This window comes from Camelus ferus, chromosome 5 (genome assembly GCF_009834535.1).
Source record: "Camelus ferus isolate YT-003-E chromosome 5, BCGSAC_Cfer_1.0, whole genome shotgun sequence".
Classification (NCBI taxonomy): domain Eukaryota; kingdom Metazoa; phylum Chordata; class Mammalia; order Artiodactyla; family Camelidae; genus Camelus; species Camelus ferus.
Window position 1 is genome coordinate 56,802,107 of NC_045700.1, and position 288,358 is coordinate 57,090,464.

At 36.7% G+C, this 288,358-nt stretch overlaps 4 protein-coding genes, 1 long non-coding RNA gene and 1 pseudogene across 13 annotated transcripts; 3 read left to right on the forward strand and 3 right to left on the reverse strand.

Annotated features, from left to right (window-relative positions):
• Positions 1-23,007: 23,007 nt before the first annotated feature.
• LOC116663700 (60S ribosomal protein L31-like) lies at positions 23,008-45,798 on the reverse strand. 5 transcript variants are annotated; one of them, XR_004319984.1, is made up of 6 exons: positions 45,296-45,798; positions 44,254-44,353; positions 43,175-43,377; positions 42,557-42,614; positions 25,248-25,351; positions 23,008-23,917 (listed from the first exon to the last, which is right to left on the reverse strand). XR_004319984.1 is itself a non-coding variant. In XM_032479886.1 (2 exons), the coding sequence occupies exons 1-2, from the start codon at positions 42,653-42,655 to the stop codon at positions 23,693-23,695; spliced, it is 324 nt and encodes a 107-aa protein (XP_032335777.1). In that variant the 5' UTR covers positions 42,656-42,777; the 3' UTR covers positions 23,008-23,692. The 5 variants fall into 5 exon arrangements, 1 of the variants encoding a protein (XP_032335777.1); XR_004319983.1 differs by lacking the exon at positions 25,248-25,351 and having other exon boundaries at positions 45,540-45,798; XR_004319981.1 differs by lacking the exon at positions 25,248-25,351.
• Positions 45,799-45,896: 98 nt separating this feature from the next.
• On the forward strand, positions 45,897-123,661 carry ITGAV (integrin subunit alpha V). Of its 3 annotated transcripts, XM_032479882.1 has the most exons (31): positions 46,221-46,362; positions 46,592-46,731; positions 55,935-56,065; positions 75,961-76,052; positions 78,494-78,608; positions 83,433-83,494; positions 85,645-85,690; positions 88,263-88,388; positions 89,244-89,288; positions 90,063-90,106; positions 90,195-90,251; positions 92,830-92,882; positions 93,285-93,487; positions 96,983-97,174; positions 99,557-99,602; positions 100,749-100,856; positions 102,581-102,639; positions 104,160-104,314; positions 107,215-107,352; positions 110,143-110,210; positions 110,825-110,972; positions 111,502-111,594; positions 113,633-113,712; positions 114,094-114,174; positions 114,646-114,751; positions 115,363-115,521; positions 116,746-116,859; positions 118,554-118,667; positions 118,768-118,875; positions 119,463-119,585; positions 119,855-123,661. In XM_032479882.1, exons 3-31 carry the CDS (start codon positions 55,939-55,941, stop codon positions 119,948-119,950), a joined length of 2,958 nt encoding a protein of 985 aa, XP_032335773.1. In that variant the 5' UTR covers positions 46,221-46,362; positions 46,592-46,731; positions 55,935-55,938; the 3' UTR covers positions 119,951-123,661. The 3 variants fall into 3 exon arrangements, with proteins under 3 accessions (XP_014418518.2, XP_006189302.2, XP_032335773.1); XM_014563032.2 differs by lacking the exon at positions 46,592-46,731 and having other exon boundaries at positions 45,897-46,362; XM_006189240.2 differs by lacking the exon at positions 46,592-46,731 and having other exon boundaries at positions 45,939-46,362; positions 55,938-56,065.
• A 2,537-nt stretch (positions 123,662-126,198) lies between these two features.
• Positions 126,199-131,476, reverse strand: LOC102509780 (annotated as a pseudogene).
• A 529-nt stretch (positions 131,477-132,005) lies between these two features.
• On the forward strand, positions 132,006-191,339 carry FAM171B (family with sequence similarity 171 member B). The gene is made up of 8 exons (XM_032479884.1): positions 132,006-132,633; positions 168,151-168,384; positions 173,109-173,201; positions 176,061-176,219; positions 178,685-178,855; positions 181,875-181,991; positions 186,291-186,414; positions 186,714-191,339. The coding sequence occupies exons 1-8, from the start codon at positions 132,021-132,023 to the stop codon at positions 188,056-188,058; spliced, it is 2,856 nt and encodes a 951-aa protein (XP_032335775.1). The 5' UTR covers positions 132,006-132,020; the 3' UTR covers positions 188,059-191,339.
• Positions 191,340-224,869: 33,530 nt separating this feature from the next.
• Positions 224,870-270,379, reverse strand: ZSWIM2 (zinc finger SWIM-type containing 2). 3 transcript variants are annotated; one of them, XM_032479888.1, is made up of 9 exons: positions 270,218-270,379; positions 242,211-242,287; positions 240,638-240,678; positions 234,476-234,686; positions 233,168-233,419; positions 229,977-230,061; positions 229,133-229,245; positions 226,670-226,823; positions 224,870-225,743 (listed from the first exon to the last, which is right to left on the reverse strand). In XM_032479888.1, exons 1-9 carry the CDS (start codon positions 270,245-270,247, stop codon positions 224,931-224,933), a joined length of 1,776 nt encoding a protein of 591 aa, XP_032335779.1. In that variant the 5' UTR covers positions 270,248-270,379; the 3' UTR covers positions 224,870-224,930. The 3 variants fall into 3 exon arrangements, with proteins under 3 accessions (XP_032335779.1, XP_006189301.1, XP_032335780.1); XM_006189239.2 differs by lacking the exon at positions 270,218-270,379 and adding an exon at positions 243,424-243,714; XM_032479889.1 differs by lacking the exons at positions 240,638-240,678; positions 242,211-242,287.
• On the forward strand, positions 238,891-258,703 carry LOC116663705. The gene is made up of 3 exons (XR_004319991.1): positions 238,891-239,304; positions 243,888-243,892; positions 258,693-258,703. It is a non-coding gene; the product is annotated as an uncharacterized LOC116663705 (long non-coding RNA).
• Positions 270,380-288,358: the final 17,979 nt, after the last annotated feature.

A 288,358-nucleotide genomic window follows, 5' to 3' on the forward strand; every position in this document is an offset into this window, starting at 1 on the left:
TAGTCACGTAGAAGCAGTAGTAGTAATGTGATGATGGTGGTAGCAATTTGTATATTGGGCACTTACTGTATCCCAGGCATCATGCTAAATACATGGTCATCTTGTATTCCTCATAACAACTGTGTGAGCTCAATGCTAGTTTCCCCATGTTACATAAAAGGTAACTGAGTTGCAGAGGTTAAGAAAATGTCCCAAGGTCAAAAGCCAGTAAGTGTCAGAAGCAGAATCAGATCTCAGTTTTAAGGGCATTATTTTATGAATAGTTCTTTATTCTTAACCTTAGCTAACATACTGTGGGGCTATTGTGATTACCAATATGAAAATGGACATTAATGTAATTTAATTAGAAGAATATCAGTCTATTCAGCTACTCACTTGCGGGCAATGGATCTGCAAGATGAATTAATCAGATCGAGGCACAGCAGAGCCATTCAGAATGAATACTTAACCTGGGACCCAAATGATGATGCAGTGAACTCGTAAAGCAAAAGCTTAGCCATTTAATGAATCTTTTTGTTCCATTCCTGATTCTACTCATTCCTTCTTCATGTGACATTTTCCTCACAACAGTCCTCATAACTAATTTTTAATTAGAATGACCAAACACCCCATTAATAATGTGCTGTCATTATACATAGCATTTACTATGCGAAGCTATTGTGTTTGCTTCACATGGACAACTTGTTGCTGCAGAATAATTCACTTGAAATCATTATAGGTGAAGGGATCAGTATAGAAACTGATCACTTGGGTGCTGTGTCTTCTTAGCAATGACTTTCGTTCAAACATAGAGGAAAAAATGTAGTTACATCCCTCTAGTTCTGTTCCTTTGTTAAGCATCTCAACTTTGTCATTTATTCAGCAAACATTTGTGCAGCTACTGTGTGCAAACACTATACTAGGTTTGGGGGAAACCAGAAGTAGAAAACAAAGCAAAACTGAAAAACCCACCTGTTTCCATGAGGCCCCGGTCTGATGGAGAAGATGGGAAAGTAAACATGATTTTCATACATTGTAACAGACATGCATGTGCATTATGGAAGCACATGAGAGGAGAGACTAACTCACCAGTGAGGATCAAGAAGGTGTCCCCCAGATACCTTCTTAGAATAATACGTTAAGTCTTGAAGTGTGGAGGTACAGAAATGTAAGCAAGTGTGGCTCATAGTTCCATATAATTGGAACATGAAAAGAGGAGTCGTGGGAGATTTCTGATTCCATGACTGAAAACATTCTAGGCATAAGGAAACCCTAATCTAGATTCAGGATCTTAAAAATCCAAAAGCAAGCTTTACAATCAAATAACAATTTCTCAGAGTAAGGGGATCTCATAGGCTTGGTATTCTTAACAAAACGGTCAAATTCTTGGATTCTTCTAAGGCTTCTAAGTCTGAAGTGAACTAGTACTTCTGGCCTTTAGATTAGGCATGAAAGTGAGATGTGAAGTCCTGAGGCACTGAGGTGGCTTGTGCAGGGGAATGAAGACTATCCTGAGATGGTTAGAGAAAGCCCACACAGAAGAGAGCCAGTCAGCTCCTGCTTTTTAAAATGGTTGAAAAGCCTTTGCTCCCTATTGAGACCTGAATGTTACCAGAAATGATGATCTTCTAAGCAGTCAATTTCATTAAACCCAGGTTAATCCTACTATGTTATGCCATCAAAGAGAGCCAGGTTTTGAATTCTGAAAGGTGGATTTTTCTCCTTATTTGCATATCCCATCCACCCTGGTTTCCTCCAATTCTTAATAAATCACTCAACAATAATTTTCAAGCATAGTTATTATTAATGTCTCAGTTTAATGTTTATAATTCACTAGATACTAACCCATTTATAGAGCATAAATTAGATTTGACTTAATTAAATTGATCACATTCTTACACATACTGGATTAGATAACCCAGAAAAAAGAATAAAATAATACTGTCTGATTAACTTGAAAAGTGAAAATTTTGAAACAACAGATTAAGTTATCCATGTCCAGTATTAATATACAAAATACATTCTTGAATTATTTCATATGGCCAATATTAAAATGAAAAAATCTTATTTCCAGAGTTTACCACAGTTTCAAGTAAATTTCTATCAATTGTGTAAGTCTTTCAACCATTGCCTTAGGTTTTACTTTCTGAAAAATAACAAAATTACACGTTAGAGCTTAATATTTTCCATAAATTGGAAAGCATTACTAGACATATGCTCTGGTCCCATGTTTGAATATAAAAAGAAGGAATGTCTCTCTCTCCTTAGACTCCTTCATCCTTGGCCCCCATACTTATACACAGACTGCAAACTGACAAAAGTTGTATATCCCCAAACTGGGTAAAGAATAAAATTACCTAGTAGTCATGACTCCTTGCTTCTTAGGGTTTCTAAAAATTGCTTCATGTCTGAGCACATTGAAAGCAATCAGCTGCCTCACCCAATCTCCAGAAACCATATAAGCAAGGCATGGGTGCCAGCACTAGTAAGGGTTTCTTGAATCTAGACCCTCAGAAGCCCACAGTGGATTGAAGAGTACAGAAGTGCAGGCACAAGGGCCCTGTTGGCCTCGAAAGTAAAAATTCATAGTCACTGTGTCATCCCTCCTCCTCCCCCAGCTGAATTGGAGTCTTGTTTGCCAAGTGTTTTTCCCATCCCTGTACAGACATTGCTGTATATGTGTATTGAAAGGTGTGGCTGATTTGGACTTGAATAAACTTTTACTTGGAATCTTCTAACTGTATGATATAAGACCATGAACAATTTCCTTATTATATGAAAGGAAAGCATGATAACACACTGGTGGCCCCAGATGGAGATTGGCTGCTATTGCAAATTGTTGAGAGAGCAGAAGCAAATAAACAAATGTTATATAGATTAAAATGTTGGTTTAACTGGCACAGTACAAAATGCTAATGGGGATGAAGACATCTTTAGCAACAAATGAACTAAACGTGGAATTTAAAAGGAAAAGTGAATATCAAATTAATACAGCTAGAATATCAACAATAAACCTTGGTAGGGCAGCTGTCCCAATAAAAACCTCAAATGTTGACTTTTTAAGCATTATGTATTCACAAGAAGTATTGGGAAATTTTTGTATCCATTTCTCACTATCTTGATGCTGGAAATATGTAACGTATATTGGTATGGATTCAAAGAATAGCAATAAAAGTAATGTACGAGACAGATTAATTTAGAAGACATTTAAAGGAGTAAATGTAGGTTATGCAAAGGATTGAGAAAGAATACCCTGCCCTTGTTTCAGTTCTTCTTGTTCTGCGAAGGAGGTGAGCTGGCCAACCATTTAAATGACTGCTTTGTGCCCAAGATATAGTTCATCCCAAATAGCTTTTGTATTGCCTGGGAACTCACAAAAGAAAAAAAAGAACAGGGGTCCCTCAGGGATTTCTAGAGGCCATGGACTAGTTTGAGTACACCATGCTCTCTTTGTGCATAGTATCCAGCCGAGTTCAAAACACAAAAGGCACTTAATAAATAATGTTGACTTGAATGGATTAGCTAGGTTTTTTTTTTATTGTAGTTTAATCTCTCTTGGGACAAATATCAAATTACCTTTCTTTAAGTGTGTCTAATGTGATATAATTTAAACCACTGTGAAAATAAATACCATAATTTCTTAGACGTATACTATTCAAAACAATTTGCTCACTGAAAAGCAAGTTCAGCGGCACCCTTAAACCAACCCTTACCCTAGACACTAAATTTCACTGCATCTGGTACAAACAGATGAGTTCGTATATTCTATTTATAGTTGATTCATATCCTTCTCCATCACAGAACGGGTTACAGGAAATAGGTGGGATGTTGTCATTATGTGCGGTAACATTTTATCATTCTCTAATTCCTTAGAAGTGCTGATGGAAAATTTGTTTTCTTCTTCATATTTCTACAGAATCCTGAGTTGCAAGATTTTAAGCTCAATAGTAAGAACACAGATACATATTATCATCCTTGACATTTGCAGACTGAAAAGAGTTCTTTTTTCCACTTGGTTTCTGGCTTCACTCACTGACTCAATAAACAGGACTTATTTATTGGAGAAAGATTTAAAGACCAAACCCAGCATGGTGAAAATGGCAAGAGGATAGATTTTGGAGTCACATAGCCCTAGTCACAAATCCTGATTCTTCCCCTTAATTGCTAGATGACCTTGACCTTCTGACCTTCCTGTAAAATGTGGAGAAAAAGATTTGTCCTGGGGATGCTGAGTTTTGAAGAAGAAAATGCATGTGAAGCACTCAGCACAAAGCCTGCTAGTTTATAACTGTCAGCAACCTTCCCTCTCTTTTCTCTCTTCTCTTCATGCTGTACAACATAATAATGACTCCAGAAGAAAAGATAAAGCAGGGCATTTCTCCATCCTTTATTTATACAAAAGTGTCTCTGCTAATACTAACCATTTGACAATTCTACCACAATAAAATATGAGCAACAGTAAATTATGATTAAAATATACTAATGATTATTTTTTTTTTATGTACAACATCTTCCAAGTTGTTTGCCAGATGTAATGAACTCTAAAAGGCACAATTGCCTCATATAACAGCCCAGGGTTAGGGCTATCATTAGACTCGGCTTGATCTAGATGCTCAAAGAATGTCATCAAGAACCTGGTTTTGAAGTTTTTACATAATATATACAGGCTAGTTCCTTCCCTAGTGGCCCTGATGATGCAGGAGAGAGGGAAATTCCTTGAGAGAGATACTGGAGAAAGCAAGAGGGGACCCACTGAGCAGATTATCTGGCAGAAGGGCATTCCAGGCAGAGAAAAATCACTGCAAAAATAATGGAGAAAGGAGTAAGTTTGGTATATTTGAGAAACAGCAAGGAGGCTAGTGTGCTGAAGCAGAGTGAACCACACAAAGAGTGGTAACAGATGAAATCAGAGAAGCCACAAGCACCCAGTTAACCTAGGGTCCCCTAGGCCATTGCAGGAATGTGGGCTTTTGCTCTGAATAAGATGCACAGCCATTGGAGGATTTAGAATAAAGGAATGACAGGGTCTGACTTACAGTTTAAAAGGATCACTGATTGCTGTATTGAACTAGACCAAAGGGAAGTAAGAGAAAGCAGGAAGACTGATCAGTACATTTTTAGTAGAGCAGGTGGGAAATAATTGTACCTTGGACAAGGAAATAGTGATAGGAATATTGGGAAGATTTGGATTCTGAATATATTTTGGAGGGAGGACCCCCAGGATTTTCTCATAAACTAGATGGGGAATATGATAGAAAGTGGTGAGTTAAGGATGTTAGGAAAGTCTGCAAGAGTGGGAAACTAAGGGAGAAAAACTAGAAATTTAGTTTTGAACATGTGATGTTTGCGATGCCTGGTAGACAGCCAGCATGTTTATAGCTGCTTATGTAATGAACTTACTCTGTTCCAGACAGTTTTAAGTGCCTGTGTGCCTTAACTCATTGAATCCTTGCTACAACCCCATGAATTGGTTTTTTTGGTTTGTTTTTATTTTCTTTTGTTTTGTTTTTAGGCATCCTCGGTTATCAATAGTATTTAAAGCCATGAGTCTGGGTGAGATCACCAAGAAAGTGAGTGTAGGTGCAGGAAAGAAGACCAAAGACTGAGCTCAGCATGCTCCAATAATTAGCATTTAGGAACATGAGTGGAACCCAGCAAAGGAGATTAAGAAAGGGCAGCCCACAAGGAAGGAGGGAAACATTAAAAGTAGGCATCCCAGGAAGCAAGTAAGTCAATTGAAAAAGATGAAATGATCACTGTGTCAACAGCTGCTCATATTTCAAGTAAGATGAGGACTGACCACATTTTAGTGAAATAGTGAGGGCAAAAGCTTGGTGGGAATAGATCCAAGAGAGATGGGAAGAGGGGAAATAGAGACAGCTAGTGAGCAGAGGCAACTCTTTTGAGGAGTTTTTCTCTAAAAGGGAGCAGAGAGGTGGCAGCTGGAAGGAAATGTGAGGTCCAGGGAGATTCTTTGTTTTGTTTTTGTTTTTTGTTTGTTTTGTTTTGCTTTAAAATTGACTTTATTTTTTAGAGCAGTTTTACTGCACAGCAAAATTGAGCAGTTGCGCAGAAGGTAGAGATTTCCCACATACCTGCTGAGCTCTTATGTATATAGCCTCCCCTGCTGTCAAATCCCACACTAGAGTGGCACATTCATCACAGTGAGCCTCTGTTGATACATCATTATCACCCAAAGTCCATAGTTTACATTAGGATTCACTCTTGGTGTTGTACCTTCTGTGGGTTTTGCAAATGTATAGTATGTATCCACCATTACAGTATCTTACCTAGTAAGTTTCACTGCCCTAAAAATCCTGTGTGTTCAGAGGCACCTATTCATGCCGCTCTTCTCCAAACCTTAGCACCACTGATCCTTTTACTTTTTCCATAGTTTTGCCTTTTCCAGAACCAAATTCTCTAAAAATCCTCAGTGTTCTTTCTGCCTATTCATATCCCCACCCCAGTCCCACCCTCACAACAACTAATCTTTGTATGGTCTCTGTAGTTTTGCCTATTCTAAAATGGCATATAGTTAGAATCATACAATATGTAGCCTTTTCATATTGGCTTCACTTAAGGGTCCTCCATGTCTTTTCATGGCTTGATAATTCATTTCTTTTTGGCACTGAATAATATCCTGTTGTCAATGTACCAGTTTATTTATCAATTTACCTACTGAAGGACATCTTGGTTTCTTCCATGTCTTGGCAGTTATGAATCAAGCTACTAAAACATCTTTATATGTAAGTTTTTGTGTGGACATAACTTTTCAACTCATTTGAGTAAATGCAAATAGTAAAACTGCTGGATTTTCAGTGAGATATGTTTAGTTTTGTAAGAAATTGCCAAACTGTCTTCCAAAGTTGCTGTACTATTTTGCATTCCCACGAGCAATGACAGTTTCTGTTGTTCACATCCTCACAAGCATTTGATGGTGTTTGTGTTTTGGATTTTGGCCAAAATTAGTTGTTGTCTAGTGGTATCTCATTGTTATTTTAATTTGCAATTCCCTAATGATGTATGATGTTTAACATCTTTTTTTATGCTCATTTCTGATCTGTATCTATTCTTTGATAGAGTGTCTGTTCAGGTTTTTGGGTCATTTTTCAATGTATTTGTTGATCTTATTGTTGAGTTTTAACAGTTCTTTGTATATTTTGGAAAGATGTCCTTTATAGATATGTCTTTGGGAAATATTTTCTCCACTCTGAGGCTTGCTTGTCTTCTCATAGTCTTGACATTGTCTTTTGCAGAGCAAAAGTTCTTAATTTTGGTAAACTCTACCTTATAACTCTTTCTTTTATGAATCATGTCTTTGGTGTTATATCTAAAAAGTATTTGCTATATTAAAGGTCATCTAGGTTTTCTCCTATTGTTATCTTCTAGGAGTTTTACAATTGTGCATTTTACATTTTGATATGATCCATTTTGAGTTAATTTTTGTGAAGGGTGTAATTATCCTTTAAGTGTCCATGGAATCTGTAGTGATGTCCCTTCTTTCAATTATCTCTTTCTTCTCCTCCTAGTACTTCCATTGTGTATATGTTACACCTTTTTATCGTTGTCACATAGTTGTTGGATATTCTGTTCTGGGATTTTTTGGTCTCTTTTTTTCAGCCTTTTTTTTTTTTTTTTTTTTTTTTCTGTTTCCTTTCCAGTTTTGGAGATTTCTGTTAAGATATCCTCAATCTCAGAGATTCTTTTCTGAGCTGTGTTCGGTCTACCAAAAAGCCCATCAAAGGCATTCTTCATTTCCATTACAGATGTTTTGATCACTAGTTTTTTTTTTTTTTTTCAAACAGAAGGAATATGTGACTTTACCACATACTTGCTGGGTACATGAAAGAACAAAGGGTTAAAAAAAAAGAGTTGGAGGAAAACAAAATAAAACAACTAACAACAAAAATAAAAAAGGAAGAAAGAAAATACCCAGACATCAGCACCTGCAAGTCCTCTCACTTTCATTGTTCATAAAATCTTCTTTTCCACATTTGCTGGAGTTTTCAGAAGTTAACAGTGACTCTGATTCCTTTATAATTATCAGCATTTCCCCTACTAGAAGCCAAATGTAGCAATGTTCCTGCTTACTTTACCAGCATTTCCGAGGTAGGGATGGGTACTATTTTTAGTTCTCTATTGCACTAAACTAAATTTCATTGGTTGTATCTAGTATTTTCTTTTTATTCTTTCTTAGAATTTCCACTCTCTACTTACATTGCCCATCTGTTCTTGCGCACTATCTACTTTATCTTTTAGAACTTTTGGCATATTAATCATAGTTGTTTTAAATTCCTGGTCTGATTATTCCAACATCGCTGCAATGTTTGAGTCTAGTTCTAATGCCTTCTGTCTATTCAAACTGCATTTTTGCCTTTTGATATACTTTTTATTTTTTTCTTGATAGCCAGATGTAATATATTGGTTAAAAGGCACTGTGGTAAATAGGCCTTTAATAATATGGCGGTAAGGTGTGGCAGGAGGGAAAGAGTTCTATGATTGGATCTCAGTCTTTTAGAGAGCCCATGCCTCTGAACTGTGAACTTCACACGTGTGTCTCAGTGTTTCCCCCCTGGGTGGGACAGAATCGGTAGAGGAGGCTGGGGTTGGCTACTTCCTTTCCCCCATGTGGAAGGCGAAAAGAGATTGGGTTTGGGCATTTCCCTTCTCCCATGTGGAAAGCTAGAGTGGGCTAGAGTAGGATATTTCCCTTCTGATAAAATCTCAATAGTTTAGGCTCTATAAAATAGTTTTTCTTGTGGAAAGAACTTGTTAAGAAAAAAATGCTCTTACATATTTCAAAATGATTTCTTTTCTCCTCCCACTACCAGAAACACAAGCAAATTTTCCTCTGATAGTCACTGTAAGAACCAGGTCAAGCTCCTGGAGGTAAAACTCCAAAATTGTGGGGACTTCCTGATGACTGGGTCCCCCTGGAGTTTTTAGCTCTCAGACTTGTCCACACTGAGCCTCCAGAAATTCATCCATTACAGTTCAGGTTTTCTTCCCTCAGCACTGGTTCTCATACAGGTTTCTGCTCCAGTAACTTGTGTATTTTCCATATTTGCCTGTCTCTCCAATTTTGGAGACAGTAGTTTGCCTACATCTTTAATTCTCTGATGAATCTAAGAAAAGTTATTGATTTTTTCCCATTTGTTCAGCTTTTTACTTGCTGTTAGGACAGAATGACAATTGCCATGCTCCTCACATGCCAGATCAGAAAGCAGAAGCCTGTTTTTGTTTTTAAGATAGGAATATTACAGAATATCGGTATACTGATGGGAAATGATCTATAGGGGTAGGAAAATTGATGATACAAAAGAAAGGACAAATTTGAAAGCTAGAGACCCTGCAGAAGGTGAGGGGATGGGATCCAGTGCACAATAAGGAGTTACTGGATTTAGACAAGGCATTCATCCATAGTGAAAGGTCAGGGAGAGGACGTGGGGCCTGATGCAAGTAGGTCAGAAGATGGGGAGTATGTGGAAGTTCTCTTCTGATGACTTCCATTTTCTCAACAAAATGGGAAACAAGTCATCAGCAGAGTGAAGATTGGAGAAGTGGCAACAAGAGTCTGAAGAGAGATGTGAAATCAGCAAATATACTGACTTGGAAAGCTTGGAAAGTAGAGTAAGAGTAAGCTTTCAGGGCTATGCCAAGGCATGAATTTGAAGGGAGAGTAAACAGCATGGTCATTCTTCTTCAGTTTTATTCAGCTTCCCAAGTGCAGGCGGGGGAAAGTACAGAGCTGAATTTAACCAGAGAGGAGTTTGGCAGTAGTGCGTGAAGGCTGACTATAGACTCTGGAGTCAGACTGCTCACATTTAAATCATGAGTCTGCCACTTGGCAGCTCTGTGGTCTTAAACAAACTGCTTACTATGTGTTTCAAGTTCTTCTTCTGTAAAATGAGTATAGCTTGTTTCCCTTCTACAGAGACACTAAAAGCATTTAGAAGAGATCTTTTACATGCTTCTATCACCTTGTCTCCCAACCTACCTGCATCTGGGCCCATGAACTCTGCCATATATTCATGTTGTTGAGTGAATAGGTGGACAGTTCTAGGCACTGAAGGTAGAGGAGGGGGGCACATAGAAAACACAACAGAAGTGCTTTATTAACTTCCAAAAGAGTAAGATGGAGGAAGAAAGTAGCAAGAAAGCTGAGGGTATGTACAATGGAATGATTATAGTGATGAGTGATGAGTGAGGAACTGAAATCCTGCTTCTTTAGATCTCAGCAAAAGTGCAGGAAACTCCAGTTAACTTTAGGGAAACCCCTTCATCCAAAAGAACACCGTGGAATTTGATTTGAACCTAAAAGAAAGTGAGGCAAACTTGAAGCATATGATCTCTCATACAGTTCAGTGACGAAAGGAGAAGCATATGCCAAGAAAATGACAAATACTTAATGCGAGTCAGAGAAATTCTGCAACTTTGTTGAAAATGCTCTTCTTTTCTCCTACTGTAATTGCTTTAGTGGTGTAGGATTGACTATAATCCCTGCTCAAAAGCAGGCTTAGAGCTGATTTTTACTACCAGCTCCAGGAATCTAGAGTTACATGGCGACTTGCTGCATATCTTAAGTAATCCATGTTCACTGGCCACAGAATTACTTCCATATTCTCATTTGTTAAAGAAAAGGCAGCTTCAGTAGTTGTTGTCCATACAGAACTCCACCAGTGTTTCTCTATTTTCTGTTAATTCAGTGCCTATACCATGTTTGTCATGAGGTTCTTCCTTTCCTAGTGCATCATAAGGGAATCTACCAGAGAAGGAAGAAGAAAATAGTTTTAAAAGGTCACAAGACATTAGGCAGTCATACAAGTGATGTCTATAGCTTAAGGGCGTGGCCTCTGAAGACAGACTGCCCAGGATCAGCACCCACCTCCCTTCACTACTCTTAGCTGTACACCCTTGGAGATTTCTCTTGGTTTTCTCATTTGTAAAATAGGCATCATAATAGGGTTAGGTGTGAAGATTAAACAAGCTAATAAATAAATGTTCACAGTAGTACCTGATGCACTATGCATTCAATAAATATACACTTCACTTAAGTAAATAACACATGAATGGGTTGTAGCTTTCTGTAGTTTTCTAAGTCCCATGCCCTGAGACGGAGCATGATCAAACCACATTTGAATACCCCCATCCTTCTTTTCTCATTTTATTTTTCCTCAAATAACCCTGGGCTTGTCCTTGCAAAAACTATCTGCTGTCTTAAAGATAGCTCAATATATGAGAGGCAGAAAAAGGCAAAGCAGAGATTTTCAGGTAGGATCATGAGTTCATATATTTTGCCACACTCCCATTGGGTTATTGTTGAGTCAGAGTTGAGTTGATATGTGTCACGTGTTTAAAACAATGCCTCGCTGAAGTGCTCGTTTTCTGCTAGGAGAGAAAGAGGGAGGAAGAGGTAGCAAGGAATCTGAGGGAGAACTACCTCCAGTTTTCCAAACCATTTCCAGATCCTATGTGTTGTCTCTTAACTACCCTGGGGAGGCATTCCCTTGCCTCCAACTTTCCTGAACACACTGTGCTCCCCCTGCTGGAGGACCCCTGTGGATGTGAGTTGTTCTGTCTGGGATGCTCAACCCACAGTCAACCCACCCACTCCTGCTTTGTAACCCTTCTTCCTCCTTCAGATCTCAGCTCAGGTGTCGATTTGAACTGAGAGAAGCTTTTTTTGACTCCTCAGTCAGGTCTTCAGTCCTTGGTTATAAAGAAATTTAGCTTCAGCTGTAATCATGCTTATAATCATTTTGGTCAGTCTGTCTACTTGTGGTTGGTCTAAGACATGGGAAGCCATCTGTAAATATTTATTAAACAATGAATGAATATTGTTCCCATTCTCACACTTTGAAAGTTTTCTCCTTCCTAACCCTCACTGCTCATGGCTGGACAGTGACTTAAAGAAGTAGCCAGAGGAGGAAGAGGGCTCAGGACTGTGTCATCTCAAGGCTGCATAACTGGGCAAAGGCAAACAAGGCACAAAGCTCATTAAAAAGTGTAGAGCACAAGAGCGGGGGCGGGATCCTTTGGGATTATCTAGTCCAACTTCTTTGGTAGTGACAACGCAGGAAACCTCACCATTTAGGGTTTTAGCCAAGGACTTGAGCCAGCTACCTTCCAGACCACAGCTTCATATACAAATAAAAAATGTGTTTCAAACTATAAGAGCGTAAATGTGACTCATAAACATCTTCTTTCTCTAAGTATTTTTCTCTCACAAACTAAAAACCACTTACAAGGGTAGAATAATTCACCCAACTTAACACATGGCAAAAGACAAGACTTTTGTGCCACTTTTTTTTAATTCCTCATTTTCCGTCTCAAATGATTTTCTCTATCACAGGACTCTTTTGCGAGGAATGTTTGAAGGGCTCTGTTGAATCATAACTATAGAACTGCTTATTTAAGTTTGCTTTAATTCAGAGAATAATCGAAGTAGCATCTACTTTCAGTGGAAAATTGTCATATTTTGATATTAACCTAGCAAGTAGCCCAAATATTGGAAGATTAAAAGAACTCTAGCCTAAGGAGAGGAAAAAAATCAAAGTTTATTTTGAGAGTATTCCTTTTTTGTCTTTCTCCTTTCTTCCTTCCTGACAAAGAAGAAGTTGCCTTGAAGTTACCTTCCTGCTACCCAAAACCCTCCATAAAAATTCTTCAAGCACATGAGCCATGCATTGAGTTTCAAACATTCTTTACTTTCCCTGTATGCCTTATTCCCTTTGATAAAAATAAAGGGCAAAAACATTAATCAGAGAGCACAATTATTGTGAATGTGTTAATAGGCTAATATCCTGTCTCAGCAAGATAATAACATCCTTCACACAGTTAAAATCCAAGTTTCCAGAAAGTCCCTTAGGAATGACTCATGTGGGGAATTTCAGACATGGCATCAGACTCATGGACTTAAATATATTTGAGCAAGAATAGGAAAATGAATATATGTATGTGGATGTATGACTGAACCATTATGCGGTACACGAGAAATTGACTCATTGTAAACTGAATATACTTCAATTTTAAAAATAATAATTGCAAAAAAGAAGAATATATAAATATATTTGAGTGGTTGTATCTTTCCATATCTGTAAATGATACTGGGTAGAGGTCTTCCTGTAATTGACTTTGGGCAAGGTTGACCCTGCAGATCAGACAGCTACATAGTTACTGCCAGTGCAACAGCCTGAGAACTTTAGGACAAAAAGTTTTGTCTAAATTAAAAGTTGTTTTGTACAATAGACACCTTCAACAGAGTTAAAAGACAAAAGCTAGACATAAATAACAAAGAATTGCTATCTAGTATCCAGACTACAGAAAGAGTTTCTACAAGTTAAGAAAATATGAATGACCCGGACGGAAAGCAACCAAAAGGTATGAATAGGAAATCCATAGAAAATTAAGTGCAAATGATCCACAAACATTTGAAAAGCTGGTCAACTTTATTTATGAACAGGAAAATGCATATTGAAAGAGCAAGGTGATACGTTTTTCATCTGCAAGATTAGAAGTAATTAAAAGTTTAACTTTATCAAACTTTGGGTAGGAAATATGGAAATCTTTGTTTTTATACACTACTAATGAGAGTATAAAGCGGTCATGGCATCTGTAAGATTCTACAACACTTAAAATGCGTCTTCTGTGGAAGTAACTCAACATCCCCCTCTTCATCCTAGAAAATACTTCACATATGCATGATGAGGCAGAAACAAGGGGGCTCACTGCAGCATCATTTGTGTAACAAAACACTAAATGGTGTTTCTTTGTTGTCTTAGTCCCAAACTGAAATCAGCAAGGGCTAGCTTCCCTACAGTGTAGAGAGATCCACTAAGGATTCCTCAGACTCAGTGCCTCAGGGTACCTGAAACTGCATATTAGGGCCCTGATGAAAAATAGCCCAAGAGGACAAGCCAACAAGCAGAGAAAGAATGTGGGTCTTTCGGGTTATCATTAAGCCACTGGTACTCAACTTTGGAGCAGTTATACCTGGAGATTTCTTGTTTTGAGGTAGTCGACATTGTTGAAGGCATTTTTAATTGGGCTTTCTAACAGTCCTTACCCAATAATCTACTAACCTCTAAAACCTGGTATCTTCTTCACTGCCTTTAGCTCTCCATCCACAGTCTTCCCCTCTACCTCAAGCCCTGTCATCCCTCCAAGGAGAGACACTGAAATATAATTCATGAAAATACTGAAAGTTGATACTAAATATTAATAAAAGCTATACTCTGAGTGCTTTTTAGGTGCACAATATAATGCAAAACACACTTTCTCTGCTCTTACTCCCTGGATGTTGCACATTTCTAGGGAAAGTCAGTAGACTGGGTCTACAGCAATTTACTGTGTCTAATTTGAGCTAAGCTCTCATTCCTGCCCAGAAATTATTGTACTCAGCTACAGTCAACTCTCAACATCTGCCCTTCCATACTGCTCTCCTTGTCCAAGCTTCAGTTCCCACCCATTCCTGGCAATCTCTCAGAAGACAGTAGTCAGTTTCTTGTTTACCGGTAAAATCCAAGATATCTGATGGAGGCCTCATGCAATTCCATTTGCTCCATCTCAGTAGCTCTTGATAATTTTAACCTGCCCACTCTTTTGCTTTATTCTTGCCTCCAAGAAAGACGAGTGTCTCTGCCTTTATAAAGTTCAGTCTAGCCCCTATTCCATTCTTCCCTGTTTCCTCTAGGTTCTTATTCCACCAAGGACCTCTCTTGATTGTGTTTTCATTTGCTCTCCCTGTTTGAGTTTCTACAAAGATTCTCTCTCCTTATAAAGATCCTTCTTTTGACCTTACTACTGCCTCAGTTACTGACCTGTTCTTTCTTCTCTTTTCTGGAAAATATCTTGAAAAACAGGCTACTGAATTTTCCTACTCCCCTCAGTTCCTCAAAATCTGGATTCTACTCTTGATTCTCTTTCTAAAACTGTTCTCTTGAGGTCCCCAATTACCCCATAATTGGCAAAGCCTACAATTTTTCTTCAGCTTTTATGCACCGTTTAGCAATGTTGAACATCCCCACCTCCTTCCCTCAGTTTTCTCTTTCCTTGGGATGGTGACTAGTATCATGCTACTTCTGGATCACTCAGCTCTTCTGAGCATCCTTCCCTGGCCTCTCTTCCTCCTCCCATCTGCAGTGAGCAAACACCTGGGAAGTTTCATCAGCCCTCCTTATTCCCTGTACTCCTTCAAGGTTCTCAATTATTACCTCTGTGCATATTATTCCAAAATCCATTCCTTAAGCCCCCAAACCCTAAGTTCCTAATATCCAGAGTGAACTGCCTTCTAGATATCTTCTATTTATATTTTAAAATATCTATCTGTCTGTCTAATTTTCTAAGTAAGATAGGTATTGAGAAAATTCTTTAAAGAACTCACAATTCATAGAGAAGTATCAACCAAATATCTAATGAATGCAATTGTAATAGTAGTAATAGTAATTATAACAATGAGAGCTAATATTTAGAGTCTTGACTGTATATACCCTTTGTCATGCTGAATACATTCAAGAACTTCATAAATCATCACAACAGCTCTGTTTGGGAGCTACTAGTACTATCCTCTTAAGAAATTGTTTGCATAGATCATCTCAAAAGCCTTTACAACAGCCATAATTGTAGTTATCCTTACTACCTCATTTTAAAGATGAGCAAACCAAGGTTTAAAGAGATTAAATAATCACACAGCTAGTAAGTGATAGAGCCAGTATTTGGACCTGACTCCATAAGGGTGATGATGATGGTGACAGCTATCACTTCTCAGCACCTACCACAGGCCAGGACCTGTGCCAGGTAGGTACATATGTTATCTAATGTCAGAAGTCTATGACATAGGTTTTCCTTTTTGACATATTAGGAAACTAAGGTTGAGAAAGATTAAGGTAAAAGCCCTAGATTACAGAGCTAATAAATTGCAAAACTGATGTAGTACATTACAAGTGACAACAACTTCTTTGCAGAATTGGAGGTGGAGTCTATTTCCCTACCAACTAAAGGATAGAATGAAGTCAAAAGTGACTAGAGTTACTCACTTGAATGTGCCAGTAGCATCCCAAACTCACTAAGTCTGAGCTCATTGTCTTCTCCCTCCGAAACAAATCTTTTTTTATGTGCTTTATTCTGATGAATCAAGGCTTAGAATCACACAAATAGGAAACTGAATCTCGGTTCCCACCCCATTACTCCCATTCCCCAGTCTCTGAATTCAGTGTATCATTGCCTGATTGATCTTCATTAAAGGCAACTCTAAAGAGAGTACCTTGTTCAAAAACTTGCTCTGTGTTTCCACTGTATGGCCCCAGCCTGTCCAGCCTCCTCCCCTACCTCCTTACTTATACTCTAAATTTCAGACAGGACGAATTCTTTGTTGTTTCTCCACAGTCATCTCCTCGCCACCCTCCCTCTCCTGACACACATATTCACCCTTTTCCGCCTTCCTGGCATTGCTGTGTGTTTAAAATGCTCCTCCCTCCCCCACTCCATCTGGCAAAGCAACAACACATTAAACACTATCTCTTCCATGGGTTTTTTTCCCTGATACTTCAGAAGTGATTTCTCCCTCCTCTAAATTTCCCATAAAAGTTGCTTTTCTTATTTTAAGTATTCATTTTGTGTTATAGTTATTTCTGAAAAGTTATCATTCTTTTTACTAGATTTCAAGCTTCCTGAGGAAAAAAATTATCTTAGTCGATAATGTATCCCCTGCAGTAAGCTCCAGGAACCTTACACATAATAGGTTTTGAGAATCTGGGGACCCAATAAATAGAATATTATTCTCCAGTTGGGTCAAAACCAACTGAGAAAAAGACATCCTAGTCTTATGGTGGAGAATATGAGCTTTATTACTGATAAACACTAGATTAGAAAATAGGACCAAATAGCTGATATCAAACCTCTAAAATAGTAGGCTTATCATCTACCCGGTCACGGAGGAGCTGGACAAACTCAAGTCTTCCCCACACGGCCAGGCCTGACTGCTGGTGGAGAGCCAGGCTGGAATGTACCTGGTCAGCACAATGACGGCTCCACTGACCACACAGCCCAGGCCCTTCTCCCAAGCCCTCTGGGGAGAGAAGTGAGTGACAAGGCAGGGACCTGAGGTATTTGTCCAGCTGAAGTCCTGCCCCATGGAAACAAGAGGGCTGGCCTTGATGAAATGAGGAAATCTGAAAGGACTGTTTGTCTTCAACTGACACGCAACCAGATTAACCAGATTTATAGAACAAGGAATAGAAGAAAAATAATTTAATAGGAATTTAGAGAGATACATGAATGTAATAACAGTGATGGGGCTTCTTGTGATAACCTGGGATGGAAAAGAATCTGAAGAAGGATATATAGTTTATGTGTATATATATATATTTATGTCTGAATCACTTTGCTATATATCTGAAACAGTGTAAATTAACTATACTTCAATTAAAAAATGTTTAATTAAAAAAAGAAATTACATGTAAAAAATAATGACAGGGCTGGTGGCAATATATGCTGAATCTGACAATGAGTTAAGGCACTGTTCTAAGCTTCTTCATTGTATTAACTCAGTCATCATCCCAGTAACTCTCTGAAGCATGTACTAACATCATCTCCCCTTTGCAGACAGAGAAGCTGACATACAGAGAGGTTTAAAAATTTATCCAAGCTCGCACAGCTAGTAGACGGTAAAGCTGGAATTGAGATAGTCTCCCTCTAGGGCCCAACTATAAGCTGAAAAATATTAAGGACGTTTTTCAATATTAGATTGTGCCACCTAAACCTCCCCAGCTCACACTCTACCTCCCCACCCCCAGAAATTTCAGTAACTCGAAGTTTCTCTTTATCAAAAATAGGCTACCATTGGTTGGGCAGTCTGCCAATGAAGGACGTCTGTTGTTGTATGATCAAACTATTGTATGTGCATCGCTAATAAAGCCCAGATAGCTTCCCAGAATCCAGACGCCCTTCTGCAGGTAGCAAAGGGCATCTTCCAGTTCTGTTTGTTTAATGCCATGTTTTTCCTTTGTAAACTGTATATTTAAGGGATACAGTCTCGTCTAGAGATGCCGCCTCTTCTCCCTCACTCCCTCACTTTCTTCTTTAAGAAGTTCAGTTTACTACTAAGATACTCTGCTTAGCTAAGAAAATGTGATAGAGGCTGTGTTGCTTGAAGGCATTAGCATGGGAATGAAACAGTCCTTGCTGATCAAATGCAGGCCTCACAGACTAAACTGTCTTTTGGGACGTGCCAAGTTAGCAGTACTCCTGAGCAATGTGCTGCGAAAAGAAGTAGGTGTGTACAGCACCCAGTGACGGAGGACGCCGCCAGTGTGAGACTCCAGAAAGACTCCCACACACAAGCCTAACAGCAGACAGCCAGCTCTGCCTGGTGTCACTGCAGGCAGAGATGTGACTGCGTCCACATGAGAGGTCCCAGAATACCCTGAGATGCCTGAGTAGGGCGAGGCGGGGCCGAGAAGCAGGACAGGTGAAGAGAGCCACACACTGGCTGACTTTTTTAGTGCCAGAGTCGTTCTGTGGCCTTCTGATGTCTGCTTTAATGAAAAGCAAGGTTTAAATTATCTTTGGAACATGGACAAAATCTGGGCAGAACATCTGATATGCCCTGACAACCTTAAACAGCCCCAACCAAGGCCTTGCACACCCCTTAGGAAGAGTCACACTTACGTGCTCAGGAAATGTCTCAGTGGCCCTCCCTGCCTTATCCCACTTGCTTCGTTTTGACAAAACAGTGTCATTAGTATTCAACAGTTTGTATTGAGAAAGGAAGGACCCTCCATACCGACTAGAGAAGATGTGTTCCTGTGTAAAGCACTTAGACGGTCTCAGCCTCACAGTCAGTGCTGTGCAGACACTCATTGTCATTATTAGGATTTCCTATTGCCTCTTGACTATTCAAGCTTCAGAGAATTCAGCTTCTCTGCTTATTCCTCTTAGAATCATACCTTGTTTGGACTCTGATTTTGCTTCTTGGCACTTTCTTGTATCACCCTGAACTCCATGTTTCCCAGACAGTTAGTCAGTCTCCCTTAGTCACTGCGTCTCTGTCCGTCTGTCTCAAATACGTGCACACACCCCTGCCCCAGGATCAGTGGTCAGGTTCAGTGCCGCAGATTTAAATGGATACTTCTCAACTTTTCTGTTGATGAATTTACACCTTAGTTCCAACTGAAAAGGGAAAAAAAGTCTCTGTCTTGCTCTGGAAAAACTGCCTGTGCTCAAAGAATTATAGTATGGGCCTATCTGCTAAAAACAGGCTGGTAAACAATTAAAATTAATTACTTGAAATTGTGTTTCTATTTAAAATGTAAGTGTTGGACGAGCAATTGTTCTGTTGAGGGATTCTATGCATCTTTCCAGTCAGCAGGATGTTGTTCAAATGTGTTTCTAAAGAACACGAGTTACAGTGATTTCACACTTGCCAAAAAGAATTGTAATTCCTGTTTCGAAGCCAGCGGAAGCTCAAATGCTTCTGACTGTGCCAGATCTGACTGGAAACAGAGCCCTCACGTGAATGAATCAGGGAATAAATCATTTATTAATACTGACATTATGTGGGGCACCCAGCTAGACCCTTCTAGCAGCTGGCAGGGTGATAGGGAGACAAACTTGTTGACAATGGACAACAGCATTGACACTAAAAACAGTCCAAATTGTACCCAATGAGTAGGATAGCCCAGGACTGTTAAGACTCTCTAAACCAGAGTGTGGAAAAATTACCGATGATTTAACTTAACTTCTAACTTACCTCTAAGGGAGTTTACCTCTAAAGCCAAAGCAAGGATGTTTCTTAGGGTTCCCATTGTGTGTAATACAGTAGCATTTCAACAGTGCCTACAACACATGACAAGATAAAATAATGGGTAGTGTAGTAAACTTTCTTTTCTGGCTACCCACATCTATTTACCTACTTCTGGTAACAGCCCACAATTTATGTTTGGAGATTGACTGCTTCCCCTACCCACTTGCCCCCCTAACCCCACCTCCCTCTAGTCCCTGTAATTCCTGTGCAGCTGATTCCACTGTCAGTTCTGGAGGGTGTTACGTGGCCCAGATTTGGCCTGAGCCAAGTTACTAATTCACAGTCAAGATAATGTGACTCCGGGGCTTCTGTCAGAGCCATCGAGGTGGAAGACTTCTTCTTTCCTGCTGGACTCTAGCCAGAAATATTGTGAGAAGGGGCTGCTGCAGCTCTCTTGTCACCATGAAGAGCCTTAGAATGAAGCATGAGCATGTCACACATGGATCCTCATATGGAGATTAAAGAGGCAGAAGCCAAGAGCTTCCTACCCCTGGTTTTCCAGTTAGGTGAGCCAGTAAATTCCTTTATTATTTAGTTTGTGTTTGAGAGTTTTGTGTGTTTTGGTTTTCCCTAACACAGTGGTAAGTATAGTTTATTTTATCTTAGGCAAACAGTGGCTGATTCAGGAGCTTGTCCTTAAGGAAACTCCCTCTGTCTCCAATCCATTGAGTCAGTGCTGTTTTTTCTCCAGAACCCATGACTCACATGGCTGCAGCCAAGGTTGTTGCTCCCCCTGAGAGGAAATTTTCAAGTCAGATTTTCTTTACTACCCACTTGGCCTTGGAAGTTCCCCAAGAGCTAGTATGGGTAAGACTCTATCACCCTCTCCCAACTTCCCACCTCATGGTGCTGCCTCTTCCTGGCTGGGGGAGCTTGGAAAACCCTCTCCCTGCCTCCCCACTCCCCTCTCTCACTGCCACCACCCCTGGAATACTTCCTCTCAGCAGTTCTCCTGTGCACCCTTCGTTGACGAAGGGTTTTGCCTCCTCATGGAAAATGTGAGCATCATCTCCCAGCATTCTGTTCTGTGGACAAGTGATAATCATTAATATATATTGAATGCACGTTAGGAGAGCCTTGCTGATTAAAGCTTTACATAGACTATCTCACATAATCCTCTCAAAAACCCCAACCTGTCGGTTTATTATTCCCACTTTACAGATAAGGAAACTGAGGCCTAGATCAGTAAAATAAACTTCCCAAGGTCACACAACCAGTAACTGTAAGATAGGAAGTAATATTACATCCTCTTGTGAATCTGGGCAATGCTTTTCTGGACTCCATTCAGAGACTGATAATTTATATACATCACAGGACAGGGAGCAGGTATGGGAGAAGGAGCCCCGGGTCAGGCAGAGACCAGATGATTCATTTAAGTGGAGCTATCATGGGTGGAAAAGAACAGAGCAATAATGTATAGCTATTTGTCTTCCAGTTTGTAATTGTTCATAGCAATGACTATTCTGGAAAAGTGTGGTGCCTCACTAATTCATGTATCTTTTATCTTTGAAAGGCATCTTTCCAAAAACCTTATCTTGTTTTGTGCACTATCAGGATTCTTTTCCTATCTTTTCCTCCACATATTTATTTCACTAACTCAGCAAATGTTTATTGCTTGTTTATGACATACTGGTTACCACGCCGGGCATGGGGGTACAATTGTTGGCCAAAAAGGTTAGAATGCCTGACTTCGTGGAGCTTACATTATCAGTCTTACCCAAATAAGTGTTAGCTTACAATTGAGGTAAGTGTTTCAGAAGAGAGACAGATGGTCACATCTGTGAGAGCCTAGGATGGAGAAGTGGCCAGTGACGGGGGCAAAGCAAAAGAGAAAGAAAAGGTATATATTTGGAAGACAGTCATTCCAGCCCTTAGTCCCCACATTTGTTTCCTTTGAGACACTCCCCCTCACTATTTTCTCTTCTGTTCCTAACTTCTCAGCACTTTTATGTCCTCTGCACTGAATACCCACCCTCTCCCACAACCCACCCCCCAATAATGCCTGCCTTTCCACACCCTTTCCCAAGCTCTGCGTCTCCAACATTGGTCCCAGTCAAAAGGTATGTCTTCATGTCTTTGTCTCATGCCCCCCAGGGCACATTCTGCTTTAAAGTCCTGTAGTTGCGTTTCAGTCACTGTACGGATGCCAGCCGCCTAGCCGATAGCCACTGGTCTTGCCTTCCGTAGTCTTAGAATCTTGGTTTTACTTGATTTATTATTGTGCCTAGCTGGAAATACGGTATTTCTCAGGCTGCCTTGAAGCTAGGTGTGGCCCTATGATTAAGTCCTGGCAAATGAGATATAAGCAGAAAGGTTGTATGGAAGCTTCCAGAAAGCTTCCTGAAGGCAGCAAGTGTGGGCTGTTTGCCTCTCTTCCCTATCTCTTTCTCTCTTTCACTGGCTAGATTGTAGATACGGTACGTAAAGGGAAAAACACACTCTTCTCACTCTTTTTGTGTGTCTCTCTACTCCCAGTGCTCTACTTAGAGCACTCCACAAAGCTTCTAATGCCAGATGTGTAGGTTTTCCACATACCAAGCATTTCTGTGACATTAGCGGAGTGTCCTAAAATTTAACTCAATTCTGACACTATCCAGCTGGAGACAGTGTCACATCCCACAGGTGAAGGGTTCAGTCCCACAAGACAGCCACTTCCACACCGGCTCTGATGCCAGTCGTAAGCCCAGGTTGTCACCTGTGCTTCTGACAGACAGCTATAAATCAGAGGTTCCCACAACTCCCTCCTGGGGCTCAGTTAATTTGCAATAGTGGCTCGTAGAGCTCAGGAAAACAGTGTACTACTAGATTACCAGTTTGTCATAAAAAGAAACAACTCAGGAACAGCCAGATGGAAGACAGGCACAGGGCAGGTATGTGGGAAGGGGCGCAGAGCTTTCCCTGCCTCCTCTGGAAAGGCCACTCTCCCAGCACCTACCTAGTCGGGGTTGGGTCCCCTGGAAACCAACCCCCACCCTTAGGTGCTTTCCAAAAGTCACCTCATTAACATAAATTCTGATGTGGTTGAAAGGTACTTGTTATAAATAACAAAAGATAACTTTGTCTCTCTGATCACTTAGGAAATTCCAGAGGTTTCAGGAGCTCTGTGCTAAAAACCAGGATGAAGACTAAATATATATTTCTTATTATGAATCACAATGCCACACGGTGGCTGGAGCTAGAGCAGCAATTTTGATCCATGAGGTGATCTGGGAATGGAAGTCACTAAGAGATATCCAACAAGAAAGAAAGAGTTCATTTTGAGGGCGTTCTGGAGCAGAGTTGCCATATGGACCCTTAGGCAGTGTAGCTTCCAGCCTCCCCCCCAAAAAAACTTTGATTACATTTAAGCCACTGTTGTTTTGCACCTCTGTTACTTTTTGCCTCCACTTAATTCTAACTAAAACAGCAACACTTCTAGGAACACCCCTTCAAAAGAGGACATGTCATTCGCATGCACATTTTTTGTTCTTTCCTTCTGCTTCCTGCCTGGAATGTGGACCCGAGAGCCAGAGCATTGGCAACTCTTTTAGTCAACTTTGAAGATGATAAATAGAAAGAGACGGGGTGCCTGATGACTGTGGGACTCCCTGGCCAGCTCTGCGCTTATTTTCTGCGGGAGAAATAAACACTCTCTTGCTCAAGCACTGGTGTTGCAGTTCTCTGGTACCAGCAGCTGAATACAATTTATAACTGATAAAATCTGTAATTCTGTAAAGAATCTGTGCACTCAACAAAGCAAAGCTTTTTATGACTTTATTTTATAACAGCTGTTAGTTCTCAACTACATTGGCTATAGATTTTTGACAGCGGAGACAGGTACATAGGTATCCGACGTGTAAAGCTTGTTTGGTGACTCCTCATCCTCAGTATGTTTTCTGGACAACCACACATGGAAGCAGTACAGGACATTCCTTATCCCTTTGCCCCAGACAGCTTTGCTGAGCCTGGTGTCAAAGCGCACATCTGAGATACCATCTCCTTCGAGGCAAATTTCTGGATCTTGAAGAGTGCCCAAGGGCCAGGTGTCTTGAAGCCCACTTTGCGGATGCACTTGGGAGTGTTGGCGGTGTATTCTCTGGTCTCTGGCTCCTTGATGACAGGCAGAATCACCCTTCTCAGCGCCCTTCTTTGCCTGAGCTGTGCTCCCGGCCCAGATTGGAAAGGAAGAAAGTAAATGGGAGAGGGAAAGCACCGTTGCCCCAAACATTTTTAAGTTATTGAAAACTCTTTGTGATCCTTGCAAATGCCAGCATTATAGCTCACTGCATAGATGCTGCATGATTTAATCGTACAGGGCCCAATTTTCAGGTGTTCACAACTTTTTCTTTCATTTACTTGCCATTCTAATCTAATCCATTCTATACTTAGAAAAGTCTTCCACATTCAAGTATGATTACTATCTCTGTCATTTCCTACTGAGACTCACAGTTTTCATGTTTCTAGTTTCCTCCCACCAGCCTAATTCATGAAGAAAGTTAAACTGGGTCTGAGTAAACTCAGTGGCCTTGGAGACACCCTCTCCACCTGCTAAGGGATAAGAACTTGGGAACCTAGGAAAAGCAACTCTATTCTACTCCAACAGCCCTCAAAGCATCTTTCCATGGTCCGCCACCTGTGTGCAATTTCGAACCCTCCTCTCTGCCATTCTTGATTCCAGACTTTTGCTTGATGACTAAATTTTGTTTATTTGTCACATTTCTTCTGAATGACACTTCAGTTGCACTGTCTGCCTGGATTTTCATTTTCCTTTAGACTTTGATCTCTGTCTGCTACATTTCCTATAGCCTGGGTGCCAGTCCCCGCCCACTCCTGTGTCCAACCTGGGTCATTCCAGGTATAACATCAAGTAGTCTCCCCGAGAATTCCTGTTGTATGTTTTACCTACTTGGATGAATTTTGCTTGAGTGTCTTAGGTACTTGAATTTTCCAGACTCTCAGGCTTTTAACTCCAGGCATGACCTTTTTGGGAGAGTTTTTTTTACTGTTTTCCTTGTGGCTGGAGATGGATATTCCACTTGTTCTGGTTGATCAAAACTACTTTCCAGAGGCTTTGCCTTTTTTCCAGATGAAGTTTCTGGAATATTTGGACTATGTATCCTATTTGACCATCATTTATACTCTGTACTTTGAAGACTTCTTCCCATTGCCTCAAAATATGACCCTACTTTCATTTTGGACTTTGGATACCTGGCCTTCACTAGACTGAATTTGCAATATCCAAATTTATTTCTGATTATTTGACCCTTTATCCTGGAAACTGAAAACCTGTCCTAGTTTACCACCCATCTTGCTAGCTTTTTCACTAATTCCCCTCCTTCCTTTAGGATTAGCTTTCCTTACTCTCAGTTTTCCATCTTTACAGGGGAGAGGTATACTGGTAGAGCCCAGTCCCCCAGGTCACTCTGGTTTGCTAGGAGTCAACCACGACAACCAAAGCTGCTCGCGCATCTAGTAGGGAGAGACTCACCGGGTTAGTGCGGTGAATTGTGGTAGCCCCATCAAACTTGATCTCACGAAGTGTCCACAGTCGTATCAGAGATCTATCCTGGGTGAATCCTGACAATACCAGTGCTAGCGTTCAGCCAGCAGAAGCTTACATTATTCAAGTTCTGCTACAGTTAGCTCTCTTCTTCTCCCTAACTATTCCACGATCCTGACAAACAAGCAGTTTGTAGATGATTACTCCAAACTGAGGAACAATGGCAACTGAGCATGTGCTCGGGTTTATTGCTCTAAGGACTGTCAATAACCAGATTCCAGAGACACTTACTTTGTGCCGTATTCAGGTCATGGAGCTAGTTTTTTTTATATCAAACTTTTCTCTTTGTTTTCATTGAAGTATATTTGATTTGCAATGTTGTATTAGTTTCAGGTGTACAGCAAAGTGATTCAGATATATATATATAGTTTTTCAGATTCTTTCCATTACAGGTTATTACAAGGTATTGAATATAGTTCCCTGTGCTATACATTAGGACTTATTGTTTATTTTACATGTAGTAGTTTGTATCTGCTAATCCAAAATCCTAATTTATCTCTCTCCCCCTTTTCCCTTTGGCAACCACAAGTTTGTTTTCTATGCCTGTGAGTCTGTTTCTGTTTTGTAACTAAGTTCATTTGTGTTGTTTTTTTTTTAGATTCCACATACAAGTGATACATGTCTTTCTCTGACTGACTTACTTCACTTAGTATGATAATCTCTAGGTCCATCCATGATGCTACAAGTGGCATTGTTTCATTCTTTTTATAGCTGAGTAGTTTTTCATTATATATATTATATATATATATATATATACACATCACATCTTTATCCAATCATATGTTGATGGACCTTTAGGTTGCTTCTATGTCCTGCTATTGTAAATGGTGCTGTTATGAACATTGGGGTGCATGTATCTTTTTGAATTAAGAGTTTTCTCGAGTTATATGCTTAGGAGTGGGATTGCTGGGTCATATGATAACTCTATTTTTAGTTTTTTAAGGAATCTCCATACTCCTTTCCATAATGGCTGCACCAAACTATATTCCCACCAACAGTGTAGGAGGGTTCCCTTTTCTCCACAACCTCTCCAACATTTATTGCTTGTGGACTTTTTAATGATGCCCATTCTGACCTGTGTGAGGTGATACCTCACTGTAGTTTTGATTTGCATTTCTCTGATAATTAGTGATATTGAGCATCTTTTCATGGGTCTATTGGCTGTCTGTATGTCTTCTTTGGAGAAATGTCTATTTAGGTCTTTTGCCCATTTTTGCATTAAGTTGTTTGTTCTTTTGTTATTGAGTTGTATGAGATGTTTGTATATTCTGGAGATTAAGCCCTTGTCAGTCGTTTGCAAAAATTTTCTTCCAGTCCATAGGTTTCCTTTGCAGCGCAAATGTTTAGAAGTTTGATCAGGTCCCATTTGTATATCAAACTTTTCTTATGACTTTTTGTATTGGACATTTAACAAATACGTCATTGTTTTCCATTAATATAGTCTCCAGGATAAGAACCTATAAAGGTTATTGTTAATAGGGACTAATTAGGTTTATTTATTTATTTTTAAAGGTGGTACTGGGGATTGAACTCAGGATCTTGCGTATGCTAAGCATGCACTCTACCTCTTGAGCTGTATCCTCCCCTTAAGGTTATTGTTAATGGAAAATTTATTATTTTGCCCTTTTGGTAGATTAGCATGGTTGTGCAGATACTTATCTGTGCATTCTCCGGATCTCAATGCAGTTACACTCATACTGTTCCTTCACCACTTTCATTATGTCTCATGAAAGCCTTAACGCCTTATGTCTCGTAAAGTGCTTAAAACGTTTGCAAACACAAAGAAGAATAGCGTGTGAGAATTATGTGACTGATGCCAGGTGGTAAACTGTAATGAGATGAATGTGCTGTATCCATCTTTCTAACTAATGCCTGATTACAGGGCGGCTGCGTCTCCTCTCCTCCGAATATGCTAGAACCTTCGCAAAGGTGTTCATTAAAGTCTGAATTATGCAACTAGGGGTTTAAGTGATTTCACACATTAACAAGGACTGGTCTTGTCTTCTGCCTTTTGTGTTTTCAGTGTGTGATTTGATTTTAGTTTTTGTCAGGCAACGAGAACCTGGGAGATTTAAGGGCAGTCACTTCAACAGGCCGTCTGTTTACTCCAGGCAGTGCTGGGTGACAGCGCTAAGCTGATCATGCAGATAAACAGCTCTGGAAGAGGGTCTGCAGTTAGTCATCCAACAAGGCAAGGCAGTTTGGTCATCCTTTCAGGCCATAATTACATTCTATTCCAGTAACCAGTGGTAATTAATTGTACTTTGCACCCAATGTAAAAATAGTCACATACAGAGGAAAGTGCAGTGTCTGGTAAAGGCCACGGGCATTCTTGGAATTCAGGCTAGTTTCTTTGAATGGTGTAAAGGAAGTGAAAGCCTCACTTTATCCCAGAATAGTATCAAGTTGTAACAGGCAGCTGACCTGTAATCGTGCCCGCCCCCAACTCCCAAATGAGCCTTTAAGTTGGGTAACTTTTGATAACAAAAGCAAGCTTTACAAAATAAAGCATTCACATGGCTTACATCCTCTCAAAAAATAAATAAATAAATAAATAAATAAGTAAGTGAGTTGTACAGACCTACACAAAGCTTCACCTGGAAAAGCACTTTGGAAGAAAGGCAAATAAATGTGCAGACCACTGAAGATCCATTGAGTGTGGAAAGCTAGATTAAAAAGCTAGAGGGAACAATTTAATTTGATCCTTTATTTCTTGATGGAGAAACTGAATTCAAGGAAGGTAGTAGGACCTGCATAAAGTTAGTTAATGGCAGAGCTTGGATCCAACCTGCAGCTTCTGAGAGTGAATCAAGCGCTCTTTCTACAATATAATACAGCCTCAGAGCAGGGAATGAGGAATAACTGATTTTTCTGTAGTCTAGAACGCTAGAATCTAGAGCCTAGGGGAATTCAAAAGCAGTTAACATTCTGTTTTCCTTAGGGCTAGACTTTTAATTTCTTTCTTAATTCAGACATTTTCATGCAGCTAATGGAAATAAGACTGCAGAGTCTTTTTGGGTTTTTTTTTCTGTTGTTTTGTTTAAAGCTTTCTAAACTTTAGCCACTGAAGTACTAATAGCATGATTTTTGACATATCTGCTTATCAACTCTACTATGTCCTTTTAAAAAAAGGTATTTCAATTTTATTTTAAGAGGATATGTATCCTTGCCATAAATGGAGAACGAGAAAAATAGAATCATTTGCCATAAGTAGAAGGCAACCTTAGAAATGAATATAAAGCAATGTCACTAAATTCTCTAAAGATCCTCAGTCTAAGGCCTGCCCTTCTTTGTTAAAAAGGAAGATTAATACAAATTTACATCAATCTGAGACTTAACTTTTGTTATAATCAGAAATACTGAAAGAAAATTGAGAAGGGAATAAAGTTCTTATTGTGGTTCACTTAGATAACACTTCAAATAACCTCTTTAACCACTAATTCAGTTTGGAGAACGCTACTACAGTGAATGCATTTACTACCATCAATACTTAAAATTAAAGTCCTTTAGGATCTTGTTGTTCCCTGCAAGAGCTACACATAAGAAGCAGTCTTGCTTTGTGGAGGCCCTGGATATATGCAAACACATGGTAGCTAAGCTATATGCAAGGTTTCACCTCTGACTTGATCTGTTTGGATTCACATCCTGGCTTTACTACCAACTATCTGTGTGACCTTCACCAAGTTGTTGTTCTCTAAGCTTCAGTTTCTTCATCTTTAAAATCACAGTAAGAGTGCTTGTTGGGGTGGTTATAAAGATTTAGAGGTCTAATGCATATAAACACAGAGTGAGCGCTTAATAAACATTAACTTAGTTATTTTTTGTTATATTGTACACCGCACTGCTACACTCTGGGCTCTGTAAGGAAATGTATATAAGCCTTTCATGGCAGGAAGAGTAAACTATCATTATGTAGAACAAAAACGTTTTTAGGTAGCTGTGCAGGACAGATCAGGTTAACTTCCTCCTCTTCGTGGGAGACTTCTGCTACCTAAGAGCCACTTTCCACTTTTCCTTCCCCCAGGCAAATTTCTCTGAAAGGGTACACCAAGAACCCACAGTTAAATGTTTGCCCAGCAATTTGCCACCCACCCCTACTGGTCTGTTCTACCTCTTCTGAGCCAACTTTTCATCTTGGCAGCCTTTCAGCTTGCTGATGGGGCCACCCAGGGTCAGGGGCATGTGTGGGCTTCTTAAGGTTGTTTCCCAGGGCATGATGACTACTGGAGCTGGAGTTGGTGAGGGAGGCAGGTCAAGTCAAGATCTGGTCACAGATTCTGAAACGTTTGAGCACAAGGTAGGGAACTGAGCAGAGAAGTGATGGAGGGTGTAGGCCAGGCATGACAAGAGAGGAGAATGCATGATGAATTGAAGGGACCAAAAAAAATAAAAAACCCAGCAGGATAAATTTTAAAAAGGCAGAAAAAGTTCTGTTGGTAACACTCCCGAGTAAGGTACAAGAAACCTAATAAGCATTTTTTCCAACTAAATAATATTGCAGAAAAGATTGTGATTTAAGGAAGATAGCATAAAAATGGATGACACTAAAGTGACACAATTAGAAGAAAAAAGAGGAAGGTGTTTGTTTAAGAAGCAAGGCTTTTATAGAAGTTTCCCACAGCTAACTTTATGTCAGCACCTGTCTGTTCTGTGTAAATATGTGTTGTATACATGCTATATTCTTATCAGTAGCTTTGAAGGCCTGCTTTTATTTTTGTTGACGTATCTCTGTGTGAAAAACAACAAGAACTTAAAGATTTGATTTCCTTCCCTAAGTCACATTCCTTGACTCTAGCCAAGCCTCACAAAGAGTAACAGACTATAAATTCCAGTCTTTTCCAAGCCAGACTGACTCTGAGGTGGGGTGGCTGTTTGGTTTCCATTAGAAACATTAAGAGAAATAAATTATTTTGGACTCATGGAAAAATGTGTGTTACAGAGAGAAAACGTCCAAATTTGGAAACTAGTGATCTAACAGTTAAAATAATAAAAAATCGATTGCCTTCTTCCATTACTTAGAAAAGCACAATTGAAAATGGACACACTGAAAAGACTGTGGTGACAATCCTTCACGTGTCCATCTCTCAAGATTACAATTAATGTGTGATAAAACACAGTGTTAATTTTTTTTTTTTTAAAAAGGTTTGCCTCCCAGCTAGGTGATAATAAACATCAACCAGCGTCAAAGTGGACTCATCAAAGATGGCAGTTCTCAACACTGGCTGCACACTGAGGAGCTTTAAAAAACTGACACCTGGCCCCCACGCCCTGCAATTTGGATTCAACTTGGATGGGATGCAGTTTGGGCATCCAGCTTTTTCAGAGCTCCCCAGGTGACTCTAATATGCAACGAAGTTTGAGAAACACTGAAAACCTTGCCACTGAAAAGTGGGTCCAGGGCCCGGTAGCATTGCTATCATCTGGGAGTGTGTTAGAAATGCAGAGTGTCAGGCCCCACCTCAGGCTGCTGAAGTAGAATCTGAATTTTGCCAAGATTCCCACATGGCTTATATACACATTAAAGTCTGAGAATCACTGCTGGGAGGAATTCTGGTCTTTGATGATTTTTTCTTTCTCTGATGTTGGATAGTATTGACATGATTAATAAAAGATGAAAGAACAATTGCTCAACTTTTCTTCTCAAAAACTCAGGAAACAGACTTTCATCTCTGACATTCTGCAGATAATAAAAGGTGAATGGTATGAAGTGAGATCCATGTATGTAGGGTTGCCAGATAAAATAGAGGATGCTTGGTTAAATGTGAATTTCAGATAAGTGATGGGGGTCTTTTGGTTTCTTTTTTTCCTTTCTTTTTTTTTCTTTTTGTGAAAGTGTGTCACAAATATTGCATGGAATATACATATACTAAAAAAACTATTCACTGTTTATCTGAAATCCAAATTTAACTGGGCATCCTGTATTTTTATTTGCTAAATCTGGTAACCCTACATATATTCCCAGGAGTGTCTCTTTGCTCTCTAGGCTCTCAGTAATAAAGAGGAAATGATACCATAAATGGCCAAGTGGCTGTCTAGACTGATTCACTGTAATGTTCTCATCCCACCCAGACGGCCAGGACTGTTACTTCCTTAAGCCGGGCTGATGATTCACCCAACTGGGAGAGTAATGGGAAATTTACTTGCTGATTCAGGAAGACATAAACCTCGGCAAACTTTTCCTTCAGACTAAACCAAAAGAAAAAAAAAATGTCCAGAGCAAATGTTCAGTGCAGTACAATATATAAAACACTTTAACTTGAGGCAGCAGGCAAATTCAAGGGCTTATAATAGCATGTTTTCCATTAGTTGATTAAAAGATTTGCACGGTTTGTTCCACCATTACACTCAGAGACTGGTAATTTTCTTGAGAATTACTGCTATTTGAGCCCCTCATAGGCCACTTTCCAAGAATACATTTTAGATCCGTTTTCTCAATACTGCATGTTGTTTGCTAATAAAGTAGCATATTCTTGAGCAGAGATGTGGATGTCGATTGGATGACCACCCTCCCTCTGTCCCTGACTCACAACAGGCTTTGCAACCATAGGCAAATCTGGTATCTGTCCTTCCTCCTGGAATGATTGTTTATTTTTATACTCTGTACCTAACTTCTCAGGTTGTCTTCAATCCTTCTTCATTCTGTCCTACAATTTTGCCATTTTTATTTTTATTTTATTTTTATTATTTTTAATGAAGGTACTGGGGATTGAACCCAGGACCTCATGCATGCTAAGCATGCGCTCTACCACTGAGCTATATTCCTCCCCCAACCATCTTAAAATAAGACCACTTGTTATCAAAATCGCTAAGCTTTGGTAGAAGAGGAATCTAAATTTACATTAGCCAAGTCTGACCTTTTTTTTCATTTGGAAAATTTTTCACCAGAGAAATCTGAATAAAATAGTCACAAAAATATGTAGTCTTGTTACATTAATTATATTTTTAAAAATTCCAGATTTGATTTTGAGTAGGTTGAAAACGGAAATGTAGATATCAGTGCTTTTTTTTTTTTTTTTTTGACAATCCTAGTTCTAGGACCTGAAAGCAAACCAACTTGTTTCTAGCAAATGCAGGCAGAAACTTCCATTCAAAAGCAAAACCCACAAATGCCATATTCTAGAAGTTTCCTAACCACTTAATCTCTGCAGACATGATGATGAAGGCTAAAAGTATTAAGTACCTCGTATATACTTAGCAATACACTAGGTGTGTTGGGGAATACAGGCACAAATGCTTCGAAACTCACTCTATCAAGAAACGGAGTCTATTTCCCATACTTTGAACCTGGCTTGGTCTTGTAACTTGCTTTGACCAATGAAATGTGGCAGACAGAAATGATGTTCCGGTACAGCCTTGGCCTCACGAGAGTTTGCAGCTTCCACCTTTGTGTCCTTGGGACACTGCCTTGAGAAGCCCCCCTGGTTTCAGGGGCCAAGTGGTAGATGAGAAGCCACAAAAAGGAGAATCGAGGCAGCCCCTCCCCCAACAGTGAGCACCCACCCACAAATGCCTGAGTAAGGCCATTTTGGACCTTCTAGTCTAGCAGTGCCTCCACCAGAATGATGCTGCATGGGTGAGCCCAGAAGAGACTGACTGCCTGCTTGTCTACCCAGGCAGAATCATAAAAAATAATAAATCATCATTTTGAGCCACCATGTTTGGGAGTGGGGAAGAGGATAGTTACTTAGCAACAGGTAATGAAAACTCCCCAAAGGAAGTTGTTAAAAAAGCAGATCTCAGGTCCCCATTCCAGAAATTCTGATTTAACAGGCCTGGCCTGGGATCCTGATCACACTTTCCACACAAGGACTCCAGGTGGAGGTGATCCTCAGACCACCCTTGGAGAAAACATGCTAGTGAGATGCCTTCAGCACAGAGCAGAGCTGAGGCAGGCAGCCACATCATTGTGCAGCACACCTGCAAATGCTGCTCCTGCATTTGTGCAGTACACGCTCCCAGCACCACAGGCAATGTCCGGGTACAGACAGAAGCCTTTTTTTTAATATTTGAGTAAAAAGAGCAAATATATATCTAGTTAAGCCATATATATATATAAAATATATATATATTTTATGCCTCCCCATTTGCCTAATATGGATTGATTGAGGAGGGGGTTGAATTGGGGAAGCAGTAATAGCAGAGGCCTCCTTGGGAAACAAAAATCTAGTGGAAGCGTTTGAATGAAATTGATATGGGCTAAAGTCTTGAAGTAAGAGTAAGGTATTTTTAAAAAGCAGCTGAGGCAGAAGGAGAGAGTGCAGATTTCTTTGAGCTTCGTGAAGACAGGAGACAGACTAGGGAAGGCAGGTAGATGCTCAGGGAGGTTTATCTGAGGAGGAACAAGACCAAGTGCAGGTGAATATTCTGAAGCTGCTCTAGAAGCACGAAGGTGAATCTGCTGGAGAGAAGCAGCCGAGCCTTTTACTTCGGTGTGCACCCACGATAGGTGCGTCATGGAACTTGGCTGGTTTGCCCGTTTAAAGGCCTGGCTTTCTGTTGTGCTGGATGGTAATACTCGGAACGTCTGGTTCTGCTCTTAACTGTCTTATATATGTGAATTCTGCTAATGTGTCATTGGATGAGAGTGTTCCACTGCCAGGAGACATTTGAAAACCAAGGAGTTAAAGCATGAAGGCAGTGTTATTTAATTGAAGAGAAAGATCATCAGACCAGTGATATTTTAGTTCCAGAGATCACTGCTTCTCAGTGGCAGATGAAGTCAGACTTGGTCTTCTTGTGCGTCTCTTTTGCTCTCAGGAGGTTATAGGAACCCATGAAGCCGTCAATAGCTGCCTTCTCCCCACATCCTTTGGTGAGTTCTACCTGCATTTTCTTTGCCACAGTGAAAGTGAAATAACTTGTGAAAACCCTAATTTTTAGTCTTGTAACAAAACTTCTACTCAGAAATCTCCCTTTCAGGAGCTGTTTGTAAAACATATGTTGCTGAAATAGAGTACAAAAAAAAAAAAAATAGCTACATACAGATAGCTGGTATAAAAGATCCTTCCTGGCTTTTATGGGTTTGAAGACTCTCTGACACTCACCAAATTATGATTTTTTTTCCCTTTCTCTTGGAAAAAAGGTGGAATTAACTGTCACTTTAGGAAATCACACACATATATGTGTGTGTTTGCCCAGAATATAAATTATACATATTGTAATAAGGGAAAACAATGTTTGCATAATTATAGTAAGAATCTTATTGTCTATAAATCGTGATAACTTGCAACTCAACACATCTGTATTTGTCAGGATTGGCTAGGATATATTTCAGTAACAAATTAACCCACAAATCTCAGTGACTTAAACCAGCAAAAGCTTGTATTTCACTCTATTGTGTATACGACACATTTAGGAAAAATATATGATACAAATATCATGTTTTTTATTTCTATCTATGTACCAAGACAGCATGAGTAGAAAATAACACCAATTAAGCTTTATAGCCAATAAAATTCCTATAAAATAGTAAGTTTTTTTTGTCAAGGCTAAAATAAATTATCGCTAAATATAAATTATCTCTAAATATCTCTAAATATAGCAACTGAAGTGTGGTAAGACCAAGAAACAATTTTCAAACCATCACAGCCACAAAGCTAAGATTAACTGAGGAAATGGCTTATTAAATTGACATAGTTTCTTCAATAATTAAATTGACATAGTTTTCTCAATATCTAAAGACAAATGTATCATTTATCACACAAAGAAAAAGTTTTAAGCCAGCATTGCCTTTTGGCCACCACAAAAATACCATGCCAATGATCAAATAATTTTTACACATAGTTTGAAACTAACAAAACCAGATTTGTATAACAGTAAGATGGACTGGGGGGAATTATTTAGATGTTGTGTAATTGAGATAACTGATTAGTTTTGGAATTAAAAATTGGGGGTACATGTGTGGATACTTCCCCCCTATAGAAGTACTGAGATTTAGATGGGACAAACTCCTTGAGGACAAGCTGTGTTACTTATCAATCCACTGTGGGCATATGTTGTATTTGTAGGTGTGGTTGCATCCCTTTCTTTGTAGAACTACCCTCTCTCTGTCTTGAATGGTTAAGAACATCCTATCTACTATAGTGCTGTGCATATCCTGGCCACAGGAGTGATCACCTGACCCAGGCATGGCCAATTCCAATATTTCATGCCTGTAAACACATTCCGTCACGGACGGAAGGATCGTTTCAGGGGTGAGCAGTTGTTCTAAACGGAACCAATAAGAATCATTGCCTGGAGCTGATATACTGATTTGAGAAGAAGGCAGCTTTTCCAGCTAGGATGGGATTGCTGCACTTTGACACATAGCCTGAGATGGTAGGTGACCTTCTTGCCTTGTCAGTTGGGGAGTCTGGAGCAGTAGGGGAAGATAAGATTGAAAAAAAAAAAAAAAAAAAAAAAAAAGAAGCCAGAGCTGGAAAAGGAAAAGGGCAAAAAGTGGGAGGGTGGGGTGTGGGGGGAAGACTGTATTCCCTGGAAACTGTGTTGCATTTGAAGCGAGAACCAATCCTGAACTTCCTGTTTCTGCGAGCCAGTCCATTTTCTTTTTGCTTTGGTTCATGTGAGTTGGGTTATTGTCACTTGCAGTTGAAAGGGTCCTGACAAACACTTCATTTTTGAAAGCCTTGTAGGATCTGCCACAATGCCATGATATCTTGCACATAATACTGAGTCAGTAAAGGTTTTAACTTAGTGATAGCATAGATAAATCCATCTTCCGGCATCACTGAAATGTGTTGTAGGTGCCATCACCTAATTTTGTGAAAACAATTATTGTTATCTACTTGATTCTTTAACTCAATTCCAATAAAAAATTATCTTTTTTCCTTTAAAGTTCCATTTCCTCTGTGTAACATTAGATCCTCACAGTATGACTGAATTCTTAATTAATGTATCTGTGGGTAACAGCATAAATGTGGTCTCACGCTCTCTCTCCCTATGTATCTATATATCTGTATGTCAAGCTATTTTCACTTTTTAAATTCATACAGCTTTCATTTTTGTATGATTTCTTCCTGAAATGTCTGTCATGCCATTTTCTAGTGCTCATGAAAATTTCCCACTGAAGACAATATTGAGAGTGCTTGTGAGATTCTCAGACATGTTTACAAAATCTTATTTAATCTATATTGTTAATGGCTATAATTTAACGGGAAGATAAATATTCTTCAAGATTTTTCCTTCTAGTCCCCCATAACACCTTTTATTAATTTCATGACCATGACCAAGTCTTCTCTGAAACTACTTTATAGTAATATATAGTTATAAAGCATATGTAGTTATATGAAAAAGAGAAAAATTTACTTCAAAATCTGGAAGCAGAATCCTTTTATAGGGTAAGAAGATTTTTTTATACTTAGTATTTTATTTGAAATTTTGAGTCTGGCAATATAAGTCCCAAACATGATCTGAAAAATGGGACAAAATAGAGAAGCCTGAATTGCTCAGAATTAAAAAATGAGAGAGATTTAGACATGGTGTTGGCCCAGAGTGAAGAAATGGGGGTTTGGAACAAGAAGAAGAGAAAGAAGAGGGCCTGGTGGAGGTGGGTGCAAACACCACGATGGGAGGTTGGGAATCTGAGAAGAGGACACAGGCAGGGAGAAGTTCCCACAGTAGCAATGCTGAGGGTTTTAAAGAACAGGACTATTAAATATTCACCTGCAAAACAGTTCCTTTCACCCTTGCCCTCCAACTTTCCACAGAATTCTGCTACAAGTAACTAGTTTGCATTTAGGCTGCTTTGTGGAATCAATGTAAAAGGGACCATGTTCCATGTGTGGTTGACATAGTATCTGCAGGGCTGAGTGAACAGATCAGATGCAGAAGGGAGGTACAAGTGGGACTGAGACCTCCATATGGGCTGAAGCTCCTTTGAGAATCCTGGGAAACATTGAGAAGGATGCTGGCAATAGCGGGAATTACTTACAGTCCACCAGATACACATCTCTCACATGCAAGTAAAATATCACTTTACTTTAAAATCAGCTTGACTCTAATTCAGAAACCTTGTTGCTCCTGCATGACCCCATCAATTCCTGTGGCTTTGCTCCATCCACAGCCTGCTCCCTAGCCATCGTATTTGAAGATGAGAGAAGTGTCCCAGAAAGGAAGGGCTATTGAAGGCAGTAAGAGGAAAATCAAGAAGATTAGAAATGTTAATGCCAGAGCAGATTCTGTTTTGTTTTGTTTTTTCATGACATTTGGCACATTGTAGTTCTGTGATGACTAAAGTAATTTAATTACTTTAGCCTTAGTTAATTGCAGATATTAGAAACAGAAAATTTGGTGCAGGATGGAGAAGAAAAATGGAGAAGAAATAAAATTTAACCACTCGTTTTTCCTGCTATGGTGCTATAAAGTTGGAAGGGACTTTAGAATTCATCAAATTCAATTATTTCACCTCTGTGGATACCATCTATTAACTATCCTGTCCAGTTTGGGAGCCACTAGCTACATGTGGCTATTTAAATGAAATAAAATTTGAAATTTAACTTCTCAGTCATACTAGCCACATTTCAAGTGTGCAGTAGTCACAAGTGGCTAATGTAAGTATTTGGACAGTATAGAAACAGAATATTTCCATCCCTGCAGAAGGTTCTGTTGTGTCCCTATCAAACGATCAACCAGCCTTAGCTTAAATTCTTTTTAATGAATGTCATTCACTATTGTGTTTTGGGTCCAATGTAATTGTTAGGTTGTCCTTGAAGTTTTCTTCCATATATTTATCCTAGATATTTTGCATGTATGAAAATATTTATTCTTTGTAGGGAGCATTTTATTACAATAACTGTTCAAAATTTTTTGTTAATGATAAAGATATTTTGAAGTGAAATAGAATAACTAACCTGAAATAGTTAGAATAAAAAAGTTAACTCAGTTTTTCAGACTCTCATTTATGCCTAAAGAGTAGCATTATCTCCATAATAGTAATTTATTTTTTCAAAACTCAAAAGAAAAAGAAACTAATTATAGAAATGCCTTTATGCCTTACAAAACTGCTGGACATGTACCAAACCTTTTATTTAATTCTTTTATATTTCTATGAGTTAAATCTAATGCAATTATGTGATTAAAAGCTCTATATCTGACTCCTTTTCTGAATGTAATAATTTCCTATTAAATCCTAACATTTAACATTTCATGAAAATCCCCTGGCACATTTCCACAAGGACTGAAAGGTGGAAATCTTTAATTAGTCTTCAAGTTTTTGGAGGAAGTAAGAGTGGAGAGTTTAGAAAACCCCTCAAATGACTCATTTAAATGAATAAAAAAGGTGAAGGCATCAGCCCATCTGAAAGAGTACTGCTCACAAGAACTTAATTCATGCTTGTTTCATTAATACCAACAATTGAACGAGCTTCCATAGGGCATATAAAACTCTATTAGGCACTAAGAAGTAAACTGACTCTACTTTCTGTAAATAATAATAACCTTGTATCATCCAGAAAACTGTCAGTGCTTCTGTTTTAGCTACTTAGAAAAGTAGGAAGAGTGATCAATATATCTAGGACAATTTCTATCAAAGTAGGGTAAGAATACAAATGTTTGGTACTCAAAATTTAAATTTGCTCTTTGAGGAATTAAGGTTAGGATTAGGTTAGTCAAGGTATGACTGAAAATCCTTGTAATATCTACTTAAACAAAGATAGAGGCATATTTTTTCTCTCTCATAATAGGTTTACTTTCCAAGACAGGAAGATGGAATGATGGGTCCATGGTTATCAGAAACCCAGACTTTCTACTCTGTAATTCTTAAATCATCATCTTCATTACCAAGTATAACTCCTCATATTTGCAGTTAGACTGCTGCAGCTCCAACCATCACATCCATATCCCAGGCATCAGCTGTAAATAAATTGCAGAGGAAAAAGGACTCCTGATAGTTAAGCTAGCCCCTGTCTATGAGGTTTCCTAGTAGCTCCACCTGACAACTTCTACTGACATCTTCTGGTCATCTATAATGGAGCTGGGAAATGCAGGATTTTTTTTGTTTGTTTGTTTTTGTCTTTTCCAGCTAGACACATGATTGCTACCACACAATAGAGGAGTATTACCAAAGGGATAATGAATATTGGGGAGGTAGCTAGCAGTCTCTGTCAGAGCAGGTGGATCATCCCTTCCCTGTGTTATACTTTCATTGTTGCATTGGTCACATTGTATCTCCTTATTTATATAGGAGACAGAATTGTGTTGCAGTAAAGAGCATAGGCTGTAATTAGAGTGATCCTATGCCCCAGTTCGTCCTAGATAGTTCCGGTGCATAGCTGTTGTACCAATATAATTACTGTCACCATCGTTATTACTCTGTAAAGTCTTCCAGTTGGACAACAAATTAGATGGTTACTTTAGCCATAAGTGACTGGCTGAAACCGCTAACACATCCTAGCTCTGTGACCTTCACAAATTACAGAAACTCATTGAATTAGTTATCTGCTGCTGAATAACAAATTATCCCCAAAATGTACTGGCTCAAAGCAACAAAAATTTATTATCTCACAGTTTCTGTGGGTTAGTAATTAAAGTGCAGCTTAGATGGATAGTTTCTGGCTCAGAGTCTCTTTTGAGGTTAGATGTTATCAGGGGCTGCTAGCATCTGAAGGTCTGACTGGGGAGAAGGAGCCACTTTGAAGATGACTCACTTACATGGCCTCAGGTTCTCACCATGTGGGCTTCTCCCTAGGGCAGCTTGTAAGTTCCCACCACCAGGCATCTGGCTTTCCATCTGGGAGAGCCTTTTATGAAAGCCTTTTATGGAAGCCTTTTATGACCTACTCAACAAAGTTGCATGGTCACTTATTTTGAAAGCAATTCAAAAGATCCAGCCCACACTCAAGAGGTGGGGAAATGGACTCCACCTCTCAAAGAGAACCTAGTTTAACATTGCCACACTTAGTGTTTTCTTCTGTAAAATGGGACAAAATTACCCATGTGCAGTAATTGTATTATTCTGAAGATGTGTAATCCATATAAAGCATTTTAATGGAGCACTTGGCAAATACTGAAATATGTCCCTTAATAAATGTTAGCTAATTTTATTTACTTAAGTATTTGCCTAATTAAACTGTAGGTTTCTGGCAGGGTTCATGTTTGATTTGCTTTGGTAATTCAAGCTCCAGTTGCATTGTAGGGTATATAGGCGGCACTTAATAATAAATGTTTGATGAGTAAATTAATGGTTAACATATTCCTTAATAAAGTTAGTTAAGTGAAGTGTTTCTGTAAGTGGAAAGAAAATGGAATAGTCATGTGAATAAATTTGTTTTATTTGTGCTAAAATCAGATTTTCATAGCTCTTTATATAATAGAGCATGGAAAAGTGCATACTAATATAGTGTGTACTAAGTTATGTCACTTTAACAATATTTACTAACATATAATGCTATTATAGGATCACCTTGTTTTTTTTTTTACTGATGTAGTCAGTTACAATGCATCAATTTCTGGTGTACAGCATAATGTTTCAATCATACATATATATACATATGTTACCTTCTTATGTTTTTGATATTAAAATATCTCCTGCAAAATTGTGTTTTGGAGACATATGTCTAGCTATGTCTTTTTGGGACATGAGATAACTTACTTAATATGAAAATATTTTAACAATCATTTAGATGACATATCACTAAACAATAGTAAGATGAAAGCATGTATCTAAGGAAAAGAATTTCAGGACCTATATACATACATATGTATTATATGAATGCTGTGTTTTATCATTAATGACACATTTTCAAGGAAAAAATAAATATATGAGTAATTTTGTAGACTTTACTTTTTAAAGATCTTCTGATTATCAGTATTTGCATTTATCATAAATCTGAGGGAAAAAAAGGATTAGAGGTTTTGGTTTATAATCTCTGGTATCAGTAGGGCTACATTTATACTAAATGATTAGTAGGCAGAAAGCATTAGCAATAATCTATCAAGTGCCAAAAACATTTTAAATTATACCACATGATTTCTTTTATGGCTCATGACATTTTAAAAAAATTGATTTAAAAAAATTCTATGTTTTTAATGTATTATTTAAAAAATATGTTTTCTAATTCTGAACATACTGCAAACACTTTGCTTTCTATATCTAAGCTTCTAATTCGCCTTTCCAGCAATAGAAGAATCACTTAGACAATATTACCCTCTTTCAAACATGGATTTTTTTTTTTTGTATTATATATGCTGTACTGATAAATGTGATCTATCTCTAGCATACATCAGAGTACACATCAACACTTTAAGGCTTTAAAACAAATTAAATCCCTTTAAGTAGTTATAATTAAGAAGATTCTTTAATATTTAATTAGTTTAAGTGGAATAATACACATGATTTTCCTTTTATATTTTTATAACATGTTGATCACTTGAAGGGAAATTCTGAAACCTGCCAGGCATGTCCTTGAAATAAAGAATGCCTATTGTGAAAGTAAAGTGGTTTTTCACAATGAGATGCAGAGAATTCCAGGAGTGCACAGGACGTTTCTTGCTATTCATGATTAATTTTTATTTCCTTCATAAACCCCAAACCCTAATCCCAAATTGCAACAAGGAATAAAAAACAGCTACAAAAGCTTAGAAACACTATTCTAGATAAAGTTAGTAGTATAATCCTATTTCTTTGCTAATTATAAAAAAATTCTTGAGCTTTTTCTACTTATCGAAAAGTACATATCCATTTATTCACTTATGCAAGAATATTTATTATGTTATTCCATTCATGTGTTCAGTCTAAGATCACAATTCCTTTTTTTATTCATACATTCATTCATCCTTCAACAAATACTTCTTGGTTTCTTGCTATTCAATAAGAACTGTGCTGAGCATTGTGCATTTAATGATGGATAAGATTAACATGGTCATTGCAATTTTATTTGTTAACTATACCTCAATAAAGCTGGGGGCGAAAGACCAACATGTCTCTTCTCCCATGGAATTGTGGATGAAAAATGTTGCCTGCCATGTCAGTAAACAAAGGATGTTGCAGCCGTCAGCCACTACAGCCACCCTCCGCTGTGAGCCCTGAGGAAACTCAGGATGGAAAAGAACAGGATACTAGATAGCTAAGGTGCACATCAAAGGAATGGTTTCAATGAGCCCAGACTCTTGTATCTTCTCATACTTAGGAAAGTACTAAATTCATAAACTGGAGATGTCTGGTTTTCTTTCATTAATCTTTTGATATTTCACTACCTGATTGTTGTTGCAAAAACTCCTATATATCCTGGCTCTTCCCTTACCTCTTTGGGGCAGTCCCTCCGAACATTCTGTCTCCTGGTCTTGAAGTCCTCAGCAAGTCTGCCAAAAAGAACATAATTCTCAACTTTCAGGTTGTGCATTTTTTTCAGTCGACAGAATTTACAGACAAAATTAATCAACAAAGTTCTTTGTGATTTTTTTTTTTTTGATGTATTAATTCAGCACTGCATTCAATGTTATGGAAGATGATATAAATTAAGAAAACAGCTAGTTTTAAGAAACTGATAATTTCACTCGGAAAAAATCGAAGATGCTTGAAAACATCAAGAATTAATATTAAATAGACTTCTATTCAAATACTGTTAACACCACCAGAAAGTTAACACCAGAATAATTAAATGCTAAGCTATGAATTGATTAGACTTGAAAATACAAGCCGTTTTAAAGAAAAAGGAGACTATGCTCCCATGGAAAGCTCCCTGGAGAAGATGAGTCTTGAGCTGAACACTGAAGTTTGGGTGGAGTTGGGATGGGAGAGCAGATGAAAGAATGATATTCCAGGTTGAGGAAAAAAGAACCTTAGGAACAGAGGCCCAGAGGAAGTGAGGAGTGTGGCATATTTATAAGACTGGAGGAGACTGGCACAGGTCTTACTTTACCGAAGCTTCCTGCCCAAGGTGCTCCGCTCCTTTCAGGCACAGAACGAGAGCCTGTTCTTCTGTTAACAGGTATGAAAATTACTTTGTGTTGTGATTTCAGTTTTGGTGCTTTGAATCTCAGTTTTCGTGCTTTGAATCTCAGTTTTCTAGGGTATCTTCCATCACGTGTTATTCAAACCCTAGAAGATTGTTTGAAAAGGACTCTGAAGGCAATAGAAAAAAAAAAAAAAGATGCTCAGTAAATACACATCTCCAGGAGGAAATATGGCTGGATAGTTAAAATGTAAGTTTGAGTCTAATAGAAACAATATGTTTTATGTATAGTTTCTTAATCCACTCACTAACTTTCTCTTCATACTTGAGGTTATGTGGTGATGTCACTATTAATTTTTAATCTTGGCATTCATACATGGACATTCTTAGGATTTTTGTGCAAAAGTAATCAATATGGTCTTTTCAATTTGACCTTTAAGTCCCATGGTATTAAAGAGAAAAGATGAAAATTTTAAAACCAGATTATATAAGTGAGATGAGTACACTAAATGCATGTTGGAGAGAAAAGAAATATTCAGATGGTGAAATGTCATCTGTCAATCAAGCTAGAGATAAAAGACAGTACATATTTTATTTGGCTTACCAACACATTTAGTCCTGAGGGGAAAAATCAAAAGAAGTTTCCTGGAAAGTAAATATTCCTATTAAGCAAAAGTCCATTTAAGTTAAATCCATTAAAAAAAAAAGTTGAGGAAAAAGAGTTGCATTTTTGTTTTTGAAACTTCAAAAGTTTAGTTATCTCTGCTTAGTTCTTTGAACAAGGGAACGAAGATATTTCCACATTTTCCCCAACATTTATCTGAAACTTCTTACGTTTGCAACTAACTTTTCCTGGTATATGGAGAAAGTGTTCTAAATGCCACAAATGATTGATTTCTTACTGTTATGAAAATATAAATATATTACCTGTAGATAAAGATGCGAAACATTTCCCCTCCTTGATAAAAAAGAATGAATAATGCCATTTGCAGCAACACGATAACATTTCACCATCTGAATACTTCTTTTGGTCCCCATTCACTCACATTTCAGTGGGCCCATGAGTGTTGTCAGTGCCTCGCCTTCTTCCTTTTCCTGGTTTTCTCGTTTCTTCCCTCCACTCCTCGAGTCTGTTGGAGCTCTGTCCTGGATCAGAAATTGAGGAGTGAGAGGGCTTACTGGGCCCAGCCAGAGTTTAGAAGAGGGCACTCTTCTGCCCTCCCTATCTGGATGGATTTCCAAGGGAATTAATTGGTTCTCAGGTTTTTAAGGTCTTTTAAAGCACAAATGACCCTTTGGGTATATGTGTACATACCCATGGCCTCTTCCTGTGCCAGAGAACATGATGAGGAGAAAGGTACATTTGTATTTATGTTTCAGTATTTGTGTAGAATTGTATGTCCCATACAGTAATTTCCTTTAGGCAAGTGCTGGACCATAGCTTGTAAAAACATGCCTAATGTTTTGCTGCATGTATTTTCATCACATTTGAAAGTCAAAATATATAATGGAATTAAGTACTATATATTCAGATTAGACATTTCAATTTATATACACATCCCTTCACAGGATTAAAAGCTATTAGATTAGTGTGCATTGTAATTGAGTTTTAATAGTTATGTTGGAATAGTTATGTTCAAAACTACTGTTCTAGTAAGTTTTTAGGATCCACACAATGCATTTATACTCAGTCCTGTTCACCAAGTTCTTTCGCATGTGATAAACAATATGGGGAAACCACTTCCTCTGCGCAAAGTTTACTCATCATTTCATCTCCATTCATTCATCCAGTCACCATTTTATTGATTGCTTACTATATGCCTGGCCAGATGCTAGTACATGCGAATATAAAGGAAAAGGTCAAGGTTCCTTTCTCAGTCCTGCTGTCAGGGGCCTGGGCGGGGTGGAACACACCACAGCAAGCAAGCCCCAAGGGGCCTCAAGGTGCATATTCCTTCTTCTAACTCTAAAAGAATATTTTTACTCAAGTGTCGTAAAGCCACGAGTTAGTTATTCGAAATCACAGGACTTCAGGCAACAAACTAGGAATAAGGTTTTGACTAGTCTGACGTTATTTAAAACGATTACCGCCAATTCTTTGCCCATCCTTCCGTGGACCGCTGAAGTTCAGTTTGAATACAACTCGCCTGGAAGAGGCTGTCCTAGGAATCTGGGAGTTTATAATTAAGTCCAGTGTTTGTGTGTGGGTTAGAGCGGGGAGGAAAACAACCGTTAATTACAGAGTTTCGTTTGTGAGAGCCTGCCAGGCTTTTAAGTAGCAGAAACCCAAGAAACGGATAAAGCTTTCCTTATTTTTAAATAAAAGTCGCACAGGAGTTCCCGGCGCAATCCGGCTGCTCTTGGCGCTCGGGTGGACGCGGGCGGGTTGGGATGCTTGACCACTTCCAACCGCCCCCCTCACCCCCTCCAGACCATCCTCCCGGTGCTGGGCCCGAGGCCCTGGTCCAGGAGCACTGCCGCTGGAGCTCTGAGGGTCTGGGGCCCCGGCACAGGAGTCCGGTTCTCGAGAGACGAGGCGACAGCGCGCACGGAAGTGCGGTCGGCTCGCCCCAGTCGGAGGCCGACTCCCCTCCTCCACTTCCTCCTGTGAGATGGCACAGCCTCCCGGGCGGCTCCTCCTCCAGCTCTGTCTCCGCCCACTGGCCGCGGCAGCACTCGGGCCGGGGGTGCGGCGCCCATCCCGGCAGTCCCGAGCCCGAGGCGCGACTCAGCGGGAGGGAGGCGAAGGGCCGCCCGTGCTGCTGTCCCCGCCCCGCGCGCCCTGCGCCCCACTTCCCAGGCGGCCGCTCGGAAGCTCAGCCCTCCTGCCTCTCCCAGGGCTGTCCGGTACTCGCCGGGAAGCGAGCAGCCGGCAAGTTTCGTCGCAGGCAGGCGGCGGGCCGCGGGCACCGTGCGCTCCGGGAAGGGTGGCCGAGGCTCCGGGCTCAGTGCCCCGCGCGCACTTCGGCGATGGCTTCTCCGCCGCGGCGGCGGCTGAGCTTTCGCCCCGGCCGCCTACTGTTCCTTCTCGCTGAATTCCTGCTGCCTCTTTGCGGCGCCTTCAACCTAGACGTGGACAGTCCTGCTGAGTACTCCGGCCCTGAGGGAAGTTACTTCGGCTTCGCGGTTGATTTCTTCGTGCCCACCGCGTCTTCGTAAGTGGCCGCAGTTGGAAGGGGAGTCGGCCCCCTCCCCCATCGCGCTCACCCACCCGTGATTCTCCACAGAGAGAGATCTCTGCAAGAGATCCCCGCGTGTATCTGTCCGTTCCCCCTTACTCCCCCTCCCCCCACGGGGCGATTTAGGTTGTGGGTGGATGAAACATTTGGGGGAAATGAACCCCCGCACCACCCACCACCCAGTTCCCCCTTCTTCTTTCTTCAGAGGGAACACTTTGAAGCAGACCTGTGCTTAAAATAAGGAGAAAGTGGCAAATCAACAAAGGCGGGTCCGGCGGGACGCCGCGCCGCCTCTACCAGCGTCCGGGACTTGGTCAATTTCATCTCCGAACTTCTTTTTCTCCGGTACCAGTTAGCCTTCTCCGTACTTTTCTTTTCTTTTCTTTTTTTGCTTTACAGACTTAAAACACCCGTGGTTTTTGCTCTCCCTTAATAAGCCCTCCCCCATTCTTTACACCTCTCAGTCTAATTCTATTTCTCCTCATTTACTTCTTTTCCAAGACTTTCTGATGACTTAAGTGACCATTCCGTCGTAGTCAATTCATTGTGTCTTATCTCTGAGACTATCAGTTCTCTGCACATTTGAGGGTGAACAGATGAATTGAATGTGTCATCTGTTCTTTTTATAGGATTCATTATTTAGGTCATTGTTCAGAAAGAACAAGGGTGTTTGCTGAGTTTTCACTGACTACAGGTAATTTGAATACTGTAGTATTTAAGAATTCAGTTGTTTCAGATTGCCAACGTTTCGCGTTGCATAGGATTTGGAGCAGAGTTATTGTCATTATTGGATTAGAAGTTGTCTCTGACCTTACCGAACGCTGACATCATTCTTACCACCCCACCCCCTTTTTAGCTTTAGAAATACCGATTAAATAAGTGTTCATTGGATATCTTCCGACGTTTAAAAGGGAGAACTGTTCTTAGGTTCTTTCTAAGCTCTTAGAAATTTTAACAACATAGTTTTGTTTCCAAATTCTCTCTGTATTTTGAAGTGTTTTTTTTTTTTTTTTTTTTGTTTTGTTTTTTTGGAGGGAGAGGGAGGATAATTTTAATGGCCAGTACTTTTTAGGACCATTTTTCCTATTCATACATGCCTAATTTGAGAATGGTCTTAATATTTTCCCGTGACTGTTAGAACATTCAGCAGGATTTATTCTTTCTGAATGTTGCCAAATATCATTCATTTTGGTGACAACCTTTGCAGCAATAAATAGGTTGAAAGGCAGTTAGAGGAAACTAGTAGTGAACTCAGTTTTGTTTGTTGTTTCCAGCTTCAGTGCTTTCTATGAGACCTGAGCACAGATTTTCCAAAATAAAAATAATCGTTAACTTCAGGCAACATTTACTGTCTTCTCATTTGATTTAATTGTTTTGTCAGCCTTTTCTGTTATTTAAACTTTTTCTTTGTTTCCAGATATTTTTAAGTGTATGCCTTTATTGTGCAGAGGATTTTGTTGCTCCAAAGGTGCTCTTTTATATTTAATTTCTATAGAAATTCTAATAATTTTGAAATATATGTTGGGTTTTTTGGTCAAGAGTTAGTATTTAAAGTAGCAAGAGTTAACACTGAATAATAAGTTGATGGAGGGTTTTGCAACTGTTGCTCTTAATTCTGTGGCAACCCTCTGAGTTCAGTAGTGTAAAGACACATGACAGAATGATAATTTTCAAGTGTTTTTACCATGGAAAATGCAGTAATCTTGAACTGTTGGCATGAGATATTTCCTGTTTTTGGTTACAAGGCTCAGTGGCTAATCTGCGACTAGTTATTGTAGTCATTGAATAAACTATGACCTCACAGGTTTACATGACCTCCCACGTGAGCCTTTGGTGGTAAGAACTTGATTTGGTTTCATGTAACGTTCTGAAACGTTCACCAGTGACTTTGTTACCAAGAGACTAGTGAGCTCTAGTTAAAGCTTCACTTAAAAAATATAAATCAATTAGGAGATTTGGGGAAAACTCCCAAAATATGTGTAAACAAAGGTTTCTACTTCTGAGCTTTTCAGATTTAACAAAGATTAATGCAAAATTATGCTAAATTTTGTGAAAAGTTTCTCTTAAATTTTATAAGCATTGAAATGCAATGTGCAGAGGGATGCCATTTATATTAGCAGCTGCATTTATTGTTATTTGGTGTGATCATACACTTCTAAAGGGAAGAAAAGTCCACATAGTAAAAAAAGTGTTTGCTGCTTAGAGATTCTGTTCTTCTAAAGGAAGAATACCTGGATTAATGAGGGAGCAAAAAAGGGTAATATGGTCGCCTCCTGCTGCTTCGGGGTTCTATAGGTGTCCAAATGGCTCGGGCAAGCTGGAGAACTGTTTTACCTCTCATTCTGCTTGTGATAGAAAGTTGTTGTTGACTTACTTCTATATTGTTGTGAAAACTAATGAGTCAATGTTTATTAAAAAGAAGGGAAAATAAAGTCCTAAGCAAAAATATTAAGGTGACTCCTCAATAAAATCCCTCCAGAAATGAGTCTTAGGTTTGAGGTGAAAAGTCACAAAAATAGTGATTTGAAAATTATGAAAAATAAAACATTAGCACTCCATATTTTTTTTCCTAATATGCATTGATTTATGGTGACTATATTGCCAAACTTACATAAAATTGAAATTTTATATACAGGCCAAGAAGGAAAGGCGTGTTTTTATTGTGGAGAATTATGGGAGAAATGAAAAATTACACCCTAGGTTTAGTTATAATAATGATATCTTACATTGGTTAACCTATTTTTATAATTTACATAGCACTTTTACATGTGACATCTCACTTTATTCTGCAGCACAAACCACCTGAGGAAGTAGGGAAGGAAACAGATAAATTCTTCCTTACGGATGAGGCAACTTCTCAGGCCAGAAGAGTTTCCAGCCTTGAGTTGTTTGAGTCGGGTGGTGAGAGGTAGGGCGAAAGATGGGAATAAAAGGCAGAGGATATGAAATTCAAGTTGCATGTAATTTTCATATCCAAATTTAAAACTTTTAAGAAGAAAATGAGCAATTTTCTAATTTATTCTTAAAATATAAGTTACATATGTATTTATTTTTAAATATTGCTATAATGAGCAATACTAGAGTACATTACAGCACTGGATTTTCCCCCCTATTAAATACGAATGAAGCCTTATTTAGAGTTATTTCATCTTCCTATGACTCCAGAGACAAGGTTTGGTCCCAGAAGGTCCTACAGAACATTCCGTGGTTCTCAGTCTTGACTTCCTGTTTGCAGCACCTGGAGGGCTTTTAAAACCACATGCTGCCCTGGCTGCATCTTAGATCTAAAGGTAGAGCTCTAACTTTATATTCCACAGCCTGTGGATCATTTCTCCTTGACTAGCTCGTCTTACCTTAGTTTGACTCAAAATAAACTCTTTCTCACCAAGTGATGTTGGTTGTACCTCTGTTTCTATTAATGGTGCCATCATTTTCTCTGTCGCCTTGGAAATAATTTTATATTCCACCTTCTCATTTTCTATTTTTCTTTGTCTCTCCTACTGCGCACCCCTAATATTAGTCTGTGATTAGTCACCAGGCACAGGGTCCTAGAAGTTCTTCCTTGTTAATGTTTCTTGCACCCGTCTCTGCTTTGCACTTGTACTTCGACCTGTCGTCTCAAGCTTGGTCCGTGGCACTCAGGTCATCTTCCCTGTGCCATCATTTAGCTCTTAGACCTGCAAAACATCTTACATGTTTCTAATAGTCTTATCTTTCTGAAGTGTCTTTTTGACACTTTGCAGAAATTTTCTCGGCGGTGCTCCCATGGCCAGGGAGAAAGTCCAAACTGCTTAACCTGCATGAATCATGAAGGCCCCTTTCAGTCTGTCTCAGTCGGCATCTACTTGTAAATGTTCCTGTCCCCTTTCTCCCTTCACCTTTGTAACCGTCTTCAAACCCTTTACAAAATGACATCAGCTCATTTTCATCAACTTAGTGTGTGGTTCTGGCTACTTTGGTTCTTTTCATTTACAAATAATATACATGCACAGATTGAAGCTTTGTTATTTAGAAAGCATATCCTGTTGATTACTCCTGGTTAAGGCCCAAGGTTTATAGGATATTATAAAAGAGAAGGGAAGATGGATAGAATTTATAATTTATACATCTGTTTTATGTTTTACATCATATAAATGTTGACTCTGTAGCATTTTTTTTAAAATGAAAAGTAAATGAGACTGGAATTACAGCTCTGCAGTAATATTCAGCGCTATTTTACACGCATTTCTTTCTATATGCGTATATGATAATTTTTCAGAAGTTCCTTCTGGTGAAGTCTCATTGGACAGCCAGAATCGGCCAGGATATATTAAACATGCTTTATCTTGGAGAAGTCAGTGCTGAAAGCAGCCAAATAACTTAGTTCATTTGGAGGGTTTAAAAAATGTACTTGTCATTGTTTGGCTGATTGCCTCCCTTTGGTAGTCAAGGTCACATTCCCTGAAGCAACTGCCCTGAAAGTACACTTTGGATTGGAAGCACATCAGAAGGTCATCCTCCTGGTTGGCTTCGGGAATCCTCTCTATCTCTCTCTTTGTCTCTCTCTCTCTCTCTCACATCCATTTTCCCTTCCTCTCCCTCTCCCTCCCTACCTCTTTTTTTCTCTGCCTTCCCTTCCCTAGCCCTTCCTCTTCTACCTCTCCTCCTCTCCATCATACTGTACCTCGCTCTCTCCCTTTGCCCTCCCCCTCCACATTCTACTCTTTATCTTTTAGAGTTTCTTGGCATGATGTTAGTAGCCTGCTCATGTATGTAAACCTTAATTTGGAAGTCATTTCTTGAAAATGGCTCAAGTCATTGAAAAAAAAATGGCAAGGAAAGCCATCCAGCTATTGTTCTTGGGCACACTGTTTGGAGGAAGATGAATTCTGTCAGGAAGAAGTTGCAGGCATATGAAACGAAGTTGTTCAGCTTCAGATTTTGCTGCTTATGAGGGAAATCTCTGTCAGCCTCCACTAACCCCTTGTATCTTCCCCAGTTCTCCACCATTGTCAGGAAATGTGGCAAGCCAACTGTTTCCCACCCTTGTTTTTTTCCCTCTCTCTCTTGAGAACTTGCATTTGAGTTAATTAGTGGTCCTTGGAGAAAACTGAGGAAAGAAAAGCTCTTTTAAAAACAAATTTTAACTTTTATATTTTATACTTTATTAGGGGGTATTTTATTGGTTGTTTTTAGTTCCCATGTCATCATCTAGTCTTTTTATGATGTTTTCACATTTTCTTACTTTGCTTTTATCTATACTATCCCCATTCAGAAAATTTCTTTTTGAAGTAATTATAGTGGGCATTGTTATTTCCATTCAATAGAAAAGGAAACTGAGGCTTAGAGATTTAAAGTGACTTTCTCAGTTGATTTATAGGTGACCGCAATCTTTTGTTCCCGAATGCCCGTTAGACAGTGCTACTTAGCTGAACATTTTTTTCTGGTCTGTCACTTCTGTTACTTTAATTAAGCTGTTGCAGACATTCGTTAGACATTCTTAGACGAACTTCAAATGATAATTATTTAATGTTTTATAGAGCATTTCATTACCAGGCTGTTTTTTGTTATTATGGCAGAAAGACACGTGACTTAAAATTCACCTCCCAACACATTCACAGACTTTTGTTTTCTGTCATATGTGTTGCTTTTATATTCCTTAATTTTCTCGTATAGCATCTTTTACCGCCAAATTCTTTATTCTCTACAAATGTTTAATTTTTCTCTACACACCTCCCTCTTAGGACTTAACATTTATCTAAAGTAGGCTTACAGTCTCTTTTTCTCTATTAAAAGCTTTCTGTAGCACCTTTAAAAGGAACCTAAATATCATGTTGACACTTTGCACAAAGAATTTTGTTCCTCAGCCTTTCCCTCCCATTAACCTAGCACTTAGAAATTGACAATGCTCACACATTCCTTTTATATTATTCTGACATTTCTGTGGCATTTCACCAATGTGCAAGACTGCACATGAAGGTATACTTAGGAAAACTTGATGAACACCTGTAGTAGTACGTCTAATTACCATCATTTCATGCCTATAATGTGCAAATGGTCTGATGAAAAGCAGCAGCCTTGTTTCTGGTCTCATCCAGGGAACCCGAGCTCTGTGCTGTTAATAGAGTGAGTGCAGTTTCCATTCAGAACTCTGCTACGGCGCCCTTTTTTCTGTCTTTGCTGAGGTCCGTGTCCCCTAATAACTTCCCAGCCCTCTCTGTCTTATAGTGCCAAGTATCTGAAATCCAGTTAAAAAGAGATACATTACAGAAAGAAATTATTTTTAGGATAATTTAAATAATTGGATGTTTAATAGAGGATGAGATTTTTGCACTCTACAGGGATTGGTGATGTGGCGATGGCTATTTATACATGGCAATTGAGACTTACAGCTATTGAATTTATTTGCTACTCAGTTTGAAAAGCTTTTCTTGAGTGCTTATTATGTGCTAGCACAAAGATGAGTGCATCCTCTACATTGGAGGAAGCAATTTATCATAAAGTAGGAAGAAGTGCTTTGACAAAAAAATTATAAAAGATTCTGTAGTGTGCTGTATGATGACAGTCCAGAAATGTGTTTGGGGAGGAAAGGTAATAGCTCAGTTGTAGACTGCGTGCTTAGCATGCATAAAGTCCTGGATTCAATCCCCAGTGTCTCCTTTAAAGATAAATTAAAAAATAAATAATCCTAATTATCGCCCCCCCCCAAAAAAAACCCCAAACAAACAAAATCTAAAATGGAAATGAGTGTGCTTGTAGATTTCTAGGCAGATTCTAAGAGCCGGCTCTTCTGTCCTAATCTCCTGGAACCTGGCTGTTATCCACAACACAACATCACATGCACACCTGCGCTTGTATTATGCTTATTAGGGCTGCTGCAGGGATGATCCTCCGTACACTTGTCTGAAGTGTTCTTTTTTCTCCAATTGTGAACTCAAAAATCATATTAATTCAAATGAGGGGGGGCAGTTTTGTGATTTTTGTGCCAGATTTTTGACCTGATGAAAAGATAAATTTCATGTATACGTACATGTGTATGTACATATATGCGTGTGTGTATGTGTGTGTATAATTTAGCTGTTAACCAGCTCTGCTGTAGAAAAGGAGAGGGTGATAATACTTAGCTGCTGTCTTATTCGTGGGGGTTGAGGGCTCTGTTACAACTTTATTTTTTTTTCTTGCTGAATGAAAACTAAGTTGGCTATGAGGAGAAAGAGCCAGCATTGGTGTTTCACTGATGCCAAATATGACTGCATAAAGCTTTATTAAACTGGGTGTGGTTTGGTTGGGAGTTCTGTCTTTCTTTTGAGTATGGAGTTTTAAGATAAGTGTCTGAAAAGACGGTGCCAGCAATTCGTGCAGCAGGCTCTCGACCTGTCTAAACATGATTTGGCAGAAATCACCCAGAAGAAATGAAATTGAAATTGATCGATAAAAGTTAAAAGGAAAACATTTCATATTTAAGATGTAGGTTCGTAACTTTACAAAAATGTGAAAAGCAATTATGAGTATTTCTTTCGCTAGAAGAATGTAAGTGGCTTAGTGCTTGACAAGGAAATGAAATAATAATAGTCATAGCATTTATTGAGGGTCTTCTGTGTCCGTCTGTATCCTGTTTTCTTCTCCTGGATTTCAGTCAGTTTCTTCTCAGTCTCTTTTACCCTCTCCTCTTTCTCTGACTCCTGAATGCCGTTGCTTCCTCTCTTTGGTTCTTTCCTCTGGAAGCTTCACCCTGTGTGGACCATCCATTCCAAGTTGACATTCTCAACACGTTATCTTAGGGCGGAACTCTCCTTAGAGCCACAGACTGCCAATTAGGTGTCTGACAGGTATTTCAGGCTAACATGTTGAGAACTGAATTCTGTTTTCCTATAAATACTTAGTCTGCCTTCTGCTTCCCTACTCTCTAGGCATTTCTAGCACAGAAAATTGCTTCTCCAGAAAGAAACCTAGGTGACATTCTTTCATCTTCCCTTTCTCCCATAGTTAAGCCACCAGCCATTCCTGTTCATTCTACTCCAGGTATTTCCCAAATCTGCCCGTCCATTTCTTTCTCCATGTGCTCCACCCGCCCCAGTCTAGGCTACTGCCACCTTCTCCTTCTGCTGCTAAAAGTCTCATGCTTTCTTCTTCCATTTTTGCTCTCTTCCCCTCCTTAATCCTTTCCCTATAAGGCATCAGATTTCATTTTCTTTAGTAGATTATGTCATTCTCTTGCTTTAAAATGCATTCAAAAGCTTCACATGGACCTTATGATAAAATCCGTTAAGTTTTACCTGGACTAAACAGCTCTGCGTGATTTAGCTCTTGCCAAGCTCCCCAGTTTTATCTTGGGCTGTTCCAAGTTTGCTCTCCTTCAGCCGAGTCTCTTTCCTTATACCTCTTGGAGACTAAACTCTTTCCTGCCTTGGGTCTTTGTACCTCTGCCTGGGGTGCTCCCAGCCACCTCTCCATCCCACTCTCTTATCCCCCAACTCCCAACACACACACACACACTCCTTGGCCACCTGCTTCTAATCCTGTGCATCTCAGTTTACTTAGAGATAAGTCCCTTTGCGACTTTATCTGAAAGAAGTTTCTTCTCCCCATTCTTTAAATAGACATCCCTTTTTCGTAAGGAAGTCTCCCCTCTCCATTCCTTCTAGATAACTTTCCTTTATCTACAGGTCTCCCCTCCCTATTCCCAAATAACCTCCCTCAGCCAGTTGTTGGTTTCTTTCATAGCACTTGTAACAGTGACTAATTTTCTTGGCTACTTTCTCAGTGTCCCCCCAGAGGGAAATAAGGCACACAGAGAGCAGGAACCAAGGTTGTTTTATTCATCCTGGTGTATCTAGTGCCCAGATCTGTGCCTTATGTACAGGAGACCTTCAATCCATATGTTTTCTGGATAAATAGAAAACTACTAAAGATCTCTTTCACTTAAAAATTTGGCTCTTGATTATTTTGTCTTCTGCTAATTTTACCCCGATAGGAAATTGAATAGTGTTTCCATTCTTTGACTAGGAATAGATTAGATTAATCCAATGAAAAGAGAAATTTGTTAATTGCTATTTTTAAAAAATGGGAGTACGCTAGTTCTAAAATAAGTTTTCTGATTGGAAAAATGATGATATTTAGAACTACCATACTTTAGAATTATAATTATAATTGTTTTTTTTTTCTTTCAGCATTCAGGATATAGAAAATATATAGTAAATCACAAATAAAAAAATCAAAATAAAATGCCCCTGTTTCTAGCCAGCATACATTTTAAACAAATTGAACTATAATTGACATAATAAACTACCCATTCAAAGTGTGCAATTTGCACAGCGTAAATTATTGAATGACATGTAGCCCTGAAGTTGCTTATAATGTGTTACTAGGATGAATACACTATATTGAATAATGTATGTATGTAAAAGAGCACCAAATGAACAACGAAGACCGATTATGCTCTCTCAGCAAGTGATGTTTAAAAAATATTTGTGGTTATCAAATCAAGAGAACGATTGCTCTTCCTGAATCATCAGATATTGTTTATGCTTTGTGCCACTTAAAGGTTTATCTCCCCTCTTGCATTTTAGCAGAATGTTTCTTCTGGTGGGGGCGCCCAAAGCGAACACTACCCAGCCCGGGATTGTGGAAGGAGGGCAGGTCCTCAAGTGTGACTGGTCTTCTCAGCGGGGGTGCCAGCCAATTGAATTTGATGCAACAGGTAAATGCTGATGCAGCGGCCCCTTTTCTTAACTTCTGTTATTTGATATTTCCCCCCTACCTTTATCTCCCCCTGTTTGATATATTTTAAAATATGATTTAATTTTTAAAAGCACTTGCTTTAGCTTAAATGTAACAATTTAATAAAATAACATATACAAGTACTTCGGATTGCCAGAGAAAATTATCTGAAGACAAGTGACTTTTTATATGATGTTTTTTTTCCTACAATTTTGTAGCATATAAAAAGCCTTAAAAGTACACTGTGTTTCCACTGCTTTCAACTTTAAACTGATAGTGTCAATCTGCGGAAATCTGAGGGAAGTCTATTAAAATGTTTTTGCACCTCTTCTGAGAAGAGAGAGTGATGCTTATTATCCTTTCTTTGTTGGCAAAACTGACTCACTGATAACCGTCGATCAACTCCCTAATCATGAAGGAATTGAAGCCTTGGGTTGTGCTACCAAAACCAATTGAGGAATCTTTTGTATTCAAGTAGATCTGGTTGACTTTAAAAAAAAGTTTTTTCTTATCCATAATTCATAGGGAAAATAATATGTTATGCTTCTGATAACGTTAAAATTTTATCTACAGGGACAAATTCCAGTGTCAGGACTGTGGTAGTAAAGAGAAAAATAGCATAAGGAAGATGAGAAATAAGAAATAACTTAAGTTTTATATTTACATCTGTGAAGTAAAATAGACATAATTCTTTACATATTTGTATTGGTGTATTTGTCTACATTTATGAAAGCTTAGAAAATCCTCAAAGATATAGTGTGGCATCTTTCTGGTACAATAGTTTTACAAAATCTTTTAATGATTCTGATTGCTCGATTTGACAGAATACTTTAAGATAAACCTGAAGAAATTAGTCATTTTTCCCTCCCGTATTGCTATTTCCTGCTACGTCTAGAAGAGATTTCCTGCTGGGAATTATAGTATCAGTGGAACAGAAATCATGCTGTGGACTGTTCCATTTAATCTTGTGATCAGTGCCAACATGAGTAGGCGCCATTAAGCCAACTCTTCATAGGAATAAGATCAGGTGTTTGCTTTTTTTCCATTTGAAACCATCTACATTAAACCCTGCTGTTTTTTCCATATATGACTAGCATTTGGAAAACCCCAAGAGTATGTAAATAGGCTCAGTTTTACCACAACTGGAGAAATATCTGTGATTCAATTATGGGTCAGGGCACTTCTATCTTCTAACAAAATATGAGTAGTAATAAAATAAAACAAATTCACTTTTGATTGGTTGAGCTGTTCAGACATATTTCTGTATTCAACACCACAGGCTTTTTGTGCAGTGCAAGATAATTTATTACTGGCCTGTTTTGAAATTTGGCTTTATGTATTACTTTGTTTACTGAAAAAATAATGTATGCACTGGATAGAAAAAATTTTAAACAGTCCCAAAGAGTATACAATGAAAAATAGGACTCTTTCACATAAGCTTGCTTAGAGATAATCACTCTAAACAATTTCTTTGAGCCTTCTAGAATTTTCTTATTCCTATGTGTATGTGTGTGTACATATACATACATACATATATGTATATATATCTCCTTAAAAAGAACAATTCACAAATAGGAATATACTAAATATTACTACTAGGCACCTGACCAACCCTCCCCCCCAATATAAATCTCTTGTAGATCTTTCCATAGTGACATTTAAAGATTTACCTCCTTCTTTGCAAATCACTGATAGTGTTCTATTCTATAGTATTTGTAGCCTAAATTACCTAACTCATATTCCCTGTTGATGGATATTTAGCTTGTTTCCAGTCTTTTGTAATCATAAAGACTACCATAGTGAAAATCTTACACTGTCGTATTTGTACAAATGTGTATGTCTGTGGTATAAAGTCCTGGCAGAGGATTTTTTTAGGTCAAGTATGTATATTATTTTGATAGATATTGCAAATTACTCTTCACAGAGATTTACAGCCCTCCAATTATGTTTTTTGACACCCATGGCAATACCATTTATCACCACATTTGTAATCTTTGTCAATTTTATATATCATTATTCTATATATTGTGTGTAAAATTTATACATGTTATTATGTTATTTTATATTATTATATCAATTTATATCCTTTTAAGTAACAGTAAGACTAAACATCTTTGCATTTGTTTGTAAGCCAAAGTATTCCTTTTCCTCTGAGCCACTGTTAATATAGTTGCACATACTTTCTTTCTATTGATTTGTGGATTTAAAAAAATAAATCTCAGTTGATGGCACTCCATCTTTTTGGTTGCTTAGGCCAAAAACTGGAGTCATGCTTAACATGAAATCTCAGCAAGTCACAATCTAACTGCTTCCCGTCATTCTGCTGCTAATACCCTACTTCAAGCCACCGTTGTCTTTCATCTGGACTGTTGCCCTAGAGTCCTAGTCAGGTAAAGAGATGGCACACTTAAATTGGGGTAGTTTGGTGAGCTTTTAGTAAAAAGACTTTTTACAAAGGATTATGCAGGGTCTCAGGGATCGGTGGTATTGGAGACACTAGCTAAAATTTGGCTTTTAGGTTTGAGGGGAGAAAGAGAAGGGGGCAGTTACCTGCCTCCAGGCAGAGGAAAGGCCCACTTGAGAGGAGCATGGCTTTTGTCAGAGAGTGTAGCCAGCCCAGGGTGCCCGGGAGAGGGAGCAGGGGAGTAAATCCCTGGCCTTGCCCCTTCCTGCCTTTGATCTCTGTGCACGCTCCCCACTGTCAGAACCCAGCTGGGAGCCAGCGTCGCAGCAGTTCCAGTCCGAGAGGTCACAGTGGTCAGCATCCTGGATGGAGAGCTGGGTGGAGAGCGGTGGAGAGGAGACCTGGGGGGCAGATGGAAGAGGGCCACACACCCCCGCACTGTTCTCCCCACTTCTGCCCCGGGTACCCCTGACAATTTGTTCTCCATGGCAGAGTGATTCTTTTAACATACTCAGATCATAACACTCCCGCTCAGATTCTGCTAATATCTTCCCATCTGTCTCACAGCAGCCACGAGGACTCTGAGTATACCAGCCCCTTACTTCTGTCTTTACCTTCATCTTCTGTTCTCCCCTCCTTCATGCTCTTGCAGCCTCACTGGGTCTTTCTGCAGTGGCTTGTAAACGGTAGGCACATTCCTGCCTCACCTTTTCCTGGGCTGTTTCCTCTGCCTGGAACATTGTTTCCCCAAATGTGTATAGAGTACTCTGCTAGCACCCCCTTGGGAATTCCTCAACTGTCATCTTCTCAGTAATGCTCTGACCATCTTATTTGAAATTCTGGATCCCCCTTTCCCGCTTTGTGCTTCCATCTTCTTCTCTGCTTTATTTTTCCTGTAGTAATCACAATGCTCTAGAAGTTATTTATTTTCAGTTAATGTCTCTGTCTTTCTATTATTATATATGTCCCATGAGGATAGTTTTGATCTGTTTTGTTCACTGCTGTAACCCCAAGGCCTAGAACAATGCCCGGTGCCTGGTACAAGTTGGTGCCCAATAAATTGAATAGATGAATGAATGAATGAATCATAAGCCCTTTTTCTATAGTGAAGAAATGTCTAAAGTCTAAAGCATTTTCCTGAACTTTCCTCATGCCTCTGTCCCATCCTAGCCCAAACACATAACGTCTCTGCATTGCTGACGTCTTTGATCTTTGCCATTATCTCAGGGGAGATGGAGCTTGCTTTCTTTCCCTCATCTCAGGCTTATGTCGGGGAGATAGTAGCTGGGTGGATAAGTGTGGTTTCTGGAGGCAGACTGCCTGGGCTCAGAGCCCAGCCCTGTCACTGACAGCTGTGTAACTTGCACAGGTCACTGTCAGGTGACTCCCTTCTCCCTGGTGCAGTGTCCCCATCAGCCCTGCTCCATAGGAATGCGTTCAGCTGAATGAGTTGACTTATGTACATGTTAACATCCGTGTGGTGTTTAGTGCAGGGACTGGCACACTGCAGTGGCTCCTTTAGTATAAGCGGTTCTGTATTGTTCTTACTTCTCCCTCCTCAGGGACCATGCTGTCTTTCATTTATCTCTATGTTCCAGCACATTTCCTTTTTTCTTTTAACTTTCAAACATGCTTAAATTTTTTCTACGTGAAAAACTAATCAAGAGACCTTTGCCTTGAGCACGTGTCTTCTTTTAGTCATTTTCCTTTCTCCTTTTCTTCACATGCAGGATGTTGAACACTGTGCCTCTCTCTTCATCACTTCCCAGGCTCAGCCACTGTAGCCGGGCAGCTGTCTAACCCTTCCCCACCCGGCAATGGCCCCCACTGAAATCGCTGGTGGCAGCCTACGTCAATGGACACTTGATCCCTCATGTTACTGAACCTTTGTTACAGTTCACCCTGCTGACCACTCCTTCCTTACTTAAAATCTCTACTCTTTGTCTGTCTGAAACTATCTTGGCCCCTTCTTCCTCCTAACCTTCTTGATACTCTTGTGGAGTTTGCCCTTTGACCCCTCCTTCTTCACTCCCTCCATCCAGATTTGCTATACATCATGGCATCATGAAAAGGAAATAGGCCTTGGAGGCACACTGAGTTGGGTTCAGATCCAGGCTCTGTCATATTTCCAGTGTTACTTTAGAAGAATTGCCTACCTTTCCACATGCTGTAACACGTTCCTGGGGTGACCATGAAGAGTGTAAATTAGTTTATCTGCTCTGCTTTGTTGTGTTTCTGAGTCCAGAAGAGACTTAAGTGCTTAAAAGGGCTCCATCGTCATGTTTTTAGTATTTGGGAAATAAAATTTATAAAATTATTTAAATTATCTCTGATTTATAGAATGTGGTAGAATTACAACTGTTCATTAGTATCACATTTCTGAAACTTTGGGGAAAACCCTTGGATTTAGGTAAGCCCACATGACTTTTGTCAGCCAATGAAACATGAGCTGAAGGGTGTCATTTGTGAGTGGAAGGGTTTAGGAGTTGGGGCATTATTCTGCCTCTCCTCTTAACCAGTTGCCGTGCTGAGTAGGGATAGTTTGTGGTAGAGCCTCCCTCTTCCTGGGTCCCTGGGTGAGGAAGGCATGAAGCTTAGACTCTTACGGACCCACAGTGTTTAACATAATCCTTTGTTCTTTTTGACTGATAGATTTTGGGGATGCTTGTTCCTGAAGTGCAGTGCAGCCTAACAGAATAGAATGTACAGGGACATTAAAATTGAGTAAAATGATCAAGGGTCAGCTTTTGGAAAATGGTTATTAAACCCTTTCTTATTCTGCATACCATCTCCATTTGTGAACTTTCTTGTTCTATTTTTCTGGGTCCTGAGTGGCTAAGTGACTGGATATCAATTGCTTACGCTAAGAATGGCCCCTGGTTGGTAAATTGCATTTAGACTGGGAGTGACTATAAATAAAATGTAGGTACCTGATGGGGAGGCCAGGCTTTGGTGTTCCCTGAGTACAGTGACTCTCATAACTGGCAGGTCCTTTGTAGGAACTCTGAAGGCTATGGCTATGGGATTATCACAGGCAATGCCATTCCTATGGGGCATGAGGCTTTGAAGCCAGGGTAGCTGCTGTTCCCAGCAGATCCTGTTTCTTCATATCTGGGCTGTCACCTGGTGAGGCAAAGAGAAGAGCTCTGGACAGCTGTGTGTACTGCCGCGCGGGGAGTTCACGTGAGGACTCTCATCGGGGAGGTATGTCTGGGTCTGTCCTACGCCCTCTAAATAGACCGGTGCTGTGTGTGGCCTTGGGTGGTTGTGTGAGTCTGAACGTTTAGCGGAGCCCTGGGAAGCCCTCCTGGTAGTTGTATCAACATCTGAAGTTTGTAACTGATATACGTTAGGTTCTTCTGTTTCTTGGGCTGTTTCTCTTTAGAAAAAACAGAATAGTGACTTTATCCCTTCCTGTAAAAAGAGCAAACCCAAACTAGCTCCAAAATCACAAATGTTTTTACAGTAAGGTGCTTTTTGGAGATACTGTAAATGCTTGGTGTTAAGTAGCATGTTATCAGTGTCCTTTCCCTTTCCCTTCCTCTTCCTTTTAGGTCAGGTTTTGCTATACAGGCCGTCAGTTCACTTAAGTCACAGCTCTTTTTCTTCATTTAGCTGAAATTTACATTTTTTTCTTTTCTTTTTTTTTTCCTGGTTGTCTTATAGATATGTTTGTTTTCATGACTTGACTGTCAACTCTCCAAAGTTGTTTCTGCTCACCCTTGTGTGCTAGTGTGTGGAGAAGTGCCTGGCGTATAGTAGGGTGTCTGTGTGTGTGTATTGCATACAGGTGTTGGGTTCTTGGTGCAAAGCAATAAAAACTGACTTTGGCTAAATTTTGCTGAGTAGGAATTTATTGGCAGAATATTGGTTACTCAACTAGTTTTTTTCTGAAAAACAGGCAAGAGAAGCTAATAGAGGACCCCTTAGTGCAGCATTTTACTGCTTTTGGAATTGCTCTTGCTGACTCTGGGGCAACACCGTGAGAATAATTTCTTACCTATCCCTGGCTCTCTGCACCACTTGCTAGAGAGTCAAAGCTTTTATGGTTTTATCTGATTGGCTGAGTCTAAGCCTCATGCCCATGAATGTCCAGGAAAGTCTGTCTTATCTCGCACAGCTAAGAAATGATAGATTATGAGCTTATTTAGAGAAATAAAACTTAAGGTTCTTCAAAATAAGAAAAAGAATAGTAGTAAGAGAATGCCTTTTTCTCTTTTTTGGTTGGAAAACAGGATAATAGTAAGAAAACATCCTTTATAAATCCAGTGTATATCTGTCACTGATCAATAATTCATGGACCACTTTCACTTTCTGTTTAGCAAAGATACACCTGGATATTAGACACTGTACAATTTATTGGCCATCTTACTGTGGCTTGTCACTTGCATTAAGACACTTAGTAGTAGCTAAGGAGGAAAGTCTGAATTTTGGTATTAGGATAACATAGTAACACTTAGTTTCTTGACTCTTAAAGAGGAAAGATGAATGCTTTCAGTGTGCTTTTTTTTTTTTTTTTCTGTGTTCTTTTCTTTCTACTCCAGGCCATGATTTTGGATAATGAGAGAGGAAGGAATATTTCAAAAATATATTTGAAAGATCAGTCTAAACTTATTTCACTTTAACTGAGCAGTAGGCACAAGTAGATTTATACCAAAATAAAGAGGCATACCTGGAAGGTATCTAACTCTGCTTGGGGACTCTGAGGAAGGGTTCCCAGATTGGTTGGTGATATTTACCTAAAATACAAAAAATGTGGTGTAATTCTTCAGATGTGGAAGGGAGGTTCCAGGTAGAGAAAACAGTATGTGCATAGATTAGTAAAAGATGTTTATGAAGGAAGATCAAAGAATTCCATGTGACCTGCATGTATGTATCTATATATGAGTGTAAGATTTATATGTGTAAGGTGAGAGCAGTGAGAAATTGAGGACGTGATGAGAAATGAAACTGGAAGTAAACTGAGGAAGGATCTAAATGAATTTTAAAAAGATACTCTTAGCCAGCAGTCCAGCCAAATAAATTCGCCATTAAGCCTAACACACACACAGCATTGTATTCAAAATAAAAGGATCTAGAGCTCAGTGGGTAGATCTTGGTTCCTTGCCATGCTAAGTAGATTTGATGTGAGCATTACAGAAAAAGTAACACTTTCAGTACCCATTGTGTTAATTCTCCTAGTTATTATTTTTGGTAGACTTTCACAAATTACATGAAATAATATTATCATCTTGGTATCTTCAAAATATTGTAGGCATACCTTTTTAACAATTAAGGGAAAATGTGATGAAAAGTTAAATCTAGTAGAAAATTTAATCCAAGATGGTTGATGATTTTGATTTTTGAATGATATTTATGCATTATTGAGCCTGAAGGAACAAAAAGAAACTTCAGTCTGAAATTTCCTATTTCTTGGATTTGTGAGACCTAGTCACCAAATGTGCTCTCTGTTAATTTTCTTTCAAGCTTTTGACTTTTGCTTGTCTTCTTTGTTTTGTTTTGTTAACTTCTAAACATAAACTGTATTACGTTTCTAGTTGCGTCCTTCTGTGTGGCTTGTCTCCTTTATGGTTCTTTTTCCTGCTGATTTTCTTGATGTGTTATGTAAACTAAGCCACAACTAGGATGTAAAAAGGAAAACCTACTGTTTTATTTTACATGCTTGTATAGTGATTGAAATGTTATATCTTACTTTGAAATAGTACTTGCCCACTTGGATTTTTAAACCCTTTCATCTAGTGACTTCACAAAATTTGTAGGTTTTAACCAAGACTGCATAATGGCCAATTTGCAGAATGGCTGAAAATGGATTTTTCTCTAAACTGACAGAAAAACAATGAACTTTGAAACTGTTGAAATAGTGCAAATTAAAAGGTCATTTGGGCGTATGATTTGTTTATTTTACACTGAGATGATTTTTTAAAATTGAGGTATAATTTACAATATTATGTTTCAGGTGTAAAACATAGTGATTTCCAATTTTTAAAGATTATACTCCATTTGTAGTTATTATAATATATTGGGAATGTTCCCTGTATTGTACAGTATATCCTTGTAGCTTATTACACAAATAGTAGTCTGTACCTCTTAATCCTTTACCCTTAAGAAAAAGATGATTGTTATGTAGAAAACACAATTTATCTGAATGTGAAAAAATAGAACTTAGGCAAAGATTAACGTATGCTTTAGTTTAAGGATTAATGCTCTACATATTTTAGGAAGTAAAAATATTCCAAAACTGTATTATGTTGGTATGCAAAACAATATTGAGAATATTTGTGTAGCTGGGGGTAGGCTGTTATCTCAATTTTGTTTTCATGCCTGGATTAGTTTCTTTTTGCTATCACAGCAAGTTACTATAAACTTGGAGTCTTAAAAACAGCATACATTTACTGTCTTCAGTTCTGGAGGTCAGATGTCCAAAATGATTTTCATTGAGCCAAAATTGAGATGTCTGCAGTGCTGTACTCCTTTTGGAGGCTCTAGGAAAGAGTCTGCTTTCATACCTTTTCTAGCTTCTAGAGGCCACCCACCTTCCGCGGCTTGTAGCCCCTTCCTCTGTCTTAAAAGCCAGCAATGGCTGGTTGAGTCTTTCTCAGGCTACATTGCTCTGACCCTGACTCTTCTGCCTTCCCAGAAGACTGATTATATCAGGCTTACTGAGATAATTCTGGAGTCATCTTACATTTCAAGGAACTTAATTTACTCACACTTGCAAGGTCCCTTACTGCCATGTGAGGTCACATATTTAAATGTAAGATTCTAGGGATTAGGATTTGGACGTCTTTGGGTGGTGTGGTGGGGTGAGGGTATTTTTCTGTTACCACAGCGCCCTTTAAAATATTTTGTTTGATATTTGTTATACTGTAAGCTACTTTAGGACACAGCCATGCTTGTGTAAGTAGGCTTTGTGCCCTCTTTTGTTCTTTTCGCTTTGGCCCAGTGGTTATGGAGAGTGCAAATTAGAAGGTCTGTGCTAAGATTCATTGTCTGACACTCACTAGATGTGACCTGGGGCAAGTGACTTCAGTTTGCCAGCCTCAGTTTTTTCAGTTTGTCAAATAAGCGTAATACCTACCTCTCAACATTGTCATTTGTATTAAATGAGATAATGTCCATGAGGGTACTTTAGAGACAGGGAAGCAGGGTACAAGTGATGAAAGAATGGTTTATATCATGCTCATAGTACAGCTGTGGGGAAGTGAATGATTATGCAAAAGGAAAAAAATAAAGATAATTGTGGTATTCTTCAGTGGATTATATCTTGGTTTGCATTTTAACCTCTGTTATGATGTCATTTGGGAAAATCCTCTCCTTGCAACGTTCTTTCCTTTTTTAGGAAGCAGATGTTATTATAACAGACTGGCTATTGCCCGGTTTTCTCAATAGTATGTCTTTTCTGAAAAGATAGATTGATGATGTGCACTGATGGAGGAGAACACGTAGCACCTGGCACCGTCGAAGTCTCTTTGTTTAGAAATATGGGCTTGCCTGCATGATTGTTAAATACATTCCTTAAAAAAGGGAGAAGCTCCTACATTTATGTTCTAATTTCAGTGAATGGATGTTACCTCTTACCAGCAATGCCTGTCCTAGAGGAATGTCAGAAGTCAGATTACTATCCTACCCGTGCACACGGCTTGCTGGAACACGTACCACCTGTTCCCGGAAGGGCTTGGCTGTAGGCTGTGGGCAAACCCTGGCCATGCCAACTTTGCAGTCAAGAGAAGCACTGCGGAGTGTTTTCTGGATATTACTATGCTTTACAATTAATAGAGAATAGAAAACGTTTAGCTGTTCTCTGGCCTCTGTGCCATAGAGTTTCCAACTCCTCACAGTTAAAACAATCAGGCTGACTCAAAAACAGCTTCCTAAGTTTGCCTTTGTCCTCTTGGTGAATTTTCGGTCTTTCAGGGTTATGTCTAGATATCTGTTCAGTTGCAACAGTCCTGCAAATTAGAGAGTTAAAAAGCACAGAAAAGTAGTCTCCCTTCCCTTGTTAATACAAAATAAGTTTATACTAAAGAATTATGTATATGTATGTGTTTTTAAATGAAACTCTTTCTCCTGATGCAATCTGTCATCCCCCAGTAGAGAATTAGACAACTGGAGAGTTGGCAGGCAACCAAGAAATCAGTTAATCCAATTTATTACTAGTTGACTAGCACTCATGCCGTGAGTTGGTATTTGAAACTTTAAATGTTTTACCAAAACTGAGTTCACATATTCCTTTAAAGCTCATCTTCGTTGCCCACTTTGACCTGACTCATACCCATTATTTTAAGACTTAACATGGACTTGGTTCTTTGGTTTTTTTTTTAATCATCAGTAAAGAGTTTTTGTTTTAAAATGTTAGACGCTTTCAGGATCATTTCCTTCTCATCACTAGGAGGAAACAAACCAGCATTGATAGAGCAGCGGGGGTTTTCAAAGGGCCTGTATTCTTTGTGCTGGCTCCTTCAGGGGCATCAGAATTGCTCAGGGAAGGAGAGGGAGATTTTGTTTTTGTGTTCCCCGTGGTGGTAATAACTCAAGAAATAAGTAAGTACCAGTCCCCAGTGAAATGAGCTTCCTCATGTTTCCCTCTGGCTCTCCTTTTCTGACTCTTCTTGTTTGCTCTTGGAAAACAGTTATATTTAATTTTATGTAAAAGATGTTTCTGGATAGCTCTCTGTAAAGTACTAACACTTTCTCTTGTTCATAGATTATGATTTTAGAGCTTTTTTCTTAATATTCACAAATGATTAGTTTTTCAGTGATCTGTGGCCCCAAACACTTCAGATTTAAAGACCTTTATCTCATCATTTTTAAGTCAATGCCGTTATGCTTCTAGAGACATTTAAAGGCACTTTCAAGTTTATAAAGCAAATCATCCTTTCAGTAGTAGTAATAGCTAACCATTACATAGTGTCTTTCAGAGTTTCTTAAGTTAAAAAACTATTTTCTCAGTAAGTCAAAGAAGGCATTAATCTTCACTGTGATCTTTAGTAATATCTGGAATTCTGATATTTTTGATGAATTATATTTTGCAGTATTCTACTCTAGTATTTTATTAGGAAGTATAGTATACTTACTGAGTATAGGAAGAATAATCCTTATAAAAATTGCTAAGCAGAGCTTGGACAATTTAAATGTTCTTCAGTTTCATAAATTAAAAAACTCCTTTATGTGTGGGAGATGAAAATATAAACATTAAGTTAATTAGGAGGGGATGTGGAATCTCCTAACTAAGCTTTTGTATGTGAAGATTATTGGGTACATATCCACACTACTTTTTTTTCACCTTTTAAAACATACAGACAATGCATATTCTTTGATTAAAAATATGAGAAAGATCTGAGGGGCAAAAAGAAAATAAAAACCTCCCAAATCTCATTGCCCAGGAAATCAGTGGCCATAGGATATATTCAGGTGTGTGTGTATAACATGTTTGGGTATGTTCCTTGGGGCCTTTGTATATACTCTGTGTGTATGTGTGTGTGTGTCTGTGTGTCTGTGTGTATAAATATGTAAAATCTTAATTTACTCAATTTATCTCCTGTTGTGTTAGAAATAGATATTTTGCTGCTTTTAAACTATTATAACAATGCTTTGATCATATTTATTAAGTCTTTGTTCATATTTTAAATTATTTATTTAGAATTAATTTCTAAAAATGAAATTTAGAAGTCAAAGGGGGATGTATGTTTTTAACACCATCTGATACACACTTGCCAAGTAGGAAAACATTGATACAACTTATCTCTGAAACAAGCTTGATATAATCTTTCTTAGTCTTACAGGTGAAACATTTATCTTGTTTTGATTTGCATTTCTGATTTCTGGCGAGGTTAAGTCTTTTCTCATATGTTTATTAGCTCTTACTGTGTTTTTGGTTTATATTGTTTATTCATATTCTTGGTCTGTTTCTCTATTGACGCATCTGTTTACTTTTTGTTAATTTTGAAAAAGTATTATATACATATATTTCTGTTCAGTGTGGCAGCTACCTTTCTACCTGACAAGTTTGTCATTTGTTTTTTTAAACTGCTTCATTGAGATATAATTTATCATAAAATTTACCTGTTTTCAGGGTACCTATTCATAGAATTTTGCAGATATTAGTATAATCTAATTCCAGAGCATTTCTATCACCCCCTAAAAAGAAACCTCATGTTCATTGTCAGCTACTCCCCACTTGCACCCCCACTGATATTAAAAAGTACCATTTATGTACTGCTAAAAAATGCTGCTAATTATAATGGTCACCATTGACTGTAATATACTTTCAGATTTCAAAGATGTTGATATCTTAATATTTGCAGCTCCAGATCAATGAGACACATTATTTCACAGGAGCATTAGATTATAAATACATGATACTAGCAGCTGTCTGACTACTTCATCATTTTTTCTCATATCCATTTTATAGCATTTGTAACTCTCTGAAAATATCTTATGTAATTATTTATTATTTCTCTCCCTTGAAAGCAGGGACCTTATCGGTCTCATTTAACTGCTGTATTCCTTGCATTTAGACGTAGGAGATACCCATGATTTATTTATTTAAATGAATGATCGAAGAGATTTCTTCCTTTGACCTGTTAATTTTCACATAAATAAGTAAGCCATATTGGGAGGTTTTTCTTCCAGGCAGATTTGTTATAGGGAGTGTGACTGAGCAGAAGTGATGTTTGAGGGAAAAAGCTGCTTAAGGAAGCCTGCAAATTGTCTATTTTGTTAAAGGATGAATGGTAGAGTGGCACTCTTTTTTTTTTTTAATTGAGGTATAATTGACATTAGTTTCAGGTATATAACATAACAATTCAGAATTTATATTTGCAAAATAATCATCACAGTAAGTCTAACGTCTGTCACCATGCATAGTGAAAATTCTTTTTCTTGTGATGAGAACGTTTGAGATCTACTCTCAGCAACTTTCAAATATGCAGTGCAGTATTATTAACTGTAGTCACCATGCTGTACATTACATTGTTTTAATATCTACTTTTGGGGGCAAAAAATAAGCTATTTAAGGACCTACATCATTTCATTATTCATAAAGTAACAAATGGGAACTGAATGACAGATACACAGTTAACTTCCAAATTGAAGTTTACAGTCTCGCTTTTCTAATGCTTTGGCATTCTTCTTGCCTTTGGCTTTTTGAGAAAAAAAAAAAAAGTAATCTTGTTGCTCCAAAGGGTATTCTTTAGGCATGAAAAGAAGAAACAAAGAATGTAGCTTTAGGGTGATAAGGTAACTTCGTCTTAAAAATAAGCATCCCCTGTAATTCTCCAGCAAGTTGAATGTTTGACAGTGTCTTTTCAGATGCTTGGAGGAAATGAGAAGTAAATGAGATGAGTTGGCTACTAATCAGGGGGCAATGTCTATAGCTATGACAGTTTGCGTTGTTCAGTAGGCTTCTGTTCTGAAGTCTTCATTCATGGAAGTCTGATAAAGTGCAACTGGCAAATTAAAAAGCCGACAAAAATAGACAATAAATTTTCAAGTCTCTGCTGATCCACTTGCTAATTAACTTCAAGTTTCTCTAGCAACATTTTCTTCTATGAATGTTTGAAAGTGATAGTGTAGAGTCTTATGTTAATTTGCATAATGTGGGGCAGTTTCTTCTCATTTTTACCATGGTGTGAGATACTCTTTTCCCTTTTAATTCACTTGGGAGATCAGAGCTAATATTCCAAGGTGTCTTACAGAATTACGGACAGGAATCGTTCTTTCTTGACTGTTGCCTGGGGAAGCATTGCCTCCAGCCCTGGCATTTCTGCAGTTGTCTGTATCTGATTTCCCTCCCAAGGTCCAAGCAGCCTGTGGAGTTTCGGCATCTCTCGAAGTGGTGACTCAGGGCTGTGACTCAAAATATTTACTTCCCTCATGTGCCCCGGATTAGCTGCCAGTTTCAGCCAGGTCATGAATGAACTTCTTGTCAGTGGGTTTGGAGAGCAGGCTTTCCTTTTCTTTCTCCAGCCCACCTCTATTCACACTTCCTCTGAGTGAAATTTCTGCCTGAGGTTGAATTGGGTATTTTAAGACTTGATCTCTGGGGAAAAAAAAAGTTCTGATTGGTAAAGAAGAACTTCCCGTTGAGCAAACTTCTTAAAAAGATAGTAATTTGAGGTTGTGGCTCTGTTGAAGCTGAAGGCATTCAAATCAGTGGGTGATACTTATTTTTTGGAAAACTGTTGACTAGGTTTTGGATGCCTGTGTGTGCCAGCACATTAAAGCCGAACGTATTTGACTTCTTTTGTTTGGTAATATAATTGAAAGCACATTTAATCACATGATGCTTTAAGACATGGCTGTTGTCTTGGGGGCATAGCTAAGTTTTAGTTAAGCTCCAGGTTTTCAGATGTACTTAATCAAAAAGCCACATTATCTGTTGTTTTTCCACCAGGATGTGCTCCTTCATTCTTCTTAAATACTGTGGGAAAATTACTTGCCATATGAAAAGAACTGTGGATTTTTGTGCTCCATAATATTTGATGATAAAAATAAACCAAAATATATGTAACATTTCTACTTATTTTCCATGACATTTTTAGCTTAACTAAGCCTGATGTCCACAGAGGCAGATAACCATAATCATAATGGTAGGGGACATTTTTGATGCTTTTGAAAAAAAAAAGGAAATAGAACATGGTAGCGCTGAGAAGCACATGCTACTTGACAGTGTGTAACAGCGTCCTGTGCCACCACAGACAAATTTAGAGAAAAGTCCATTTGTTTAGGAAAAAAATCTGTGAAGGCAACTTTTTGGAGCAGTAGAAAGAGAATTAGGTAACATTTTACAGAGGAGAAACTTCTCTTCACCCTTTCAGGAGTATAATGAAAGAAAAACTGCTTAGTGTAGAGGGTGACTTAAAAACACCGAGAAGTCCACTACTTAGCATGGCATGAAAGCTCCCGCCCACCACTCCCCTTCAGATCTTTCTCACAGTAAACAACACACAATTCTCTAAAAAAAAAATTCAAGAATATCCACTCTTTCATTTCTTTGCACAGGATTTTCTCTTGGCCCAGAAAGTATTCCCTCCCCTGAACTTGGCCACCATCTTCCCAATGGTCTTAGCACGTTCCTCTACCATTGCTCTGCCATTAATACTTGTTCCCACGACTGTCTCTTGGGTCAAATATTTCCTTCAGGGGCAGACTACCGCTTCATCATATGTTAGGGTCACGGACAACTGCCACTGAATTTTCAAGTAAGGTTTGAATCAAGAATGTAAGGAATAAGGGAAGGTTTTCCAAGTTAGAGAACCTTGGGCTCAAATGCCTGTGGGTAGAAATGAGTATGGCTTGTTTAAGGAGTTGGGGACTCAGGGTAAGGGAACTCTTACATATAAAAGTAAACATATCTTGGAGCTTTGATTAAACACTTATCCATTAGAATAGTATTCTATATTACACTCTATTTTCTAGAAGGTTATTATCTTAATTTAGCAGTGAGCTCATGCTCAGATGGCTTATGCTGAGCTCCTGTGTCTGTTGGAAGAGGAAGTAGGTGTGACTTTGAGGGAACATGTAGGTCTCTTAAATCAAATTAGAAATATTCCTAAACTTGAAACTGAAGGAGATATAGGGGACTGATTAAGTAAATTGCTGTATGGCTGTAAGTGTTGTACTATACAACAGTGAAAATGATGCCATAGGTCTACCTTTATTAACATATTGTTTCAGGGCAAAGAGGAACATAACACTTATATGTAATAATAACTTGAATGTCTTTTAAATATTGTCTTAAATTATCTATTTTACATATAAAATGATGTATTCATGAAACAGGTCTTTAGGGTAGACAACAAAATGATAGCAGAGGTCATTTCTTTATGGTGGGATTTTGGTATTTAGATTCATCTTTACAAATGGCTTTATTTTAAGTTTTATGCTTTCATTTGCTTTATTTTATATTTTATAAATATAAATTCAAAAAATATTTTATAATCAAAGTAAATAATAATAAAGAATTTGAATGAAGAGAAATAGAAGATACCCTGTTGTTGGCCTTATAGCACATAAATGTGTACTTGCTGATTGCTGTACTTTTATTTTGAAAATTTTTAAACTTCAGAAAATTTGAAAATGTAATATAATGAACAATACTCCCTTCACCTAGATTCAAGTATTGTTGCAGACATGAAACTTTACCCCTACATACTTCAGGGGATGTCTCATAACTAGGACCTTCCCTTACATAAGCACAATACTATCATCACACAGTAGAAATGTGTCATTATTACAGTACGTTATCTAATAAAGCCCTTTGTAACTTGAAAACATTTCTTCAGATAGAAGATTCAACTAAGCATCACATCTTGCATTGGGTTGCTATGTCTCATTGTTCTCTTTTAATCTTGAATCTTACTTTTTTTGTGTTTCATAATATTGACATTTTTGAAGAAACTATCAGATGTCTTGTAGGCAGGAATATTTTCTATTGGAAAGAATATAGAGATGTTGGGTCTGCACCTTTTTTATTTTTTATTTATTTTTTTGGTTGGTGGGGGAAGTAATCGGGTTTGTTTGTTTATTTATTTATGTTAATGGAGGTACTGGGGATTGAACCCAGGACCTCCTGCATGCTAGGCACACATCTACTACTGAGCTATCTCCTCCCCCACCCTTTTTTTTGAATTGAAGTTTTAGACAGTATGAGGAAATATATGGAGCCTTAATTTGAACCTCTCTAATGTGGTACTTCAGAAAAGTTTTGCTTCTTCTTGGACATCTTTAGGGTCTTGCTGAAAAGACTGTTTTAAATGAAAGTGGAAGGAAGAGTTGTGAGAATGTTGTACTTTTTCCTCAGAAATATTAGCTCATAAACTCAGTTCCCTCGGGCTAACTTTACCTAAGTTGAACATGATGCTTATGGTCTCAAAGGACAATGAATTTACATGAATACCTCCAAGCACCAGCTGTTTCACTGTCATACTGTATTTTCCCAGCTTCATTAACGTAAGGGGGGAAAGTCTTCATTTCCTTTGTAGAAAGGAGTAGAATAGAAAGCCAGCAACACAGTGAGAGAACACAGCTTGCAGTGGAATTTTTTAAACATCCTATTAAATAACTTGTAACCATACATTTTATGGCTAAAATCCTTGAAAACACTGTCAATTGAATCCACTTCTAGAGGCTAAGCTTCTTTGAAGTTATAGGTCAGGTCCTTTTGGATATAGCATTTTATTTTTACAATATATATTTCTCAAACTGTGCTAGGCTATACTGTAGTAACATTGTATTTACAAACAAATCCCCAAATCTCATTCACTTAAAAAAAGGCTAATTTCTTGCTCATGTCATCATCTTATGTGGGTCATTTGGCTGTTCTTGGTGGTTTAGAAACTTGGACTGAGGCTGCTTCCATCAAGGGACCCCACACCATCTCTTCTTCCAACCTCTTGGATAGGAGAGAGAAAACATGGAGGATTCATACCCATTGTGTGTGTTTGTTTGCTTTGAGTTGACTATTTGATATTTCACGTACAAGTGGTATGATAAGTGTTTGTCTTTCTGTGTCTGGCTTATTTGAACTTAGCATAATGTCTTCTAAATCCATCCATGTTGTTGCACATGGCAGGATTTCCTCTCTTTTTTCAAGACCGAACAATATTCCATTTTATTTATATACCACATTTTTTTCTTTTTTTATTCATTCGACCATAGACAATTAGGTTGCTTCCATATCTTGACTATTGTGAATAATGCTGCAATGAACATGGGAGTACAGATATCTCTCCAAGATAGTGGTATCATTTCCTTCAGATATATACCTAGAAGTGGGATTGCTGAATCATACCATAGTTCTTATCTTTAGCTTCTTGAGTAACCTCCATACTGTTTTCCATAATTGCTGCACCGATTTACATTGTTAGCCAACAGTGTGTAAAGGCTCCCTTTTCTCCACATCTTCTGATAATAGCCTTCTTAACTGGTGTGAGATAATATCTTACTGTGGTTTTGATTTGCATTTCCTTGATGACTAGTGAACTTATATCTGTTCTTAACTGACTTGAACTGGAAGAGATACTTGCCACTTCTGGTCTTAGCTTATTGACAGGAAGGAGTTACGTGGCTCTAACCTAACTATGGGAGAGTGGGAAATTTAAGGGATCATGTCGACTGTTAGGTGACCTGTAGGTCACTGATGTGTATTGTTTCTAGTGGGGACAGCACGTGAACATAGGCTTCAAGGGCAAGCCAACCACTGTTGGGAAACCTTGGTTTACAAAGTAACAGGCATGTAGTAGCTAGTTTATTTCTCCTTTACTAATAAAAGGTGTCTTTGTGGCCACTGACAAAGAACAGTGGTATTTAGAGTACAGATAGAGAGAGGCCTTTGGAGATTGATACATTAAAAAAATTTTTTTTCAAAACAATGAAGTTCAAAGACGAGTACAATGAAATGTTATCCCCTTCTCCTTTCCTATAAGACCTCTGGTATTATTGAAATGTTCGTTAATTATAACTCTCTAATTGGTCTTAAGTCTTCAGAGTATAATTGAGTAACCCGTAAGCACTACCTTAGATGGGTGAATTTAGGGAGCAGATTTAACCAAACCTTTTGGTGATATTAACATGTTGGCTGGCATTCTTAAATTGACACTAATCTGATGTAGTAGTCCAATATAGTTATTAAAATATGTGTTTATAAAAATATAATTAAAATATAAAATAATAAAAATATGTGTTTATGAATAATATAATATGAAATATGTGTTTGTAAGGAATTATAAATAGATTTAAAGAGGAACAGACTAGACTTTAAAAATAGTCTCTCCTCCCCAAAATACTTTATGCATGTATTTCTGTAATTATTTCATTAACCAGATCAAGAGCTTTTTCATGGAAAAGATTTCTATCTTTTTCTTTTTAAATCAACAGTGCTTTATGTGAGTGCCTGGTGTATCAGGAATGGTTTTCTTAGTAATGTCGGCTGAAAAATAAATGTTTGCATGTAGTGTGCCAAATCTGATTGTTTTTCTTACCAGCCTAATCATGTCCCCTGGATTCTGACTCTTGTGTTATAATGTCATTAGCAAGGTCTTAGTCTTTTACTTAAGTCTTCTATTACTGGTGTTCTGCAAATGTGTTTCATAGCCTTCCATTTTCAGAAATATCTCTGGTCATAGAAGTTTTGGGAGTATGGAAGGTAGTCATAAATACTCATTTAATAGTTAATTATCTTACAATTTAGCAACTAGAAAACTTCACTTAATTTTTCATATCCACATTATGATAACGGATAGGGTTAATAACAAATCCGAGACACTTCTAAGTCATCCTGTATTTTATTTTTCTAATTAGTTGGAAGTCCTTAATGTGTATAAGGTATGTGAGATAAATAGCTAGGGTAGTATTTGATTAGTCAAAGGCACACTATTTGTAAATCTGACTGGATTGAAATAAACTTTGTTATACTAAGAAAGTATATTTTGCTTCTCACCCTTCACATGTTTTTTTTTTTTTTTTTTCAGGCAATAGAGATTATGCCAAGGATGATCCATTGGAGTTCAAGTCCCATCAGTGGTTTGGAGCATCTGTGAGGTCAAAACAGGATAAAATTTTGGTAAGCGTTTTGGATATTTATTCATAGGTTAGGTTTAGTCAATATATGTGAAAACACAGGACGTTCCATGGTTAAAAGCTGATAGTAACAGTCAGTGTGCTCAGGCAGAGGGTATCATCAGACAGCATAGCTGTGATCGAAGGCCACCCCTTCTGAGGATACCATCTCTCTCACCCTTCACAGGCTTGGCTTTGGCAGCTTTCACCTTCATTCCTACCGTGTCTACTTTTTCTGCCCCACTTGCTAGTTCCCGTCAGTTTGTTTCTCTCGAGCTAGATTTAGGAATAATTTGCCTCTGGTCAATCAAATGCCCTAGTGCCTCCTCTCCTTACAAATAAAGCACCACTGCCTTCGCCCCGTCTTCCCCTTTGCCACAGCCCCCTTCCTTTGCTCCCCCTTTCAAAGATGTGTTGAAAGTGTTTTCTGTAGTAACCACCTGCACTACCTCACTTCACATCCTCTTCCCAGCCCCGCCAGTCAGGCTCGGGTCATGGCCAAGGTCACCTGTGACTTTCAGGTTAAGAATATTTTTCTTGCCCCCTCAGCACCATTCCACACAGTCATTTGACCCATTCTTTCTGAAATACTTTTCTTTCCTTGGCTCCTGGGACACTGTTCCTTTCTGGTTTCCCCCTTCTCCCTGGTTGCTCCTTTGCAGTCTCCTTTAATAGCTCCACTTTGCCCAGTTTCTAAATGCTAGTCATCTCTGGCCTTTGTTGTGGGCCCCTGCCTTCTTAAACTACATCTTTTACCTAGCTGCTCCTATCCTGTCCTGTGACAGTGAATACTATCTTTCTGTCATCATCCCCAAATCTGTATTTCTACCTCTTCACTCTCCTGGGATCTTTAAAGTCATATTTCCCAACTACCTATTTGGCATTTCCATTTGAATAGCTCATATGTTACTCATATAGACTCATGTGGACCAAAATAGAACTGTTCTCCTTCATCATAAAGGAAAAACCACAAAAATAACTGTTTCCATCTAAAACTTCCCCATCTTAGAGGCATTACTCTCTACGCCATCCATCAGCAGGCCCTGTCAATTCTTCCTCCAGCTTCCAGAATATATCCCACAGGCATTGATAAATCATCATCTCCACACTTTCTGTGTGTCCCAAGCCCTCATCGTTACCCACCTGGGCCAGGTGAGTGCGGTGCAGTGCAATGGGTCATCTCTCTGCTTCCTCTCTTGCCCCAGCTACAATCTGCTCTTTATAGAAGGACCAGAGTGAACCAGAGCATTTCATCGTCTTGATTAAAACAGTCAAGCAGCTTTTCATCACCCTCAGAGTAAAATTCACATGCTGATCCTGGTGGCTTTGATAAGCATCTCCATAATCTGGTCACTGGCTGCTGTCTCTCCACCTTACGTGTGTAGCTACACTGGTCTTTTTATTCCTTCCATGCCATGTCATTTCAGGTGGCACCTTAGTGTTTGCCCCTCTGCCCATGTTAATGCTCATCTTGTTGCATTTCATGTGGGCTGGCTCCTTGTCATTCTGATTTCAGCTCTAATTTCATTTCCTCAGAGAGCCCTTCCCTATTTTAATTACCTGCATAGTATTTATTATGGTCTTTCTTTTTCCTTTTGATTGTAGGGCATCAGGGAAGGATTTGTTTAGGAAGTGAAATTTCAGCAGAATTTTAAAGGATGTGTCAAATTTTAGCCAGTGGAGGTGAAGGGAGGGGTTGGGAGTGGCGGCATTCGAGGCAGAAAGAGGTACAAAGAAGCGAAACTGAGTGGAAGCTGCAAATAATCCACCCTGAAACTTCAAGTACGTGCAGAGAAGTAGCCGTGATTCCTTACTTTCAGTTTTTAGGGTAAATGTAAAATAACCCAATGTTGTCTTCAGTGCTTGTATTATAATGTTTTGCTTCAAAGGATATAATGGAAAAATTCATTGACCTTTTTCCCCAGCAAATTAAATCATTACAGTTTGTTAGATCACTTTGCTATTAAAACATGCATTCAACCACTTATACATGGTATTTGAAATCTGTAACTCTGAAAGCAAAATAAGTAAATAAGCATTGCATTTTTTTTTACTCTCTTCTTACTTAATAAGCTATTTTCTTTATAATTTAGAGGTATATTCTGCATGCATGAGAGTGTTATTTAGTTAAAATGTTGATTAGGATCTGTGACCTTCAGCTTAGCACCTAACATCGAGAAAGGTGCTACACGAAATAATGACTTGCTAACTATTTTGGAAAAAAATACCTAGACTACAAATATGGACTTCAGAAGAATGTGAGAAGAGTACATTTAAAATTTTTATCCACTACTGTGGTAAGAAATTGAAGGTAGAGGATAGATTTGATTGATTTTTATTAATGCTTTTAGAGGGATTTTGTAATCTGGGTAGTATAGATTGTCTGAAACATTGATTTTTTTTTCAGAGAATTTTTATGTCACGGACTACCCCCTTTGATTTCAGGCCTGTGCCCCCCTGTACCACTGGAGGACGGAAATGAAACAGGAGAGAGAACCTGTTGGAACATGCTTTCTTCAGGATGGAACAAAGACTGTTGAGTATGCTCCATGCAGATCAAGTATGTAAAGAAGTTGTCCCAGCTTTTAGAAAGAGTGCTGGGAAGCCTAGGTTCTTAAAAGTGTGTGTGTGTGTGTGTGTGTGTGTGTGTGTGTGTGTGTGTGTGTGTGTTTAAAAACTTGTAGACATACTGTGATATTTGATGACAGCAACATGAAAACAGTCTAATCATGTAAAGAAGTTGTGAATATGCAGTCAACAGGCTTGTCTCCCCAAGAACTATTTTTCATCTTCCTTGGTCAGCAGTAATTATATTTGATGGAAACCTGCATTTTTAGTTACTATTAGTTTAAAAGATGCTCTCTTGGGCTTCTCTAACAGAGATGCAGGCCCCACAGTGATTCTGATTCAGCAGGTCTGAGTGAGGCCTGGCCACCTGCATTTATAACGAATTCTACAAGGTAATTCTGATGGCTACCAAAATTTGGGAAATACAGCTTCCTATTAATAATGATGCTAAAAGTAAAAAATTATGTTTTAAAAGAGCCAGATTTTCTGTAGGAAGGTGAAACATTGGGCTCAGGAGTCTGAGTCTGAATTTCCCTGCTTTGAATCAGTTTCTTTGTCAGTCTGTTACCTACTCTTCTTGATGCTCTGAAAGATCTCAGCCTGTTCTCTAATATTATTTGAAATTTCAAATGAAATTGATATTGTGACTAAAGATGATTTTGAGCACTTATAATTTTGATTATACTTTTCCAAACTCGTTTCTTTTTCCTTCTTGGAGATGGCATTCCCTTTGCTTCTCCACCATGGTTGAATTGGCCACCACTCCAGATCCTCTTTATATCAGAAACATAAAAACAGCCCATTGAAATGCCATGTAGTGTTTGTGCCTACAGCACTTTTTCTGTTCTGCTGGTTTCCAGATAGTGTAGTAGAGAGAACTAATAACAAAAGTACATGTGTAAGACTCTTACTGCTGGATTCTTTTTTTTGCGTGTTAGGTGACCTGTGACACCAGGTCAAATGATCTATTTAGTCCTCCAAATTCTAAGCAGTTGAACCTCTGAGAAATTGCAAATGGTATCATTAAATATTGATTTTTTAGCCCACTGCCTTGGCCCTACTTGTTGTAAGTAGGAGGCAAACATGAAAAGAATGATATGTACCCCGAACCACATTGTTTATTAGGGTCGATCAGAAAGCACACTCTGCACATGACGGAGGAGGTGGGCAGCTTTATCCTCAGTGCGTGGCTCCATCTGTATCATCACCTTTATGTTGGTGTTTTGGTCATAGTACTGTTGTCTTTGGTGGCATGTGGAAAATGTGAGGACTAAATGTGTGTTTTTAATTTCTGTATTGCAAAAATGTTCCAGTTGTGAGAGGATAATTTCGTAGCTCTGCAGAATGAGCTAACCCTTGTGTGCCAGGCTTGTAACTTACTGTTTATATGATGGACACACCCGTAAAATCTCCCTTATTCTCATCTAATACATGTGGGAACTGAGATCCAGACAGTTGAAGTCATTTTTTTCCCTGCATCTTATGGTACTGAGTGATCTAATGAGGGTTTAAACCCAGGGCTGTCTTATTCCAAAGGAACCTTTTCCCTGTATCACTAACAAGAGAAAATGTTTTCCATTTCAATTCCCTCTGTATTAAGCACAGCTTTTCTACAAAGAATACACTCTGCTTTCACAAGTACAGATTTGGATAATTCCTGATGTGTACGAGGACCCTCCAGAAAACCAGCATCTGATGATGATGATCTCTTGAGGGTATACTGCCATTTTCGGCCAGTAGTTTTCGTCATTTTGTCTCTGCAGTAACAACCAGTTCTTTCCTTCATGTGTATTTAAAGGATTAAGGCAGTGTTTGCACAGGGTAGCTACTACATAGTGCTTTCACTTATTTACTTTGGAAACAGACTTTAACCTTATTTTCTTAAGTAGTTAACATCCAAATCAGATCTGCAAACTGTGACTTGTGAGCCTGGTTTGTACATAAAGTTTTATTGCAACACATCCACGCCCATTTGTTTACATTTTGTCTCTAAAGGGATGTTGAGTCCTTGCCACAGAGACTAAATGGCCTCTAAGCCTGAAACATTTTCTATGTGGCCCTTTACAGAATAAGTTTGTCGATCCCTGCTCTAGGTAATAAACCTCAAATATTAGAAAAAGCACAATGAACAATCTCAAAAAAAATCGAAAGGAATGTCTTTCTTCCTAATAAGTCTGGCTTTGGGGATCCCTGGATCATTGTATGTACTTTTTGGCCCAACCTTTGAAATGTTAAGCTACCTGGAGGCCCACATTACAAGGGGCAGCCTGCCCTGGGAAGAACACTCAGAAGTGGGAATCTGAGCCTGGGTTCTGTTCTCACACCCTGAGACAGCCTGCCTGTAGTCGTGGGTGAGATTCATCATTGGTAAAACCCTGATTTGGACAAGAGACTTCAGAGTTGCAATTTTTGTATTTTGTGTCTTTGTCGTAGTTCAGTGAATTATGCAACCCAAAGACTGATTTTACACGAGGATGCCAGTTGTGTAGGGCTACATTGCTAGCTTCTTGATAACTTGGCTTGCTTGGGTGCTGGTAGTTTGTGGGGTTTTTTGCTGCTGCTGCTGTTGTTGTTGTTGTTCACTTGTTTGTTTATTTGCTTTCACTTTTAGCATGACCTGTGTGGACCTGTGGCGCTTGGCTGTCTGTAAGCCCTTACCTTATTCCTGATTGTGTTTGCTTCTGGCTTTTCATAACTGTGCCTGTGACTGTTCCTGGCATTACACAACAGACTGAATGTCTTTCTGTTCTAAAAGGGCCTGAACCACAAATCATATGACTTAAATACTCTTTCGGCTTCATGCTCAGACTGAGTCTTTTGTTCCTTTTGTCTGCTTTCTGATGATAATATTATTTGTATATAGATTTTTCTATTATGATTTCTAGTTGCTTTGCCTTCCCCTTAATGGTTACTCAGGGAATTATAAGTACACGGCTGGTTTGAGAGCGTGCTGCCTAGTGGTGTGGATACTTCTCAGCTCAGATCCACTCTCTTTTATGTACTAGCTGGTTGACCATGGTCAAGTTCCTTAATTGCCATGAGCCTTAGTTTCCTTTTATGTAAACTGTGAATAATAATAGTATCTCTCATAAGATTGCTCTATAGATTTTAAAAGATTTTAAATGTTTAAGCACAGTAGTGGGCTCACGGTAAGGGCTTAATAAACATTAGCTCTTTTACTGTCATAATAAATAATATTATTTATAATGTTGTCAGGCTTAGCAAGTGGGAGAAATAAAATAAATAAAAATAGATAAAATAAATAAACAGAAATAAAAACAAAAGCCTTTACTGAAATACATTATAGTCAATATAAAATTCTTTACATAGGCATAAACACTTCAATCTGTACCTATTTAAAATTTTAAAGGGCAGTCATGTTTTCTAGCTGGATGTTCTGGGAAACCAAATAAAGTAGATAATTGTACTGTATGGTAATCAAAAAAGGATGTCTTTATAAATAGCTTGAAATAGTTCCTCAGATGCAACTTGAATAAAGGAAATAAACAGCTGACTTGAGGTCAGAGCAGAATTCCTTAGTATGATTCACTAGTCACTGGAAACCCCAGCCCCACATTTTCCCATTCTCTCTTGGTTAGGAAAATTTACATCAGGGTAGCATTATACTCTTGAGACCATTTTCATTTAAAAAATTCTAAATTTAGACATTAAGTGTGTAATTGTGGGGTTCAAAATTTTTGATGGGAGTATTTGACAAAAATTCTTGCAAGTTGTCCTTATAACTGGAAATGGATATTTTTGGTTCCTGTATTTGGGTGGCAAATACAGGAATACTATAGCATAATTATTTAAATATTGTAATACTGACTACAAGAATTCCTTGATGATTGAAGAGTAGCTGTTTTTCATTGTTCTTTATTGTTCTCGAAACAAAACAAGGGCAAGTCTTCAGGTTCATCCTTACCTCTGTTCTAGGTACAGTGTTACCCATGATTAGAGTCAATTTAAATCAACTGGCTACTAATAATTAGCCAATTTAATAATTAGCTAATTGTTCCCTTTTGTGAGAACTACAAAAAAGTGACAATAAAAGTAAAATGACTGAATCTGTTATCATGTGGAAAATACTTTAAAATGTCATATTTTAAAAAGTTCACTTTCATTAAACCCCTCTTGTAAATATGCTGTGAGGGTAGTTTTCATATTTTGCTCTTTGCAGAGCCTTGAATTAAGGTCTGGCCATCTCCCCAAATTCTGAACTACATTTTTTACAGATTTGTTGTCGTCGCTGTTGGCTATAAGTGTATGTATAGGAAATGTACGTATCAAGAATGCAGGTATCTCTTTATTAGTATTTGTAATAGCTTAGCGGAGACCTAGCAACTGTAGGGGAATAATTGTAAGAAATAGAAATTTCAGATTGGAGTTTCTAACTTGAAGATGACAACTAGAAATTGTTTTATGAAATCAAAGTAGTGGGTCATAACCAGTAATTTTTAAAAGAATGGAATGAACTATAATGTGCGTATGCTGGGTTGTGTGGGCTGTGATATAAACTATAATCTCGTTGTGGGTTGGAAATCCACCACCCAAGGTGATCTTTCTGTTCCCTGGTGACTGATCCAAGTACCTTCATCGCTCTCTGTTGCTGTATCTGATTAACGGGTGCTGATAAACACGCAAACTAACTTTTGTAGAAGGTGGTGATAATGCATCAAGTGCCTGAGTGAATGAACACTCTCAGAAACTAGTACGTTAACGTACAGTTACAGTGATTTCAGATTTTTCTCATGTTTTGTTTTGTGTTATTTGTTTGTTTTTGGGTTTGTGTATATTTCCAATCTTTTTATTTTAGAAAATATTGATGCTGATGGACAGGGATTTTGTCAAGGAGGATTCAGCATTGATTTTACTAAAGTAAGTTCTCATTTAAGACTGAATGAGATTCAGATCTACCTTATTATCTAAACCATGATTAAAAATTAACTGGTTAATACTTCAGCTTCTCTGTAACTATTACCTATTTTATGAAAACAGTGAATAAAAATGACCCATGCATTTTCATATCCTTTGCCTTATGCTATTCTCTCCCTAGGAGACATTATTTATATGAAATAGACATCAAAATGGGACGAAGGACAGTGGAAAATCTCCTAAATATAAGATACATAACTATTATGACTTAATATTAACATTTCTAGTTGGATAATTATAGAGTATTAAAGCTTTCTATCTTTGAAATTGAACTTTCACAAAAGCTATCAATGAGAGCTTTATTACAAAATTATGATTTAGTTACCTAAAATTTGAAAAACACGCGTGTTTGCTGAATATTATATGCCTACAGGCACCAGGTAAAGCTGAAACAATCTAATTATTGTAAGAAATCTCATATGCAGGGCTTTGTATACTTTTAACTAAGCTAATTTGCTCTCCAGAGTTGATAGTTTTTTATCAATTTTTCTTAAGAATTTCATTTATATTTTCAAAGGAAGTTTTTCTTGAGTACTTTTCTTTATATAATTTTCTTTTGTATGTGTTTTTTTTTTCTTTTGGTGGGATTTAGGAATACTTAAATATCAAATTGGAAATATTAATTACTCCTAGAGAAGTCTGAAAAATACATTGCTTAATTAAAAGTAGAGCTTCCTTAGAAAATACAAGCAGAAGTATCTTAAATTTATTAAAACAACAGAAACTAAAATCATGTGATTCAGAAAAATTAATGAAGTATTTTCATATTTTTTATTTGTGTTTTATCTTTATTAACAATTTTTTCTAGATTAAGAACTGCTAATTATAGTTAACTCTCCTTACTAATTAACTGATTTTAATTCACTCAATTTGAAATTCATAATTACACATAATGTAAGGAAATGTAAGGAAACAGAAACAAAGGGAGTTAAAGAATATTTATAAATGTTAGGTTTAAACTTGGATGATATATTTTTAAATAGGTTTTGTATTAAAACAAAAAGTGTCCTTGTTTTCTGTACCTATCCCTGTACAACTGTGACCTCAGGAATAGTCCCATGCCATGAATAGGTTTTGTATTAAAACAAAAAGTGTCCATGTTTTCTGTACCTATCCTTGTACAACTGTGACCTCAGGAATAGTCCCATGCCATGAATGGACATCACTAAATTAACTGTTTGCTCTCTTCAGCTCATTTCTGAAAAATGGTGTCATTTTAAAGCAGACAACTTAGAAATGTCTTTTTCTTTTCTTTTTTTAAATTCTACTGTGGAGAATAATTAGATCTATATATATATTTTTTTTGATGGAGGTACTGGGGGTTGAACCCATGACCTTGTGCATGGTGGGCATGTGCTTTACCACCGCACTATACCCTCCCCCTAGGAAATGTCTTTTACAGAGCCAGTGCAAGGGATTATTGAAAGCTTGAAAGGCTGTATGCCCATTTGGACTGAGAAAATTTTTTTCTTACCTCCAGCAAGAAGAAAGTTTTAAAATATTATGCTTAAACACTAACTACCTTGAGTTAGATACCTATAATTTGTTACAAATACAAGAAATGCTAATTGAGTGTAATTTGTGTATATAATATGCCCTTAAAAATTTAGCCTCTAACCTCACGTATGTTTAGATCTGCAATCACTAAAAATGTTCATTTAGCTGAAACATTTTTAGTGATTACTAGAAAGAAAATTTGCCTATGTAGTCACAAATGTAATAGACAAAATTAAGAAGTGACTTTTTTTTCCTTAATGTAACCCAGTAATACTTGCTGGTAGTACTTCATACCAAGTGTGTGAAGCAGCCAAGGTCCATAGAATCTGTGTATATATGTTTGGACATTTTCATGTAGTAAATATGTGTATTATGACCTTCCTTTTTGGTTTTTATTGTATCATGTTTTAGAAAAGGTACAGTGAAAATTATGAAACTGAGTTAGATGAGTTTGAGATTAATGATTTTGTTTGCTTTAATATATATGTTATATATATACACATATGTATATGCTTTTATGTTTATTACTTTGCTTTCAGTTTATAAAGCTACCTGTTTTAAAATAATGTATCTTTTTGTTGTTTGATTTAATCTAGGCTGACAGAGTACTTCTTGGTGGTCCTGGTAGCTTTTATTGGCAAGGTAGGTTAATCTTAAAATTACCCAATAACTGTGCTTTAGACTCACCTGACTTACCATGTGCCTATGAGATGTTTCAAATTATTTAAAGAAAGAAATGAAAAAATACAATTTAAATGTATAATCATTATCTGTATACAATATTTTTTTAAAAGACTATAACATCATATACACAAAATAACATATTATGATATATAATGTCTATTATATATATATTCCTTGTAGAAAATAAACTGAATATTTAAAAAGTAAATTATAAAGTAATTTAAAATAATTAATTTTTATTGTTTGTGGTATATACTTCTCCATCTCTGTACTTTAGATGAAGTGATGTAATTAAGCATTAAGAAGTGTGTGAAATTGATCTGTAATAGATAAATTGTGGCCTTCCAAAAGCTCATGGTTTTAAAAGTAATTTGAATTTGCTCATTAGAATAGTTAAATCATTATTTTCTCGTTAATCACTGACATCAAGAATGATTTCTTTGTGTTTGGGGTTTTAAAAGAGAATCTTTTTAGGTTTCAAAAGAATATATTAAACTGGCATTGATGACATGTAAAGATTAAACACTACATTTTTTAGTCATTCTTGGAGGCCTAATAAAATTACCATTTGAACAAATGTATAACAGATCATTATTTGCTGACAGATTGAAAGTAGGTAACTGTATCTGTTTATTTGCTTACTTTATGTTTCTTTATCATTAGATACACACAATTATTTATTTAGTCAGTGTATCTATATGTTTATTTTCTGCTAAAAAGTCCAGTTTACCAGGTCAGAACTCTTGTTTTTTGGCCTTCTGATATTCAAGCATTGTCAGTATTTGTAAGAACTGGAAAACCTATGACTATATTGATTTGCAAGTACTTCCTGATTCTGAATTTTACATCTGTATTCTGCACTATGCTTTTTTTACTTGCTTCTTTGTAGGAAAACCTATGCTTTTGCTTCAGAGAAAGGGAAACTAAAGAAGCAGATTTACTGAAGGAGAATAGGATGGAAGGAAAATGGGAAGGAATGAGAAATGGGAATAAGTAAAAAGCTGAAAGAGATGGCAAAGGAGAAAATGAAAAGAGAAAAATCAGGCAAAGACGGGGATCAGCATGACAGACATACTAACTAAAATGGACAATTCTGGATTTATATGAATTATACATCCACTGAAAAACTGAGATGACTTGGGAAAATTATACTTGTTTTACAGTTTTACAATAAAAACAAAAACAGTGGCTCTAATTGCATATGAGAGAATAGATATCAATACTTTCTAGTTAGATACAAAATGTGGATTTATTTTTCTTCTTGACTTTTAGGTTATGTCATTCAGTGGAAGGGAGGGAAGGGTCTGAAAAGCGTGTGTGGGAATCAAAGATAGATTTTTGTGTTTCTCAGTCAGGACTCCTTATTAACTTTGCCTCCTTAAAAGAAGCAGCTGTTAACATGTTTAATCAACTTCTTTTGATACCTTGAGTATTGCCCAACGTCTGTATGCATTCGTACTTACGATAAATTAGGATAGGTACTTAATATTCTGTTCGTTGGAGATCTGCTGTAAATGGCATATAATATATACCTTAAAACTCAGTGACTGGGCAGAGACTATTTTGTTTAATAAGAATAAAATCAGCAGATTTCTCCCTGAATAGATAAGACGTTACGATGAATTTTTCCATAGGTCTCAGAATTACCTCTGTAAGGTTAGAGAAAATGGTAATGATGTTTTATTCCAAAGGGATGATAAATTTTCCTGTGTTCCTTGATTCAAGAAATAGTTAATGAATCCCTCCTACATACTGGGTCTTGTTTAGGCACAGAGGAAAAAGTAGTGACACAGACAGAAAGTGTTTTCTGCCCAACAGACTCAACTTGTGTGACTAGAAACATTCGAACAAGATTGAAACCTTTGGCTATTATGATTTTCCTTCTGAAAAAGCAGAAATGAAGAAATTATTTTCCATATGTTATGGAGATGGCATTTGATAAATCAGCCCACCTTTTTTGGGGCAGGGAGGCCATCTGATTTTTCTGTAGTTGTCTGAATTTCCTGTGTACTTAATAACTTAAGATTTTGAAGAAAAATGAACCCATGCGTTCAGGCTGCTTTGTAAAGGTGTCCAAATAACTCATTTAAAAAAAAAAACCAGTTTAACCAATTTTCCTTATTATAAAGGTAAAAGTAACTGTTTCAGTAGATTTTTCAAGTTCTAATAGATTGGGTTGGGAAACGACCCTTGATTTTATGATTCCATTTATTTAACATTGATTTTTTTTTAAGTGACTTAAAACAAATTCAATGTTCATAAATTTTTGTTTATTAGAAGAGACTAATTTTGAGTGCTAGCTTGAATAGAAATAATCGTGACTTAAAAAATAATTAAGTGTCAGATTTAGCATTATGAAGAAGAGTTATTTGAGGCTGGTAATTAGAAAATCTATACCTAATCTCTTTTCTTTGATGCAGGTGCTATTGTCTGAATCATAAAATTCCCATTAGAAAATTATCATTTATTTTATATATCTTTTTAGGTCAACTCATTTCAAATTATCATTTATTTTTTATATTTCTTCCAGGTCAGCTCATTTCGGATCAAGTAGCAGAAATTGTATCTAAATATGACCCTAAAGTTTACAGCATCAAGTATAATAACCAGTTAGCAACTCGGACTGCACAAGCAATTTTTGATGACAGTTATTTGGGTAGGTAAAATCAAAATACAGATTCATTTTCTGGAGTTGTGGTAGATTTGTCCTGTATTTGCATAAGCTACCTTAAGTAGGAAAATCTTTTACGTGAAATAGATGAACATTTTCTTAAAATATGAGGAATATAGAATTTCAGATTGTTGTTGAGTACTTGGGTTATGTTGTGTTTTAACAAAAATTGAAAAGCATGATTTTTACACAGTGATAATAATACTAGAGCTTTGAGGTATGCTTACTGCATCGTGGGCATTGTTCTGAGTACTTAATCTGTACTAACTCATTTACTCCTCCAAGTAAGTCTATGAAAGTGTACTGTTATTACTCCCATTTTATAGATAAAGTGAGGCCCAGAGAGGCAAATAATTTGCCTAAAGTCCCTCACTTATAACTTGCTGTTCTGAGATTTGAACCCAGGCAGTCTGACTCCTGAACTTTTTCTTATTCACTGTCTTAAACTATGGTTTTGGTCTTTGGGGTTTATTAACTTCAGTTCTCTCTCTTTAAATTTCTCTTATTCATTAAACCAAGTATACGTGACAGGAATAGTATTTTGCTGATTGAAAAAAGCGTTATTTGTTGCTCCTTTATGATGCATTGCAAGTTTACCCTGTTTTTAACTGACTCCTTTGTAAAGCCGATTAGACATTCTGGTTTTTCTAACTGAGATATATACCATTTGGGTATTTAACTCCATTATCATACAGATATGACTCTATTATCCTTAGGGGACAAAATATTATATAATTAAAGGAACTAGTTGACGATACTTTCTGGGAAAGCTCAGGCAGCACGGATGCAGAAGATAACCAGTCCTGCCCTGACAGTGTTTTACCTTTGGTTCCCCTTTAGGTTACTCAGTGGCCGTCGGAGATTTCAACGGTGATGGCGTAGATGGTATGATACCCTTGAACTATATTTAGTCCTTTTTTTAAAAAACTTAGACTAAGCTTTTGAAATAAGTGGCATTGAAAATTTCACCAACTCAAGATTTTTTTTTTTTTTTTTGAAATTGACCTTGGTCTGTAGTAAAGTTTCTCCAGCAGCCAAGGCGGCTGGGGCTGCAGTGGCCTCCCGTCTATTCCCTTCCAGCCCGCGACACTTAGGGTTATTTCTTCAGCTCCTTCCTTCTTGCTTTTCAGCAGCTTGAGTTCTCCTGGAGAGATACAGTTTAGTAGTTTCTTTGTTCTTCAGGCACAAAATTTGTAGCCTTCTGGACTCTGTCTGTAAGGCCATTACCCATCCTCTGTCTGTCTTTCCATCTTTCCTGAGAGCCCACTCTGGGGATCCTGGACTTTACCTGACTTTGGTCACATCTCTGTGCTACTGCTGCCTCTACCCTCTTTCACTTTGCTCTGTATTATCTTTCTTTACTGTACATGCAGCTTGTCTTCATTCTTAAGCCCTTTTCTCTTGCCTGTTCTCTTTAACAAGATTGCAGATACCTTGAGGGCACACATGCATTTATTTTAGGTCCTCAACAATCTATATTTTGTAAAGATTTGTTTTAGTGGTTAAAAAATGCTAGGGTCATTTATCATAGACTATCAAGTTTTTAGAATCTCTTATTGTCTACTGAAATAACAAAACAAAGCTTTCCCACATTGTCACTTGCTCCTGCAGTTTCCAATACTGGTCTTAAAAATAAGTAATTCAGTTTTTTCTTTTCAGACTTTGTTTCAGGAGTTCCGAGAGCAGCGAGGACTTTGGGGATGGTAGGAAAGTTTAAAGGTGTTTTCTAAAAAAATCTCTGGGTTATTTTATATTTTTCTCTATTTCATATGCTTTGTTTTTCCTTCACAGGTGTATATTTATGACGGGAAAAACATGTCCTCTTTACATAATTTTACTGGTGAGCAGGTATGCTTTTAAAGTGTTTTTTTTCTCCCTCCAGTGTTTTTTAACACTGGCACTTCCTAATGTCTTTAAAACTTTTCTTGGTAATATTCTCATGGTTTAGTATTCAATATGTAACAACTTTTGGTTTAATATTTGACATAGATATAAAATAGGCTTTAAATATTTCATTTTTGTTTTAACCAAAGTGATTTGTTTAAGTAAAGACTTGTAATTGCCATAATAGCTTGGATTTTTTTTAAGGGAATATAAAATCAAATTGCACACAGACAAAATTAAAAAAAATTTTTTTTCCTTGCTGATAACTTTAGCTTCTCTTTAGAAGAAGGACTTATGGCTTTTAATTTTATTAGATGCAAAACACAGCATGGCACAGATGTGTTTATTATAGATATTATAAGTAAACTTCATTTGTACTACATGAAATAAAATATTCTTCAGTTAAAAATTAGTACTTTAAAGTACTAGAATTGTACATTCTCTACAATTACAGGCATTTTATAATATGCTGTATTGTATGTCTCAAATAATTAAATGATAAGTTAGTACAGGCATATCTTGTTTTATTGCATTTCATTTTATTGCATTTCACAGATTCTGCGTTTTTTACAAATTGAAGGTTTGTGGCAACCTTGAGTTGTCAGATGATGGTTAGTATTTTTTAGCAATGAAGTATTTTTACATTAAGATACGTACTTTTTTAAAGATACAATGCTAGTGCACACTTAATAGACTATAATATGGTATAAAGGTAACTTTTATATGTACTGGGGAACCAAAAAATTTCTGTAACTCGCTTTATTGGGCTGTTCGATTTGTTGCGGAGGCCTGGAACTGAACCCGCAGTATCTCTGAGGTATGCCTCTGATGATAAAGGGAAAATTAATCAGTGGATGGAGAAAAAACATCTCCTGGTTTGCAGATCTGGGATTCAAGCTGACTTCTTGTTCAGCTGAGACCTTTGGGCTTTGCAAGAGGATTGATAGGATGGGGAACAGACTTGAGGTTCCCAGGAACCTCTTCCCATTTGTATGGCAGTTGGGGTTGACACGCAGTGTGGGGTGGCCTGCAGTTGACAGGCTGTTAGGGTTGTGGCAGGGGTGGCTACCCCTATGTGCTGCTGTGACTTCTTCACTTCTGACAGCTTCTCTTGTCAGATGCCCACATGTGTCTCTGGATCATGTCGTACGCAGTCCATGATGCTTTCTCTGTGCATCCTCAGCTTTGCTGTGGGGGAAGCCCAGGGTTTGCATTTGGATGGACCTGGGCTCTCCATACTCAGTCTTATTGCATTGGACAACTTCTTTACCCCTGTCAGTCGGGTGGCTCGCATATAAAAATAGGGATACTATAGCTTCCTCATGGAGTTGTGGTGAGAGTCAAAGGAAAACATTTCAGTAAAAGTGCCCAGGACAAAAATGTGGTACCCCAAATACAGTGCACTTTATTACATATGCTCTGACCTTGTGATTGAACACAGACTAAGCCTTTAATTTTCTCAGTTACACTGCATCAACCCGAAATAGATTAATGTAGCAGTCTCCCGTATCATTCCCTCCTGATAGCTCAGCTAATCAAATTTTGGAAGCTTTGCTAATTTTACTTTTTTTAAATTTATTGACTCATCCTTCACCTTAGTACATCTTTTCTTTTTTTTAATTTTTCTTTTTCTTTTTTTGCTTGTTTATTTTTGGAGGGGAGGTGATTAATTTTCTTTCTTTCTTTCTTACTAGCGGAGATACTGGGGATTGAACCCAGGTCCTTGTGCATGCTAAGCACATACCCTTCCATTGAGCTATACCCTCCCCCCGCTTTAGTTCATCTTTACTCTGTCACCTTTCCTAGTTTTGTTTTGCATGTTGGGATCTCTTTAGAACTTTGCTTTTTCACAGTTACTTCCAGCCAGACTGCTTTGTCTTTGATGGCCAGCAGTCTTCTGTGGTGGGGGAGAGGACATTCCTTCCCCTCTGCAAAACAAGCCCATGATAAACCCAAACGCATTTGCACTGTGTGTAATTCAAAGGCAAAACCACTGGCGTGTAATTGATTGAGACATGAAACAAAAATGAACTCCATTCTTTGTCTTTCTAAACAGTAATTTCTTTAGAATTGTAGTTGTTTCACATAGGGAGAGCTATTTATGACCTATTAATAATTGTTTTTATTATCTTTACTGCCTAGACATTAAAAACTTCTTGGGTTCAATGGAAATGTCTGTTGTGACCATGTGTCTTTCTGATAGTATGTCTGTCTGGCATGTTTGGGTGGTAGAGAGGAAGGAAGATAGTAGGTGGGGCTCAGAAGGAGCCCTGATTGTATATGGCCTTAAATGGCATGTGTTGAAGACACTGAAATGATATACATGGGCTGTGTTTTGCTGATAAATCTAGGGAAGTATACAAGCTTCATTACCTGATTGTCATTGTTTTGGTAGAATAAACAAAAGAAGAAATTTAGATTGAAGCACTATATGCAGAGGAAAAAAAATTAGCCCTTTCTATTTGATAAATATGTAACAAATATTAATTGTTTAAACTAGTTGGGTGAAATGTAAACATTTCATTTTCATCTTATTATCCAGATGGCTGCATATTTTGGATTTTCTGTCGCTGCCACTGACATTAATGGGGATGAGTAAGTTTAAAAAAATGTTTCCAGAAACAGTTTTCCTCTTGTGTTTATGAACGCTGTACTAAAACTAAACATTTTTTTTTCCTGTTTCTCTGTCCCCTTCCTGCTAGTCTTTCTTTTTAAGGAACTACTTTGAAACAACTTTATCACAAATACTAGAAAATCTTTATGTTGTTCATAATTTCTTTCAATAGCTTTTATCATATGAAGGAATAAAGTAATTTTATGAATTACTTATAGTTTCTTAAAAGAACAGAAGGAAGGTTTGAACTAGAAATGATCATTTCAGATGTGACTGGGAGAGATGTAGAAAGAGGAAAATTTGAGTTTCAAAAAGAAAGAGTGATTGTTAATAGTCACATGGATTTGATCTCGCTTTTGGTGAAGAAGATTCTGTTCTTTTAGTTACGCAGATGTGTTTATTGGCGCACCTCTCTTCATGGATCGTGGTTCTGACGGCAAACTCCAGGAGGTGGGGCAGGTCTCAGTGTCTCTGCAAAGAGCTTCGGGAGACTTCCAGACGACCAAGCTGAATGGGTTTGAGGTTTTTGCAAGGTTCGGCAGTGCCATAGCTCCTTTGGGAGATCTGGACCAGGACGGCTTCAATGGTAAGATCAGATTTTAGCAACTGTGGGTCCCTGATTTTGTGTCCACCGGGAGAAGTCCTGTAGAATTTACTCGTGCAAACCTTCTTCCTAGAAAGAAGGATTTTGAGTGACAGGTTAAACGACAGGCTGCTCTTTTTCCTTAGAAATTAGAGCAACATTTTCAAAAATTAATTCTCATGAGTTATTATTCATGCAGCTTCCAATTAGGATGTCAGAGTGGTTAATTTTTGTAAGGAGCCTGCATTCCCAGGGAGCCCAGTATGAGCTGGTGATTTTCTGTCTCTGTCCTGCTTAGCAGCAGTGCCCTCTGCTGTCCATTTGGGTACAAGTGTCAAAAACGCTCCCAGGCACGTTGTCAAGGCAATGCTGACCCTAGTGCCTCCCTCAAAGGTATAATTTGCCATTAATATTTTTGAAGTCACAACTTTGTTGTGGTTGTCCAGAATATTCTGAGGGAGGCTATATCTCCCTTCATGGGGACAAGTAAAAAGATAAGCTCATTATTTTATAATAGTATAAAACTAATATAAATTATTAAATAAAAAATTTAATAGTTTAATTAGTAGCTATCGATATCTTTAAAAACCAGAGTTGGTTTCTACTATAGAATGAAATTTAGATTACAAATTACTATGATTATTTTTCTTTTTTAAAGAATACTGTTAAAAATTTTTCTAGAAATCACAGAACAGAGAGTTGCACTGTTGGTTTGTTTGTATAATCAACAGTACATAGGGATTTGCCTCTTAAAATGTAAATAAAGTTATAAATTAAGAAGAAAACTTCAAAAATACAAATAACTCTCAAATCTCTCAAGCGGTAAAAAAAAAAAAAAAGGAAAATGTTTGGCCTCAAGCCTCCACTCCTGCCTCGTGGGTGGTTTTATGTCATGTACTGAAAATGTCTTTTCTGACCCTGGAAGTTTGCATTGTTAGTAAAAAAATCTATTCAAGGGGACATTTTGCTTCCTAAAATACTGTGAAAGATTTTTACTACCAAGAGAACTTAACATAAATCAAATGCAACTCTAGTGAGAAGTTCAACATAGAACTTGAAAAGAGTATTATAGAACAGACCGAGTCATTACTCACTGAAAACAAAAACTACCCAGAAAACACAGGGCCGAACCTGAGGTTCTGCCTTGGATAACGTTAACAAGTTCTTTGCTGTAACTGAGCCTGTCTCCAGGCTCTGTGGGGGAGCCTGGACATATTTGCTGTCACCTTGGCTTGACAATATTCCAGCCCTTTGAAGATTGTTTCTTTAGTGTCATGATCCAGACAGAGTCTCATCCTGCTTTCTGTATTTTTATTAAAATGTATTGTCGTGAACACAATTGTAAGTAACGACAGCTAAAAAATATTGATGTTTTACAACGATTTTACAAAGAGATTTTACTTTTAGAATATTGAAGTTTTACAGTGATTTTACAGAGAGATTTTACTTTTAGAGATAGATAACCACAGAGGGTGATTTTGTTTTCCCAAAGTTTCTCCTGGGGTCTTATTGTCCCAAGTAGTAGATTGTGAATGATAATGTCTTTAGGAGAGAATGATCTGTGCTGTATTTATGTAGCTATATATGTGTATATATATTTATAGTTTATATGTATCTATAGTTTATATATGTAAAAAAGTGTTAGTTATAACCTGGATCATTTCCTTGTTCAGACCTGATGACATTGACCCTTTGTTATGCCATTGCTCCTATATTCCTCCCTTTCCACCTACACCCCCTAGGAAAACCCTAGGTATCATCAAGGGGGATACTGAAAGCAAAACAGTAAAGTTACATTTCACAGTTACATGCAGTTTTCATCAGTGCTTATCCAGAAAGGCAGAGGGGGATAAAACACAGAAAAGGGAAACTAAAATGATCAAAGGAAGGAATTGATTGCATGAAAAAGTAGGACTTTCCAGACTAGACAGATACCAGCCAAGAGAAAAGATGATTAGAATGTATAAATAATGGAAGGTTTAGAAAGAGTAAAGATAACTTTTAAAAACCATCTCTCAACAGTAGGGCCATCTTTCTCTTGAAAAATTGTATTTTAATGAAAGTTTCTTAATCCGCATGTCAATTTAGAAGTTATTTTATCTTTTGAAACTTAAAGCATAAAGAAGGATTCTTATGTAATTTAGATACTGCTTTTTTATTTAAGGATAACAGATTCCTGGTTGGTGCTTACTGCAGGTGAAGCACTGTTGTAAGTGCTAAAAATGAGAGCATAGCTTAGATCCTGTCCATAGGAATTTAGTGTCAGTAGGGGCAAGTTTAATGTGAACAAGTAAACACTAGAATGTAGTCATCACAATGGTTGAGATATTTGTGGGCATACTGGTCTCAAAGAAAAGATGAGGGACCAAGGTGTCTTTGCTGTCTCAGGGGCTGTGGCATGAAGGGGGCTGAAAACAGTTTGGGGATACAAGGAAATTGAGGCATTGTGAATGTCTGGTACACAGTGGCTGTCATGAGCAACATGGACACATCCTTGCTCTCATGAAATTCATGTTTTGTGGAGGAGCCATAGAGAAAAACACATAAAAGGGAAATTCAGATAGTGATAAAGGCTGTGGGTTGAAACAAACAAAAAAAAGGCAAGATAATGTGATAGGGGGTGCCTAGACAGAGAGGGAGAGTGCATTGCTTCATAGCATGGCCTGGAAGACTTCTCTGACAAGAAGACGCTTGATCTGTGATTTGGACAAACAGAAGGAGCAGAGCTTGAAAAGCTCTAGAGCAAAGGCTGTTGAGGCAGAGGGAACAGCATCCAGAGGTGGGGACTAGCTCAGTGAGTTTAAGAAACAGAAAAAAAGGCCAGGGTGATGATTGGGCAAACCAGGTCGCACGTAAATATTTTGGGAAATAATTGAAAGATTTTAAGAAGGAAGGTGACACAATATTAACATTGATAGTGTTTGTGATATATTTTAGTTAGGAAAGGTCACAGTGACCATTTGGTATTTTGTTTTTGTTTGTAAGAATTTCAAACTCTTGTTTGTTTACTTCATTTCAATGTAAATTGAGCAAGATAGAGATGAAGTCAGAGCTTTCAAGTTTCTGAGCCAGATTGACTTCTCCCAAAAAACTGAAAACCATACCCCACTAAATTAGAATTTTGAGAGCGAGAATCAACCTTAAATAAATCTTTTGACATGTCCCCTCCCCTTGATTTTTAACGAGGCATTTGAGGTCCAGAGGATTATCATTTGTTCAAGGTTATCGGGCTCCAAATTAGTGTCTTTTCCACAGTTTTGCTTGAATCTCCTTGAATTAGGTTGTTGCTTTTGAGTTAAGAGGACCCTACTGAACTTTGAGTCTATATTTATCATGATGCGTGGTTTCTGTAATATTAAGATCTTCACGTAAATGAGTTCTAAGATTTCCTTCTCTCCATCCTGGCCCTCCTCTCACCCTCCTTCCCTCTTCCCTTCTTCCTCCTCCTCCCCCTCCCCAACTTCTCACTTCTCCCCATCTCCTCGCTCTCACCCACAGATATTGCAATTGCTGCTCCATATGGGGGTGAAGATAAAAAAGGAATTGTTTATATTTTCAACGGAAGACCCACAGGCTTGAATGCGGTCCCGTCTCAGATCCTCGAAGGAAAGTGGGCTGCCCGGAGCATGCCACCGAGCTTCGGCTATTCCATGAAAGGAGCCACGGACATAGACAGGAACGGATATCCAGGTGCTTCCCTAGAAATATGGAGAGCTTCTTAGATTTTTCAGTCCTAAGAGCAAGTAGCATTAGTTACTGTTCTCTTGATTGATGTTATTAAATCATTTCAATTCAACATTTCAAGTATTATTTAAGCCCCTGCTGTTGTTCAAGGCACTGCTCTCATCACTCAAGGGGAAACAAAGCACAGACAGCTCTTTCTTGGAAGTGTCCCATACAAAACACTTACTTTTAATTTCTTCTTTTATTGTCTTGAAATCGGTAATGAAATGTCAGGGGGAAATGTTGTAGAAGCTGTTGTAAACAGAAGCTCAGTCTCAGTTTTTAAAACCTTTTTTTGTTTTTATTGATCTAGAATTTTTATGGACTTCACTAATCATTGTGACTTTTTAAAAAATATGCTATCTCACTTAATTCTTCTAGTAAGACTGGTGAGGAGTGTAAGCTAGCTCAGCTCATTATTATACCATTTTCTGCATGAGAAAGGTAATTTGCCCAAAGTTGCCTGCTGGTTTGTGCCAGTATAGGAAGTGAGGCCTTTTTCTGGCTCTTTTATACTTTGGAATATTTTAATGGCTCTAGGATTGTAATGGATATATTGTTTAAAGAAAACATAATGCAGAAATTTAATTACCTTTGTTGTTGAAACAGTTAATGAGCTCAATATACAAGTATGTTGAAGTGCTTTTAGAAATAGGACATAAAGTTAATTCTCATCTATGTTAGTGTTATTTTAAGAATTTTTGTTATAAATGCAATATATTTATTATAGAACTTTTAGAAAATACAGCAAAGCATACCTTTCAATATGCTTTCTTTTTTTCAATGCATTCACACACGTTTTTAAACAATGTAGAGTTATACTTTATGCACTGTTAATTGCATATTTTATTCACTTAAAGCATCAGGAATATTTCCTCATGTTATATGATTCTTCTGAAGCTTGATGTTTTCCATTCTATCAAATATCTGTGTCATATCTTCTTTAACCTTATTTTAGGGCATATATATCCTTGTATATAATTCAGACGCATACCTCTGATTATTTCTTTAGAACAAAATTCCAGAATTGCTATGTCAAAGATACGTACTTTTTTTTTAAGGCTCTTGTTACACATTGTCAAATTATAATCCCATTCCCTACAAAAGAAGGTTCTGCAACTTTTTAAGCACTCACCAAATGATCACTCATTTTCCCACATTTGTACCCACACTGGATGTCATCTTCATTTCTTTTAAAATAACTTTAAACTATATGATAGGTGGAAAATGTTATTTTGTTTTAATTTTATGGTTTTGAATTATTAGTGAGGATAATAAGCATTTTTGTTTACTTGCATACCTATGTTTACTTTTGTGAATTTCCTTTTTATATCTTTTTTTTCCATTTCTATTGGAATGTTTTTCTTTTCCTTCATTCATTCATTCATTTTTTTAAAAAAATGTACCTCGAACATTGAAGATATTAACTCCTCAACTCATATATATTTCTGTTTTGTCACATTTTCTTTTTGAGCATAAAGAAATTCTTAACTTATATGTAGTCCATTCTGCCTGTCTTTATGGTTTCCCATGGACTTTTCTTCTTAGAAAGGGCTTCATCAAATTTAGCTTGGGTATACTAGGGGATAGAGTTCTGATTTCATTTTTACCAAATTGTCAACCAGTGATACCAGCTACATATAAAAACAAATGCATTCTGTCCTTGTTGATTTGGGTGCATCTGCTGACATTCTGAGTGTCCTAAGCACAGTTGACCCTTACTGTGAACGCTGGGGTGCCGACTGTCTGCAGTCAAAAAGCCACGTGTAACTAGCTTTACAGTTGGGCCTCTGTGTCCACGGTTCCGTGGATTCGGCCCACCTCAGATTGTGTAGTTCTATAGTACGTATTCAGTGAAAAAAATCCACTTACAAGTAGACCTGTCCAGTTCAAACCCATGTTGCTCAAGGGTGAACTGTATATGTAATGTGCTTTTTTGGTTTGGCTTTGTTTTTGAAACAAAATAAATAAAGTAAAAAAAAGGACACTTTACAATGAAATTGTGAAATCTACAGGCATCTGTAGAGCTTCTTCCTTTGGGGTATGTGTGTTTGGGTAGCATACACTTCCTTATTGTTGCTGATTTTCACTAAGAATCCATTAAAAAGATTCTTGTCTACCAGGATAGATGAAAAATTAAGTTTTATGATTAGTTTGATGAAAGTGTATTTAGAGTTTTCATATACATTTTAGCCTTTTAGACATTGTCTTATAACTACTTAATGAAGAATAGTTTTGAGGATGTGCCTAAATCTTTATTATATTCATTGAAAGTTTTATAGGATGGTATGTAAATTTTAAATAACACTATATTATTATTATTAACATTTTTTTCTACTCTCTTTTAAGATTTAATTGTAGGGGCTTTTGGTGTGGATAGAGCTGTATTATACAGGTAAGCATGTTTTCATATCCAATAATAGAGGAATATTCTGAATTATATGAAAGTTTTACGTTAAGTACCAGTGTTTGAATTTCAGTTTAGTTTTCGTGAAGTAACGATAAAATACGTTCTTTCGATTCAAGATTTGCTGCAGGCAAGTAGTAGTGATACTAAGAGATCCCAACGTAGAGAAAGCTATAGATTTTTTATTTGAAAAAGCATTCAGGATTTTCCCTCTTCTTTAAATTGTGTTCAAAGAGGTTTTCCTGTGTTTTAGATTATACAAGTTTAAAGTGATAGTTTACGTTTTCCTCTAAGAGACAAGAAATTAGCTTGGTGTTTGTGCCACAGCGTTTTGTGACCACAAGGGCAGTATGTGATGGCTCCCAAAATGAATATTTTTATTAGAGCAGTAGGTATAAATCCACTTCTGTATTTCCCAGCTTTGTACATATTCCCAGTAAGTCTCTGTCATAACTTCCTCATGCCGTACGGTATCATCTGGCATCTGGGGTAGACTAGGATGTTGACACTTCTGTGGGCTGTGTTTACACATGGCAGGAAAACTAACACTGGTTCCATGTCATGGAAGGAAGGGCATACAATAAAAAAAATACTTCCCCTCACGCTCGTTACTAGTTTATTAGTATGTCTGTCCAGAAAAATTCTATTCACTAAAAAATCATGTGTGTGTGTATCGCATCCTTTGTACATGGTGTTTTTTCCCCTCTTAGACTAAAATTCTGTCTTGGCTCCGTCTTCGAGGTCATACCACATTAGCGCAGATGACTGTACAGCACTCATTTCCCCCGCTGTGTCGTGTTGCATTAGGTAGCGATCCCCTGACTTGTTTAACCATCCTGCTTTAATGGGCTGCATTCTGATATGGTTGTGGCCAGTTGTCCTGCTTTGCCTGGAACTGAGGGATTTGCCAGGATGTGGGGCTTTCACTGTTAAAGTCAGGACAGTCTTGCACAAACTGGGATGCTTGGTCCTTCTGTGTTATGTTGTTTTTTTCTTTTTGCTATTATAAATACTGCTTTGGCAAACGTTGCATTGTATGTACAGTGAATGTGAACCTAAAATGCTTAGATTAATCTAACATTTTAAATAACTTTTTTCATTTTCATTTTCTTTTCTTTCTTTTTTTTTAACCAGGGCCAGACCAGTTATCACTGTAAACGCTGGCCTTGAAGTGTACCCTAGCATTTTAAATCAAGACAATAAAACCTGCCCACTGCCTGGGACAGAGCTCAAAGTTTCCTGGTAAGGGTATTTGTTTAATAATAGTTATTATTTTGATTGTTGGTCTAATCATTATAAAGACAATTGAAAATGAAGGTGTGGGAGCTGAAATATTGCTAACGCAGTTTCTATGGATATACTCTATTCTCATATCATAGATTGAATTATAGAAATACTGTTCCGAAGAAGATAATGTAGAAGGCTCGAGAAATATACTATAAACTAGTATGAAACTAACTTTTAAAATATGCATACTCAGTGAATATATTCAAAAAGAAGAAAAGCTAATAAAATTTCAGAACTCATATTTAATTCCAAGCATTCCTGTGAACATTTTAATTTTTAAAAACTATGATCTTTTTCAGATTTAATATCTTGACTAGCTGTATAAAAAATTATTTTGCTTTAGTATATTGGTCTTCTATTTGTTCCTTGTTTCTGAAGAAAAATACAGTTTCTTTTAAGTTTAATGTCTAAATTCTTTTTCAAGTCTCCATTGTTTGTGGGTTACTTTTTTCTGTATTGCTTGATTTTGCTATATGTTCATTCTGCCTTATTTATAATTTTCTTAAAATTTTTTCTTTGAATTGATTCATGATTTACTTTAAAACACATAAAATAGAGAAACCAGTATGTTTCTCATACATCTCAAAATCAATGCAAAATTAGTAATGAAAAGTCTTGACCCACCCACATACTATGAAACTCACCACGCGTGCCCCACTTTGGGGAACACTGTCTGTGTTCCTTGCTCACGCAGAAAAATCAGAGAGAACTTGGAGAAGAAGGGTAGGATGATTGTAAGATGGGAAAATTTTACTTCACAACAGCTAATTAAAAGGCGTTTTTCCTGAATTTGTTTTTGAATTATTTATTATCATTATTAAAATTATTTTTCAAAATTTTATTTACAATAAAATACATATTAAATAAACATGGTTATAATCAAATTTTTATTTCTTTCATTGGATTGCATTAAAAATTCAGTAATATTTGGTCTTCGTTTTCACTGATTGGCAGTGAAGTTGTGTTTAAGATTTTTCACTCTCAACTTTACTGCCTTTCTTCCTTTCACTCACCCAGTGTATCCTGGTGAAGTTGCTGATAGTATGCTTATGACTATGGTAACAGTATGAAGGCTTCAAATACACTAAGTAGAGCAGTAGCTTTCACATGTTTTTGATTATGGCATAGGGTATGAAATACATTTTGCATCACAATCCAATAAATACATACATGTAATTAAAACAAAAGTTTCATGAAATCTTACCCTTGATACTTAAGTCAATTTTACATATTTAATTTAGTTTTTTAAGATGCTAGACACAATCTATTAAAATGATGTCATGAACTATTAATAAATTGAAAAATACACTGTTCTCAAGGAGCTTGCTAATTAAAGTTCTGTGGGGCTTTTTAATAAATGAGACAGTTATTTTAAATCTGGACTGTCATTTCCCTCATTTAGATTTATCAACAGATTCTGTAAACTTGAGAAGAGGTTAGGAAATTCTCTTTCTTTCTTTTTTCTCATTAAGGTACCATTAAAGGAAACGTGCCTAAATTACTAAAGGATGAATTAGATTATTCTGTATAGTTTCATGTTTTAAGAATAATGTTAAGACATAAAGGGAGATAAAAGATTTTACAATGTAAACACTGTATTAGAAAGTGAGATTTGGGTGATATTTAAAAATGTCTAAACTGGATTATAGATCTTGCATATATGTTTTGTTTTTCTACAGTTTTAATGTCAGGTTCTGCTTAAAGGCAGATGGCAAAGGAGCACTTCCCATGAAACTTAGTAAGTATTCTATGGAAAAATTATATTATTTTAATGATGCTGCACACACAGTCTTAAAACATGTTTTAGGGTATTTGAATAGCTACTCAATTAGTTATTTTTTTTATTTGAATGTTTATGCTCAAAGACGTTAAAATTGCAGTGTAATTACTTTGGCCACTCTTAAGCCAATTCAGAAGCAACACATTTCTTTACTGACATTGTGAACAAAATAGCCCACCAAGTGGTAAATACGGCCTTCAGAAAGTTAAGCAGCTACCAGTGTGAGACAAATGAATTCTCAGGGAAATGAGTATCATTGTTTATAAGTCAGTGACCTACTGAGAAGTTTGTATTTTATGTCGTGGAGAAGCCTCAGCAGTCTTGGGAGTAGAGGTGGTTTAGAAATAGAAGGAGAAAAAGTTTGACCGCTAAATGGAACCCATGCCGCAAACTCTAACCTGACTCTTCCCTTCCAGGAAAAGTTTTCTGTGGTCCTGAGAGCAGGCTAGGAGGGTTAAGTGACTGTTGTCGAGATCTGTCGGTGTGTTCGGTGCTAAGGAGTAACAACAAAGCGGGGATAGAGGACTGAGTCTGGTGGGGGGTGTTTGTGCATGAGCGTTCCCACAGGGTGGCGAGGCAAGGCCTCTCTGGGAGGTAAAGGAGGACATGAAGGAGCTAAGGGATGTCTGGAGGAGGGTTCTGCAAAGAGGAAATGGCAGTTCCCAGAGGCCTGAAGCAGGAGCTTGCTTTTTCTCAAAGGGTGGGTGGAGCAGAACTGGAAGCAGAATAACCCTGGGTTTTCACCCAAATTTGGCACGAAGTTCAACATTTAGAGAAAACTTGGAAAGAGATTTGTGGTTTTAAAGGTCTGCACTCTTACCTCCTTTGAGGAAACTGTTTAAAGAACTGAATCTTAGAAGGCTGTAATCTAGCAATTGTGCTTCATACTATTGGCTGCACGTTCATTTTAAGATGATTCGTGACCCAGTCAGCTATGTTGGGTCACTTGCTTCATGAAGGACACATTTATCTGACAGTTCGATCTGCAGCTTCGTTAGAAGTAGGAGTTGCAAGTGATGCAGACTGTTCGTTCATCATGGTCACCAGCATGGCGTAGGGAATGGGTGCCTGTTAGTAGACGTTTCTTACTCGCTATCAGCACGAGTCCTGCTACCTGCACTAGTGGTGGAAGTCTTAATTCATGTGTTTCATTTCTGAACTTCCTCTCCTCGGCTTAAATTAAAGGGAAAAATTTCCCCTCTGATAGTTGTTCTATTACCATAGTTACCTATTGTCTGAATTAATAGATGACATTAATTTGGGGGAGAGCTGGGTTAATTATTTAATTATTAACTATTTATTCAGTATTAATATCTTGTGGTCTCACTAACAATGTCTAGACACTCTTGAATGAATTAGAAGCAAATTATGTCTTAAGGAATAAATATGTATCTCTGTTTACGTGAAAACTCTAGATATTTAGGACAGATGGGTGTCTGTAAAGATTCTGTTGGTTATAAATCCTTTGGTTTATATAGACTTCCAGGTGGAGCTTCTTTTGGATAAACTCAAGCAAAAAGGAGCAATTCGACGAGCACTGTTTCTCCATAACAGGTCCCCGGGTCACTCCAAGAACATGACCATTTCACGAGGGGGACAGATGCAGTGTGAGGAGCTGATAGCATATCTGCGGGTAAGGGGTACTTCCTGCTCCATTGTCTGTTCTTTCTTCTAAGTGATTTTCACTTTCTGTAAAAAATTTTTTTGGTGTTAAATCAAAAGGAAAATATAGAAAAATACATTTGAGGAAATGGGGCTTTTTGAGGAGTCAGACTTGAGTCATGGACTTCTCTTGTCAGGCTGGATATTCCACGTGACCTTGCCACAAAAATGCTACTGAATAAATTATGACATATGTATTTCTTAAACATTGCTGGACTCTCAAGACAGTGGGGAAAAAGAAAAGCAAACTCCAGTCCCCCCTACCCTCTCCCTCAAACAAGCAATCAATTAAAAAAAATCATTGGCTAAACCTGACTTGTGAGTTGTAAGCAAATGTGTGAGCCAGGGTTGCTGGGTGGGATGGAGCCCGGGCAGAGGGCGATCAGTACTCGCAGACACCAGCACAGGGATTCAGACTCGCCTAGGCCTTCTGCAAGCCTGGGGTCTGACCTGAATCCCCTGCATTAGGACCAGACTCTTCCATGAGACTAAAGTGTTCCCAGAACAAAGATGCGCTCTGACTCCAGCGAGAGTAAATGCAAGGCTTCACTGAACAGTCTAATGTGGGTCACATAGGTTAAGGCCAATCAAATAGGAATTCAGTTCTGAAAAAAGTGCTTAATCATATGCGGAAGCAAGCCATTAGAAGAAACGACAAACAACTCTTAGTCTTGCAAAAGCTCGAGAAGTTGAATTATCAGTTACAAAATATAAATGTATATGAAACGTTTAAAGAAATAAAAGATATGTTATTTTGTTTTTTTAAAGATGAGAACATCGGTAAAGACTTAGAAGACTCAACATAATTGATAAGCTCGATTTAGGAGACCTATACAGAATTTGGCGTCTAAAAAAGAATATGAAAGTTGACCATATTTAGGTCATAAAGGAAGTCTGAACAAATTTCTGAAAATTGGAATCATAGAAAATACGCTCTTTGCTTATAGTGCAATTTTTAGAAATCAGTAACAAAGATAGATTGAGAATTAGGAATTGTGATTTTAAATAACTTATGGATCAAGAAGGAGGTCGTATTAGAAATTTATTTAGAAGTGACTCATAATGAAAATATTGCATATCAAAATGTGTAGGATATCCCAGAAGCTTAATGTAAAGGTAGATGGATAACCTTAAATGCTATTTAATTTAACTTTTTTTGTAAATTTCTTTTTTTTTCCGTTAGAGGTACTGGGTATTGAACCCCAGACCTTGTGCACACGGAGGTTGTGTTCTACCACTGAGCTATACCCTCCCCTAAATACTATTTAATTTAAATGAAAGATTGACTAAGAAGAAATTGAAGGAAAAACAAAAAACCTCTACAGAATTAATCATTGAAAAGGGACATGACTACAGATAAAAGAGGAATTAGAATATTATGAACAACTTTGTGCTAACACACAGGAAAACTTAGACAAAATAAAGATATTTTTAGGAAAACATAATACAGCTGTCATATGAGGAAACAGAAAACCTGAACAATCCATTTAACTATATAAACCATTTAAAATTTTGAGCTGGCAGTTAAAAATCTTTACACAAAGAATCATAAAACCTAGATGGTTTTTACAGGCAATATCTACCAAACAGTCAGGAATGAGACATTCCAATATTAAACTCTTTGAATGAATAGAAAAACAGAATATATTTCCAGCTTAGTCTGTGTAGCTAGTGTAGTTGATACCCAGACTGATCAAAGATAATACAAGCAAGGAGAATGTGTGCCCGTCTTACACAAAGACATAGATGTAAAGTTACTACCCAAATGTAAGCAAACTACATCTTAGCAGTTTATTAAAAAAAGATTTTGAAATAGACCAACTTGGATTTATCCTGGGGTGGGTCAACATAAAAAGTATGGAAGTATAACTTAACACATGAATAGACTAAAAACATGACCCTCTTACTTAAGTGCAGGGAAAGTTGTTGATTAAATTAAATAACTGTTCATGATTTGAGGAAACAAGGCAAATACCTTAAGCTGTAACTATAAAGAAATACCATTTTACATTCAGATAAAGTGTGCCAGTACCCATTCAAGATGTGAATTAATGAGAATTTTTACACATTGCTGGTGGCAGTGTAAATTGTTATAAAGACTTTGGAAAACAGTATGGTTTATCTTATAGAGCTGACAGATCTACTTGCTACTGTGTAGCACAGTACATTACAACTTTTTTTTTGATAATAGTAAAAACAAACAAAAACCCCCAAATAATCCAAATAACCATTGACAGAAGAATGGATAAATAAATTGTGGGTTTGTTATATGATGAATATTACTCAACAGTAAAAATTAACCTCGGCTACCCTAGGCAACTGCATGGATGAATCTTAAAAAGAGCGCTGAGTAGAAAGTAAATCACAAGAGTATACGTGATCTCATTTAAAAATAAACAGGAAAAGCAAACTGAAGAACGTACTGTTTAGGGACATAGACACTAGCATAAAACTATTGACAGCAAGCAAGGGAACGGTGAACTTAAAATCCAGGATAGTGATTACCTCTGGAAAGAAGACAAAGGGATGAAAGGAGAAAGCACGTGAGTGGCTTAAGTGATGTGGGTTATGTTCTAGTTATTTATATTGGGTATGTGTATGAGTGCTCATTTTATTGACATGCCTCATATATTTTTGTGTGAATCAAATATTACATTGTAAAACAAAAATGATTAAGGGTTCTTACTGGATAATGATAATCTTATTTTGGGTGCTCTATTCTTATGTAAGCATAGTTTTTCAAATAGTTTGGGTAGAAATGGATCAAGGGATGGATACAGCTGGCTTTGTATTGTGCACTTACGGATTTCTGCAGATAGTTTGATGTCATAGGTTGATGTCATTGTTAATTCAAAGCTCTTCCATTTTTAGGATGAATCTGAATTTAGAGACAAGCTCACTCCGATTACAATTTTTATGGAGTATTGGTTGGATTACAGAACGGCTGCTGATGCAACAGGCTTGCAACCCATTCTTAACCAGTTCACTCCTGCCAACGTCAGTCGACAGGTACCTTACTTTATTAATTTATTATTAATTTTTATACTTTTATCTTTTTTAAAGCCTTACAATTTATATTTTTAGATAACATGAGAGATTGCTTTTATAAAGTTGGGTTTTCAGTCAGAGAATTCAACGGGGAAGGAATCTGGATTTTCAAGGCAGACATATAAAGCCACTCAGAGCTTAGTGATATGCAGAGAAAGACAGGGTTGCAGTTCATATACATTAAACAGTAAAATAATTCAAGGAAAATAACGAAGTGCCAGTTTATTTACTTATATAATATGTCGTCATTATTTGAATTTTTTTTGTTTCCTTTGTATCCTACGTTTGTTTCAACAATGACATTACCTTCTCTTAGTCATCTTTCTTTCTGTATTCTTGGCTTTATTATGTACTCTCATTTCTGTGATAATTATCTACCCCATCATTCTTATAATTGACTTCCCTGTGAAATGGTCCTTCATTTCACTGGTTGTATTACAAACTTTTTTATGGTACTCTCTTTATAAAGTACTGCTGTCTAGTAGAAATATAATGTGAGTCTCATTTGTAATTTTAAATTTACTGGTCAACAATATTAAAAATAAACATTGGAAACTAATTTTAATAATGTGTCTGTATTAGTTTGCTAGGACTACCATAATATAGTACCACAGAATGAGTGGCTTAAATAATACAATTTTATTTTCTTCTTAGGCCTCTCCCGTTGGATTATAGATGGTCATCTTCCCCCTGTGTCCTCACATGGTCTCCTCTCTGTGTTTATGTCCTAATCTCCTCATAAAGCACTAGTCATATTGGATTAGGGCCAACCCTAAAGTTGTCATTTTAATTTAATTACCTTTTTAAAGATCATATTTCCAAATAATCACATTATCAGTGAAATACTTTACTTTCAGTTTTTTACTGTCTTCAAAATCCAGAGTGTATTATAAACTTAAGCATATCTCAATTCAGATGCCAAAGCTTCATCAGAAATATTTTTTCTGTGTTTAGAATTCATAGAATTTACAATTAAAATAGTAGATTCACGTAGGCAAGTTGTTCTAAACTTACTAAAAGTTTTTCAGTAGCAAGAGTTAAGTATCAGTTTTTACATCTCAATTAATTAAAATTAAGTGAAATGTGAAACTCAATTCCCCAGTCACATGAGGTACATTTCAAGTGCTGAAAAGCCACATGTAGCTCACTCGTGGCTACTATATTGGTCAGGGCAGCTCTTGAGTTTCCCTTTCTGCATCCTAATCCTTTGGAGTTAGAGATTTAGTGCTTTCTACAGAAAGGGTGGTTTTTCCCCCCACCTTCCATTTATTCATTCAAATATGTATTAGTTCTTACTCTGTGCGAGGTATTGTATGTAACGGTAGAGATTTAGTTCTCTGTGAAAGGAAGACATTGCTCTGTCTTTTCCATTTCCGAAACTGTCTTTCCTGATAGCATATTTTAACGCTGCAGTTGTAATCCTTTTCCTTCAATGTAGAGTGGTAGGTAGTCAAGTACCCTTTACCATCATTGATTCATATTTCATCATACTTCTCATTCCAAACTTCGGATATTTGTCATTCTAACTGGGACTCTTAATACACACCATACCACGTATGATTAAATCCATTCTTTGTTCCTGAACTAATTTAGTAGTGGTTGTATTTGGTATGACTGATAGAGTTACCTCAAAGTTCTAATGGTCCTGGCCTTTTTTCTCCCTTCTTGAAGTGCATAGCAACTGCTTACATCTAGGTCATTGAATTTGTCTACATGTATTGTTGGGTATCATCCCAATTAAGCTGACAGTTAAGATCTCTATCTTATGATTTTATTTGGGGTAGCTGTACATCCCTTGTGACTTGGAAACATGCAGTCATCTTTTTCTTTCTTTTCTTTTTTTCTTTTAAAGAAAGCTTGTCGCTATTTTTCTCCATTAAATCTTTTCCTCTCCTTTTGTTTGCCTTTGGGCCCGAAGCCTTTTGGATGTTAACAGTAGACAAAACAATAATGGCTTCACCTTCTTTTTCTTTCCTCTTTTCTTTATTTTTATGTTCCTTCCTTCACATCCTACCCAACCTCTTCTGCCTCCTCCCACTATTCTCTCTGTTGGGTTTTCCAGAGTACTCCAGCTGGCACATCTCAGGGTCATATCTAGAGGGAGAAAGATCAGGTCTTTGCTTACTGTACCCATCTCGAATCAGCAAACTAATGCTTCTGGTTCCTTTTTCTTTATCTCTTTCCAAATGGCCATGCAAATGCTGGCCTCATTTTGTCCAGTTTCTGTTCCCTTTGGTTTGCCTGTCTGAATTGCTGCTGTATATCCACAGCTCCTTATTCTTTTACCTTCTGCAGCCATATTTCCATTATGTTGGCAGAGGCATAGTCAGTAATGAGAAATGCTGGAAAGAAGTGTATTTTGCCCAAGATCATACAACTTAGCTTAGCAGCAGCTGATTCAAACTGACCCATCAGTCCTTGAATATTACTTTCTCTTCTGCACTTCATTCCAAATTAATAACAACTTAATTTGAGATAGAACTAAAAGGTTCCAACTAATTGTATTATATCCAATGAATCTTTTTTTCTTCCTTTTCATTCTTAACTGGCTACAGTGATCTATTTATAAATAAGCAGCCTTGATCCCTTTTGCATTCATGTATGTAAAAAAAGTTGACTATATATAAATATATATATGTATGTATGAATTATATCCACCTACATCCATATATATATATATTGATGTACACTGCATATGTGACCTCTGTTGGTATTTACTCACATAGAAAAAAATTAAATGATTTTTTCTAGGCTCATATTCTACTTGACTGTGGTGAAGACAATGTCTGTAAACCCAAACTGGAAGTTTCTGTAGATAGGTAAGTTTTGCTCCAAATAATAGACAGTATAATGAGAGATTTAAATGGAAGAGCACATTTTTCTATTCGAAGTAATAGTAATGAGAATTAGTTATGTTGAAAGATAATGCATGATTTTTAGTAAAGCTATAAATACTGAGCTTTAAAAGAATGTGCATAATATTTTCACTAGTTTCCTAGGTTAACAGATCTGTTTCCATTCAGCATTGAGTTGTGCGTGTCACAAAGTAACATTATATCCTCTTGAAGACACTCTTAACTAAAGGGCTCTGATTACCATTTTATATGATATATAAATTATAGCAAATACTGTAAGTAGCATGACAAGGCATTAATTCAGCTTTTAGGGAAAAAATTCATTTATGGAATTAATAAGTACAAAGGGATATAAAATTACTTCCGCAGTTGAGATGAGTGATATTGATATGCTAGTGGCATCAGTGTTTTCTTTTGCTTCTGAGAAAAGCATTGGATTTGCACCCAGTGTGCTATTTCCAGTTTTCTGTTGGGCCAGTGAAGTAGTCTTAAAATATCTTAAGACACTGTTGAACATGTCAGTGCTTTGAATGGTCGTGCAGTCTTTTTTCATTGTCTAGATTTGTATTAACTTGTAGTGATCAAAAGAAGATCTATATTGGGGACGACAACCCTCTGACCTTGATTGTTAAGGCCCAGAATCAAGGAGAAGGTGCCTATGAAGCTGAGCTCATTGTTTCCATCCCGCCGCAGGCTGACTTCATTGGGGTTGTCCGCAACAGTGAAGTAAGCAAGCTGCCTCTTTAAAAAATCGAAATGCACTCATAGTTCTCATTAACATTAATGAGCTGCATCCCTACTTAGTGTAGGACAGGCTTAGCCGTTCTACCTACAGCTAAATTGCAAGACAATAGAGTGCCTGTCTTACATAATTCCTTTCAAGCCTAATACTTTGCATAATGCATTGATAGGACATTTTAAAATTGCCAGCTAAGTGCCTGAAACAAGGTCAGCTGGATAAAGTGTCTAAGCCTGTCCATCAAATAATGTGTCAGATGTAATATGGTTATATATCTAAATTCCCTAGGGAATCTTTCAGAAACACTTTTACATTTATATGTGGCAACTGTGCATAATTCTGGTTTCTCTCGTACCCCCCATACCTCAGTTAGATGTATTTGCTTTATAAAGCAAGAAAGATAAACATCAACCTGCACGATACTGTCTAGGAACTTTAAAGTCTTATTATGGCTTCTGGTTTTGTTCTGGTCATTAATTTATTTTCCTTTTGATCCTTTTTCTTTGTCTATCCAAGGCCTTAGCGAGACTGTCCTGTGCATTTAAGACAGAAAACCAAACCCGCCAGGTTGTATGTGACCTTGGAAACCCAATGAAGGCTGGAACTCAAGTAAGACATTTTAATTAAATGAATCTTTTTTTTTTGTCTTTTATAGAGAATAGCATATTTTTCTGTGAGTTTGTCCATAGTAAATATTTTTAAATAAATACTTCAAAATAGTGTCTTTAAATTGGTTTTGCTTTAGAATGGAATGATTATCAGAGTTTTGTTTAGATTTGATTAAGATACTAAAGTGATGGGTTGTGCTACTCAATAAGCTACTCTTCAACTTAGCTTTCAGTTTCATAAATGGATGAAACATGGTTTAAACTAAGGACTGAGATGGTAACTTTGATATTTCAAACTAATGCTTTAATGTATCCTCATAGCAACTCTGACAGACACCAAGACTGCCATTCTTAGGTGAGCCAGAATGAGTTCATTAACTAGAAACCTCTGTGGTCATCCTGGTAGGATCAAAGAGCACTGTGGTTGGAGGCTCCCCTTCAGGTGGTGGAGAAGGGGGCCCAGGAGCTTGAGAAGAAGCACTCAGTGGGTCGCTTCTCAAATCCTCCAAAAAGGAAACAAAATACACCTTGTAGAATTCCTAGTATCAAGGGGGAAAAAAAGGCAGTATATTTCATGTTACCTTTTCAATTGAATTTCATTTAATAGTACATGGATATTGGTAATTTGAAGGTCTGTGATAATATGAGACCAAGTATTCCATATCTACCCTTAAACAACATCTCTCCCATTAGAGAAGTTTAAGGGTATAAACTTGCAGTGAGTAGTAAATAAGTCTTAGAGCCCTAATGTGCAGCATAGTGATTATGGACCACAGTACTATATGATCATCATCAAACTTGCTAATAGACTAGATCTTAATTATTCCAGCCACAAAAAAGACAGCTATATAATGCGACAGAGGTGTAGACAGAGGTGTAATTATTGCTACAAGGGTAATTGGATAACATTGTATAAATGTATCAGATCAACACTTTGTACATCTTAAATTTACACAGTTATGTGTCAAATAGATTACAAAAAAAATTCCATCTTCCATTAAATATATCTTCCACTAAAAGTAATTATTATTTCTAGGTGTATGGTCTTTTAGGGAAGAGGGCTTGAACAAAGTACTCAGAGTTGCCTTTTTCACATGTGTATAACAGTGTTTCATGAACAGGTGAACAAACTTTTCACTTTTTCCTGTCCTTGTTCTCTCTCTCTCTCACTCACTCCTTATTCAGTATAGATGCTTCCAGGTTAAACCACGTGGTCTGCCCCGGGCTTTGTAAAGTGGAAGGCAGTTTGTCGAAGTCCCGTAAAAGGGCCATTTTTATGTGTCATTTATATGATCCCCAGGAAGCCTGCTTTCTCTTACTTTGTAGCTCAGCTGTTTTCTTAAAAATAACAGCTTTCTGCCGGCAGAAGGATGTTCGGTGTTGGCTGAGTTGTGAGTGGTGTGGAGAAATTCTGCTTCTGGCCCTACTTCTGTCCTTTTTAGCCAAGTTCTCTCACTCTTGTACACCATCCACTTCTCCCTTCCTGCTCCATTAACACAAGTTCAGGTGTCACTTCCTGTCATCACATCCCTTGTGCGTAACTGCTGTACTTTGATTGGATCAACAAACATTTCCTTCTGCATTTCTCGGAAAGTTAATATGAGTTACTACTATAAGAAGGTAATTAGTTAATATTATATGGAGATAGTAGTGAAGAACAGTTACTATTTTAAGGAGATATAGTTGTGATAAATAATCATTGTTAAAAAGGTTCCATTATGGATTGGCCCAAGTGTCTTAAATAGTAGACTTGATAGATGATGAGACTTAATTGTCTTTGCTCAAGTACTTTCTGTTTTATTGTAAGTTCAAAAAACCCTATTTTATTTATTTTTATTTTTTAGATTTATTTTTAGTGGAGGTACTGGGGATTGAACCCAGTACCTCATGCATACTAGCCATGTACTCTACCATTGAGCTATACCCTCCCCACAAAAACCTTATTTTAGAGCATTCTTTTTCCTTTGGACATTGAATTTGAAATTTTACTAATTAGACATTGTTTTAACTAACATTACCATCTTTTTCTCCTCCTTCAGCTTTTAGCTGGTCTTCGTTTCAGTGTGCACCAGCAATCAGAGATGGATACTTCTGTGAAATTTGATTTACAAATCCAAAGGTATGAAAATAACTTTTTTCCATTTACAATAAATATTGAATAAATATTTGTTGTAAATGTTTTATGCAATATACCTAAAGATTGTAGGGTAGAAGAGACTAAAATTTTAGTACTTAACTACAGCATTTTTAAATCAATATTAACATCTTAAGAATAATTTTATTTTCACTTTTGAGTCTGTAAAACAAAACTAAAAGTTAAATAAAACTTAATCATCTTTTTGGTATTAAGCTAGCAAAAATAATTATTTTGATTTATACAGTTTGTCGTTTCTTTATTGCTTTTAATTTGTTCATTTTTAGTTTCACCGCGTTCGCCGTGTATGATTCTGATGATGACTATGCCCAACTCAGTCCTGAATACGTGTTTTTTCTTTTTCAGCTCCAATCTCTTTGACAAAGTAAGCCCAGTTGTATCTCACAGAGTTGACCTTGCTGTTTTAGCTGCTGTTGAGATAAGAGGGTCAGTATGGTCACCCAGTTGAGTATTTCATTCTCAAGATTTAAATTGCTTTAAAAAGTGGTTACTTCTTAGGCTACTCGCTTCTATTGGGTAGTAGACATCTGTGTTCAGTGGAGGTTTCACTGCAGCTATAGCTTCTATAGAAAGAAAAAGGTCCTAGGTGTGTTCCAAAGCCCCACATGTTTATTTGATAATCCTCTGGAAATAAATCAGACGTGGTGACAACAGCAGGCAGAGAATAAGTTTATTGAACTTTTATGCAAATTGACTTAGTCCACTTATTATATTAGATTCAATAGTTTGCATGTATATGTGCAGGTACACATACACATATAGTTTTTTTTTTTTCTTCTAAATGTGTAGGTTTTCTTTTTCATTAGTTTTCATTTTATTCACTTGGATACAGGGATAAAAATGAACTGACCGTATCATTTTGATATTCATGGTAGGTTTTCTTTGATCATTATTTAGAGTCTCAAGTCCTGATCATATCTTTCTTCCGATTCCAAACTGGGAGCACAAGGAGAACCCTGAGACCGAAGAAGATGTTGGCCCAGTAGTTCAGCACATCTATGAGGTCTGCAGTTGTTGGATGTAACTGATAACATGGTAGCAAGCCAACACAGAGAGGAATGGTTAGGCTACTTAAAAAAAAAGTCTATTTAATTATTATGTAAACTCTGCATAGTTTCAATATGTACCAGAGATTTCTTTGACTTTTTTCCCTAAAGTTCACTCTTTTTAGACTGGTAGCTTCAAGTGGTAAAAGAAAGCAGTTTATACAGATTGTTGTTTAAAACCAATTAGTTCTGCTTGAATACAAGGAATACATCATTGAATATTTTCACTTGGACATTTTTCAATCCTGACTAAAAATTGAAAATGCCTTGAGCAGATCATCAAAATTTTGTCTCTGTAGGAAGAAAATTTTCTATGCCGTCTTATCAGTAACTTTTTTGCGCTTTCCTCCTGTGTTTGTTCTCATGCTGACACACACTGCCCTGCGCAGAGGCAGGTGCTGAGTCTGGTCTCTTCTGCGTAATGATGATCGTGTTGTAATACTGGAGTAGCTATGGAAACTCTGCTGTTATTCAAATCCTGTTGCTTAATGATTCTGAGAGTCAATGTAGGGGAAGGATTATAAAATAATTTTTGCCCAAAGTATTTACATTTTCTTTTCCTCATTAGCTGAGAAACAACGGTCCAAGTTCATTCAGCAAGGCAATGCTAAATCTTCAGTGGCCTTACAAATATAACAATAACACTTTGTTGTACATCCTTCAATATGACATCGATGGGCCAATGAACTGCACTTCAGATATGGAGATCAACCCTTTGAGAATTAAGGTAACGTGCTTGATAGCAGCTCCTTATTCTGATGATATTTTATTGGTTTTCTTTCTAAATCTATAAGAGAAATGCATGAAACAAAACAACTGTTTTAATAATAATCCCATTCTGAAAAATATTTTCATTTATAACCATTACACTATGGATTAAGTTTCTTTGTGTAATGAGTAAGGATGAATTCCATGAAGTCCTAGTGAGCCATTTATTTAGGTAGTGTTTAGTGAGCCTTCGGAGATACTCTTAAGTGACCCAATTTAACTTTGGTTTCATTGCATAGTGGTTTATCTACATGTAATATTGTGTCAGGGGTGCTTGGATGTTGAAATTTTTGTTTTTGGGACAAGCTACAACATTTTATTCTTACCTTTTTTTGACTTACATGACCTAGAAAAATGTCTTTTATGGAATCTGTATACTTTTGGATATACTCATCTCCATCCTAACACATATATTTAGATAAGAAGCTAAAGAAAAATACCATATGGTATCACTCATATGTGGAATCTTAAAAAAAAAAGAAGACACAAATGAACTTATTTACAAAACAGAAACAGACTTACAGACATAAAAAACAAACTTATGGTTACCAGTGGGTAAAAGGGGTGGGAAGGGATAAATTGGGAGTTTGAGATTTGCAGATACTAACTACTGTACATAAAATAGATAAACAATGGGTTTCTTCTATATAGTACAGTGAACTATATCCAATATCTTGTAGTAACCTATAATGAAAAAGAATGTGAAAATGAATATATGTATGTATATGTATAACTGAAACATTATGCTGTACACCGGAAATTGACACAACATTGTAAATTGACTGTACTACAGTAAAAAAAAAAATTTTTTTAAAGAAGCCATTGCACAGTTTGGACTAAGGAAAGTCAAGAAAACAAAACAAAAACCATACACTCATGATTGACACACATCACAGATGTACAGCATGAAATTTCAAGCTGTTTCTATGTATTTTATCAGTTTCCCCTCTAGCTATGCGAGGGGAGAAAATGATGGCCAGGCTGAGGAAACTTTTTCCCATATATTAAGGACTCCAATCTTTATTTTCTGTGCTTATTTTTTGTCTTATTCTAAGTGATGAATTTTCTGTGGAACCAAATTTTCAGTTACTATATTTTAATCACTTATAACAGTTTATGCCAACATGTCAATGCGAAATGTTTTCCATTGTTATTTACCACCAGTTTATTAATGTGATCTTAGATCTCAAATTTGCAAACAACGGAAAAGAATGACACATTTGGTGGGCAGGGTGACCGGAACCATCTCATCACTAAGCGGGATCTCACCCCCAGTGACGGAGATGTTCACACTTTGGTAAGTGCCATTTCAACAACAGGCACTTTAAATATTTTTAAAATACGTGATTATAGAACTGATGCCAAAGAACATTTCAGAAATAACAACAGCTGTGCTGGAAAGATCTCCATATATTTTTATACCATTCACTCCTCTTGCTTTCCTTGTTCCCAATCGAATTAATGCCACATTTTCTTCAAATGATCTACCTTTGTAGATTGCTAATAAAATGTGTTATGTTCAGCTTATTTTTCTGACTGCACTCCTTTAACTGACCTCTTTCTTGGCCTCACCCTAATCTTTGAGGCTTATGTTCAATACTGCAGGAAAAACCCAGAAGGCTTCAACAAAAATGTATTACAAGAATAATTAGCCTTATGATCCACTTTTGTTGAGTCTGTCTAATGACTATAATGTTGTAAAGGCGCTTATCATTTAAGTTTTTAAAATTGAGCAGATATGCCAACCATCAGCTAGCGGAGAACCTGGCATAGTTTTTGATCATTAGCCATCACCAGTTACTTTCACGTCTCCAGATTCCATGGTTCTTCTTATTTCACATTCAGTTCAACTGCTCAGTGACTTTGTGGCAGAATTAATCAGTTCTTCCTTTGTGAAACACCCCTCTTTCCCTACTAGGACACTACTCTCTTTTGGTTCTCCAAGGACCAGAAATGGCCGCTTCTTAGAAATCTCCGTTTCTAGAACTCTAAGCTCAGTAGAGTATTCTGGGGCTCAGATCTCAGATTTCTTGTCCCCTCCACCTACAGTCTCATTAGATCTGTGCTGTCCAGTATTGTAGATGCGTTTTATTTAATTTTTTTTTCTTGGTTAATTGCACTGGCTAGAACCTTCAGAACCGTGTTGAATAGAACTGTCATCAGTTGGCATTGTCGTCTGGTTCCTGATCTTAGGAGAAAAGCACCCCTTCTTTCACCAGCACATGTGGTGTTAGCTGTGGGCCTTTCATAGATGCTCTTTATCAGATCAAGGACATTTGCTTCTATTTCTCGTTGTCAACTGAAGGTATCACTGACTAGATAGCACCGTTGTGAGGTATATACATGTGACATGCCTGATGCAGTTTGACTGGCACATAGAAGGTGGTGAATATTTGTTACCTTTGCCTCCAGGTTATTGATAAAAACACTGAATGTGGCAAAGACTATTAACATGCCACCTGATTTCTAGTGTTTGACTTGGAATAACTATTAAAGATTCACTCTGTTTCTTTTTCTGTTCCACAGGCATGTTGTGATCTGATTTTCATGTCTTAAAATCACCATGCTCTGGGTTTGCCTGAAGATTGTTGAGTTCTAGCTATAAAAATAAATATTTTAATATTATAGATCTTATCCTTTTATCAGATCACATTAAAACCACCCCCCTCATAACAAGAAGATCCTTGTACAGACTCAACTGTTAGCCTGTTTATTTTATTAGGTTTGTTTGGGGGAGGTAATTAGGTTTTGTTTATTTATTTAACAGAGGTACTGAGGATTGAACCCAGGACTGCATGCATGCTAGGCATGCACTCTACCACTGAGCTATACCCTCCCCTCCTGCTCATTTTACACATTGTTGCTATAAGGCAGGAGAATCTGGAATCATCTCTTTAGCCTTCATAAAAAACAAGTCAAGTGTCTAATTTTCATATGTTGAAGAGATGATAGAATGACCTTTTCTTTTAAGTAAGTAAGTTTTTTTGGCAGGGCTGTGGAATTGCTGAATGCTTGAAGATTGTCTGCCAGGTGGGGCGACTAGACAGAGGAAAGAGTGCGATCCTGTATGTAAAGTCTCTGCTGTGGACTGAGACCTTTATGAATGTAAGTGGACAGATGCGGCATTCAGCAATCTTACCCATTTTTTCAAAGAAATAAAAAAGGCCTGACATCTAGGAAATCATTTTATTGTTACTTTACACAGAAGGAAAACCAGAATCACTCATATTCTCTGAAGTCATCTGCTTCATTCAATGTCATAGAGTTTCCTTATAAGAACCTTCCAATTGAGGACCTCTTCAACTCTACATTAGTAAGTCATTGATTTGGAGAACTGGAATAGATGCGCTCATTTCAATACCATGGATATTTTTAAATTTTATTTTGAATAATGGCAGTCTAACTGTTTTGATAATGTAAAGCAGTTGAGTTATTTGAGTGGATTATTACCTAATTTAATAATACTCTTTTACTCCCCCATCCCAGAATTATTAAAGGTAGACTTTTACTTTAACATCTTATCCTATTTAAGACTCTAAGCATATACTAAATTTCATGGGGGAAAATTTGGGAAATTTCTCCCCACAAAGTTCGAAACGCTGAAATTAACTGCACTAAGTGAGGGCATTTTAAAGATCTTTAATTTGAGGATGAAAATGGGGCCAACACATCATAAACTGGGGTGGATTATTTGAAAATCATTTCAGAGGCAGCCAGAGGTTAAGCTGTTCAGAGTTGTGTGTGTGTGTATGCTACTGATACAAAATATATGATCAAAAATTATCATATACAAGAAAAGAAAATAATGTAACGTTAAAATAAAATATAATAGACATTCAGATATTTGTTGGATGATTCAGTGAACTATTTTTAAAACTCAAGAACTTTTTCCCCCAACAGGTTACCACTAATGTCACCTGGGGCATTCAGCCAGCACCCATGCCTGTGCCTGTGTGGGTGATCATTTTAGCAGTTCTAGCAGGATTGTTGTTACTGGCTGTTTTGGTATTTGTCATGTACAGGGTAAGTCATGGACTTAAGAAGAGAGGGAGGGAGGGGAAGCAGAAGAAAAGGAGAAGGGAGGGAGGAAAGGAAGGAAAACTGGAAAAGAAGGGAGGGAACGAAGAAAGAGACCTTTAATGATGATGCACGATGAGCATTCCATATCATTTGAAGGAAGAAAAACTGTACTAGTGCCCTTTAAAATGTCTTGGTCGTAATACGGCCCCTCAGAATACTTCTAATATTCTTCATTGATGTGGCAGTAACGTTAGTTTTTCTTCAACTGACAGATGGGCTTTTTTAAACGTGTCCGGCCGCCTCAAGAAGAACAAGAAAGGGAACAGCTTCAGCCTCATGAAAATGGGGAAGGAAACTCAGAAACTTAACTGTAATTTTTAAGTGATGCTTCATCCTGACCCACTAGAAGTAACCACTTCACTATAGATTTTGATTTCCTTCATGAGGAATGAAATTCCAAGACTGTACTGCTGATGGTGCCCATTGGTATTAACCACAAAGTGAGAGCAATATTTGTCGACCTTTTCATTATGATTAAGTTCAGACACACATTTAATACACACCCACTGACTTGTGTTTTTAGGTATTTAAATAATAACATTTTAAGTGATAGCTCTTCTTCAGTGTACATAGGACAGGTAGTGCCTGAGTTACCACTTTATATAAAATAGTACCTCCTACAATTATTGTTTCTGATTTTGTATGTTGCATTTTGTTTGTTGTTGTTTTTGTTGTTTTAAAGCAATCTAAATTTGGACCTTAGGATCCACATCTTTTGTACAGATACTTAATGTTAATTAATACACATTACACTACAATTGAGTTTTCAAGCTACCTTTTTACCTGCATAACGTTGGATTTTAATATTCCCTACGTGGTGGAACTTTAAGAAAAAGAGAAGTACGATCCCATTTAAACTCTTTCCTGTAATAGCAAAGGTACAGTTTTTTTGTTTGTTTTAATATGAAGTCTGGGGACAATTGCTATTAAATTTTTATTTATATTTTTATCCACAATCCATTTTATTGCATTTTATTTTGTACGAGTTTAAGTTCTCTTTCAAATCCTTCAAGTCAACTTATGCTAAAAATTAGTTCTATTATCAAAAAAATGCCTCTTTTGTATAATAGTTTAATTTCTGCCAAACATCGTGATGCTTAAAGCCATATGGAGTTAGAAATCATTTCCAAAGTATGTTTATTCCATTGCATTTGTCTGGCTATATATAATACCAAAAAAAAAAAGCATTTAAATTAAAAGGCTACATTTGTAGTTCTTTGATAGAGTTGCTTATTAACAGTTTGTTCTTCAATTACAGCAAGAGTTTTTAGTTGGGATTAATTTATTTTCCTCCTATATATGTGTTTTCCCTTACATTTCCAAAACTGTTACTGAGAATGTGTCAAGATCATAGAGGAAGTTTTACAACTTACAGGAACCTGCACTCAACCTCCCAACCCCACGAGAAATGTGTGCAATTGACATTCTTAAAGCAGCTCAGTGGTTTACTTCTAGCAATAGCGTGATGCTACTCAGGTGGACATTATCTCGGTTTAAGCAAGGCGTAACATGAAAAACCAGTCTGAGTGATCAAAACCACTTCTTAAAGGTTATTTTATAAGCAACTCAAGTTATTGGAAACCTTTTAAAACTTTCTTAGGTTTATTAACATAAATTACTTTTCTAGGATCTTTTAATAAAAGCTGTAGAGGTGGCAAGTGGTAGTTTTATAAGCCTGTGGGGTGTTGAATCTTTTAGAGGATTATGTGAATTATTCACAGTTCCTCAAGGCCTGAGGATAACGATTAATTATGCCTATTTTTGTGCAATTACATCATGTTGTGCATTAAAGATTGAGAGTTTAATAGCTTTTTAATCGTTGTCTTCATTAGGCAATGATAAATATTTCCCTTAAATAATTGAATATTTTGCTATGTTTTAAAAATAATGAAATTTATCTTGCAATGTCTTGTGTTATAACTCCTTATGCAAGCGGCTAAGCTAGAACATATTCATAAAATAGAGGCGCGTGTAGGTGAGTTATACAAGTTAGAACATATACAAGACCCTATATTTAGCTTTAGTGATTTTCAAAATTAATAGGTATTGTAATATAGATTTTATTAGTAGCTTAAAAGGTCTTAGTCATATTCAGTAAGTATTTTTATTACCAATAAATTTGAAGTTTTTTAAGGAAAAAGTATTTTTATCTTAGGGCCTGCCACCAGATAGTCACTAAGTTGGTCTCTTAACAATGTTAACCCTACCTGTTTTCCCACCTAATAGCAGTCATTCCTGAAAATTATCTGTTAGATAGAAAGTCACTCTTTCCAAATATGTTACTATTTGTTTTTGCACAATCTATTCCTCTTACGATGCCCTCTTATCTCAAGGTACAATCTCTTATGGGAGATTGAAGGAGGAGCCTAGACAGCTTAGTTGGGAGAGCATTAGCGTAGAGGCAACTGGAGGATGTTACATGGAAATTAACATAATGTTTTAAATTGCTTTTATGAAATGTAGTTTCAAGCAATAGTATTTTCTTTTTAAAAAAGTGAAGATTTAATATCTCACAAAAGTATGATCGGAGTATGATTTAAAAACCTAGTCTTTGATGAGAATATTTGGGAAAATGTTGCGATTCTTGTTACCCTAAAGTAGCATGTGAATGTTCTGGTTAAAACATCAAAAAATAGTCACTGCCGTGTTTGTGATTTTTTTTTGATAATTGAAATCCATTTTGAGTGTAAAATTCTTATAATCTGATTCAGTTTAAGAAAACACATATGGTTGGGGTCAGATAATATTTGAAACAGTTGATATTGATAAGACATATTGATACTGTTGTTGATTTCTTATATAAGCATTTGTTTCAGAATTGCTATTTTGGGAAATATTTGTGTGAAGGCTGCCCTTTCCTTTTCTTCCCTTTACCTTTTTCTTGTGATTAGTGATTATTGTAATTCTGATTAAGTTCTTAATACTGAGGTGGAGAACAATTAATCAAATATTAGTGCCACAGTTCTACCTGTGTTACAAAACTAGTTATTCATAGTAAATTCTCATTAATACTTTATATTTATATAAAGAGAAAATTCCAGTATTAGTTAAAGAGACTATACTGACTTCTTTAATGAAGGCTGTGAAAGATTTTTGATAGTGAATCATGATCCTAGGAGAGAGATTTATGTGGCAAAGGCATGTAATAGATCAGCTGATTTTTTTAATAAGGCAAATCTGCAAGTTGGTAAACGTTCCTTTGTTGCAGAATGTAGTGCTGAGCTTGGTGAAGAGTAAGTCATTCTTGGAATACTTGTATGTGACTGTTGCCTATTTCAGTGTCACCATGTTTGTGTTCTTGGATAGCTTGTATATGTGATGTTTGATTAATAAGGAAAAAAATGTAAAATTTGGAAATTGAACATAGTATCTCCAAAATCATGAATGAAATGACTTGATAGTGTTTTGGAGAGTATCCCTTTTAACTTGTTGGTAGGCTAGTTTGAATGATGAACCTATGGACATGTAGCATGCATATATGCTTGTATTTCCTTGTAATTTCTGGTATATAATGAACTTCTTGGGAGAGGTACTGAATCTTTGATTTTTGTTGTCATTCATCTCAAGTGCAATATAACAATATAACCAAACCTAGATAATTTCAAAGTCATTCTTAATTTAGTAAACCTAATCTAAAGGGAGATTTGTTAGTATTTTTGTTAGCAGGAAGGAGTGATTTTGCTATGGATATACAAATGAAGTTACTTACCCTTAAAAGGTCTGTTACACACTTTATTTCAGGTTGGCAGTGAACTGTTCCCTGCTGGTTTTTAAACACTTCATGGTATCTTAAAGTAACTGTGTATGTCAATTAATTTGCTACCTAAGTAACATAGAAAGTAATTTTCTTTGTGTAGCTCTCTTGTGATCACCCACATTGGGTTAGACATAAAAGAGTGTGTCCTAAAATTTGTCATTTGCTAACTTGATTTGAGTTAGTGAAAACTGGTTCAGTGTTCTGCTTAGTTTCCAGTGTGTAACTTGTGTCTGTTCAATAAAAACTTGATCATATGGTGCCACTTTTGTGCATGGACTTTATATTTTCCTTCTATGCTGTTGTTTTGCTTTGTTTTTTAATCATATGAGCCAGCAGTAATGCACTAAAAGGATGACCTCAAAGAGGTGACATAACTCTCTAAAAGTCCAAATTCTTAAGTCCAATTCTGGAAGCTCAGCAAACCCCAAAAAGGATAATTGCAAATAACACCATCTGTGCAGGTCATGGTCAAATTGCTAAAAACCACAAGTTGGAAGGGGTTGACCTCACCCTCTTCATGCTGTTAACTATGCCCAGAGGGTTCATGACTTGTCCGAAGCAGTAACTGGCAGGATTGGGACTAAAGCTTACCTATTCAAACACCTAGTCCAGTGAGCTTTCTGCTGTGCAACACTGCCTGGATTGCTAGTCACAGTTTATAAACTAGATTCGTCTGAGTATCAGTTGGTGCACCACCAATGCTTTTCCAATTGCAGTTGACTCTTGAGCAGCAGAGTTTGAACTGCATGGGTCCATCTCTACGTGGATTTTTTCAGCAGTAAATAGTTATACTGCCTGAGCCTTGCTTGGTTGAATCCCTAAATGTGGAATTTTGGACACGGAGGAGCCACGGATACAGAGGGCCAACTGTAAATTACACTGGGGTTTTCAACTGCGCCAGAGGGTCGTAGCCCCTAACCTGTGTGTTCAAGGGTCAACGGTAATATTTTGACTCACTTTCTAAACTGTTCTGAACTGCCTGGAGAGTTATATAGTTAGATTCCCTTTTATACTCAGGTTTACTTTGCTTGTTGGACTCATTTGCTGAAGCATAACAAATGTATAAATTGGTCTTGTTTTAATAAAAAGAGGACTTAGATTCTGAATTTGAACTTTACACAGTAACTTACCTTCATGTTATTAAAATAACAATTTGTTTCAAAGTAAATCTCAAAGATTTTCTTTCTACACCATTTCTTAGATATTAGAGTGTTGAAATGGAATCTTTAGGGATTACTTTTTAGACAGTCTTGTATTCAGAATATTAATTTGTTATTACAAAGTTACAAAAAGCACTAAGTGATGTGTAAATGTAGTAGTAGTTAATTTGAAGACTTACACTCTCCACTTTAGTAACAGAAATGATTCTTGATCTTGGGGAGGGTATATGGTAAGTTTACCATAGGAGGCAGGAAAGTTCTGGTGGCTTATAATTGTTCTCATCTTTGAACAGTGCAGTTAAAGTTCTTTTTGAGATTATGAGTTATCTGCTCCCAACATACCATGGCAAGACAAGCGTATGGTAATAATTATAGACATTCTAGTTCAAAAAAGGGAAAAAATACAAAGAAAAAGAAGTCGCTAGTCCCAAGCAATTACAAAATCCAGCTGAGCAAACTACATTTGGTTTCAAAGTCTGTAAACAATTCTCTGTGGCTCGTGATTTCTCCTGAGGTTCTCTTTTTTCCCTATGAAACATAGCACATGTTTGCAAATCAGTAGTATTATCAGTTTGTTTCTACGGGCAAAATTATGTGGGTTCAATATGCTTCTTCATTTTGTACACTACCCCTTTAGACCTAACTCGCAGTGTTTCTGCTGATATAAAATTAAGAAGAACTTTGTGGATCTCTTGTGTATGTCAAAGATACTCACTCTGTTAGACCAGAGGCTACTCCACAGAGCTTTCTCAAATAATCTCATCTCTACTTTTGCCTTCTGTTGAGGTATCTGAGGGGAATCTATGAGTCACATACAATCTCTTCAAAGAAAAAATTTTGAGATATTAGCAAAAGTTTGTACAGTCTCTGTGTTCTCTCAAGAGTAAACTCTCTTGAAAATAAATCTCTTAATTTTAGCATCTTCTGCAATCTAGATATGTTGAAAATTTCCCAAATCACAAAGTCCTGGTTTCTTGTGTTCTCTTTTTTAAAGATTCGTATCTATTTAATGAATTTAGATACTTAATGTCAAGACACACAAAAGTGAGGTCGGAGGGCTTGGCACATTGGCAGCCCCTCAGCAGTCTTGTCCCTAAAACAATCCAGGCTTTTGAAAATCTAGACCTGATCTTGGAGTAAACTCCCAAGTCCTGAGCATTTTAATCTAGGTTTAGCTGGCTCCATCACTTCCCACCACATACCGGGCCATCCCAGCTGGAGTGTGCCTAATGAAATCTTTTCCCCCCAGCCACCACACTTGGAGCAAATTTGTTAGGGGGCAGGAGGATTGTGGGAAATACCTGAACTGCCATAGATAAAACTGCCCACTGTTTGACACACAGTAGGTAATCCATGCATGCTGACCCCAGAGAATCTTAATGATTTACATGCCTGTTACCTAAGAAGGACCCTTAAACCCAGAGTTGAATAACTGTTTGAATCACCTGACCCACTTTGGTTAAAAATTCCAAACTGTCTTTGTCTCTAGTATGGATAACCGTACCTGGGTAAATGATTCTTATTCAAAGAAATACAAATTTTAACTTCGTTCAACCTTTTTAACAGTCCTTTCATTTTCCAGTTCAATTTAAATGGTTCACTGTTGAATAAAAGCAGAAGTGTTGGAGGAATAGTCATAATTTAAGGAAACAGTTGATTACTAAAATTACAGATCGTATTTCCAAAAAGGTAAATATTCTTACCCCTTAAATGTGTACTTAATAAATATTTTAATATTTATTATGTATTAATTAATTAATTAAAGGAAGTCTGCCATCTACCTCACATAGTCCATTCTGGCTTGCCCTTGTCCTTGCCCTTGTCTCTGAAAACACTGTGTACAGGGGCAGCCAGCGACAGTCCATCAGTGCATCGTACCGCTCCTCGCTCTGCTGCATGAACTCCTTGCTGGCCTCAGTCACATCCAGCTCGGCTTGCGGTGTGCATCATCATCTCCAACTTCTTCCTATGTGTGCATGGTGCTCTGAGTATAGCCTTACTTGGGATACCTGTAGCTGCGGCTGCCCGTGTTCTGGTCGTAGCCCCCCAGGCATAGTGGTTCTGGTAATACTGCAGCTGTAACTGCACCTCTAACTATATTCCACTGACTTCACACGGCTTACTTTAGGGATTGCCATGCTTGGCCCCATCCGTTTAGACCCCAGTTCCACTACTCCTTGGCACTCTGTCAGGGTTCCCTTCTGTTCCAGTTCATGCAGGAATTTCACAAAGCCACAGCGCTTAGACACACCTGTCTGGTTGAAAACACCTTGCCTCCTTAGCAGAAGAGATGGATGTTGACAAACAATTCTTACAGCATGCCATCATCCACAAGTTGGGTCAGCCCCCTCAACCCCCCACAAAAAGGGGGTACTCAGGCTATTATCTGGTTATTTCCCATAAGTGATACGGTTCAACTTAAAATGTTTTTCAGGTGTGGCTTGTGGAAGAAAACTTCTTAGCTGTGGCCAAATCTGTTTGTTCTACAAAGCAGAGGCCAGCTGGGATCCCAGTGAGGTTGTTTTGGATAATGTTGGTGCTCATCAAGTTCTCCCCTGTGACGGCAAAGGCTCTGGAGATGAAGTTCTCATCCATGTAGGGCTCCAGGCCACCCACTTACGGCCTCCATGGAATTGCGGTAAGTTTTGCAGTCAGGAAATGTGATTCTTTCTACTTTCTTCTTCTTTTTTTACTTTCTTCTTATTTTTTGAGATTGTTTTGGCTATTAAGGGTCCCAAGCAATTCCACATGAAATTTAGAATCACCCTGTCAGTTTCTACAATGATGTCAGCTGGGTTTCTGTTGAGTATTGTATTGATTCTGTAGATCAGTTCAGGGACTGTTGCCATCTTAACAATATTAAATTTTCTGATTCACGAACATGGGATGTTTTTCCATTAATTTAGATCCTCTTTAATTGCTTGAACAATGTTTTATAGTTTTCAGAGAATAAATTTTACACTTCCTTTAAGTTGATTCCTATGTATTTTATTCTTTTTGATGTTACTATAAATTAAAATCACTTTCTCATAATTGCTTTTATTTTTGGATTGTTCATTGCAAGTGTATGGAAATACAAAATTTTTTGGTATATTGATCTTGCATCTTGCAATCTTTTTGAAATTGCTTATTCTAATAGTTTTTGAGTAGCTTTCTTAGGATTTTCTATATGCAAGATTATTTCACCTCCAAATAGAGATAGTTTTCCTTCTTTCTTTCCAATCTGGATAGTTTTTGTTTCTTTTTCTTGCCTGATTGACTGATTGCTTTTGCTAGATACTCCAGCACTTCTAATTCTAATGTTGAATAGAAGTGGTGAGAGTAGATGTGCTTGTCTTGTTCCTGAATGAAAAAGCATTTACTCTTTCATTATTAATTACGAAGTTATTCGTGGGTTTTTGTGGATGCTCTTTATCAGTTTGTAGAAGCTCCATTCTAGTTTGTTGAGCATTTTTATCATGAAAAGGTATTGGATTTTGTCAGATGCTTTTCATTTGTTTGTTGAGATAATCACTTGGCTTTCTTTGTTTTTAAAGATGTAATGACATATAAATGCACATGAAAAAACGCTATGTGTTAATCAGTTGATGAAAATGTTGAGACTAGAGGCCCCAGGAACCTAACTCTATTCCTCTAGGAACAAAGGTTCAGTATTTGCTAATTTAGTGTTTGCAGTGACTTTATAGAACCTAACTATCAAGAAAAAGAACTGATTACATATAAAATAAAATTTTATCTACATTATAAAAAATATACAGGTGAAACAGAACAATCATACATAACATTAACGAAGTAACAGCCGACATTTACTGAACAGTTCAGATAGCAAGAAGCTCTAAATTCTTTATCTATTATCTTATTTTGTTACTCCCTTAGGCTCTATTGTTCCTTCCACTATACAGTCAAGAAAAACTGAGGCCTAGAATCTTCTGGAAATCACATAGCTGTGAGGGGTGGCTACCAGAGCATTCTGATTCTGGACCCTTCTCCATTAACTAACAGTTCTGCCTCTTAAAATTGATTCATGGATTTAATCAGCCAATTAATCAATCACTGTTGGGCATTGAGATAGGAGCTGAGATACAGCTGTGAACACGATGGCCCTGGCCCTTGTGGGACCTACCCTAGTGAGGGTACAGGCAAGAAAACATGCATTTTAAGTGCCAGAGTCCTAAGGAGAATATGAGGTGCCATGGCAGTTCATGGCAGGGACTCCTAATCAAAGCTCAGGGTGTTGGGAAGTAGATCCTGGAGGAAGTCATGTCGAAGCTAAGCTTCAGGCTCTGTGGGAGCTTATCAGTTAAAGAGAAGAGGGAGCAGAGGTCCCGGCAGAGGAAATCAATTTGTGCAACCCAAATAAGTCTAGTTGAAGGGAATAAAAGAAGCCCTGCCCTTCTCTTCCCAACCCCCATCTCTGTATCTATGTAACAAATGTTAAACGAGGAGCCTGCATAGTCAGAGGACATATTGTGAAGGGCTTTGTAAATCTGTTAGGGATTTTGGACTTTATGCCACGAGCAATGGGGAGGTACCAGCAGATCTTAAGCAGAGGAGAATTGCTATATATGTATGGTATTATACTCTGCTTTCTGATGGCTTGTAGTATATTTATAAAAATGAAGAAGTTCCAACACTAATGATTACATTGTATTAAGTCTGAATAGTGTCATGGATTAGAAATCTGAAAATATCTTCCTAGATCAACTGGTGTCTTCCATTCCTGTGAGAAACACACTGGCCGACACGTGAGATACACGCAGTCAGCGGGATGCCCCTTCCTGAACATCTGCCCGGTTTTTGTCTTTGCCGAGAGTCAGCTATGTTTGTCCACACACTTGTTTTTCAGCAGTTCTATGTGTTATAAGGAATGGATGAAATATAAATTTGAACAAAGTATATTTTTCTATGAGAATTAAGTTTAATACTAAATGGGTGAGAAAATTGTAAAATTGTGGAAAAACTGAAAATAGGATCTGGCATTCAAGTTGCCTGTCAAGAGTCTTTAAGAACTCTTTCCACTTAACCAAAAAATGCAAATAATAGGGTGCATTGTAATTGTGGTTTATGACTTCAAACCCTAGGATGTGGTTAGATACTTAAAAGAAAATTCTTGGCCCTACATCAAAAGAGTGGTAAATGAATGTATATTTACTTATTTTAAGATAAAATAAGCAGTTTAAAATATATTTAAAATATATTGATTTTTTTTGGTCTCTTGATCTACTGTTTTGATTCACCAACTACCAGCCCTGATTGCATCAAATAATATGGCTTTTGTATATTGTGCAGAAATTAAGTATAAGCTATATGAATAATGAAGCATTTAAAAACCATCTTGATCGACAAAGCTTATTTCTTTAAATGGTCTTAGTATTGAAAGACTTGACGTCCACCCTCTACTGGGGGCTGTGAAATCATCAGTGGCTTTGCCTCTGGAAGGTCAGCTTCTTAATTTATTAAAGATGATGTGGCCACCATAAGGCAGGATGACAGAAATCCTGGCAGCACTCTTTTCCTTCTGATCTGCCAGTCAGATTTTTGGAGCCATTTCCATTTTCTCCTTTCTTCTCTCCAGGAGCAGAGGTAAATTGGAAGAAAATGTAACGAAAACAGCTTGATGAAGCTCATGAAGACCCTCCACATTCAGCCTCTCCCCAACAGCTCCTGCTCACCCAGACGAGGCAAAGCCACATGGAACATAGTTTATTTTTGTTTAAAAATCACTAAACAAGGAATACAAGCTCATTGTAAAAGTTTCACACAATGCAGAAAGGTAAATTCACTAATTAGTGTAGCCTTGGGCAAGACAGGTGCCTCTCTGATCCTCAGTGTTTCCATTTGCTAACCAGGATGAGAGCTAATTTGGAGGACTGCTCTGAGGATATGAGATAATGTATGTAAAAAGCCTATTATTATTATTATTATTATCATTTTACTTCATGGTTATATAGGTACTAGTTTCATATCCTTGACCAAAGAATGATTTTCCACTAATGAGAAATTGGTTCTTTTCCAGCAAGTTGGAAATATTGGGAGGAACCCTCAAAAGAGCAGTGATTATAGAAAGGGACTGTCCAATCAGCCAAAGCAGCTGAATCAACTGTGATGGTAAATGATGTGATGTCACAGTCAGATCACGTTTACATTAGGCTGTGACATGTCCCACAGGCACTTCAAATCCAAGAGACTACAACTGAACAAGCCATGACTTATCATCTATCCTGAAGTTTGTAGTAGCAGCTAATCTCGATAAAGTCATAAGCAGCCACGCAAGATCTCAGTCTGGCAATTTGGGTGTCATACTAGACATGCTCATCTTTCTCCTCTCTCCTCCCCACCCAATCAATCAACCATCTCTGTTCATTCTAGCGCTACATACTGAATCTCCCTCTCCTTTTCTCTCTTGTCTAGTCTCACGAGTCTTTGGTATCTCCTTATTGGCTTTTGCAAACACCTCTAAAGTGGCTTCCTCTTCTTCAACCTATCCCTCTGTATTTCATCTTCCATAATGATAGCAAAGTGATCCTTCTAAAATGCAGACTGGTAGCAAGTCCCTTCCCTGATTAATTCCTTTCACTACTTCATAACCACTTGCTGTGTAAATTTCAGTTTCTTTATATAGCATCCAAGGTTATTACAGGAGTTGAGGTATATAGAGTGCTTGAACAGTGCCTGGACACAGTAAGTACTATAGCAGTGTTTGCTGTAACTTTTAATGACCTGATCTCCACTCTCCTTTTCAATCTAAAATACCGTGACTCTGTCAAGTCATTGCTCACAGTTTTCCAAGCACACTGTGCTATTACACACCTTTGGGTTTTGTGCACACACACACACACAGCTCCACTTTTTAGATGACCTGGTTGTGCCCACCTACATGTGGAACGCTTTAAACCGCACCTCTCGTAGTGTTTCATAGCCTCCTTCCATATACCACACAGTTAATTTCTTCCAGTTCAATGCACTTTCTGCACGTTTTAGTGTCAACCACCACACTGGATTATAATTTTTTTATATGTTCCTCTGCCCTACGAGGTAGTGGGCTCCTAGAAAGCAGGGACTGTATCTTGATTTTTCCAACTCCTGACTAAATACTGGCACGTGGTAAGCACCTACTACGCATTTAGAAAAAAAATTTTTTGAACGAATGAAAAGTGTAGATTACAATGAGTCAAAATGTAACTAAGAATTTTTTTGATACAGAAATTAATTCCCATTTGGGCAGAAAGAGGAAGTTTAATCAAAATCTGGAGCGCCTCCGTCTAATTTCTTGCTAAACAAATGAGGGCCGTGATGCCCCAAAGTCCACATGGTTAAGAGGGCCTGGCTTTTTGATCCGTTGGTGTTGCGTTAAGTGTTGCAGGAGGGTAATCTATATACTACCTTCTCTTCTACTTTGGGGTCAGGTGGAGGTAATTTTATTCCACTTTCTGCAGAATTTCCCGGTGTCTCGGGTAGGGGATGGAGGATCCGAGGTCTACCAGCACCCAGAAAGCCTCTCCTTCGTTTAGCCTCGGAGGCCAGCACTTGCACAGCGCCCCAGCACCGCGTCGAGCGCGCGCCCTCGGAGCAGCCCAGCAGCGAGTGACAGCCGAGCCGCAGCCCTCGGCGCCCGGCTCGCCCCGCCCCGCCCCGCCCCGCCCCGCGCATCACGTGCGCGAGGATGCTAACTTCCCCCTCCTCCCCGCCCTGCGTCCTCTCCGCCTCCCGGGCCTCCTCCTCCTGGTGAGGGTGTGCGAGGGAGACCGCGCGACTGGGAGCGAGCGAGCGGGCGGGCGCTGCCGGAGCCCGCAGCCCTGGCGCCTGCCGCCGGCCGGAGCTCCGCAATATGCCGCCGCGGCCCTCTGGCTCTCGGCCATGGCGAGGTTCAGCCGGCGCGTCCCTTGCACCCTGCTCCTCGGCCTGGCTGCGGTGCTGCTGAAGGCGCGGCTGGTCCCCGCGGCCGCCAGAGCCGAGCTCAGCCGCTCCGACCTCAGCCTCATCCAGCAGCAGCAGCAGCAGCGGCAGCGGGAGGAGGCCGAGGAGGAGAGGCCAGGGGCGCCGGGGGCATCCTCCACCGTCACCACTGTTCCAGGTAGGTCCCGGCAGCGCGGCCCTGCCTCTCCGTCTCGGCCGGCGATCTCATCTGGCCTCGCTGGCCTCCTCGCCCCTTCCCTAGCCAGATGGTTTCCCATTGCCTGCCTCTACCCACCCCCATCTCCCCCATCTGCCCAGACAGCCTGCCCAGGACTCGAGCTCTGCTTTGGTTTCGGGAATCTGCCTTTTGGGTGATGAGCTTTCTGGGAAGCGCAGAGCACTGCAGTGGGGTGGGGAGGGGTCGGAATGAGTGACTGCCTCGATTGATCTTTTTCTTCTCCCTCCCTTCCTGAATGTTCCCCTCTGCCCTGGGAATGATTGTGTACGTACGTACACACACACACGCACACACATGTGTACGTACACACACACACACACACACACACACACACACTTCTCAGATCCCTTTAGCCTTCTGTTCTTTATCCTTTTCTCTCCTCGAGACTGAAAAATCTTGCGATATACACCCACACACCCCTTTTCACCATCTCGCCCCGCCTGTATATTTAAATTTAGCCCTGGAGAAAGAAATCTTGATTTATTTTATTATTTATCTATCTCTTCTCATCCTGGGAAGAGTTTAATGCAGTTGGCAAGAATACCTTCAGTATAAGATGAAAAAAAAACTAAAACGAAATAGGAATTTGTAATTGAAGGAAAGGGAAAGCAGAGGAGGATGGATGGGATGAAGTCTGTAGTGGATGTTGGTGCGGCAAAGCCTGTTACCCCAGAGAGGGGAATCTCTTTACTTGTTAGTAGAACGTAATGAGGCGGATTCTTGACACTGTTCACTGAGGGTGAGGAAATCGGTTTAATATATGTGGCTGTAACAGTCCCTCAGTTCGTGCCTTGTTCCTCCCCATTAAAACTCCACCGGTAAGTAAAAAGCTAGATTATCCGTTTTAATAGCTTCTCCCCACCCCCCCACCCCTGTTCCCTTCCCTACTGTAGAAGCTGCCTGCTCTTTGGAAAGGGGGAAAAAAAGCCATCAATGTTTTGGCAAGTGGGCTTAGGTTTCTGCAAAACCAAAGTGAATTATAACATTTGTTTTTGTTTTAAAATCCTGCCTAGTAACATTGTACAAGATGCTGAAAACGAGATTTTAAAGAGTGGGCTCGGTATCTTATTTTGTACGGCGTCCTCCTCATCAAAGAGCAATCTTCAGGCCCGGCAGCTGACACAGCCAGGGTGATTTAATTTATCAGAGTGCTCTGAGCTTAGGATGAAATCACCAAAGTGCAGGAAAGCATGTGTTTGACACCCTCTTAAAACAATTAATAACACCTGAGTGTGGCTGAAAGTCTTGAAAGGTGTGCGGTTGTGGTGGTTTTCCTACTGGCTTTTTATGACTGAAAATGCTAACAACAGGGTTTGGGCGAGGCAGCTGTTATGCTGTTTGCTAAACTTAAGGACATGAGAGACAGGAGAGTGGGAGAAAGCTTGTCTTCATTATGAGAGGGGTTTCAGAAATTACGAAACAGAAGGCTTAGAGTGGTGATAGATTTTATGGTTTGCAGTATATTTTTTACACTTGATCTTAGCCAAAAGGCTGAGAAGCAATTGCAGTATATTTTTTATTTCAATTGATCATCTTTCAGGGATATTTAGTTAAATGGGTTTTGAGTACCGTATCGATGGGTTGTGATAAGGTTTATGAATAACTGCATAATATGAAAACTTTTTTACTTAGCATGCAAATGAAAATATTTGTTTCCTGATATTTATGAGGGAATATTTTTTAAAAGGGTTTTTTTTTGCGAAACAAACACTTTTTGTCCTATTGACCTACTAGATACATCAAGATAAAGGAACCCCTAGTCAGTAGATCCAACTAGAGCCTGAAAGGTAACATAAAATGACTCTTGCTTTTCCCTCAAAAACTCTTAACTCTCCAAGCCAGTGGCAAACAAGAGAGCAATTTAATTGATTGCTTTTTCAATTATAGGAGTATCGGGTTGTATAACGGAACACAACCTATAACAAATGAAGTTAAATATTCCTCAGAGCACATTGTGATCTCTGGATTAAACTGGTCTTCCTGCTTTACCCTTTGTTCATTTCTTGTCTGTTCTCCTTACATAGTTAGTGATTTTTTTTTTTCAGTGGAGGTGCTGGGGATTGAACCCAGGACGTCATGCATGCTAAACATGTGCTCTACCACTGAGCTATTACCCTCCCCACCAGCAATCTTTTAAAAAACATTAAATAGGATCATTTCTGCTCATAGTCCTCCAATGGCTTCCCATCTCTCTCACACTAGTTGCCCTGACCCTGAAAATGGCCTGCAAAGACCTAGATCCTCTGTGCCCCTCCCCCTCCCGTCTCCCTCAGCTCTGACCCTAACTTGGTGCTGGGGCCACACTGGCTGTCTGTGTCTTCAGTTGGCAAAGTGGGCTCTGGTGTGGGGTCTTTGCACTTGTCGTTTTCTCTGCCTGGAATTCTGGAACCTCACATTCTTCTGATTCAAATGTCCCTGTAACAAAGAAGCCTTTCCAGCTGTATTTAAATAGTAATACATTCTCCTCCATGGTACTTATTCTCAGCCTTTCTGGTGAGCCTGTCTTCCCATTACTAGAGTGTTAGCTCTATGAGGGCATGAACTTTGCTTTGTTCACTAGTACTTTAAATTATTACATATATTTCCAGCCTCCAGAAGAGCACGTGGTATTCATAGATAGGTACACATAAGTTTTCTGAATGAAGGAATGAGTAAATGAATATACAAAAATGTTGGCATCAAAGGTCACTTTCACTTTATGAGTTATTTAATATCTTGTGAAATTCTTCATAGGAATTTAGCAGGGTTTATATAAAAATAAAGAAATGTTAGAAATACTTGTAAGTGGAGGTTATAAAGTATATATGCTTTGGATCTTTTAGCAAATTTCAGTGTTTGTTATGCTGACCGTGGAGAACTGATAAACACAATACTTAGGTCCACTTTTTAGGTTCTGTCAAGAATGTTCTTTACCCAGGTGCACTTATAATCCTCTCATGACCTAGGTGGGTATTAACATACCTTTAAATAACTCTGAGCAGCTTGAGTTCGTTCTTTGTATCTGTATGGTGCTTCTGATTCTTTGAACGTGTTATGTGAAAAACTATAAGACTTTTCTCAGGCAAAATTTAGAAAACTAATAAGATGTGTTTAGTGGCTGGTACGTGACTGGGCCTCATGAGTCCATAGTAGAGAAACTGATCGTTGACTTTGGTTACTATTCTCTGGATTTTATTATTCTGAAAATTTGTATCCTCTGTATTGCTGAGAAATAGGAAAGTGAGGTGAAAAAATGTTGAAGATGAGATGAAAAGAATCAAGATGTAAAAAAAAGTAGATTTTCATTTTCTGGTTAACTTGTGAAACACCATCTTCAGCGAGTAGTGAGAGTAAAGACTAAGGCTGAGATCCCTCATATCAGTTGTTTTCTCCAGTGTATGCAGAAGCTCTGATGTCTCCATCTGCACCAGGATTCATTAGAAATAAGTATTTGAGGGACCAGGGAAGAATGAATTTGGGGGCTTGTAGGGGCTGAGATGACCATATCATATTCACTCTGAGGGCCCATTCGATGGGAGACAAGGTAGGGGGAGTTGGGGGCGGGGACCAGTGGAGCTGGAGAAAATAATGAGCTCCGTTTCAAAATCTCCGTGTGAAGCTCAGACACAGGGGATCTCCATGGATTTTTATAAATGTTTCTGCATACAGAGAAAGCTTCTTGAGAGGTCCATTTTCATGGTATAAGCATTTTTGATTGTACATTTCATTGGTACATAGTTTTAAACCTATCTTGGAAAATGTCAAACAAGTAAACAGAATAGCATTTAAAAAGCCCATACCCATCACCCAGCTTTAACAATGATCAAATTCACTCACACCTGCACTCGTTCCCATTATGTGGGATTTTGGGTGGGGGGAGCAGGGAGGTAAAAATGTACACACATCAAAATGTACACATGCAAACTGTACTCTCTTGACAAATGGGTGTAATCATCACCCCTACCAAGATAACAGAACACTTAACATCACCTTAGAAAGTTCTCTCTTTCCCCCTTCCCAGGCAATCCCTGCCCCTGATCCAGAGGCAGCTACGTGCTGTTCTGATTGTTTTCATCATTGATTAATTCTGTGTTTTCTAGATCTTTATAAAATAGAATCATATAGCATGTACTTTTTTGTGTTTAGCTTCTTTAACTCAGTCTAATTTCTGTAGGTTTCATCCACATTGTTGTATGTTCAATGGTTTATTCCCTTTTCCTGCTGAGCAGTGTTCCATTGTATGAACTACTGCACTTTGGTTTATCACTTCTGTTGATGGATTTTGGGGTCATTTCCAGTTTTAGCTATTGTAAATGAAGCTGCTACATTCTTGTACACATCTCTGTGTTGACATGTCTTCATATCTCTTGAGTAAATGTCTAGCAGTGGAATTACTGGGCCCAGTGGTGTACTTTTAAAGTAAAAAAAAAAAATTTTTTTTAATATTCTATAGAGCTGGCATCTACTTAATAAAATTTCATTTAAAAATAATGAAATTCAATATAGAACATAACTTTATACTTTTTATTTAATTCAAAAAACTTAATTTAAACTTCTTGATTTAACCAAACCTAATTGAAATCTCCTATCCAAGAAAGCATTTAATTACTTTTTTTCTGTTCAAGAAATTTGAAAATCAATAGGAAAAATGGGATTAGAAATTGACTTTTTTTTTAAATCTAAAGTACTCATGCTTTAAAGGCCATATTCCCAGATGGGGTAATTATGATTTCTTTCCAGGATTTTAGTAACCAAAGGGAGTTATTTCTTGGTGTTGATTACAGGTTGAAAAACACATGCCATTGTGTTGAATTTGAGACCAGTTTGTTTTAGTGGTGGTTTTTCAATATTCTTAATGTGCCTGAACAGAAATGACCAAATATTTTTCTGAAACAAAATACTTCCCCCGAAGTATATAAATATTGGATTTGATTCCCTTCCAGCGTTCTGTCTGACTAGGTTAGCTGCGGTGGTGTTGTCACTCATTGACTTGGCTTAGGGTCTTAATTTCCTTTTGTCCAAGTTCCCTTCGCTAGGATATGGATGCAATATTTTCCATCTGTTACTGGTAAAAAGTATGCTTTGGAGTATTTACCTGGAAAATTCTAAAACTATGAAAGCTATGCATTGTAGTGAAATACAGCATAAGCTTAAGAAAACGCCTTCTGTTTGCTCTGAAGTTTCAGTTTGGAGATGTCTCTTTAATTGGCCTTTTGTGTAAGCACAGTTCGTATGTCCAACACATATCAGAGTCTGTGCCTTTTAAATTCTTTTTCTTTTATGATTGTCTGTGTTATAGGGACTAGGCAGTGTTCTTAATTACTTGTGGATGATGTCTGTGATTGGAAAGGCTAGTTCACTTGGGCCTGAAATGAGTGAGTGGTTTCTGGGTGCCATCTCATGTGGGGTAGAGGGTGTCACAAAAATGGTAATTCCTTTCCACGTTACTAGCATGTCAATTCTGCCTCAGTGACCTAGTGAACCAAGGCAGTAAAATGCCTCAGTAATGTCTTATGTGTCTCTGCAACCCTGAGTTGATAATGCCTGTTAAGCTCTCCACGTTAAGCATCTATGTCTTATACAGAAACGAAGATTTAAAATTAACTTTATATGTGAATGAGATTTCAATTTCTATTTAATGTGTTTTTTTTTTTCTCAAGTAGGTTTCTACATCGTAAAGCTTTAGGAACTAATTTAAAATTAAACATTTGCCGGTATTATCAGTTATTGTACTTAGTCCAGTTTCATTCCTGTTCAGTAGAGCATTTATAAATGTATCATTTTAATTCACTTGCTAGCTCTGCTGAAATTTAGAACACTTATACAGCTAAGCGCATAGCAGTTCCTATCCGTGGACCTAAATGCTAGTTGGGCTTTAGGTGACCGACTGACAAGTTGGAAGTTAGTAGAAATGTCCAGCCTCAACCCAGGCTCCTGTTGTGAGGCCCCTGGCTATTTCTGGGGTGTTGTAGAATTCCATATCCATTGTCCTTTCTAGAATAAAATAAAGCCAGTGCGCATGGTTTTATTCACACCTATCCATTCCGCTGCTTTTTTGTGTGTGGTAGGAATGTGCCACAGACAAACAGCATAGGGGAGAGGGCTGACTTGTTCCTCCTGACAGGCTAACTGTAGCCAGGAGTTGAACAGAAGCTGCAGAAGTCCTGGATTTTGTGACCCATTCCACCCTTGCCTGCTTCACTGTGTTTTTGGCAATGATAGAAATTAGGCTGTCAAAAAAAACATGGCTCTGTATAGTTAAATAGATTGTTTCTTCAAAACTTTAAACATGCTGCTGATGCTTTCACGTTTGCATGAGCAGGGTTTGTTTAGGAGCGTCTGGGTGACTGAGACAAGATTACGGAAAGAATATACATTTACTCTAAAAATGAAAGGCAGAGGCCACGCTTTCTGAGTGAGGGGAAGAATGTCACGAAGGGTAGTGAGGGTAGTAGGATTTGCTTCACTAGGTAAAATGAACGGTGTGTGGATCAATAACAGTGTGTCATAAAGCACGCATTATGATGAATTAATTTTGTGTATCTGAAGTTAAAAATGATCTAGTCATTTATATTTAAATAAATTGGTGTATTCCACATATTTGCATTTAAAAACAAATAACTTTTCTTCATAAAGTAAGTACTTCTCAAAGTATATTTTATAATGTTTGTACTGTTAGATTCTGGGGGAGGCTATGATTTAATACTTCCCCAAATTCCAATGTTTATAGTAAGTAGAGTTTAACTCTCATTCATAACCACATGTAAGAGAAACATCTGTATAGTAATGTGCGAAACAACTAATCTTCTAATGCTGTTTATAATGAAACAATGTCTAATAGCAATTAAAATATATAATAATTAGAAAAAAGATTTCACCTCCCAGATTAAACTGATTTGGAGTCATAGGATCTTGGAAGTGGGATGAGGTAGAAATGACCTTGTGCTAAGTGCTTTGCTCTGGCAGTGCTTGATGTATTTGACGTAAGCTGGAATACATTCATGTCTTAAACGAAATTATGGTGCCAACAGGCAGTTACAGAGTCTGATAAAACTGTTACTTAAGGATAATTTGATGATTTTCTTCATAGCAAATATGACTAAGATAAGTGAGCTTTTTTTTTTTTTTTTTTGAATCTTTCACTATGAGTGGATTCAAATTTGTGAGTCAGAAGAGTCAAAAGAAGGTGCATTTTTAAATTGCTTCCGTACCATAGTATTTCAAATGGGAAAGAAGTCCTGTGAGTCAGTAAGGCCTGGTGAAGACAGGATGTCAGGATGTGGAAGGTGAAGCTTTGGAGGCTCATGAGAAAAGAAGAGAGGTAATACAAATCACTGTGACAGGTTTGAGGGGAGGTCAGGTAAGTTCATGGGGGAAGAAAGTCCTAAAAGTGGTGAACCTTCTCCTCCCATCGTAAGTGTAAGAGACTCACTGGCAGAGGTCCTAGGGGCCAATGGAAGGGTGTAGGGGGGGTGTGAGTGCCCTGAAATCAGTCCCACAATCTGCAGTTACCTAGTGTTGAGAACATCTGTAAGATTTTCAAAGGAACCCTTGGCCTCCAGAAGGTTAAGACAACCTGCCGTGGTTAATTAGGCCTTTGTAAGTGGACTCAGTAAGAAAAGAGCAAAGGTAACATGCAGACTCAAATAACCTTTTTGTGTTTTCTTGACATCTGTGGTTGTGCACATGTGATGGGTAAAATTAATAAGCGTGACAGCAAGAGAACCATCCTGCCAGAAGGCCTTCACCCATAAAGGAACTGATTGCTCGGGATGCGTGCACCTTGGTCAGTTCTTTCAACCTTTGGCTTCTCCATTCTGTTTGTAGAATGGCTGCCAACATACAATAATTATCTTCATGATAAACCACATGACTTGGAATTGTCTTCTATCCAGGTTTCATTGTACAATAACCTGGTGGATATCTTATACCTGAAAAAATCCCTCTGTTCAGAATTCTTTGGCAGTCAACCCAGAAGCTCTCTGCATCTTGGCTCTTGGCCCTGGCACTGAAGGATAGGGTCACTAAGATTAAGTTAATAATCTTAATAAGGGCTCTGATGACTTTGTGAGTCATCTAGTCCCTCAGGCCTGATTATAAACTTCAGTCAGTTTTAGCAGATAAGAGAGGGCCCACCCTGGTTGCTATTAGTTCCCAAAGAAGGCTTTAAAAAGACCTAAGCCTTTTCCCACCTGCTGAAACAAGTATTAATCTTTGGTTTTTAAACAGTTTTGGGGCCAAAATAGTAATTTCAGCCTACTGTGATTAACTCTGTGATTAAACTTGCCATTTGCATCACCAGTGCTGTTCTGGGCTTTTAGAATTAGTTTTCTCTCTGAACCCTTTGAAACTCATGTTCTCCTTCCTGTTTTTGATTCATGCCTCTCCAGGTTTCACTAATCCCTGACTACACTGGAAAAGCTAGATGCTACGAGGAGTGAACAGCAGAGTGAAGCATTTCTTTGTTTTGAGGCATGGCTTTAAATTGCAATAGTTTTCTTTCACTTGAAAGTCCAAATGGAAAATTTTGTGTTTCAACACATTCTGATGTTCCAAAGATAAACAATAGCATGTGTTGAGACTTGGAAACCTGCAGCTTCAGAGAGCAGCATGGGGGTGTGGACACGGAGGTAAAAAAGACAGAAGCTCCCCTGACAAATCCAGCTCTGGTTGTTGGGCTTCCAGACTGGCACTCTCTGCAGGGACTATATGTGGGGCTCATTTTGGATCCAGCAGCTTAGAGATAGTCTGACAAAGGCAGATGAAAATACAGTGACCCGATTTACTCCCCTTTCTTCCCCATTAATATTCCTTATCAGTGATACAGTCTCAAGTCCATAACTTGAATAATTTGCTATGCAATAATTACATAAAATTGAAAAATTACGCTGGTGCTGTTACAGCCATAAAATATTTGATGTGGTAATATGTAGCTAATTAAAATAATTTTATATTATTCTAAAACACAGAAGTAGAAAAAAAGTTTTTGCCGTTTAATTTAATACTCTGTTTCCTCACTCCCTTCTCACAAGGTGACCTCATCCACTCCAGTTGCTTTAAAAACCGGCTATTTGCTAAGACTTCCCTGAGGGCACTCCTGATTGTATCCACCAATTATTTTGACATCTTTATGTGGATTGTCGCAGGTATTTCAGTGTAATCATGTCTAAGTCTGGACTCTATTTCCTACCACACCTTCCAGGAGAAAAAAAATCTTCCTGTTTTTTTAAACTATAGTCCGCATGCTGTATGTATATTACCTTCCAGAACTTAGAATTATAAAACCGGCAGTTTTTACCTTTCGACCAGCTTCACCATTCATCCTTCCTTACTGTTATTAAAAACTCCACTGTTACTAAAGTGCCCCACTGGCCAGTAGGAGAGTTGAGGTGCTAGCCTTGCCATATCCTCTACCTTCCTCCCCTGCTCCATCACCAAACCCATCAAGTGTGTCTCCTAAATTCCTCATCAGTTAACTTTTCCTCTTCGCTGCGCCTGCTCTAGCCCAGGTTACTGTTAACACTCTAGTTCAGGTCAGCATGTAAACTGGCCTCCCTGTGTCCATTCATGGTGCTCTAACATCCATACTCCCCAAAGTACCTCTGGAGATCATCCCCCCACACTCTGCAAATAGTGGTGGTTTTATTTTTAAGTGCAGATCTGATCCGGCTTCCATGACATTGAGGACCAGGGAGATGTAAGGCTGTGCATGATTTCTTACCCCCGTCTCGGCTCCAGCTTCTCTCCCACTTCATCACTAAACTCCAGTTCTCTGTGCCTTGAGTGTGACAGGTTTTGTCCCTTAAGACCTTTGCGCAGGTTGTTCCTCTGCTCGCGGTACTCCCTGCTCGATCGCATGCACACACTCCCACACTCCCCTGATTCATTTCATTCAAACTTCAGATATTGGCTGATGTGCCACTCCTTTGAAACAGGTTTTCTTTAACTTTCCACTCAGAGCTGGGTTCCTCTGATATGTGCGCTCATAAGCACCTCCTAATTGCTCAAGGTCTGTGACTGATCTGCAGCAAGGCACCTGTCCCATAATTTCCATATTTGTCTTCACCTCTAGATTGGAAGCCAGATGAGGCCAGGTGCAATAATTGTTTTAGTTGGAGCTGTATTGTTGAGTGAATAAATGAATGACTCCCTATAGATAAATATTTATGCCATTGAATAACTTTTTTCATCCCCAAGCTTGAGTGAGCTTCTCTAGAGAGTATGTGTATGAAAAGAATATTAAACAGGGAAAAGGCCGTAGGACTTGCAGAATGACATGGCCAAAGTATATAGGTTTTGGGTCAGGAGCAATGCCTGCTTTGAAAAAAACACACTGGAAGAAGAACTGGTATTTATTTGAATTTAACACAACATATGCGGGTTTATATGTGGGGCTGGAGATAACATACAAGATTCTTCCTTGTATCAGTACAGCCCCTCAGTAACTGATTTCATTTTTTTTTCTTTTTTAAACAAAACTCGCTGATTGCAGAGAACACTTGGTGGAGATGTAAAGAAACCACAAGTCATCATAGAGTGTGATAAGTGCTATATTAGAGGAGTATGTAGGATACTGTGGGAACACAGGTTTGGGAGGAAATATGGCCTGTTTTCTGGAAGAAAGTACACTTAGAGTGAGTTCCAAAGTGATAGAGAAAAGCAGAAGGAAATAATTTATTATTTTTGATTTAGATCTGTTTTTTCCCATTTCTTTTGTGAAAACGGTAGAATAATTCTGTTCCCTTTTATCTTTAGTATTCTCTAGAATTTAAAAAATTTCCTCCACTTCCTTTTTATTTTGTACTTTTACAGCTCATCATTGCATACTGTTAGAAAAAACGTAGCTTCTTCCGCAGTGCCCACATTTCTTGACCCCAGACTGATGTGCATCCTCCTTTCTTACATAAAGGAATTGAACTCCGAATTCAAACATAAGCCCCACTTCTATCAATTGAGATCTAACTGTGAGCTAGCAATGGATGCTTCTTGCCTTTACACTGATATCTAGCGGACATACTTTCCCCCGCCATTAAAGCAGTGGGGTGTCACCACTTCACCAACCTGTGCTGCTTTCTTACCATATCAGCCCTCGACATGAACACAATGCATAGAGCTGTGTCTGGCTGTCCCCTGTAACCTCTCTCTTCCATCCGGGCCAGCTTGTTGGCCGTTCCCCAAGCCTGTCGTGAGAACAACTTGGCTTCTCTTCTTTCCCCTTCAGTGACCCTGAATTTCATTTCCACACCCCACCACAAGGCAGTGAGTGATTTGAAAGATATTTTGTTAACGATTGTGGTTGGACCATCTAACTTGAGACTTTAAAAAAATGTAATTGCACATAGCTGTTGCCTGGTTTTCTGCTAAATCAGAAAGTTTGTGAGAACTAATAGGTAGGAATTTTCTGTATTCGTGAACTTTTTCTTCATTAAGGTTAATTTGGAGAGGTACTCATAGCAAGAGGCCATTTAGCTGAGATGAGCGGAGCATGTGATAAGTTACCACGTTGACTTGAATCTATATACATTGATGTCTTTTTGTGGCTACAATTAAAGTTGGCTCTTACCACTTAAAGCACCCTGTCATTCGGTTTTTGCATTTTTAAAAAATCCCTGAAATTCTGTAAATCTTCCAGGCTAGGGGAACTGAGACATTGAAACAGGTGGCTTAACACTGGGAGCACATGGGCTGACTGTGCTGTTCTCCCTCGGGCTCGAGCCCCAGTGCATGTGCCTTTCCGGTTCTCAGGGTGCTTGTGCAGTATGTTGTCTTCCGGGCTTTGGGAGACTGAGAAGGAGGTTATACCACATACACCACCATTCAGCACGTGAACTGTATTTACGTGGAAGAGGTAATATATTATTTAACGAAAGACATTGTTCTAACAGATCTGCTCCCCGCTTTCGACCTTCTCTGCTTCTATCTCTTCTCTAATCCTTTGACCTGGAGAACCAGGAATCATCACTGATTCTGCCTTCTCTTTCCCACACTCACCTCTCACTCACTGGGTTCTTTTAAGTAGTCATCTCAGTATATTTAGTGTCCACTCCTTCGGTTTTATTTTCACAGCCGTTTTCTCAGTCCCTCCTGTTCCCCCTACCCTCCATCTGTCTGGACTCTTACAGTAATCTCTTAGGTCTTCCTACTTTTTTCTACCTCTAACTCAGACCAACCTTAGTGCATGTATCTTCCTGAAACACTGCTTTCATTTCCTAAGTTTTCATTAAATTGTCATTTAAAATTTGAAGTCATCTGTCAGGCTTCTATGTCCCTCCAAATTTTTATAGTGAATACTTTGAAATACTGTATGCTGAAAAATCAAAGTAGTGTAACAGATATCCATATATCCTCCAAGATGGAACGGTTATTAAAATTTTGCCTTATTGGCTTGTCTCTGTTACTGTCTATCTTCATGCACACTCACCCCACTACAATATTGCAGGACCAACAGAAACTAATTTTATACATTCTGGCTTTTCATCCCCAAAGCTTTAGCATGCCTCTTTTAAGATCTGGAGAATGTTCAGTGGGCAAGTACCGAACACTTTTCAGAAACACTTTTTCTGAAATGGTAAAACAATTACTAAAAACTTTTAAATGAACCATATAAAAGTCAGTGAAGAAATGGTATAGAGCTTCAAGTGATGAATGAAAGAATAAATGCATCTTAGGGATGGTATGTGGAATTCTTAAGAAGGTTATATTTGTACAAATAACATTTACATTACACATCCACCAGGTTATGATAAGACTAAATTTTGTATAAAGGTAACATTTTAGCTACACTTCTGTCCAAAATGGGAGGTTATGCCAGGTTTTCAATTTACTTTGTTTTTCGGTAATTTCCCGCCAATCTAGGGTCAGTTCCCATTAGTCCACTTTTTACGTGTAACTTTTATGATGGACGTTTTTGGAACTGTCTGTCTGATACCTCTCTTCCCCTCTGCTTCTGTCACCCGCACCCATCCATAGTTAATGGTGGAAACGGTAGGATGTAAAACCTGAGAGTTATCATGCTTCCCAATGTGTGGAGAAAGCCAGTCGGCCTGAGAATGAAAAGGATGAAGCCACATGCGGAGATGGAGCTCCTGGTTCCAGTCATCCTCAAATCCAGCTGGACAGTAGCCATCCCCTTGGTCTGCTTGTACAACCCTTCCTTGTATCCATCAGTTGATGAATTCCATTTTGCCTCAGGAATTCTGGTTGGATTTCTGTAATTTTAAACCAAAAAGCCATAGCTAGCTTAATGTTATTTCCTCCACTGAGTCCTGGCTCCAAGCAAATTTTATATCTGTTGACATTTTCCCTCCCCATTGGCACTGCCCTACCTCTCTTACCCCTGAATCCATGGGAAACCAGCTTATTCCTACATTTTTCGTGAAGCTTTTTCAAGCCACAATTATTTTTCTCTTTTTAAAAAAATTTTTTTGAGGTGGGGAGGTAATTAGATTTATTTATTTTATTTCATGGAGGTACTGGGGATTGAACTCAGGACCTCATGCATACCAAGCACCACACACTCTACCCCTGAGCTGTACCCTCCCCCACAACAATTATTTTTTTTTTATTACAAGACTTAATGATCTTTGGTGATTCAGTACTTGATAATACAGTGTTTTGAACTAGTCCCTAATTGTTTCTGGTGTGTTTATTTTGTCTCTCTTTTGAGCTTCTGGATTCCTTCAGAGCAGAGATACATTCTGTCATTTTTACATTCCAGAATACCTAACACTCAGTAAGTGCTCAATAAAAGCGTGGCATGTTGCTGCATCATATGATAGCATATATTAGGAGGAATAGCTAAGGAACCAAATATCTGTTGTTATTTATGTATTTACTCCTCATTCCTGTCACAGTGCTAGATATGTGGTAGGTGCTCCAAAGTTCATGTTAATCAAAAAAATTTGTTCTTAGATTTATGAGTTCTGGGCAAATGCTAGTGGTAGTAAAATGAATTTGAAGATGATGAATTGAATAATACTGTATGATACTTCATGATTGGGAACTGTCAGTGAATCGCGTGCAGTTCTTAAACCTGGAGCACTTCTTCAGAGGTGTTTTCTTTCCCTTTTCTATATTTTTGTCTCCTTTTATTTCTACCTTTTACCTTTTTTTGTCTCTTATTAGCACTTAGTTTTGTCGCTTTTCAGTCCATAATGAAAACCTCATGCCTCTCACCCCTGTTCCCCGCCTTTTCTCACTTACGTTCCCCCCCTTGCTTCACAGTACTAATTTAGAAGTCCTAAGGATTCAAACAGGAATCTTTTTTTTCCTCCTCCAAATACTGCCCTAAGGCCTCTAATTTACAGAAATAAATGCCTAAATCTACATTGCAAACAAGTACATTTAATCACTCAGTCCTCAACAATTATCAAATAAAAGTTCTTTGTCACAAAATGCATCATAAATGAGGGCAGTCATTGAACACTTTTTGGCACTTTAAAAAACTGGGCTTCTAGCTGAATATTAGTCCATGTCTGTCACGTTGGAGAGGAAAAGCCTTGGTGAATTTGAGCTGCGGTTGATCCGGCGTGGCTGCCCTGGAGAGAGTGGGAGGAGAGGGCAGTGGGATGGGTGGGAACGGGAGGCTGGGCTCATGGAGGTTGGTTACGGCAGATGACTGTGTTCTGTGCACTCACCCTGGCTTCTGTGGTTGATGTCTTCACCAGAAGCAGAATCATTCTAGGGCCGCATGGCTTGGTGACTAGACTGTGGGCTTTGGAGTTTGGGCAACTGGAGTTCAAAACCTGCCCTGCCTCTTACGTGCGCTCTTGGTCATACTAATTAAACTTCCTCTTAGCAGGAAGATGGTGAGAGTTCCCTTACAGCATTGTTAACTAGTAGAGTTGGGGGATGTGAAATACCTAGAACCTAACACCTATCAATTACTGTTATTATTAGAGGTGACTTTTAGTGAACTAAACATTTCAGAAGTATGAATATTCTATCTTGATTTAAATTCTATGATATGTTAGTAAGGACTGAATAGTAGACAGGAAGGATAACATGCCAGTTTTACCACTTTCTAGTAAGTGAGGCTGGACTTCTTTGCTTTATTGCGTTTCCTGTGAGTTGACTCTAAAGAGCATATGTGTTTCTGTGGTAAGAAGTATTAAAGCAAAAAAAAAAAAAAGCATTTAGGCATATTGTGGACTAAAATGACTGTTTTTCTTTTAAAACAACCTAGAAACAATGTTGTCTTTGGAACATTGCTGCAAGCAAGCAAGAAAAATACGTTTGAAAGCCAGAAATCAGAGTGAGATATTCATCTGTGTGCTTCGTGTTTTCACTATTATATTGATCCCTTTTGTTTTGCTGAGAAGACAAATTGGCTCTTAAGAAAGGCTGAATTCTAACAGTAGTTTTTATTATTCTTCTGTCCGGAAAATCTTAATGTGAGCTGGAATATTCTCAGAATACAAATAAGCCAGTGGATACTGGCTGTGGTCCTTTTGGAAAACTTTGTAATTGAAAAGGACAGCGTTCCTTCTTTATGATACAAACAGGAGTGTTTTTCAGTTTGCCTCCTTTCTCTTTTTGGTAGCCTTGGCATTGTGCAGGGGAGTATGCTCTGTCCATTAAGATGGTGTGTCTTGGAACGTTCTCTTTAGAAAAGATTTCTGCAAAGTAGATGAAATCTTATTTTTGAATACATACCTCAGAGGAGTAGTAAATTGTTTCTCTCTAGAATTGCTGTCACTGCTCCACAGCAGAGAAGGGCATTAACATCCTAATGGAAGCAGCTGATTGATTAACATATTGATTAGATCTAGGAGGTTGTGTTCTGTGACATTTGGGGCTGACTGAATTCTCAAATTGGTAGGCAGTTGCAACTAACCAGTTTAAAATTTTCGAATGTTCACAGTATTCACAAGTAAAACAACATTTTAAGGAGTTTTCATTAAAAGATAGGATGAAAGAATGGACTAGAATTACTATAAATTACACATGAAGAGAATAGTTTTCAGAAATTATTTGCCATTCTTCTTTCTGTAAGTAGGAAGCAGGAGAAAGCCATGAATCATAAAGACCAGGTAGGATTCATCAGGAGTTTACTAAAAATTCCTAGTCATGATATGGTTGTGTTTAAATGAAAGTAGTAAACCAGGTGAAGGCTTACAAAGCTAGCAGGACAAACATAAACACGAGCAAGTAGTGTAGGAATTATTTTCAGTCCACTTTGAATGTACTTGGAAACAAAGGATTCAGCCCTGTCAGATGGATCTTTCTTGCTCTGTATCTCGAGAGCCTGGCAAGTGGCAGGAAGACAGTATCCACCCTGGACTTGCCTTGGGTTCACGGTAATAGTTTCCTGAATGGTTGGATGGCTGGATAAATGTTTGCTTCCTGCTTGGTTAGGTACATTGATTGACAGGTGTGGCAAAGGCTAATAAGCAGCTGTGTCTAAATTGATGGCTGGCTAAATAGAAGATTTGACCTCCACTGCTCAGTTCTTAAGCTAAAAGCGGCTTATGCTGGTCTCTCAGGCTTTGTCATGAGAAAAAGAATTAGAAAGACTTAGTTTAGAGGTGGTAGTTGCTGAGTCTGTTAAGCCCAGCAATTAAAAATTAAATATGATAGACTGAAATTCTAAGATGGAAAATTATTCAGCCAAATAGAGAGATGGGCATATAGTATAACACTCCTCAAATTCAACACAGCAACTACAGGTGAACTTTACTATGCAAAGTTTCTCTGACTTTTTGAAGGAACTTTGATGAGCAAGGTTTTTGCTCTCAAGATACTTAATATTTAATAGATGGAGAGGGCATAATCATACGTAAATATAATTTAATGCAAGATGCCATAAATGCCCCATTAGAGTTTCAAAGTGCTGTGGGAACATCAGGGAAGGGGAGTCAAACTTTCAATTATTAAGGGACTGATTTCTCGCTTAATTACCAGCTTTTTCATCACCAGTTTTTTTTACAAAAAAGAAAGGGGGTGGCTGGAAAGGAGTATGGACTTTTTTTTTTTTTTTGCTTCTCTCAATAGAAGGCTAATTGGTAGGAGGCAGGAAATATAAGCTTAAGATTTTCCTTTGTATTTTTATATTTACTGCCATATTAATTGTAGGAATAAAATTTCCCACTTCTGTTTTCATTTTTTAAATTTTCATCTTAATTATGGAAGATTCTAAACAGAAATATAGTCTATATGTCTGTGTAGTCACATTACTGAAATTAATCACATACTAGCTTTTTGCTACATTTGCTTCAGATTTCTCTTTTTTAAGAAATAAAAATTAAAGATGGAATCAAGCCCCACTCCCATCCCTTTCCCTCATTATCCAGAATTAATCAGTATCTTGAAATTGATGTTAATCTGTTTTAAAAACTGCAATAAATGTGCATGCAGAGTATACATATCCTTTAGCAGTTTGATTTTTTTCACTGAGCATCATGTTTGAGGAACTTTCATTGTTGATACATTAACTTATTAATTCAATTTAATTGCTACATAATAGTCCATTGTATAACTAAGCCACACTGATAGACAGGTTTTATCTTTTTTTTTTTTTTTTTTAGTTCTCAATAAGCTTCAAGAAATATGAGTATCTGGGGGAGAGTATAGCTCAGTGGTAGAGTGCTGCTTAGCATGCACGAGGTCCTGGGTTCAATCCCCAGGACCTCCATTAAAACTAAATAAATAAACCAAATTACCCCACGCCCCCAAATATGAGAATTTAAAAAGCACTTATAGTTTTTATTCAGTATGTACAGTTATTTGTATCTGATGCATCATATTTATTTAAATATGTATTCTGTTCTCTTTATGAAGTAATACTGCTTTTAAAGTGTTCAAAATAAAAGCAATTCATAAGGAAAACGATTCATGTCGTACCTAGTATTGGTGTGAAGGATGCGGTATTAGGCTTGGAAGGGTGGTAGCAAATTATTTTTTAATGTAGGAAATATTGCTTTCATTGTCTCCAAAGGCCTGAAACAGCATGCTTTGTGTCAAAAGATGAGACTACCATTTGATATCTGAAACAAAACGCTGAATTTACTGCACACTTGGTAGGGAGCGCTGTGCTGGTCAGGCACAGTTTTTCTCAGCAGAGCAGGACAGTGACCCTACATAATTTTTTGGGAAGTGTTGAAGGCAGGGATTGGCGGACTTCCACAGATGGTGGTGGGATGACGTTGGCAGTAGAAGCTGGCTTCTCAGGTGAGGCTTTTGCTGCACAGGTGGCACTCAGAGGCTCCAGCGTTGAAGTGACTCATTCCTGAATGGCTGGTGCTTGGGAGGTTGGCCACTGATTGGTGGCCTTACAGAGGGGCATTCACTGAGGCAAGTTGTCAATGATTGATGAGTTTCAAGCCAATTTTGTCCTTCAAAGGCTATAGAACTGTCTATATTAAGCATGTTTAAAGCCATTCTTCTGGCTACGTATTGCCATGGTTACAGAACAGTCTGTTTTAGGACTGAGAACTTTTATTCTTGCATGTATAATTTGTCCTCAGGGTTGACTGCTTCAGAAGTTGGATTATTATATAGCTTCTGCTGAGAACCTTGTATTCAGATTTGAAGGCGGAAAAAAGCAATGTGTCTGGTTCTGTAATAAACTTGCCTCTGTGCCGATTTTGGCGTTGCTTGAAATAGGAAGAGGAATTATACACAAGTCTATCTGATGTTCTAGAATCTTCCATAATGGCTGATAGCACATCATTGGATGCTTCTGTTTTTCTACTTGGAAAAGAATAATGTCTTTAACTGAGCAATGCACTGTCTTCACTACTTCACAGCAATGAGACCTTGAGCACTTTCTTTTTCTGAATCTGGTTTCCTTGTTTTTAAGTTGAGAAGAGTAATACTTAAAACGGGCTTGTGAGGGTTGAGATTAGTTCAAGAAAATGGGGAATGACCCGTGTTTATCCATAAAATTAAAACACATTTTTGAAATTAGCAGTGATAGTTAAAATAATCATTCTTGTTTTTAAAAAATGTGATGCAGGGAATATACTAATATCCTCAGCAATATTTAGAAACCCTGGTTTATGGGAATCTTTGAGCCCAGTGAAATGACATGCAAAATTTTTGTGTATTTGTGGGTACAGGGTACAGGCATTTTCTTTTTTTGTGGGGTGGATGTGAAGAGTGATCATAGATTCATTAGATTCTCAAAGAGATTAACGAATCACTGCTCTACCATAAAGAGGGGAGATCTTTTCCATGGAGATACAGAGTCAGCAGGATGGGCCAGGGTAGCTCATTTATGTTTCCAGAAGGACCGTAGATGGGTCGACTACAATGGGCGCTTCTGTTCAGATGCCACCAGGGCTTTCTCTTCAGGCTCCTCCCTTCCATTCTGGGCTCTAGTCAGGCTTTCCTGTCCCTGTCCCTGTCCTCTACTGGTTTAGGCCTCGGCATGTTGGTTCACACTGCCTAGCATTCTCTCCTGTCTGGATAACTGTCTGGAGAGCTTCTGCTTGTTAAGCTAGAAGAGTTTTCTGGTGTCAGCTTACCTTTCACCTCTATCAGGATCCATTCCAGACCCTCCAGGTCCCTGCTCTGGGTACCAGGGCACTTGACGTATGGCAGTGCTCTTGGCTCTCAGTCCACAAGGACTTTTGATTTGTCGGTGTCTTCCCGCTAGACTTTGCAGTCCATAGACTAGGCAGTATTGCGATCTTGTTCTGTTTGGATGACCATCAGTGCCTGTCACCTTCGTCCTCAGTTATTAGGCACTCAATGAATAATTGTTCAGTAAAAGGAATATTTTTGTCCCCCTAGTTGCTGATGCTCAAAAATCTCACGTCGTTTTAACTTTCCCTCAGTCTCAGTATTGTCAGTTGCCAGATGCTAAACACTTTTGCTTCTGATCCTGATTTGCACTGCCTCTGCTCTACTTTTGACTCTCTTTACTTGATCCTAAACTGTTTCAATAGATACCTCCAGTTTCTCACTATCCAAGTCCGTTCTACAAATTGCTCCCAGCGAGGTCTTTTGAGACCTCTCTTAAAAGGCCTTGTCACACGCTGCTCAGCCTCCCATTAAGCAGACAGTGGGATGGAATCCAATCATCCCCCATTGTTCCCAGACTTTTTTTATTTCTTGCTACAACTGTCATTCCCTGACTGCATTGCTTTTCTTTTCTTTTTTCTAACCTTGGTGCCTTTTCTCATGCTAGCCCTTCTTCCTGATGGGTCCTTGCCTCAAATCTGTATTTTAAAATTTATCTACTCTTTGGAGTTTAGCCTCAGTTAATTCCTATTTGAAAATATCTCACGTTCCCTCACTGAGAATTCAGATTTCCCTTTTCTGCACACTTTTAACACTTTGTTCATATCATTTTCTAGGCCTTTACCACTAGATTTTGAACTACTTTAGACTTGAAACTAGGTAATATTAAATACAGTAACAGCATAAACATTTAACATAGCATAGTTTCTGACACAAAGAAAGTATGATACATGCTCGCACTGGACCTGATACTTTACCTGATGCCTGGCCAGCCTTCAATAAATGTTTACTCAAGTGAATTAAATCGGAATTTTGGAAAACATTGTGATGCTATGTATGGACCTTTCTTTCGTACAAAATGTGTACTGCTTTGTCTTTTAAGATCTTTACATTTTATGTTTTTTTTTTTCACTGAAAAAAATACATTAATGAATGATGCGTTTTCTTTGACATTTCCAGGCCACTATATTGCCTCTCTGTCTATGGCATTAGCTGTGGTATTCAGGCTGTGGTGATGCTTCAGGCACCCAATGTTGCTCTAACACCTAAATTTCTATTTACCAGGCAGTATTCCTTTCAGGTGTCTAATCACAGGGAAATTGCTGCAGCTTACTAAGTTATCAGAGAAGCACTGGAGAAAATGCTGGGATTCATTCTGTTTAAATCTAACCACCTTCCTGGCAGGGTGGGTCTCATCGGCTTAAGTGAAAGGCTGACAACAGGTTTCAGACCCTTTCTGAAAGCCATGCTGAAGCATGTATCTGCAGATTCTAAATAAGTTCCATTTTCTCTTCGTTGATTTAAACGTACTTTGCATGTAGAGAGAACAAGGAGAGAACAAGCAGAAAGCCCTCTGAAAAAGGGAAAGAGGATGTTTTATTAAGTCCTTTCCATCTTATTTAATGTGAACAAAGTCAATAAATTCACCAATGCCATCCCAGAACAACAAAACAGGTAGCAGGTATTGGCTCTTTGTCAGACTATTGTTTGTGTATTTAATTTTACTCAAAAGAAAGCTCTCTCAGCCAAGATGGTGTGAAGAAAAAAAACAACGCATAATACGAAGAATGAAAGGTAAAGTAAAAGGAAAATAGAATAAATGATTTCAAAACTTTACTGAATATTTTTCATGGTAACTCTCTGGGGAGACAGGAGCGGTCGTGTTGATATACTGACTACAGCAAAATAAAATATGGAACACTCTCATGTTTACACTGTAAATTGGTATCACATTCTGGAAAGCATTTTAATAATACATATCAAGAAGCTTTAAACAGTTTTTACTTTTGGCCTACTATTTTTCCTCTCAAGGAAATAATTGAAAATTCAGATGGAGATATACATACATGGATTTTAATTACAGCATTGTTTGCAGATGTGAGAAATTAGAAATGACTAAGCATACATTAATGGGAGACTAGTTAAATGGCTAGTAACCCATAGAATGTTCTTCAGTAATGAAATATGGTAATTTGAAAAATATTTAATAGCATGGATACATGTTCAGAATATAATCTTTAAAAAAATCTTCATTTTTTTTTTAATTTTTAATTTTTTCATTGGAGATACTGAGGATTGAACCTAGGACCTAACGCATGCTAAGCACGCGCCCTACCACTGAGCTGTTACCCTCCCTGCCACAATAACAATTTTAACCGAAAAAACAGCATATAACATTCTTTGATCACTTGTTTTCTGTTTTCCTTCCTACTTATAATGCACTTACTGTAGTAAGTCACATCATATGTAGTGGCAAGTCAAGTGGTATCACCCTATGACCCAGCTGGTATAGTCAATATCAACAATTTGGTGAGTTCCTTTCACTCCTTACTTCATGCTTATATAAACATATACACAATTATACGCACATACACAGTATGCTTTTAATTTTGTAAATCAATTTTTTATATTATGCTTTTAAAAGTACTGGGTGGAATCCAAGTTATTTCTGAGGAATTGGATTAGGAAATTTTTTAATTTTTATCTATTTTTCAATGTATTTTCCAAATTATCTGTATAGAACATTTAAAAAATGAGTGAAACTAAACCCTGAGCTAAGGAGGTATTTTGAATGTGAGAAGGACACAGAAATAAATGATTAGCAAATGGCAGGTGTCAGTGACGAAGTAAGTATTAATCGACATAGCCACCAAGGTCAGCTTTCTTTCAGGTCAGTATCCCGTATCTGATTCTCTGGGGGTGTTTGTGCCTCTAGGGGCGTGCAAGAGGGACCACAGGCAAGCCGTGGATTAAACGTGCATGCCCATTTCAGAGATAAGTAGTTTAAATTATTTTATATTAAAAGAAACGGAACAAGTGAATCGAAGAGGATGGCTTTAAGTCATGTCCCTACCCCCTTGGGATATACTTATCTTTTTAGGTCAGTGTTTCTCAACCTTGGCTGTACTTTAGAATCATCTGGGACCTTTTAAAGCTTTGATTCCCTGGATCCCATCTGCAATGATTTTGACTTAATTGGACTGGGGTGGGGCCTAGGAATATTGTAGAAGTTTCCCAGGTAATACTGATGTCTACACAAGGTTGAGAACTGCTGTCCTAGGCCAAGAGCGTTGCTCATACTGGAAAAGGTAGCAACAGTAACACAGACAAACTGATAATCTTGAGGCTCTGTAAGATTTTCATTTAATATTTCATGCATTTGTTTAAGCGATCAGTCACACATTCAGAAAATAATTAAGCAGACACATGTGTTTACAATACTAAGTGGTTTTTCTCAAAGAACAGTTGTTTCCTGGAATGTTCTTAGGACAACAATGTGAACAGGCAGTTTTTAGAAAGACGTACACTCGTTCACGTGTGATTCATCTCTTGCTTGATTGACATTGTTAATCACACAGTTCTCTTAACTCTCAAACATCTTATGTGTACTTTTCTTGGTACTATCACTCTTTTACCATTTGACTCTTTCGTGTACACATTTGAAGGCAACTCATTTCTTTGTATCACTCACAGTGACTAGTAAAGTACAAATCTTGCATACAGTAGGTGCTTAATAAAAATGTGTAGCATAAAATGACTGCTCAAACCCAGACTCCCAAACTTTCTTGGTTCACAGCCTTTAAGTGTCTCAGTAATTTTTTTTGTTAGCCAGACAGCATCTTTTAGCAACTTAGTAGTCATTTGAAATTAATACATATTTTCTAATTACTTAATGGGATGTGTTATTGTCTGTTAAAAACTGTATAGCTTCTCAGACCTTGGAGTTAACCTGAACACTGCCATCTTTATTTCCTGTTCAATGTTCATCTTTATGCAGTGTTTTGTTGTTGTTGTTTTTAATCAGAACAGTCACTGAACACTCAACTTTACAAAGATGTCATGTCACTGATTTGACTAGAGGATGTTGGATTATGGACTCTCTCAAGCTAGTGTGGTGTCCAACAGAAGTTAGTATCATTGTGTTTCCATGAAAATTTAAACTATCTTCTGGCAGCCCTGTGAGTTTGTAGTGTCACCTTTGGTGACTTCGAGCACAGTTAAGGAACTGTGGCCCCAAATCTTGGGCTTTTGATGTTTTTCTGTTTTAGTCACAGCAGAGGATTTGTTGACTAACCTTTTGTTGATTATTTTGTTAGTGTTAGACATTCAATTGCTAAGCCTATGCATACATTCTAACAGAGAAATCATGGAATTTCTTTGCAGCATTAATATGTGGAACCACTAAAAATAGGTACTTAAAAAAAAGCACTTAACTGGATTCAAGGCACTGTAATAATAAGTACTTTACAGTCCTGTATTCTTTGATTCTAAGATGTTTTTGAGATTTGACTGCATCTCACAGACGATGGTAAAGAGAACTTCCCTGCTGCAGGACAGAAAGAAATCAGCTGTCCTGTTGCATGGGGCTTGGAGATGACAGTCTTCGGACACAGCTGGACTGTTCCCTTGGCAGGAGGTGGAGGCTGCTGGCCATCCCAGTTGGTGTGGACAGTTGACCCTAATTTAAAGCCCATTGTGGAGAAATGTGCTAACATGGGCTCCAGCAATGAGTTCTTTCCAGCTCCAGGTCCTCTGGTTTAGAGTTGGCAGCTCAAAATAGTAATCACACTTTATAATTACTTGCTCTTTGGGGATATTACATCCTTTTTAGAAGCTTGGTGGGGAATATTTTGGGGGTTTATTTGTGGGGGACATTTTAGTTTGGTAATTCAAACTCTTTAGGATATTAATTATATAAATAGCAATAGCTTGATTCTCCCTTTGGCCTGTATGACATAGTCCTTTCTAGACTTCATTCATCAACTGTACTAAGTTAGGAACACTTAAGGACATTGAATCATTAAATTGCCAAAGAGGCTGGAGTGTTGTGTCCAATTCAAGTAATTCATACTTAATTCATCCCCAAGGGGTTATTATACCCTAGCTCGCTCATCTAACCTGATTTCCACTGATACATTCATGAGAGGTAACATTCAGCGATTGTTGGTTCTCTGAAGGTCTTCTTGTCTCATATATCATTGTTAATATATTTGAAATACCTAGGGGAAAAATACTTACTATGCACAGATTCCTAATGGATTATTCCTTTTAAGTAGCAATTTATTAAGAAACCTAAGTCTATGTGAAATAGATGTTATAACAACTTTATATTAAAAAATTCTTTAATTATTTCCCCAAGTGGGGTCTTTCCCCTTATGGCAGTCTTTTGTTTTCACCCATATTATTTGTTTCCATTTTTATTGTAAACTTCAATTTTGGTTCCTTGGTGATATGCTAGAGGGTTTTTTCCAATTATTTAGAATTGGGTAATTAGTAGAACTTAATCTTCATATAATTGCTTTTCTAAGGAAAAGCTACAATGGTGGCCCTAATCTTGCTTTTGAAATTCCTTCTCAACATCACAAGAATGAACCTATCTGTTAAAGAAAGTTATTGAAGGAAGAATTGGTAAAGAATCAAAGAATTTGTACTTTGCTTAAAGTATATAACTTACAAAAGTTCTGTGCACAGAAATGGTTGCTTACACATTATCTCCTTGTCCCACCCCCCACTGTAAGGCTTGTCTACCTCATCTCACACATTTGCATCCTCCCTTGCAATTATTAAGTGGTTCTGAGCCCAAAGTCTCACTTTATGATTTCAGAATAAGGAATTCATTCATTAATTCAATCATTCATTCAAAAATAAAGATTGGTATTTGAGGATACAGCAGTAAATCAAATGGAAAATCTCATGATCTCATAGAGCTAACATTCTAGTAGGGGAAACAGAAAATGAATATAATGAGTAAATTATACAGTACTTAAAGAAGGTAGTATGGAAAAAATAGCTTAGGATGTGGGGAGAGTGGTTGCTCAATCCTTGATGTCTCCAGGGGAGCCTGGAACCAGGATTGTTCCTTGGCCAGTTCCTGGGACTAGGCTCTTGGAATGTTCTGTATGTTACTAATGAACGATGATGTTTTGTATGCCCAGAGCAATGGGCTGTCCTGTTCCAGCTTGTCAAGGCTTCTCAGGATTAGCTAGTAAGTTTATGATATATACCTGGTATCTAAGCTGGGGTCCTGTGTTTCAGCTACCAAAGCTGGTTACATAACAAGGATGTGTCTGCGGGACCAGCACCCCTGTGACACCCTTGCATGTGTCCCTGCAACTCGCAGCTAGAGAGGAATTGTGTCTTACGTAAATCGAGAAAGAGATGGACCTGGAAGCTCATGTCTGACTTCTCTGGGCTTGGCAGATGCGTTTATTCTTCCTGTTGTTTTTAGTCTTACCCTTTGCTGTAATAAGTCCTACAGTATGACCTGCACTGAGTGGTGTGAGTTCTTCTGGTGAATCACTGAACTTGAAAGTGGTCTTGGGGCCTAAGAAGGACTGGGAGGGTAGGAGTCATGAGAAGTGTAATTTTGACAAAGACTTTGAGAAGGTTAAGCCATTTGGATATCTGGAGGAAAAGAATTCTAGGCAGAAAGAACAGCCTGTGCAGAGACCCAGGAGGAGGCACTAGCCTGGTTCAGGGAAGTGCAAGGGGCCGATGTGGATCAGGCGGGGTGAGGATGGAGTGGGGGCGGGGGAGGAAGCCCAGAGACAAAGTGGGGCGCAGCATCAGACAAGGACCTACCTTCCTGAGGGAAGGAGCCGAGGTCGGTCAGCATGTGCTCGCTGGGCGGGCTGCTCAATTCCCATCTTTCCTCCAAGAGGAAGATCCACTTCTCACGTTTTCTCAGCTCACTCATTCCTGCTTTTGGCGGGGCCTTCACGTATTCTTTTTAACCTCATTGTTCTTTTATCAGTCTTTAAATTTTTGTGCTGTTTTCTCAGGAAAAAAAAACCCTCGTATTTTCCTCCCATCCTTTTCATCTCTGAGGCCACTGGGCTGTAGCTTCTTGTCACTCCACACTTAGTGCCTTCATATATAGTGTACTTAATTAATGCATGGTGGGTGAATGTGACTGAATAAATGTGATTCTGAGGTAGGATGGAAAAGTAAGAAGAAAAGATAAAGCTTAGGATGAGAAATGCCTATGTAGGAAGTTTGGACAGCATGCTTTAGGAGTTGATTTATTTATCAGATTGATTTATTTCCCCTGAGGAAGAGGGCCCTTTGGGTCGGCAGAAAGGACTGAGTCCAAGTACTAATGGCTCACTTTCTCGTTTGTTCCCTACTGAGTCGTCTGCAGTGTGCTTGTTCTTAAGTTATAAGGACTCTTTTTTTTTTTTTTATGGTATCCTTTTCATTAGTTTTGGTGAATCGCACTGATTTAAGCCTCTGGTCCTGGTGGAGAAAATGTGTATTTCACTTGCTCCATAACATTTTTCACCTTTGGAGATCATGTCCTTATTCTGTCTATAATTTCTTCTCAGATTTGACATTTTCTCTGTGATGAATATTAGTGCAATACTTCAAACAGGCACAGGTTGTTTTTTTTGTTTGTTGTTTTCCTTTTAAACTCCAAAGCCAATAAGAATTTTGGATCAAATCTCCTGCTTAAGCAATGAAAAGGAGGCTTTTCTAATTTATTGAACTTTTTCTTTGATTCAGCACCCTTTTGTCCCTTTAAAAGAAGGAGGCTGTGTGTCCATATTTGAAATGCTGTAAAGATTAAACTGCGGAAGCCCTTTCCATTCTGCTTTACAGGATGTGGAATAATATGGTCCTTTCTTTCATAAGCTCCTTTGTTGTCCTCGTTCTTTTCTAAACTTTCAGCCCTCCTTCTAATTAAACAGGGAAATTGTGCTGGTACCCTGGGGGAAAGAACTGTAAAACTGCTTGGTGAGTTTTGTTTTGTAATAGTGAAAGTAAATCAAATCTAATCTTTGCTGTAGTAATGTTGTATTATATTTATTTAGCAAGTTTTGCTTCTGTGCTCTCTAGTCAAAATTTCCAAGTTAAATATTCTTATGAAAAATACGGAAAACTTCTATTAATTTCCAAAAGGAAAAGGAATCTTAATATTTATTTATTTTTGTGGCTACTGTCATACTGTAAAAGACTTCTCACTGGCAACTATGGGATTAAGCTCAAAATTTTACCAAATACTGGGGCTGGAAAGCTGGCTGTAATTCCCCGGGGATTGGCCACTTCTGATCTCCTCTATCCTCTTTTTTTCTTCCCCTCTTCCTTCATTTCTTCTTTCTCCTACTCTTCTTACCTTGCCTCCCTTCCTCCTCACCCTTGTTCCATTCGTCCATCATCTACATGCGAAACCCCTTAACTAAACTCTGGCAAAACACGGCTGAATTTGAAACAATATTGGCTGTCAAGAAGGTTATTCTCATGGAGAAGACAAATACACAGAAAGTGAAACAGATGCCACAACATATCATGCACCATCAGACTAGTCAGTACAGAAGAGAAGATTCCATCCAACCAAGGGCAGATTTATCTAAAGAAGGGCATTTGACCTAAACTTTGAAGGATCGATTAGGATTTTTGATGGATAGAGATTTAAAAAGGGCTTTTCAGATAGAAGAAAGAAATGAATAATGTGGCAGGGAAGTGGACTGGTCTCGACAGTGAGCAGTGATCCATTTATGTAACAGTATAGAGCAGAGATGAGCAAACTTTTTCTGTAAAGTGCCAGAGAGTAAATAATTTGTCTTTGCAGACCACATGGCCTCTGCTGTTGTGGCAAAAGCAGCCATAGGCAAGACATAAATGAATACTCTGGCACTGTTCCAATAAAACTTTATTTAAAAAACAGGCCACAGGTCGGACTTGGCCTGTAGGCTGTAGTTTGCTGATCTCTGGTAAAAGAGTGGTTAGTGGGAAATTAGGCTCGGGTGGGAGGTGGTAGCCAGATGTCAGATTTTGAACACTAGGCTGAAGAGTTGGGAAATAATTGATACTCTCTTTAGTGAAACCATGATTATGTCTCTACTAAAGGTTTTAAATACCTTGGCAATTAAATTTGGAACCAAATGTTTTCTGTTTACATCCTAAGATATCTTTATAGCTAGCTCCGTGCTAAGATTTCTGCGACTGAATATTTTGTATGAAAATGGTAGGTGGAGAACAAACTAGACCTCTGAATGCCCTCAGTAAAGTTTGATTTAGGTCATAGCATCTTTTGGGGTCTCACCATAAAGTCACCCCTGGAATGAACCAAAAATTCAGATCATGGAAAACGGAAGAGAATGAATGGGCAGGCCCTTTAGAGATCTGAACTCAAAGTGTTGACATTTTTCCTGTTCAAAAAATAAGGTGAGCTGATTCCAAAGTAGATAGTAGATCGATGTTTTTTGATACTTATTTTTTAAAACCACTTTACTGAGGTATGATTGACATGTAAAGGCTGTAGATATTTAATATATATAACTTAATGAATTTGGGGATAAGTATACACCTGTGAAACCATCACCACCATCAAGGCCACAGACATATCCATCACCTCCCAAAGTCTCCTCCTGCCCTATTATTATTATTATTTTTATTTTGCGATAAGAACACTTTAACATAAGATCAACCCCCTTAGGAAACGTTAAGTATATAGTACAGTATTGTTAGCAGTAGGCACTCTGCTGTAAAATAGATCTCTAGAACTTATTTATCTGGCATAACTGAAACCTCACAACTTTTGGCCATTACCTCCCCATTTCCCCCACCTCTCAGCCTCTGACAGTTAACATTCTAATCTCTTCTTCTATGAGTTTGACTATTTTCGATTCCACATACAAGTGAGATCAGACATTATTTTATTTCTGTGTTTGGCTTATTTCACTTAGCATAATGTCCTCCGGCTCCATCCATGTTGTTGGGTGGCAAATGGCATAATCACCTTCCTTTTTCAGGCTGAGTAAGTTTCCATTGTATGTTTACGCCAGTTTTCTTTATCCATTCATCTGCTGATGGACATTTAGGTTGTTTCCACGTCTTGGCTCTTATGAACAGTGCTGCAGTGAACATGGGAGTGCAGGTGTCTTTGAGGCTGACACTTACAGGAATCATTATACCTATTGATTCTAAATTAATTTCTGCATAATTTCATAGACATTAAGTGTATTAAGTACTATGGAAATTTCTTCTCTTGTCTATTTCGATATTGCCTTTTAAAAACCTCCTTTATGGTATGCTTCTGTAGTACCATTTTTTCCCATGTTGCTTCCTCAGAATCTTCAGGGTAAGAATGGGTCTTATTCGTGTTTGCAGCCCCAGTGCCTGCCTAGAGCAGATATGGCCAAAAGTAGGCAGTCAATAAACATTTGTCAAATGAATTAATGTAGGTAAACATTTCACAATAAAGTTAAAGTTTGTAAAACTCAATAAAGTTTTACAAATTTATTTCATTGTTAAAATATTTTACTTCAAAAATTTTATCTGTGATCTGTTTATAAACTTTATATACCTGGTATACTTTTAGCATTATATTCCTAGAGAGGAAAAAGTTGTGTATTAAATGAAGTTACTATAGATGCTTGAAACATAATTGAAAAGAAGTAGGCTAGTTTTTGTTCTGGAGAAATCTGAAAATAGTTTGTGGGAACAGTTGTAACCTACATAAAAGTAACAATATAATAAGATGATGTCAGATTCTCTTGAAAAGAAGTGGGGTTGTAATTACCAGCTCACCCCACTTCAAGCTCTAGATGTCACCAAATAAATAGCTAGCAGTATTTTTTTTTTAACACTTTCTGGACTTTGAGTTACCTAACTATATCCTACAGCAAAACTATAATATAGTGTTGATTTTAATATGCTTTTTCAAGAACATTTCTTTATACCTATTTAGTAGTCTTTTGAATTTCAGTAATTCTCACTGCTTAATGCTTTTAACCATGTGTGAAATAGTCAAATCTTTGCCAGCAACCTCAGGACTTTGCTCATGGATGTGTATTTTATTTTTACTTGTTTCTCTCAACATTTAGATTATATGTTTTCTAAGGGTACAGTTGAAACCATTTGATACTGAACCATTTTTAGACCAATGGTGACATACTGAAAAGAAGATTATGTGAGCAGGGCATAATGATTATAATTAAGTGACAGAGAAAATAATATGTGCATGGAAAGCTGAAAAATACAATGGAGGAGAGTAGGTAGATTATGGAGACAAAAGCACCTCTGGTTGAAAATCATATATTTAATCATGCAGTCTGCCCAGTCTAAATGCCAAAGTATTTTTGTGGAGAAGAGAGCTAGTGAGGGGGGTTGTTATGGATATATATATTAGTTCTGGCTGCCAGTGCTGTTGGATCAAACAGTTGACATCACAGAAGTCAGAAGCATCCTGTTTAAGTCATGGCAAGTAGTTCTTTATAACTTTTAGAGGAAGAAGAGCTGTTCATGCTTTTTTAATTGCTGTAATCAGGCTCTCAGCCAAGATTTTGTGTTTTTTTAAATTTTTATTTTAATGCTGTTTCTGCGGCTGCTTGTGCTGGGCCAGAAAAACCAGACTGAGGGATGTGGACGAATGGCTCAGAGGGTCAGCAAATGGCACTTTCTTCTCTGGACTGCTTGAGAGGAAATAAGTAAGCTAGTGAATATGATGAAAACCAAAGTCCTAAGGCTTTCCAGTGAGAGAGAGTATGGAGTAAAAGGTATGGAGCTTGGAGTGAGATAAACCTGTTAATCCTGCCTGTAGTCTAGTAGCTGCTTAATTTTAGCCTCAATTTCCTTGACTTAAAATGAGGGGAAGTCTTGCAGGTTTGTATTAGGATGAAATTGGACAACATGTATAAAGTTTCTAGCTCTGGGCCTGAGGGAGCAGGGTGTGTGTGTATGTGTGTGTATGACAAATTATTATTACAAATACTAGTTTTTTTCCCATTTGAGCTAGAGAGAACGGTGCTGGTCAGGCCTATTTGATGCCTTACGTCTATTAGGTTATCTGAGGTGCAGATAGATATAGGGGATCTCCTCAGAGAGGGAGGCTGTGATTTTGATAGCCAAGATTTGATCTTTCCAATTTGTTTTTTCTGAATTTGATATTCAGTTTTCTTATCAAATTTATTATATTAGCATTATATTACATGTGAAAAAATAAAATCACCCATTCTGGATTAGAAAACATTTTTGGAAAACATTTTGTGAATTAAATCCAGCTTCAGAATGCCAGGAGGTGTTAGGGTGTCTTATTTTGGCAACTGTACATTTACAAGGATGAAACAGATGGAATATGCAGAGTTTTTAAAAATGAATTTAGCTTAAGCTATTACTACACATTGGAATTTGTCTCTAAATCCAAAGGCTCTGAGAATTTCTGAAATTAACCTTTGGAGCAAATGAATTAATAAAAATTCCCTGCTGAGTCCCATTCTTGAAAATGTTAAAGGAGCCACTGTATATACATTCAGTTTGAATAAGACCCATTACCAAATTTCAAAAAGGAATCTTAATTCCCTTATCTTTCAGTTGTGTGCAGTCTTCCTCTTATATGGTTTGTCATATTTTGGGTACACTATGTTTTCCTTCTTTGCTTTCTCTTATTAAAAAATAGGATATCTTATTAAGTAAAATAGCCTATATTTACAGTTGTATCTTATGTCATTTAAGGTACTTGCTTTGGAAGCAAGCAGCAGAACCCAATTCTGGCTGCAGAATCTGGGGGAGGGATTTTGATACAGCTCACAGGTTGGCAGGAGGAGCTTACAGACCCAGCTTCCCGAAGCAGAAGGACCAAGGAAGCACAGGGAAGCACAGAGGGTAGGAGCTCATAGCCTCTCATAATGATTCTGCTCCAGCGTCTGTTGGCCTCTGGGTGTCTGTATTCACATTTCAAGGGCCTGGCAGACTGGCCCGCATAGTTAGATGCTTTATGCCAGTGGCTCAAAAATTTTGTCTAGGGGATTAGAGGCAAGTGGCTGAAAGAAGTATTTTGAATTGAGCAGCAGGTACTTGTCCTCTACACATAGGTCCACCTAGTACAAAAAAAACTATCCAAGGACATTTGGTTTAGGAGACCATCATGCTGTATCTATTCCAACCTGTTTTTTTTCTTTTAATCAAGAGTTGTTTCCCATTTGAGTTTAAAGCCATGCTATGGGGCATCAGTGTGTGTGTACGGATACATTTTTCTTTATAATTGATGTTATATAACAATGTAAGTTCTCCATGATGATTGCAATCATACATTTCTTGAGTTGACTTAAGTAGCATGACCCCAAGACTCACTGTAATATGGTATAAAATGGCTTTGGAGTCCTTCATGGTTGGGGAACACTTGAAGGCTGTCACAGCTTCTTAATAACTGAGACTTGAAGAATTTTGCCTAATGGCCCGAGTGTCTGCATTCTCGTTTCTTCATCAGTAAAATGGACTTGATATTACATATTTTGCAAAGGTATACTGAGATTTTTGTGATAATATACATAAAACTTGGAACCAGGAACATGGGTTTACTCATAGCCCTTTTTCACATTTTGATGTAAAATTGTTAGAAACATCATTTTATTTTAGTGTGAAAACATAGTAATGGGATGAACGTATGTTAGGGAAAAGTTAAATAGTTCGAGGATCACTTGGAGTTGAGGCCCAGGGCTTAGTTGACCTTTCAGTACCTGACGCTCCTGAATCTTCCTATCAGCAGTAGTGACAGTAATGACTACTCTCAAATAATTTAACCTGTGACGAGGCTTTTTCTATTGTTAATAATGCTGAGAAAGTGGAGGTGCGGATGAACATCAGGTATCTATGTTTTGCCCTGTAATCTATTTTCCATATTCACATTTGAATATATATATAAAACTGTTGCCCGGGAAATTAACAGTTTTTCAGGCAGACTAATGGAACCTCATTTTATGGTATGACTCTATAGGATTTAATCCTTCCTTTTTCCCCCACAGTTAATTATTCTTATTTTAAGAGTAAGCTTTTAAGAGTATAATCAGGCAATTGTAAAGCAATAGTGTAAGAGCACAAGCTTTGAGGAGAGACTGTCCCAAGTTTGTGTCCTGTTTCCTCCACGGCTGACTTATAAACCTGCTAACCCGCAGTTACCAACATATAAAATGAAGACAACAATTGTATCTTTCTAATGAGGGTTCTTTTTGAAGAGTTAAGTGGAATGACGCACTTAAAAATTAACACAATGCCTGGCCCGTTAACCTTCAATACATTTGAGTTCTTATTAGAGCTTTAATTATTATCGTATATGAGGAAATATACAAAAATGTGTTTGTGTCTGACTATATAAAGAATTGTTTGGATAACATTTAACCTCATTGTTAGATTCTTAACAGGATCAGGACCATTTTCTAACTTGCTGGATGGTACCTTCCCTAGGACTGGGCAGTTATTACAATGGTCCTATTTGTGTTTTAAATGTCTTTGTTATGGTCCCAAAGCAACTGAAAGTCTAGCTTATTTTAAGAAAGAATAGGTAAGATATGACAATTTTACAGCAATATTGCAACACAGTCAATGTTGACTAGGATTTTTTTACCTGACGTGATGTCCTTGTTAAAAATTTTATCGAAAAAAGTGGGTTTATACAAATGCATAGCAGCATAATTGATCCTTAAGAGATGTTTCTTATTGATGTACTCCTATTTGTGATGTGGTTTCCAATTATGGAATAATAATTTTTGTTGTAAATAATACTGACATTTGATTTGACAACCACTGTACTGAGTACATTATTTGCATTATTTTATTTTATTAGCTCAGAGTAGCTACTATTCTTCTGATTTTACAGATGAGCAAATGGACTGAGGTAGGTAACTTACCCAAAATCATACATTTAGGGAATGGCTGGTGAGTCCATTTATAGTGGAGGAGAAGGCATCTTTGGCAAAGGTGTTGTGATACAGGCTTTGCAAAGGCATTTCCATGGTGGTAAAGTTCTTTTGTAGTCAGACATTACCATGGGTAAATTCATGAACACATTGTCAAGATCTGCAAGGCTAGAGGTTTAAGTAGAAACAAGCTTTAATTCATATTTTCTTCAATTTATTATCTTAGTATGTTTTGTTATACATTTAATGGATAATGCTTTTTATATTTTAGAGAAAGTTTTTTAAGATTCAAGTATAGTTGATTTACCATATTAGTTTCAGGTGTACAGCATAGTAACTCAGTATTTTTGCAGATTATACTCCATTATAAGTTATTACAAGATAATGGCTATAATTCCCTGTGCTGTACAATATACCCTTGTTACTTATCTATTTTATATATAGTAGTTTGTATCTGTTAATCCTATACCGCTAATTTGTCCCCTCGCCTTTGGTAACCTTAAGTTTGTTTTCTGTATCTGTGAGTCTGTTGTTCATATACATTCACTTGTGTTATTTTTAGATTCCACATATAAGTGATATAATGCAGAATTCATCTTTCTCTGTCTGACTTATTTCACTAAGCATAATATTTTCTAGGTCCATCTGAGATTTTGTTTTGATATTTTGAAATTTGGCACTGAAACACATCCCCTGCTTTCCAGACTGCAGAACAAAATAAAGGAGCTAGCCACACACTAATGGGTTTAGTGCGATGGCATTTTATTCTAAGACCTTTGACTGTATTTTGAATTAGTATTATATCCATATAACTTGATGATATTAGAAATTAGTGACACAAAGTAAAAATCATTTTCCTAAAGTGAGAAACTGTCTTTCCATTATTCACTGTTCTCACTTCTCTTCTTTTTAATTGGCAGAGAAAATGGAGTGATAGTTCTGTGCCTTCTTAATAATAAATTTGAATTTATTCAGTTTTAGAAAGAGTAATGAATTTGGAATGTTTTTAAACACCTTTTTCTATACATCCACGTGTACGTATTTCCTAAGTTTTTCAAAAGTCGTACTGTTGTTCCGATGTCTTAAATCACACCTTAAAGTATAGAGACATTCGCTTTCTAGGATCTAATGTGCTGCCGTTTCTGGCTTTTTTCTCTTCCAGTGTCTGTATTTATGCTGAAAGTCCAGGTGAATGACATCATCAGTCGTCAGTACCTGAGTCAAGCAGTTGTAGAAGTGTTTGTCAACTACACGAAGACAAATTCCACCGTGACGAAAAACAACGGAGCAGTGTTGATAAGAGTGCCCTATAAACTAGGACTCAGCCTAACCATTATTGCTTACAAAGATGGCTACGTGTTGACCTCTCTGCCTTGGAACACCGGGAGAATGCCAAGTAAGCCCTTAGACGGTTTTTTGCCTTTGCCAAATGCCAATGGCTTTTATCTCTGCTTTGGGAATATCTTGTTCTGGTGGACTGAAATGGAGACTATCTGTGTGAAGTTAGTATAAGGTTAGAAAGGAGTGTGAGTCTGAAGAAAACATGAAGGCCGTTTTCCTTCTACAGGGGCTCGAAGGAATCCTGAGCAAGGGCTGTGCTCTGCTACAAGGCTGGTGTGGCACTGAAGGGCGTGCCACGCCCACGGGCTTAGTGGGAAGAGGGATGGGCTACGTAAAGTAAGGGCCAGGTGACAAAAGGACATTCTCAAAAGATGAGACAAACAGTTTGGATTATAATAAAGCTGTTCTCTTAGGTTCTTGAGCACATGAATGGAAGTTGTTTAGAAACTGGATTTATTTGATAGTGTCTAAATAGGCTAACCACGGGGCTAAAATGAATTCAGGGAGCCTGGCTATGAAGCTGGGGCTGTGCTGGTGGACTGTAGCCATAGCCTGATGGAGGAGAGGAAATGGAGAGGAGAGGTGAGCACCACGGGCATACTTGGGGAAGAGTGAGGAATTACTGGGGTAATCATTTCATAGCATACACATACGTCAGATCATCACGTGGTATATACTTTACACTTAGATGACGTGAGGTGTCACTTGTATCTCAGTAAAGCTGGAAAAAAATTGGTAGGACTTAGTATACCGACTAATTGGACATTGGAAAGAATGGGACATACAAGGTGCCAGAATACAAGCCTGACTGATTGGAAGGATAATACATTAGATAATCAGTCTTTTTAAAATTTTAAATTTTTTATTGTGGTGGTTCTTGTTAGGATTTAGATATTTTAATTTCATATTGGGAACATTTGAATCTTGAACTACTGTTTAAATTTAGAATAAGAAAATGAAAAATGAATTAGATAATTGAGTAAGATTCATGTGAACAAAATTTTAATAAAACAATGACAAGAAAATCTGTGTAGGGATGGGTTTGAGGTACATTCATGATCTCAAATGCTTTCATTTTCCTAAAAGACAAATTAAGCATAACTATTCATCCAACAAAAGTGAGAAAAACAATGAAAGAAGAAACCAACTAAAATGGGAAACAGGAAATAATAAAGATTAGATTGGGAAAAAATAGTGAACAAAATGCTAGTTCATTCAGCAAATTACACACATATCTAGCTAATCTAAAAAATGAGGGAAAGAAAAGACAAATACATAAAAGCTTTAAAAATCATAAAAAATCTATCAAATTTGGCAGTAATTTTAAATCAGTAAAATGAATGATTTTGAGAATATAAATGATTATATTGATTTTAGATGAGGCAGAATAATAACCATGGGTAAAATGTTCCAGGTAAAGATAACTGCAAAGGCTGTAAGAAAAAGTACCCCAGATCATTTTACCAAATCAGTAACGCCTTCATTCTGACACCTAACAGAGGTGATACAAAATGAAATGCCCTCATGTGTGCATACTGTCTCATATATACACGCACCCCTACAGGCCAATCTTGCCTATAACTCTAAGTGCAAAAATCCAGATCAGAATAGTAAAAAAAGAATTTCACCAGTACTTAAATATAGCATGCTGTTAAGACCAAGTAGGATTTTTCTTTGCAGGACTACAAGGATGTCAAATGTGTGTGAAAATTTAATAATTCTGTATGTCATAGTAGTAGAACAAATGAGAACTACTACTCTATGATAATATCAACAGTTGTCTGAAGTGCATTTCATAAGTTCACCCTAACCAAGAACAAACTTTTTAAAGACTAGGACCACAAAGATATTGTCAAGTATCTTAAAATCACACTTAAGTATAAAACATTAGAGGTGATCCTAGTAAAGTAAGAGACTAAACACAGATGTCTGTATTTTACATTGTCGTAGAAGTTCTTAGACACCAGAAGTCATAACTAGTTAGGAGAAATAATGAAAAAAAAAGTCCCTCTCAGAACAGCAAGAACAAACAAAATACGTAGGGAAGCCTAACAATGAAAAAGTGAAGTAACTGTGGAGGGAAAATAAAAGTACCAAATGTTACTGGATAGACCTAAAAAAAAACCCCAAAATCCCCCCAAATCAGCTAAAACACCAGATAACTGGAAAAATATCATATTTTTTTTATTAGCCTGAATATTGAAAAGACTTTCATTCTTCCCAGATTAATTTACAGATTTACTGCATAATAAAAAAACTTGGCAAAATAATCCTTAAAGAATAAATGTGTAAAAATACCTGGGAATCCTGTTTTAAAAGAAGATTTACTAGAGGTAATTTGCTATTCCAGATGATTAAAATACTTTATAGCTACAAAATTAAAATTGTGATACCGAACTATGATTTGAACTGTGGTACAAATCAGATACTAGTATGTATAAAGATATAATCTATTGATAAGATGCCATTATAAATAATTGAGAAAAAGCTGAATATTCAATAAGTAGTGTTGGGATATTTTGGTTAACTATTTAGAGTTAATTAATTTGGATACATATTCTAAAATATATTGCTTCAGAGAGTTCAAATGTGGAAAATTGAATCATTAAATATAAACTGATTTTGTAAATTAGGATGGTCTGTTTAAACTTAAAAGCAATGAAAGATGTCATAAAAGGTAGATTTCAGCATAATAAAAAAGTTAGGAAAAATATAGGAAATGATGAATGATATTCTTAATATGCAAAATTCATACAGAACAATAAAAAAATACCAAGGCCCTGCCTAAGTAAAGTAAATGGACAAAATTATGACTTAGCAACTTTCAAAACAGGAAATACAAATGATTAATAAATATAAAATGTTTTACCTTCCAAATAATCTAAGTACACCAAACAAACAAAAAGAAGCAACAAACCATGTTTCTTAGATTTTTCACCTTAGAAAAGCTTTCAAAAAGTGGACATATTCAGTACTGACAAGTGAGGCAGGATGGGTGTTCTCAAACAGTGTTGGTGGAACCAGAAGTCAGCAATACTATTTGGACAACAGCTTTGAAATATGAGTGTCAAGGGCTTAAAAATCTTCAGAATCTTTGCTAGGAATCTATCCTAAAAACAAACATAGAGATAAAGTAGACAGACATTTGCGCACAAGGATGTTGATTTAAATATTTTGTAATAATGAAAATGGAAACAATCTAAATATACACTATTATGCAGCATAGTGGTTAAGTGAATCTTGATAATTTAAGAAATGAAATGTGTGACCTTGAAAGTGTTATGAAAAGTTTCTACTTTGGTACAAAAATGCTTACAATGTTATCTTAAGTGAAAAAGCAGGGTGAAACTATCATACTCAATCATACTCCCTAGTTTTTAAAAAAATCAAAGGACAACTCCAGGAAGAGCTACACTGAAATACTAATATGGTTGTCTCTGTGATATGGTGCGATGACCATTATTTTCTTCTTTCCTTTTCTGTATTTCTCACCTTTCCCAGAGTAGATATACGTCCCTTTTATAATCAGAAACATTTTTTTAAGTAAAAGGAAATTTGAATGTAAGTTTTAGTGAGATTTGATTCACCTCAGGTTTAATAACCTTGAAAAGCTGTCTGGGTTGCCCCTTGTAACCCACCTATGACTAAGAAAGTGACCAGATATGGGATAATGCCCTGATTATAATCCTCTAAAGGACCTAGCTTCTGCCCTACCACGCCCTCTTCAATCTAATAAATCCAGTAGTCAGTCTAAATGTTCATGTATTCTCAATTAAAATTACGCTTACATTTGGTAGTGTTTTTTCCTACTTAAGAAAATGTATTTTGTTTTACATCTATCCATACGTCACTATATGCTTTTTAGGTTTTACCCTGCCTTTTCCACATTTCCTTTTCGGCTCTTTGAAGTATCGCAGAATATTAGAAGTACTCCCATGCACGTGTGTTTTTATCCTTTCCTAAGTTATTTAGGGATCTTCTGTCCTTTCTGTTGATATTTAAATACATCGCATGGAGGTGAGAGATGAATGAGAACTCGTTCTTTAGGTAACCCGTCAAAACACATTTTTCTTTTGCAGGATTGGTAAGCTTATTTGATTTGTTCTTGCTTATAAAATGATGGCCTTTTGTCCCTGCTTCCTGCTTCTGATCTTGAAAGAACTGAGTTATCTGCGGGGCGGTCTGTGCTTATGCATTTCAGGGGCTCACTCCCTCAGGCCGGTTCAGCCCCATCCTGGCTGTGACTAACAGGGGCCTGTGGGTCATTTTGTGTGTTAAGCTGTTTCCTCCTCTGCCAACTCCGTCTGTTGGGCAAACCACACTGTGTGAGGAAGAGCACTGCACCCTGTGTAGGAAGTTAAAGAAGAGGGGATGTACTCTTGATCTCAGAGAACCTTGCATCAGGGGGCCAAGAAAAAAAGGTTTTAAAAATTGTAAGAAGGAAACAAGTAACAGTCATATAGAGAAAATAGCAGGGGGTTGTTCAAGCATTTAACTTGACCCTGTATATCTGGGGTTGGTTAGTCACCTTGGTACAAACTACCGTATGAAATAAAAGATCAGTGAAATACAATAGTGATGCCCAATCTTCTCACTTAGTTATGTTCTCTTCTCCCCTCCATCATGTTTTACATGCATACTTCCTTTGTTCTGAATTGCTTTTCCCATTACACAGTTTGTTTTTCCCCTCATTTTTAGGACCTGCTGGAACAGAACTATACTTGTTCCGGTTTTCCCTCCATGTTTAATAAAATACTGTAATTGTGTTATCTTTCACAGTATATTCATCAGTTACACTTTCACTGTTCCCGCAAAGCCAAGCAAATATATGGCTATTTGAAGACACTGTTTTAATTACTGGAAAATTAGCTGGTAAGTACACCACTTCTTACTTAGCTAGCAAGTAAACACTTAAAAGTGACTATATTGTATAACTATACTTCACTAATGAATCAATGTTGATGATAAAGTGGGAAAAATCTAAATTGATCAGGGACAATTAGTACTGAAGATAAACTGATCTGAACTGATTCTTATTTCACTATCAAACGTATGTGTGTGTGTGAGTGTGTGTGTAATGGAAATCATTCTCTTCTTTCCTATTTTAGCCACCCTCAATAGAACATTTGACCTCAAATACTGGAAAGAGCTTTTGAACTTCTTTCCAAATCCCACCTCTTGCTGGACTTTAGTGGTTGCTGAAACTGGGGAAGGGACGCAGCCCTTTGGGGCTTTCTAGTTTGCAGGTCACCTTCATTCCTGCCTCTGACACTAATCTGCTGCCTGTGTGGGGAAGGCTTGAGACTGGGGGGATGAAGTATCTGCTCTTCAGATGCGATTTGCCCCACTTGCACATCCCTGGGGAAGACACCTTATTTGGTGTCAGATTCAAGCTCTGTCCTCGAGCTCTGCTTAACCAACCATAAAGATGAGAGTTTCATCCTTACCTCCCTTATCTAGTCCTTAGGGGAAAGCCCATGTTGTGACTCTTACTGAACATTATGTCAAACCTTTATAAATGACAGTGGTTTTCCTTTTTGTTTTTCTTTTGGGGAATTAATGTTTAGAACTAAAGTATAATACGGATGACTGGTAAAGGCAGACAACTTCAAAGTGGGGTCCGATCAATGTGAGGGTAAAAAGAATGTTTTTGAAATTCTCTTAATTTTCAGAAGCTATCTGATTTATTCCTAATGTTTGGGGAAAAAGAATCTAATACTATCATTTGAAAAAAATTAAACGAGGGCTCAATTAGTCTTGGAGTAGTTTACTGAGGGAGGCAGTAGACTCTTCTGCATGAACTGAGTTTGCTGGTACATGGCAGGACGGATGGATGTGGAGCTGTGTGTGACGGGTGAAAAGTAAACAGGAACTATATGTGCACAGAGAGAGGCCACATTTTATGCTGCTGGGGCCTTAGTGAAATCAGGTTCTCCCTAGTCCCTCTGCAGTGTTTTTATTTATTTGTTTTGGTTTTATTTGGGCACTCCTGCTCTTTACTGGGCTCTTCGAACCCCATTACAAATCGTAATTTCTGCTAGGTTACATAAATGGGTCAGTGTGAGTGTGTTCATGGGTCACTCCTTTGCCAGCGTACCGAGCAGTGGTGAGCTCTCATCTGTCTCGGTGCTACTGCCATGCCTTGGCGCCTCTCCGTGAGAACACTGAGGTCTCCTGAATTCTCAGGTCCCTCCTTTTACTGCCTCACTTCCCTAAGAGTTGACCCATGGATGAGGCCAGTGGGGAAAGGATGGATGTTTCTGATGTTAAAGCTTTCCTTAGTACACATCCTCACTTCTTAATTTCCATTAAACATTTGTATTTTTCCTTCCAGGACTTTATCTGAACAGTGAAAATATAGTGAAAATGTGTAGATATGTTTGTAGTAAAAGGAGCAGGAGAAATAAGAGACTTCAGGAATGTATAAAACCTTAGAGAAGCTCAGCTAGTTGTTCCCTTTAGTGTACATGTTTTCAGTTGTGAAGACAGTTGGATTTTCATCATAATTAAGCCACACAGTTTAAAAGAGTAAGTTGATAGTACCTGTAAGGGATCAAAAGGTATTGAATTGTTCCCTCAAGGTAATTTAACAAGAATAATATTTTATGGATGTTTTGTTTTTCTTTATATCCCCTAACTATTTATTTTCCAGGTATTCTAGCTTCATACATAGATGATAAATAATGTAATATAATTCTCAAAATCTAGTTGGTCAGGTAACTCTTTAAAAACTGATACTTTTTTCATCCTAAGAATTTAACTGATTGTTCCTGGTAATTTTTAGTTTCAGTGATTTAAGAGTTGAACCTTGGATTGTTAAAGATATGTAGATTATAGAAAAAATAAATATTATCACTGAGTTCTCCATAAATTATACTAGAAGATAGTCAATTCAAAGTTATTAACATGAGATAATATATATAAATTGAGTGCGTGGCATTTGAAAGACTTTTAATGTGTGTTTAATTTCTGATAGAGAAACCTACCCACTTGAGTATATGGCTTCTCGTCAGAGACGCTTTCTGTTACAAGTTGCTGAAAACCCAGTCCTAAGCTAGCTTAAGCCCAAAGGAGGCACTTATTTATTGACTGCATGAATAACTGATAAGCGTAGGATTGGGACCAACTTTAGACATGGCTTGATCAGGGCTTCAGTTGAAATAATTGAGAACTAGTTTTTCCTCTCTCCATTTCTTAACTCTCTGCTCCTTAAATATTGTCTCAATTTTCACATGAGTCTCATTTTTGGTCACAAGGTGGCTTTTGCAACTCTGACATAGACCTGCTTAAGTAAAATCCAGTGGGGAAAAGTATCTCATTAACTGTGGTTGTCACAAGTCCCGTCATTCAACAAATCAGTGTGGCCAAGAGGATAATGAGATGCTTTTTATTGGTTTCAGCCCATTCTGGCAAGCACACTATTCCTGTTTAAGAAATGGAACCCCCCCATGAACGCCATGGGTCAATGTGTGGTTCCCTAGAGTGAAACTCGAAGGTGAAGGAATTCTGGGCAGTAGAATCATGCAGTCTCTAGGCTAAAGATGCCTTGTGTGATCTAAAGAAAGGGAGATTTCTAATTTATTCAGACCTGAATATAAAATAATAATTATATGAGATGTTAGTAATGTTTTAGAAGTAATTGCTTCCCTTAGAGTAAAATGTCCTGACCAATGATACTGTGCTTAATATGAGTTTGTTTTGTCTGTTTGTTAATGAGGCTTCCTTTTTCAGATGCCAAATCTCAACCAAGTGTTCAGTTTTCAAAAGCCTTAATTAAACTACCCGACAACCATCACATTAGCAACGTTACAGGCTATCTTACGGTTCTACAACAATTTTTGAAAGTGGACAATTTTCTGTATACAACTGGAATTACTCTCAATAAGTCAGGTACTTTCTAATTTATATAAAATCTATTTTTTAAAAAAGTACATAAATCTCTCTCATCAAATACTATTTAGATATTTGATATCCATTTAAGCTTTGGAGGAGACATGTTACTTTTGAAACAAATTTAGTTATTAAAATGTTTATAGGCAAGTCTATTATTGTCCAATAAAAGATCACTCAAGAATCTTCTGCATACATTATTTCAAATTAATGGAAAACTTATAGGATATTTTTATCCAAAGGAGGCAAACAAGTTATAGAAAATAGTAATGATTATTGTGTAATTTTGCAAAATAAAAAAAATTTAAAAATGGAAATTTAAGAAGTTTATACATACTTTTGTAATTTGACCTATTCATTCTTATCAAATTGATCAGAAGTATCAATACTTGTTACAAAAATGTTTATAGATTCAGATAAGCAATTGGAAATTTTTCTTTTCATTGTTACAATTTTAGAGAGAAAATACGAAAAGATATTTTTCAGATTCAACAGCACTAATACATTTACATAAGGCTGTCATGACCTAAGTTAAGGAGATGATGGAATTTTACATTTTATTTAACAATTCACCTGTAAATAACCCCTATAAAAACTGTCTTCCCTCTGTACATCCACACTTGTTCCACTGTTGCACCTAACAAACTCCAGTGTTTTAGATGACTTCAGACAATCTGTAATTTTTATGGTTTTTATGGTTTTACCTGAGTCAAATTTTTGATCCATATCATTTGGGGGAACAGTCAGAAATCAGAGTAATAAGCATGCAAGTTTTCTATTTCTTTTAACCTGCTCTAGCTGATGCTGCTGATGCCCCAGCCAGATGACCCTCACTCTTCTGTTACAAGCCTGTGTTTCCTACTGCACACATCTGTGACTCTGCCCATGGGCACTCCCTGGTCCAGGAAGCAGATTTGGCCCTCACGAGGGGCAAGCTCTCAACCAATGACAGATAGAGTCCATAAAGTGTACATACCTGTCCATTAACACGTCTTGGCTTCCTTCCTTCTTCTTTGTTACTCCTCCATTCCCTCAGTGGTGGGTGCTTCCTCCAGATTATTTCAGGGTCTGCTTCTTGAGGAAGCCAACCTAAGCCACCTGCCAAAGGAATGCTCAAAATCAAAGCATCAGAAGAATGCTACCAGCATACACCACCACAGATGAAGCACACGTGGCACTGGAGGGTGTTTATGGACAAGACTCACTAGATTCGGAGAAGGACTTGTAATGTGCTCTGCCCTCCGGCATTCCTCTGCCACCTGCTTTTGAGATTATTCATTAAATGTTTCAATTATCTGGAGAATGCTGCTAACATTTTAAAAGTTCTAGAGCGTTGCTGTAGAATGGGAATGTTCTGCTCTGCCTAACATGGTAGCTGCTAGCCACTTGTGGTCACTGAGGAACTAAATTGCTAATTTCCTTTAAATTTAAATTGCCACATGCTGCCAGTGGCTACTGTACTGGATTGCACAGTTCTAGAGTTCTGTGAGTGTGAAAAATTTTTGTTAGTTTCCTCCTCCTCATTGTCTTTCAGTCTCTTTTTCCCCTTGTACCATTCTTTTTTCCTTCATTTTTGAGTTAGCCGTCTCCCAAACAGTGGTGTAGCGATCTCATCAGTTTTGGCTGCATTCAGTTATGTGAAGCTACTGACTACATAGAACTGGGGGGTGGAGTTAAGAGCAGTCACTTTAGAAAGCCAGCTGTCTTTATAGTTTAAGAGATCATAATTCCTTACAGATCACATAGCACTTTATTTGTATTTACGTTGCCTTACTTACCAGTGTAACTCGTCTCCAGAGTATGTATGGCATCACTCTGCTCATCTTATGGATATGGTTGTACTGTTTCACGAAGTTTATGGAAGTTAATGGTATATTTAATGGTATATTTAAATTTTCAATAAGCCAGTGGTTGCCCTGACTGATGGCTGAAGACATCTACCAGGTGCGGTGGTAGTGATAATGAGAGCTCCTTTCCATGGCCTCCAAGCCCCTGTGCTGTCTCCATCTCCCTCTGCCCTCCAGTCTTCTTTCTGACACATGCCAAGACCACTTCTGACTGGGGGCTGTGGGCTTGATCCCTCTGCCTGGAAAGCTCCTCCCTAAGGTCTCTGCGTGGATGCTACCTTATCATTCAGCTGTGTCTCCTCCTCGGAGAGACGGCCTTCCTGTTGGTCTTGCACGTTTTTAAAAACATTGAATTAGATTCCAGTGACCTTAAATCAGATGAAAGAGAATTAGATCTTAAGGCTCATATTGATTTGTCAACATTACATAAGTATAGCATTCATTTATGATCTATTTTATAGTTTAAAAATCCTTAATTAGAAGCCAGTATCTAGTTGATATTAAATGGATATCCCTGGGTGAAATAGAACTGGATGTGTTAGGCCCTTATTAATGTGTTGTTAACATATAACTACAGTCTGTGTTTCAGGTATATTTTAATGAACTGTCTTTTGTTAGGTTTTGAAAGCACTGAATTGACTCCTCTTGCTGCAATATGTGTGAAAATATATTCTGGAGGAAAAGAATTAAAGGTGGATGGCTCCATTCAAGTTTCTCTCCCCCTTCTACATACAAATGATGTAAGTGCAGGGGATCACGTTCCTGCCTGGACGTTTGATATGAACACAGGTACGTGAGCTGGGTGAAGATATTCTGTATTCTGAATGTTTTGATTTGAGCATTTGTATGTTTTATCTTAATGTTTCTATATTTTTATTAAAATTTTTTCAGCTTTATCATGGTATAATTAGCAAATAATAAAATTTCTATACTGTTATACAAAATATTAAAATTTAATATGCATTATTTAAAACATAAAATATTTATTTTTGAATGTTTTATCTTTATAGAGCACTAAATCAGTAATGTTATAATATTAAGTACCTTGTCAATGACCATAATTTGCCCCACTTTGATTATTATAACTGTGAGGAAAATGATTTCAATACTACAGTTAAAAATAGCATTATTTACTCACATTCTCATTTTTTATATGCCCTAACATTTTGAGCAGGAAACATTTTTATTTTTTAAATTATTTCTCCTTTTGTGGGTTTTTGTTTTGATAGGCAATATGAATTTATATCTAAAAGCTTGGTTAAAGCAATTGAAAAATGTACGCTGATTTCATGAAAATAACTTTGTTTTATATAGAGATACAGAATGATTATTTTCCAAAAAAAAATTTACCAATTTTGTTCCCTGAGTTTAGCCTCCTAAATAGCAGCTGGAAGCACTTTTTTCTCTTCTGCTTGCCTTGGTTTTGTTCTTGTGCTTCCATGTAAATAAGCTGGGAGTCTTTACTAAAAAACAAACAAACAAAGGATATGATCAGTCTTAAGTGAGTCATGATACACAGCCTAGACAGTTTCACAAGACGTGATTTCTCCCTCATCTCTTTCCGTGTTAATACTTTTCTGGGATACGATGTCCCTTCTGAATGGCAAGGAGACTGTACGTGCCTAAATTTACACCTACCCAAGTTGAAGTCCATCTTCCAAGAGAGATTTTTTTCCTAGTAGCTGTTATTACACAAGCTCTTGGATTCACTGCAGTTGTAGAGCAGGGTATGCATGCCCATCTCAGAACCAATCTTTGTGGCCTGCATATAGAATGCAGATTTATTTAGGCTTAAGTGATGTGTTAGAGCTGGGACTCGAGCCCCAAACTAGTCACATGGACTGAGGCTAGACAGCAGTTGATCCTCAGGAGATTTGGAGTGAGATTTCACTGCAACTGGAAGGGTAAGTAGTGAGGCTATGTTCACTATGGAAGGTAAGTAATAATGTATCTATGTTTTAAAGAAAGACTGGAAACTATATAACTAACAGTGGTAGTTATAAGGGACAAACTCCTCTCTCAACTCTACCACACTCAAAACTTCGCTTCTGGGGGTGTTTTTCTGCACCAGGCAGTTCTCCAACACCAGCTGGGGTGTCCTAAAATTCCATTCGATTCAGACACTCTCTACCTGTAGTGTCAGACCCCTCAGGTTAAGGGCTCAGTCCCACAAGACTGTACCCTCCAACTCAAGAGGCCAGCTGCAAGTCCAGATTGTCATCTGTGCTTGTGACTGACTGCCTATAAGTTGGTGGTTCCTGAGTTTGATCATTTGCCAGAACAGCTCACAGGAAAACAGTTTACTTACTAGATTATCAGTAAATTACAAGAGGATACAACTTGGTACTAGCCAGATGGGAGAGATGCCTAGGGCAAGGTATGGGGGAAGGGGCACAGAGCTTCTGTTCTGTCTCCTCTGGTTGCATCACCCTGCATCTCCACGTGTTCACCAGCTCTGCTCTCTGAATGCTGTAGTTCAGGGATTTTTATGGAGGCTTCATTTTGTAGGCAGGGTTGATTAGATCATTGGACATTGGTGATTGAACTCAATCTCCAGCCCCTCCCTTCTCTGGAAGTATGTGTGGAGGTGGGGCTGAAAGGTCCAACTCTCTAGTCACATGGTTGGTTCACCTGGCAACCAGCCTCCTATCTGTGAGGACTTTCCAAAATTCATCTCATTAACATAAACTCAGCTGGGGTTGAAAACAGCTTGTTGTGAACAACAAGACACTCGTTCTAGCTTTATGGATGTTATCAAGTAGAAAATTAAATTCCAAGGCATTGGGAGCTCTGTGCCAATATTGGGGATTAAGATCAAATACATACATTTCTTATTATAAAGCAGTATCACAGTAATATACTATCATAAATTATTAGATCAAGAGCTCTATGACTTGGATTCTGGTCCATTTACCAACAGTGTGATTTTGAACTAATCAATTTATTTGGGCCTCAATCTCATAATTTGTTGAATGAGAGAATTGTTTTAAAACACTTTAAAAAAGAGTATCTGCTTTATTTAGAGCCCTCCTTTCCAATTGCTCCTCCTGACAAAGGCCTTTGTCTCTTTTGAATTGATTTATCACACATGCAATGCTTAATTTTAATGTGACTATTTAAAGAGCAATAGGTTGATTCATTTGCATCATTTCCAGTTTGCCTACCTTATCAAAAACACTATTTTATGGGTTGGAGCTTTATCATCACACTGAAACAATACACACAAAACTCATAAATAGCTTTGTTCTGCTGAACTTCATTAAACTTTGGTTTTACCGAATTCTTTTTTCTATGGATGACATTTTGTTGAATAAGATAACATTTTAAAAAGTTTAAGAAATTTAATTCTAGAAGTATGCCAGCAGTATTAGAAAAAAGCAGTATTTAATTTAAAAATTAATAAGGCCCTAAAATATACACTCTACGTGTTTAATCAGAATCCCAGAACAGGTAGCAAATAACCACCTGTTGATAAACTTGGTTTTCATTACTCACATCCTTAAGACATCTCTCAGTGTGTGTAATTTAATTATTTGGAGAGTCATGATTTCCCTAAATATGTCTCCATCCTTAGTTTATTTATAATGATTTTATTTCCTTTAGTCATAACAAACCGTTCAAATTATTCTATTTTTATATATTATAATATATACTATGTTATAATATATATATTATCCCATGATAATATATTGCCACAGGTTTCATAATCTTTTAAGAAGTCCTGCAAAGTATTCCACATGTGACTGTCAGCAAACTATCAGCATTACAGATAAACTGATTAGTATTTTTAACTTGCCTTCCTTTTTAGGTACTTGGGTAAATCATGGCCGGGGAATGGTCAAGGAATATAATAATCATTTAATTTGGACTTACGACGCACCACATTTGGGCTACTGGATAGCAGCTCCACTTCCAGGAACCAGAGGTATTGTAAAAATGAGTCAAAAAGTAAATTTAAAGAAATCCAAATACTTATACTGGAATTGATATTAGCAGATTCCCATTTTATTCTAAGCATTGCCACTTACCTACTGTATGACTGGGAAAAGCTTCTAGTCTCTTGATCTCAGCTTTATTTTTTTCATGTGTATAAAGAAAGATTAAGTTCCACTAACTCTAAGGTCATTTATAGCTGTAATATCTGATGAATCTGTGAAGTAAGAAGTTTGTTCTAATCAAGGATTTTCTTAGTTTACTTTTTAGGAAGAAATTCTACCCAGATCAGTCAGAGCTTTTGGTTGCAAGCATCAGAAACAGATTTTAGATAATTAAAAAAAATGTATTAGGATACAGAGAGTTTGCAGGATCCCAAGGAAGGCTGAAGAACCAGGTTCTAAAAGGCAGGCATCCAAGAGGGCCCAGTGAGCAAGCCTACTTGACTGTCTCTGGAATATTGCTGCTTCCTGACAGCTGATTCCAACCCTTTGCAGTATCTTCCTCATCTGTTCCTCATCTTTCTAGGGATAAAGCATTGGGCCTAAACGTGGGTCATGAGGATACTCCTCATGGAGGTGTGGTGGGGAGGAGGAAGGCCTGTTGAATAATAGTGTCCCCAGACTGTTTTCAGGATAAGACCAGTGACAGCCCGAATGAAGACTGGCCTGACATATAGAAGGTGAACAGGAACCAAGAGCTGTCCACTGGGAATGACCATTCATATCCTAGGAGAAAGGAGTATTTTCACATCTCCTAGACTAACATGGTATCGATCTATCTATGTAATTTGTACTTGGAAATCCTACATTCATCTCCAGTTGTGTAAATCTCTCAAAATTTTCAAACATTGCATATTTCATCCATTAAAGCTTCTTAAAAAAAGGAATATTCTAACCTGCTGTAGTGTAGACTGGTTGCACTGCAGGCCTGCTATCACTTTCTAGGCATTTTGGGCATTTGCTGGTATTGAGTTTCTTCTTGGCTTTCCCAGCTGCCAGCTTTGCTACATCAACTTTCCAGCCTTCAGCATTTCGTTGCTCTTGTCTCTTATCTCATTCTCCTTTAACCTATAGGTTTGTATATTTATAAAAACAAAACTTTCCAAAAAATTCACTAAAATGATGCTGAGAGTGTGAAAGCCGAATGTGTATGTCACTCCATCTTTAATCATGTGTCAGTGATAATTCTTTTGGTTTATCTAATATGTTGGCTTCCAGCTGAAAGGCAGCTGCAAGCTGGCTATTTCATGCTGTTCAGGAATAGTTCCAGTGCACACCCTGATCCAGGATGTAGATGACATTTTGCATACATTTCTCTGTAGCCAGTATTCCAACAGGAGAAATTTAAGCCATTAACCATTATGATCAAGAGGGATGTTCTGTTTTTGTTTGAACTCAAGTGTTCACGAGATTATTTATTCAGAAACCAGAGGGTGGTTATTTGTTTTTCATGGTGCAAAATATCATGCAGTCTTGCCAGCTGTCTGACCTTATTCCATTCTAGATTTGCAACTATAATGAAATATTGATGAAAAAGCACTAATATTTAATTTAATACTTCAACTCAACTTAATCTTATTTCATTTCTAATAAAAAATAACCTAAGGAGCACTTGAGTTTTCTAGAGAAGGAGCACTTGCCACAAAAAATCTGCCCGAAGCAACCAATTTATACAAGCTGACTATGAATTATAAAAGGTGAAATAATTTTAAAATAGGTGGAAGTTTTGTTTTAGCTTGTATGTTGGGAACAATTTTGTGTGAATCCGAGTACTAAAATGGAAGTGTGTGTGGGATTCCCATTTGAATTAGGTACCTTTCAGTGATGCTTTTTTTTTTTTTTAATCCATTCTGTGAGCATATCACAGTCATAGGAACATTACACTAGAAATAGGGATGACCTGATTGTAGTTCTGGCTTTGCCAGTAATTAACGGGGTGAACTTGAAATAGTACTTACCCATCTGAGTGTTAGTTTTTTCTAAATTGCGAGAGTTGGCTATGAGGCTCACTAATGTTCCTACACATTTTAGGATGTGAGTGTTAACTGTAAAATCAAAATTGGTCCTATGATGGGCTAGTTAGTGTCTGGTATGCTGGAGCTGCTTAAGTTATAATGTGGTTAATAATATACTAAATATGTTTTAAAAATACATCTTACTATTTTTTCAAGGAATTCTAGAAATCTGTCTAAGTGCAAGAAATTAAAATCAGTTTTTCACAAATTGCTATAGGTGGGTGGCTGAGTATGGAGTTAATTTATTAAAAATATATTATTAATGTTTTTAAATATGCATTTTCAAGTATATTTGATTGAGATTGTAATTTTCTACCTCTCTAACTCCTTTTGGGCATGTGTGTGCACACACATGTGCAGATCTGTGCTTTTTTGCTATTGCCATACACACTTTAAGACTTGGGGCAAATGCAACAATGTCAGCCTTATATTTCCAAAAGTGAGTTCTGTTGTAATTCTGTGGAGTAAGTCATTAGCATTACTCTGTTGTGGAAGTATATATATTCATATGTTCTTAGAAGCAGAAGTTGAATTTCTCCCAGTTATAATCAAACTTTACTTTGTGGCAGCTCTGGATCCTGAATAAGAATCTGCAGATGGAATTGTTACTTTTCTTTTTTGTTTGAAGAAATTTCACATTGTGCAGTGCTGTACTTGGTTGCCTATTCGATATGATAAACCCTTTATCAGTTACCGCAGAGGAAAGAGTGGTTGATCCTGGAAGTGCCTGTTCTTATATGAAGTTTCATTTAACACAACAGCAGTATAATTTAGCTAACACTTACTGAGCGCTTATCGTGTGCTTATTACTGTTCTAAATATTTTATAAGTATTAACCCATTTAATCCTTGTAACCGCCCACACAGGTAAGTGATGACAGATCTGGACTGAGACACACATAAATGAAGCCTGCCCCAAACAACACAGAAATAAAGGGTGAGGCCAGGATTCCAGTTCAGGCACTCTGGCTCCAAAGTCTGAATGGGCACATAACCAGAACACTGCTTCTCCAAACCCTTTAATATGACTGGTACTTTAACTTTTGCATCATGTAACTTGATAAAAGTAAAGGGTCTGAAGACCTCATGATCCTTAGTTTTTCTAGTGTCCCTGGTGAAGTTGAGAGCCTTATGCTGGACATTTCCTTATGGTGGAGATGACCAGGAAGTCGGCTGTCTCATCACTCTCCCCGCTTTATCACCCTGAATACATATTAGAATCTAGCTGATACTGACTTGTTACATACATTTTTGAGCAAAATGAAGTGTTAGTGATGTTGAAACATTATCTCAAGATTAGTTGCATTTATTTTCATAGGCTACACCAGTCATCCCGGTGCCGGTGCTTAGTCTGCTCTTTCCTGCAGTTAAGCTGATTACAACAGCATTGGATTTATGTGCTCTCATAAGGAAGAAGAGGGGGTCACCTGTGCCTCTGCTGGGCTTAGCTTACTGAGATCACAGCATCGTCATATTCTAGAGCCCAGCTGGAAGGAACTGCAACTTTTAATTCAGGTTCCCCAATTTTTGGATTCTCTCTGGTCCTTTCATCCCTGTTTACTTTGGCAAATTCTTTTTTGAATTTATCTTTGAGGTTTCTTTTTTAATAGCATGCAGCTAACAATCAGTACTCACTACCAACATTCTATCTCAAAACCTTTTTACACAAAACTCTCATTAGAAATGTTTTCTCCCAGTTTGTTCCACCAAATATTTTTGCTACCACATTTTTACTACCTCCTGCAGCAGTTTCCTCAGCGCTTGGCTTGGAAGCCAGTGTCACATGTTTTAGGTTTTTGTTATAGCAGCATTTCAGCATCTTGGTACCGATGTCTGTAATGCTCAGATTGCCGCCGTAACAAACAAACCTGTTGTCTCTGGCTAACAACAGCAAACACTTACTTGTTGCTTTCATTTCAGGAATGTTGGGCTTGGCTTGATTCAGTTCAACACTTTTTTCTTTGTTTAGAACCTGAGTTGAAGGAAGAGCAAAACTTTAGGATTTACTGCTCACATGATAGGGTGCTTTAGCAAGAGGACAGGCCATTCATTCATGTAGCCTCATTTAAGGTGCTCACATTTCACTGGGCAGAGTGAGTCAGTTGATTAAGCCTGAAGTGGGTAGCAAAGGTATTCCCCACCCACAGGGAAGCCTGCCATGGGAGGCGAGCAAACAAATACAACTATGTGTACACATACTTCATTTGCCTCGCCCAGGATAGGACACGGTGGAAAATTTGATCTCAAATAATGTTTTCTCTTTGTTTATATTTAGGTTCAGGTATAAATGGAGACTCAAAGGACATAACTGCCTACCACACAGTGTTTCTTACAGCCATATTAGGAGGAACAATAGTCATTGTCATTGGATTTTTTGCTGTACTTCTTTGTTACTGCAGGTAAGAACAATATTAAGGTGTGTGAACACAGAAACTATCGGATTATAGTATCATGTCTGTGTGTGCTCTGTGTATTAGAGTTTATTTCTAGAAATCAATGGTTTGGTCTTTAAAATATGTAGACTAAAATAAAAATGGACATTCTGACAATAGCATAGCAGACACAATAAGCATATTACAAAACGTTTTTTTTTTTAAATGAAGCCTTTTAGATCATAAACATATTATGAATTTTTTGTTTTAATGAAGCCTTCTAGATCATAACTTTTAAGCATTTCTTGCCTTCCCCTCTACTCTAGGGACAAGTGTGGTACTCCGCAAAAGAGAGAAAGAAATGTCACTAAGCTTGAGGTCCTCAAGAGAGACCAGACAACTTCAACAACACACATAAATCACATCAGCTCAGTCAAAGTTGCATTAAAAGCTGAGGACAAGTCACAGTTATTCAATGCCAAAAACTCCTCGTACAGCCCTCAGAAAAAGGAACCATCAAAGGTAGAAGCAGAAGACAGAGTGCCCGTGGTAAAAACTCGGGACAATTTAAAAATCTACAATGAAGATGTTTCATTTCTGTCAGTCAATCAAAATAATTACTCAAGAAACCTAACACAGTCTTTGGAGTCCAGTGTAGGGGCCAAACAGCCTAAACATGTTAACAACAATATACCTTCGTCTCTAGGTGATGCTCAAGAGGAAAAGAGGTATCTCACAGGTAAGGAAGAGGTGTATGGGCATCCCCACATTCCTGAACAGCTAATGCACATCTACAGCCAGCCCATTGCCATCTTTCAGACATCTGACCTTTTCTCCACCCCAGAGCAGTTACATACTGCTAAGTCAGCTACTTTGCCAAGAAAGGGACAGTTAGTCTATGGCCAGTTGATGGAACCAGTAAACAGAGAGAACTTTACACAGACATTGCCCAAAATGCCAATGCATTCTCATGCACAGCCCCCAGATGCCAGGGAAGAGAATATCCCACTCGAAGGTCAACAGAGCTTGCCATCCCAGACTTCAGATTGGAGCCGGTATTCAAACAGCTTACTAGAATCTGTTTCTGTTCCTGGAACACTAAATGAAGCTGTGGTGATGACTCCCTTCTCGTCAGAGCTTCAAGGGATTTCAGAACAGACCCTGCTAGAGCTGTCCAAAGGAAAGCCCTCCCCCCACCCCAGAGCCTGGTTCGTGTCTCTTGATGGAAAGCCAGTCGCACAGGTGAGGCACTCCTTCATAGACCTGAAAAAGGGCAAGAGAACCCAGAGCAACGATACGAGTCTGGACTCGGGGGTGGACATGAACGAGCACCACTCAAGCAGAAAACTGGAGAGGGAGAAAACTTTCATCAAAAGCATGCATCAGCCTAAGATCCTTTACTTAGAAGATTTAGACCTGAGCAGTAGTGAGAGTGGAACCACTGTCTGCTCCCCCGAGGACCCAGCTTTAAGGCACATCCTAGATGCAGGGAGTGGAGCTATCATGGAGCACCCTGGGGAGGAGTCCCCAGGAAGAAAAAGCACTGTTGAAGATTTTGAAGCCAATATATCCCCGACTAAGAAAAGGGGCAGGCCACCGCTAGCCAAAAAAGATAGCAAGACTAATATTTGGAAGAAGCGAGAGGAACGCCCACTTATTCCCATAAATTAACACCAAGAGTGGTTGTGTCTCTGCTGTCTCGTGCTGTTTATCCTTGCTTCTCGTTGTAAATTGCCGTATGAACTTCTTAAAAGTTGAGACTGAGGAATCTCGTGGTCCCTGGACATGTCTCAAGCAGAGTAAATAGTAAAATGGTAATGCAGTAGTGAGAGAAAGATACCAAGGAATGCTTTTTCTGGCCTATTCTTTTCATTTATTTTTGGGTGATGAATTTGAATGATCCAAGAGTTCAAAATATAACATAGCTTCGAGATGTTAGTTATCTGAAAATGTTGCTCTGTCAGCAAGTTTAGCCCTGATTCCCTGCAGAATAACAGTGAAAAGTGTACTCCTAAAGTTGCTTTCAAAAATGTTGCCTCTGCTCTGATGACTACCCCTGTGAAACGTTTAGAAATGACACTGTACTCTTCAAGCATCATATTCTTGTGAAATGTTACTATTGCGTTCTCTACTGCCTATACTTGAAAGTAACTTGATAAATGTTCTGGACTGATGTTATTTTAGAGTTCAAAAGCCAAACCACATGTTTTTCCCCCGATAAACAGCATGTGTATTGTATCAACCCAAAAGTAAATTCCATACTCATATAAGATGGGCAAAAAGCTACTTGGTTGTGAGAGGGAAATGCCAGCTCTTCGATTATTTCGGATGTAACTTCACAGAATAAATAAGGTGTCAATTTGTTAGAAATCTGAGAAATGAATGCTCAGATACTGAATTTTTATTTAAAAATTTCTTACCCCTTCCCACACCACCAAGAAGTGAAATGAGCTTAGCTGTGAAGGAAAACTTTTTACCAATCTAAAAAACCAAAAAACAAACATCCCCTCCGCCATCTTTAGTTTAAGACTCATTGATATATGTAGGCTAAAGTCAGTTTTAAGATATTTCTTCTATTCAAAAAAAGATTTCAGTCACTTAAATGCTATTACATGTTATTAAAAAAATCAATGAATTGACAATTTCTTATGAACACCAATAATTAAACTAGGTGGAGCTAAAGGAAACAAACATTTCACTTTTTTGAAACGTCAAGCGGGAAAAAAATGCCATTTCTCTGAGACTCAAAAATATCTTCAGGATATCAGGTATATATTCAGTTTTTTTCTTCTATTGACATTCATAAAATATGTTTGGGAAAGCCAGTTTTAATTTCATGGGAAAAGTAAAAAATTTTTCTTAAATCATGCAAATGCTGTAAGTTACATAAATAACATCTTTTTTCCAGTTTTGGAATACATTCTTTTCATCATCGCAAGGAATTCAGTGGGAACACAATTCAACAGCTGTTTTTAATTATAAGTATCTTCAACTCAGAATTAGCATTCTTATGTCCTAAAAATGAAGCTCTTTGTTAATTAAAATCAACTCATCCCATTTTTCTTAAAACTTCCATAAAGGCAAATGTCTGAAACAGCTTCCCCTTTCCCTTGAGGGAAAAAAATGAAACTAAATTGCTTTATTTCTCATGCCCTGCTAATTAACATGGGAGCAACATAGAGACCCAAGGTACATAAACAAGTTGAAAGAACTGAAATTAGCCACCTTAGCTTCAGTCAAATTACAGATGGATATACAATGAAAAACAACAGCTTTTCCCCCCAAGATAGAGTAGACTTCAGCCAGTTTTTCCTGTAATCATTTCTGAAGTATGTAACCTGTCAGATAACACTCCTACCTTTCTGTATTAACCCAAAGAACTTAAAGACCTAGGCAAAAGTTTGCTATATTTTACAGCAATCCAGGGAAGAGATACATGTTGTGGGTAATACCTAGATTTACTTTTTTGGGGGGTGGTGGCGATAAGATCCAAAATTAGAGGTGGCTTCTTACTAGTCTTATACAGAAAGATGCAAGAAAAGTGGCATAAATGAAAATGATTTGGAAAAGGTTAAGGAGTTAGTGCTCTGCTGAAGTGCCTTTGATATAGACTTGCTTTATTAGAAGGATATGGAACATCTTTCTTAAATGTGCATTTTCTTTGTTAGCCAAATTAAAACAGATGTGCAGTTTTTATTAAATATATAGATCTAGTGTTTCACGTTGGAACAATGAATTTTGCATGCCAGTAACATCTCTTGGTGTTTCTTTTTTGAATCCAGTTTATATTGATACACTGTTTATGTTGGAATGAAGTTAGAAACTATATAGTAATATGTTGCACTTCAATACTTTAAGTGTATATTTCCCCACCCTTAAAAATGTTTAATCTCTCATCTTGGTAATCGAGTGCACACACTGATACAGGAGGATACCATTCAGGTATGCCACTTACTTTCTTGTGTAAAGGAAATGAGAAGATGTATCCCCAAGGGCTTTTCTAGAAATACTTTTTTGGTTTCCGAATAAAATCTTATTTTTTTATACACTGCACATTCTGTTCTCAATTGGGAATTATAGGCAACTTATCTTTTCTAACGATCAAAAATGTGTAACTTCTCATTTGTGAGTGGTTCACAAATTTCCTGTTAAAAAGCTGAAGCCATCTACTTTTTCTTAACCCAAGTGATAATTAAACCTACAATATTCACAAGTTTCTTAAAATTTTTAAATTGAAAACCAACAGTTTTTCTGCAAATGAAAATCTTGAGGATTTTGGTCACAAATTGTTAGCATTTGTGGATCCTTTGTATATACTTTGGATATATCTTAAAAGCAAAGTTATCCCTCAATTAACTGATGGATTCATTTACTAAAGCACAGCTATATGTATTTTTGAATACATATTATCCTGAATTTATAAAATCCATTTTTATGACATTTATGCAGTTGTATAGGGATTACACACCCTTTTATAATAAATACACAGTATACCACGAAGGTCACAAATGTTGAGGAATCAAAGCACTTCTTTGCTTTGGCAGTCACTTTTAGATCACTTTCTGTGTGTTTGAATCTTCTGGTATCGATACATAGTGTAGAGTTTTAGAGATCTGTGGGTCAAATAATGTCCCTCAAAACTTCCCAGGAAGGTGAAGCTCAAAGTTACATATTCATTTATAGGGAAGGCTCGAGTTACTGATTTCTCCATGTACTAGCATTGTAAAGAATTTGACAGTTTTGACAATTAATTTCCATCTTAGACCTAGAGTTGACATTTTGCCCTCTTGTTTCCAAGTGTTTCTATCTTTTGTATTCTTTTGTCAGAGGAATCTCACATTTCAGTGTATTTATTGCCATTACTACTATATTTACTGCTGAAAACTTAACAATCTGAAGATTTGTAAAATGTTATAGTTCATTAAAGATAATAAAATAAATCTAAAAATGTACTTGATGCATTGTTTAATTTGGGGTAAACCATGAAACATTCTTCCCTAAATTGTTATTTAATCTAGTAAATATTCAATTTTTTATTTATTACACTTATAGTAAAATAAACATTTGAATATCCTTTGTTTATATAATGAACTTGATTTCTCTTCGTATTTCATGTTCTCCAAAGTTCACATTTTTACTACTAAAGTTGAGTATACACAAATTATTTTTCCATTCAGTTAAAGACTTTTAAAGATAATCTGATAGACATTTTGGGAGTTGCAAATTATTTTACATTCTAAATGATAAAATAATACAATATCCCCTGCCAACCCCTGTTTAAAAAAATTCTTTAAACTTTAAACCTAAGACTAAGATACACAAAGGCTGTTTACACTTAAGAGAATTAGCTCTCCTTCAAGAACCCTTCTGCTCAGTTAATTGAACAATGCCTAAGAGTTCATATAGTTTGTATTGTGGAAGTTTAGACTATCTTTTAGAGTGATTATCCTGGCTCCCATGTTTTTAGACAGTTTGTATCTTATATAAATAAATATGGTACTGGGAATAACTTTGGTCAGTTTTAATGGGAATTGGGCTCTGAATACAGTGGAGATTATGACCCTCGACCCTGGCATTGAAATAGACACTTCGGTTTGGATTCTTGCTGAGTGCAAGCCAGGCTGTGGCCACCTTTGTCAAGGCCTGGTCTCCTTCTAGGAGAGTCTGGAGTCTTAACAGAAATGATGCAGCCCCTGGAAGAGTCACGCAGGACCTAAACTCACACGTAACTAATTGTAACAGAAAACAGGTTTCATAAATCACAATCTCAGATTTAGCTGCCAGATTGTTCATGAGCTGGTCATCACATTTTCATCTGAAGGGAAATTGATATTGGAAGACTGATATGTAGGAAAGGTAGGAGGTATTTTTAAAAGCTTATCAAAATTATTCATTTACTTGATAATTGTGACAGCTAGTCAGGGACTCTTTCTTTGAACTACATGCTGGAAAAATGTTAAACTATACAGCAGTGTTGCTTTATCTAGACTTCATAAAATCATCTTTTGGCCTTCTATTTATAGATAGATTTTTTTTTTTATCATGATACACAGTGAGACAGCTTAATTCCAACAGTAAGCTCTCTCTAAATTAATTGTGGGGTTAATTTCTTTTGAGAAATCTGCTCTATTGTCTTAGATTTGAATCTGTTTCCTCCATCAAAGTAAGTTGTTTTTTTTTTTTTTAACTTGTTTTCTTTCTTATCATTCTATATTTTGAGCCTCTTTATTTTGGGACTGAGGACTTCTGTCCATTGATTTTTTTTTCCTTTATAAAAACATTTTTAGAGTTTGACTAAAAAATTGTCTAGAAATCATAGTTTATAATGTTAGATAACAAAAAGTTAATAAACTCAATTATAAATGATGGAGAAACATTATCACTAAATATGGAAAATTTCTTAGTTGTCAAGAAAAATAGTTATTTCACCCCCTATTTTCTTTCTAGGATAGCTATGCTTAAAGATCTTAAAGGTAATTTTTAAATTACCTTTGGTGTTTGTTAAAACATGGCAGTAACACTTTTTTCCACTTTGCTACAGTAGATTAATATCTTCCTATTTCTTTTGGGAAAGTTCACATGTTGAAAAGACATATATGGTATTTTCTAAAAATCTTTGGTTGCAAAACTTTATTACCTGGTTTTCAGACCTACACTTGCTATTGTTGTAAACTATATTCCACAGTCCTGTAGGGATACTCCAATTTCCCACATGATTTAGTCTTTTTTTTTTTTCCCTCTTCTTCTGTTCTTCAGGTTGACTAGAAGTTTCATGATTCATATGTTGACTGATTCTAATCCTTGTGGACCTTATTAAAACACTAGACTAACTGCAGACAGTCTGATTCAAAACAAACCAGATAATTACATTCCCAGGAGTCTCTGGGCTTATTACACTTCAACGTCTTAGTTAAGAACCTTTCCTAAATACTGTACTGAAAAGCATAACTGTAGCTATTAAGCAATGTGCAGTAGCTAACTCGAAATGATTTTTATTTTATAGATCTCCACATTTCAGTCTAGAAAATAGATTTTTTTTGTTTTATGTAAAAACATTTTTTAAAGGAAATTTATTCAGCTGAAGTTTACCTCTAATATCTGGCATTCTGAAATATACACTGCTTTGAAACCCTGATTTCTAATTTAGATAACTTACAAAAGATTTGTGTCCATTAAATACAGAAATGTTTAATTATTACCGTGTACTTTTACAGATATTTTATTTTCATTATTAATTTTTCATTTGGTGTTTATTACTGATTATTGGGGTAACTAGGTGACTGGCACAAGGCTTGAGAGGAGATCTGTCATTTTCCCTTGGATGTTCTGAGTTAAAAGGATCAGTGGGGTATCTAGGAGATTTTCTGTGCACCTTTGAATGTGAATCAATCTTAGCTATTAGGGTAACATCGGATGTTAGATCTGATGCAGCAGGGTTTGGGGAATTCCAGATAGTTGTTTGAAGCTACAGGTGAAGGTAAGATGGTCAAGAACTAGTATGTAGGGTGAGAAAAGACTTCTGATGTCATTAAATTATCTGTGTAATCAATAACAAAAATAAAAGGAAAATATCAATTCTATTTAAAAAAATTGGGTTTTAAAAACAGACTGATGTGTATATATTTAGGCTGAAAAAAAAAAGACAGTGACTTCATTGTCTCCTTTTAAATTTCATAAATATGACTTTGACTTTACATCTCAGGTTTGGTATAAATTCAGTTTTTGTAAGTAGGCTCTTATTTAAAAACAAGTGGCAAGTAATTATTTTTATGTTTTATGTTATGTTTATATTAACTTCTTCCTTCATTACTAAACTTGTTCTTTTTTTTATATTGCATTTTTACAACGTAGGTTTTCCATAAATATTTTAAAAACAAAAGAAGCAAAAGTCAGAAGATCTGGGTTGAAATCAAGGCATTTCCCATTTCTAGTAAACTTCAGTTTTCTCATGTTATATGGCTCTGACACTGTTCATAATAGTAATGCCTCCCTTACATGGCAGATGTAAGACTTAAGGTGGTGCAGAGGAAAAGCACAGACCAGGCAAATATTAGTTATTGTCCAATGACACTACATTTGATGAACTTACAAAGTATAGGGGGTCGCTTTTTTGATTCAGCCTTGTTTAACCAACGGGGTGATCTCCAATTGAGAGCTTATTATCACTGCAAACCAACACCTATATCACTGATAGCAATTATCAAAATGTAGCCTCCAAATGTCAGAGTTCTCCTTATAGCCACTATTGTGGTGCTTTTACATCAGGACCATTAGATATTGGGGAAAGAAGGGAACCACTAAAATCGGGGGATTTGACAAGTTGGGGTACTACTCAGTTGCTCTCATGCATAGGTTGCCTCCCATACTTCATGTTGTCTCATGTAAGTCAGTAACTGCTCAGCTGCCTAGAATGATTTAGCAATAACCATCAAAGAGGCATGAAGAAGTCCACAGAAGAAGAAGAAAAAGAAAACACATGTGTTTAGGTCCATAGAACCCTCAGTTTTCAGGTCAACCATCTCTTTCTGGGGAGACGGTTTTAATGAAGGGAGCTAGCCCCTCACTCACCTCCTATGGTGGTGAGAAGAGCATTTTACTGTACTCCTCCCAGAAATTCTGGTTGAGGGTAGGATATCAGAGGGTCACTGGTGAAGTCTGAGCCCCACATCAGGCTCCCCAGCCAAGAAGTCATGCAGAGGGAAGACAAGCCCCTAGAATGGCTGCCTCTGATGGCCATGGGGCTCGTGTTTGGGAGAGCTGGAGGGCTGCAGAAAACAAAGACCAGTCTTAAAGGATCTGTACAAAATCTCACACGCCCTGACTTCAGCACAGAGGTGGTGATTTGAAAGAAGCCTGGGTCAGACCTACTTGCTGATATTGGAGGACTTCCCAGAGAGACAGGAGACCACTGGAACTCCCCTGGGGACATAGATACGGGCAGTAGTCATTTCAGGGAGCTTGTTTAAAAAGAAAACATTGGTGTTGTCAAGCACCATTTTGGAGTCCTCTCTCCAACCTATTATGCTGGAGGCTTACCCATCCAGCAAAACACAGGCATCATTACTGGGTTCCCCTGGTCCACACAGCCAGCCAACCGGGGACCAAACCCCACACACCAGTGGGCCAGCACCAGCCCCAGGGACCCCCAGACCCTGCAGCTGGCTGCAGTGGGACACAGCTCTGCTCACCAGTGGACCAGCACCAGCCCTGGGCATCTCCGGGCCCCACAGCTGGCCACTCAAAGCCCAGCACTACTCAGCTAGTTAACCAGAACCACACCAGGCCCCTCCAGGTCCTGCAGCCGGCCATGCAGGCACTGACCCTGCCCACCAGTGGGCTGGCAACAGCCCTGGGACACCATGAACCGTGCAGCTGGCTACATTGTGACCTGGCCCCATACTCACCTGTGGGATAGCACCAGTCCTGAGAACTAATGCCCTACCCTGAGACACACGACTGGTCATACCAGAGCCTGGCTCCATCCACCAGCAGGCTGGCAGCCACTGCTTGAGACAGGACCTGGCTGCCAACGAGGACAGGGGCCAGCCCTGTCTACAAGAATACTCACAGCAGTTGGCCCTGCCCATGTAGCCCACATAGGGGGTCCCCTAAAGCATTTAACTAGTGACCAGTGGGGAGTGTGCTACTGAGCCCTGTAGGATGTCTCCTAAATAAAGCCACTTCTCCAAGATCAGGAAGTGTAACTGACCTACCAAATACATAGAAATAAATGCACAGAATTGGGCAAAATGAGAAGACAAGAGGAATATGCCCCAAACAAAGGAACAAGACATAGGAAAAGAACTAAACAAAATGGAGACAAGCAATCTATTCAATAAAGAATTCAAGACAATGATCACAAAGACGCTTAACAAACTCAGGAGAAGAACGGATGAATATGATGGAATTTTTAATGAAGAGTTAGAAAATATAAAGAAGAATCAACCAGAGCTGAAGAATAAAACAACTGAAATAAAAAATACACTAAAAGGAATCAACAGTAGATGATACAGAGGAACAGAGCAGCAAACTGGAACACTGACAAGTGGAAACCACACAAGCTGAACAGAAAAACAAAAAAAGACCTTTTCAAAATGAGGATAGTTTAAGAGACATCTGGGACAAAATCAAGCATACCAACATTCACATTATAGGGGTCTCAGAAAAAGAGAGATAAAAAGGGGGCAGAAAACTGTCTGAAGAAATAATAGGTGACAAATTCCCTAATCTGGGAAAAGAAACAGACTTCCAGGTCCAGGAAGCAGAGAAAGACAAGATGAACACAAAGAGGCCCAAACCAAGACACACTGTAGTCAAAATGGCAAAAATTAAAGGTAAAGAGAAAATCTTAAAAAGCAACAAGAGAAAAGCGATCAGTTAGGTATAGGATAACTCCTATAAGTCAATAAGCTGATTTTTCAGCAGAAACTTTGCAGGCCAGAAGAGAGTGGCACAATATATTCAAAATAATGAATGGTGAAAAGCTATAACCAAGAATACTCTACCCAGCAAGTTTATCATTCAGATTTGAAGGCAAGATAGCTCTACAGACAAAAACTAAAAGAGATCAGCTTTCAAATTAATTTTACAGGGCCTCATCCTGATACCAAATTTAGACAAGGACACTACAGAAAAAGAAGTTACTGGACAGTATCACTGATGAGCATAGATGAAAAATCCTCAAAAATATCAGCAAACCAAATCCAACAATACATTATAAGGATCATATGCCACGAGTCCGTGGAATTTACCCCAGAAGTTCAAAGATGTTTCAGTATCTGCAAATAAATCAATGGGATTCAATGTATTTGCAAATTGAAGAATAAAAATCATAACAATGATCATCTCAATAGATGAAGAAAAAGCTTTTGACAAAATTCAGCATATATTTATGACAAAAACACTAAGCAAAGTGAATATAGAGGAAACACAGTTGAACAAAATAAAGGCCAAGTAGGATAAGCTGATAGCTAACATCATACTCAAACAGTGAAACCCTGAAAGCATTTCCTCTAAAATCAGAAACAAGACAGGGATGCCCATACTCTCCACTTATATTCAGTGTAGTATACAGTAATCAGACAAGTAACATAAATAAATAAAATCCAAATTAGAAAGAAGTAAAACTGTCAATGAAGATTACATGATACTCTTTATAAAAAATTCTAAAGATGCCACCAAAAAACTAAAATGAATTCAGTAAAGTTGCAGCATATAAATAAAGTAAATATGCAGAAATCTGTTGCATTTCTATGCACTAGCAACAAACTATCAAAAGAAGAAATTAAAAATCCCATTTATAATCCCAACAAAAAACAATGAAATACCTGGAAACAAATCAAACCAAGGAAGTAAACAACTTTTACTTGCAAAAGTGTAATGTTGTTTTGATGAAGGAAACTGAAGATGACACAAAAAATGGAAAGAAAGCCATGATCATTAATTGGAATAATTAATATTATTAAAATGACCTTACTCCCCAAGGCAATCTACACTTTGAGTGTAATCCTTATCAAAATACCAATGGCATTTTTCACAGAACCAGAAGAAATAATTCTAAAATTTGTATGGAAACACAAAAGACCCTGAAGAGCCAAAACAACCTTGAGAAAGAACAAAGCTGGAGGGATCATACTCTCTGATTTCAAACTATATTACAAAGATACAGTTAATCAAAATAGTATGGTATTAGCACAAAAGCAGACACAGATCAATGGAACAAAACAGAAACCTTGGAAATAAATCCACACTTACATGGTCAATACAGTCAATTTACTACAAAGAAGGCAAGGATATACAATAGGGGAAAGACAACTTCTTTAATAAATGGTGCTGGGAATACTTGAAAGCTACATGTCAAAGAATGAAACTAGATTACTTTCTCACATCGTATGCAAAAATAAACTCAAAATGGATTGAGACTTAAATGTAAGATGTAATACCATAAAACTCACAAAAGAAAACATAGGCAGTATGCTCTTTGACATAGGTCTTAGCAATATTTTTTTTATATATCTCCTCAGGCAAAGGAAACAAAAGCAAAAATAAACACTTGAGGCTATATCAAAGTAAAACGTTTTTGTACAGTGAAGGAAACTTGCAACAAAATGAAAAGGCAGCCTACTGAATGGGAGAAGATATTTGCAAACAATATATCCTCTAAGGGGTTTAATATCCAAAACATATAAACACATACAATTCAACATCAAAAAACCAAACAACCTGATTAAAAACTGGGCAGAAGATTTGAACAGATACTATTCCAAAGAAGATGCATGAGAAGATGCTCAACATCACTAATCATGAGGGAAATGCAAATCAAAATCACAGTGAGATATCACCTTATACCTGTCAGAATAACTAGCATCAAAAAGACGACAAATAATAAGTACTGGCTAGCCTGTGGAGAAAAGAAAACCCTCATGCACTATTAATGGGATTGCAAATTGCTACAGCAATATGGAAAACAGTATGGAGGGTGCTCAAAAAATTAAAAATAGAACTGCCATATGATCCCACAATTTCATATTCACTTGAAGAAAACAAAGACACTTATTTGAAAACATATATGAACTCCAAAGTTCACTGCAGCATTATTTACAATAAGAGAAGACATGGAATTAATGTAAGTGTCCGTTGATAGATGAATGAATAAAGAAATAGTGGTTAGATATATATACAATGGAATAGTACTCAGCCATAAAAAATAAACCTCACCATTTGTGACAACATTGATGAATCTAAAGGATATTATTTAAGAGAAATGAGGCAGAGAAACAAATCCTGCATGATCTTACTTATATGTGTAATCTAAAAACAAAACAAAATGAACACAGACTCACAGATACAGAGAACAAATGGGTGGTTGTCAGAAGGATGAGGGTGAGGAAGGTGAATGAAAAAGAAGGGGATTAAGAGGTATAACCTCCAGTTATATAATAAATAAGCCACAGAGATGTAATATACAGCATAAGTAATATGGCCAATGATATAATAAATTTGGGGACAGATAGTTACTAAACTTATTGTAGTAATCATTACATGATTATGAAAAAGTCAAATCATTATGTAATATACCTGAAACTGACAATATTGTACATCAACTATATTTCAATTAAAAAATAAAATAAAATGCCCAAGGATAGGTGTGAAGATTAATGTATTTTCACAAACTCTGTACTCTTCTATAACCAGAATCAGATAAAGAATGTTGCTATTGCCCTGTTCATTACCCTCTCAAGGATAGTTCTGTCTTTCTATCACCTTCATCACCTTATATTTGTTTTGCTAAGTTTTTATCTTCATATAAATGAGATTGTAAAGTGGATACAATTTTGTGTTTGGCTGTTTTCATGCAATACTCTCATTATTTTTACTTTTTTTATCAATATATATCTGTAAATATCAACTATTTTCAAAGAGACTGTATCATCTCTATTACATCTATGAATTGCATAAATATAATTGAAATAAATGAACAGAAAAAATACATTTATCAGTTTAAAGTAAACTGTTATAAGTATAAAATGTATTATATAGGCCTCATGGTAATCACAAAGTAAAAAAAAAAAACTATAGAAGATAAAGGAAGTTAGGAATCAACTACAAAACCATCAAATCACAGAGAAAGAGAAGAAAGGATCAACCTAATTACAAAATAGCCAGAAAATGATTAAGAAAATGCCAATAGTAATAATATACCTATCAATAATTACTTTAAATGGACTAAATTCTCCAGTCAAAAGACAAAGAATCACTAAATAGATTAAAAAAATAAACAAACCAAAAAAACAAGACCCAACTATTTGGTGTCTACAAGAGACTCAGCATTAAGGATACCAACAGACAGAATTTGAAAAAAGGTATTCCATGCAAATGGAATTCAAAAGAGATCAGGGAGTTATACCTATCTTAGATAAAACCGACTTTAAGTCAAAGACTGTTCTGAAGACAAAGAAGGTTATTATATAATAATAATACTATTTGCAGCAACGTGGATGGACTGACTTAGAGATCATCATTCTAAGTGAAGTAAGCCAGAAAGAGAAAGAAAAATATCATATGATATCACTCATATGTGGAATCTAAAAAAAAGAATAAAAGAGGACACTAATGAACTCATCTACAATGAGAAAAAGACTTGCAGACATAGTAAACAATCTTATGGTTACTGGGGCAAAGGGGGTGAGAAGGTATAAATTTGGGAGTTTGAGATTTGCGAATGTTAGCCACTATATATAAAAATAGATAAAAAAAACAAATTTCTTCTGTATAGCACAGGGAACTGTATTCAATATCTTGTAATAACCTTTGATGAAAAAGAATATCAAAATGAATATATGTATATATATGTGCATGACTAGGACATTATGCTGTACATGAGAAATTGACACATTGTAACTGAATATACGTCAATTAAAAAAAAAGAAACCAAAAAACAATGATAAATGGGTCAATCTAACTAGAGTATATAACATTCATAAATGTTTATGCACCCAAGAGAGGAAACATCTAAATATATAATCAAATACTAATCTGAAGGGAGAAATAGGCAATAATAATAACAATGGAATTCAAGACCACACTTTCATCAATGGATAGTTCATCCAGACAGATAAATCAGTAAGAAAACATTGGACTTAAACCACATGTTAGACTAGATGGATAAAACAGACATTCACAGAACATTCCATTCAATAGAAGCAGAATACACAGTTTTTCAAGTGCACGTGGGACAAGTCAGTGTTTAAGAAGATTGAAATCATACAAAACATCTTTTCCAACCACAATAGTATTGAAACTATACATCAATTAGAAGAAAAAAAACCTGGAAATTTTACAAATATGTGAAGATTAAATGAACAACCAATGGGTCAAAGAGGAATCAAGATAAATAATAAAATACCTTCAGAAATAAAAATGGAAATGCAACATTCCAAGAATTATGGGATCCAGCAAAAGCAGTTCTAGGAGAGAAGTTCATAGTAATAAATGCCTCCATCAAGAAACAAGAAACCTAACTTCACACCTAAAGCACTAGAAAAAGAAGGCCAACTAAGCCCACTATTAGTTGAAGAAAGAAAACAAAGATTAGAGTGTAAATAAATGAACAGAGACTAAAAAGACAATTGAAAAGATTAATGAAATGGATAAGTGTTTTTTAAAAAAGATAAAATAGACAAATCTTTTGCAACTCTTACTTAGAAAAAAAGGCAGGACTCAAATATAATTAGTAATGAAAGAAGAGCAATTACAACTGAAACAGAGAAATATAATAGATCATATATAATGAACAATTATATATCAATGAACTGGGCAACCTAGAAGAAATGGATAAAATTCCTAGAAACATACAACCTACCAAGACCAAATTTTGAAGAAATAGAAAATCTGAACACGCCAATAATGAATAAGGAGATTGGATCAGAAATCAAAAACCTCCCAACAAACAAAAGCCATCATTAAAAAGTCTACAAATAATAAATACTGGAGAGGGTGTGGAGAAAAAGGAACCCTTCTAAACTGTTGGTAGGAATGCAAACTGATGCAGCCACTATAGAGGACAGTATGGAGTTTTCTTAAAAAGCTAAAAATAGACTTATTATACAATCTAGCAATCCTATTCCTGGGCATATATCCATAGAAAACTCTAATATGAAAAGACACATGCACCTGAATGTTCACAGCAGCATTATTTACAATAGCCAAGATATGGAAAAACCTAAATGTCCTTCAATAGATGAATGGATAAATAAGATGTGGTATATATATGATAGAATATTACTCAGCCATAAAAAGGAATGAAATAATGACATTTGCAGCAACATGGATAGACCTAGAGATTATTATATTAAGTGAAGTAAGTCAGAGAAAGACAAATACCATATGATGTTGCTCATACGTAGAATCTAAAAAATACAAATTTTATTTACAAACCAGAAATAGACTCACAGACATAGAAAACAAACAGTGGTTACCAAAGGGGAAAGGTGGGGCAGGGATAGGAGTTTGGGGTTAACAGATACATGTTACTATATATAAAATAAACAACAAGGACCTAGTGTACAGCACAGGGAACTATATTCAATTTCTTATAATGAGCTCTAATGGAAAAGACTCTGAAAAAAAAATATATGTATGTATTTGTATAACTGAGTCACTTTGCTGTACACCTGAAACTAACATTGTAAATCAACTACACTTTAATAAAAAATAAGAATTAAAAAAATCCTTAATAGGAGAGTGACATCACCAAGATGGTGAAATAGGTTTCCCTCACTTCATTCCCCCTCACAAGAACAAAAACTAACAATTATTCATGGACAAGACATCAGAATTCTAGAGAGAATTCTAGAACATGAGGTTGAGGCTGAGGCTGAAGCACCACCTCTCCCTTACTCCCTAGGCCCCAACACACACAATCACAGACCAAGATAGACCACATTAGAAGGACTAGAGGAATAGCTATAATGCTGACTGTATTATGTCTGCCAAGCTGGTGCAGCAACATACTGAGAGGTCCCTCCTGAGTCTACAGTTCCTCTAGTGGGAAAGGAGGGCTCAGGGTGAACATCTAGATCCTCCAGCATTGTGAGTTGCTTCTTGGGAACTTCTGTTCTGCTCTTGCCACATGGGGATTGCAGGGGAATCTGATAATGACAGAAAATGAGAGCAGCACTTGCAACAGCCAGCATCCAGATCTTGGCAGACTGAGTTCCTACCTGTAACACCAAGTCCTAGTCCCAACCAGCATCTTTGTTATGTGCATAATTACATTTATGGCACAGTCTAATCAGGCAACTCCATGGGGGTATAGACCTGCCTGATTCAGTTTCTCAAACAAAGATTTGCTGGCTCTGGAGTCTGGTCTGCCCCTGCCCACACAGGGGAGCTGAGTCATAGCCCTGCCCACTACTGCCTGAAGCTCCCAGCCTCCCTAACCAGACAGGTTGCCAAGAACACCTGGAAGCAGTGTAGTCCAGCAATGCTTGAGCAGAGTATGGCAGGCAGAGCTGTTTGCCTACAAAGCCAGTGGCAGGCATGGACAGTCCTCTAGCTTCTCCCAGGCAGGGAAAGCTAATTCACACATCTACCCAATGCTGAGTAAAATTCCCAGCCTCACCTGACCAGAAGGCCTGGGCAGAATGCCTAGAAAGCTGTGTAGCCCAGCAACACTTGAGCAGAGAGTTGGCAGTCAGAGCTGGTAGTCTACAGAACAAAGTCAGTGGCCCTGTCTGGCCAGAGAACTTGGGTCATGGGTTGGCTTGAAAAATACAACCTATCAAGACTGAATCAGGAAGATAGAAAATTTGAACATACCAATTACTAGTAAGGACAATGAGTCAGTAATAAAAAATCTCCCAATAAAGAAAATGCCAGGACTAGATGGAGTCACTGGTGAATTTTATCAAGGGATAAATAATGCCAAACTTTCTCAAAATCTTCCAAAAGCACCAAGAGGAGGGAACACTCCAAAAACTGATTTTACAAGGCAAGCATTACCTTGGTGCCAAAGCCAGACAAGAAAACCACAGGCGAATATCCTTGATAAATATAGATGTAAAAATTGTCAATCAAATACTAGCAAACTGAATTCAGCAGCACATTTAAAAGATCATTCACCACGATCAAGTGGGATGTAAGGATGATTCAACATTCACAAAACCAATGTGATTTACATTAATAAAATGAATGAAAAATCATATAATTATTTAAATAGATGCAGAAAAACAAATCAACAAAATTCAAGACTGGTTCATGATAAAAACTCTTAAAAATTATGTACAGAAGAAATGTACCTCAACATAACAAGAGCCATATACAAGCCAATAGCTAACTTATTTAATAGTAAAAGTTGGAGACCTTTTACTCAAAGATCAGGAACATTCAACATAGTAGTGGAAGCCCTTGCCAAAGTAATCAGGCAAGAAAAAAAGGATCAGAATTTGAAAGAAAAAAGTACAACTGTCTCTATGTGCAGATGACATGATTTTTATAGAACAAATCCTGAGGCCTCTACCAAAAAACTGCTATATCTAGTTAATGATTTCAGTGAAGTTGTAAGATACAAAATTAATACAGGAAAATCATTAGTGTTTCTATATAACAACAATGAATTATCTGGAAAGGAAATAAATAAAATAGCATTAAATACAATAAAATAGTTAGGAATACATTTCATCAAGAATGTGAACTATCTCTACACTGAGCACTACAAGAAAATGATGAAAGAAATCAAGGATGACACAAATTAATGGAAATTTATCCCATGTTCATGGATTGGAAGAATTAATATTGTTAAAGTGCTCACACCACCCAAAGCCATCTATATATTCAACACGATCCCTGTCATGGTTCCAATGATATTTTTTTTTTCACAGAAACAGAACAACCAATTCTAATACTTGTATAAAACCACAAAGGTCCCTGAATAGCCAAAGCAATACTAAGAAAGAACAAAGCTGGAGGCATCATGCTTCCCTATTTTAAACTATATTATAAAACCACAGTTACCAAAACAGAATGGTAATGAACAAAACCAGACACACAGACCAATGAAACAGAATTAAGACACAGAAATAAACTGTGCATATGTGGTCAACTAATATTTAACAGAGGAACCAAGAACAGTCAATTGAGAAAACACAGTCTCTGCAATAGACAGTGCTGGGAAAGTTGGATATTCAAGTGTAGAAAATAGAATAGACCCCTACTGTACACCATTCACAAAAATTAACTAAAAAATTGATTAAAGTCTTAAATGTTAGGTAGAAAACCATAAAGCTCCCAGAAGAAAATGCAGGAAAAAGAGCTCCTGGACATGGGTCTTGGTAATAATATTTTGGATATGACATATAAAGCACAAGTAACAAAATAAAAAATAAAGAACTGGGAATGCATCAAACTGAAAAGCCTCTGCTCTGCAACAGAAATGATTAACAAAAAACAAAGACATCTTATGGAACGGAAGAAAATATTTGCAATCTATATACAGACATACTTTATTGCACTCCATTTTATTGTGCTTGGTAGATTTTTTTTTTTAACAAATTGAAGTTTGTGGCAACCCTACATTGCAGAATGATTATTAAGAATTTTTTAAATGAAGTATTTTTAAATTAAGGTATGTACATCTTTTTAGACATAATGCTATTGTACACTTAATAGTCTACAGTATAGTGTAAGCATTACTTTTACATGCACTGGGAAACCAAAAAAGTTTTTGTGACTTGCTTTACTGTTATATTTGCCATATCACAGTGATCTGGAACCAAATCTGCAATATCTCTGAGGCATTCCTGTATCTGATAAGGTATTAATATCCAAAATATAAAAAGAACTTGTACAACTCAAGAGCAAAAAATAATAATAAACACAAAAACCAAAAACCAAACAAAAAAAACCCCCAAACCCTCAAATAATCCTATTGTAAAATGGGCAAAGGACATAAATAGATATTTTTTCAAAGGAGATACATGAATGGTGATCAGGTGCATGAAAAGATGCTCAACATCACTGATACTAGGGAAATACAAATCAAAACCACAGTGAGATATCACATCACACCTGTTAGAATGGCTAACATCAAAGGGGCAAGTGCTGGTGCAGATGGAGTAGAAAGGGAACACTTGTTTCTGTTGCAGGGATTGTAAAGTGGCACAGCCACTATGGAAATCAGTGTGGCAGTTCCTCAAAAAATTAAAAATAGAACTATGAGATGATCCAGCAATTCTACTTCTAGGAATATATTTGAAGGAAGGAAAACACTACACTGAGACATCTGAACCTTTGTGTTCATAGGAATATTATTTTAAATTTTCAAGACATGAAACCATACTAAGCTCTTCAACAAATAAATGGATAAAAAGATTGTGGTGTGTGTATATATATATATATATACACACACACACACACACACATATATATATAATGGAATATTAATCTGGTATCAATAAAGGAGAAAGTTCTGCCATTTGCAACAATATGGATGGACATATAGGTCATTATGCCAAGTGAAATAAGTCAGACAGAGAAAGACAAATACTGTGTGATCTCACTTATGAGTGGAATCTGAAAAAAAAATCAAAAACCAAACTCATAAAAAAAAGAGATCAGATTTGTGGTTACCAGGGTGAGGAGAGGGGAAACTGGATGAAGGGAGTCAGAAGGTAAGAATTTCCAGTTCTAAGATAAAAAAGTACTAGATATGTAATGTATACATGATGACTAAAGTTAACCTTGTTGTATGGTATATATTAAAAATGTTAAGAGAATAAATCATGAGTTCTCATCACAAGGCACAAATTATGTTTTCTTTCCTTTATTGTGTTTGAAATGATGGATGTTATCAACACTTATTGTGGTAATCATTTCACCGTGTAAGTCAAATTATGATGCTGTACACCTTAAACTTATACATTGCTTTATGTCAATTATATCTCAATAAAACTGGAAAAAACGATTTAGAATTCCTCAAAAAATATTAAGAAACTGAATTCAACAATACATTAAAAAGATCATACACCATGATCAAGTGGATTTATTATACGGGTGCAATATTGATTCAACATCCACAGAAATCAATGTGATACATCACATTAACAAAATGAAGGCTAAAAATTATATGATCATCTCAAAAGACACAGAAAAAGCATTTGATCAAATTCTACATTCTTTACGATAAAAACTCTCAACAAAGTGGATACATAGGCAACATACCTCAACAGAAAGGCCATATATGATAAACCTGCATCTACCATCTTTGTCATTGGTGTCAAGCTAAAAGCTCTTCCTCTAAGATCAGGAACAAGACAAGGATGCCTACTCTCAACATTTTTATTCAATATAGTACTGTTAAGTCCTATCCAGGGCAATTAAGCAAGAAATAAATAGTATCCAAATCGGTAAGGAAGCAGTAAAACTGTTATAATTTGCAGATGAAATGATATTATGTATAGAACACTCCAAGGACTCCACCAAAAAAACTATTAGAACAAATAAACAAATTAAGTCAAGCTGTAGTACAAAAAATCAATATACAAATATCAGTTGCATTTCTATATACTAATAACTGTCAAAGGGAGAAATTTCTTAAGAAAAGAGTCCCATTTATCATTGCGTCAAAATGAATAAAACACCTAGGAATAAATTTAACCAAGGAGGTGAGAGCCCTGTATGCTGAAAACTGTAAGATACTGATGAAAGAAATTGAAGATAACAGAAATAGATTGGAAGAATATTGTTTAAATGTCCATACCACCCAAAGCATTCCACAGATTCAATGTAATCCTTATAAAAATTCAATGGCATTTTTCATAAAATTAAAATTATCAACTGTAAAATTTGTATGAAGGTACAAAAAAAAATCTCTGAAGAGCCAAAGCAATATTAAGAAAGGACAACAAATCTGAGGGTATCACATTTCCTTATTTTGAAATATATTACAAAGCTTTAGTAATCAAAACAGTTTGTTATTGGCATAAGAGCAGACACACAAATAAATGGAACAGAATATAAACCCATGCATATATTGTCAATTTATTACAAAGGAGTCAAGGATATACAATGGGGAGATAACAGTCTCTTCAATCAGTGGTGTTGGGAAAAAGAATGAAACTAGACCACTATCTTATACCATATACAACCACAAACAAAAATCAACTCAAAATGGATTAAAGATCTAAATGTAAGATCAGAATCCATAAAACATCTATAAGAAACCATAGAGGGTAAGCTCCTTAATCTATGAAAAAAGAAATGAAAAACAACCTATTGGAATAGGAGAAAGTATTTGCAAATGGTATGTCTGATAAAGGGTTAATATCCAAGATATAGAAACAGCTCACAACTCAATACCAAAAAAAGTTAAAAAGAAAGAACTGAATGGCCATTTTTCCAAAGAGAACATATAGATACACATCAGGCAGATGAAAAGATGCTCTACATTGCTAATCATCAGAGAAATGCACAATGAGATACCACTTCACAGTTGTCAGAACAGTTATCATGCAGAAGTTTACAAATAACAAATTCTGATGAGGGTATGGAGAAAAGGGAACCCTCCTATGCTGTTGGTGGGAATGCAAACTGGTGCAGCTACTATGGAATACTATATGGAGGTTCCTTAAAAAACTAAAAATAGAACTACTACTAGATGCAGAAATTTCACTCCTGGGCATGTATCTGGAGAAAAAGAAAAACTAATTTGGAAAGATACATGCAGTTCAATGTTCATAACAGCATTATTTATGATAGCCAGGATAAGATATGGAAACAACCTCAGTGTCTGTTGACAAATGAATGGATATATATGCATATACACACACATACATACAATGGAATACTCCTCAGCCATAAAAATGAAATTTTGCCATTTTCAACAACATGGATGGACCTGGAGAGTTTTATGTTTAGTGAAGTAAGTCAGACAGAGAAAGACAAATACTGTATATTATCACTTATATGTAAGATATAAAAAACAAAACAAATGAATTGAATGTAACAAAACAGAAAGACACAGACATAGAGAATAAACTAGTGGTTACCAGTGGAGAGAGGAAGGGGCAGGAGACACATGATTAGGGCAGGGAATTAAGAGGTACAAATTAGTATGTATAAAATAAATAAGCTGCAAAGATATATTGTACAGCACAGAGACTATAGCCAATATTTTATAACTTTAAAATTCATATAATCTATAAAAATATTGAATTACTCTGTTGTACATCTGAAATGAATATTGTAAATCAACTATACTTCAGAAAAGGTACTGTATTTTAAAACTATCTATTGTCAAAATAATCAATTGAAGGTTAAAAATTTTACATTTGAGATTATCACTATCATATTCTTGGGCTTTTTTTTTTTTAATGTACTATCCTTTAGCACTCTATAGTGTATAGTAAAATCAGAAACTGGGATTTTTTTTAAATACATTTTTTGGAAGTATTCTTATAAAGTATACACCTCAGTGCTGTTGCCATATTTTATTTTCAAAACCCATGTCACATTTTATAATAGTTTTATTTTATTTTAAATAACTATATAATTAGTACTACAAGTTAATGTAAATAATTAGGATCTAATCATTTTAATGATTTTCATTTGTTCAAAATAACTGATTTTATGAAATTTTGCATTTGAAAACTTTGATTTAGATTCTTATTCTATTTTCCCTTCTATAATAAACATTTAGAAATTTAGTACTTTTAAAATATTAATTTTCCATAAGAATGAGAAAAAACTACTAAGCAAATTATTTCTTATTGCAATTAATCAGTGACACAGGTATGTAAATCTTTGGAAAATTAACTTTATTATATTTTAGTGTTTTGTAAAAGGAACCTATTGTTATTATTTCTAACTTGAACATGTTTCTCCTAAATTTATAATTCATATGGTAGTATTTTTTGGAAGAGAGGAATTTTTATCAGTATACCTTGTCTTATTCAGATATTATTGAAATAACACTGAAACATACCTCTAGTCCATGGTTGGTATTGTTCAAATAAAACCAACTACTTAAAATATTTAAATTTCCTTCCTTTTCTTGCTTCTTTGTACTATAAAAATAAGATACTAGTACATAACTACTATATTAAAGTTGCATCTAAAATATAATTTGATCTTTAATATTCCATCTACTAGCCCTCATTCTCAGGATTTTAAATGTTTGAACAAACATACATCTTGGAAATGTGTTTTAACTATGAAACAGATGGCCACAAAACAGTACAATTTATTTAGAAACTGAAATCCAACTTTTAAACACCAGAGCCTTTCCAGTGATTTAAACCTCTGTGGGATGCCAAATTGTCTTTTATCTCAAACAATGTTTCCTATTCAAGCCTGAAAAATGCTTCCTCCACTCCAGAGAGATCATTCACTCACTCAGTAATGATGACATTTTAACTTAAAAGAAACAGGTCATCTTCTTCAAAGACCACATTAAAAGTAGAACTTGTTTCACAGTAGTCATCACTTTGGAAAAAAAGCATGTCCATTAGTTTTTAATCCTCTAATTGCTTTTGGAAATGTTCTTGCAAACATGTGCCACTGAATATTTCATTATAATGGCTTATTTGAATAAAATATTTATTACCATATGTACAAGTGACACACATGGTATATGTAGTTATTAATCAGGGTAATACTCATGAATGCATTTATTCAGTATAATATGGACTTTATAAATTTAACTCCATCCCACTGTTAAGAACAAATTTCTGCATTACCAACTCCGAAAACTTTCTCTAGCCATAAAAACATTAGTTTAAAATGTGATACTACAATACTCTCTCAACTAAAAGCAGAGAGAGACAGAAATGGAGAAGGAAGGAGAGGCAGAGAGAGAGGGGATGTCAAACTAGGAACAAGATAATGTGGATTTTTTTGGTGTAGTTTTGGCTCCTCACCTTGGGTGAAACATTAAAGCCCTTTAAATTCCATTTTCCTCATACAGAAAACACAGTCTCCAAAAATTCGTTCAGCTCTTAAACTCTGTGACTCTGACGAAGGGCTAAGGGAAATTGGGAGATCACAAAAAATGGTCTGAACCAGCCACTGGCATCCAGCCTCCTTTCACTCAAGTGTCCTACCCGCTTGGCCCCTGTTTACTTTTTCACCATCGCACAGCATTGCTGACCACCAACCTCCTGTTGACTTAAGACTCCTGCTGCCTCACTACATGCATTTCTGCCACAACACTTCGCAAGGATTGGGCTTCAAAGTGGCCACTGACCAACGGAAGGTCAAGAGCATATAGTGCTAAAGCTCACATCCACCTGGGACTCTCTCCACCTAGCCACAACCCAGCACGGACTCAAACCCTTAACCGCCTTTGAAATGACCTGTTCTCTCTGCCACAAATTCCCATTTCTTGGTCACTTCCAAGTCAACTCCCACCTTCTTTCTTTTTATTTCAGATCACAGCTCCACACATTCTTATACAAATGACAGTTGCCTTGAGGGGTTTACCATTTTTTTTTAATGCCTCCCTTTAAATTCCCTCATCTGAAGACCTTGTAGACACTCCCTCACTGAAGATTTCTGGCAGCGAGTTTACAACTTTCTTTCCTTCCTAACTCCTGTTTTCAAGAAGGACATGACGTCCCAGAGGCTGACCAGTTACTTCCATTGCTTCTCAGTTTCCTTCATGTTTTCACTATTGGAGTGCCACCTCCACCAACCCATGGCCACACCTGGGACCTCATTCAAACCTGCCCCACCTCTGAAATCTCTTCTGTAGATATTACCTTCTCTGATCCAAATTTCCTATTTTTGCTGCTTGTCTGCCTGATTACTCTTTTTCTTATTTTTTTTTTTCATTTTTCAGTTTTTACTAGGTAGAATTATTATAATTGGACTGCACATACACAATGTATTGCATGTAAATACATATATACAATATACTGTACATATTTTAAAATTTACATATATGTATTGTTCATTGTTTGAGAATGTTTAGAGCTTTAGCTTTTTAAGCTTACACAAGGTATCAAAGGAATAAAGCCAATCACAGAATAAGAATTAATTTAAAAAAATACATACACCCCACTATTAACAGCAACATTATTTATAATTGCCAAGATATGGAAGTATCCTAAGTGCACATCAGTAGATGAACAGGTAAAGAAGATGCAGCATATATAATGCAATGGAATACAACTCACCCACAAAAAAGGATATTTTGCTATTTGTGACCCTTCATTCACTTTTTTTTCACTTCAAAAACCAGAATTTTATAGCTGGCATAAACATTTCTATTGCATCAAAAACAACAAAATACCTAGAAATAAACTTAACCAAGGAAAACTAAAACTAAAAACTAAAACATTGATGAAAGAAATTGAAGATGATACAAAGAAATGAAAAGATATCTTGAGCTATTGGACTGGAAGAATCAACATGATCACAATCCTGCCCAGGTACTCGTTTCACTGTCTTTGTCCTCTGATTCATCTACTCATTTATTTTACCTATGGGTCAGCCTTCTTCTGTGTTCTCTTCTAATCCCTTTTAGATTTTGAGTCTCTCTCTTCAATCTCTTCCTTGTTGAGGCCCCAAACCTTGCCTATTTTCCTTTAATTCTAACTGCCTACCAAAACTGCAACCACGAAGGAATCCAACACTTCAGCTTCTCTGTGCTTGCACACAGATTGCTTGTGCAGCTAAAAATCACTCAAATAAGTTGAACTGGTAACACTGTATAAATTTACAGCCAACAAACTTAAAAGGACCTTAATATTGCCTGAATTTCCATCATGTGTCACTAGTCAGTACGCTTTTTATTTCTTGGAGGAAAGTTAAAAGATTCCTTAATCTTTTTCAATGTCTGCAAACCTCTTTATTCTTTACTCACTCTCTGCTGACCTAGACTGCAAACTTCACCACTTCCTGCCAGCAAACATCCAAGCCTGCCTTTATCTGTAACACTCTCCGCCTACTCTCTCTTCCTTCTGTTATAGTGGATCCGCCCAGCATCCCACCCTGGGCAACCCCACCACCTGTGCTCTAGATCCATTATCATCAGTTATCACCAGCTGTATCTTCATGTTTCAATCTGTGTTAGAAAAATCCCTGAAACAAACCCCCACTTGCAGCTACTTTTCTCTCTCCTCTCGTTCGTAATGAGAGTTACGTATATACCCTCTTTCCGTGTCCTCATCTGCCATTCTTTCTTCACCCCAATCCGATCTGGACTTTGCTCCCTCAGCTCTACTGAAACTCTTAGCTAAGGTCACAGATGCCCTCCTTATTGCTAAAGCAAAATTGCATTCTTCAGTCCTGTTCTTACTTGACCAGTTCCTGCTAGCTGACTACATTTTCTTTCTTTGGTTTTCTATTACCACATATTTTTTCTTTCCCCTCCACCGGCTAACTGGCCACTTTTCTTTATAATTCAGTAGTTCAACAAATATTGTAGAATATCCGTGTAAACCAAGCACTGTACGTTGAGCATGTAACAGTGAACAAGACAACAAGGCCTTTGCCCCCAGGTACCGTATATTTTAAGGGAGGAGGGATTACATAATTTCATACAGTCTTCAAAAGGGCTATGAAGATAGAATAGTTATATTAGGTTCTAAATTAGAACGTTTATCATTTTTTCCTCATCCTTTGCTACAGTCTTCTGAGTTTTAAATGTTGGCGCTCTCCAGAGCGTTGTCCAACACCCTCTGTTTACTCTTTATGCACTCCTTAGCTGACAGTATTTATTCACACAACTTCCAGCTACATGCCTATGACCCCTAAATTTAAAAGTTCACCCCAAATCTCTTCTGAGCCCCAAATTTACATATTTAAGTGCTTACCTTGAGGCTGCAGGCTGCCAGAGGACCAACTCTTTTGCTGCTGTACGGCCAGGAATACGTGGCGTCCCAAACGCCGCGGCCGGGGAGGAGAGACGGGACGGTGAGGGCGTTTTTCACCGTCGCTGGCTGGCAGTGGCATCCTTCACTTCCTCTCACCTTACATTCGTCTGAGCTTGGCACAGAGCTCTACCTGACTACAGTGGGGCTGGGAAGTATAGTTTCCCAAGTGCCCGGAAAGGACCAGATACTGGTGAGCACGAGTAATATCTACCACAAAAGGAATTATTTTATACTTCTTTTTCCTCCTTTCCCTTACCAGTAACCTCCCAAACATTTCTTTAATTTAGTAATTTCTCCGTCTACACTAAGGGTAAACGCAAGACGCACCGTCCAGACCCGCCTTCAAGGACGGACTGGGAAGACGCATCGCCCAGATCCGCCTTCACGGACGGACTTACTGCCTCGGTTGCTGAGGGTGCAATCAGAAGACAGCCTGCAGCTGTCAGCTTCTCCCCAGTCTGCCTCAGCTGCAGGGCTCTGCCTTGGCCAAGAGCACACCCTTCCTGCGATGGCAATATCCCATGATTGATTGTGGCAGGAGTATTACCGAGGCTTCACAGTTTTACTTCTCTGATAAATTTGGTTTTCTTTCTCCAGGGAAAGGGACTAGGGTGAGGAGAGGTTGTGAACACAACGTCAACATTTTAAATAAAGGCAGGATCAGCGCCTCCTTTCCACAGGTGTTAATGCTTAATAGCTCATACAGCAGATTCTAGTTAAGCACTTGTTTTTGGACCAAGTAATCTATGCCAGTTAGTACTGGGAAGGGTCCAAAAGAGGTTTTAAGATGGGGATTGGGAGTAGAATCTCTTTCAGCCCAGCTGGCAATGAGGCTCCTGTCATTGGTAAGTGGAGCACAGACATGCCTGGATGTAAGGTGGATGTCTAGTTGTCAAAACTTTCTCCATTGGTGAATCATGATGTACATCACTGGGGGAGAGGAGTAGGCATTAACTGGTATAAAGTACCAGATCTTTGAGAACTGGGAAACAAACTTTAAGGACAATGGTAATGATGGTTATTGTTAAGCCCAAATTGCTAATTGTCGGTAGTCTTAAGTGAGTACCTGGTGGGACCCAGGTCAAAGTTCACAATAACTTGCATGTGTGTGAGGTAAGAAGTAAATGTACGCCTGCGCTAGTAGCATGAGTAAGCATTATGAACAATACGCATGCGTGGACATAATAAAAGGACAAGTGCATGCGCCTGAGTGCACGAGCCACCTGCTTGTACTGCAATAAAGTGCTGTTTTGCTCCATGTTGGCTCCTAGCGCATTATGTCGGCTCCTCCCACATTTTTCCAGTTGAGCAGCTCACCTCCTGGGATCCCTCTGCAGCCTCCCGTGGCTAACACTACTCTAGAAAAAGATCATGGAAAGGTGTGGGCAATTGATCACCAAGCGTGAGTGTCAATAGACCTCCCTGATAGCTTACAAAAAAGTCTCCTGCAGCAGAAAAGGCAGAAGAAGCCAAGGGCCAGGAGTTAATGGAGTGGTAGAGTCCAGATAAGACTAAATGCCCACCCAGTCAAGGCAGGTTAGTTATAAGATCAGGGCCTGGTTGGGATAAAACGGGATCCTGACATTTGGAAAGAGACCACCTGAGTGGATGACCCTGAACATTTGAAACGCCAGACTCTTCTGAACTCTCTGAAAATGCACAAGTGAGCCACCCCTTCGTCTTAAGGGCTAGCCTATCACCCTCCTCACCTGAAGGCAATGCAGAGTTCTCGCCCCATAAAATACCATGTGCTTCCTGCCTTTCAGGATTTGCCTTTACCTTCTGTTATAGCTATTAGGCATATATTATTAGGGTTAAGTCCCTGCATAACTCAGCTAGGGATATGCTGTTGTTAATAATGCCTAATAGCCTAAAGAAGACACAAGACTTGGCCATTATGAAAAGACAGGTACTGGAGAAAACCTGTGGGTCTGAATGCTGAGTGTTTAACTAAGGGGACTAGAAAATAGGATTGGGCAGAAGAGCTTATTTACTTAGGAGCTTTCTACAAATAGTGGATATAACAGCTTGGTGCAGACTCCAGGTAATGGTACATACTCACTACCAAGATGACTCCTAGAGTAATGGAAGAAGCAATGGCCTAACCTAGTTGGAGTTGAAATACCAGAATGTCACAGTAGACAGTAAACCAAGGGATTAAAAAACCCATGGGAGCCAGCATGCTGGAATGAATACACTTTGTAAGACTAGGAGCCCTACCAGATTGTTATGTTCAATACACCATTTACCAAAACCATAAACAATGTGTTGGTGTGGGCCACCAGAATCACTGAGAATTCAGTGGTGGTTCTCTTCTAAAACCCAAGGCTGATGGTGGGACAGGCTCTTACTACTAGGATCACTTATAGCAATGTGGATGATTGGACCTAAATAAAGTCCAGGTGGTAGCACTTAACTGCCAAAATTCATGTGGATAAAAATATTGTAATAACTGGTAGCATCAAAGTAGCAGCCAGGAGGACTGACCCAACAGATGAAGATGGTTAATCAAACAGAGTGTCACTGGGGGCAAAATAGATGGGACTCCAACAAAGGTATTCTATTCAGCTTGCATTATCATAAGAAATCAAGAACCAATAGCCAAGAGACCATGGACAATTGCCTTAATTAAAAGTCACAATCCAGTGCCAAGTTTCTAGACTTGAGATTGTTTACAGACCCAGAACCCAACGACTGAAAAGGAGGCCAAGTCCCTAACAGGAAGGAAATTGCAATAGCACAGAAAATACACTCAGTAGTGATTTCCCCATTACTCCCCAAAAGTTGTTCACTTGGGTGACTAGTTAGAGTGGCCAATCATCCCAGTTTCCCCAGAACTCATGGGCTCCTCGGGACATGGAAATTTGTTTTTAAATGGGAAAAGTCCTGAGCAAACCAGGATGAGTTGGTCACTCTAGTACTATGCAATGGGAAAAGGGGAATGGACTAACATTTCGAGAACTGCTGGACCCAGTCTGAATTGACTGTGATACCCAGAAACTTGAAACACTACTACGGTCCCTCTATTAGAGTGAGGGCACATGGGGGCCAGGTAATTAACTGAGTCCTGAAAAACACCTAGCTTGTGATAGGTCCACTATTTCTTCAGATTTACCCAGCAGTTATCTTCCTCAGTCCCTGTAAGTATAATTTAGAGTAACACACTGAATAATTAGCACAAGCTCCACTTTGAGTTCTTGGTCTGTGGGGTAAGGTAATTCACATTCCCAACTCTCTTCTGTGCAAAGCTTGTTCAAACAATCATTAGAAATTGTAACTCTAGTAGTTGATACCTATTCCCATTTTGTAATCATGGGTATTTTGTATATACTATACTACTGCAGTAACAACTGAAGAGCATTAATTTAACTAGTGTAGGAATAGTGTCCACATTATATATTTCTTTTAACTAAAAAGGGATTTTTACAGCATCATAATTTTCCTCTACTACCATCCCAATTTCCTACTTTTTTTTAAATAACTCTTTCATATATTTTGCTTTCTAAAGCATTTTCTAGCCTCCTTTTTAAAAACTGAAGCATAGTCAGTTTACAATGTGTCAATTTCTGGTGTACAGCATAGTGTTTCAGTCATACATATACATACATATATTCATTTTCATATTCTTTTTCATTATAGGTTACCTTAAGATATTGAATATAGTTCCCTGTACTTATATAAACTTATATATATATTTATATTTACTATTTTATATTTAGAAATTAGTATCTGCAAATCTCAAATTCTCAATTTATCCCTTCCCATCCCATTCCCCCTCTGATAACCATGTTTGTTTTCTATGTCTGTGAGCCTTTTCTGTTTTGTAAATAAGCTCATTTGTGTTCCTTCTTTTAGATTCCACATATAAGTGATATCACATGGTATTTTTCTTTCTCTTTCTGGCTTATTTCACTTACAATGATGATCTCCAGATCTATCCATGTTGCAGCAAATGGCATTATTTTACTTTTTTTTATGCCTAGCCTACTTTTTTGAATTTTTTTTTTTAAAAAAGGAGAGCACACTATTTATTAGTGCACAAATAGTATCTGATTAATTAGAAAATTATTTTGCAGTTTCTTTCACCCTACCTTACAAAAAATAGGCTGATAAAATCCTGGGTTTCTAACAAATATATTTGGCCCTACATTTACGGATCAGACATAAGTCAAACTTTCCATTTGTTTTTAAAATGCTGCTCATGCTCTAATTAACTCAGTTATTATGTCTGAACTACATTTTAGTAATTACTTTTCATTTGCGACTAATCTCAAATTAATCCTTTCTTTAAATTCAAATGCTATTTTCAAAGAACTTTCCCTTTCTGATACCTTCAAGATTTGTTACCATCAGGACAAATATTATGTGAGGTTTATTCTTTGTTATACAGAATAAAATCAATGAAATCAACATTTAAAAAATAAATAAAATTTAAAAAGCTACTGAGCTATAGAATTTAAAAATGAACAGAAAAAGAATTTTAGGCTTATGTTTTTCAACTGAACATTTTGCAAGAGTGGTTAATTATTTTGGAAAAAGAGCCAGTTTTTAAAAACAGATCTTTTAATAATGATTATACCAATAAACTTGGTGGGTGGGATCAAGATGGCAGAGTACAAGGACATGGAGATCACCTCCCCTGACAAACACATCAAAAATACATCTACATGTGGAACAATTCTCATGGAAAACTAACTGGAAACTGGCAGAAGAACTCCTATACAACCAAGGCTGTAAGAAGGATTCCCACATAATCATGTAGGATGGGAAGAAAAGCATTGGGTTGAGACCTGTGTCCCTGTGAAGGGATGAAGAGGAAAAGGGAGATTGCATGGGAAGACACTCACCCTGGGGAGTGAGTGGGTCGAGCCACAGACTGGGTGTCCCAGTTCCGGGGTTCCATGCAGAGGAGACAAGCGCCTTCAGCTGCTTGGAGAACCGCTGGGACAGACAGAAAGGTTGGAGAAGCCTAGACTCTACTTGTGAGGAGTGTGTGAGTGGCTGGCTTGCCACCAGACACGGTAGAGAGAGGTCTGCCCTAGTGGCTGCCACCTTGCCACATTCCCCAATATGAACTGAGCAAATACCCTGGCCCCACTCACTCTACAGCACAGTTTGGCACTGGATTTACAGCAGCCAAAACTTGGGAAAAGACTTGATCTAGGGATATAGAGGTGACCCAGGGGCCAGGGAGTGGTCCGGTGGGGTGATGACAGCAGGCATTGTTGCCACTTACTCAAACAGAGCCTCAGAAGCAGCCCAGACTTCTGAAGCAGTATAGCTGCTTGAACCCCGGAGACCAGCACACTATGATCCCCAGCCGCAGCCGAGTGAATGCTCTGGCTCCACCCACTCCACACCACAACTTTGCACAAGATCTGGGATAACCAAAAAGGGGAAAAGACACAAATTTGGGCTGCATCTGAGTGGAACCACAGACATCTACACAGGCGGTGCATTGGAAGTCTGTAAACACGTGAGTCCCACTTGTTTCAGCGTTTCCTTCTTTTGGGGCAAAGGTCCCAATGCGGGGAGACAAAAATACACACCTAAAGGGAATAGAGCCAGTTCAAGCCTTACCCTCAGGGATTCCATTCCAGCAACATGGGAGCAGACCTCACCCCTGACAGGGTAGTGACTACCACTGAGCAGAGAGGAAGTCCTGTGTCATATCCTGAATGGGCTCTAGCTCCTTTAACACCAACCACACCCCCATCAAGGTGATAGTGGCCAGTACACCTTGAGGAAAGATGTGGCTGGCATCCATGTCAAATCCAGCCCTGACATGGATGACCCTGGGCACAAGCAGTCTACATATGAATGCTACAATATGAAAACACTTCTTCAAGACCAAAATATATAACTGTTTCACCTAAATTCATAAAGACAGATAAAGTTAAGTAAAATGAAACTGAATTGAAAGAGCAAAAGAAAATCCCTGAAAAAATAAATAATGAAACAGATAATCAGTCTACCAGAAAATGGATTAAAAAATTTGGTAATAAAAATGTTAACTAAATTAAGAAAAAGAATCAATCTAAGCACAGACCATTTTAACAAGGAACAAGAAACTATAAAGAAGATCTAATAAAAAATAGGTAATTCAATTTCTGAGATAAAAAGCACTCTACAAGCAATTAACAGCAGATTAAATGACACAAGAACACATACATGATTTGGAAGATAGAATAATAGAAATCACCCAATCAGAACAGAGACAGAAAGTCACATTAAAAATAATCCCAAGCATAAACCTCAGCAATGTTCTCCTATGGCAATCTACCCAAGCAATAGAAATAAAAGCAAAAATAAATGAATGGGACCCAATTAATCTTATAAGATTTGCACAGCAAAAGAAACCATAAGCAAAACAAAATGACAACCTATGGAATATAGAGAAAATATTTGCAAAAGATGAGACTGACAAGGGCTTAATTTCCAGAATATATAAACAGCTCATACAACTTAATAAGAAAAAACCAAACAACCCAATCCAAAAATGGGCAGAAGACCTAAACAAGCAATTCTCCAATGAAGACATATAAATGGCCAATAGGCACATGAAAAAATGTTCAATAGTGCTAATTACTAGAGAAATGCAAATCAAAACTACAATGAGGTATCACGTCACACCAGTCAGAATGGCCATTATTCAAAAGCCCACAAACAATAAATGCTGGAGAGGCTGTGGAGAAAAGGGAACCTTCTTGCACTGTTGGTGGGAATGTGGTTTGGCAAAGCCACTATAGAAAACAGGATGGAGATTCCTCAAAAGACTAAAAACAGACTTACCATATGATCCAACAATCCCACTCCTGGTCATATATAAAGAGGAAAACTTAATTCAAAAAGATACATGTACCCCAATGTTCATAGAAGAACTATTTACAATAGCCAAGACATGGAAAACCACCTAGATGTCCATTGACAGAAGACTGGATGAAGAAGCTGCTGTATATTTATACAATGGAATACTACTCAGCCATAAAAAATAATAAAATAATGCCATTTGCTGCAACATGGATGGACCTGGAGATTGTCATTCTAAGCAAAGTAAGCCAGAAAGAGAAAGAAAAATACCATGTGATGTCACTTACATGTGGAATCTGAAAGAAAGATACAAATGAACTTATTAACAAAACACAAACAGGTCACAAACATAGAAAACAAACTTAGTGTTACCAGGGTGGGGGAAGGGATAAATGGAGTTCAAGATTTGCAGATACTAAATACTATATATAAAACAGATAAACAACAAGTTTATACTGTATAGCATAGGGAATTATATACAATATCTTGTAGTAACTTACGGTGAAAAAGAATATGAAAATGAATATATGTATGTTCCTATATGACTGAATTATTGGTGTTGTACAGAAGAAGAAAGGATCAGAGGAGAACCACAAAAACAACTGGAAAACAGGAATAAAATGGCAATGAGTATATACTTATGAATAATTACTTTAAATGTCAATGGACTAAGTGCTCTCACCAAAAGACATAGGGTAGCTGATAAGACCCCTCAATATGCTGCCTATAAGGGACTCACTTCAGGGTGAGAGACACACACAGACTGAAAGTGAGGGGGTGGAAAAAGATATTTCATGTAAATGGAAATGATAAAGTGGAGAGAGTAATACTCATATAAGACAAATAGACTTTAAAACAAAGGCTATAATAAAAGACAAGGGCATTATATAATGATAAAGGAATCAATACAGGAAGAGGATATTACACTTGTTAACACACACACACCCAATACAGAAACACCTGAATATATGAAGCAAATATTAACAGTAAGAGACTGTTACAACAATAGTAGGAGACTTTAATACTCCACTAACATCAATGACAGATCATCCAGACAGAAAATCAATAAGGCAAGAGTGATTTTAAATGACACAATAGACCAATTGGGCTTAATAGATATCTGCAAGACATTATGTTAAAAACAAACCAACCAACCAACTAGAATACACATTCTTTTCAAGTGCACATGGAACGTTCTTCAGGATAGGTCATATTCTAGATCACAAAATAAGCCTCAACAAACTTAAGGAAATATAAATTATAATAAGCATTTTTTCCCAACTACAGTGTATGAACTAAAAAATCAACTACTGAAAGAAAGATGGGAAAAGTACAAATACATAAAGACTAAACAATATGCTATTAAAAAAACCAATGGATCAACTATGAAATTGAAGAGGGAATCAGAAAATACCTTGAGACAAATGAAAATGGAAATACAACTTTCCAAAATCTATGCAATGCAGCAAAAGCATATCTAAAAGGGAAGATCATAGCCATACAGGCCTTCCTCAAGAAACAAGAAAAACTAAAATAAACAACCTACCCTACCACCTAAAAGAATTGGAAAAAGAAGAAGAAACAATGCCCAAAGTCAGCAGAAAGAAGGAAGGAATAGGAAGGAAATAAATAAAAGACAAGAGAGGAAATATATAAAATAGAGATTAAAAAAACAAAGGATCAATGAAACCAAAAGCTCACCAAGAGGAAAAGAGAGGGGACTCACAAAGTAAGAAATGAAAGAGGAGAAATAATAACTGATGCCACAGAGATTCAAAAAAATCGTAAGAGAGCATTATGAACAGTTATATAGCAACAAATTGGACAGCCTATAAGAAATGAACAAATTTCTAGAAACTTCTCAAACCCCTCAAACTTTTCCAAAATCTGAAGAAGGGGGAACACTCCCAGATTCACTCTACAAGGCTACCATTACTCTGATACCAGAACCAAAGACCTTACAAAAAAAAAAAGAAAATCAGATGAACATGGATGCAAGAATCTTCAACAAAATATTAGCAAACCTAATTCAACATACCTAAAAAGGATCATACATGATGATCAAGTTGGATTTACTCCAGTTTCACATGGATGGTTCAATATACTCAGAGTGACACACCAGATTAACAAAAGGAAGGATAAAAGTCACATGATCATCTCAATAGATGCAGAAAAAGCATTTGACAAAATTCAACATCCATTCATGATAAAAACTCTTCGAAGTGGATATAGAGGGAACATATCTCAACATAATTAAGAAGATGTGGTGTATATAAATACAATGCAATATCACTCAGCCATAAAAAGAATGAAATATTGCAGTGTCATTTGCAGTAATCTGGATGGACCTCGAAAATATTGTCCTTAGTGAAATATGTCAGACAAAGACAAATACTATGATACCACTTATATGTGGAATCTAAAAAATACTACAAATGAATCTATATACAAAACTGAAACAGACTCATGGATATAGAAAACAAACTGTGGTGACTAAAGGGGAGAGGGAAGCAGGGAGGGACAAATTAGGGGTATGGGATTAACAGATACAAATTATATATCTATATATATAACTATATATATATAGATAAGCAACAAGGATATACTTGGGAATTACACCTATTATCTTGTAATAACCTATAATGGAATAGCACAGGGAATTACACTCACTATCTTAACCTATAATGGAATATAATCTGCAAAAATACTGAATCATTCTGCTGTACATCAGAAACTAACACAATATTATAAAATCAATTATACTTCAATTTAATAAAGGGATTTAGTAGTATTTATACATTTCTTGATTTTAAAAACCCTAGTAAAACCATTATAAATGTGGCATATAGCCTTAATGCCTTATAACACTATAAGGATATTTTATCTCATTTCATATATAAGAATACTCTTTTAAGAAAATAAAGGAAAAAGGAAAACCATCATCTGCATTTACCTATAGGTTTGTGGTGAATATTAGTGCAAGGAAATGTGAAAAATACATAAGTACCTGGAAAGAATCCCTGCATATTATATGTTATCAAGTGGAATGTTTGAAAACAGTGACTCAATATGGGGAAAAATCTATTTCCCTAATTAAAAATAATTACTTTAATCAGTGTAAAGGCATGTGTAAACATTCAAAAAATTATTCATAATTATAACATCCTGAACTTACTCATCAAGACACCTAATGATTTAAGTCTTATAAAGAATGGGGCCACAAACAACCCAATTCAAAAGTGGGCAGAAGACCTAAACAAGCAATTCTCCAAGGAAGAAATACAAATGATCAATAGGCACATGAAAAAATGCTCAATATCACTAATTGTCAGAGAAATGCAAATCAAAACTACGATGAGGTATCACCTCACACCAGTCAGAACGGCCGTCATTCAAAAATCCACAAATGACAAATGCTGGAGAGGCTATGGAGAAAAGGGAACCCTCCTACACTGCTGGTAGGGATGCAGTTTGGTGCAGCCACTGTGGAAAACAGTATGGAGATTTCTCAAAAGACTAGGAATAGACTTACTGTATGACCCAGGAATCCTGCTCCTGGGCATATATCCAGAAGGAACCCTACTACAAAATGACACCTGCACCCCAATGTTCATCGCAGCACTACCTGCAATAGCCAAGACATGGAAACAGCCTAAATGTCCATTAACAGATGACTGGATAAAGAAGATGTGGCATATTTATACAATGGAATACTATTCAGCCATAAAAAGGCAACATAACGCCATTTGCAGCAATATGGATGTTCCTGAAGAATGTCATTCTAAGTGAAGTAAGCCAGAAAGAGAAAGAAAAATACCATATGAGATTGCTCATATGCGGAATCTTAAAAAAAAAAAAAAAGAACATAAATACAAAACAGAAACAGACTCATAGACATAGAATACAAACTTGTGGTTGCCAAGAGGGAGAAGGGTGGGAAGGGACAGAATGGGATTTCAAACTTTGTAGATACTGACAGGTATATGTAGAATAGATAAACAAGATTATACTGTATAGCACAGGGAAATATATACAAGATCTTGTGGTAGCTCACAGTGAAAAGAAAATGTGACAATGAATATATGTATGTTCATGTATAACTGAAAAATTGTGCTCTACACTGGAATTTGACACAAAATTGTAAAATGACTGTAACTCAAAAAAAAAGTCAAAAAAGAAAAAGAATGGGGCTATATCCTATATCCTTTAGATGTAAGTCATTATTCATAGACAAGTAGGCAAAATAACAACAGAGAATTTTACATGTATTTGTCAAGAGTATATAGTGTTTTTTATGTTCTACAAAAAAGCATTTTTATGTTCAATATTCAAATATTTTCTGATGTTAATAAAAATACATTTTCATAACTGAACTCCTTCCAATATTAAAGATAGCTCAGTACTTTTTGTATTTGAAGAGTGAGATATAGGCCTTCTGAATAAATGACCACATTTTGGTCTAATTTTCCCTGTGTAATTATTATGCCTTTTAGTTGAACTAAGTTTAGTTGTACCCTGATTGACAGTAAGATTTAAATCTTCTGGAAGTAAAGTATTTGATCTCCTGTTGTCCTCTCTTATTTGAGTACCAAGAGTCTTCTTAGACTTGTCGTTAGTACATTTACAGTCTTTGTTGATCTTCTGGCTTTGATCAGTGTGGTGTTTTTTACTGATACCTGAGTTTTCCATTCTAGTCGGACATACAATATTCTTGTGACCAATAGCAGGAAAAAATGTTTGAGAGTATATTTTCCCAGAGGATCCAGTGGGTAAATCTTGGAGATAGCTGGGGAAATGTTGGCTAACTTTATATTCATAGATTGATTTTCTTGAATTTGAATCATCTAATTTGATAGAGTATAGATCATTTATTGTTATACTCTGATAAGTATTTGTTGGACTTTGAGGTGTATTCAACTTTTCAGAATTATGTTGAGGTATGTTAGGTAAAATTCCAAGTCTATTTTGTTTTAAGATTAATCCAGTGCCAGGGATAAAAAGTTCTGGTTCTTCCTGTTTTGACAGATGAGTGATGCCTGTGTTTGGAACAGACTGATGTGCATGTCCATTCACTGCTGTATCACTCCAGGTTAAAGGGTTATATATAACTTGTCCGTCAATAGGGCATGAATTGCACTTGTGGAATAACCAACTGTCAATACATTTCCTATGAAACTTAAAAAAAAAGTTATAAGTTAATCAGAGATATATTATTTTATTTAAAACATATTATCCATGTAAATTTCCCCCAGTTTCATTATTGTGTTACTTTAAAAATGGTTTCACAAAATTGGAAGGTAATATAATTTATCAAGTTTTATGGAAGTATTTTGAAGAAGTTCTCTTAAAAATGTAACTGGTTATAGACTGATCTCCATTTTCCACATTAAAATGAAAAGGTGTCTATGAATACCATTTCTGCAATTTTGTTAAAAACTCACTACTTATTCAAGCCATTAATTTCACTGTTGCTTTCTAATGAATGAAAATTCTTAAATAATAAAAAAAGTCAGAGCCAACTAGAGTTGGGAATTCATATGATGATGGTAAGATATAGTGACAAATTATATTCTAGGGAAGAAAACAAAGAATCAGACATTTTAAGGGTGACTCAAAAGCTATAAAAATTTATTTATTCAAACAATTTTGTCTGAAAAAAAACCTGGTTACCAACTATATAGTGATCCAGCAATATTAGACTTTGATTCCAGTGAGTTTGTTTGAAAAAATAATAAAACTATGCCAAATTAAGCATTTCTGTTTCATCTAAAGAATCATAAAAATACATTAGAAAGTTAGTATTCTATAAGCTTGTTCTTTTCACAGGTAACTAAAATAGATAAAAGAATCTATCTTAAGGTGCCATTTTATCTTTCCTCAACAGTATATACAGAAATGAATCCTCATCAATAGTTCTCCATCCTTTGTGGGCAGAGCTGCCTTCTCAGTAGTATCTGTTCCAGCTTTCTACATGTACTGTTCAATTTGAACATCCCTGCTCATAATTCAACTGAAAAGTAAAAGGAGGGACTTAAATTGTCACTTTATTTGTGAAAACTAGCCCTACAGGGAAAGTCAAACCAAAATGATGTGACTTCTACCTTGTGAGTACATGGTAGCAATCTTGTATGTTGACCAAGACAAAATGCCTTCAAACAAAGTCGACACTGGTAGCCTGGAGCAAGCAGCTTACTACTCTTTGTGATCAGTAAGAGAGGCAGTGACTTTACCACATGTTTTGGTGTGTAAAGTTGGCTAAATGAGAATAAGCAGAGAGACATGAATGTTCATATGTAATTATAGGTCAGGAAATAATCAATAGCACAGGTAATAACCTCCTTATAAATAATGCAAGTGAACGCAATGCTTTCTAGAACTGAAGGTAGTAAATCTCGTACATTATAAAGTTAAAAAATCTATTGTATTGATCTTGAACAAGATCGATCCAATTTCAACATCAATTTCATATCAGAACAAAATTTAGTCATTTCAAATAAAAATACTAACTTGAATTTTTTTGATTTGCACTTTTTAACATTGAAACCAGAACAGAATTTTGGTGAGAAATCATATACTCAAATTATTTCAGTCTGAGCCAACACACAGGCTTGTGTTTAGAAAAATACAACCCAATTCACTTTGCCATCTGGTAGGGTATATGGTGCATAGTAAGCAACATTAAGTATTTCAGGCCACTATAATAAATTGGCAGATCATAATCTATGAGGAAACTCATTTCCCCTTGAGGCATATGCTTACTACTTCAGTACTGTTAGACAACGTTAATGTACTCTAAAAGTATCAATCCCATTTTTGTACAAAAAGTACCAACCAACATAACTAAGATTATACAATGTAAATTTGACGTCACTAAGCAACTGATAAAACAGCTAAAACAAATATTTAAAAACAAAATTTTCATTAAAAGGTTAGATGCATTCCTATAATTTGAAAGTCATTCAGAGTAAAGTTCAAACATATTCTTTAGAAAGGTTTATACTTCTCATTACTGTGCAGATACACTTCCAGCATGTTACAGAAATTGCTTTTACCAAGGTCATCTAATCGTCAACTAAAAAAAAAATCTGTGTGTTTTTATTATTTCAGGTTGTTAATCACTTTTTTTATCTTGAAACTCTCTCCTTTTATTTATTCAATTTTTCTGCCTAGAATGTCCCTCCACCCCTAATGTTCTCCTGCCTCCCCCTACAATAATCTAAACCATTCATTACACAATTTATCATTCTAATAGGTTGAAGTGTGATACGCAGCCAGGGCCAAGGGAAATGAAGATGGAAAGCCTTTAGATGGGCTCATTTTATACCCACAAGGCATTTTATGCCCCACAAGAACTGTGGTTTCTGAAGTGTGTGGAGAACCCACAAGGCATGGGCCAGATAGCCACTGGGTTGGACAGAAATACATGTATATATTTCCCCTCAGGTTTGTATCTACAATTCCAGATTAGCCCGGGCCTCGTCGGTACCTCACGTTCACTGGTCTCCATCTGAGTCTGCCTTGTGAGTTCACTGTCGCAGGGATTTAACCTCTTTTGCCAAAGAGGAAAGTATGTGTTTGTTTAACAGAAAATGTGAATCAAAAAAATCCCTTCCCTAAAAAAATGTATTATAATCCTATTTGTATGACTATGACTTTCTGTGAAACACGTAAATGTTGAAAGAGTGAGGGTGCTGGATGGTCACAGCAGATCATCTGTGGTTACTGTAGAGAGTGAACCATTTACCCTGTGGCGTTTACATGGTTTTCTATGCATACTAACTGCAAACCAGCACAAAAAATACATTTCTATCCAACCAGATAGAAATATATATATACACATACATATATATAAACAAGTACAATTTTTGTTTGGTTAATTATTGAAATTATCTTTTAAAAATTCTTTAATTTTATCCCATCCTTTTAAAATGATCTTTGTATATGTACCTAATATGTTAGTAATACACAGTATGTTTAATTTTCCTTAATTGATAAGAAGTATGACAAAAGGTCCGGACGCCTGTCCACTAGTAAAGAGCCTGAGTCTGGGTTCTGAAATACAGCCAGTTGCTCAGCACTCTTCTCCCACGGGGGTAGAGTAGAGGGAGAAAGAGGGGAAAAAGACGTCCTTCCCTTAGAGGTCAATTCAAAGCAAATTTCAAAGCTCCCTGTGTTTTTTCTTTATATAACGTATGTCAGTTTTAATTTTACATTTATTTAGATGATCACTTAATTACTGAGGAAACTACTATATCTCTAATACCTAGTATTATTGTTGGTAGAATTAATAATTATAATAGACAGCATTATTTGAATATTTACTATGTGTATTAATTCCACATGCACAAAATTTCTGAGACTGGTTTTATAATTATCTTCAGAATAATTATAATTATTCTGACTCCAGAGCCTTGCTCTTCACTTGAATACTGTAAAGTCACCTAGTACATATATACTCAATACATACATATTGAATAAAGAAATGAATAAAACTTATTTGAACTGAAAAATTATTTAAATATCCCAAGTCATACAAGAAATACAAATTTTACTGAGAATCTCACCCTTGCTTTTCTTGAAAGTGTGGCATCTTTTCTTCTATCTCATTTTTAATATCTGTATATTTTACAGTTTCATCTGATCTTTTTTCTAGTGATCTCCATCTTTGATTTCTCTTCTGTAATAGGTAAAAAGTGGATGTTATTTGCAAATCATGGAAATTTTAATCTGGTGAATAAAAATCAGTAGGCTGCATATCAATAACATAATAATGTAAATAAAGTAATGTGAATAAGGCCTCATCATTTAAAAATATATCTCTTGGACACATTAAAGAATTTACACATTATGAGTGAATCTAACACACTGTTACACAGCTACTATACCATTACTTTTTAAGGTAAAAATATTCATCTATTAATCGATAATGGTAATTGTGGATGTTTTATCTTGTGGAGTAAGTAGAAGGTAGCATTATTATTCAGCATCGGGAGATACTTGCTAAGTTCAAATGATGGCAATAAAATTCCATGAGTTTCACTATGCTGATGTAAGAAATTTTAAAACCATGAATGGTTGTCAGTAATATTGTATGTCATTTTGTTATGTTGAGATCTTGTTTAAAAATGAATTTTCAAGTTTGATGGCTGTAATTTCTATCCTTAAGATTTATGTATGATAGCATCAGACGTTTGCTACTGTGTTGGATTTTTATAAATTACCAATGTAAGAACCGATTGCCCATAAATCCTTATGAAAAAGAGTTCTCCAAAAATTATGGTTTTAGGTTTTTATTCAAACACAATCAGCTCTATTCTGGAGAGTTATGTAGTCTTATTATTAGATGATACTTAGATTTACAATAGGACAAATACAAATACTACATGAAATTCAAGGTGGATAGTGCACCTCACGAAATGTAAATGAGTGAGGAGGATGGCAGCAGCTGTCAAAACATTCCTGGCATAAGTGATATTCTATACATCTGGTACACCTAAAAATGCAAAATACACAAGAAAGAAAATCCAATTATTTTGATGCCTTTTGGTGAAAGATTCTAGTCAAAATTTCCTGGAAACTATGCAAATATACAAGGCTCATCTTAAGTCTCACCCTGTATTAGTCACCTGTTGCTACTGTAACAAATTACAACCAATTTAGCAGCTTAAACAACACTTTGTTATCTTACAGTTTTGTAGGTCAGAAGTGTGACATGGCTCTGGTTGGGTTTAAAATCAAGGGGTCTACAGAACTGCATTCCTTTTTGGACACTACAGAGGAGATCTGCTTCTCTGCCCTTTCCTCTTGAGGCTGCCCACCTTCCTTAGCTTAACTGTGGCCCTTTCTTCCATCTTCAAAGCAAGAGATGCAGCATCTCTCTGTGCCTTTCTTCCATAGTCACATATCTCTTTGAATCTCTACCCTGCCGCCCTCTTCCACTTTTAAGAACACTTGTGATTACACTGAGCCTAGGCAATCCAGGATAAACTCCCTATTTCAGGGTCAAATGATGTGTAACTTTAATTTCATCTGCAACCCTTTATTCTACAAGATGCAGCCTAACATACAGGTTTTGGGCATAAGGATGTTGATATATTTGGGAGGGCATTATTTTGCCTACCACATATCCTTATCATGAAGTCTTCCTGGAGTATCTTAGCTTTCATTTATCTCTTTCTCTAAATTCCATTAGGATCTACAGCCTATTAGATATTCTATTATTTGGTTACTCAGTGTTTTCCAATTATTTCATGAATGCTAGAGTTATACAGAGCAGAATACTTCTTGAAAACAAGAATTATATTATAGTCCCTCTCTTTCCTTACAAAATGGAAAAAGGTATATGCATAAAAAGTTAAAAAACTTCATTTTCCACAAAGCTCAATCTAAACATATTTTATGAACATTTTGCCACAAGCAAAGAAGTTTAATTTACATGTAGCAATATCCACCAAAAAATAACATTCCAAGCAAATAAACTTATTTTCTTACTTCGAAGAATTAGAAGACTATTTCCATGAGAAATCTGGGAAAATATAGCCTTTAGACATCTTAGAAGCATCAAGTATTAATTAATTAATTAATTATTATTATTATTTATACATTCATGGGAGATTCTTAATAATTGTTTTTGGAATTAACTTCTTAAAAGATAAGTAGCTGTATTTTAAAACTCTAATGAAGTAGGAACTGAAAAGCTCTCTAGTTTATCTTATCTCCTACTCAATCCATTCCTAAAACTACTGAAAATAGTTTTTTCAGGCTAATGACTGAAATTTTAGTACTTGAGGGAATAGAAGGAGGGTGAAATCACAAACGTTGGAAGTGAATTCTTTGATTTATGAAAGGAGATTGATATAGATGTGAATAATTTTGAGCCAAACCCATAGAGGAGAAGTTATTCTCCAAGATGAGTGAAGAGCAGCAGGAAGGCAGCAGAAGAGTGGAGAAAGCCTGCACTGAGAGGCAGTGGGAAGACTCATTGAGGGGACAGAAAGAGCAGTCGGAGGGCTCAGAGTGACAGAGGAGTGCACTGTCATTCACAAAATACTAAAAAGCAAGATCTGAGATAACTTCCCAAGGCTGACGTTAACCATCTCAGGAATACATCACTATAAAGACTGAACATTTTACGCTGTGGCTTCTCCTGTCCTCGTCCCGCACAGCAGTTCCTCCCAAACCCTTTACCACACGTAATTTTAGCTCCTTATTGTTTGTATCCACCCCCTTGAGAAAATTCAGACTGCTCAAACAATGGCTTCTACTACCAAATATCAAGTTTTTCCTTTTTCTAGAATTCCCTTTAACCAACATTTCTGAAACTAGCTCAAAACCTCCTGCTAAACCTTAAAAAAATTCTGCCCTTCTTAAGTGCAAATGCTCCTTTGGAGCCGCCTCAGGCTAGCTCTTTTCTAACAAAGACTTGCTAATGGTGCTCTGGTTGATTTACTTTTATGTGGCACGCTGAGAAAACAAAGGTCTAAAACAGTTCAGAGAAGAAAGGTACATTCACTGTTGGGGGTAATAAAAACAGTTCTATGGTTTTATGAGAGGGTTTTAAAAATATATTAATTGGACTTATCATATCATAACATAATTCCAGAAAGACTGAAAAGTAAGTTGATGCATTTTAGAAAAAATTTTAACAAAGATCAAAACAATGTACTTTTTTTCTTAACATACAGTTAACTTAAGATTTTAATTAAGGGGGGAGGGTATAGCTCAGTGGTGGAGCTCATGCCTAGCACACGGGAAGTCTGGGTTCAATCCCCAGCACCTCCGTTAAAAATAAATAAACCTAATTACCTCCCCCCTAGCAAAATTTTAAAAATTAAATAAATTTCAAAAAGTGTGTCTGGGGTAGGGGATATAGCTCAGTGGTAGAGCGTATGCTTGGCATACATGAGGTCCTGGGTTCAATCCCCAGTTTAAAAAAAAGAAAAAAAAAGATTTTAATTAAGAAAGCACAATTTCCCGAGCATGGCAATTAATTGATGTTTTATTATGGGAATTGTGGGAAAGTTTGAGGATTACTCAACAAGTAATGAAAATTGCTTTCTCTAATAAGTTTCTCATTGTTGTCATTGAGGTATAAGATACAAAAGAAAACAAAATATGCACACATTGCAATTTGGAATTGGGGGAACTTGTGTAATATTCAGTCAGTCTAGTCAATATCCCCCTGGCTTGATCCTGTGAGTTTTTGGCAATGATCTCATTGGTGGTTCAAGAATGTTATAGGGCGGCCCAGAGGGCTATCTAGCAGGGCTCTGAGCTTGGAAACTCACTTAGGCCAGACTACAAAGCCTGTGCCCAGAGCTTCCAGGGAAGGATGCTACTTCAGACTCTCAATCCAGACTGGAATGCAAAGCCAGAACCCTTGTGTGAATAAAGAAAATAAAACAATTGGAATTTCCGAGGTACTGGGCTGACACAGATCACCAGTCTGAAAATCCTAAATAAACAGCCATCTTTAAGGCAAACACACTATATAAAGGAGGAAAAGAAGACGGCTAAATGATTAGTACTCTAATATTCAAAGTTTCCTAAAATTAAAAAAGTTATAAAACATGTTTATAATTGTACTGATTGATACTTACTTATAACACTTTCCCTCAATAGGAAATTGTTCACAGTTATTGCAGGGAATTCCAAGGTGTTTATCTAGTCGTTCTTTCTCAGCTGCAGTCACAAGTTTGCTAGAGTTTTTGAATTCCTCTAAAATAAGTTTTAATGGAGCAAACTCTTTCCTACACAGAGGACATTTCAACATGGAAGTGTTTGATATCATATCCTGATAATTAGCTAAGATCTTCATGCATTTTATATGAATACTATTGCCACAGCCAAACCTGTTAGAAATAAAATTCAAGTTTACCATTTGTATACAGCAAAGTTATTATCTATATGTGTTTACATAAATAAGTTTTCTGTGCTACCATCTTTATTTCCCATAAAAATAGATTCTGAACTGATTCTCCAGATACAGTTTGATTAAACACTATCTCATCTATCTAATCTAATCTATCCTTAATTTAGTATATCAGAATTTTAAATAAAATCTCCCCCATTTCAATGAAATGGTGGTAAAAGATTTTGCATCATTATAATATTTTTCATATTTAAAGTGGGAGTGAATATAGTCTTAGAACAGAGGAAAATTATAATAATAATTATTTTTTAAATTAAAAGCATCAATCACGGAGGAATGTCACCTTATTTTTCTGGAAATCACACAGTATGTGATAGTACCCAATAAGTATCTGCTGAGAGAAATAATATTTGGGAAATAGTTAATAATTTTAAAATATGCAAAAGCAGCTATGTGAAAAAATACAATGTGGATGAAAATTTTGGCAAATAATCAGGAGAAAAAAAGAATTAAAAAGTTCAACATTAAATGGTTGCCCAAATTTTCCAAGTCCAACTTTCTAGTGTCTTGAAGAATAGTTGACTATAACACTCTCAATAAACATTTATGAATAAATGAAATTTTAAACTATTTAGGTTTAAAGATAAAATTTTGAAATGCTAGAGAGAATTTTTTTTAATCATTTTAAAGTACAATAATCTTTACTTCCAGAAAACTCTTTGTAACTACTCTAAGCCATGGCAAATATTCATGTGTATAAAACAAAAACATGAAAATTATCTATTTTAATAACTTAAAGTGAAAGTAGAGTTATTCTTTAACTTTCACTCTTTAAAACGTAGCCCAGAAATATTTAGAGCAAGAATAGGCCCTCTCACAACTTATATGTTAGGAAATAAAAGGAAGCCAATTAAATATAATTATTTAAATATGTATTGTTTCTCTATCACCGTGTTTCATAACATAATCAATTACAAACATATTAAATTAGAATATTTTTAATAAGTTTTTAGAATCCAAAAAAATAACATGTCACCTGCAAAAGGTGACAGGGAGCTTTTTCTCTAAAAGTACTTCTTGACAAATAGAGCAGATATCGTCAGAACCAATTTCCTTCTGTTTAATGTAACCATCTTCTTCAATCTGTGCACTTTCATTGTTCATTCCTTGTTGGGGAGTTTGAACTCGATGTATGCCCCGAAGCAAGTCGCTGATTTCTCCTTCCACAAGACCTAACTGCAAAGCAGCTAGTGATAAATTCCACAGTATTAAAATTCAGTGGCAAAACTGCAGATTTAGAAACAACTTAGGCGAAAGTTAGCATATCTTCCCAATTATCAGAAACACAATTTTGGTTGACATTTACCTCCTTTTTGTATTCCTTTCAGAGCCAAAAGATCATTTATTAAATAAGTGGAAGTTACCTCTTTTTTTCTCTTGTTACTGAAAAGAGTCAGTGCAACCAGTGCATTATAAACGTTTTGGATTAATTATATGATAGTGTTCATCCTTGGATTGGTGTTACAATCATGTCTTACATTTTGATCTGTTCTCTTATCCATAAACAAATATTTTTAAAACAACATACAGTAGTATTTAAAGAAATGTGCACAAACACATAAAGGGGAAGCGATACTTGAGTAGTTAGTGTAATTAATATTTTTAGATGAATAAATTAGTAAATAGATAATGAGAGCACAAGACTCAGTCGTGCCTTTTTTCTTGTCTCAGCTTTATGTCCCTACGAGAGTGTCTTGGTAGCCAAATCCTTCACAGATGGTCAGTATTCCTCGGGACAACCTATTAGGAACTATATACTGCCTGCACCCTTGGGATGTCCATTCTTTGACTTCTGAATTTTCTCCATCTTGCTGTCCTTATAAGAAATGGTGCACTAAGTGCATATAGTTTTGATCGGGGCATCCTACATCCCTTTATTCTCTGGCCCATCCCCATGCTCCTTCCCCTTCCCCTCTCCTTAACACGCCATAACTTAAATGCCAGCTATTGTTGGCCCCCCTGACTTCTATTCATTTTATACATTCTTTAATATATAGAGATTAAAAATTATTTACAAGATAATCAAAAGCTCCAATTTCTTTAAAAAGATTACCAATTAAATACTAATAATACTGAAAACATCATAGTTACATTTCAATACAGAAATCTCTGTTCCTTGTCTGAGGTGGGGTGGCGGGTGGAATGTAGGAGGGTATCATACTTTAATTAACCATTACTTTGGAGGATGAGGGCTATTTGTCACAGAGACACAGCAACATCTGCTCCCGAAAAAAATGAGGAGGAAAATAAGAGAACAAAAGATTTTGCTTTGGGGAGTAAAGATTCTCTGGGGCAGCAGATATATTGAAACATAAAATTTCATAAGAGGAGCTGGCCACAGACTGTTCTATATGGTATAACATGAATTGGAGAATCAAAGGGAGAAGCAAACTCTTTTGAAATTGATTTGGAAAAATTCATGTATGAGACTATGAAAGAATATTCTTTTATAGAGAAGAGTAAGATAATTAATTTTACCAGGTATCATAACGTATTATAAAAAACAATAAAATATGCAAGAATTCACCAAATAATAAAAATTATGAAATAAGGACAAAACGAAGCACTGTTCAATAGCTGTTATTGAGATAATGGGTTAGAAATATGGAGAAAATTTAATTAATTCAAACCAAATACCAACCTCCAATTTATACCAATACAACTATACATGGATGCCATAAGGAAGAATAAAAATAAAACAGAAAAACTAGCAGGAAAAAAATCTCCAAAATACTATGGGAGAAAGATAACTTTCAAAGTATTGAAACAATGTACATGAAAGGTAAAAATGGTCAGATTTAACAAGACACGAAAGTCAATATACATACCAAAATTGAATAAAACCATATAAAAAAGAATTATGGCATTAGGAAAATATTTTCAAAGAGGAGTAATCCCTATATTTAGGACAAATTTATAGTTTATTCCAAGAAATAAATAGGAAAAGTACAATTCACACATGCAGTAAAAATAGTAAACAAGGCAATATAAGATGTTCAATTTTATTAATGTCAAAGTGAGCTGAAATCAAAATGAGCCACAGACACAGAATTAAGCCTACTAAATAAGAAGCAATAAACAGAATGTTATGCTTTCTTTGCCTTATGTTATTTTCTTTTTCTGTTTAAAAAAGTTATTTCAGGGCCTTTTACTTCTTCTAAGGGTATGTTAGATGTATGGGAGAATGAAATCTATTTTCTTATCTAATTTACTAGGAATGAATAGATTACTATGAACCTTGTATCAGGCATTTTTTTCCACTTTGTGTGACTTAGTCTTTTTTTCTAATACTATAGAAAAATTATTAGCTTTTCAAAATATTTCTGTGTATCTTTATTTTCTTTGGAGACTTAAATACGCTGTTAATGTCTTTAATTTTATGCTTTTGTAATATGTTTAAATGTGCCTAAAAAAAGCAAAACTAGCAGAAAATTGATATATTGCTAAAATAATAAATCAGCAAAAATTTAAAAAAATAGGCAATACATATGGGTGACAGACATAAAAAATATTAATACTTAAAAAAGAAAAAAAAATCTCAAACTCCTAGATACAGAGAACAGATTGGTGGTTGCCAGAAGTGAGGACTAGGAGGTAGGAGAAATGCCTGAAGGTGGTCAAAAGGTACAAACTTCCAGTTATAAAACAAATAAGTCATGGGAACATAATGTATAGCATGGAGGCTACAGTTAATAGTACTGAATTGTATATTTGAAAGTTGCTAAGTGAATAACTAAAATTTTTCATCACAAGAAAAAAATTTGTAACTACATGTGGTAATGGATGTTAACTAGACTTACTGTGGTGATCATTTTGCAGCATAAACAAATATTGAATCACTAGGTTGTACATCCAAAACTAATATAATGTTATTTGTCAATTATATCTCAATAAAAAAACTTTTACTCTAAGATCCAGTTAATGAGACTTTAGGCTAAAGGAATAATTGAAAGAAAAAGTTTCATGTACAAAGAATATAACAGGTAGTTAGAAATAAATGCGTAACAATGGAAGAATGTTAAATAAATTATGATATACCATATTCAGTAGAATTTAAATAAAAATAATTTGTTTAAAATTCATTGATGACTTGAATTAGAGACTACAAAGCATTGAAAATATTGATAAAGTAACAGTGTGTGATAAAAGTAGAACACAGAATTCCCACAGACTATGAGGTCACAAAGTCAAAAAAGGAAAATAGAAAATAAAAATGTATTATATATTTGTGGTAGAAATTAAAATTTTTTTCCTTAATTATGTTTTTATTTTACCCATAAATATTTAATTGAAAAAAGGAACAGATGGCATTCACTAGACATTGTATTTAGAAGAAATCATTAAGTGGTAAATCTAGGTCTTGCTGGGAAATATTTGTTTGGTGATGGGAAAGAATATTGTGTTAAAAAATTGGTATCTTTATAAAAAGTTCCTAAGTAATCATCTTTGTAGGCCTTCAAAAATAAGAGAGTCTTAGGTTTCTGGTATGCAACACTAAGATACAAATAACTGTGTACACATTTGTTTTAGAAAAGAATATAAGCAATGTTCAAAACACTTCTGCTTCATTACTAGTGACCATCTCTATAATCATATACATGCTTTTCATAGTATTAATGAATAATTGCTTATAGCTTTCTTTGAATTACTTTAATTTTCATGTATGTTTGTTCTAGCTTTCATTAAAATAACAAATTTCAATATCAGTGAGACATACTTTCTTTGAATATTTGAGCACAAAAGATTTTCTCAATGTTGAATAACTAAAATTTATTTCAAATATGAGTATGAAAATTATTTTATTTTAGGAAGAAACAATTTTTCAAAATTAATATGTAGAATCAATTTTAAACATTAAAAAAATTCCCTACTACAGGGATATTTATAAAAAGACTAAGACATGGTTTCTGCCTTCAAGACTACAAAGGATAATATAGATTGATCCATATGAAATTGTTACTTTTGTAGATAAAAAAATCTAAATATTGGCAATTCATATGACTCAATTTATAGAAAATCACCTAGCAGAGATCCTGACTAATATGCAGTACAATAAATATTTGTTGAATGTAACTGGCTAGAGCTGCACTGTCCAATATGGTAGCCATTAGCCATATGTGACCATCCACTTGAAATGTGGATAGTGTGACTGAAAAACTGAATTTAAAATTTTTTAAATTTAAATTTAAATGGAAAACTGATAATCTATAGTTATTGGAAAATTTTTAAGTATGTTTATAACAATTTGGGTATTATGTGAATCTATTTTTCAACTGAATTATTTTATGATGTTTAAATGTAGATCAAGCATTTCCAATGAAACCATAGTGTCTGAGTTGAGATGCACTGTAAGCATAAAATACACAATGGATTTTAAACACCATGAAAAGACATTAAAATATCTCATAATTTTTATATTGATTACATGCTGACATGATAATATTTTGATGTAGTGGGTTAAATTAAAATATATTATTAAAACTAATCTTCTTGTTTCTTTTTACTTTTTATAATATGATTACTAGAAAATTACATACGTGATTCACATTGTATTTCTTTTGGCAGCCCCATTATAGAAGCTTGTGAAAATGATACAGAAAAGAGTGTAGAGAATAACTAAGACTTTGGAGAGGATGTGAACATTTAACTTTAGGTGCATAAAATGGAGAAATAGAGAAGAAAACTATATTATGAAATCATACAACCTAATGATTGTGTATGAAGGGATTGAGAGAGGGTGAAGTAGAGAGCAATGACATTTCAGAAAGAACCTTTTGTCTACAATGTGAAGGAGGAAGGAATAAAGTGTAGGTGCTAGAAACAAGGAGGCTGCAAAGAATAGTACTAAGGACCAATGAAGGTTGAACAAAGGTGAGAATGAGGATGGAGAGGTCAGATCACTGTTGAGAACTAGGTAGGATGTAACATAAACAGGATTTGTTTGTGAGAGAAGAGGTTGGAAGGATTTGTTTTGTGAGAGAAGAGGCTGGAAGAGATAAAAAGCATGGTGAATGCCGTGGTTTCTAGCTTTAGAGATCAGAGAAAAAGGAAAGCCAATAGTTGAGGTAGGGAATACTACTCATATGAGAAGAATTTAATATTTAAAATGCCTATGGGAACTCCAAAATTGTGCTGCCCAGAAGGCAGCTGGAAACACTGATCTGCTGATAAGATGTGGAGATCACTGGTATAGAGGTAATAGCTGGAGACAGAAACTATGAGACATGTCTAAGAAAATGTGTAGAGTGAGAGAAGAGCATAAAAGAAAAATCACTGTGAAACACTAATATTACTTTGTCATCTAGTAGAACTTTTAGATGTCTACTGTAATTGTACTTTTATAATAGTTGGGGGGAAAAGAACTTGCCTAAATAGAACAAATGCCCTGAATTGAAAAAAAATTGAAAACTGATTATCACGTCAATTATTTATGAATATTATAAACATTTATTAATAAATTTTAAAATGCTGCTGCAGTTCTTAGGTGGGTCTAATGTAGGTTAACTCTTTGCAGGAAACATTTCCACAGTGATAGCATCTTTATTCTAAAATGTACAAATCTAAATAACATGTAATACAATTATTTTTCTTTCTCTTTTATTTTTGAGGACTCTAGAATTTAAATTTAAAATTTAAAATGATAAAAAATTTCATATGCCTGCATTTAAATTCAACTTAGTTACAATATAAAAACTGTTTTACTCTAAAAATACATTTTTTGTATTAAAAACTTGTCAGTGAACATTTTTAAATGAAATTATGTATCACATCAACCATCTATTCCCAGGATCAGAAAAGTTAAATTGTTATTTTTCTCATAATTTAAATAAATTTGTGTACAGAAACTACTGTGAATCTTTGCTTAGAACACATGAGGGAAATTTCTTCTATGAATAACTAGCCATTATTTCACCCCATTTTTTATTGTGCCTTTTAATTTAAAGTGGCATATAAAGTCACATTTTTTTGTAAAATAGAAAGAAAAATGTTCCAACTGTCTTATGTTTAACAAACTAGGCTACAGATAGTTGTCAGATTTTCTAGAAAAGTAACTGTCTAAATTTAGAATATGTCTAAATAAAAAATTTTTAAATGTGTTAACTTCAAATTAGTAAACACACACACAAACACAACTTACATTCATGATTCCTTGGAAGCTTGAATTTTTTCAACAAGACCCTAATATTCAAAAGTAGGAAATCAAAATAAAACATTTATTTCTGACATAACCTCAATGGTATTATTTCACTTTAATATAGAATAGGAATGGCATTATTGAATTTACATTGCTGGAAGTGTTAGGGTTAAACTTAAAATTCTCATTAGTTTTCTGTTACAAGAATAGTTAAATTTATGTTTTAAAATAAGCTTACGTGAAAAAAATATGATATATGGAAACAAAAGACTTTATATTAAAGAGATTTCCAGAATGAGTCCACGTATTTTTTTATGACATGGAGTTGTTCACAGAGAGAGGTTAGTGAGGGAATCTAAGTATTCACAGTACTCCTTATAAATGTCCCTGGAAGTTTCCTACTACTGGAAATGAAGGAATTTACTACTTTAATGTATGATAGAAAAATATTTTCAATTATCACCAATTAAAATGGAGTATGACTTTTTTAAAAAGTGGGAAATATATATTAAATTCTTACTTAAATATATTAAGTATACTTTAGTGTATTAAATACTTGGATTATATTTCCATTTAGTTTATGGTAAATATACTGTAAAAAGTAAACTACATTACATAAAAATCAGAACAGAATGCCCTTACCCTGAGGAAGCTGGTATAAAGTAAAAATGGAAAAAATCTATTTTAAGTATAGTAATAATACCAAATTACAAGTTTTGAAAGGACTATTTTTATATTTTTATAATAACTAGAGCAGATAACATGTCAGTAGATGCTCAATAAAAACGGTTCAAAACAAAACAACAAAAAACTTAGTAAATGAAAGTATTAAAAATAACAGATATATACTGTTTTTTAACCTGTAAAGAAAAGCATTAGGAATATAAAACACCCATTTGTTTCTTAATTTCTTCTTTGAATTTTTTCCCCTTCAAATATGAATTATAAATATGCTACAATAATATAATTAGTGATTTGTTGATGTAAGTATAGTAGGTAAACAAAATTAATTGAGTTGGGGTTAAATTAAATGGGAAGATTTTTGTTTGTTTTTCATTTCTGGGATCTCCTATAAACAGGCTTCTGATTCTAGAGGAAAAAATTCAGATTTGACAGATACAATCTTCAGTGGAGTCCTACTTCTATTTTGAAAGATTCACAGTCAAATGCTTACAGAAAAGGAAAATAATGAAATTTTAAAAAATCGTAATGAACCATGTAATTATCATCAGTGATGAAATCATTGGATCATTGAATCAGGGAGTTTTTTCCCCTGTTTTATAGTTAGATTTCATATTTGTATGTAATGAAAAACTAAACATTGATTTTTTTTCTTATTAAAAACAACATTCCAAACATGCAAAGGTGGTAGTATGTTTCTTGACTTAAACCTCACTTAATTTCTGGAATAAAATAAAACACCCAAAGCTATATTGATAAAATATGACCATTTCCCTTTATATTTTCCCAACACCAAATTTCTTTAATCTTTTAGTACTCAAACCATGAAAAAGGCAAAACATATAATACACCAAGATGTTCCTTTGTGGAAGATTTTCATTACGAAGTCACTTACCAGCATATATGCTTACAAAGTTCCCCTCCTTTCAGAAATGTGGAACAGTTACAAACATGAGGATTTCCTAGAGAAACCTTTAAAAAAAAATACTTAAAAGAAACTCTAGTTAATTTTTAGTTATAGAGTAAAATTAAGTTAATGGAAAATTATATTAAAAGAGATTTCAAGAGGTAATTTAGTTTAGGTGACTGCAAAAGGTTGAACATAGTCCATTGGGATATCTTAATTCTTGACACCAGTCTAATTTTTCACTTCCATATTCTTTGCCTTGCTCAGCAAATTGCATTGTCAGCTAAGACTGTTCTTAAGTGACCTACATTTAGGCACGTGAAAAGAAATCTAATTTTAAAGTTTTAAAAAAATGTATAAATTTCTTAAAGAAGATTCTACTTTGCAGCAAGGCTAAAGACTTTTTGTAAAGAAGCTCATCTGAGGCTTGACTTGTGCAATTGAATTGGTGGGTTTAATTTTATTCAAGACTAATTTTATTCACCAAGTCTGTATTAGCTTAAACTATTTATTAAATGCCGTTAAGTGTTGTAAACAACAAAATGAAAAAAGGATGTCTTAAATAAGCACAGATTAGTCATTTGTATTTAGTACTTAAAATGCATAACATTAAATTGAAAATTTCCAAGTCAACTCCCCAGAATTAGAGCAGTGGCTGACTTATGAGTGGTGAGAGTAAGATAAGCGAATATGAAATACCTGTGGTCTTTCAGCAAAATTAAAAAACTTTTTATTTATTAAGACCTTTCCAAGACATCGCCATTTAGGCCATAGTTTTAAAAAGTCTTCTTAGAGCTTCAAAGGGACTAAAAAGTGAAGACAACCTGATTTTATTTATTTAGCAATCTGTAAACATACTGTAGGATTTTCATTTCGTTTGAGTTACAGGGCTAGTGACTGCTAACGGATCTGAGAACGCATGTCAATGCAAATCATATATTCATATAAAACGCCTCACTTTTTCAAGCCCAAAGATAAAGGGAGATCATCTTAGAAGAGCTGGATGCGATTTGGAGTCCTAACATCCAATAATGTAACTTTTCTAACAAATACTATTTCCCTTTGCAATTTGCACATCTTCAGAGTCTGGGACACTCGCAGGTAGAGTTCGGCAGCGAGTGGCTACATACAGGGTGGACCTGGGGGGGACCGGGCAGGTCGGCCCAGCGGAGAGCTGACGCGAGTTGGGGGCGGTAGTTACTCGGAAATCCTTGTTTTCCGGCTCCTCCTCCCTCAGCAGGAAGGCGGTGGGGCCCATCTCTCCTAGGAGGTAGATGCTGCTGCTCAGCGCCTCGTCTTGTCGCCTGCTGAGGCGGTCGCTCAAGTGTCTTCTTCTTTCTGAGGCCTTATTGCCTCCACGGAGCATCTTCCCTGGGTGCCGGTGAAGGCGGCCCCTCAGCGAAGCTCTCGGAGTCGCTCGCTTGTCTCCATGACAACCGCGTGCCTGCCGGTTGCCTTGGTGACAGTGGTTGAGATCCGCAATGTCCCGGCGTGCCTTGCGCCGAGGTGTCGCTTCCACAGCTCATACCGGCTTCCACTCCTAACAGAAGCGACGCTCCTAACTGAGCAGTGTTTCTAATACTCAACTGGGTGATTTAAAACCTGGCGGCTGAAAAGACCGCTGTCAAATCTCTCGCGTTCCTTCTGCTGGTTCTTCGCAGGCAGGGCTCGTGAATTCTGTGTTAGGACAGTCGCACAGCAGGGTTACACTTTGGGCTCTGGATGCTAAAGTTATCCTGTGATGATTCATCATTTTTATGAGAAAGCCCAGAATGACTGTTGACATTCAATAATATTCCACAAACATTCCTGGATTGCTCTTTATATGCATATTCTGAATGAGTCTCTGGGAGAAGATCAAAGATATAGAAGATAGGAGTCGTGTGTGTGTGTGTGTGTGTGTGTGTGTGTGTGTGTGTGTGTGTGTGTGTGTGTGTGTGTGGTGGGGATGGTCTTTAAATGAGGGGAGTGCCTCTAAATTGCTTGTTTGGGGAGGATGGGTGTTGAATCCCTATTTAAGGAATAAGATTTTTAAGGTATGCAGTGTTGACTCAATACTTCGAATTGTCTATGAGCTTTGTTACTACGTTCTGGGGGAGAGCTGTAATAAAGTATGAGTCAAGTAAAGAAGCTATATTACTGGAATCTCTTTTTAAAAAAAAAAAACTGAAATCAGGAAATAACCATTCGGTGGCCCAGTAACATAAAGATAGGGGATATTTGTCCCATTTTATCATGGGAGTAAGTCACAACTGGATTACATCGAGACCAGGAAGGAGAAATGGCCAAGAACCACCATATGAAAGATGATGAGAAATGGCAGCTTTCACATGTGAGACATCTGGATAAACAGCATCCAAGATTAACTTAACTAAATTTTATCTCTATTCTCCTTTTCTGACCATTAACAATTTACATACATACCACCATACTCCCAACACTACATCATTTTAATGGTGGTAGATGTAAAACATTATACATTAAGAAAAAACCTAGTATTGAAATCAAAAAAGCTTATCAATTGAATTCACTTGTTTTATTTATTAATATTTAAAAACAAAATAAATGACAATCTACACATTCTATATAACAAGATGAGTAAGGTTTCAGAGGGAAGGCAATTTATTCAATCACCATTCTCTCCTCTCTCTTTCTCTCTCCATATACATACATATATATCTTCATATATTGTATATCTCCATATATATTACATATATATTATGTATATATAGTTATTTAAGAATTATCTTGAAGAGAATAAAAAAATAGCAAATAACTATTAAAAACTACTGTTTTACTTATTATAATTAGATAATACTTGCTACATGTGTAAGTGATAATAAGCACCATTTTAAAAAGGTCACATCTTTAAGACACAATTGTCATGTCAACTGAATATAAGTTCATGAATACTGTTTTGGGGGATGACAAAAGTTATAGTATTCATACTTTCATAGAAATTAAAAAGAGAAAGCACAGATTGCTAGACAGAACTTTAGTCTAACTGTAAGACATTTGTTTTTGTTTCTGTCAGTTAAGACTTTAAAAACATTTATATAGCCAGGTGACTATCCCATACGTTTGCTTCATCCCTTAAGAGTGTGTGACAGGGGTAATATTTTGCAAATATTAAATCAGGGAATTAAATTTCTCCCTTAAATTCACAGTGTTCCCCTCTAAGTTACATTCTGAAGTATATTGCCCCAGGGAAGAGGGAAGTGGTTAGTACTAGAAAGTCACTGATAAGCTTTGCATTTCATGAATTAAGTTTTAGCCCTTTTAGCGGTACAATTTGGTCATGAAAGACAGGAATTTAAAAAATTATTATAGCTCCAGATTAAGATATAAAAAACTGGGCATAGAGTATTAGACCTTGGAATTGTATGTGAGGGAATGCCCCATGGGGATGAGAAGAGTAACAGAAATCAGTGGAAAAAGTCAGCTGCTCATCTCAACGTGAGAGTGCATGCGTGCGTGCGTGCGTGCATGCGTGTGTGTGTGTGTGTGTGTGTGTGTGTGTGTGTTGGGGTAAGGGTGGGAGTAGGAGGAGGGATGGATTGAAAAAACGAGCTTAGTTTGGAAAGATTGAGAACATCTCTGTGTGTGTGTGTGTGTGTGTGTAGTGTGCTTGTGCTTAGTTCTGGAAGTGTTAGGGAGGTGCAGGCTGCTAGGAAATGTCAGCTTCTGGCTTAGTGCCCTCACACGTGACAAGCAACATTCAGAGGTGCTAGTGGAAGACAGGTAAATGGACTGGATGTAACGCCCTGCTTCTCAACGGGTAAAGATATACAATGAATATATGAATTTGTATTTACCTCTAGAGAATAGGCACAAAAGAAAGGCAAAATACGAGTGGATACAAAAAGGATGCAGAACTCAGTGGCTTAAAACTGGAAGCAAATAGAACCAAAGACTCCACTAGGAGATACCACCATGATACTGATCATTAAAAAAAAAAAGTCAGATAGGTCCAGTCACAAGTCAGTGTCAGCAACAGTTAGTTAACAGTGGACACACATCAGAAGTGACCAGCAAGAATCCAGGGGACCTTGTATGATTTCAAAGTCCTCATCTTTGTCATCAGACACAAGGTTATGTAAGCCTCACTTTCCTCATACACTCATACACATTGTGAAGAGGAATAGGGGATGGGTAGAAATCTGAAATGCTAAGCTTTTTATCCTTTATTGTGACCAAGGTAGCCTTAATATTCCTCTCATCTTGACTAAACTTCAGACAAACTTCTTCCTGACTTTAGGTTTCTGACTTCCCTTTTCTTAAAGCACTTACTTTAGAAAGCTTTCAATTGTAAATTCTTTCTCTGCCCCTTTGAGATGTAGATCTTCTTCCAGACTTTTGCCAGTTTTACAATCCAGTAATGTCTTTCTCAGGAACCCGTGAGCCATCCCTTTGAAATAAAATCTAGAAAAGTATTGCCCCTCCCATTTTTTTTTTTTTTTTTAAGTGTAGAGCCTCGCTTCCATAATTACCAAATAGTAAACACAAATGGCCTAATCACATTGACTGATCTTAACCCTTAATGTCCTCCAGTAGTTTTCCACTAGCTCATTTCAGGTTTCAAAACTCCTTTCTTTTGTTTCAGTATAACTGAGGTCAGTCTTTATCCCCTGCTGTAAGGTCTTGAATAGACTTCCTTGACTGCTTAACTCTGCCAGTGCAATTGTTCTTTGGTAATAGATAACATTTATCTAGAAGATTTTATTAAATCACACTAGTTTACTAAGTTCTGCCTTCTCCCTTCTCCCCCTCGCCATGATTAAAGGGAGTAGTGGCTAGCAAAGGTGATTGGATCATTTATAGAGAAAACATACTTCAATATTTTGCTCACCTAAGCCTAATAAAATAAATTTGCAACCAACTATGAATGTGATTGATACTTTTAGTTTAAGATGCAAGACTGAGTAGTTAGTTCCTTTTCCATCTGAAGAACCTATGAAAATAATAATAAAAAGTTTCAACTTCTGATATGAAAGAGAACTACAGACGGCTGAGATAGGCAGAATTCTAAGATTCTCTCCAATGACCTTTGCCCTTGAATAATTCCCTCCCCTATGAATATGTCATATTACATGGCAAAAGAGATTTTGCAGATGTAATTAAGTTTACTAATTAGTTGACTGAGTTAATAAAAAGGAGATAATTTGGGTCATCCTAATCTGATCACACAAATCCTTTAAAAGCAGAGCATTTTCTTTGTCTTGTGGCAGAAGGAGAGGCCTGATTTGAAACCTGATTTTCCCAGTTGGCCTTGCAGTGGAGGGGGTGATGTGATAAAGAATATAGGGGGCCTCTGGAAGAAGAGAGAAGCCTCTGACTGACAGCCAGAAGGGAAATGGGGACCTTAGACCTTAGCAACAAGAAACTAAATTTTGCAAGCAACCTGAATGAGGTTGAAATCAGATTCTTCCCCAGAGCTTCCCAATAAGACTACAGTCTAGCTGACACCTTGATTTTGGTCTTTTAAAAGCCTGAGCAGAGAAACTAGTCAGGCCTGCCTGGACTATAGACCTGTAAACTAATAAATGGGTGTTGTTTTAAGCCACTAAGTTTATGGTAATTTTTCACACCACAATAGAGAATGAATTGGCAAATTTCAACAAACTACCAGAACATATATGGATAGAAAGTGCTAACTGATGAAAGGGTGGGTATGTGAAGGTATGAACATGGTACAGTTTATTCCTTGTTATCTGCCAGCATTGGGCTAGACAACAGAATCACTCTGGATGATTCTAAATATAAAGGAATTTATTATAGCATATAAGTTAGCTTACAGGATATTTAGAAAGGCCACAGAATCAAACTTTGATTCCACACTATAGGAAAAACTGTCCACTCCATGAGATTTTTCCAGTAGAAATCCCTCCTAGGCCCTCTAGAAGCTAGGGATTAGATATCAGTACCCCCACTATTATTGCTACAGAAGAAACAAAGGACTTTATAACTGTGGTTGCTAGTTGGCTGTGTGGTCTCAAAAGTTTCACTTATGCCTTTCTAGTCTTGCAGAAGCTAGTCATGTGCTTACAATCTAGAGGGCAAAGGGGAAAAAAAATCTTGGAAATATGGAAAGAGGGTATTAACAAATTGGAGAGCTACCAAAATGGGTAAAAGGGGAGAAGTTAAAATGGTTTGCCCAGTCAAAAGGAACAATCAAAGAACAAGAAAGAGCTTTGAAATTTTAAAAGTGATTGTCAAATAAAAATAGTCAATAGAAGTTCTGAAAGATGAAGTTGTTGATCCAGAATGTAGAGCAGAAAGGAAGCAAGATGATAAATAATAAAAAGAAACAAAGAAAGAGGATTAATCTAAGATGCACAAATTCAGACTATTAAGATTTCCAAAGGGCAGAATGAAGGTGAGGAAATTATCAAAGACATAATAAATGATATTTCATGAAACAAAGGGGAGAACTTACCTTCAAGTGGAAAGAACTTACCAAGTGCTGAGTAGGATGACTGAATAATAAGGCATAGCATACCTAGATATGTGGTTAGTAAACCTCAGAACACCTAAGAGAATGAGAAAAACCTGTTTACACAATGGGAGAAATGGTACAAAGAAGCCAAAATGGGATAAACATCAAGTTTTTCATTTACATCAGAGGATGCTAAAAGACTGGGAGGAGTTCTGAGGGAAAATGACACCAACACTAGAACTTTATATCTACCTAAGTTATCAAACAAATATAAGGATATGAAGGATTCAGAAAGCTTATCTCTCATGCATGATTAATGAATAAGACACTAGAGGATATATCCCAGATAAACCAGGGTTGTTTAAATTTGTGCTTATGTATCATTAGTTTTGCTGTTTAATTTTATGTTCAAATGGTTCTATTAATCAACAGCTGTCCTTTTTTATCCCAGATCATTGTATGATTCCCCAATTACTTGGTACAATAAACCTTCTTGCTTGAATTAGCTTGAATGAGTCTCTGCTTTTTCATGACCAAATGAGGTAATTTTTTTGTAACTAAAATGAGGCTCTTCATTAACTTAATGGCTGTGGAGATACAGAAGAAAGAATAGGCCTCAGGCATTGAATCAAAATGCCTGAGACCAATGAGATACGGGTGATAGGAAGAGGAAAGTGTCAAAGATGAGCCTCAAATCCTTGGGATAGGCAACACAGAGAAAGAATAGAACTGGATAGAAAGATGCTGAGTCCAGATTTAAACATGCCAAGTAAGGTTTAAACATGTTAAGATTGTAGTGCCTGTGGGACTTTCAATGAAGATGCATATTAAAAAGTTAGATACATCAGTTTGGACTCATCTTAATGCAATATTCATTTTTTTCTTCCTCAAAAATAAGACTTGATTATCATGAAACTTCTTTACATTGAATTATTTATAACTAAGGATTTTGACAATGATTTGATTGGAAAACTGACATAGTAAGAGTTCATCAAATTAATCTAATGACATACTATTAATAATTTAGCTTTCATTCTTCTACAATAATTGCATTATTACTATTTTGGCCTTCTGTACTTTGAGCACTGAGCTACAACTTATAAAACTTGAATATTTTATTCATTTGATAGCATATTTCTTACCATAAGTCAATAAAGTATGATCTTTTTTTATGCAAGAGTCCTTTGTGGATTGTTTTGTTAATGTGAGCTAGTTTCCAAAGGACTGAGCAATTCTGAGCCACCAATAAAATCATGTTTCTGGAGTCACAAACTTGAGGAATTAGTAATGAACTTATGATGTTTTCAAGGTTATGTAGGTGTGGACGTGGACAGCTGGACTCTATAGATAACACCTTCAGTTCTGTTCCATTGAAACAATTATAAACTGATACCTGTAGTATATTTTGTCTTTCCTTCTCAGTGCCCCAAGTGGCAGGAAAAAAAAAATCTATTAGCTGAATAGAATACAAGGTTCCTGCTTGGTAAATTAAACATATAAATCTAATTAAGCTACCTTCCAATATGCCACTGGAGCTCTAGTAAAGGAATGTTTTAAAAGGAATGAACCCACAAGTACATAAAGATGAGAGCAGATGCAATAGCAACATAATTTTGGAAAATGGAATGACCTACAAGCGCATCACAGGCGTCACAGCAAACGTGATCGCTGTATGCTGAACTTGTGTTGCAGAAGGTGAGAACCAGTCTAGTTTACCCTGAAGAATTCCAAAAAAGCCCAAAGATTTATGGGACCAACTATCTCTGACAGTTGGAAGGTGCAGTGGGATGATATTCTAAAATAAGAAAAATTGATTGAAAGCTGCTTCGGAAGGAGTTATATCCCCAGTTCCCTTTCCTCAGTCTGAACATTTAGATAACTACCTCCACCCAGGTAAATCAGCAGATTTATTCTCTGGAGGAGGTAAAACAGAAGGGCTGTACATCGAGGGACCCCAAGCATAATCAAAGGTGGTGGTGTCATACTGAAAACAGGTATTAAGGAAGCATATGTGTATTAGAGGCTGAATTCCATCCCCTTACTCTATCCACAACTAGAACACTGGTGGTCAGACATTTACTTTCCAAGAAGAAGGAAGGAAAAATCTTTTCTAGGAAATCTTCCCCAAGATGAAAGACCTAAACACTGACCACAGGGGCTTCCCAATGACAATGACATGGCCCGGCCAGATCACGTGCAGGGATGATTACAGTCAGCAAGCACCACCTGCACACTCAGAGCTTCAAACTGAGGTTTTCCACCATCCATTCTTAAATATGAGCTGGTAACTAAGGATTAGAAACCTAAGGGAGATCTTTAATATAAAAGATAGAGATCAAATAGCTAAAAGCAAAAAACAAACAAGAAAACAAACAAACAAACAAAAAAACTTGGAGGAAGAAACAGAGACTCAGCAGGGAGAAGAAAACATGAAAAGTTTTGCATAATCTTTTCAGAGAGATAAACCAATTGAAACCATAAAAAAGAACAGAATACTATCATTAAGAAAATTTAAGAGAACAACAAAAAGAACTTTCAGCAATTTACAATATGACACAAGAAAGCTCAAGAGGATTCTAAGAACTGACATAACAAAACAGCAACAAAACCCCAACTTAACCACCACCACCAAATACAAAAAACAAAGCGATAGAGTTTAAGTGAGAAAATAACATTGTAAGACAGTACAAGACAGTACTAACTTCTATCAATAGAAGTTCCAGAAAAAGACCAAAGAAAAGAAAGAAGGGAAAAAAAAACATTAAAGAAATGCTGGAAGTTCAAAAAAATTGCTGGTACTGAAAAGCATGAGTTAATCCATTGAAAAGGGCTTATAAAGTGTAAAAGCACATCTGCTGAGGTGGGCGTATAGGTTGGGCACTGAACCATCGCAAAGGGGCACCCTATATACATAAGTGGAGTTGTGCAATGACCACCTGTGTGCTGTAGGTGGTGGCCCTAATGCCTAGTACCAAGGCCCATGAATGTAAAATTTAATAATCATGGGGGAAGAGAGAAGATTTTACACTGTGTGTGTGTGTGTGTGTGTGTGTGTGTGTGTATGAGGGAGGGAGCGAAAAAGAGAGAGAGAGAGCACCTGACTAAAGCATCTGGAATCAGAATTTTACTTCTCATCATCAACCCTGAAACTGTAAGACATGACCTTCAAAATTCTAAACAAAAGTGATTTCAAACCCAGAGATCTATACCGAGCCAAACTTAGTATTATGCAGATAGGATAAAAACATTTTCAGACATGCAAGGCTTTAAAATATTTACCTCCATCATTTTTCCCCCTCCTCAGGAAGCTACTGGAGCATGTGCTCCACCAGAGGTAAAAGAATAAAGAGAAAGAGGTAAATTAATAAAGAGAATAAAGAGAAAGAGGGCTACTGGACACAGGAAATCTAACAGAAGAGAAGAGTTGAGGGAATCTCCAGGGTAATAACTGTGCACAAGGAGTAGAAGAAAAGCAGTCCAGGCCAGAGCAGTTAAGAAAACTCCAGGGGATTTTTTCAAGAAGATAAAATTGATAGAATATGTGCTGTGTCTGAAAGTTTTGAGGGGATTTTTTTGGGTATGACTTTCAGAGTTTGTGGTTAAATCAGTGATGGGATTTAAAATTAAGGAATAAATTACATCAGACCTCTTATATGCCACCTTAGGTTGTCTTGGTCACAATTCTTTTGGTGGCTTTTAGGTAACTTTCTTTATGCAGGTCCACCCCAACAGCACCTCATCTTTGGTCTTGGATTCCTTAGGCTGACCTGATACTGTGAGGTCTGAGATGTCCTTCAGATGACAAGCTGTCCTGCATGCCTAGTTCTGAGGAGTGTGCCCAGGAAGCAAGACTTTCAACACTAAACCATGTAAAACCATGGGCAAGCCAGGACAACTAGGGCTTGGAAAAGCTGGAAATTTAACATCCCTGGGGAGACGAATGGGAGACAGGAACTGGTGGATAAGTTGCTTCCCTGCCCCTGCTCCATACTCTCCTGAAATATAGACTCTGAAGATAGTCCTGCAAGATGGGGCAATCAGCTGTGCTTGATACCAAGCAGAGATCAGTTTTAGTTAATTCACTCCCTCATATTTTCTTTTATTATTTTCCTGCCCCTCTCTCCTTTCCTACATTCCTGTACTCTTGGGTTTTCACTCCCTGGTGAAATACTGGTATACAAGTTTTACCTTAAGCTTGGTTTTCTACGGAACCAGGCTTAGACACAAATCAACAAACGCTTCTTCAGCAAATATCAGTTCTAGGAGTAAAAACATTGTCCAGAAATGCAAAACATATTTGTAGTTTACCATATGGCTTTACTTTGATTTAGCATTTACATATTCATGGTATTTTTAACATATTGAAGAGTGACCTAAATAAAAGTATGCTTGAACTCTTATGAGAATGAGAGGATGGGGAGGATGAATGTTTTTGGTAGAGTAGGGGTGAGAAAAAGTTAAACCCTTAACTCCCATAGTGGGAAGCAAGTGGAAAAAATTAAAAAGTCATTTGAAAATATAGACATGAAAATAAAAAGAATCAACTAGTAAAATAATTTAAAGTATTTGCCTCTGGGGAAGGAGAAATGGGGTGTAGAGGGGGCAGGGGATAATTTTTGTCTTAATAAACATTGATCCTTTACAAATACATTCATTTAAACTATTTGATTAAAATAAAAAATAAAGAAAACTCTATTGCTACTTTTAAATACATAAAATTTTCATAGGATTTGGTGAGGTATTATTATTCAAGATCCAACAGCATCTGTTTTCAATTGCTTTCAAGTAATTTCTTACTAAATTGTCCCCAAGGCCACATTGTCTTCTGGCATGTATTTATGTGTGTACTGTGTGAGTGTGTGTGTATGAGTGTGTGTGTATTATTTACTTCATAGGTTAAAGTGTGAAAAGTTTAAACAGATTTTTTGACAGCACTGGAATCCTGTCTTTATTCCACCAGGTGTCAGCATAGCACCATGAATCTGAATGTTGCTGGGTGAACAATTATTAAACCGTTGCTTGTTCGTAAACATGTTTTTATTTATCTTTCCAAGAATGATGATGTGAAATGGAGATTTAAATAGTGTAATCAGGCTGTGTATTATAATAAAAATTATCTACCCAAATGTTCATTTTAATTTTCCCTATTCAATTTAATATCAGCTGCTTTGGGGGGTAAGCTACATTAAGGCAATAGAACAATCACACACAGGAATGACAGTAGTGAGTTTATTTCCTGAATCTGTGTCTTGGGTTTTCAATCAGTGGCTTTTTTCTTCAGTAGGTGATGAAAGACACCTGGCGGACAGAGAAATCAGAAGTATAGCATTTCCCCCTTCTGTTACCTAGTTTATAAATATGCTTTTAAGGATACGAGCAATAATTGACTAGCTTAGTCTCATGCTGACTGATAAACTTTCTTGTTAAGAGGACATGTTGTGTAATTCATAAGTTAGATATTTTCAACTTATTTTTTTTCCGTCTTACTACCCAATGTAACATCATTGGCTTTGGCTTTCTGTTGACTTGACCATGACTCATCCGAACATCAGCTTCATCTTACATAAAATAGTAAAGATGGGCCTTAGGTCATATTTTCAAAGGCCAGAAATAGCTTTATATTTGTGAAAGTTACTTCATGTTGAGCTCTGTTTTCCTTAGTACGCAACAAGTTTGTCATTTTGCTTAATACAACTGTTACCACATTTTAAAGGAAAAAAATGACAAGCTGAAGTATTTTTCAAATAACAGTAAATAAAAATTCATTAAAGCACACCATCTTGGGCACTTGTTTTTAATATGGTCAACACTGTAATAAGTTTTCAGCCACAGAGAGTAGGGAGATCCTGTGGCAATGTATTATGATTTTAATAAAGTACTATAAATCTCATTAATTAGTTAATTTGGGTTATAATCTTATAATTTTTCTTTGAAAAATTTCCTCAAAATTCACAGGAAATTCCACTCCTTCATGCTACTTTTTTTTGTAGTCAAGGTCTTATTTTCAGTGTTAATTTATTCACAGTATTAATCAACTATTTAATAAAAAGCCAATATCAAACTATGAATTATAAAAATTTTAGGAATAATTAAATTATTCCATACTACAGGGAAAGAGTATAGAGAACTATTAGGTAAAGTGATATCTCTAAAGGCTTTCTTTTTTGGTAAAACAATCTTTTAAAAATTTAAACTGAGGAAATTTTGTATGATACAACTCTAAGACGGAGAGTGGGGAGGGTATATACACACACATACAAATGTGTATAGATATATATACACACACACACACATCTAAAAAATACAAGCAACTTGTCTATCTTTATCTTCTGTCCATTATGATTAGAAGAGTACCTAGACCATAATAAGTGTGCAATGAATATTTGTTAAAAGGATAAATTAATAGGCATGAATAGAGAAGATACATGTTTAAGAGATCTGACCAATAAAACTTGGTCATATTAGGAAGCAGAAGGTGAGAATTTGAGAAAGACTCTTGGGATCTTTTAATTCAGATGGCTTCTTAGTGGCATTCATTAAAATTTGAGAATCCAGGAAGAGGCACGAGTTTGGCAGGAAAGACGATGAGTTCAGATTTGGCATTTGGAGGCAGTGTGGCAGACAAAGTGAAGCTGTCTGACAGGCATTGCCTATAAAGCCCTTGCATTAGATGGTATTGTTTGAACTGGAGATACAGATGTTATCATGATGAAGAGTCAGAGAAATGGACTAGATTATCAAGGCAGAGCTGTCTGTGAGGCGATAAAAAGGCCAATAACAGAAAACTTGTAGAAGAACAACATGTTAGGTTTGACAGTGTAAGAGGGTCTTGGAAAGCAGGCAGAAAAGGAAGGAATAAAGTGGGAGGCATGGAGAGTAGTGAATTTCAAGAAAAACAGAGTGAGTGGTCACCAGGGTCAAATTCTGTACAGAAGTCCAGGCATTCGAGCAATAAAAGAAGTTCATGAATTTGCAGATTAGGAAATTGTCAGTGACCTTGAGCTGGTTCAGTGGAGTTATGGGAGGAATATGCGGAAAGTGAGAAAGTGGAGACAGTAAATATATACTGTCGATTATATTTTAATGGACTATGGATATTCAAAGAAAGGGAGAAAGGGAACATGGTTCTCAATGTTGCTAAAGACAGTTGATCCAAGGTTGGGATTTTATGGGGCAGTGGACCAGGATTCTTCAAACTGAGATATGTACAATTCTTGAAGTCCACAAAGACTTTACAAAGCACATGTGCTTAGAATAATTTTAAGGGATTCAATGTCCTGATCTTCAACTCCCATATTCACTCTTTCCTAATATTAATCAGACTGAGAACGTCAGTAAAAACATCAAGCTTTGTCTTCTTTCCCCACTTTCTTCTGCAACCACACTTCTTTCACTTTAGAAAACAAAATTGTATCTCAGATCCAACCTGACGTTCATCACCCCAGGGTGTGAAAATCATCGGGACATCGAACAAAAGGAAAATTTGTATTGATGGTAAGGAAGTGAATGTTTCTAATGGCTCAGAAACCAATTCTTTTTAAAGTCCAGGCATTTCTAATTCTTTGCTTTCAAAACAATTGAAGGAGCTAATAGATCATTAAAATACACTTTTTGATGATAAATCACTGTGATATTTGGCATATAACTTGAAAGGAGCTTAATAGGTGAATTATACTGCTAATACTGAAAACTTTCATTCCCATCTGTCTCATTGCACATTGTTATGTAAAAAATTTTGCTCAGTATTTATAAAAACAACAAAAGAGGAATTAAATCCAGCTTGACTCTGCCTTCTATGTAAGTGATATTTATTCATTATTACATAAACTAATTAAAAAACAAAACACAATGATGAAAAAGGACTCTAGAGGGTGCAAAGGAAAGTACTGGGAAAGAGAAGAGCATTGGCAGTTAGGGTTGAAGAAGCGTTGAGTGGTACAGGAATGAGGGCAGGAAGAAAAGGTCAGTAAGGGCTTGAATTTTGAACCGGGCTGGATACTGGATAACAGCCTTATACTGTAATCAGTGCCTCCAGGTTTGAAGAGCTTGACTGTTTTCTTTAATGCTTACAACCCTGCCTAGCATAAGGTGCTCAAATATTTTCTGTTGAACGAACTGGCAGTGACTCGATCTACCCAAAGCACCTGAGTCTTAGCTTAGTGAAACTAACTTGAATTGCCAATTTGTAATAAAGCCTATTTGAACTTACGTATTATTCATTCACTTCATATAGAATGGAACTAACTAGGTTCCAATTATATGCTTATGCTTATATAATTGTTTGAAATTTCTCTTGCAAATAAATCTTACATTTCTTTCATCACCTAAACCAGGAATAGAGATGCTATAAACAGCAAAGAAGTATAATCCAAATGATAATGTCATTAAATTACATTCTATATACCATAATTAAATTATTTGTTTATGGCAGCATGTGTTAAAGAGTATTTGTTTGTTTGGATGATGGCTGAGAATTAACAGGCTAAAATTACTAATCAGACAGGAATTGAAAATGTTACAAATTTAGCTTTTCATAATCCAGAATGATCATGTAAAATAAGATTGGCAACAAACTCCAATTGTCATTCTTGGGAACATGGGGATGACTTTGAAGTGAAGAATTACTTTCAGATTAAAAGTCTTGATCATATTTTCTGTCAATTAAAATGTCTATAATTAACAGCTATTTTAGTCAAGAGTTATTTAATTACAAATGATAGAAATCCAACTTTAATTACTTTTAACAAAAGTGAGAAATTATTGGCTCAGAAAAGTGAGAAGCCAGGATGCCTGTAGCTTTAGCACAGCTGGATGCAGGAGCTTAAATAACATCAAGACCCCCCTCTTTCTTCTTCTCTTGGCTTTGTTTTATTTTGTGTTGCATTTATTTCTAGGCAGATTTTCCCCAATTGGTGACAAAGATAGCCTCAAGAATGCTTGCTTGGTGCTCAAGCTCAGTGCCTTTAAGCTCTGAAGGAGAAGATAGATTACTTTGGGGTTTTTTTTTGGCTGACAGATTTAACAAAAGAAAGCTGAGAGGGCTTTTAAGGGCCTGGCATAGACCATGTTTCCAGTCATGAAACATTCATGATGGTCAGCACAATGCAATACTGTGAGGGACCCTATCTGGGTTCTTTGGATCCCTGTAGAAAAGACTGGTGATAGAGGCATGCCTCCCCGAATCATGTGGATTTAAAATCCCCCCATATAGATTGTTATCATGCTAAATAATATGACCTCCAAAACACTGTCACATATTAAATTTATCCTGACTGACCACATTATAAAAACTGATGCATCAAACAATCTAAGTAGCTATAACAAAGAAAATTAAATATACAGTGGCTCAGATAAGGCAGCCTAAGAACTTTGCAGAGGTAGGTAAACAGTTCAGGTAATGTAGGTGGGTCTTCTTCTTAAGGTCAATCAGAATTTGAGGTTCCTTCTATTATACTATTTCTTGTTTCCTAGTGTCAAACCTAGCTCATTGGCAGCAGCCCACAGGAAGGAGGAAAGAGGACACAGAGGAAGAAGAAAAAAAAGAGAAAGAAACTACTGTTAAAGAAAATGATCCAGAAGTGGCATACATCACTTCTGTTCATATTTCATCAGCCAGAATACAGTCATATGGCCATCCCTGGTGGCAAGGAAGGCTGGGAAATATGGCATCTAGCTGGGTAATGAGGTGTTCAGGGGGAATTCTATTATTAAAGAAGGTGAGAATGCATAATGGGAAAAGTAGTTGTCTTTGCAACACTGAAATATAGTAAATTTTAAAAATTACTTCTACTATGGAAAACATTGCTAAAAGGTGTCTTTATTTGTATGGGAAAAAAGAATGGGGATCTCTGCTTCTATATTAAAAGAAAAAGTTGCTGTATAAGTGTTTAGTACATGTTAAAGTCCTTCACAAATGGTGGCACTGTTAAAAGATGCTTTAATTTTTGACATTACTGTGCATATTTTATTTAAAACATTTTTAAAACATTTTTTGTTGATTTATAATCATTTTACAATGTTGTGTCAAATTCCAGGGTAGAGCACAATTTTTCAATTATACATGAACATATATATATTCATTGTCACATTTTTTTCTCTGTGAGCTACCATAAGATCTTGTGTATATTTCCCTGTGCTATACAATATAATCTTGTTTATCTATTCCATAATTCTGAAATCCTGTCGATCCCTTCCCACACCCTGCCCCCTTGGCAACCACAAGTTTGTATTCTATGTCTATGAGTCTTTTTCTGTTTTGTATTTCTGTTTTGTTTGTTTGTTTTTGTTTTTGTTTTTTTTAGATTCCACATATGAGCGATTTCATATGGTATTTCTCTTTCTCTTTCTGGCTTACTTCACTTAGAATGACATTCTCCAGGAGCATCCATGTTGCTGCAAATGGCGTTATGTTGCCATTTTTAATGGCTGAGTAGTATTCCATTGTATAAATATACCACCTCTTCTTTATCCAGTCATCTGTTGATGGACATTTAGGCTGTCTCCATGTCTTGGCTATTGTAAATAGTGCTGCTATGAACATTGGGGTGCAGGTGTCATCTTGAAGTAGGGTTCCTTCTGGATATAAGCCCAGGAGCGGGATTCCTGGATCATACAGTAAGTCTATTCCTAGTCTTTTGAGGAATCTCCATACTGTTTTCCATAGTGACTGCACCAAACTGCATTCCCACCAGCAGTGTAGGAGGGTTCCCCTTTCTCCACAGCCTCTCCAGCATTTGTCATTTGTGGATTTTTGAATGATGGCCATTCTGACTGGTGTGAGGTGATACCTCATTGTAGTTTTGATTTGCATTTCTCTGATAATTAGTGATATTGAGCATTTTTTCATGTGCCTATTGATCATTTGTATGTCTTGCTTGGAGAATACTATGCATATTTTAGAAGTAATATTAACACATATTTTTCACTTAAAAATGGATACTGATGTTCTCAAAAGGATTATAAATATTTTGGTCTTGAACTTTTGTCATTAGCTAGCATATCTACAGTTTTAGAAAACATGCAATTTTCTATCCTGCTTTTGTAAAGAATCAAATTGTTGTAGTATTTACTGTAAAAGAGTAGATTAAAATTGAGTCGAATGAAATTGCAAGATGTATCTCTTTCTAATGCTAAAAACTTAACTGAGTTGGAAAAAGCATAATTTAGCATATCACCCACTTGCCAAAAAAAAATGCCTGGCTTGGATTCTATCCAGGAAGACATCTGTTTGCCTGGAACTAATAATAGTACAACCTTAATGATGTGCCAGACAAGTTATTTTAATAGAAATGCTTTGATTTGAGAGGTTAAGTTTGGTTACTCAGCAGAACTGCTGGGTTTATAAGGGTATTATGTTTGAGTCTTCAACTGACAAGCTTGGGAAATTTGGTGGGAGCTGCTGCACATTTTAAAGCTAACCTAACAGAGTACTCTTTATCTCTTGAGATTAACTACATTAAAAGAATAGATGCAATGTAGTAGCAAATCAACACTTAAATTTTAGAATAGATATTGGACATCATCCAATGTTTCAAAAAGTGCAAATACTCATTCAAATGCCTATCAACTGTTTCTCAAAATTTTACTCAAAATAAAAATTTTACTTGGTTCATTTTTGGTTCCACAATTTCTCTTAATTTTCCTCTAAAATATCAAAACATTTGGATGAAGTGAATAAGAAACATTCAAATATTTGAATGCTTGGCTTATGCAATTTTAAACATCTGGATATTTAAAATCATAGAAATGACAGAATTTCTCAGATTTGTTTCAAACTTGTTATTGTGTTTGCTTGGCATGTTTGTTAGTAACTCTGTAAAAAACACTGCCATGTGCACCAAACCAAAAGGAATAAGATTGTAGGAAAAGTCATTTATAAACCTTTTAGATCTGTTACCAAGTTTTAGTGACTTCTCTGTTCAATTATCATTGCTCCAACACTGTTTTCACTTAAGCATTAGACCAATGGTTCATATTCATTTAGAAATATGTCTAGAATTTTATCCAATACAACTTTGTTTTTTAATTCAGAGGCATTATCTAAACCAAAAATGAGAAACTAAAGTGTCTATTTTAAGAAGGTTAAGTACCAGGGCTTAACTATTGCAAGAAAATATTTACTATTTAAATTTTGACTTTCTTCATCTAGAGTATTAAGGATATAACTGAAGAAGAATAAAGAGACTAAAAAAAGTTTTCTATGTAAGAAACTTCTATGCAAAGAAATTTTGTAACATCAACATTTTCTAAAAGTTTTTATATGGAAATGTGACTGCTATTATGTGTAACTGATCATGTATTTATATTAATTAACCATCCTCTAAAGGCACACAAGATTCTGAGTGTTGTGCACAGAGAGAGGAGCCAGAGGAATATTTCCTGGCCAAGTCTGGTTCCACATGTTGTCACTGACCATGAGGAACAGATTTTGGCCAAAACAAATGCTAAGATTATTACAGGAACCTGGTGTCACACCTGGATTTTTTTCCTTTAACTTGTCTCTACTGAAATGATTTTCCAGGTCTAGGCTAGTTTTGGGGTAGGGTCTTTAAAAAATTGGTTTAATTCTAGATTCCCCATGTTGTTTCATAATATGCTAAAGTTCTTAGGGAGAAATAGTAGTAGCAGGAGTTGTAATATACACTGTTAATTGTCTTTCCAAGAGAAACCTCTAACTTTTTTTTTGTTTATTCAAGAATGACTTAACATAGAGTAAGAGTAACTGTGTTTGGGTGCCCACAGTTCTATGAAATTTGACAAGTTTATACAGTAATTTATCACCACAATCAAGATAGTAAAGATTTCCATTATCTGAAAAACCTCCTTCATGCTTCTTTGTAGTTAATCCACTTTCTGCTTCTGGAAACCACTGATCTGATTTCTGTTCCATAGTTTGGCCTTTTTTGGAATGTCATAAAATGAATTATATAGTATGTAGCCATTTCAGTCTGGCTTCCTTCACTAAGTATACTGTTTTTGAGATTCATCTATATTATTGCATATATCTTTTTTTTTCCTGAGACTCACTCCCTTTAAACACTATGGAATCCCAATTTTTTTTTGTGTTGGAATTGGGACTCACGGTTTTAGAATTCTGATTACTATAGTTTGAAAATGTCCACTACTACTTTCTACAGTAACTTCATGCTGTACATAAAATGGATTGGCACTTAAATATTTTCCCAGAGAATTCCAACTTATCAGTTCACTTGAACAATTACAATTCTACACCATTATGATTTGCCATGAGATCCACTTACTAGGCTTGTTCTAATATTTTCTGGACTGGTTGCAGAATTGTGAAAACTATATTGTTCATTGTTCATAGATTATGATACTGCAGTTCTTTTCTAGGGTCAAATTTAAGCTTGATTTTCAGATTATTCTCTAAAAAAGAGGGGAGAATAAACCAGAAAATATAAAGTCTTGATAGGAATGTACTGCCCATGCTACCCATTATTATAGTCTCATAACAGTTAATGTAGAGTTGTTCAACAGGTATATTTTGTTATCTTAGATAAGGCTTATAATCTTAAAATAAAGAATAGACTATATCATTTACTTTGGATAATCAAAGGAATGTAAGTTTATGTCTTTAAGACAAAATAGAAAATGAAAGAAAATTATTTTCATTTGTAGACCCATATTTTTGTCTGGGTTCTGTCAAATATATGCTATTATTACTCACTATTTAATTCTTGGCTCAAAGTTATTCCAAACCAAGATCCTTGTAATTTTGCAGCCACTAAACAGGAAATCCTGTGCTTAAAGAATTGTTCTCATTGCCATTAATGTAGGGATGTGCTCACTGGGAATAGCCTGAGAGGGCAATTGGCCCTGTAAAAATACTGGAATAAGATAATATAAAATTATGAAATGCTTTTGTTAATGAAACATTTTATCCTAATAATTTAGAAGGAAGATAATTTTAGATTTGCCTGTTTTCTGTCAAACTCTTTTGCAAAGAGGGCCAAAGTTTTTAACTGAAGGAAGTGCCCATATTCAACTATGACCCAAAAATATACTTGAAAGATGTTAGAAATGAATTGTTCTTTTGTATATAAGATATTCCATGAATTATTTCTTGAAATAGTACTAAATTGAGAAATCCTGTGATCAGAGAGGTGAAATAAGTTGCTTAGTATCAAATAGTTTGTTAGAGGCTTAGGGTAGAGGAAAAAAAATCCTCAAGCAGAAATCAGTACACTGTGGATCTAGCCCTATATATGCTACTCATTTGTTGAAAAAAGCAACAGAAGAATGACTGTAACTGTGACCAATAGCTTACCTAGCATATGTAGTTAAGAGACTCAGGACACAGTGTCCAAGACATGTTCCATTACCATGTGAATTCAGCATGCTTACATCTCCTGGACAGGGCTACCCTTCATGCCTCAAAAGCCTGGCTGTGGGCAACAATTATTTAAGCAATAGAAGGCAGCTGATCCAACATTAGCCATATCATTGTCTGTGTTAGAGTGCTCAGATAGGATGATAAGTCAGTTGGGGAGAAGGACCAGGTGGTTGTGACTGTAGAGCTTGGGCAGCAGCCATGTTGAACTTGAGTGACTCAGTGAAGAGAAGGAAGCAGAAATAATAATATGAGAGCTAACACTTACTATATACTACAGTATTGTTGTAAGAACTTTATAGCTCTAATGTCACCGTATCTTCATTAGAGAGGTACTTTTCCCCATTTTTTTCAGATGGGGAAAATAAGGCTTAGACATATTAGTTTATCCAAAGTCATGTAAACAGTAAATGGTGGAACAAGATTTTAGACCTACATAGTCTGACTCAAGGCCCACATTCCTAAGCAGTGAGAAAAGGAGAGATATGGAGAACAACCTGATATTAATAACATTCCAGTTTCTAGGTTTGGTTTTCTATAAAGGCTATGTATTCTTCATGCTCTGGGGGGTTCTGTGAGATTCATCATATATCCCCTTTTCCACCTTTTTACATGGGCTGTTTGTTCCTTTAACAACAACAACAACAAAATCCTTTATTAAATGTTGGGAAAACAGGAGTTGAAAGTAGAGACTACAGAGAATTTTACCAACAGGCTTTGAAATTATTTATACAGAATGCAAAATACCAGACAAGGTAGCATTTTAACAAAGCTCTCTCTACCTGGAGGTAAGAGATCTGGATTATGGAAACAATGCAAAGATGGAAAGAATAAGGACCTATAAATAACCTGATTATGTTGAAAATCTAGAAATTCTGAGAATGGGTGTGTGCCAGATTTGAGCTCAGAATTTTAAACTGTTCTGGGATTCAAGTGCAGGGAGTGGAGTGATGTGTCAGTTGTAGGAAGTTTCAATAAAAAAAGGCTGCGCTATTACTTGACACGTGTAAAATGGTCAAAATTTGTTGAGTACTATATATCATGTGACAGAGATAATATTCTACCTCAGTTATTCTTAAGAGAAGATGGGCAAGTTGATACAAATGCTATTCCAATGATTATTCTTTGAATTACACCTTTGGATTGCAACCACATCATTAAGCAAAGTGATCTGTGTGCTACCCAAGTATGGTATTTTTTTTTTTACCCTCTTAAAAATTTAAGTTTATAGTACAGTAACTATAAGCACAATGTTGTACAGAAGATCTTCTAAAACTTCTTCATCTTACATGACCCATTGAATAGCAACTTCACATTTGTCCCTCCTCCCAGCTCCTGGCAACCACCAATCTACTTTGTGCTTTGATGAGTTTGACTACTTGAGATACCTCCTGTAGGTGGAATCATGCAGTATTTGTTCATCTGTGACTGACTTATTTCACTTAGCATAATGTCCTCAAGGTTTATCCATGTTATAGCATATGACAGGATTGCCTTCTTTTTTATGGCTGAATAATTTTCCATTGTATATATATACCACATCTTCTTTATCCATTAATCTACTGATGAACATTTAGGTTGTTTCCACCTCAGCTATTGTGAACAATGCTATAATGAAGACAGAAGTACCAATGCCTCTTTGAGATCCTGATTTCAATTCTTTTGGATAAATACCCAGAAGTACAATTGCTGGGTCATATGATAATTCTATTTTTAATTTAGAGAAACTTTCATATTGTCCTCCATAGGCTGCCCTATTTTACATTTCCACCAGCAGTGCACAAGCGTTTTAGTCTCTTCACAGTCTCATCAACTTTTGTTATTTTGTTTTCTATTTTTTTTTTTTTTGATAATGGCCATTCTATCACGTGTGAGGTGCTTTCTCATTGTGGTTTTGATTTGCATTTCCCTGATGATATATACAATAACTTTCCATGTACTTGTTGACCATTTGTATGTCTTCTTTGGAAAAATATCTGTTTAAATCTTGTGCCCATTTAAAAAATCAGGTTATTTATTTTTTGCTATTGAGTTGTAGGAGTTCCTTAGACAGTTTAGCAATTAACCCTTTATAAGATAGATGGTTTGCAAATATTTTCTCCCTTTTCATAGGCTGTATTTTCACCTTGTTGATTGTTTCCTTTGCTGTGCAGAAGCTTTTTAGTTTGATATAGTCCCAATTGTGTATTTTTGCTTTTCTTGCTTGTGTTTTTGATGTCATAGTCGAGAAATCATTGCCAAGACTAATGTCACAAAGACTTTCTTCTATGTTTTCTTCTAGGAGTTTTACAGTTTCAGGTCTTATGTTTAAGTTTTTAATTAATTTGCAGTTGATTTTTGTGTATTACTAAGATAAGGGTCCAATTTCATTCTTTCCCTTGTTGATATCTAATTTTCTTAATACCATTTATTGAAAACTATCCTTTCCCCATTGCGTACTCTAGGCACCTATGTTGAAGAGCAGTTAACTGTGTATGCATGACTTTATTTCTGGGCTCTCTATTCTGTTCCATTAGTCTCTATGTCTGACTTTATGCCAGTACTATACTATTTTGATTACAGTAGCTTTGTAATATGTTTTGAAATCAGGAAGTTGGAGGTATACAGATTTGTTCTTTCTCAAGATTATTCTGGTTATTTGGGGTCCTTTGTGGTTCCATATGAATTTGAGGATTGTTTTTTCTATTTCTTTAAAAATGCCATTTGGGTTTTGATGAGAATTGCACTGATTCTGTAGATAATTTTGGGTAGTACGGCTATTTTAACAATATATATCTTCTAATCCATGAATATGGGATCTTGTGTCTCCTTTAATTTTTTTTCAGCAATGTTTTGTAGTTTTCAGTATACAAGTTTTTCACCTTCTTGGTTAAATTTATTCCTAACTATTTTATTCTTTTTTGATAATATTGTAAATAGGATTGTTTTCTTAATTGCCTTTTAGATTGTTTGTTTTTAGTATACAGAAGCACAACTGATTTTTGTATGTTGACTTTGTATTTGTATTTGTCTATTAGGATTAATAGTTTTCTTGTGTATGCATAGATGGAAATGGGGAAGGGGCAATAAGATTTGAATGTGCAACCATCAATATTCTGCCTAACAGAATATCCTGAGGGACTGAATAAACCTGGGAATAAACCAACTGCAACTTAAATATAAGTACAATTATACATTTGTACTTTATAAACAAGTTTACAAAATTTCGCCTTAGTTCTTATTTTTTAAACACAATGGATTTCAGACTCAATTTCTAATAATCACAGTGAGTTAATTCTTTTGGTAGAAAGCATTTGCCATAGTGATTGCAAGAGGATAATTTACTGCCTGTTATACTTTTCTTGTTACTTTCTTCAGTTTATCTTAGTATGGTTTTGTTGTCTGGAAGGTCTGAAACTTGTAGAAGTAATTTTCTAGTGCCAAAACAAAAAAGATTAGCAGTGACAGTTTTCTAAAATATATGTTTCCTAACAAAGGCAACCTTGGTAGCCTATTTCCTTTAATGATATCTGGGGAGGATCTGATAAGCTTTATTCTACTGTACATAGGTTAAAGGGCATTGTCTTCCCTTTCACTCCAGCAGCCAACAACAAAGCCAGGCATATGTTATCACCATCAGACAGGAAGCTTTGGGCTTGCTTGTGTTAAACAGAGCACAAATACAGGAAAAGTGTCAGGCAGGTTAAAAGCTGGTAAAGCCATGCTAAAAGAATATTATGCTAATAATATTACAGACAGAACTGGAGATATATGATCAGTCTTCAGCATAAAGTGTTTAGAAACCCTTAAACATTAAAAACTGTATTAAAAAGTGGCTATTTTACCTTTTTCACTTTGGAATAATGATCCTATTTTTTTAAAATAGGAAAATAACAGTTAAATTAAAAATTTGTATCAGTAAATAACAAAATGTCTCAAAACATACAATTAAAAATTTCTTAATAATTTAAAAATTGTTCCCCTCTTCACTGTATGATAAAAATTCCAAATGTATTCTCTTATTTCAAAACAAAAGGGGATTTCCACTTTGTGACTAAACTTTTGTCATAAATAAAGAATTTGTGCCTTTTGGAAACTAAAGAACTAATTTCATTCAGGGATTTTATTTTGTATATTTTAAATGGGATATGCATCTGTTTTTTAAAGAGTCACCTGAATCATGGTGGATATATATTCTTAAGATATCTACCAATATGATAAAATCTATTGCATGAACTATATTGGATTTGTTTTAAAAAATCATCAGAGAAGTTTTGCACAGTGGTTTCCACATCTCTTCTTTTCAAAAAGATTAAAAACAAAATGAATTATAAAAACTTCTGGAGAGAACAAAAATAGCAACATACAGTCTTCCACTTTGACACAGTCATGTGAACATTTATGTTCATTTTTTCCCATGTAAAATTTTCAATATATTTTCAAAACTGCAGTCAAATGTGTATATATACACACATACATAAAATGTGGGTATATATGTACATATATATATTTGCAATTTTGAATATAAATTTTTCCTTAAAAATTAATATATCATAACCTGTTTTTTTTTAATGGTTTTTGTATATTTTATAATCTTCATTTTCAATGGCTACATAAGGTTTCATTGATTGAACAAGCCATAATTTATCTATTAGTGAACAACTGTATGGGATGTACAAATACCTTTCTTTATTGGACTCTTTCTGATCTTCTGGTTACTTTTGGGACAGTGTCTCCCTATATCTTGTATCTTCTTATGGCCATGTCATGTGGATCAACTAATGGATTTAGTGGACCTACTGAAATGCACATAACCTTAGCATAAAGTAATTAAATGTTAAAATAGTAAGTTCAGGGGATAGTTAAGCGTGTTACATAGGAAGTGTTGTGGTTCTGTAGAAATACAGGAGCCATTTTCAGTTTGAACTCAAGCAGATGAAGTTTATGGACTGCTGAAGAGGTTTAAAATACCTATTATCCAGGCATTAGTTAGAGCAGAATTATGCTGGTCCCCTGCCAAAGTGCAGACAGAGAAAACTCATGTTTAAGAAAATACCAGAGTTAATAAGTAAACTTGGTATTGGAAAAACAGTGTCTTAAAGTGCATTTTTGTGTTATAAACCACACTAGGGTTGTATGTGACATCTATATACCTCTTTGTACTGGAAAAAACTATGTTGGTTATGCATTTTGCACTAGGGCCCCAGGAAAATACTTAACAGTTATGTATTGATTGTCTTCTCTATTGTTTATGAAGAACCAAACACAAAAGTCCTAAAGCACACCATCCTTTATCAAAGTGCTTGTCATCATCCCAGGAACATTATTGTATGCCCTCTGATACTAGGGGAAGGAAACTCTATTACTGCTTTATACCTCCTTTCTTCCTTTTCTTTTTTTCCCCTTTTTCCTTTTCTCTTCCTGACATGCACCTTTTTTGTTTAGAGGAGAGGACTCAACAACCAGATTTTTTAAAAAGTTCTTGAGTATCTTTTGGCCACAGAGTATAACATGGTATAAAGGGCCATTTTTATCTTCATCGGAATAATGATGTTTTTAATAATTCTATTTTTAACTCTAACTTTCTGTTGATCTTATCAGGTTTTTTACCATTGAAGAACTCCATTTTTTCTTATTTACGGCCATGTTTTTGACTAGTTTACCATTGAATAAGTATATTTAACATTTTATTACAAGGAATTTTTCTTGAAAAACCACAATATAAATAAAAAGGAAGCTTACTACCACAGCTTGATTGAAAAACAAACTGCCCTATTTTTATTTAGGACAATCACACATGTAACTATCAAAAGACAGACAGAATATTATTTAGCTAGTTTGCTTTTGTGCTATGCTGATGTTGGACACAACAACAAAGAGAAGAATCTTTCTCTGCTGTAGCCCAGATGTTACAAGGCCGTTGACCTTGGGTCTAACTGACCCAGGAGAATCAGTTGGCTGCTACAACAGGCTTGCTTCTGGCTCTGTGGAGATCAAGGAAAGCCCTTTCAGCATGTCTGAGAGCCAGATCCATGGTGTCTCAGGCAAGCTCTCAGGCAAGCTGGGGAGCACTTTGGCAAAAATCTCCTGAATTGTGCAACCTCTGACTCTGTTTTTTTCCAAGCTTTCTCTCTCAAGATCACATGCTTAAATTGGGCCATGCAGCTGTGTGTGGGTGGAGTGCTTATACTCAGAGCTCTAATGGTGCCTGGTCAATGGTACACTACTTCTTACCCAGCCCCCATCTTGAGAAACTTCAAAAGTAATTTGGTAAGTTGGTAAGTTGGTAACCTCATCTGTTCACCCTAAGTGTTAAAATAGGGTTTGCCTTTTCTTGGTATTATACATATGTAGTTGTAGTTGTGGTGAGACAGTTTGAAATGTTTCACTTGCTTTTAAAAATCTAAGGACAAAAGTTATATATCAGTAGTTTTACATCAACAAGGAATCTCAAACTTAGTTGTCAGTTGAAAGAAGTCTACATTTATGCAACATTAATCTTTAAAGTTTTACAGGTGCTGCATTAGAGTATTGACTATTGTCAATAATTAACTGTAAAATAACTCCTCATATTCTTTGTTTAAAAGTACCATTTGAAACACTCCTTATTATAGTTGCCACTGACTTTCTTTGAATTATGGAGCAGATGTTTCAGCATACAAAAAGGAGGACTTGGTCCTTGGGACAAAATTAATCTTGCAAGTTCAAAGAATAATTTGTTAGGGCATAGTTATCATGGTCCCTAGGAACATTATTGTTTGGCCTCTTAGGTCCAAGGACATTATATTTTATTATTTCTGAGTCTATGAGCTGCCTCTACTTCACTCCTTCTCCTTCTCATTCTCCTTGTCCTCCTTATCCTTCACCCCCTCCCCCCAACCCCCAGTTAAGGAAGAGACTTGATAAGCAGATTAAAAATTTCACATGCAATGATGCTACTGAATTTCCAAAGTCTTTTGCCAGGAAAAGTAGACTATATCAATAAGAATAATAAAAAAGTTAACATTTCATAATGACATTTATGAAACTATTGTAGTGGTTATGATTTAATCTAAAAGAATTCCAATTTTATAATTATAAGCCAAGCTTTAGGAGAGTGACTTCATCAAGATCATGATACAGATTGTTCCTGACTTTGCTCCCCTCACAAGAGGAACAACTAACAACTATTCAAGAACAAGACACCACTGAGAGAATCCTAGAATATGGCAGTGAGGCTGAAGCACCTACCTGCACCACAGAGACCAAGGCAGACTGCATTAGGAGGATAAGAGAAGTGGCTACAAGTTGATCACATTGCCCCTCCTCCAGGCCAGCACAGCACCATAAGGAGAGGTTTCCCTAAACCTCTATTCCTTCAATGAGAAAAGAGAATCCAGGGGAACAACCAGTCCCCTCCCTCCAGAATTGTGGGTCTCTTTGTGGGAGCCCATACTCTGATCTCATCTCAGAGAATCTGCAAGGGCTCAGCTACTGGAAATCTGATCATGATGGGGAAGGAGGGAGGGGCTCACAACTACGAGCACACTGATCTTGGCAGATTGCAGATTATACTTGCAGTGCCCAAGTGATCATTCTAACCGGTGGCTTTGCCCATCTGCAGAATGCTGCACTTTGACTGGGGAACGTGGAGGAGTTCAGATCTACCTTCTTTGGATTCTCACAAGTTTGGAGTTTTGCCAGCCCTATAGCCTGATTTGCTCACTTCCCGGCAAGGAGCTGAGTCACAGCCCCACCTGCTCTGGAGAGTGGCTCCTGGCCCCATGAGACCAGAGGGCCTGGCAAGAACACCAAGAAGCTGTATAGGCCAAAAACTAGAAGCACCCAGTACTGAAGTGGGACTTCCGTGACTCGGGGAGGGAGTTTATCAGGAAAGAGGACGACAAGAACATAAAAAAAGCATTAAAGGGACAAGATTCCTGCTGACTGTATTAGGACTTCAGCAGGAAGTTCTCCCATGAGCCTCTGGGAGTACCTCACCTGCCACGGGCACCCCCAACATCCTGAGTGATAAACCCACATCTTCCTCCACTCTGTGGCTTCTTGTGAATGCTCCCAAGTAGGGAGAGAAAAGTAAGTCTGGTAAGTGGAATGCTATTAGAAAAAAAAAGAGCAGGATCTGGAGGTAAGGAAGAAACTACAAACATCAGCTATATATAGTGCTATCTTCTGGAAAGCTCAGAAGGCAGAGAAAACTTCATATATAATAGCACCAATGAATAGTCTGAAGGCAATTACCCAAGATGAAGGCAACTAGCAAAGCTTTAAGGAGGTGTCTGATGCTTCAAATGAAAAAGCAACAATGCAAAACTACAAAGAACATGAAAAACCAAGTAGACATGTCATCGCAAAAGATAATAATTCTCCATTAACTGAAGCCAAAGGCACAGAATTTTGAGATCTAGCTGACAGAGAAGTCAAAATAACTGTTTTGAAGAAAAGGGGAAGGGTCCTATAATTTGTTAACAAATACACAATATAAAAAGTAAGTAATGACTTCAAAAATATAAAAGAGGGAAGCAAAAGTGTGAAGTTTTTGTAGGAAATTGAAGTTAAATTTCTATCAGCTTAAAATGGACTATTTTGTCTATGATATATTTATATAAGCCTCATGGTAACCACAAAGCAAAAACCTAGATTAGATTTAAAAAGTTAAAGAAAGGGGAAACAGAGCATAACACTATGCAAAATTATCAATTTACAAAGATAGGCAGAAACAGGGAGAAAAAGAAGCAACGAAAATACAAAATAACCAGATAGTAATTAAAAAGATGGAAAAAAAAAAGATGGTATTAGTATGTCCTTACCTATCAATAATAACTCCAAATGTAAACGGATTGAATTCACCAGTGAAAAGGCACAGAGTGGCTAAATGGATTAAAAAAAGACCCAACTATATGCTGCCTATAATAGACTCACTTCAACTTTAAGGACATATATAGGCTCAAAGTGAAGGAATGGAAGAAGATATTCCATGCAAATGGAAACCAAAAGAAAGTAGGGATAGTTACATCAGTCAAAATACACTAAACCAAAAAACAGTAAGAGATGAAATGTCACTATGTAGAGTAAAAAGGTCAGCGCATCAAGTAGATATAACAATCATAAATATATACACACCTGACATAGGAGCACTTAAAGCAAAAATTAGCAGATTTGATGGGAGAAACAGACAATAAAACAATAATAGTAGGGAAGTTCATATCCTACCTTTGGCAACTGATAGATCATCCAAACAAAAAATCAATAAAGAAACGTTGGACTTGAACCATACATTAGAACAAATGGACCTAACAGACATTTGTAGAACGTTACATCCAACAGAAACAGAATACATGTTCTTCATGAGTGTGCATGGAACATTCTCCAGGACAGATCATATAACAGGTCACAAAACAAGTCTTAGCAAATTTAAGATAATTAAAATCATACCTAGTATCTTTTCCAACCACAGTGATATATAATAAGAAATCAACAAGAGGAAAGCTAGAAAATCAACAATTATGTGGAAATTAAATAATACATCCAGTGAATCAAAGAAGAAACCAAAAGGGAAATTGAAAAAAATTATCAAAATAAGTAAAAATGGAAACAGAACATACTCAAACTATGGTATGATGTGAAAGTAATTTTGAAGGGGGAATTTATAGCAATAAATGGATATATTAAGAATAGAGAAAGATTTCAAAAAAACAACCTATTTTACAATTTAAGGAACTGCAAAAAGAAAAACAAAGCTTAAATTTAGCAGAAGGAAGAAAATAACAGAGAGGGAATAAATGAAATAGACTAGAAAGATGATGGAAAAGATCAATGAAACGAAGAGCTAGTTTTTCAAAAAGATCAACAAAATTGACAAATCTTTAGCTAGACTAATAAAGAAGAAAAGAGAGAGGACTCAAATAAATAAGTGAAAAAAAGAGACATTACAACTGATAGTACAGAAATATAAAGAATCATAAGAGACTACTTTTAACAATTATGTGTAAACTAATTGGACAACTGAGAAGAAATGGATAAATTCCTAGATACATACAACATACCAAAACTGAATCGGAAGAAATATAAATCTGAACAGATAAATAATGAGTAAGGAGGTTAAGACAGTAGTCAAAAACCTCCCAACAGAGAAAACATCAGGACCAAGTGGCTTCACAAATGAATTCTATCAAACATTTAAAGAAGAGTTAATGCCAATTCTTCTCAAACTCTTCCACAAAATTGAAGAGGACAGAATACTTTTCAACTCATTTTACGGGCTCAGTGTTACACAGATACCAAAGCTAGATAAGGACACTATAAGTAAAGAAAACTGTAGATCAAAATCCCTGAATAATACAGATATAAAAATTCTCAACAAAATATTAGAAAACTGAATTGAAAAACATATTAAAAGAACTATACAACTTAATCAATTGGGATTTATCCCTGGGATGCAAGAATGGCTCAACACATGCAAATCACTAAATGTGATGTATCACATTAACAGAATAAAAGAGTAATTTTATATGACCATCTCAATGGATGTAGAAAAAATATTTAATAAAATACAACATTCTTTGAGGAATAAAATCCCTTAACAAATTGAGAAGAGACAGAACATACCTCAACATAATAAAGGCCATATAAGGCAAACCCACAGCTAACATTAAACAAAAGGGTGAAACTGGAAGTCTTAGCTAGAATGATTAGGCAATATGAAGAAAAGGATCCAAATAAGAAAGGAAGAAATAAAATTGTTATTTGCAGATGATACAGTATTAAATATAGAAATCCTAAAGACTCAATCAAAAACTGTTTGAACTAATTAATGAATTCAGTAAAGTTGCAAGATACAAAATCAATATACAAAAATCAGTTGCATTTCTATACACTAACAATGAAACATCTGAGAAAGAACTGAAGAAAACTATTCCATTCTCAATAGCATCAAAAACAAGAGGTTCCAAATCAAGATGGCAATGTAGGCTGTTACAGAACTTACCTCCTCCCATGGACACGCTGAATCTACAGTTACATACGGAACAACTTTCTCTGCAGGAAATCCAGAAACTAGCTGAGTCACTCCTACACATCAGGTGAGCAAGAAAAACTCATTGAAATGGGTAGAAGAGATGGAGAAACAATCTCACCATAAACTCCACCTCTGGTGAGGTGACATACAACTGGAAGGAAACTCACAACTTCTAGCTTCTTTGAAGTGTGAAGGGTTTGGACCCCACATTTGGCACCCCAACATTTGAGTCTTTCACCTGAGAGATGGGCCCCCAAATCTCTCCAAATCTTGGAGCCTTGAACTCCAATAAGGCTCGCACCCACAAAAGCCCATAGGCTCTAATAATCTGAGAAACAGTTCTTATAGGGCTCATGAACTCACTCACCACAGGGACCATTGCAGAAGCAGCAGACTGAAACATGCCCTGTCTTTTCTAGAAGGAGGTCTATTTGCTTATCTTAAAAGGCCCAGTGTGGGGGGCAGGCTTCTAATTTAATATACCTGTTGGCCAACTGCAGTACTCTCCAAAGACTGTGGAGGCCAGGAGTTGCCATCTTCACGTTCACCCTCTACCTTGCTTCATGTTTCTAGTATCTCTTGGAAAGAAGCGTGTGCACATTTCTGATGCTCTGGTTTTTGTGGCTTCCACCCAGGGGATACCCCTCGATAGTTTGGTTCTGCTGACCAGTGGGGCTTGCACTGAGGGATCACACAGGACTGTAGCAGACAGAAACAGTTCTTGGCTGCCTATACACTCAGGGCACAGTACAGAGGCAGCAGATAGAAACACCCAGTCTTTCTGTGAAAGAAGCCTATTTGCTTATATCAATAGCTGAGGCCTGAGGGGCAGGCTTCTAACCTAACAAAGTCTATAAGCCATCTGCCATACATGACAGAGGCTAGGAGGACACTAGGCACCATCTTCGTGCTCTACTTCTGCTCTGCCCCAGGTCTCCAATATCTCTGAAAAGAGCAGCTTATGTACATATCTGGAGCCTGAATTTTATGTCTCCTGCCAGAGGATACATCCTTTGATAGCTTGACTCTGGTGGCCAGTGGGACTTGTGTTTATGTGTTCAACAGCATCAAACAAAGAAACAGTTCTTGACTGGCTATCACCCTGGGGCTCAGTACAGAGAAACAACTATTTGCCAGTCTTACCCTGAAACAGGCATATTTGTACACTTTAAAAGCTGCTGCTTAAATCTAGGTGTTGACAGATCATCCCTTTTGGAACAATGACAAGTCTTGGCCAACCCTCAACTACTGGGAGTCACTAAGGCTATATTCGGCTACTTGAACAATCACAAAGATTTGAGACACAAACAGAGATAGGACAGAGTTGAACAGTAAGGTTCATCTCTTACATGAGGCTACCCCTTCAAGACTAAGAATGGTGGCTTTTTTATCTAATGCATAGAAAGCAACACAAAGAGTAAAGAAAAATGAAGAAACAGAGGAATATAGTCCAATTGAAAGAACAAGATAAAATCTCATAAAAAGACCTTAATGAAACAGAGATAAGTGGTTTACATGATAAAGAGTTCAAAATAATGGTCTTGAAGATGCTCACCAAGCTCAGGAGAAGAATGGATATACAAAGTGAGAATTTTAATGACATAAAAAATATAGGAAAATACCAAATAGAAGTCACAGAACTGAAGAAAATAATAATTGAACTGAAAAATACAATAGTAGACTAGATGAAGTGGGAGAAAGGATCAAGAAATTCAAAGACAAGGCAATGGAACTCAATCAGAGCAATGAAAAAAAGAATGAAAAACAGTAGAAATAGCTTAAGGGATTTAGGGACATCATCAAGCAGACCAACATTTACATTACAGGGGTCCTAGAAGGAGAAAAAAGAGAGAAAGGGGCAGAAAACTTATTTGAAGCAATAATGGCTGAAAACTTTCCTAACCTAGGAAAGTAAACACATCCAGATCCAGGAAGCCCAGAGAGTTCCAAATAAGTGGAACCCAAAGAGACTCACATTAAGACACATTGTAAATAAACTGTCAAAGTTAAAGACAAGGAGAAAATTTTAAAAGCAGCAAGAGAAAAACAACTTACTAAATACAAGGCAGCCCCCATAAGAGTAAAGCAGATTTTCTACAGAAATTTTGCAAGCCAGAAGGGAAAAGCATAATATATTAATAGTGCTGAAAGAAAAGAACTGCCAACCATGAATACTCTACCTGGCAATTATCCTTTAGAATTAAAAGAGATACATAGTTTTCTAGACAAGCACCAGCTGAAGGAGCTCAGCACCACTAAACTGGTCTTATAAAAAAATGTTAAAGGAAATTTTTAAAGTTGAAATGAAAGTGTACTAAATAGTAATAAGAAAACATATGAATGTATGAGTTTCACTGATAAATATATACTTAAATTCAGAATAAAATAATGTTGTAATGGTGGCTGGTTAATCACTTATAAATCTAGCATTTAACTTAAAAGACAAATGCAGTAAAAGTAACTATAACTATAATAATTTGTTAATGGATACACAAGAGAAAAAGATGTAAACTGTGACAGCAAAAACATAAAACATGGTGGGGGGGAGAGAGTAAAAATGTAGAGCTTTAGCATGCATTTGAATTTAAAATAAATGGTTATAAATATATTTTGTGTAAGCCTCACACAAACACAAAGCAAAACCTATAGTAGATAATACACAAATGATAAAGAGCAAATAATCTAAGCATACCATTATAGAAAATAATCAAACCACAAAGAAGGAGCAAGAGAACAAAAGAACATAAGAATTAATGTATAGTCAAAAAGCAATTAGCAAAATGTTAATAAGTCTAAACTTACTAATAATTACTATAAACGTAAATAGACTAAATACTCTAAACAAAAGATCCAAGTATATGGGTAAAAATAGGTTTAAAAAAACCAGACTTGAGCATATTTTGCCTACAAGATACTCACTTCTGCTTTAAGGACCCACACAGACTAAAAGTGAAGGGAGGGAAAAAATATTCCTTACATATGAGAACTGGAAGAGACCTAGGGTGGCTATACTTAAAATCAGACAAGTTAGACTTTAGAATAAAGAATGTAATAAGGGAAACAAAAGGCCACTATATAGTGATAAAGGGGTCAATCTAACAAGAGCATACAACATTTGTAAATATTTATACATCCAATATTGGATAGTCTAAATATAAAAAGCAAATGTTAACAACCATAAAGGGAGAAGCATACAGCAATACAATATCAGTAAGGGACGTTAACACCCCAGTTTCATCAATGGAGAGATTAATCCAGATAAAAAATGAATAAGTTAGCATTGGACTTAAATGGCACATTAGGCCAGATAGACTTAACAGGCATTACAGAGCCTTTCATCCAATAGCAGCATAATACATGTTCTTCTCAAGCACTCATGGAACATTCTCCAGAACAGATTATATGTTAGGTCACAAAACAAGTCAATAAATTTAAGAGGATTGAAATCATATCAAGCACCTTTTTTGAGTACTGTGCATTGAACCACATGTCATTTACAAAAAGAAAACTGTAAAATTCACAAATATGTGGAGATTAAATGCCACGCTACTGAACAAGTGGCTAAGAAATCAAAAGAGAAATTAAAAATATCCTAGGGCAAATAAAAATGGGTATATAACATACCAAAACTTATGGGATGCAGCAAAAGCAGTTCTAAGAGGGAAGTTCATAGCAGAAATACCTACTTCAGTAGATGAGAAATCTCTCAAATAAGCAACCTAACTTTATACTTCAAGGAACTAGAAAAAGAAGAATAAATGAAACTCAATGTTAATTCAGGGAAGAAAATAACTAAGATCAGAGCAGAAAAAGAGACTAAAAAGATAATAGAAAAGATCAATGAAAGAGTTGGTTTTTTAAAAGATAAACAAAATAGACAAACTTATAGCCAGACTTATCAAGAAGAGAGAGAACTCAAATAAATAAAATCAGAAATGAAAGAGAAGGCGTTACAAATGGTATCACAGAAATGCAAAGAGTCCTAAGAGGCTGTGATGAATAATTACACATAAATTGGAAAACCAAGAAAAAATGAATAAATTCCTAGAAATATACAATCTACCAAGACTGAATCATGAAGAAGTAGAAAATATGAACAGATTCATTACTAGTAAGTAGATTGAATCAACAATCAAAACCTCCCAACAAAGTCCAGACAAGATGGCTTCACTAGTGAATTCTATAAAACATTTAAAGAACTAATACAAATCTTTTTCATACTCTTCCAAAAAGTAGGAGAGGAAAGGACATTTCCAAACTCATTTTATGAAGCCAGTATTAACCTGATACCAAAACCAGACAAGAACTCTAAAGAAAAGAAAATTACAAGTCAATATTCCTGATGAACATAGAGTTTAAAATCTCCATCAAAATATTAGCAAAAAGAATTCAACAATACATTAAAAGCATCTTTGTTGGGGCCCTGTAGCTGATGTGCTAAATTAAGAATATGCAGATTATGATACTGAATGAGGAGGCACAAACCACCCACATGGGGTTGGCAGGTCGCTCTCTCAGCATCCAAACTCCTACTTTTGGGAAGTGAAAACCCTAGGATGTTTTCATTGAAGTTGCAGTTTCAATACACTCACACAAAGGAAATCAAGTCCCAAGATTTATCATTTAGTGATCCCAGAAAAGGGGTGGGCGCAATGAACTGGCGGAAGGGCAGTCCTCCATCCCACATCTAGAGTGAGCAGAAGATAGAGGGCAGGGTAGCAAGCACCTGTTACTCACAAGATGGCTGAGGTGGCAGTCACTAAGCATTTACGGGCTTAACTCTAAGTGGTTACTTTAAAAGATGCCTTGGGAAAAGCAAAGTGGAAATTTGTGGTGGGAATCCTAAGGTTGGGTCCTTATCTAAATACCCAGATACTGGGTATAAGCAGGATTGTCATACTGTAAAAAGCCGAGGCAGCAACTCAAAATAACTGTTTTCTCATCATAGACTCATACACCATGATCAACTAGGATTTATTCTGAGGATGCAAGGATTGTTCCAACATCCACAAATCAATCAATTAGCAAAATGAGAGATAAAATCATATGATAATTTCAGTAGATGCAGAAAAAACATTTGACAAAATTCAATGTCCATTTATGATTTAAAATGTCCATTTATGATTTAAAAAACTCCCAACAAAGTGGCTAGAGGGGATATACCTCAACACAATAAAGGCCATAAATGACAAGCCCACACTAAGTGGTGAAAAGTTGAAAAGCTTTTCCTTTAACATCAGGAACAAGACAAGGATGCCCACTCTTGTTATTTTCATTCAATACAGTATTGGAAATTCTAGCCAGAACAATTAGGCCACAAGATAAAAAAAAGCATCCAAAATGAAAAGGAAGAAGTGAAACAATAAAAGTATTACTATTTGCAGATGACATGATGTTATATATAGAAAATCCTAAACACTCCATCAAAAAATTATTAGAACTAATAAACGCATTCAGTAAAGTTGCAGGATATAAAATGTACAAAACTCTGTTTCAGTTCTATACACTAATAATGAACTATCTGAAAGAGAAATTTAAAAAAAAAATCCCATTCACAACTGTACCAAAAAGAATGAGATACATAGGAATAAATTTAACCAATGAGGTAAAAGATTTATACAGTGATAACTATAAGACACTGATAAAAGAAAGTGAAGAAGATACAAGTAAATGGAAGGATATTCTGTGCTTCTGGATTGGAAGAATAAATACTGTTAAATGTCCATACTACCCAAGGCAATCTACAGATTTAATGTAATCCCTATCAAAATTCCAATGGCATTTTCCACAGAAATAATCCTAAAACTTGAATGGAACCACAAACCCCAAATAGCAAAGCAATCTTTAGACAAAAGAAAAAAAACTAAAGGCAACATGCTTACTGATTTCACACTATATTATCAAGTTATAGTTTTCAAAATAGTATGGTATTGGTATAAAAATAGACATACTGATCAATGAAACAGAATAGGGAAGCTAGACATAAACTCACATACATGATCAGATAATACATATAATAGACAAAGGAGCCAAGAGTATATAATGGCGACAGGTTAATCTCTTCAAAAAAGACTGGTGCTGGGAAAACTGGACTACCATACGTAAAAGAATGAAGCTGCACAACTTCTTTACATCCCACGCACAAATCAGCTCAGATGGATTAAAGACTTATACGTAAGACCTGAGACCATAAAAATCCTAGAATTAAAGTATAGGGTAAGCTCCTTTACAGCAGTTTAACAATGATTTTTTTGGATTTGACACCAAAAGCAACAAAAGCAAAAATAAAAAAGTGGGACCACATCAAACTGCAAAGCTTCTGTATAGCAGAGGAAACCATTAAAAAAAAAAAAAGGCAACCTACTGAATGAGAGAAAATGTTTTCAAATCATATATCTAAAAAGAGGGGTTAATATCAAATATATAAAATTGTCATACAACTCAACAGCAAAAAATCAAACAATCCAATTAAAAAATGCAGAGAGTATCAGAATAGATCTTTTCCAACCAAGACATACAGATGACCAACAGGTTTAGGAAAAGGTGTACTACATTACTAATTATCAGAGAAATGCAGATGAAAGCCACAATGAGATATTACCACACCAGCTGAAATGGTTAATATCAAAAAGATAAGAAATAACAAGTGTTTATGAGGATGTGGGAAAAAGGGCACCCTTTTCCATTGTTGGTGAAATTGTAAACTGGTGCGGCCATTATGGAAAACAGTATAGAGGTTCCCCAAAATATTAAAAATAGAGCTACTATATGATCCAGCAATTCCACTTCTTTGGGTGCTTATCTCAAAAAAAACCAAATAACTTATCTTGAAAACATATCTGCACACCCCCCCCCACCATGTTCATTACAGCATTATTTACAATAGCCGGGACATGGGGGAAAAAAATGTGTCCACTGACAGATGAATGAATAAAGAAAATCTGGTTTATATATATAAATACTATGTATTCATAAAAATGAAGGTAATTCTGCCACTAGCAACAACATGGAAGGACCTTGAGGGCATTATGCTAAGTAAAATAAGTTAGACAGAGAAAGACAATATTGCATAATTTCTATGTGGAATAAAAATAATCCCAAACTCATAGATATAGAAAATAAATTGATGGTTGCCAGAGGTGGGACATGAGGAGTGGACAAAATAGATCAATATTGTCCAAAGTTACAGACTTCCAGTTACAGGATCAGTAAGTCCTGGGATGTGATGTACAACATGGTGGCTATAGTTAACACTATCATATTGTATATTTGCTAGGAGAGTAAATCTTAGAAGTTCTCGTCACAAAAAAAAATTGTAACAAAATGTGGTGATGGATATTAACTAAACTTATTGTGATAGTCATTCCATAATACATACATATATTAAATTGTTAACTTGCACACCTAAAACTAATAAAACATTACATGTCAATTATGTCTCATTTCAACAAAAACAAAAAAGCAATAATAATATAGTTAGAAATAAATTTAACCAAGTAAGTGAAAAATTTGTACAATGAAAACTACAAGACCTTGATGAAAGAAATTGAAGAAGACACAAAATGAAAGATAGCCCATGTTCCTTGATTGGAAGAATTAATATTGTAAAAATGTCCGTAATACCCAAAGCCATCTATAGATTACATGTAATCTTTATCAAAATTCCAATGATATTTTTCACAGAAATAGAGAAAACAATTATAAAATTTATACGGAACCATAAAATACCCTGAATAGCAAGAGAAATCATGAGTAAGAATAAGAAAGTCATATGCATCACACTTTTTGATTTTAAACTATACTATAAAGCTACAGTAATTAAAATAGCATAGATAGAAATAGAATAAAAATAGATTCATAGACCAATGGAACAGAACAGAGAGCCCAGAAATAAACCCATATATATATGGTCAACTAATATTTGACAAGGGAGCCAAGAACTCCCCCTTTCAATGGGGGGAAAGGGTAGTTTCTTCTACAAACAGTCCTGGGAAAACTGAATAACCACATCCAGAAAAATGAAATTTGACCCCTATGTTACACCACTCATAAAAATTAACTCAAAATGAATTAGGAGTTAAACATTAGACCTAAAACATAATACTGTAAAACTCCTACAAGAAAACATATGGAAGAAGCTCCTTCATGTTGGTCTGGACTACGATTTTTTTTTTTTTTTTTGATATGACACCAAAAGCTCAAGCAACAGAAGCAAAAATCAACACAACTACATCAAACTAAAAATCACAGGAAAAGAAGCAACAAAGTAAAATGCAATGTATAGAAGAAGAGAAAATATTTGCAAAACATATATTGGATAAGTAGTTAATATCTAAAATATATAAATAACTCATATAACTCATTCAAATGGCCAAAAGGTATATGAAAAGATCTCAACATCACTAATCATCAAGGAAATGCAAATCAAAACCACAGTGAGATATTACTTCTTACCTGTCAGAATGCCTATCATGGAGAAGATAAACATTAACAAGTGTTGGCAAGGGTGTGGAGAAAAGAGAACTCTTGTATACTGTTGGTGGGAATGTAAATTGGTTCATCTACTATGGGAAACAGTATAGAGGTTCCTTAAAAAATTAAAAATAGAACTACCATATTATCCAGCAATTCTACTTCTGGGTATATATCCAAAGAAAATGAAAATAGGGTATCGAAGAGGTATATGTACTCTCATGTTTATTACAGCATTTTTCACAATAGACAAATATGAAAATAACCTAAGTGCCTGTCAACAGATGAATGGATCAAAAAATGTGATATATATATAGTTCTGGAATATTGCTCTATCATGAGAAAGAAGGAAATCCTTCCATTTACAACAACATGGATGGATCTTGAGGGCAGTATGCTAAGTGAAATAAATCAAAGAAGGGCAAACTGTATGATATCACTTACATGTGGAATCAAAAAAGCCAAACTCATAAAAATAGAGTAAAATGGTAGTTATCAGGGGTTGAAGGGTGGTGCAACTGGGGATATGTTACTAGGGGTATAAACTTGCACCTGTAGATAAATAAATCCTGGAGATCTAATGCACAGTATAGTGATTATAGACAACAATACTGTATTATAAAATTCAATATAGCTAGGACACTAGATCTTAATTATTTCCAGCACACACAAAAAGAAATGATAATTATTTGATGTGATAGAGGTGTTAGTTAATGCTACAGTGGTAATCATATTGGAATATATAAATGTATCAAATCAATATGTTAGACACATTAAACTTACATGATGTTATGTGTCAATTATATCTCAATAAAAATAAATTTAAAAAAGAAGAATGGAAGGTAGATAAAATCTAACTGTGGATTAAGGTTTATTCAAGTTTAATCACATAGTGACCTTCCGTACTGTTGTCTTAAAAACAAGCTGCTAAGGACATACATTAGTAAGGGAGTATGAATTTCACTATTTACTGTCTACCAAGAGCCTTTGGCAGAACAGTTTTTCATTTCACAACTGCATGATGAAATAATCTGATGCTATGTAACCTTTGGCATGACTTGAAATCCCAGGGGATGGAAATGTGGAATAAAATTAATTTTTAGAAAATAAAAAAAAAAACTAGATATATGCTTCTCTGACAGGGAAATAAATGATTTAGATACCAAGACTGAGTATTTATCTAAACAAATGTAGTATCTGAATACACATTTAGTATGTTTAGATTGATTCCAAATCAATGTTCTTATTCTTAAGTAGTCCCAGAAATGCATGTATATGAGAAAACAATTTAGTCCTTAGGTAATTAAAAATGAAGTTCTTAATAATTTGGATGATTTTGGATGAAGAAATAAAATTATTCTTAAGTGAAATATTGTAAAGCTCTTTTTAGTATAGATGAAGATTCTAAATAAATGATTACCAACTACAACAAATTAGAGGGATCTGGCTCTTTATCTTTTAAACGCTCCTTTAAACAAAGTATATATGGTCTACAAACAAATTTCTCATAATATTTAATACTAACCATCATTTATTGACTACCTACTCTGTCAGTAACTATTTTTAGTCACTTGTTTAATCTTCATAATATCCTTAGTAGAAATTGTTATCAACATTTCACAAACTAGAAATTGAGGATTATATGGAAACCATAAAGCTAATGAGGGATGAACTGATAATGAACTCAGGTTTATCTGATACCAAAGCCTATGGGTTTTCCCTTTACACTGGAGCCCCAGGGGAATTTTCAGCTCACCCACTCTGTGCCAGCCCTGCCTCTACAATCTCCCTTAATCACCCAGCACCTTTGACCACTCTTTACTCCCACACCCTGTTTCGCCACAGTTAAGAGGGGAGGGTCCTTGTACTTTAAAAGACACTAGCCTAGACTCTGCTTTTTCTTGCTTTCCATTTTACAAAATTAGATAGTAATTGTGCCTTGGGCCAATTCCTTCTTTTCTCCATTTTCTTTATCCATACAGCTAAACAGAAAGTGGTTAAGATTCCAAACTTTAAGTCAGGTTTGTTTGTGTGAGTGGAGAGATTGAAGGATGATGATAACGGTAGAGAATACAGATTGTTGATGGCTTCTCATCGGTTTTATCTTGACCTATGAGCAGAGCACAGCACTGAGTGATCCTGTGCTTGTTCTGATACTGACAAAGTATCCTTTGATTCTCATTCTCCTCTTGGTCCTTGTGTTGATTCCCCTGTCCCCCTGCCTCCCAACCAAAGGAGAAAGGATACTGTGCAGTGCAGGTTTTGTCCATTCCTGGATATATGCCATATATATTAAATTATCTTAAAACTTTGCTTCAGATATAGTATGTTTCCTCTTCATCATGATTGAAATGCTTTCATTTTTAGAAAACACAATATTTATTGTAAAAGCATTGCCACAATAAAAAATCAATCTGTAATTATGGTAATTTCTTTTGATTTTTTTCTGTGTAAATAAATTATGGGAAGAGAGAGTCTTGATGTAAATATTCAATTATAGTGTTGTATGTTGATCACAATGAGACACTTTGATTGATGAAGGAAAGCCTATCTATTATTTGTGTTGTGTTTAATCTCTTCGTATAAACAAAGAACTCCATTGGGGAGGTTTGGAAGTGTTGAGGTTGGGAAAGCCAGCTGGTCAAATTTCAAGAGGCCAAGAAGTCAAAGTAGAATTACAGCATTGATGATTTCATTCTGGTGCAGCTTAACAGATTCAGAGATTCAATCTTGTCAATACCCTACAATTAGTCAGATGTATTGGATGACTCACACTGACTAAACTCACAAGAGACTGAAGTATATAAATCACAGAGCCAGTGTGTTATTTGACAATAAGAAACATAACAGCCAACATAACCCAACACACCTGTCTCCTGACCAGAGTATTCTTTTTTATGGATAACCAGAAAAGTACTTGGTGTGCATGGAATCAGAATAAGTGACATATCTGATCTGCAGATTTAACAGTATTTCTATAATAGAGATAAATTCTACTCAATACCTCCTAGGTGGGCTAGTGCCAGCATTTGTCTTTGAGGTTCTATTACTGATATACTTCTTACAATTTACACATTTGTTTTTCTTTGTATTTTTAAAAATACATTTACTCCTGTTATGATCTAGTCTTTTTTGGAACTTCTTTAAATTGTATTCTAATTTATGATGAATATAAAAAAGTTGTATTTGACCACTGTAGGGGAACATTGTATTGATTTAGTTCTTAATGACTGTATTTACTCAGTGAAAACATACATAGGAAATTGGATTCTCCAATTATTGTCAACGATATATTCCTAGCTAGTCAAGTCTACAGGCTATCAGTGAGTATACAGTTATATCAGAATCAACAAAACTACCAGGAAACTCTGAATAGAAGGAAAAAATGTTCACATTATGTCAGAAAATAAATGTAACGCATAGTTTAGAAAACAAAGCAGACATCACATATCTACTATAATTCCAAAGGGTATATGACTTTAAATTTTAAAGAGAAAATTTCAAAATTATGTCAACCACATAAATATTCTGGTGTAAGATAAATCAGTCTAGAGCTGCAACCAAAGGAATTTATTCACCGAAATGCCTAATGAAGGTGCTCATTATGCCAAGTCTTGCTGAATGGAACGGTTCTATAAAGAGCTACCTAGTTACACTTTGACCTAACTCTGAGCAGCTGCTATTGTAACACTGTCAAATGATACCTAGTGTGATTTTTTTTTTTTTCCTCCTTTGGACCAACTTGTGGAAACTAGGAAAAGGCATTCTGGAACCAGGTAAAAATTACCAGAAATTTTCTGCCTTCCCTGCTGCTGACCTTGACAGGTGGCTTGAGCAGGTAAACATCAGGAAGATGAATGGTCAGTTCCTTACTGGGTGAATATAAGCTCTGAAAAAAGGGTAGGTATGTTTATGTATCTTAAAACTCACACCCATGAAAGGACATCTGCCTGTACTGGAGGCTGCTTTTTTTTTATACTATGTTTTACAGGTCACTGATGCAGTAGTATATTTTTCCCTCCTGGAAAGGTCAATGAAGTCGTCTGAATTTATTAATGCCTCAGGCTTACTGTGGCAGATGATCTTATTTTATATTTTATAAATGAAAATATGAAATATATAAATTGTTTATAAATACATGTAAAGTGATTTTTAGGTTTCTTTCGAGTTATGTTGTATAATTTATAAAGTGAATCATCACCACCTGGTTTATACCTGTCTTTTTAATCTAAGACTACCTTAAATTAAGCATTTTACTCACAACTTTTCTCTGCTCCGCGTTTTACCATCTCCTTGGGTAATGTTACTGTCCACGTGGATGACCTATCTGGCTCTTGCTCCGCTCCCTGATTTCCACATCTTCTGTCACCTTTACTTCCACAGCACTGCAGTCAGCCACTCCCTCAGCCACATCCTGGACCATTCTATCACCCATTACTTCTTCCCCTTTCAAATGTTAAAGTCAAAGAACCAGTTCTCAATTGCATATCTTTACAGCTCAATGGTTCTCGGCATTGGCTGCATGTTAGTTGCCCAGAGAAATCTAAAAAATCCTGCTGTCCAGACTAGGCCACATCCCAAATTAATTAAATCAAAATTTCTGGACTCTGAAGATGCAATCCAAAAATCTGCAGACTGTAAAGCTCCCCAGGTGAAGTCAATATGCTGCCAAGATTGAGAACCACAGTTTTAAAGCTTCCACTCAGTCACTCCACTGCACCTGTTTTTGAAACACAACCTTCAGCTGTCTCCAATTCACATTTCTCCCCTTCCTTTCCCCACTGACTTTTTGTTTCATTCCCCAGCACAGTGTCAATCCTGGTCCCCCGTCTCTGTCACCAGGTAGGTGGCTGAGCACTGGTGGTGAAAACCACATTATAGGTCAGGATTTTGACCTGGTTCTTCCTTTTCAGTTGCACCTGGGGTCTCAGTGATGCCAGATAAGCCTTATTTTGCTAGTAATGTTATGCTCCCATTCTCCACAGTACTTAACATATGCTTCACTTTTCTCAAACTACAAACTATATGGAATTACGAATTCAAACTAACTTCATTTGTCCTGAAATATCGAACATTTTCATTCTCCTCCCTTCGGCTAAACCTGCTTCATTGTTGTTTGGTATCTCACAAATGGTATTTTCACTCAACTGGCAGAAATATAAACATCTCCCTGGAGTCCTTCTTCTTTCTCTCCCTCATTATATTAAATATCTCCAAAATTCTGTGGCTTACATATTTTAAAAATTGATCCATTTCTCCAGTATTGCTAAGCCTCATACTGAGCAAGCGCTTACTCTTCTTCGTTGCTGAAACAGACTCTGATAGGTCTACCTGCTTCCATCTAATCTGGCCTCTTTCCAAGCAGTTGTCTAGAGTGATATGTCTAAATGCCTATCAGATTGTGTCTCTCCTTTGCTTATCAGCTTACCAGCTTTACCCTTGGGATACATGCCAAATTTCATAATTGGAAGACCCTCCACAACCTGTCCTTCATCTCTCTCTGCAGCCTCATATCAAACATCTCACAAAAATCCTGTTGCTTACAGATCTTTAGTATTTGTCCACTTTTCAGTGCTGTTCCCACTGCCTGGAACATTGTTTTCTCTCCTCTTTCATTGGCTTAGACTGACATCATTTTCTCTAGAAAGCCATTCTCTAACTTTGGCTGGGACTAGTGGCCCCTCTATTTTGTTACCTTCTTCCTTGTTCTTCTCCCTCTATCACAGCACTTATCCCATTGCTTTGAAACTCCCCCCACCCCTTATTCCCTGCTAAACTGTAAGGGGCAGAGATCAAGATGATCACATTCACCACTATAACAGGTTTCAATGTAATGTAACATAATATAATACATAATAGGCTTTAGTTATAATAGATTTCAATAA

Coding starts and splice junctions, on each gene's coding strand:
- FAM171B (XM_032479884.1), top strand. CDS start 132,021: ATGGAGGATCCGAGGTCTACCAGCACCCAGAAAGCCTCTCCTTCGTTT. Junction 168,385..173,108: donor GAACACCGGGAGAATGCCAA/GTAAGCCCTTAG, acceptor TATCTTTCACAG/TATATTCATCAGTTACACTT. Junction 178,856..181,874: donor GACGTTTGATATGAACACAG/GTACGTGAGCTG, acceptor CTTCCTTTTTAG/GTACTTGGGTAAATCATGGC.
- ZSWIM2 (XM_006189239.2), bottom strand. CDS start 243,588: ATGCTCCGTGGAGGCAATAAGGCCTCAGAAAGAAGAAGACACTTGAGC. Junction 242,288..243,423: donor CGGAAAACAAGGATTTCCGA/GTAACTACCGCC, acceptor TTTTTTTTAAAG/GTTTCTCTAGGAAATCCTCA. Junction 226,824..229,132: donor CACTTTCAAGAAAAGCAAGG/GTGAGATTCTCA, acceptor ATTCTCATTTAG/CCAACTTTACACACCAAAAC.
- LOC116663700 (XM_032479886.1), bottom strand. CDS start 42,655: ATGCACAACCTGAAAGTTGAGAATTATGTTCTTTTTGGCAGACTTGCT. Junction 23,918..42,556: donor GGAGGGACTGCCCCAAAGAG/GTAAGGGAAGAG, acceptor CCGGGAGCACAG/CTCAGGCAAAGAAGGGCGCT.
- ITGAV (XM_014563032.2), top strand. CDS start 46,178: ATGGCTTCTCCGCCGCGGCGGCGGCTGAGCTTTCGCCCCGGCCGCCTA. Junction 110,973..111,501: donor GGGTTGTCCGCAACAGTGAA/GTAAGCAAGCTG, acceptor TGTCTATCCAAG/GCCTTAGCGAGACTGTCCTG. Junction 119,586..119,854: donor TGGTATTTGTCATGTACAGG/GTAAGTCATGGA, acceptor TTCAACTGACAG/ATGGGCTTTTTTAAACGTGT.